Below are 288,358 nucleotides of genomic sequence, written 5' to 3'. Positions count from 1 at the left end.
TTTAAACATCATGAAGGACATCCAAGGAAAACATAGAAACTTCATGCAAATGTAGAGAATCTAACCCAAGACCCCAGTGCTGTATGTGGCAACGATGATAGTCACAAACCACTTGGTCACTGTGCTAGGAGCCATCTCAATCTACTGCAGCTGTAAAGACTACATGAAAATACATGATGCAGTTATTGTCCTAAAAAACAACTTTTAAACTTGCAACCCTGTGTCAAAATGATGTGGTGTAGACTGTCTGTGCCCTAGGCCTGCAACGCCTCTCCATCACTCCTCCCCTCCCTCTTCACCATTAAGAATGCCCCTGGCAGGATTTCTTCTAATCAAAACTTGTCTGAACACTGCACATGGGCCTTAAAGGGGTTCTCCAGCGCTACAAAAACATGGCCACTTTCCCCCTACTGTTGTCTGCAGGTTGGGCGGGGTTTTCAAACTCAGTTCCATTGAAGTAAATGGAGCTTAATTGCAAACCACACCTGAACTAGAGACAACAGTAGGGGGAAAAGTGGCCATGTTTTTGTAGCGCTGGATAACCCCTTTAACAATCCAGCACATGTGCAGTGTTCAGAAGTGATGAATTGGAGAAATCCTGCCAGGGGCATTCCTGATGATGAAGAGGGTGGGGAGGAGGGACGGAGGAACAGTGCAGGCCTAGGGCACAGACACTCTACGCCACAACAATTTGACACAGGGCTGCAAGTTTAAAAGTTGTTTTTTAGGACAATAACTGCATCATCTGCAGAACGGACACCAGCAGCTATCCAACGGTATAAGTGGTATATATGACGGTATATATACAGCCTGAAAAGTAATTGTTTATGTGTGAACACCTGTAAATTAAGGAAAAGGCCTTTACTACGATTATGCAATACCTTGTATAATTTATGTATTTGAATGGTTTTCTGAAGAAAAAAAACTTTGAGACACAGTCTACCTTGTTTCCCCGAAAATAAGACATCCAAGTAAAAAGTTGCAAAAAAAAAAGTCACAAAAATGGCACATATATGTTCACCTGGCACTGACCATACGTAAGCCTACACCTGTTTGAGCGGCTTTTTAAAAAGTTGCAAATGCGAAATTAAGTGCTAATCCCTGATTATGCGAACTTTTGGGTGAATACTCAAAACAGGCAGATTAAAAAAAAAATCACATTTAAAAAATATTTGCTTTATTTATTTATTTGGTTTATAAATAGAACTGAGACCCAAAATGGGCGAAAAATCCTATTATTTACCAAAAATAAATTCCCCCCCAATGTCTTATTTTCGAGGTAGGTCGTATTCCTCTTCCCCCCAGCTGAGGGGAGAGAAATAAGACATCCCCCTGGACCTCCCCGCAATACTCACTTCATTGCCAGACGGGTGCGGAGGCAGGTCCTTGCAGCGGTGGGTCCTTGCGGCAGTGTCAGTGGGTCCTGGTGGCGGTTGGGTTGTGCGTTGGGTAGTAACATACAGTGGGGAAAATAAGTATTTTATGCGCTGACATCTTTGTAAGTTTTCCCACCTTCAAAGAATGGGAAAATCTATAATTGTTATCGTAGATACCCTTCACCTGCGAGAGAAGAGAAGAAGCTCCTCCTACTTTGCACTCATTACCTGTAGTAATTGCACCTGTTTAAAATGTTACCTGCATAAAAAAACATCTTTCCATACAAACAATCAATCATGCTCAAACATCTCCACCATGGCCAAGACCAAAGAGCTGTCTAAGGACATCAGGGATAAAATTGTAGACCTGCACAAGGCTGGGATGGGCTACAGGACAATAGGCAAGCAGCCTGGTGAGAAGGCAACAACTGTTGGTGAAGTTATTAGAAAATGGAAGAAACTCAAGATGACTGGCTAACTTCCAAATTCTGGGGCCCAAAGCAAGATCTCATCTCATTGGGTAAGGATTAGAGATGAGCGAAGCAAATCTGACGAATTTCGATTCGCAGCAAATCGAGTGTTAAATTCACCTCATTGTGATTTGCAAATTCGCTGGATTTGTTTTGCTAATTAACTAAACATAGCGGCTACAATAGCAAACGCATATGTTAGCTTACACTTACACACAGTGTCGGACTGGAGTGCCTTGGGCCCACCAGGGGAAATCTTTCTTGGGGCCCACCCTTCAGCCACCATACTTATCTATGGTAACATTAAAGGGGTAGTGCGGTGTAAAGCATTGCATGTGTCCAAGGGTCCAAGGGTCCAGTTACACGGCGTGATATGGGGCAGTGTAGGGCTGCAAACGATTGCTAATCAGCAGGGCAGGAATACACAGAGATGTGCAGCCGACAGCAATGATTTTTACAGATGCAAAAAAGATCATTTGCTTGTCAGCTGATCTCTGGCACTTTTACATGGGGCTTCCTAGGAGCGCTTATTACCAATAATTGGCCCGTATAATCGGGCTATACGACAATTTTCTTTGTATGATAACGCTGTATACTTAGATACATAGGTCATACAGCCACCAATAACACCAGTATATAAAGAGCAAATATCCCCACACATATTACCGCCATACTATTACTGACCAAATACAGTATACCAAGACTGATATTACCAATAATACCAGTATATAGGAGGGAAATAGAATCACTATACATATTACCGCCATACTGTTACTGACCAGATCCTGTGTACTATGACCAATAATACCAGTACACAAGGGGGGAAATAATACCGCCACACCACAACCATCACCACCATATTGTTACTGACTAAATCCAGTTTACTAAATCCAATAAAACACAGTACCAGATAAGTAACAAATAATACCACCACGCCATACTGACTAACACCACCGCTGCTACTGAATAACGCCACCACATACTGACTAACACCATCGCTGATACTGACTACCACCACCACATACTGACTAACATCACCACTGATACTGAATAATATTCACTGTGCACAGATCACTATCACCTCATTCTGTCATATAGAGGTGGACGCAGCTCTACACAGGCTTTATACACCATATACATTACAGTGCAGTTATATCAAGCGACTCACAGGGGACGTCTTTTCCGATTGTAGCTCTTCCCTTTTCATTTTCTTCTCCATCCATCCTGGGCCGTTATAAGAACTTTTTCGAGCCACGAATCCTCAGAATCTGCCAGAAAGACATATTAGGCTCCTCACTCTGGCACCATCCTCATCTCTTTACAATATATATATCCCTTATAGTATGTGCCTGCTCTGTGTAGACACCTTATAGATTGCACCCCTCTGCCTCCCTTATAGATGTCTCTTGGTGTTGTCCATCCCTCATATAGCCCCCAGTGCTGTCCATCCCCTATATAGCCCCCTTATGTTGTCCAGCCCCCCCATATAGCCCCCTTATGTTGTCCAGCCCCCCCATATAGCCCCCTTATGTTGTCCAGATTCCCCCCATATAGCCCCTTATGTTGTCCAGCCCAGCTCCCCTCCCTCCCCATATAGCCCCCTTATGTTGTTTAGCTCCCCCCTCCTCATATAGCCCCCTTATGTTGTTCAGCCCAGCTCCCCATATAGCCCCCTTATGTTGTTCAGCTCCCCCCTCCTCATATAGCCCCCTTATGTTGTTCAGCCCAGCTCCCCATATAGCCCCCTTATGTTGTCCAGCCTCCCCCCTCCTCATATAGCCCCCTTATGTTGTTCAGCCCAGCTCCCCATATAGCCCCCTATGTTGTCAGCCTCTCCCCCTCCTCATATAGCCTCTATGTTGTCAGCCTCCCCCTCCTCATATAGCCCCCTATGTTGTCAGCCTCCCCCCATCTCATATAGCCCCCTATGTTGTCAGCCTCCCCCCTCCTCATATAGCCCCCTATGTTGTCAGCCTCCCCCCATCTCATATAGCCCCCTATGTTGTCAGCCTCCCCCTCCTCATATAGCCCCCTATGTTGTCAGCCTCCCCCTCCTCATATAGCCCCCTATGTTGTCAGCCTCCCCCCATCTCATATAGCCCCCTATGTTGTCAGCCTCCCCCCTCCTCATATAGCCCCCTTTGTTGTCAGCCTCCCCCTCCTCATATAGCCCCCCATGTTGTCCAGCTCCCCCTCCTCATATAGCCCCCCATGTTGTCCAGCTCCCCCTCCTCATATAGCCCCCTATGTTGTCAGCCTCTCCCCCTCCTCATATAGCCCCCTATGTTGTCCAGCTCCCCCCTCCCCATATAGCCCCCCATGTTGTCCAGCTCCCCCTCCTCATATAGCCCCCTATGTTGTCAGCCTCTCCCCCTCCTCATATAGCCCCCTATGTTGTCCAGCTCCCCCCTCCCCATATAACCCCCTTATGTGGCCCAGCTCCCCCCTCTGATTTAAAAAAAAAACAACAACACATAACTCACCTTACCACACGCTCCCCCGTCGCTGGTCTCTTCTCTCTTCACCGCCCGACGAGCAGCTCTGCTGTGGAGTCCCGGCCAGCGCGCACCACTGAACTCAGTGTGTGACTCGGCGGCTGGGACTTCCGGTTCAGGGCGCGCATACCGGAAGTCCCAGCCACCGCGGCGCACACTGAGGTCAGTGATACGTGCTGACCAGGACACAACAGAGCTGCTCCTCGGGCGGGACGGGGCGGGGAACACTCTTGTGATCGCAAGCAAAACGCTGCTTGCGGTCACAAGAGTGACTGACAGGGCGGGAAGCCTATGGCTTCTTGCGCTGTCAATCAGAATACTACATTTAACTGGAAGCGATTGTTGCGATCGCTTCCAGTTAAAAAGGAACCCGGCAACGGAGTGGGCCCCCGAGGAGCACAGGGCCCCGAGTGGGCCCCCCAGGAGCACAGGGCCCCGGCTGGGCTTGAGTGGAGACCACATTTCTGCAGTCTCCAGCCCTGTGTCCCCTGACTGGGGAGCGGGGCCTACCGGGGAAATCCCCGGCTCCCCGGTGGCCCAGTCCGAGCCTGCTTACACAGTTGTGTATATTATGTAGTTGAATCAACCAAGACCTACATGGAGGAACCTGGTCAATGATCTGAAGAGAGCTGGGACAATAGCCTCAAAAATTATCGTTAGTAACACCGTCATCGTGGATGATCCCTGCAAGGTCCCCCTGCTCATGCCAACACATGTCCAGGCACGTCTGAAGTTCACCAATGACCATCTGGATGACTCAGAGGAGACATGGGAGAAGGTCATGTGGTCAGATGAGACCAAACTGAACTTGGTATCAACTCCACTTGCTGTGTTTGAAAAAAGAAGAAGGATGAGTACAACCCCAAGAACACAGTGCCTACCGTGAAGCCAGGCGATGGAAACATCATACTCTGGGTGTGCAAAGGGGACATGATCAATTTTGAGAATGGATGGGGCCACATATCATGAGGTTATGGCCAACAACCTCCTTCCCTCGGTAAGAGCATTGAAGCATCATATTGACCCAAACCACAAAGCCAGGGCAACTAAGGAGCAGCTCCATAATAAGCCCTTTAAAGGAGACCTGTCACCCCCCCCCCATGCCAGGAAGAAGGCCGCCCGACCCCCCGCTAGAGACCTTTATACTTACCCCTTCTCTCCAAGTCCCGCGTGTAGAGCCATTCATTCTCTATAAGCATCGGACTCTTCTCAGGAGCGTGCGCACACGGTTTCTGATGGGGATATCTCCGTCCCGGGACCGTCTCCAGGCGCGGGACTTGGAGAGAAGGGGTAAGTATAAGGGTCTCTAGCGCGGGGTCGGACGGCCTTCACACCGGCACGAAGGGTGACAGGTTCCCTTTATGGTCCTGGAGTGGCCCATGCAGTATTCAGACCTGAATCCAATAGCAAATCTGTGGAGGAAGCTGAAAATCAGTGACAGTGCCGAAACCTGAAAGATCTGGAGAAGATCTGTGTGGAGGAGTGGGACACAATCCTCCGGGTCCATCTACAGTAGTCATGCCTTATATGACTATTTACCTTTAAATGACTGTTTGTGGTACTTCTACAACACCAGCACTTGTGTTTACAAGGCTTCGCGTTACTTGTTATAACAGCTGTTACATCTGCTGTTCTAAAAATCCGATCACAGATCATTTGGTTGGGATCCAAGTTTTTAATATGGATTTTTTTTTTTTGCTATCGAATAAATTAAGGGATGTTAGAAAATTAGATTGGCGCAGGTTCAAGTGGCTGATAAGTAGCCAGCTTGACTGTCTGAGCACATAAGAAGCAACAGTAAAAAAGAGAGAAATGTTTGTGCTAGCTTCACATCTGGACCTAAAGATGAGGCATAGCAGTGTATGAAATAAATCTATTATGTAGCAAGCATTATAAAAATATTCTCATTGTTAATACACAGAACTCCTCCTGTGCCTCCAGGTTGTACTCTTTGCCTTTTGTTGGTAGGTTGAGTTGCATAATGTTATATATTGTACTGATGTACAAAAAAAAAAACTTAAAAAAGAAAACAGTAATCATTGATGTAACTCATTATCTTAAAAATTAACTTCGTTCCTCTTGAATGTTAAAGAGAACATCCAGCAAACACATTAAATCATGTCTACCATCTCCTAAGCTGGCTCTGATATGATAATAAGTGTTTTTCTATTTTTCCCTATGCAGTAGTGTGCATCAGATGCCATTTTGGGTATAGATTGTGCATTTCTCATTCTCACTTAACATCCAGTATTTAACATTATAGGGGATATTTATTAAGGCTTATGCTAGAGGCAGATTGGTGAAAAGTCACACTGACGTTTTAAACAACCTCCCTTCGTGTTATAGCTTATGTCATTCCTAACATATTTGTAAATTTCTTCATTTACCAAAATTGAATCCTTAACCAAGAAAAAAGAAACACCAGGTGTCTCTCTTCTGTGCAATTTGCTTTCCCCTGCTTGTTGTTGGAGACATCTGTCTGTAGTAGCAACTAGATCAGGACAGAACACAGGAAGTACAACTGAGGATTTGCAGCTTGCTGCCTTTGAACTCTGTGCCGCTCTGATCTGGGTGCCAGGAAAAGCTGGATCCAGTCCTGGGAAACTGGAAGAATTTGATCATCTCTATTTAAAACAAAACCCTCAAATGATTAGTCCTCATATTAAAGTAGTAGTGCGGCGCTAAACAATTATTCATAAAATAACACACATTACAAAGTTTTACAACTTTGTAATGTGTGTTATGTATGTGAATGGCCCCCTTCCCTGTGTTTCCCCCACCCACGCTAGACCCGGAAGTGTGGTGCAATATACTCACCGCATCTCGTGTCGACCCCCGTCCTCCATCTTGGGACAATGACGTAGTCTTCGGGAGGTCGGCTGAACCGCTCCATCCGTTCCTCATGCCGGCCCCCCTATGCCGCGTCAGTTAGGACTGTATCGGGTAACCAAACGTGGTGCTAACCAAACTTGTTATAAGTGAATAGTAGCAAACATGCTTAGCAGAGTAAATAGAAAAAGCGGAACTTACCAAGTATCTTCTTTCTGGTTATTTATTGGGCAAATGACAAAACCTGATAAGCAGCAGGTTACACTATGGTATCACTAGGCGCGTTGATGTACATGAGCGCTAAACGGCCATCGCTGTAGTGGAATACACCTGCTATTGCTCTGTAACCTGCTGGTTACCAGTGGTGTATGTCACTTGCATAATAAATAACGAGAAAGAAGATACTTGGTGAGTGCCGCTTTTTCTATTTACTCTGCCAAGAACCGTTAGTAAACAATCGCCAGTATGGGGGCTACTTGGCGTCACTATAGGTATATGGATTTGCTACCTTTGAGAGCACTAGCCTTTTGCTTTTATTTTCTTTCTCAACATATTCATGAGACAAAGAACTGGGTGCCATTACTTCAAGTTTCCTGAATCCTAAAATATAAACTTCCTGAATTGCATTCATCAATTTTTGAGTAGCGACTTTTACTCACTGTCATCAACAATGGGATTGTCACTTTTGGCTCTTGTCTAAATTCTTACAGAAATGCCTGACTATACAGTATAGATATTCAGAGATGTCCTGGAGAGAAGCTGAAAACCACAAAAGAATGACACATCCAATAAAAAAGACCAGTCTAATCCCTAACAATAAAATCCTGGCACTGTTCTCTAACATCTCGTCCTTTTCGATGACCCCGAATGATTGCGGAAATGTATTTCCGGCGTGCATTCACTTCTATAAAGCTGAACAATGAATGGTTCGCCCCCTACATACCGGGGAACCATGACATTTCCTGGTAAATAAGAATGGATTATTCCGGATACATCAAGAGTCATTTGCCCCATTAGAGAGAGAAGAATACACTATGTTACTTTCCTCTAATAGCACTTTATGTCCTTCGGGATCCCTAAAGATCGATTATAACCAATTCTTTCTCGAAAACTTGACTTGTGGCTAAAAGTGAACACATTTCTTTGTTGATTTAAAGTTTGGGGGTAAAGACTTTTTGGACTTTTTTATTTTATTTTGCAGTAAAATGTTTCTTTGTCGCCTTTCACTTTGACTTCTCCGTAGTGTCAAAACACTAAAAGCCATTTGTACAAAGCCTGGGCAGGAAATGAAAACTCAAATAGATTTTCCACTAAAAGGGGTTCATGTCCTTGTGCTATTATTTGTTATTTGCTCTCTACAGACTAGACGAGTTGTTACTAGATAAGCACGGACTTAACTACTTCCCCTCCAGTGGCCGTTTAAAGACCAACACCATGTAAGGCTATGTTCGCATGACTTTTTCGGTCTGTTTTTTTCACATCTGTCGTTTAGCATTTTTTGGTGTCCATCATTACAATGACGGCCGTTGGTACATTACTCTAGTTTGGGCCCTTTTGGGTGGGGTTATTTTTTGAAAGTCCATTGAATTTAGTGGTTAAGACTAGAGATGAGTGAACTTTTTAAAAGTTTGGTTCGGCAGGTTAGCCAAACTTTTATGTAAAGTACGGGTTTTTACCAAACCGAACTTTAATGAACCGCACTAATGCTGCGTTTACACGGAACGATTATCGTGCATTTTGATCTTACATGTTCTAAAATCGTCGTTTGGTAAAAATTCGCAAATCGTTCCGTGTAAACAGTCGTTCACCGATTTTTCCAATGTGCGAGATAGGCTGAAGCGATCGCAAAATGAATTTTCCATACGATATATCATTCCGTCTAAACACTGATCGTTATAAAAAAAATTGTTACTTCGAAATCGTTAATCGTACGATCGGGCGAATTATTGCTCCGTGTAAACACAGCATCAGGCTATGTTCACACTACGTATGAGTCCGGACGCATTTCATACACCGCCGTACATGTGCGGCTGAAACTACGGGCGTGGGAAAAATAGACATGCGGCCGGATGTGTACGAACCGCGAACATACGCCCGTAGTACAGTTATGCTTCCCTAGCTTGTTTCGAAGCGATCTGAAACAGGTCATTTACTTGGAAATCTTCGCCCAGCCCAATAAAACTCACAGAACCTTTTGGATCGAAAAATCAAGTTCAATTTGGCTTAAATAAGTACTCCGTACGGGACCGCATGGAAATCCACGGCCGTGAGTTTCTGTCCTCAAACAATGGTCTTGTTCATTTTTCACGTCGCCATATACGATCCGGCCGTAAGCTCATATGTAGTGTGCATTGTGTGGGTGTATATTGTATACTTTCAAGCGAACGCATCAACCTCAAAACTACGTGCGTATATTCGCGGTTCGCACTACGGCCGGACTCATACGCAGTGTGAACATAGCCTAAAACAGATAAACGTCTGCGGACATTTAGCTGTTTTACTGCGCTCCCCAAAGTTCATCTTCTCCAGTTTCTTTTTTGGTGACAGTCCGCTCAGCCAATCACTGGCCGCAGGTGCTGTCCTCCCAGTCAGTCGGGTACGTCCAGGGTCGCCTAAGGGTTAAAGTGTCATCTCTACCGCCGCATTTGCTCCTACACCTCCCACCTCACCTTAGTTCTAACCAAGGTCCAGTTGCCGTGTGTCCAGGGGTGCTCCCACTCCTGGTGACCATGACAAGTAGCCTCCAAAACACCAGAACCCACCAGCAGACCCAACATTGTAAAAATGTCAGTAACTGATTAGGGACATTAAAATAATGATCAAGACTAGAGATGAGTGAAGCAAATCTGACAAATTCAGATTCACAGCGAAATGGTCGGTAAATGCACTTTGTAGCGATTCGCAAATTTGCTAAACATGGCAGCTGTACGTGTTGGCTTGCAGTACTGTCTTTTGGCGGGAGCCCGTCCAGTCAGCTGCAAACCCCACTGTGATGTCAGCACCCTCCTCCCACTACCTATGAGGTGATTGGCTTCCTGGAGGCGGCCAGTCGGCTGTGTATAGTGGAGTGCAGGTTACAGCAGGTAGAGAAATACAAAGAGATAGGGACAGAGAGGAAGGGAGGCTGATCCACCAACATCCACTACTGTCCATGGCGGAAATTGAATTTAAAAAAATTAACATTTTCCAATTTTTGACACTGTCACAGCAACAGCTGTTGAAAACAATCGCTGCTCTGTAATAGTCCCACTATTGTAGCTACTATAGTTTGCCTATTTTAATAAAAAAAAAATGTTTGTATGCGATTCGTGAATATTTAGAAATTGGTGCAAATATTCGCAAACTTTGTGAATCTCTATTTATGTTTTTTTTAAAAGGGCATTTTTTTTCCCCACCAATGGAAAAGTCGCACATTTTAGACTTAATAGTAAATGTCCCCCATATGGATTTCCTTATAAACTCTTTGAATTCCCTAAAAAGACTTTGGAAATATTTTTTTTCTTTACTAATTTCATTCTTACTCTATGTTCACACAACGTCAAAAATAAAGGGAAAAGGCGGCCGCTTTTGCAATTTGAAATAACGTCCATTAGTGCCATGATTTAACTAACTGCAATGCATTGCATTGCAGTCACTGGAAAGGCAGACATCCAGTGCACACAATGTATTGAATAACGGACATTATCTGCGCGGACGTCAAAATAATGATCATGACTATTATTTCTGGATGTCTTTTGCAAGCAGCGGACGTTTTTTATTAGTTGTTCACACACAATTTTTTTTTTATTATTGTTCTTTCTCCGTTTTTACTATTGAGTTTAATGGACTGTTTAATTAAGACACACCCAAAGGCCAATTAGTAACCCAAACTAGAATAATGTACCAGAGGCCAGACAGCTAACTGACGTCCGTTATTTTAGACAAATGGAGCTGAAAAAACGTTGTGTGAGCATAGCCTTACAGAATAAGGCCATGTTCACATGGCCGGGTCACGGAACAGCCGGTGTCAGAGAAGATCCTCCCGGCCGCTACTGCAGTATTGGCTGTAAGATCTTCACTGCAGTTGAATTCGGATGCGGGCGCCTCCTTGCACGCCTGCATCCGAATTCGCCGCTGCGCTCAATGGAGCATGCGGCTGGAGCCGCACGCTCCATTGTGTACACTGACAGCTTTTCATGGAATAGAGGCCGCAGAAGACTAACATGTCAGTTTTTTTGCGGCGCCGCAAGGGATCTCAGATGCAGTGTATACTATGTGTATGTATATATGTACTATGTGTATAGACTCTGGCCGGGATTTCCTTGGCCTGCAGCACAATCTGGGTAAATGATTAATCATGGCCGTGTTGCAAATCGGCAACAACGGCCGTGATTAATAATTTACTTACTGTACGTTGTGTGAACATAGCCTAAACCTTTATGAGTTAGGACTTAGTTTCTAGTACTGTAACATAGTATTTTCGGGTCTCAGTTCAATATGTGGCCATTATCCTTTCCATATACTCAATGGCCTTGTACACCATTTTTATGCAGTTTTTTTTACACACTTAGAAAATCTCAATAGTTTCTTATGCATAAAATGACTAAGAAGGTACCTGCTGCTTTACAATGCAGAAAACAGTCCAGACCACCTGACGTTGAAGCACATATGTGCCGCCCTTAAGGTAAAAAGTCAGGGTAGGAGCAATGAGTCATTTGCTATTTATATGTATAGGAGATTTTACTTAATATTACAGGGAAACTTGGTCTCCATCAGTCAAAGTGATGGCATATCCTTAAGTCCTTAAGATACTGAAGGAATAGGGAACCGGCCAGCAGTTGCAAAACTACAACTCCCATCATGCCTGGACAGCCTTCGGCTGTCCAGGCATGATGGGAGTTGTAGTTTTGCAACAGCTGGAGAGTCAAGGTTCCGTACCCCTGTAATATTGCATACATTAAGCTCCGTGTCCCGGCTCTCCAGATGTTCCAGTAAGCAGATACGTCCCCCTTTACGTTCCCAGCCTGCAGAACCACCTGACTCTAGAGCATAGACCTGGCCAGTAATTTAGTGCAGTCCCAGATCGTTCCGCAGCCAGACCTCTAAATGGATGCTGCAAGTCGGTTCCTCTGAGACTCGCACAATATGTAGCCCTGGAGATACAAGCTATATTTATCTTATTCTGCATGGTAACCGCTAAATTGTTGTACGCTCCTGGTTTCCTTTCATCAGCATCAACCTCTATTACCTCGTAATGTTCACAGTCCTCGAACGCTTTCCAAACAGTTATTAGAATTCTCGTCAACGTTGCCGCCTGTCGAAAGAAGCATTAAAAGCAAGGCATAAAAATACGTCCTATCTAAACTAAGATTAACCCTTGAAGTTCTCCGCCTACAAGGCTACGAGATGGTGAGGTTTATGTGCAGTCTGGGTGATCGGCGGCTGCTCATTGTTTCCATGGCCGTCCTTTGTGTCCCTGGCGATGGTAACAATTGGTTAATATGTCAGGTCATTCGGTGAGATTAATTATTGGTGACAGCGCAGCTGTGGGTGTCGAGAATGAGCAGGTCAACCCGAGAAGATTCTGACAAATGGTTTCACAAGAAATGTCGCTTGGAACACACATGAAAACGGACTCGTGTTCTGCGGTTTGATGATTCTCGTGGGTTTGGCAGATAGAAATATAGTGGGGTTTGGATCATTTGGGGTCATTCCTGTCATCAGAATATGCAGAATATGCTATATAAGGTCTTCATAGTATTGAGAAAGGTCTGATCCTTAAAGGGGATTTTGCTGGCAGGAGAAGCTGTAGCCATAGTGTTGTGTTAAATGGATCAAGGGGAGTTAGTAAGAGGTTGAGGAATATTAATTGGGGGGAAGATTTGGAGAACAAAGGCAAATACTTTAAAGGGAATCTGCTATCATACTCCAGAATGGGCAGATGACCTTGCATTCCCACCATATGTGGTGCTGAGTGCCCTGCTCCTCGTTGCATCGCCAGCATAATATTTAAAGGGAACCAATCAGGCCTGTCAGTGCACTCGGCAGGATGATTGACAGGAAGAAGAGCCAGGAATGCAATCATCCCCTCCGAGCGCGCTGACAGGCAGAGCACGGTGACAACACACGGGCGGGGACCCACCCAGATGACTACCTCCCCGCCTCTGCCTGCCGCACGCCCAGGTAATAAAACCTCTTTTTCTCCAGTATACAGCTTCGGCCAGTGTGTGCCCTGGGCTGCTCAGGAGCTTTATACTGTGCTCCAGGGAACCATATCAGACCAATTGGGCTGATTGGTTTCCTTTAAATATTATGCTGGCGATACAACGAGGAGCAGGGCACTCAGCACCACATATGGTGGGAATGCAAGGTCATCTGCCCATTCTGGAGTATGATAGCAGATTCCCTTTAAAGTATTTGCCTTTGTTCTCCAAATCTTTCCCCCAATTATTATTCTTCAACCTCTTACTAACTCCCCTTGATCCATTTAACTCTATGGCTACAGCTTCTCCTGCCAGCAAAATCACTTCCACTGTACTGGAGGCAGCCGGACCCAGGGCCGCTTTAATCAGAGGGCAAAAGGTGCATCTGCACGGGGCCCACTGGTTAAAGGGCCCCCCCGGACCGGCCTTTGCTATGTGCAATTAGTGCAGTCGCACAAGGCTCCGGCCGCCAGCCTGTCAGGGAGGAGCGCCATCGGGATGGGTAAGTAATTAATCTACTTACCCATCCATGGCGTCCCCTGCAGGGCCCTCCCCCTTTGCCAAAAGGGAAGAGAGAGGGCTCACTCTTAAGGGCTTTGCACCGGACCCACCAGTGTATTAAAACGGCCCTGGCTGGACCCTCCACCGCTCTCTCTGGCACCTGAAGGTCTCATGACTGCACTGTTGGACTGGCCCACCGGAGGACATAGGATTCACCGGTGGGCCCCCAGCTTTAGAACCTGCACTGACACTGACTGAGATGTTGTTTCTTATTGGTTCTTCATTGGTGGGCCCCCAGGATCATTTCGTCTGTTGGGCCCCAGATACCCCAGTCCGACACCGCATGACTGTGTCGCCTGGAAGAACTATGCCGCCTAAGCCATGGCTCTTTACGTGATGTGGACACCCTCGGGGGATTTCCTTGCATCACAACCATCCCCTCAACCAGGCGCAGATTTTGATAAATTTTCCATATTGTTGCATCGACAGAAGACGGGGATCGACACGCGTCAGGTATGTATATCGCACCACACTTCCGGGTACACGTGCGGGGGTGGGGGGACACGGGAAGGGGGCGATTCACAGACATAACCATACATTACAAAGTTGTATAACTTTGTAATGTATGTTATTCTGTGAATAATTTCTGAGCGCCGCACTACCCCTTTAATACTATCATATTATCCACTCTGCCACTGTTCTGTGCTTAGGATATGCCTCTAATGTTGCCAAGTTCCAGTGTTATCTTGGTCATAACTCAGGATTGCTATGGTGGACCCCACAGCAGAGGGTCATTGGGGACCCCTACATTACAGAATGCAGATAAAATCTGAATTTCAAGATCATCACAAAAACTAACACAATACACTCATTTTGTATGAGTTTTAAAGTGTTACTGTAATAAAAACAAAAAACCATTTGAGATGTCACAGTCTTTTCAAAAGTTGTGATCATTTTGGGTCTCAGCCCTGAGACCCCCCAGTGATTGTTAGATATAGCTGGGAAAAGTGCTCAGGTGTGGGCTTCACTTACTGGCTTGCCCCTATGCAATTTATTGGAAGTTGGATAGTGGGCTCCACTGTAAGGGTCCTCCTACATGGGCCAACATTGAGTCGTGCAATGATGCAAACAAGCTCCAATCAATGAGATCACCCTTTATTTTACATGGCACAATTATTCAAGAAATCGATTAATCATCCATGTGGCCAAGAAAATACTGTCAGTTTCCACATCACATAAGCAGTGCATACTAACCTTCTGCACTGCTGTGTGATCTGGCACCATGCTCTCTCCAGCTGCCTATACCGCCTCCACCAGCTGGAGAGTGGGATGCCGGATCACACAGCAGTGCAGAAGTTATATATGCACTGCTTGTGTCGCCTAGAAACTGACAGCATGGATATATACATATCAGTGCTGTCAGTTTCCCTTGTTTACACAGGGGGAAGAGCAGCCGATAAGAATACATTTTAAAGCAGCACAAAAGATGCGATCAGCCAAGGATCGGGTGTTTTTCCGCTCCTCAGATGATCGCTGCTACTTTATACCACCCCAGAATAAATAGTTAAACATTCATAAGGATATAAACATCTGAAGATTTTATTTATTACTGGTGGTGTCCTTTACAGGGTATTCCTATTTCACTAAATTGGCTCGCAGCTGTTGCGGGCGGCCAGGAAGATGCACTGCGTACGTAACATAGAGGGAGCAGTCCAATTTAATGCGCCAGCCCCAACACAGGGACAACTGTATTCAGCCAAATATCAAAGATGAAATGTTCTATCTGCAGCAGGAATATGGATGAGAGAAGAGGAGAACGTTAACATCGTTTATTTTGTGTTTTTCCATAGACATTACTAAAACCTAGTAATAAAAAAATGGAAAGGAAAGTCAAATAAATAATCCAATAAAAGAAAGCAAGGAGTAAAGCGACCCTAACACATCCAGGCTGCCATATATTCAGCCTGCTTTTCTATCTGTATGGCATTGTGAGTCTGTGTAATTCACAGTTTGCTTCACTTTGGCGCTTGAGAATCATTGCTCGCTGATGTTTCCCGTCCGCCGCTCGCCTCACGCTGTCTCGGAATGTATTCTAGCAAATTAATTGGCATTCACCTGTCACTGCCTCCTGCATGAGCGGCACACAACTCCAGTACACATGCAGCAATGCTGCTATTTATACACCTGCTCACTAATTTCTGTAAAAATATGTAAATCCAATCTATATAAACATATAAATATTTAGCATACCGCTGAGATACCTTCATGTGGTAACATGTTTAGCATATCAGGTAGACACATAACATTACCACTATGCTGAGCATATACAAACATATACAATAATCTTTAACAGGGCTGCCCCCCCCCAACCTTCCACCTTACAACCATCATATCTATAGACCTATCATCCTCTATCCTATTAAAGGGGTACTCCAGCGTTTTTTTCCCGTTAAAATCAACTTATATTTATATGTAAATTACTTCTATTTAAAAATGTCCACTATTCCAGTACTTATGAGCTGCTGTATGTCCTGCAGGAAGTGGTGTATTTTTTCCACTCTAACACAGTGCTCTCTGCTGCCACCTCTGTCCATGTCAGGAACTGTCCAGAGCAGCAGCAAATCCCCATAGAAAACCTCCTGCTCTGGACATTTCCTGACTGGAAAGAAAAACACCACTTCCTGCAGAACACACAGCAGCTGATAAGTACTGGAATACTGGAGATATTTAAATAGAAGTAAATTACAAATCTATATAACTTTCTGACACCAGTTGTTTTTCACTGGAGTAACCGTTTAAGTTAGGGAGAGATTATGCTGCCTGTAAGTGCACCTATTGACTCAACAGGGGGAAAAAGAAAGTTCTTAATAGAAATCTAACATTACTAATATTCAGGTGACCCGGATACAGTAGCTGGATATATTTGGGACATTCCCTGTTGGCGTGTTTCCGGTGGCATTTAAATGTTCCATATTTGCAATGAGGAGATTGGTCTAGCTGTATGCAGTATCAGACTGGGGTTCCCAGGGTCTGCCAGTAAATGTGACTCTTAGGGACAACCCATGCAAGAGGACATTCATGTATTTTTGCCCTCTGATGCCACCTCTGTCCATGTTAGAAACTGTCCAGAGCAGGAGAGGTTTTCTACGGGGATTTGCTGCTGCTCTGGACAGTTCCTGACATGGACAGAGAGCACTGTGTCAGACTGGAAAGAATACACCACTTCCTGCAGGACCTACTGCAGCTGATAAGTACTGGAAGACTGTAGATTTTTATATTACAATAATCTATATATATTTTCTGATACTAGTTGATTTAAAAGATCATTTTTTATTTTATTTTGCTGGAGTACCCCTTTAAATATGAACTCAACAAGCATGTTTTCCAATTAAGCTCCTTTTTTAGCCGTGTAACAATGGAGTGGGCAGACAAACAATGTTGAGAGATATTACTACCAGCTGCCAGCTATTCCTACCCACTCTGTTTCAAATGCACTGGCGTTGGTACCATAGAGGCAGACCACGCAGCTGCTACGGGGCCCGCGCGGCAAGCTAAAGCAATGTCTGCCTCTATGGGATTGCTCACACTGCCGCAACCCTCCCCTTCCCCTGTACAGCTGCTGGGCTGCAACGGCACCTCCCCAGACTGCCGCCGCCCACCACCCTACAGGCCCCCCTGCTTGGACAGCTGCCGGCCCGCACAGTCAATGTGAGGCCACTACCGCTATATTTCATAGTCTAAAAAATTCCACACAACATCAGCAGTCATGACTAGCAACAGGGTCACACTAGCAGATTCACGACCTCATATCTAAGTGACTCTCCCACCAAATAGATATTCATAGATAGATAGTAATGAGCAATCCCAGAGGCGGAAGCTAAACTCACTATGCTCAGTACATCAATAAGACGAGACTTCCGATTACGTGGACTTATAGAATGTCAAGAATAATAAACTTTTTTTTTTTTTTTTTTTACTTTGGCCTAAGTGATCCACAAAACAGAGCGATATAATTAATATCTTAATATAGATTGTTGAGGTTTTAGGGAAGTTGCTTGTAAAAAATGCATCATGACATTAACATTAATCATATATAATGCTCTTTACAGGCCCCTAGGAAAGGAAGATGTGTTGTGAGGCCGGCAAACAATATGGTTGATTTAATGTTGCCATAGCAGCTTCTTCTCCAAGCGTCTAGTGTTGGTTTCTCTGTCTGGATGTATTAATTTTTTTACCCATTCCTGGAATTTCTTTCAATTTAACTTAATCAGAGCAACATTATTCACCATGAAACAATAGGGCAGAAATATCATCTATCGCAGGCAATCTTACCCGGTACGCAGCTCGAGGACCCCGATTCCGCAGATGCAACCGTTTCCTGTAAAGGACTGGCGTTCTGTATTTATAAATTGCCGGATCATACGCCATACAAAGACATTGCGGTTCAAGGGGGGGGGGGATATGTAACAATGCCAAGCACGAAGATGGTCGGGAAACATTCTCGCAACAACGGCCGGTAGGTAAAGTATCATTAAAGTATCAGATAAAGGTTTCAAAGAGGAACCTTTTTTTCCCAATAGAAACCAAGAAACTAGCAAATCTTAGTAGATTAAAGGGGTGCTCCAGCGTGGGGGCACTTTTTTGGGGGGACTGGGGAGGAGGTGGCTGAAATAAAAGATGTCCACTTACCTCCCTGGTTCCAGCGGCGGGTCCTGCATCACGGCGCTCCGGTCCCCGGCCGCTTCCGGTTGTCTGACGCCACCCGAGACGCTACGTCTCAGGGCCGCTCAGCCACTCAGTGAAGGACGCGGGATCCGTTTGAAGTCCGCTCGGATCTCGCCCCCTTCACTGAGTGGCTGAGCGGCCCTGAGACGTAGCATCTCTGGCGGCGTCAGACACCCGGAACTGGCCGGGAACCGGGGACCAGAACGCCGTGATGCGGGACCCGCCGCTGGAACCGGGGAGGTAAGTGGACGTCTTTTATTTCAGCCACCTCCTCCCCGGTCCCCCCCAAAAAGTGCCCCCACGCTGGAGTACCCCTTTAATGTAGCTAATAAACACAATAAATTCCAAAGCTATAGAACAACTTAACCCCTTAAGGACGGGGCCAATTTGCATTTTTGCGTTTTCGTTTCTCCCTCCTTGTGCTTAAAAGGCCATAGCAGTTGCATTTTTGCACCTAAAACCCACATGATCCCTTATTTTTTGCGTCACTAATTGTACTTTGCAATGATAGGCTGTATTTTTTCATAAAGTACACTGCGAAACCAAAAATAAAATTTAAAGTGTGGTGAAATTGTAAAAAAAAAAAAAACATTCCTTTTATTTGGGGGGTATTTGTTTTTACGCCATTCGCCCTGGGGTAAAACTGACATGTTACATATGTTCCTCAAGTCGTTACGATTAAAACGATATATAACATGTATAACTTATATTGTATCTGGTGGCTTGTAAAAAATTCAAACCATTGTTAACAAATATATGTTCCTTAAAATCGCTCCATTCCCAGGCTTATAGCGCTTTTATCCTTTGGTCTATGGGGCTGTGTCAGGTGTCATTTTTTTGGGCCATGATGTGTTCTTTCTATCGGTACCTTGGTTGCACATATGCGACTTTTTGATCGCTTTTTATTACAATTTTTCGAGATTTGATGCGACCAAAAATGCGCAATTTTGCACTTTGGGATTTTTTTGCGCTTACGCCATTTACCTTGGGAGATCAGGAATGTGATTAGTTAACAGTTTGGGCGATTACGCACCCGGCAATAACAAACATGTTTATTTATCTCTTTATTTTTATTTATAACATGGGAAAAGGGGGATGATTCAAACTTTTATTAGGTGAAGGGGCTTTTTATTAATAATAACACTTTTTTTTTAACACATATACTAGAAGCCCCCCTGGGGTTAGGGTTATGCCCCCTGGGGTTAGTGTTATTCCCCTGGGGGACTTCTAGTATAAGCACACTGATCTCTCATTGAGATCTATGATGTATAGTTATACAGCATAGATCAATGAGATAGGCACTCGATTGCTTCCGGCTGCTGCAGCCAGAAGCAATCGAGTGCCGAACCGGGATCCGCACCATTACACCGCAGACACCCAGTGGTAACAGATGTATATAATCATTCAGTTCACAGGGTATTGGGAGGAACCTATCTAAACATCCACCTGTATGTGGGGGCAACTATATACATACTAGGTTGAACCAATCTACCTACTAAAGGGCAATTACCTACTGGGATTCCCACCTCTGTTGCACATATACAGTATGTTATCAGTTTTGAGGTATTACCTGTGCAGAGAACCTTGGGTCCTGTGTTTGTACAAAGGGGAGCTGAAACGTGGTGTGACTGAGCCCTTACCTCACTTATTTGTCGCTGTCTGCATGTCTGAGGTAAACGGAAACATAATTCCAGATCAATGTAAGAGGTATTTGAAGGCTGTTTTTGGCATTGAAGTACCTGTGGTGGGCACTTTGGAGCAAGTGTAAATTTTTGTGCAATTCCTGCACCAAGCGCAGGTCCCACCTGGTCCCACTGAGTAATTGGGGTGGGGCCTAATTTAATTGGTCCTTTGAGGACCAAGCCCAAAATGACCCAGTGGACCGCGCCAATTTTCATTTTTGCGTTTTTGTTTTTTCCTCTTCCCCTTGGAACGCCAAAAATATTATTTATGAAAATATAAACTCGTGAAATTGGAAAAAAGAATGCAATATGGTAATATTTGGGGGTTCCGGTGTCTACATAATGAACTATATGGTAAAAGCGACATGATACCATTATTCTATAGGTCAGTACGAACACACCCATATGAAGGTTTTCACAAATTTTATAATGTTTTTTTTTTTTTAAATTATGAAATCCTTGTGTTGGGGCTGTATGGGGTGTTATTTTTTGCCCCATGATCTCTAGATATTTGTGTAGATCGGACATTTTGATCACTTTTTATAAATTTTTTAATATATATAATGTAACAAAACAATCAGTAATCCTGGGGAATTTTTCCCCTCTTTTTGTTTACGCAGTTCACCGTACAGGATGGCGATTGTTATATTTTAATAGATCGGACAAGTACACACGCTGCGGTATATATTATATTTGTTAATTAATTTTTTTTATATGTTTTATTTATAATATTGGAAAGGGGGGTGATTTTAACTTTTATTGGGGGAGGGGCTTTGGAGTATTGTAAAAAAAAAACTTTTTATTTTTTTACACACTTTAAGTCCCCCTCGAGGGCTATTACATGCAATCATTGGATTACATACACTGTACAATGCTATGCCATAGGCATAGCATAGATCAGTGTAAAAGACACTCTGCTCATTGAGCCTGCCTGTGGCAGACTCAATGAGCAGATCGCCGATTGGACCGGAAGGAGGAAAGTAAGAGACCTCCGGCGGTCCGAAACACACTGCGGGGGTCCCGAACGGTAAGTGACAGGGGACTGCGATCACGTCGTTTAAGGGGTTAATGACAGGCTGCAGCGCGATCGGTGAGGGCCAAGCTACTTGAATACAGCCGGCCCCCACCTGCTAGGAAGCGCACTCCGCTCCTGAGCGCGCTTCATAACACAGGATGTACCGGTACGTCCTAGGTCGTGTAGGGGTTAAAGGAGAAGTCTGGGCAAATAATTTTTTTTCTAAAGTGCTGGGGAGTATATAGGAAACAACATGTTCTTACATCCCTTACTCCAGTGCTGGTGGCAGCGTAACGGTGCTCTGGTCCCCGGACCGAACCGGAACAATGGTACAAGGCCACCAGGATGGAGCAGGGGAGGTAAGAATATGCTATTTCCTATATCCTCCCCAACACTTGTTAAAAAAATCTATTTGCCCTGACTTCTCCTTTAAGTCCGGGGTATGTCTACGGTGGTCTTACTAAACGTCCCCCTTAGTGGTTAGGCATAGGTCTCCATTTCTTCTCTCCAAACTCAGGTTTCATCCCCATCTAAATGCTAAGTTTAGTGATGGAGCTCTAGAAATTTCTTTCCAGACATTGATCCCGACAAGTCACAAACCACAAATAAATGAATGAAGTTTATAGGTAAATCCCCCATTCATGGAAGAAGTAAGACACACAATGTATTTCACTTGAAGTCTTACCATGGTCTATTGGACGGTGCTGGTAACAGGAAAAAGACCTGGACCGATGTCATCATAATATTAGTCAAATGTGATCGTTCTACATCTACCTTTACAATGTAATATAAAAGGATGGAGTCCAACCTGTAATAATTGAAATAAAAGTGGAGAACGTCTAGTTAAAGGGTTTTTCGGGATGAAGCAATGGCGCACTTTACAAGGCATACGGAGGTTACGGGTTGGGACCCCCGCTATTAATTGGAGTTAAGTCGAGTGCAGCTCTCTGCCCTTGAGGATGCTGGCATCTGTTGAAATCAATGGAAAATCATTCAATGCTTCATTAGGCTTCACTGGGCACCGCTACAGGGAGAATGAGCATTTGCATTGCGGTTCCTAATAAAAAGCTAATTGATGCGTATCTCAATGGGTCATCCAGCTGGTTCTCTCATTCATCTTTACTCCTGGGTGCCCTCAACCTGCAAAGTGTGGCCCAAAGTGGAGAACACCTTCATGCTAAATGCTCCACTATGATTTGCATATGAGGTTTTTATTTTTTTTTAACAGTGTATTTTTAATTTATACATTTGATACGACGAAGCCCGTGTATATATTCTGGCATCCTGAATACATTTGACAGCCCTGGTGTAAGGAATATTCATTCATTACAAAAATGGAACAATTACCTTAAATGCCTTGAAATTATTTCATAACTCTTAAAGGGGTTATCCAGCTCTACAAAAACATGGCCACTTTCTTCCAGAGACAGCATCTCTCTTGTCTCCAGTTCAGGTGTGGTGGAACCAAGTTACAAAACTTGCACCTAAACTGGAGACAAGAGTGGTGCTGTCTCTGGAAGAAAGCGGCCATGTTTTTGTTGCGATGGATAACCCCTTGAAGCATACATTTTATTGCACCCATGGAAAGAGCACTAAACTCTTAAATTACAATAACTATAGAACAGAACAGCACCCACAGTATAGCATTACTTTAATAATATTGGGGGAGATTTATCAAACATGGTGTAAAGTGAAACTGGCTCAGTTGCCCCTAGCAACCAATTAGATTCCACCTTTCATTTTCCAAATAGTCTGTGAGGAATGAAAGGTGGAATCTGATTGGTTGCTAGGGGGAACTGAGCCAGTTTCACTTTACACCATGGTTGATAAATCTCCCCTATTGTATCCACTATATGTATATATGACAAGATGTCTGCCACCGAACAAGTTAGAAATTCTGTAAATTCAGAATTTTTGGCTCATGTGACAATAAACACTGCATACCTGTAACCTTATTATGACTAATACCTTAGGAAGTTATAGTGGCGTCAATATAAACAGTGCAACCACCTCTCCCCTCCCCCCTTTCCTCCTTTTCCTCCCCACTCTTTATCATTAATGTTTCATCCTGCTTCACCGCTAACATCCATATTCTGACTTGTCAATGCTATCGATTTATTGTTATTTGTTATACTATATCAGTTGTATTTCATCTTCCTGCTAAAAAGCAATTTGACCAGCTCCCACATTTCTGTTCCATTAAGTTTATTTCTCTTATAGTTAATCGGGTTGCTCGCCACAATTTTTTTTCTTTCAAATGAACTGGTGCCAGAAAGTGCCAGAGATTTATAATTTACTTCTATTAAAAAATATCAAGTCTTCCAGTACTTATCAGCTGCTGTATGTCCTGCAGGGAGTGGTGTATTCTTTCCAGTCTAGAGAGCAGGAGAGGTTTTCTATGGGGATTTGCTATTGCTTTGGACAGTTCCTGACATGGACAGAGGTGGCAGCAGAGAGCACTGTGTCAGACTGGAAGGAATACACAGTTTCCTTCAGGACATACAGCATCTGATAAGTACTGGAAGACTTGATATTTTTTAATAGAAGTAAATTATAAATCTCTGGCACTTTCTGGCACAGTGCTCTCTGCTGCCACCTCTGTCCATGACAGGAACTATCCAAAGCAATAGCAAATCCCCATAGAAAACATCTCCTGCTCTCCAGACTGGAAAGAATACACCACTTCCTGCAGGGCATACAGCAGCTGAAAACTTAAAATTTTTAATAGAAGTAAATTACAAATCTCTGGCACTTTCTTGCACCAGTTGATTTGAAATATTTTTTTTTGTGAACAACCCCTTTAAAACAGATCCATTAAACAGAAATCAAAAGGGAAGGGAAGCAGAACAGCGCAGGGAAGAGAAATGCCAGGCATTGTGAACAACATTGTGGTAAATTTCCTGTAACAAGTAAGCCTAAAGTGCCTTATGCTGTTTTCAGGCAATTACTGCACTATGCTGTGTTACAAAAAGAAGAGAACACAAAAATTCTCCACAACTCATCTGTTAGGGATCGGCTAGTATCTCTATTAAAGCGCAACATTGCCGTTAAGTGATGTGGCCAATACCTCGATAATGAAGACAGAATGGCTAATATGTGACGGACAGGGAGCTGCCAGAAGCAATCTCCAGCGTGAGAGATAGTGCGGCGGCATGGCAGTAATCTTCCGTCATCTGGACGTGCCGGCTCGGTAAGCTCGGTGTTTTACAGCTGTGTTTGTTCCATTACCAGGAGGCATGGCAAGATTTGGTGGAGACGTAACAGATAAGTATTGTTACCGAGTTAGCGCAAATCTACTGTATCAAAGCAGACAAACACTATTAGCTCATTAACAGATGCATATTGTACGCCATATGTGCCCTGCAAAGGCCTAAAAATCCACCATCAGGGGGGCCGCACAGATTATTAGACATCCCAGTCTATGGAAAGGGAAAGAGTAAATATGTAACTAAAAGGGGAGTTCTACATGAAAAAGATGGAGACACATACTCTTTGTAACGATAACCCATATATATGTGTTCTATTTGGGCATTTTGCTGCCCGGGCCGAGAAACCCTGAGTGAGAAGCCTCTAAGTACAAACCCAGCCAGCACCACAAATTGTATGTGTGGATAGCCAAAGCTACACCAGGGATGGATTCCTGGAGCCGAACCAAGAACAATAAGGTAATGGACCTGGTGGCTAATAAATACAGTGGTACCTTAGTTTAAGAGTAACTTGGATTAAGAGCGTTTTTATTTAAGAGCTCACAGTTTTTCAAAATTGTAACTTGGTTTAAGAGCATTGCTTTGGTTTAAGAGCTCCCGGTACTGGGTGGCTGAGAGTTGGGGAGGGGAATGGTCTGCATAGCGGGGTCTACAGCACTGTGCTCTGACCCAGGGAGTCTCCCTCACCTTCCAAATCATAGCAGATCCACTTCAGGCTGAGGCTTGCATCAGGGGACAGGACTGTGGAGGTAATCTCGCCATAGCTGTAACCCCTCTCCCCCTGGACAGAGAGTGCTGCATGTATGTGCCCACATCTGCCCTGCTTATTCCTTCATGCCCCCTGCAGTCTCTGTCAGTCCTTGTGTTTTCCATCCTCTTAATTTCTGCTATAATGTGCTTGCACTTACACTCAGCTATACACACTGCTGCTATAATGTGCTTGCACTTACACTCAGCTATACAGACTGCTGTATAAAGAAGTTTCTGTCACTGTCCTCCTGCACAGTTCTGTGATTCTCTCTTCCTGATTGGTCCATGTTGAACACACCCACTTTCCTCATCGCAGTCATGTGACCACACAGATCTCTGACAGCCGCCCTGCTTCTCTATTCCAGCCTGTTGTACTATACTACTGCATTATGGGGATCTGCAGTTCCATCCTGTATCTACAAACTGCTGCTGTGTTATCAGGGTTATACAGTTACTATACATTATACACCACATGCTGATTGCTATACTGTACAGTAACTTATATATCACATATCCAGCTGCTGTGTTATCAGGGTTATACAGTTACTATACATTATACACCACATGCTGATTGCTATACTGTACAGTAACTTATATATCACATATCCAGCTGCTGTGTTATCAGGGTTATACAGTTACTATACATTATACTCCACATGCTGATTGCTATACTGTACAGTAACTTATATTATCATATATTCTGCTGTTTTTTGAATGTTTGTTTCATGTTTGTTTCACATGTTATTCAGCATAGAAAATAATTATTTTGGGGTGTGGAACCAATTGTCTGCATTTCAGTGATTTTGTATAAGAGTGGATTTGGATTACAAGCACAGTCCTGGAATGAATTACGCTCATAATCCAAGGCACCTCTGTATATATATATTCCTAACAATGACACAGCAGACAGGTAAGACTTCCATGTGTCTAGGGCCGACAGTTTTTATATTATACATGTATTATGTTCACAGGATTTTGAAAACTCAAAGAGAGTGCTGCTTCTGCAACGCTTCCACCGTCAACTGGCTGTTCTAGGCTCTAGTGGGTCCAAGAGAGTGCTGCTGGTGTCACCACCTTCATCTTTCTGTCCTAGGCCCTGTGGGGTCACTTACACTGGGGCTAATACAGCCCAATCTGTTACAGGGTAAATAAGGGTTAAATAAGTCTTATGCTCGTCTGTCTTTGGCCCTGGGAGGTCACTGGGACCACTGTTACCACTACTTACCAATTCCTGCACTAATACTTCCTAAAGGATTGTTCACACTGTTACTAATAAACACGCTTTTTGGCACAATTCTTTATACAATTTTCTGGCGGGTTTTTGCATTTTTTTAATCTCTGGAGCAAGCACAACAAGAAGAGGCATGTCATTTCAATTTAAGCCTTGCATTTTCAGCGCTTCCCCCATTGAATTCAATGGGACATTAAAATACACTTTTTTTGCTGCAAAAAAACAAGCAATTTTGAGGGTATTTTTGCAGCAATAGAGCCCCTATAGTCCCACTATTTATCTCATTTAGCGGTTTTAGTGTGGTGACAATCAGCAGACATCAGCTCAGGGCCGGCATCAGCACAGGGCTTACCTGGGCAAGTGACGGGACCCCCAGCCCCTCCAGGGCCCCAGAAAGGCAGAGGGGTCCGGTGATCTAATGTTCAGCCTGGTCACTGTAGTGCAGGGTGAGTGGCTGGACATCAGGAGACACAGGAGCAGGACCTGCACAGAAAGAGAAAAGGGTGAAGGACCTGAACACATGACCGTAAGGTCCTTAACCTCACAGTGTGGAGAGCAGCCGGACAGAGAGGAAGAGGGAGAGGACTGAGCTTTCAGCGTCTGAGTGCGTCAATGTCAGTCAGTCAGTGTCTTAGTCATAGTCAAAGTGCCTTAGTCATAGTCAAAGTCAGTGTCAGTCAGGGTCTGTGTCAATCAGTCAGTGTCAATAATGTGTGTTGGTGTATGTTAGTGGTATCTCAAGTGATTGTGCATAGTGGATGGATAAGGGGCCCGCAGAGGCTCTGTCGCCCAAGGGCCCGCAAAAACCTGGAGCCGGCCCTGCATCAGCTTCATACCTTTAACTAATGATGAGTGAATGTACAGTAAAACAAAGCAAAGCGCTTCATTAGCTCGGCAGTCAGCTTATCAGACGGCTGACTTTGAATTCCTGGGAAACTTCTTCCAGTTTTCCAGGACTGAATCCAGTTTTTTCAGGCACCCGAGCGGCACAGACTTCAAAGGCAGCCGGCGGATAAAACGAATGCCGAGCTAGCAAAGTGATTTGCTTCCTTTTTTTTTTACTGTAAAATCGCTCATGTAGACAAGTTGAAAATAATTTTGTGTTTTACTATACTCAGAGGCAAATTGAATTCCACTAACTATGTGTTAACTACACCTAGGTTTCTGCGTGTTCAAACTACAGGGAGGCGTTAAGTCAATACCTGCCGCCATCCCGCCGAACCAATGTTACTGGACGAGATTTCTCTCAGTCAGCGACTAACTGTCTTTATTGAGTATTTCACTCAATGATTCCAAGAAGGGTATCGATCATTCTGAGCAGGATCGGTAGAGGTCATGTCTGAATAAACATGTGTGATAACTTTACAGAGGAGTATTGCTGGGGTGTAATGTATACATTCATCAACCTAAATATACAGGGCAGACAGCAACTGGAAGAACGGCCATTATGTATTTATGATCCTGTTATAAGGATATTATTGTGTATGGAAAATAAAGACTCTGACAGTGTTCGGAAAGTAGATGAACCTACAATCAGGGCTACATCTTTGTTCCTTCTTAAAGGCAATCTGTCACTAGGTATATGCTGCCTTAAATGAGGTGCCACCGACCCCTGGCACTCACCACAGCCTGGAGGTCCGTGACAGCTGCAGGGTGACATCGCGGGACCTGACGGGATGTGGAGAGCGCGGGCGACGGGACAGGTGAGCGGCCGCTGTCATTTTTGTTAAGTGATACTTAACTAAAATGACAGCAGGGGGGACATAATGCCGCCCCTCTGCCGGACCGCAAAATCTGCCGCCTGAGGCGGAAGGCTAATTCCGCCTCATGGCAGAAGCGGGCCTGAACAGATCGGTGTATTAGTTGCATCATTCTGTTCAGCCGTTCTCCTAATATGCAGGAGAATAGGATTCTTGCCGCACCCCTCCCCCCCCCCCCCCCTTCAGCGGCTGATTGACAGTTGCTGACTATACACAGCATGGATAGATAACAGCCAATCAGCAGCTGGTGGGCAGAGTTTTCTGCATCTCATGAATATCCAGGATTACTAAGCCCATGCACATAATGTAGAGGACTACTTATTGTCCATGTTATTCAGGAGGAGATCTCTGGATCAGCTGCACAGAACAATGTAAGTGATACATCATTCTGTTCAGCTTCTCTGTCACTATGTTACCCGGAGATAGGACACCACAAACCTACTGACAGAGTCTTTAAACACATAATTAAAGGAGAATGTGATTTAAAAGAAAAATTCAAATGGCAGGAGCAGGGGGAAATATAATAAACAGTAATTACTCGCCTTTCCCCGTGCCTTTGCATTGCTGGATTGCTGCTCCAGGACCCCCGCCAGGCTCCAGGATCTCCTGCTGAAGTTGATGGACTGCCCGCTGCAGTCACTGACTGGTTGAGCAGGCAGTCAATCAGCCAGGACGGGCATTTCCCCCTGAGTTGTGACATCATTGAAACTTGGGAGAAAATGCCTTCTGGTGGGGATCCCAGTGCCTGCAGCGTATCACAGGCACAGGGAGAGGTAGGCAATGGTTGTTTATTATTTTTCCCCCTGCCAGCTGTCAATTTTTTTAAATTGCAGACTTCTCCTTCAATGCCTAGGGATTTACAATGGGACTTCCCAAAAAGGTTTAATATCTAGGTGTCCCAGTAGTTTTAGACCCATCTTGTACATGCCAGCTAATCTGTGGGGCAGCACCCCGCTCCTAATTTATGAGATAATATATTCAGGGGAATTGATTTCAGCTACAACTTATGCCAGTCCCCTTTAGGCTAAGCCTTACCAACTTAAAAAATATATCAATTCAACTGCTGACAGAAGCATACAGATTTACAAATTACTTATTTAACAAAAAAAAAAAAAAAACTATATATATATATATATATATATATATATATATATTCCCATACTTATCAGCTGCTGTATGTCCTGCAGGAAGTGGTATATTTTTTCCAGTCTAAGGCTGCATTCACACTATGTATATTTCAGTCAGTATATGTATATTTCAGTCAGTATTGCAACCAAAACCAGGAGTGGATTAAAAACACAGAAAGGATCTGTTCACACAATGTTGTAATTGAGTGGATGGCCGCCATTTAATGGCAAATATTTGCTGTTATTTTAAAACAACGGCTGTTATATTGAAATAATGGCCGTTATTTACCGTTATATGGTGGCCATCCACTCAAGTTCACCATTGTGTGAACAGATCCTTTCTGTGTTTTTAATCCACTCCTGGTTTTGTTTGCAATATGAGGACCACAATACTGACTGAAATATACGTAGTGTGAACGCAGCCTGACACAGTGCTCTCTGCTGCCACCTCAGTCCATGTTGTGTACTCTGCAAAACAGGGGAGGTTTACTGTTGCTCTGGGCAGTAGAGATGAGCGTACATTGAACCAGAATGCTCTGCATTTGATACCTGGTGGCTTAAAGGGGTTATCCAACGCCACAAAAACATGGCCTCTTTCTTCCAGAGACAGCCCCACTCTTGTCTTCAGCTTAGGCGGGGTTTGCTGCTCAGTTCCATTGAAGTGAATGGAGCTTAATTGCAAACCGCACCTGAACTGGAGACAAGAGCGGGGCTATCTCTGAAGAAAAGTGGCCATGTTTTTGTAGGGCTGGATAACCCCTTTAAGAAGTTGGATGCAAGGAAGGAGTTCTGGAAAACATGATCCATGTTTTTCAGGCAACCATAGGGCTGCATCCAACTCAACTACTAAACATTTCACAAATTGGACAGAGGTGGCAGCAGGGAGTAATGTAAGGCTTACATTAGCGGAAAGCAACAACGTCCACTTACCTCCCCACTTCTAACGCTGGGTCCTCCTGCATTGTGCTGCTCTGGTCTCAGGTCCCCGGCCGCTTCCTGGTCTATGACGGGACGTTTCAAGCCCACTTATTCTTTCAGCGGCTGTAGCGGGGTCCTACCTCTGCCGCTGAATGGCTAAGCTAGTCACATCTCAAGCCGCATCATAGACCAGGAATCGGCCGGGGACCAGTGACCCTGCACTGGAAGTAGGGAGGTAAGTGGACGTTGTTGCTTTCATCTACCCCCTCCCCTCCTACCTGGAGTACCCCTTTAAATTATAACCAATGTAGGAATATATATGATATAGATATATATATATATATATATATATATATGAAAATATTGAGATGTTTTGAGAGCATATGTAGAGATTTGAGAAGCGTGAGAAAGAGACGCTACAGAGACTCAGGGAATCTGACGGGAACCTTCCTGATTGAAATCAGAAATGGGTTTTCCCCGTCTGAGCTATCAATTCCAACAAAACCAAATCGATGACCATCTGCACAAGATGGTTGAGGAGCCCGCCTGGAAGAATAAACCCTCTCCACTTCTATTAAAACACCATCTGCAATGGCTAATAGAGGCTTCACGTCAGCCCTGATTGATCATATCGGTTTGCATACATTTACCATCCATCCTTGAAAGAGGCTCAATCAAACGGAATTATTTAGAGGACAATTCCCCAGCATATCTTTGTAAAGCTTTAGAAATAGAAAGTTGGAAATATCCAGATGAGTCACATTTTTTGCACAAACACTTGACTGGTTTTTCCATAGAACTTCCTATATATAGACATTTACAAGCTACTTCTAGTGGCTTAAAGTCTGTTAAAGGGATTGTTCACCAAAATGTTTTCTTTCAAATCAACTGGTTCCAGCAAGTGCCATAGATTTGTGATTGCAAGTCTCCCAGTACTTATCAGCTGCTGTATGTCCTGTAGGAAGTGGTGTATTCTCTCCAGTCTGACACAATGCTCTCTGCTGCCACCACTGTCCATGTCAGGAACTGTCCAGAGCAGTCGAAAATCCCCACTTTAAATGAACCATACTAAAACAGATTAACAATTGCAGGCATTTAGCTGTTTTACTGCAGTTGAAAAAGTTTGCTCATCTATACTTATCTGTCCATGTTCCCCCGATGTCCTTCTTCTCTGATTCCACCCCGTTTTCTCTGGTGACAGCCCGCTCAGCCAATCACAGGCTGACTGGGTCAAGACAGCACCACGGCCAGTGACTGGCTGAGCAGGCTGTCACCAGAGAAGAAGGGATGGGATCAGAGAAGAAGGACATCGGGGGAATGCAGACAGGTAAGTATAAATGAACAAACTTTTTAAACTGCAGTAAAACAGCTGCAATGGTTAAAGTGTCACTGTGATTTATTTATTTTTTATTTTTTGCAAAAAGCAATAGTACAGGCGATTTTAAGAAACTTTGTAATTGGGTTTATTAGCTGAGAAATACATTTTTATCATAAAAAAGCAGTTTGAAGCTCTCCCCCCTGTCTTCATGGTTTTCTATGGAGAGGGGAGGGGTGGAGGGAGATGAGGAACCAAAACAGGACAACAAAGAGTTAATTTACAGCTACATCACTGGGCTATCTCCTCTCAGCACAGACCTCTCTGACCTCTGAATACCGGCTTTCACACAGATCCCACTGTGTAATCCTTTGTTCTCTGCTCTCTGCTGGTGACTAATCTCCCTCTCCCCTCTCCAAAGGTTACACAGGGCTCGACTGATGTAAAAGTGCAGTGAATGAGAGAAAGGAGGGGGGGGGGGGACCTGGGGAAAGTCTTTTTGAATGCAGATAATGGCATATTTGCCTAATAAACCCAATTGCAAAAAAAAAACAAAAAAAAAAAACGACAGTGACACTAAGCTGTTTTAGTGCGGTTCATTTAAAGTTTGGGGGCCGTCATCCTATAGGCAGCTAAAGACACCTGAGACCCACAAGAAGACATGGGGGGGAGGACAGGTTTTTTAGATGTACTGCAGAAGTTTGGAAATGAATGAAGTTTCTCTACTAAGGAGCCAAACATCTCCATTGACTGTACGCATGATCTATTATCTCCAGATGTTGTGGATTCAGAGCAGCTTTTCCAACTCATAATCAAGATGACAATTAATATGTCTAGAACGTCCCCCTTTAGCCCCTGGAGTGCTCAGACAACGACGGTCACCACGTGGAGTCTACCCTTCACTTTCTACACCAAAGACTTGAAGGTTATTTTCATGACTAAGGACAGGAGGAAAGACTAAAAAGGAAACTTTCCCCTTTCGCAGTGTGCGGGCGCCCCATCCCCGTCCTCCATCCCCTTCCATGTTCATTAGTACGACTAGTGAGCAGCAATCTCCTGGGCATAAAGGGGAGCTTGGAAATTAACTGGTGTTGACATCAGTCCTGAACTGACTTGACGCTCCTCTGGAACCTGATTTAAAATAGATTCTCCATAAGACAAGAGGACATGGGTGAGTTAGAGCAGTCTGGAGGTAGTCCGTATAATTATACAGTACATCATCTTCGTTTTAAGTGAAGCTGCTAAGAAGATGAATTGCTGCTCTCGGTAGGAGACGTCATCAAGTGTTCTGTATTCAGTGATAGCATATTGATATAGACAGGCAAAATGCCAGAGGAATTCTCTGCTGGGAAGATACAGGTTTATCAGATGTGAAGACTTAATTTTCCCCGAGCAAATAACATTTGCCTTCTTACGTGTCTGCTCCCGGCTACTCCACGTGGAGACATAAAATAATACCATTGCGAGGTAAATTTAATCCCCCAATTACAGACACAACGCTGGTAAGATGCTAGAAAAGAGGGAAAATTGGAGGCAGTTTCCAGAGCGTTCTCACCGCCATCTGCTGAGCGTCCGCTGATCATGGATCTTCTCTACTTCATGTCATCATGCAATGTGACGGCACAATTTCGGGTAATCTTGGCTCGTGTCCGCTTTGCTGAGCTGACATTTACTCTGACCTTCATCTCTCGGCTCACTATCTGTATTCTAGATATCTCATATTATGCGCACAACGTTGTTCGCCAATGTTTTTGCTTTCTAATCACCCGGTGCCAGAAAGTGCTGGAGATTTGTAATTTACTTCTTATTAAAGAATCTCCAGTCTTCCAGTACTTATCAGCTGCTGTATGTCCTGCAGGAAGTGGTGTATTCTTTCCCCTCTAGAAAGATTAGAAAACACCAGGGGCGCACATAGGGGCTTCAGAGCCGTTCACCTTGAGTGATCGTGCTACTAGCGCTACACCGCCGATCACATTATCAAATATGTAGCCTCTTGCAGGCAGTCCGTGGTGGGGGGATTCTGGTGGTGAATCAGAAGAAGGTTATGCAGGCCGGAGTCACAACTGTGTAGAAGGTCCAGGACTTTAGTGGCGCTGACAGCATCCGATGGTGATCACTACTGAACTGATGGAAGTTGTAGTGATGGATGTAAAATGATACCTTTTTTTGTAAGAATAACGCGTTTCAAGGCGTAGCCTCTTCATCAGAATCATATATCAGATGAAGAATCTGATGAAGAGGCTACGCCTTGAAACGCGTTATTCTTACAATAAAGGTATCATTTTACATCCATCACTACAACTCCCATCAGTTCAGTAAAGTAGTGATCACCTTCTGCACGGTTGTGCCTCCAGCCTGCATAACCTTCTTATGATTCTTTAGCCTCTGACAGAGTGATCTCTGCTGCCACCTCTGTCCATGTCAGGAACTGTCCAGAGCAGCAGCAGGAAACCCCCATAGAAAACCTCTGCTGCCCTCCAGACTGGAGAGAATACACCACTATATGCGGGACATACAGCAGCTGATAAGTACTGGAAAACTTAAGATTTTTTAATAGAAGTAAATTATAACTCTCTGGCACCAGTTAATTTGAAAGAATTTTTTTTGTGAATTACCCCTTAAAAATGATAGAAGAGAAGGCTTATAATTCTTTCTATTATTCACCATGTATATGGCATACTGGACTGTTGAAGGGACAGTTTATATGTGGATGTCCCTTGCTGCAATGTGCAGTCTATTGTTCCCTATTATCAGCCAGTGCAGCTATAGCTCTGAGAATCTATAGAGAAATGTCCTTATACAACTATAGATGATAACAGTATTTTGATGAGTTGCAGTTTCTTCATTGTTCCCAAATGAAAGGAACTTAACCTGCTACTAGATCTTTACACAGAGACACATAGGGGGACATTTACTAAGGAGTCTAATGTGTGTGACTCTTCTAATGAGGATTGGTCTGTATTTTATTCCAATATCTGATTTATTAAAATGTAGCACTGCCATAGTGATTGCATCTAAGTAAAAAAAAAAGTCGCTAAATTGCCGCAAAAAAAGGTAAATATAAGTCGCAAACAATTCACTTGGTACTGACACCAGTTTGTGCAATTTTTGCAAACTCAAAACAGGCAGATTAAAAAAAAAAGTCGCATCTAAAAAATATTCACCCATCAAAGACTGGTTTATAAATAGAAAATAGGCCAAAAATGTCACCTAAAAAAATAGATGCAAAGCCCTTGATAAATGTCCCCCATAGCCTTAATATGGTGCTCCGGTGCGCTGCTCTCTATCTGTCTATACCATTAAACTGACAGCCTTTTGATCAGACAGCCGGGGCTGCGGGGGGCGATCGGGGCTGCGGGGGTGGGCGGCCAGGGCTGTTGGGGGGTGATCAGACGGCCGGGGCTGCGGACGGGCACTGGAGCGAGCATATACTTTACCTGATCCTGGCTCCGGCTTGCTGAAGACTCCGGGAACCGCCGAAGCAAGCCGAAGCCGGGATCAGGTAAAGTATATGCTCCGGCGGCCGGGGGGTTAACGGGGCGGGCTGGGGACAAACTCGCAGCAGGGATGTATATCCCTGCAGCGATTTTGTCTAACATTGAAAGAATAGGGCTGGGATCCGCAGCGAGTCTCGCTGCAAATACGTAGCGAGAGGACTCGCTGCGGATCCGGCAAGTGTGTTTGTCCCCTTAGACAGTTTCCTTACATATGCCCTCTAGAGGCAACAGTACAAAGAATTTTAAGAAACTCTGTAATAAGTTTCATTAAGCAAAAAAGTTTCCTTCTGTCCTCAAAAAGCTGTTTCCTACCACCCCCTCCCTCCCCCACTTCAGAAGAAGCAGGATTTCTGTGTCCATTATGCTCTATGGAGGGGGGAGGGGTCAAGGAGGATGAGGGAGCACAGAGAGGAGAAAAGGCAGCCCTGCACAGCACATCATCCTGCAATCTTACCTCACCAGATAAGCACTGAGCTTTCTGACCTGTGAATCCAGCGTCCAGACAGTCTCCAAATATCAGGACTGATTCTCTCCTCTTCCTGCTCACTCATCCCCCCTTGGCCCCTCCCCCCTCCATAGGTTATAATGGGCGCAGCAGAACCCATCTTAACTTTGCTCCTGTGCAATGTAGATGGCTTTGCCTGATAATGCACAGATAAGAAGTGAGGGGGAGGGGGTGGTGGTGGTAGGAAAACAGCTTTTTGAGTATAGAGACTGTTTTGCCTAATAAAACCAATTAAAGAGTTTCTTAATATCGCTTCTACTATTGATTTCTGCAAAAAAAAAAAAACAAAACATTTTTAATGACAGCTACACTTTAACCCCTTGAAACATAAAACAGGTGTTAGTGTCAATCTGTGCAAGCAAATGGTTTCTTGGTTGTATATCATGTTAGAAATATCTCAATAAGTGAAATACAGACTGAGACTAAGGAGTGAAATAGGCCTATTCGCAGCCTCTGCCACGGATGAGCTTCCTTCAGTCCTCCACAGTGACAGGAGACAGTGACACAGCTATTTTTACATTCCAAGGATCTGTATACTAACATGACTTGTTACCCTTTAATCGTACTTACCTCCGGAGCCCAGTTAGACATGCAATTATCCTATCTTGGTGCATTGTCGGCTATGAGGCCTTCTCATGATGTGACTTTACAGCTAGCTGTCAATACATCTTAGTGTGAATTCTGCCCCTGGGCTTTAAGTCTCATTCTCATTACAAATTAACCACGGTCTTAAATGCAAACATCAATAAAGCTCTGCCGGTTACATATCCCTGCCCCAATAACAAGGTCTAGCCGATACCTATAACAAGAAGAAAGGAGGAGCCATACAGTCCACATGCAGTTAGCAGGACGCTTCTGGATTTCAAAAATTGACTTTTTTTTTATTATTTTATTATTTTTTCAATATTAGGGAAAAATCCTCCTAAAGATTCGAGTTGTTCTTAGAACATTGCTGCCCGTTTATCAGGGAATTGGCCTAAATGTAGGCGATTATACAGTGTTAATATTGACCTGCAAAGTAATTAGCATCATTTGCTGAGAAAAAGAAATCAACAAATAGAACATATAATGGCTGCGCTGTGACCAAGACACAGGAGTGTGGTCTTAGGAAATTTCATGTGAGAAAGAAAAACTACTGTGTAACTTTATCGCCACCTGCTGTGTATTAGTGGTATGACAAGAAGAATGATTGATAAAACACTATGATACCTGAAGGGGTGTTACCTCTACAGCAGTGATTTTCAACCTTTTTTGAGCAGCGGCACACTTTTTATACTTAAAAAATCCCAGGGCACACCACCAATCAAAATGACACTAAAACAGTACACATTATACATATAGTTAATAATATAGATTCTAAATGTGTTTATACTCAGTCAGTGTGAAACCTGGGCCTGTTTTCTTCTCCCCCCTGTGCTTCTCTCCACCATACTTCTCCCCCCTACTTCTCTCCTGTGCTTCTCTCCACCATACTTCTCCCCCCTGATTCTCTCGTGTGCTTCTCTCCCCCATGCTTCTCTCCCCCCTGCTTCTCTCCACCCAGGCCCGCTTCTGCCATGAGGCGGAATGTGCCTTCCGCCTCAGGCGGCAGATTTTGCGGTCCGGCAGGGGGCGGCATTATGTCCCCCCTGCTGTCATTTTTGTTAAGTATCACTTAACAAAAATGACAGCGGCCGATCACCTGTCCCGTCGCCTGCGCTCTCCACATCCCGTCAGGTCCCGCAATGTCACCCTGCAGCTGTCACGGACCTCCAGGCTGTGGTGAGTGCCCGGGGTCGGTGGGGGACGCGCTGGGGTGATCGGGTCGCACGGGGCCGCCCTGCGCGACCCGATCACCCCACTCACTCACCACAGCCTGGAGGTCCGTGACAGCTGCAGGGTGACATCGCGGGACCTGACGGGATGTGGAGACAGCGGAGAGCGCGGGCCGGCTGCGGCGTGGGACAGGTGAGCGGCTGGCTGCGGGGGGGGGATGCCGGCCATCACTCGGGGCAGCCGCCTGAGGTTTGCCTCAGGCGGCAGAAACCCCAGAATCGGCCCTGTCTCCACCATACTTCTCCCCCCTGCTTCTCTCCACCATACTTCTCTCCCCCCTGCTTCTCTCCACCATACTTCTCCCCCCTACTTCTCTCCACCATACTCCCCCCCTGCTTCTCTCCCCCATGCTTCTCTCCTGTGCTTCTCTCCACCATACTTCTCTGCCCCCATCCCCATGTTTCTCTCCCCCCTGCTTCTCTCCCCTGTTTCTCCCCCATCCCCATGCTTTTCTCCCCCATCCCCAGGTTTCTCTCCCCCATTGTTTTCTCCTGTTTCTCTCCCCCATCCCCAGGTTTCTTTCCCCCCCCCCTTCCTCCTCACCTCCTCCCACATGGTCGCCGCTGCTCTCCGCCTCACCTACTGGCCGCCCGTAGGGCCCGGACGTGCTCCTCCAATCAGCGGAGACTGGGAGCGTGGTGCGCTGCGGCGGGCCGTAGCGCACATGTTGATTGGATGCGTGCATCACGGCCCGCCGCAGCGCACCACGCTCCCGGTCTCCGCTGATTGGATAGGAGGAGCACGTCCGGGCGCTACAGGCGGCCAGTAGGTGAGGCGGACAGCAGCAGCGGGGCGATCTGCAGGGGCACCATAGTTTGGGGAACTTTCCCCGCGGCACACCCGACCATGTGTCGCGGCACATGGTTGAAAATCACAGCTCTACAGGCTTAAAAATTTATATTGCAATCGGACCCTTACCTAATACAGAAAAAAAACTTGTACGTAGCTTACCTGGGTCCCCAACAACTTCCTTTGTTCCCCAATCTTCTCACATCTTCCTACTTCCAAGACAAGTATTTGAGAGCAGGACCTGCCATCTCAGCCAGTCACTGTCCAAGATGGGATATCGCTTATTCTGTTTTGTGATTGGCCAATATTAGTTTTAAGCCTAGGCCTAATAGATTGGCTTCAGAATCAATAAAATATATACCACATATATATTGTATACAATATACAATAGATGACTGTACCTACCTGTCAGGCTTCTTAGTCTCCAACAGCCGCCACAACCTGAAGGCCCCTTAGGTTCCTATTACACGGACCGATGTGTCATAGTTGTGACATTACAAGTGCTTTGACATTATACATTTTTTTCTGTCAAGCAATTGCTGTGACATCACAAAATGGTTTTAGAGCCCTATTACACCAACAGATTTCTGACAGAATATTGAAGCCAAAGCCAGGAATGGATATGAGAAGAGGAGAAATCTAAGTCTTTCCTTTATGACCTGATCTCTGTTTTCAGTCTGTTCCTGGCTTTGGCTTAAAAAATCGGTCAGATAAATTGGTGAAAAGGGCCCTTAGACAGTGTGAGGCGATCTGTTGTGACATCACAAGCCGATTATCGGTCAGGAGCGTTGCAAGAAATGCTCCTGCGGCCGATAATTGGCCAGTGTCAAAGTGACAGCCATCAGCTGAGGACAGGAAAAACACCTGATCCTTGGCTGATCCTATGGTAAGAGCAGGCTTCAAAATTTATCATTATTGGCCACACAGCTTCCAGGGGATGTGCGGCCGATAACAATAAAGGGAAACTGACAACACAGATATGCATATATCCGTGCTGTCATTTTCCAGATAACAAAGCAGTACATACTTACCTAGTGCACTACTGCTGTGTTCCAGCATCCTCTTCCCTGGCCCTCCCGTCCAGCCACTGTGTCTTTAGACCACTACCTTCTCTAGAATGATTGACAGCTGGAGGAGGTGGGCCTGAAGAAACTGTGGCTGGATGGGAGAAATGGAAAAGAGGATGCTGGATCACAGCAGCAGTACACTAGGTAAGTAGGCACTGGTGTCCCGGTGTGTAATCTAGAACATGACAGCACGACTATATGTATACATATACAGATACATAGATCGTTTGTGCAGCCCGGCCACTCAATTTCTGATGCCAAGTAAAGGCATTGCAAATGAGCATCCATTTCGTTTGTGGCCAAGTAATCGCCTAATGTAAAAGGACTACGTTTCAGTCTGGTAAACTTGTTTCATAAGTATCTATCACGTAAACTGCTGTAAGATTTTCATCATCTGCTGTGACATCCCAGCTAGTCAGGGTCATGAAGGGTTGTGGGTGTACATACCATACTTACCATCTGAAGAGATAAAATCCCAAACTTTGAAATTTCCAGCAAACAGATGAAATCCAGTAGTAAAAACATACCATTTATTAAATCCTTTTTAAAAATAAATGATCACCATACAAAAAGTTTTAAAAACACATAGGGGGAGATTTATCAAACATGGTGTAAAGTGAAACTGGCTCAGTTGCCCCTAGCAACCAATCAGATTCCACCTTTCATTCATTTCAAATAACCTGTGAGGAATGAAAGGTGGAATCTGATTGGTTGCTAGGGGCAACTAAGACAGTTCTACTTCACGCCAGTTCGATAAATCTCCCCCATAATGCTGCGGGCTATGAAAATATCAGCCGAAAATCCGGGAGTTTTAGTTACTAAGATTTATTTGACCACTCGCCCGATCGTACGATTAACGATTTAGAAGAAGCGTTTTTTTTTAATAACGATCAGCGTTTAGACGGAACGATATATCGTACGGAAAATTAGTTTTGCGATCGCTTAAGCCTATCTCGCACATGGGTAAAATCGGTGAAAGACTGTTTACACGGAACGATCTGCGATTTTTTTTACGAGCGACGATTTAAGAACATGTTCAAAGATCAAAATGAACGATTTCTCGCTCGTTGTTTGATCGTTCGCTGCGTTTACACGTACGATTATCGTTCAAATTCGATTGTTATCGTGCAAATTGGAAAGATAATCGTTCCATGTAAACGCAACATAACAGTGAGTCCCAAGGATATGCACAGGTACAATAAAAATACAGTAAGGCATAAAAATTCGACAATACTTCCAGCTGCGGCGCGTACCGAGATGGCACCCGACAGCTTTGGCTACACAAAGTACGTCCTGGACTTCTCTCACCTCAGGGAAGCCGGTGACAGTCATTACTTCAGCAGGGACCGCACACATCGCACCCAAATCCTCCTGAACAAATCACCTCACGAATACATACAGGCAGTACACAAAATGGCACCGACTCGCAGCTAAAGAAGCAGCATTAACAACACAAACCCCACAGCCTGAACTTACAGATGGGGATGCTATTATACCAGGACTTAATATGTCCTGTAAGTCATTAGCAATGCAAGTGGCCAACATGATACTACATGACATTAAAGCTTCTCTGGAGGCCACAATATTGTCGTCCCTAGCAACCATACAGGGAGACATAGCTAAACACTCTTGAAGAAAGAGTTAATTTACTAGAAGAGGAAGTTCACCTCACAAAATCCAAACTGCAGCAGAATATGCGTATTACATCTTCATTACAATCTAAAACTGATGACCTTGAGAATCGCTCCAGGCGTAGCAATTTACGTATAATAGGACTACCTGAGTCTATCCCTGCTATGCAATTACATGCTATTTGTTCATTAAAATTCCACAAGCACTTGGCATACAGGGCAATATTGTGGTGGAAAGAGCTCACCGTGTGGGTCTCCCGCCTGTTAAAAACAAACCGGACGCAAACCTCAAGGAAAAACCTAGACAAGTGATTGTCAAGTACCTAAACTACAATGATAAAAACAATATCTTACAAAGTTTCAAAAAGTCTACAACTGATGTCACAATACGTGGACACAAAATTCTTATGTTCAACGACTACTCTGCATCAGTAGTGCAAAAACGCAAAGCATTTGTGCACATTTGCTCGGCTTTAGTGAAAAACCAAATAAGATTTGCTCTGCTTTTCCCTGCAATTCTGAAAGTCTTCCACTCCGATGGCTCAACCTCACTGTATCATACTCCAGAGGAAGATATATCTTCCCTTAAAGAAGTAAAAGGACTCGTTCCAACTCCACAGGACAAACATAAGAGGAGACGTCTAGATAGTCCTATCAAGAATGTGGAAAACATGGACTAAAAACATAGATGATCATTCATCTAATGGACTAATTTTCACTTGATATCTGTTTTATTCAAGGAACACCTTTATATTAAGATCACCTAATCTTTAGTAATTCTGAAATTATTGGCATATAGTATATGTGTTATTTAATTTTCATACTACTCTACCTATTGACAATCCCCTACTATATTCCTTAATTTATTATTTTCATTATTACTTTTTCTTTACTTCACAGTTTACTCGTAATTATATTTACTGCCTTATGAATTATTATAATTTTTTAGAGGGGGAGGATGCGCTCATTTTCAGATACTTTTATGTGAGCGGAGGTTGTGATGACCACTTATTAGTTTATCTTCAATTTTATTTAATGTGGAGTCTGCGAACGCTCCAATTTATGTATGGTACGAAAAAAGTGAAGTCCATACGTCCATTGATTCGCTTAGCCTTTTTTGTTATATTATCAGTTCTTGTTAATTTCACCTCTAGTTTGACAAAACTTCTCCGAAACTATCTCTTATCTTTACAATATGAAGCTATCCCTATTCTGTCATGCTCCTGGGGCCCAACTTCTATACCTCCTCTAAGACTACTATTATATGAAATTAATCACTTGGAATGTTAAGGGGTTACGTTCCCCTTCTAAGAGGACATCTGTTCTAAAACATCTTAAAAGACTTAGAGCTGATATAGTGTTGTTACAAGAAACACATCTGACTGAATCAGATTTTTTCAGACTTAAAAGATTTTGGGTGGGTGATGTATATGGTTCCTCCGCTGTTAACCGCAAATGTGGGGTAATTACTCTCATACATAAAAACCTAGCCTGTTCCGTTTTGTCTCAATACCAGGATAATGAAGGTAGAATATGTCATCTTGTTATTCATACTTCAGCTGGTAAATTCAGTATTTATAATGTTTTTGGACCAAACTCTCAGAAACCGCCTTTTTTCATGAAAGTAGAAAATCTAGTGTTACAAGATGATAATCCCCTTAAGGTGGTTGGTGGTGATCTTAATACAGTTCTTAACGTAGATGAAGACAGAAGGAGAACTAAACCAACCACCTTAGGCAACTCTACACAACACCAGAGGCGGTCTTGGCATTTCTGGAGCCCCAAGCGAAGTTATGTCTGGGCCCCCCCCCCCTCGACATGCCCTCCACAACAATAGAACGCTGTGTGCTGCCCCAGTAGTATATACCCCTTGTGTGCTGCCCCCAATAGTATATACACCTTGTGTGCTGCCCCCAGTAGTATATACCCCTTGTGAGTTTCCCCCAGTAGTATATAGCCCCCCGTGTGCTCTCCCAATTTATATAGACCCTCCCTGTATGATCCCCCCGTTTATATAGACCCCCGCTGTGCGCTCCCCCAGTTAAACAGACCCCTGTGTGCTCCCCCTCCCATATAGTATATAGCACAAATTTAAACACTCACCTGGGTCTGGGCGTATCCTCTTCTCTTCACTCTTGTGGCAGCAGGAAGGGTTTTCCCTGCAATCAGAAGAGGCCGCACTCCCCTTGTCCTGGCGCCGATTCTCCAGTGATGTCACTGGAGCGCCGGCACCACAAGGACAAAGCGGCCACTTGTGACCACAGGTAAAACACTTTCTGCGGCCACAAGAGTGACTGACAGGAAGGGAGCCAATGGCTCCCACCCTGTCAGTGCTGCTGCTGTATGTAACTATGAGCGCTCATTGCGAGTGCTCATAGTTACATTTCAAATCTCACCAGCGAGCGGGGCAGTGGCCCTGTCCAGCAGTCTTAAGCACAAGAGCTGGCCGTGGGGGCCCCCCTGAATGTTGGGGGCCCCAAGCGATCGCTTGGGGTGCTTGGTGCCAAAGACCGCCACTGCACAAGACAATGTATTAAACACCTTTCTCACTTCTACCTTGCTATCAGATGCCTGGAGACACCTCCACCCAGATAGTAGAGAATATTCCTTCTACTCTCACTCACAAACTGCATGGTCTCACATAGACTATTGTTTAGTTTCAACACACTCACTCAGTAAAGTAGAGGCCTCTGACATACATGACCTGGTGATTTCGGATCACTTTCCCGTAAGCCTACAATTCCAGGATAATTTTCAAAAGGGAAATGACATCATCTGGAGATTTCCATCACATCTGACCAATGATGAAACATTTACTAAATTGCTAAAATCCTGGTGGTCGGATTATTCTACTGATAATTCACAACATATACAATCCCCCATACTGTTTTGGGAAACTGCAAAAGCAGTCCTCAGGGGTCACATTATTTCTTATGTAGCTAATCAAAAACGCGAGACACATAAAACATATCTTACTCTAACCAAATCTTTACGCTCTTCCTATACTATTTTTCTATCTTCCCCCACTGAAGAAAATAAGGCCAAATGGGTGGCAGCCAAACAAGCTTTTGAAATAGCTCAGGAAAAACTCAATTCTTTATACAGAGACAAATACATGGCCCGCCTATTTCGTTATGGCAATAAATCCGGAAAAATTTTAGCAAACCTCGCTAGAGGACGTAGACCTATATCACACATTACTGCTCTTAAAGACACATCAGGTAATATACATCATGATCCAAAAAATCATTTCCCGACTTTTACAACAATACTACCGATCCCTGTATTCAAAAGATAACCTAGACCTGACTGCAGGTAAAAACTTTCTTGACTCTCTATCCCTACCTTCTCTCGACATCCCTTCTCTCCTCACTCTAAATGCCCCAATTTCCCTGGAGGAAATTACTAAAACCATTTCCACACTTAAAAATAATAAAGCCCCGGGACCGGATGGATATATTGCAGAATTTTACAAATCTTTATCCTCTGACATTTCTCCTACTCTTCTTACTACTTTTCAAACTATTCTTACTGAACATCACATATTACCTTCAGGAGATATGGCATATATAAAAGTGCTACATAAACAAGACAAAGATCCGACTTGCCCAAGCTCTTATAGACCAATCTTATTGATAAATTTAGATCTTAAAATACTGACAAAAATTATGACCAATAGATTGGCAGAAGTTCTCCCATCATTGATCGGAAATCACCAGGTCGGTTTCATTAAAGGTCGCTCAGGAGTTGCCAATATTAGAACTGTCCTAGCTGCTCAAGCAAGTGTTCAATTTGGAGGCCGTCCTGTCCACTCTCCTGGACTATTAGCAATTGACGCCGAAAAGGCCTTTGATAATATAAGTTGGGAGTGGCTAGACATGACCTTGACTAAATTTGGAATCACTGGGCAGTTTAGAAATTTTATATCTACTTTATATACTTCCCCAAAAGCACGTATTCATACTCCGGGTTTCTTATCTGATACCTTCCCTCTCCAAAAAGGAACAAGACAGGGTTGTCCCCTATTCCCTTTATTATTTAACTTAGCAATGGAGCCAGGGCCGTCTTACCCATTGGGCATGGTAGGCGGCTGCCCGGGGGCCCTTGCGTCCTAGGGGGCCCCTGCCCGCTGTCACAGCGGGCAGGGGCCCCCTAGGACGCAAGGGTCGCCGGGCAGCTGCCTCCCATACCCAATGGGTAAGACGGCCCTGCGCGCCCCCCCCCCCCCCTTCCCCTTCTCTTGCGACCGCAAGCACTTTCTTGCTTGCGGTCGCAAGAGGAAATTCGGCCCTGGCTGATGCGTCGCTCCCCGGGGGATTCTCAGGGAGCGCACGCATCAGGAACCTCAGTGCGCGTCGCTGGGGTTTCCTGTACCGGAAGTCCCGGCCTGGGCGCACACTGAGCTTCCGGATGTGTGCGCTCCCGGAGAATCCCCCAGGGAGCGACGTATCAGCCAGGGGCAGAAGAGGAGAGGAAGCAGTGACGGAGGAGCGCTGGTAGGTGAGTTGGGTGTTTGTTTGTTTTTATCTGCTGTGCAGGGGGGAGCCATCTATAAGGGGGGAATACGGGGGAGCCATCTATAGGGGGGATACAGGGGGAGCCATCTATAGGGGGGGATACAGGGGGGAGCCATCTATAGGGGGGGATACAGTCGGGAGCCATCTATAGCGGGGGATACAGGGGGGAGCCATCTATAGGGGGGTTACAGGGGGAGCCATCTATAGGGGGGGATAAAGGGGGGAGCCATCTATAGGGGGGATACAGGGGGGAGCCATCTATAGGGGGGATACAGGGGGGAGCCATCTATACGAGGGGGGGATACAGGGGGAGCCATCTATAGGGGGGATACAGGGGGGAGCCATCTATACAAGAGAGGGGGGATACAGGGGGGAGCCATCTATAGGGGGGGATACAGGGGGAGCCATCTATAGGGGGGATACAGGGGGGAGCCATCTATACAAGAGAGGGGGGATACAGGGGGGAGCCATCTATAGGGGGGATACAGGGGGAGCCATCTATACGAGGGGGGCATACAGGGGGGAGCCATCTATAGGGGGGGATACAGGGGGGAGCCATCTATACGAGGGGGGATACGGGGGAGCCATCTATAGGGGGGGATACAGGGGGGAGCCATCTATACGAGGGGGGGATACAGGGGGGAGCCATCTATAAGGGGGGAATACGGGGGAGCCATCTATAGGGGGGATACAGGGGGGAGCCATCTATAAGGGGGGAATACGGGGGAGCCATCTATACGGGGGGGATACAGGGGGGAGCCATCTATACGGCGGGGGATACAGGGGGGAGCCATCTATAAGGGGGTAATACAGGGGGGAGCCATCTATAAGGGGGTAATACAGGGGGGAGCCATCTATAAGGGGGTAATACAGGGGGAGCCATCTATAAGGGGGTAATACAGGGGGAGCCATCTATAAGGGGGTAATACAGGGGGAGCCATCTATACAAGAGAGGGGGGGATAGAGGGGGAGCCATCTATAGGGGGGGATACAGGGGGGAGCCATCTATACGAGGGGGATACAGGGGGGAGCCATCTATAGGGGGGATACAGGTGGGAGCCATCTATATGAGGGGGGGGATACAGGGGGGAGCCATCTATAGGGGGGGATACAGGGGGGAGCCATCTATACGAGGGGGGGGATAAAGGGGGGAGCCATCTATAGGGGGGGATACAGGGGGGAGCCATCTATACGAGGGGGGGATACGGGGGAGCCATCTATAGGGGGGAGCCATCTATAGGGGGGATACAGGGGGGAGCCATCTATACGAGGGGGGGATACAGGGGGGAGCCATCTATAAGGGGGGAATACGGGGGAGCCATCTATAGGGGGGGATACAGGGGGGAGCCATCTATAAGGGGGGAATACGGGGGAGCCATCTATACGGCGGGGGATACAGGGGGGAGCCATCTATACGGGGGGGATACAGGGGGGAGCCATCTATAAGGGGGTAATACAGGGGGGAGCCATCTATAAGGGGGTAATACAGGGGGAGCCATCTATAAGGGGGTAATACAGGGGGAGCCATCTATAAGGGGGTAATACAGTGGGAGCTATCTATAAGGGGGGGTAATACAGGGGGGGAGCCATCTATAAGGGGGTAATACAGTGGGAGCTATCTATAAGGGGCCAATGCAGATGTGCAGTGTGTAGAGAGATGAGGATGGTGACAGAGTGTGGAGCCTAATATGTCTGTCTGGCAGATTCTGTGGCTTCGTGGCTCGGAGAAGTTCTCATAACGGCACAGGGCAAATGGAAAAGAAGATGAAAAGGGAAGAACTCTGATCAGAGAAGACGTCCCATGTGAGTCACTTGATGTATCTGCACTGTAATGTATATGGTGTACAGAACCTGTGTAGAGCTGGGTACCTCTATATGACTGGATGAGGTGATAGTGATCTGTGTACAGTGGATTAGTCAGTAGCAGCGGTGGGGTTAGTCAGTATGCAGTGGTAATATTTGTTGCTTGTTATCTGGCATATATATAGAGAAGGGCAAAACAACATGTCTCATATAGACAGAGGGGCAACAACATGACTATTATATTATATATGAGAACCATGTTGTTTCCCTGTATTCTGTATACAGGGAAACAACATGGTTCATACATAATATAATAGTCATGTTGTTGCCCCTCTGTCTATATGAGACATGTTGTTTTGCCCTTCTCTATATATAAGCCATGTTGTTTCCCTGTATATTGTATTATACAGTATACATACAGGCAGACAACATGGTTCTCATATATTATAGTCATGTTGCTGCCCTTCTCTATATATAAGCCATGTTGTTTCCCTGTATATTGTATTATACAGTATACATACAGGCAGACAACATGGTTCTCATATATAATAGTCATGTTGTTGCCCCTCTGTATATATGAGAGATGTTGTTTTGCCCTTCTCTATATACAAGCCATGTTGTTTCCCTGTATATTGTATTATACAGTATACATACAGGGAGACAACATGGTTCTCATATATAATAGTCATGTTGTTGCCCCTCTGTATATATGAGACATGTTGCACTGGTGTGACAATAAACCCTGCAGATTGCTGTTGGAAGTGCTGTCTCCATTGCGTTTTTTGGATACTTTGAAGCCAACCTGGTCTGGTTTGGTGAGGGGGCACGCACGGTTATTTTTTGTTATTGCGCTGCTGAGAGACTGTGTTGTGAATTAAAGTTTATGTTAACAATAATTTGTATTTTTTATTGTACGTAATTGTACTGGCCAGGGGCGGGGTTGCAAAGATGGGGGGGTTTTGATGGCGGCGGCCGCGGGGGGTGGGGCCCAATTCGCACCTCTGCCCAGGGGCCCATAATGCTGTTAAGACGGCCCTGAATGGAGCCTCTCGCAAAACATTTCTTATCTTCTGACCTCTATTCTGGTATAAAGGTTGATTCCCAGACAATCAAATTGACCTGTTTTGCAGATGATACTTTAATTTACTTAGAAAACCCTGATCTTCAAGTACCAGTTATTTTAGACGCTCTCAAATTGTTTGGTTGTTTCTCTGGCCTTTAAAATCAACATAAGTAAAAGTCAATTGTTGTATCTCATCCCCCACAGAAGATCTTTGGTGGGCCCGGCGGGAGTCTCCATCGCCAAAACTAGCCTTACTTATCTTGGTATCAAAATTGGTCGTACTCCCACCTCTCTATATTCATTGAATTACCACCCAATATTCAAAAAAATAAAACAGGACTTACAAAGATGGGAGTCCTTGCCCCTTTCGATCCTAGGTCGCACCCACCTAATCAAAATGATGTGTTTTGGAAAATTATTATATCCGATGCAAACAATTCCGCTTTTACTTAAACACTGTGATGTGTCCCTGCTCCAATCATATTTTACAAAATTTATCTGGCAATCCAAGAGACCACGTATAGCCTACTCTACTTTATGCTTACCTAATTCCAAAGGTGGAGCTCAATGCCCAGACATTAGATTATATAACCTATCTGCACTCTTTCGCCATGCTAAGGACTGGATCACGGGCACATCACAATTTTCTAATATTTCTATTGAAGCTAATCTAGCTACCCCTTGGCCTCTCTCCACCCTTCTACATGCAAAATTACCTGAATTGCCAATGGAAATTAAGAGAAATGTTATTTTTAAAGACACTATGGCCACATGGAAGGCAATAAGGAAATTATATGGATTACCGTTCTGTCTCTCAAAGAGATTTCCTTTATGGCATTCTCCACTTTTCCCAACTCTCACCGATAACTTAGACTATACGGAGTGGAAAACTGCAAACATTTCCTTTATAGGAGATCTACTATAATATATCAGGCACCTTCTTAACATGGGATACTATCCAAACAAAATTTAAACTTCCCTCCTCTCAACTCCCACAATATAATTCATTATTAGCATTTTTTACCTCTAGAGTAAAAGGTGTTGCAGAAGCAGAGAGTGACAATGAATTCGATAACCTCTTTCTGATGCCTGCAATCAGGGCCGCCAATAGGGCAGTACAAGTGGTACTGCCGTATGGGGCCCGGACCCTAAGAGACATGGGGGGGGGGGCGCCGGCTGCCGCCCCCCGTCCGCTACGCTACGCGCGGCCCCCCTTGCCACTTGTCTCTTGGAGCATCCCGAGAAGCTGGGGCCGCGCAGCTTCTCGGGATGCACAGATCGCTTTGATGTTCCGCCCGCACATTGAGCGGGCGGAACATTAAAGCGATCAGAATACAGGAGCATAACCTGTCAGCGTCCTCCTCCTGTATTCCCTCCCATAGGCTGCCGGCACTTCATACCAGCAGCCTATGGGAGGCCGGGACGTGACCTCTCCGGCAGGCGTGATGATGTAACGTCATCACGCCTGCCGGAAGTCCCGTCCCTGCGGCTCGCAAGATGGAGCCCGAAGAGGAGGAGTAAGAGCTGCTGCCCGCAGCCACAGCGCGGATTAGGTGAGTAGGATGTTTGTTTTTTTAGGGGCACCTCTGGGGGCATTATTAGTATATGAGGGCACCTCTGGGGGCATTATTAGCTCATGGGGGGCACCTCTGGGGGCATTATTAGTATATGGGGGCACCTCTGGGGGCATTATTAGTGTATGGGGGCACCTCTGGGGGCATTATTAGCTCATGTGGGCACCTCTGGGGGCATTATTAGCTCATGGGGGAACCTCTGGGGGCATTATTAGCTCATGGGGGCACCTCTGGGGGCATTATTAGCTCATGGGGGCACCTCTGGGGGCATTATTAGTATATGGGGGCACCTCTGGGGGCATTATTAGCTCATGGGGGCACCTCTGGGGGCATTATTAGTATATGGGGGCACCTCTGGGGGCATTATTAGCTCATGGGGCACCTCTGGGGGCATTATTAGTATATGGGGGCACCTCTGGGGGCATTATTAGTTCATGGGGGCACCTCTGGGGGCATTATTAACTCATGGGGGCATCTCTGGGGGCATTATTAGTGCATGGGGGTACCTCTGGGGGCATTATTAGTTCATGGGGGCCACCTCTGCGGGCATTATTAGCTCATGGGGGTACCTCTGGGGGCTTTATTAGTTCATGGGGGCACCTCTGGGGGCATTATTAGCTCATGGGGGCACAGCAGGGAATCCTACATACAGGGGGCACAGCAGGGGATCCTACATACCTACATACATATGTTAGTGAGCATACCGGGGGGGGGGGGGGATATTGGTGAACATATACAAATCAAACAGCCCCCCAGACCCTCGAAATTCAATAACCCCAAACGGGGCATTGCCTAGTGCTCAACAGCATTCTGAATACAGGGGAACCCCTACCCCACTCTTGTATAAGTTTTAGTCTCCATCATAATGAGCCCCGCTGGGCTTGTAGACACGCTATAAATTGTACGTTGCAAGGGTGAGTATAACGCACTGCATACAGAGCACAAGAGGCAGCTATACAAGTAAGTGTCTGTATGGTGACATTTACATTGCACCTTGTTCACATTTAGTTTCTACAATTTTATAACTGTATAACAGAGGTTACATTTTAAGCCACTGGGGAAAATGGGGAATATGAGCCAGTTCTCTAGAATTGATCGGAACCAAATTATACCTCCCAGCAAGGCGTGGGGCGAACACACTATTTTTTTTTTTTATTAATGTGGGGGGCCCAGACACTTTGGTTGTATGGGGCCCCGAAATTCCTGATGGCGGCCCTGCCTGCAATTCATAATTCTTTGTCACATACTTACAGAGAACTTAGATCATATACTCAAAAAAACTTAGCCCAACAAATATTTCAACACAAATGGTCCTCAACAATCCAGTCTTTAGATTTAACACCAAAAATTTTAAGAGGATCCCAGTTAGTACACTCTGCTACTCCAAATGTGGTACTACGAGAGGTACATTTTCCTTTTATTCACAAAGCCATACAGTATATGCTTTTAACTTCCTTTCCCCAAATGTATCCACTAATTATTTAACTGATTGCCCGAAGTGTGCAACCCCAAGGGCGGATTTGTTTCATTGTGCATGGTCATGCTCACGTGTCCAAGAATTCTGGGACTGTGTACGGCTCTATCTTTCCTCCACTTGGGGACATGCAATACCTTTTCATCCTATTAACTATCTTTTCCATTTTATTACAAAGGATTCTGATCTCTCTTCGAATACAATGATCTCTTCCAAAGGAATTCACTTAACACTATTAGTTTCCCTAAAATGTTTGTTAAAACATTGGATACCAGACACCGTACCTTCTATTTCTGATGTTATCTCTGCATTGAAAGAAATATTTCATTGGGAACTCTTAGATATAATACGTTCTAAAGAAAAGTCAACAAAGTCATTTATGTCTAAATGGAAACTTTTTTTACTCCATGATTTTACCACCGAAGAGAGAGAACAAATAATGAATCAATTTAAAGCCACCTCATGGTATTGCATGGCCGCACAAAAAGGAACCCTGGGAGCACTTCAAACTTCTTAATCTCTTTTTTTTATCTCATAAGAAACTTTAGTATACCATATTGATAGTATTAGTATATTACTGACATTTACGTTATGTTCGAGGTGAAATTTTTGTTTTTTGTTGTTTTTGTTTTTCTTGAAAATACTTTGTTACTAAATATATGTATATATGTATATGTGTGTATGTGTGTATGTATGTATATGTATGTACACACAGTGCGTGTGTGTGTGTGTATATATGTGTAGATGTATGTGTGTGCATAGATATGAGAAAAAAGAAAATAGGCATTCTTATACTATAGTATAATAAACATACTCCTGTAGTCGTCTGCGTGCGACATCTTTTTGTCAGATAATATTCAATATTATATGTATGTTTCTTGTTTTTGACAATGCCGTCAATAAAATATCTTTACAAAAAAAAAAAAAAATCGACAATAAAATCACATGACAATCCCACCATGAGGTTTCCATAGTATATATTACCAATACTGTAGGTCTACAGAAAGTGTTCAAGTCATATCAGGACATTTCATTATAATTCATATACAATTCCAAGAATATGATACATGCACTCGCTATTTATCTGTGCAGTAGGTATTGTTTTAAAGTATCTGGTAGCAGAAGCTGAGACGTTTTATGATGCTGTTTTAGTCCAAAGCACTTCCTAATACAGAGGCGGCAAATCTGCTTCAAAGTCACCGGCCCTGGGAAAAGAATTCCATAAATGTTAGCAGGGCAAACGTACAGGGTCACAGCAATAAGAAGCAAGGACATCTGGTCTGCACAGTCGTGTCCAACCACAGCGGTATATCAGAAAGAAGCACATTGCTAGAATCACTATACCATTGGGGGGTCCATAGTCCATAGCTCCATATTGATCACTAATCACATACATATATATATATATATATATATATATATATATATATAAACCTAGCATAGTTATATATCTATAAGAGAAATGGATAATAAATGTTGCTCCTATTTTTGAGTGGCGTAGCCGCAGGGCCTGCACAAGTCAAAAATGTGAATAACCCCTTAAGGGGACACTCAGACTTTAAATAATTTGGTGCAAGAAAGTGCCAGAGATTTGTGAATTAGTTCTGTTTTAAAATATTCAGTCTTCCAGTACTTATCAGCTGCTGTATGCACTGCGGGAAGTGATGTATTCTTTCCAGTCTGGAGAGCAGGAGAGGTTTTCTACAGGGATTTGCTACTGCTCTGGACAGTGCCTGACTTGGACAGAGGTGGCAGCAGAGAGCACTCAGATTGAAAAACCCCCCACTAAAGATGAGCGAACCTGGAGCATGCTCGAGTAGATCCGAACACGAACTTTCGGCATTTGATTAGCAGGGGCTGCTGAAGTTGGATAAAGCCCTAAGGCTATGTGGAAAACATGGATATAGTAATTGGCTGTATCCATGTTTTCCAGACAACCTTAGAGCTTTATCCAACTCCAGCAGCCCCAGCTAATCAAATGCCGATCATTCGGGTGGATGGACTCGAACCCGAACCCGGTTCACTCATCTCTAAAAAACACCACTTCCAGCAGGACATACAGCAGCTGATAAGTATTGGAAGACTGGAGATTTTTGAGTAGAAGTAAATTACAAATCTATATAACGTTCTGACACCAGTTGATTTGATTTGATTTGATTTTTCGCTGGAGTACCCCTTTAATGCGTCTGGCTAGGGTCATGTAAAAATGGTGTCCGTCTTTCATAACAACGGCACAAGTAACATCCCGTATTTTTTAAATAACACACATTATTTGCACAATGCTGCCATCATGAAAAACGGCTGCCATTTTAGTAAAATCTAAGTAAATCTGGTGATTTTTGTGCATGACAAGAAACTGACAGGGAAAAACTAATAAAAAAAATTGATGACGTAAACATGTTAGTAAATCAGCCCCAATAAGTCCAGCACAAGTTTGATTTTCTTGTTCCCAGGATTTGTAGCTATTGCTAATTTTATTATCTTTTGTGTGTTTTTAAGGAGTCACAAACTGTTTTTTGTTTTTTTTAATGTTACTAATGAGTGCTGGAGACGTTCCCCTATTTCCTGTATATGAGGGGACCCACAGGTAGACATTTCCCTGATGATCAGGCAGAGCACTTCTGAATTGCTCTGCCCAATTATAGACAAAAGTGTACAGCCATAAAGTTACAGCTGCTTAGTCCCCTCTATCCCCTCCCCACACTCATCTCTATGATGAGTGTACAGAAGAAACAGGAGAAGGGGACACATTTGCTAAGTGAATACATTTGAAATTTTTTTTAACTTGACAAGCCCTGTAAGTTTAACTATTTAAAGCAACTCTGTACCCACAATCTGCCCCCCCCCCCAAACCACTTGTCCCTTCGGATAGCTGCTTTTAATCCAAGATCTGTCCTGGGGTCCATTCGGCAGGTGATGCAGTTATTGTCATAAAAAATAACTTTTAAACTGGCAGCCCCATGCCCTATGGGCGTGGCCTAGATTGTATATGCATTAGGCTGGCACAACCTCTCCGTCCCTCCTCCCCGCCCTCCTCATCATTAGGAATGCTCCAGGCAGATTGTCTCCTATTCATCAGCTGTATCAGCACGGCACATGGGCTGGATCGTTAAGACACGTGTGCAATGTTCAGCATGGAGAAAATGTTCCAGTGGCATTCTTAATGATAAAGAGGGTGGGAAGAAGGGACGGAGGGGTGGGGCAAAAATAGGGCACAGATACTCCCGTGTGACACAGGGCTGCAAGTTTAAAAGTATTTTTTTAGGACAATAAATGCATCACCTGCTGAACGGACCCCAGGACAGATCTTGGATTAAAAGCAGCTATCCGAATGTACAAGTGGTTTGGGGGGTCAGATTGTGGGTACAGAGTTGCTTTAAGTTGAGATCAGAATACCCCTTTAAGTCCTCCAAGCTGTTGAACGTAGCAAAGTACAAGCCTACAATTGCAGTACAAAAAAAAAATTACCGATCTTCAAGGTACTCGAGACTGATTTATGTTAAAGGACAACTACTCCTGGTCCTAAAGAGGCCAAGATGACGGCATTATGGGTGTGGAAAAAGAACAGTACAGGATATGTGCCCATTGTTCTTATTTTATCAGGCACAATATCAGGAAAAGAGTTGAAAAGCGTAACTGTTAATGAAGCCTGAGAAGGAACTACACGTTTTGCTGGAGCCTTAAAGCATGTATAAAACACACAAGAAATCTCTTCTCAGATTGTAATTAAACTAAGCAACGATAAAAATTGTGTTGCAGCCATCTGACCTCATAGAGCTAATACAGCACTATGAACTGTTTGTCACCGAGTCATTTCTACCTTCACTTTTTTTTAAGATCTGATGCAGAACGCTGTGCGGTGGGATGATTTCTGATGGCCGTTTTCCGTCTACATTCTTGGACTGTGGGTTTCCTCCATAGTCAAGGAGAAGGTTTGCCAGTTCTGCATTACTGCTTCTTGCAGCACAGTGTAAAGGGGAGTCCAAGTCTTTCCCGATGTTTGCGCTTGCCCCTAGGAGTCAAATACATTTGTTAAATGTAAATATTGAAGGGATTATCGGGCTAGGGAAAACATTATATATATGGGTGAAAGTATATAGAAAACAATAAGGGTATATCCATGCTAAGGAACTCCCTGTGGGTTCCGCCGCTCGTGCCCACACACGCTTCACTGTCTGCCCATCCCATAGACTCCATTCTATGGTCAGGCAGATTCCAACGTTTCAACCAGTTCATTCTTTGGGCGGAAGGCGGAATCTGTCTGATCATAGAATGGAGTCTACGGGATCGGTGAGCAGTGAAGCGGAAACGCGTGGGCACGAGCGGCGGAATCCACAGGGAGTTCTCAGTGAGAATTCCTTTGTGTGGATATACCCTAAAGAAGTTATGCCTAACTCTCCGCGCTCTGTCTTCGGGTGACAGCCCGCTCTGCCAGCCAGTGGCCAAGACCCATAGGTGGAAACCCAGGGGACGTGGAGGGGTAAGCATAGCTTCTTTATTGTTTTCTATACACTTGCAACTATATATATATATATATATATATATATATATATATATATATATTAGTTTTTCCTCATCAGATAACCCCTTTAGGTCGATAATGCAAAATACATACATTCTTTTAGATTGTTTTAGATAATGTATCAATGTATTGAACAGTTTTTTGTTTTTGTTTTCATTAATTTTGCTGTGTGTGAGATTCTTTCCTACATTTATAAATTGAATGACAGCAGTAAAGGGTAACACGGCTGAGTTAGGAACTGCAGGGCTGCTGAAGCCCTGGTTCCGGCACATATTGCTAGCGCTGCTGCATGCAGTGTTAGTGATAATGAGTGCCCCTAATGTCTATTCTAATGCAAGTAATATTAGAATAAATTAGAATAGAATAATTTGGGACACTGTTGGTGTCACTTTGCAGGCTGCTTCCCCAAGAGCAATGTCCTTTCTAATACTGTTATACATTAGAACAGACAATAGGGGAGCCGAGTATTATTCATAAAAATAAATCAATCTTCCGGAAGTTGACAACATTGATTATCCTATTACAATGGTGAAACATGTAAGCAGCAAATGACTACTCAGTTCTTGAAGTTGATCTATTGGAATCTGGAAAAATGGACAAGAGTTAAGGATGAAGCAGATCAGCGCTTGCTTACAGTGTCTATTACACAGATTGCAGCCCTTGCTTTATATAGTAAATAATAAACATACATACTTACCTGCCCTGGCTCCCCAGTGTCCCCTTGCCTCTTCCCAGCTGACCGGAGCCACCGCTGAAGCTTCTACATCTATTTCTGAAGTGACCAGTAGCTCAGCCAATCACTGACCAAGACGGGATAGCACCAGAGCCAGTGATTGGCTGAGCAGCCTATCACTTCAGAGACTGGTGTAGAAGCTTCAACAGCAGCTCCGATCAGCTAGGAAGAGGCAGGAGGACACCGGGGAGCGTAGGTAAGTATATATGTCTATTATTTAGTATATACTTTAATTGGCGGACGACCGTGCACCTCCTTTTACACACCCGAATCAGCCTGACTGGGCAGATAATCACCCCATGTAATAGGGCCTTTAAAGTATCTCCATGAGGTCTGGTGGGATGTGTAGAAGCAAAAATCATCCTTACCCAGTTCAAGTAGTCTTTTTGCTGTCTCCACCTTTCCATTTTCACAAGCCACATACAGCGGAGAACCTAAGTGTTTTATGTATTGCTCTATACTGACTCCAGCATTTGAAAGAGACTCTACACACTCTGTATGGCCTAAAATAAAAAAAAAAATAACACAAAAATAGTATTACTCTAATAAGAGTGACAATGATAGTATACTGTATGATTATAAAACTTTTCACATTGGTTTTTACTTTTTCACACTGTTGGGATCGAATAGTTCAGCTGCAGGTTTTGGGGAACTGAAAAGCGTTTGTCAGAATATTTAAAGGGGTTATCCAGTGTTACAAAAACATGGCCACTTTCTTTCAGAGACAACACGACTCTTGTCTCCAGTTCAGGTGCAGTTTGCAATTAAGCTCCATTCACTTTAATGGAACTGAGCAGCAAAACCTACACCCAAACTGGAGACAAGAGTGGGGCTGTCTTTGGAAGTAAGTGGCCATATTTTTGTAGCGCTGGGTAACCCCTTTAAATGACCAAAGATAATTTTTTTCATGATAATTACGGACAAGGAGAGAAAGGAGCTGCTGCTCCTCACACCTATGACTGACACTTTTGCCTCTCGGCTACATTTAAAAACCAACGCCAGGATGTTGGTATATCAAACCATATTGCCCCATGTACCACGTGCAGGTCCCCTTGCCCACATGAGTCCCTACGCTAACTCAACACTGTGTTAGTCAGCGACTGCTAACCCTGCAAAGCGTGCACAAACAGGGAAGGGAGGCCATAGAATGGCCCTGCAACCCCAATGTCGCAGGACCAATCCCCAAGGGCCCCCCCAAAACCCAGCAGGCACCACCGGCAGAGAAAGAGGTCACCAAGCGACACAAGTGGGAACATGATCTAATCACTCATCATTGCTCCTGCTGGTAGAATGGGAAAAATAGGAGGTAATAGTCATGTGTGCACTGGTGCCTCCTGCTGATTGGGGTCACGTGGGTCTTAGCAGGAGGAGTGCTAACATTCAGAAAAGAGAGAAATGTAAAATACGAACAAGGAGAGAAAGGAGCGCTGCACCTCACACCTATAGCGGACACTAATGCCTCTCGGCTATATTTAAAAACGCCAGGATGTTGGTATATAATTTGATCAAAACATGTTCACACTTGTGTTGCTTAGTGGAAGCTTTCTCCACCGGCGGTGCCTGCTCGGTTTTGGGGGGGGCCCTTGGGGATTGGTCATGTGACAGTGGGGTTGCAGGGCCATTCTATGGCCTCCCTTCCCTGGTTGTGCTCACTTTGCGGGGTTAGCGGTTGCTGACTGACACAGTGGGAAGTTAGTGTAGGGACTCATGTGAACCAGGGGACCCGCACGTAGTACATGGGGCAATATGGTTTGATCAAATTATATACCAATATCCTGGCGTTAGTGTTTAAATGTAGTCGAGAGGCATTAGTGTCAGCCATAGGCGTGAGGTGCAGCAGCTCCTTTCTCTCCTTGTCCGTATTTTTTCATGATAATGTAATGGATTGATGGGAACCCTGAGGTGTCTATCGATGACAATCTATTACGGGTGTATCCAATGAGAATTACCACAACATATTGCAAAATTCAATTCGCTGACCACTCTAGCTGGCCGCTTAATTATACACCTTACCATGTACCTTTATATACCTGCTCCTAGCACCTGCTCTATTGTAACAAAGAACAAAGCTCCCTGGCTACACTCAGGGGCCTATTCCACGGAGCGATAATCGGCAGAATCGGCTCGATTTAGCGGATTATCGCTCCGTGGAATAGAGAGAACGATCAGTCGATGATTGTGTCATCGGCTGATTGTTTATTTAGGTTCAAACCTAAAATCATCAGTCGCCAAAACATCATACTTTACCTATTCAGGCTGCAGGTCTTCTGCTCTCCTTCTCCCGGTCCTGCACGCAGCAGCAGCTTCAGAGCGGCCTATCTGAGCTGACAGGCCGCTCAGCCAATCACTGTCCGGGACCGCCGCACGGTGAGGGACCGGTAGAGGGAGCACAGAAGACCTGCAGCCTGGATAAGTAAAGTATGATGTTCAAACAAAGGCTGCAAAGACATGGGTAACAATGTCCCTGCAGCCCTCACTAAAAGATTATTGGGCCATGGAATAGGCCCAGTAAACGAGTGCCGATCTAGCAGATTGGCGCTCGTTTACATTGTTGATCGGGCCCTGGTCGGCCCGTGGAATAGGACCCTCAAGCCCCACTTAGCCCTTAAAACCCTCTCCGCCTTTCACCTTTTAACTCCTAGTCCAGGCTGGCTACTCCTACAGAAAAAGGACACAGGGGAGTGTGGAGAGGTAAGTATAAAGTTTATAATTTTGTTACACATTCCTGAGCTGTCTCTTTTTTTGAAGTTGAGTGAACATAGCTTCAGACTACTCCAGCTCCAACTTGTTAACAATAGCAGTTTTATCAGCAATTTACTTCCTCTGTTTTTTTTGGTGTAAAGGCCCTATTCCACGGAACGATTATCGTTCATAAACTCGCTCCAACGACCGCTTGTTAACGATAATCGCTTCGTGGAATTGGTGTAAACGAGCGAACGACAAAGGCAAAATCGTTATACTGTCGTTCAAAATTGTTTTTCAGCATGTCGAAAAAAAGTTGTTGGTCTTTGAAAGATAATTCGCTACTCGGTTCGTAAAATTAGAAATCTTTCAGTCGTTCGTAAAAAGGTTTAAAAAAAGTAGGTGTGTCGTATGGTCATGATCACCCCGGCGAACGTTTTAAATGACCATGTAACGACCGCAAAATAATCGTTACACTACATATATCGTTCACGTTATGTGTTATCGTTCGCTAAAAAAAAAATCGTTTAGTGATCGTCAACGAGCGGTCGTTGGAGCGAGTTTATGAACGATAATCGTTCCGTGGAATAGGGCCTTAAGGCTATGTTCACACAATGTACAAACAAAACGCAGTTGTTGCACTGAAAAATGTCATTGATTTCAATGCATAACGGCTGACAATAATTGACATGCCGTTCTTGTCATAAAAAATACGTTGTATGGACATATCCTTAGACTATACTCCCACAACGTCTTTTTAGGCTAAATTGTCCGTTTACAGCCATTGTATTTATAATAACAGCCTTTATTGGATAATAACGGCCACAAATAATGTTTATCAACATTATTTGCCACCGTTATTTACTAAAAGACGGATGTCTTTTTGGCAACTGTCCGGTTGTGTGAACATCGCCATATACTGTGTCTCTGACTATGATAATACAAAAATATAATAGTTAGAGGAATGAGTAATAACTTGATAAGAGTTGCAGGTTCTCCCTACAATGTAACAACCTGTGAAACTTACACAATGTCAAGGTCAGAAGCTCTTGTAAGGGAGGAGGTGAAGCACCATCAAGGTCACAATAACAAAGATTAGGCTTGATCCCAGCTACACAGCTGGGAATACATAGACCTTCTTATCACTCTGCCGCCCCCAACAGATAGAAGAGACAGCTGCTGGGAAATTTCAGGAATTATGACTCCGAACACAGGCAACTTAAAGTGTACTTGTCACTATAGAAAACTTTTGGCGGCACGCTGTACAGAAATGTTAAAAGTTTTGTTCAGACCTGAGCGGGTAAAGCACAGCACATCCAAGCGCTTCTCTCCCCACTCCCTACTTTGGCGTAACGCGCACTTCTCCCAACTCATTATGGTAATTGGTCAGGGTCCGAGCCAGAGGAAACGTTTGATGTATGACAGTGACAGTGTCCATGTCAAATACACCATGGGGCTGATTTACTAACAATGCGTCTATTTTAAAAATATTCGCCGGACTTCGTGGTGAGGCACTAATGCAAGGCATGCGTGTGAGGTGCAGCAGCTCATTTTTCTCTAGGTCTGTAGATCACTATATGTATGTTTTTACCTCTCTTACACGCCTCATGAATTGGTGATGCCATATCACATGCTGCATGAGGACTGGCCCCGTGCTGTAAAAGCAAATTCACACAAGACACATTGCCGCTGACACAGGCGTTAAATATTGGCGTCTTCCAGTCAATGTCCGGGATATTGACCTGAAAGAGAAACAAGCACAGATCGCAATAAATTAAGCAGCGGTTTAATTAACCCCGGTAAAGATCTCTTAGAACTGGAACTAATGGGTTTGTAGTCACATTTACAGCAAAAGTCTCTTAAAGAGGCAGAATTACCAGAAATGAAGCTGCTGCAAACCTTAAAATACACTAGGTAGCTAAAAAAAAAAATTAACATTTTTCTTTTGAGCTAGAATCTAACAGCCAAAAAATGAATTCTTATCAGCATCCCTTTTACAAGGATTTGCTACTGCTCTGGATAGTTCCTGACATGGACAGAGGTGGCGGCAGAGAGCACTGTGTCAGACTGGAAAGAATACACCACTTCCTGCGGGACATACAGCAGCTGATAAGTGCTGGAAGACAAGATTTTTAAATAGAAGTAAATTACAACACTCTGGCACTTTCTGGCACCGGTTGATATAAAAGCGCTGCCAGGCTGCACGAAGTATTGTTCTTGCGGCCATTTAAATATATTGCTGTCGGCAGCACATTCACTGTTTACACAAGGAGATGTGCGGTCAATAGTGATATATTGCAGTAGTGTACCACAATGGCAAACCACGCTTTCTGTCAAGGCCCCATAGCAGCTGCGTGGTCTGCCATCACGGTAGCTATGCCACTAGACATAAGGCATTGTCAGGTGAGTGTGGCAGTAGCTTACCCTTTCTCTCTCACATGAATGTTCAGCCATGCTAATGGGTATGGGTCATCAGCTGTTATTTGTCTGACAGCTATTAAAGGACCAGCTATGGTCAGGTACTTTACTGTCAGAACATACTACATTGTGTAGAGTTACTGTATACCTTAGCTCCATGTTTCAGCAGAATTGTGGCACAGCCAGGATGACCCCCAAGGCAGGCTTCATGAAGTGGAGTCACATTGTCTGCTGTGATCAGATTTACACTGTATCCCTTTGGAGAAAAGAAGACAGAAAAGAATAGAAAGTGTTACCTAATACCTAATCTGGCTCTACAACATCTACTGGTACTAAGATTGCTGGTTCAAAGTAAACCTTTGAACCATGTAAAAAAAAAAAAAAGAGTATGGGCATGGTGCAAAGGTTTTTTTGAATCAATATGGAGGTCTATGAGTTCCATGTGCTTTGAAAATTCCAGATGTAAGGGTAAGTATTATTGCAAATAGGGGCATACTTAGGATTCATGGGGCCCCATAGCAAAAAACTGTACGGAAGCCCCCCTGGATCCTTACTTACCTTGCCTGGAGCAATCCCCCTGTCAGGGCCAGGTAAGTATGTGTATGTGGTTAGTGCGGTGAGAAGGAGTCCAGATATGGGATATGGTGGTGCTGATGTGAGCCGCAGTCCAGGGGATGGGGCTATCATGAAGACAGACCATGTTTTACTGGGCCCCCTAGCCAGATTTGTTACTATATAAAGCAGACATGACCTCTGTGGAAGCTCCTTCCTGTTATACATGTGCAGTGTGTTTAAACAAAAGATAACCTAACTCAAATGGGATTTCTGTGTCCTCAATGTGTCCATGTAGCTGAGCTGCAATACCAGACACTCACCATGGACTATGGGGTGCCGAGTCCGATAAAACCGGAAGCAGTGAATCAGTAACTCCGATCCAATACAACCAAATACCAGCTAATGTCCAATCACATCCAACACTGACATGGATATTGTGGAGGGAAATCTCGCCATAACAAGGGTGGTCCCACACAGGAACCTGTCCCTCTCTGGCATGCCCTAACCCCAGGGGTATCACCATTAGGTGTTATGCACCAAGGACTTGAGATTGCCTTATATGAAAAAGCTGGATCCAGTCCTGGGAAACTTCTTCCAGTTTCCCAGGACTGGATGCAGCTTTCCTGGCACCCGGGGAGGAGGCAGCCGGCTGATGAGCCAACAGCTGAGCTAACTAAGTGATTTGCCTCATTGTTACTGTAAATTTGCTCATCTCTACCCATTATATTTGGTTTTCTGTGATTTTAAAACCAGAAGAGGCCCATTGTTCTCCCCACGGATGAGATTTCCAGTAGCTGGTCCTATACTGATCACATGATGATTTTATTACCTGGTTAATTAACTTGTGTAAAGTAACTTGTCTTCCATGTATTGAGGCTTCATGTAACAGAGACCAGTCCGACACAAAATCTGCAGAGAAAGCAAAGGAAGTAATACACCGTACAAAATATATGTTACCTTGTGAAGTAATATACAGTGGTACCTTGGTTTAAGAGTAACTTGGATGGAGAGCGCTTTGCAAGAAGACATCAGAATTTTTTCAAAATTGTAACTTGGTTTAAGAACATTGCTTTGGTGTAAGAGCTCCCTGTACTGCGTGGGAAGGAGGAGTGGGGGAGGGGCATGGTCTGCACAGGGTGGTCTACAGTACAGTACTTTGACTAAGGAAGTTTCACCTTAGCAGATCCACTTCAGGCTGGGGCTTGCTTTAGGGGACAGGACTGTGGGGTAATCTCTCCATAGCTGTAACCCATTTCCCCCCAAGCAGAGAGTGCTGCATGTATGTGCCCACATCTGCCCTGCTCATTCCTTCATGGTCCCTACAGTCTCTTTCAGCCCTTGTGTTTACCATCCTCTCCATTCCTGCTATAATGTGCCTGCACTCACACTCAGCTATACACACTGTTGCTATAATGTGTCTGCACTTACACTCAGCTATACACACTGCTGCTATAATGTGCTTTCACTTACACTCAGCTATACACACTGCTGCTATAACGAGCCTGCACTTACACCCAGCTATACACACTGCTACTAGAATGTGCCTGCACTTACACTCAGCCATTCACACTGCCATATAGAGAAGTTTCTGTCACTGTCCTCCTGAACAGTCCAGTGATTCTCACTTCCTGATTGTTCCATGCTGAACACCCCCCCCCCCCCTTCCCCATTACTGTCACGTGACCACACAGACCTCTGACAGCAGCCCTGCTTCTCTATTCTAGCCTGTTGTACTACACTACTGCATTATGGGGATCTGCAGCTCCATCCTCTATCTAACTGCTACTGTGTTATCAGGGTTATGCAGTTACTATACATTATACACCACATGCTGCTATACTGTACAGTAACTTATATATCACATATCCAGCTGCTGTGTTATCAGGGTTATACAGTTACTATACATTATACACCACATGCTGATTGCTATACTGTACAGTAACCTATATATCACATATCCAGCTGCAGTGTTATCAGGGTTATACAGTTACTATACATTATACTCCACATGTTGATTGCTATACTCTACAGTAACTTATATATCACATATCCAGCTGCTGTGTTATCAGGGTTATACAGTTACTATACATTATACACCACATGCTGATTGCTATACTGTACAGTAACTTATATATCACATATCCAGCTGCAGTGTTATCAGGGTTATACAGTTACTTTACATTATACTACACATGCTGATTGCTATACTGTACAGTAACTTATATATCACATATCCAGCTGCTGTGTTATCAGGGTTATACAGTTACTATACATTATACACCACATGCTGATTGCTATACTGTACAGTAACTTATATATCCCATATCCAGCTGCTGTGTTATCAGGGTTATACAGTTACTATACATTATACACCACATGCTGATTGCTATACTGTACAGTAACTTATATATCACATATCCAGCTGCTGTGTTATCAGGGTTATGCAGTTACTATACATTATACACCACATGCTGATTGCTATACTGTACAGTAACTTATATATCACATATCCAGCTGCTGTGTTATCAGGGTTATACAGTTACTATACATTATACACCACATGCTGCTATACTGTACAGTAACTTATATATCACATATCCAGCTGCTGTGTTATCAGGGTTATACAGTTACTATACATTATACACCACATGCTGCTATACTGTACAGTAACTTATATATCACATATTCAGCTGCTGTGTTATCAGGGTTATACAGTTACTATACATTATACTCCACATGCTGATTGCTGTACTGTACAGTAACTTATAATATCACATATTCTGCTGTTTCTCATTTTTGTTTTAACTTTTCTACATGTTATTCAGAATATAAAATCATTATTTTTGGGATGTGGAACCAATTATCTGCATTTCCATTATTTCTTATAGGAAACTTTGCTTTGGTTTAAGAATGATTTGGATTACAAGCACAGTCCCAGAACGAATTATGCTCGTAATCCAAGGCTCCTCTGTAGTAATAAATAAATGCAAATTAAGATTCTCCCCGCTTGTTCTCCTGATCGGTACAGTCTTAATATCCAGACTGATCAAAACATTTTTTATTGACAGGAACACTTTAATAGGCTGGGTTCACACTATGTATATTTCAGGCAGTATTTGGTCCTCATGTCAGGTCCTCATAGCAACCAAAACCAGGAGTGGATTGAAAACACAGAAAGGATCTGTTCACACAATGTTGAAATTGAGTGGATGGCCGCCATATAACAGTAAATAACGGCCATTATTTCAATACCACAGCCGTTGTTTTAAAATAACAGCAAATATTTGCCATTAAATGACGGCCATCCACTCAATTACAACATTATGTAAACAGAGCCTTTCTGTGTTTTCAATCCACTCCTGGTTTTGGTTGCTATACAGCCTCACAAATACAGCCTCAAATATACATAGTGTGAACCCAGCTTAAAGCTGGGTTCACACTACGTATATTTGAGGCTGTATGTTTGAGGCTGTATAGCAACCAAAACCAGGAGTGGATTAAAAACACAGAAAGGCTCTGTTCACATAATGTTGTAATTGAGTGTATGGCCGTCATTTAATGGCAAATTTTTGCTGTTATTTTAAAACAACGGATGTTATATTGAAATAATGGAAGTTATTTACCGTTATATGGCGGCCATCCACTCAATTTCAACATTGTGTGAACAGATCCTTTCTGGGTTTTCAATCCACTCCTGGTTTTGGTTGCTATGAGGACCTGACATGAGGACCAAATACAGCCTGAAATATACATAGTGTGAACCCAGCTAAAGGGATACACCAGCTAAAATCTTTTTTCTTTCAAATCAACTGGTTTGAGAAAGTTATATAGATTTGTTATTTACTTCTATATAAAAATCTCCAGTCTGCCAGTACTTATTAGCTGCTGTATGCCCTGCAGGAAGTGGTGTACTCTTTCCAGTCTGACACAGTGCTCTCTGCTGCCACCTCTGTCCATGGCAGGGACTGTCCAGAGCAGGAGAGGTTTTCTGTGGGGATTTGCTACTGCTCTGGACAGTTACTGACAAGGACAGAGGTGGCAGCAGAGAACACAGTGTCAGACTGGAGAGAATATTCCACTTCCCGCAGGACATACAGCAGCTGATAAGTACTGGAAGACTTCAGATTTTTAAATAAAAGTAAATTACAAATCTATATAACATTCTGAAAGAAAAATCTTTTCACCGGAGTACCTCTTTAAGCCTTGTCTGTGTAAAATCTACCGCCTCTTTATAGGGACTGTCTGTATTTGTAGATATGGTTAAAAAGAAGCAAACACATACAATAAAAGTGTCTGTTTCGTGTCAAACATCACATAAAGTTTGTGCTGCTTTCCAAGACTGGAAGCGTCTTTTGAGCCAGCAATGGATTTCGTCAGCAATATTACAGACTTGGCTGGTCGCATTACTAAACGCATTAATTCCTGATCATGACATTAGCCAAAAGAATGTGCACAAAAAGAGCATAAAACCATATAAAATCACACTCATTCTCACTCGGCTGCCTTCTACTAACTCGCATCAGCTTCCAACATGAGAGTAAAAACAAAGAAAATTCTGCTCATTCATGTGAATGAGCTCAACCTCACACCATTGGTTAAGGAAGGGTAGACCGTGTAGATCTTTCCGAATTATTTACAGTCAAGAGGAACAGCGTCACAGCAGTTTATGAGATTTTGGCTTTGCTCTAGTAACTCACATTTATACATAACATGCTGGAATAGAACCATGTGGCACCATGGCTCTTCGCTATATTCCAATTTCCAATTTATTCATATGGAGTAGGGCTAGGCAAGTGTAGTGTCACACCACTGGGGTTCTTTTGTGTGTCTTTTTTACACCGTTCGCAAAAGTTTCGTATCCAGATGAAGTACTTTTGTGGTTTCACCACTAGATGTCAGTGTTGTATATGTCTAGGTATTGCACAACTGTAGTTTATAATGGGTTAAGGTTTTCTGTGTTTCTAACCAATAGAGATACTCTTTTTTTTCTAAGCTATCACTTTCCTTCTCTTTTTGCACACATTCCTTTCCACCACTCACAGGGGCTCTTACACCTCCCTGTAGGAATTAGTCACTTGGTGGGAGGAAGTGTAGCTTCAGTCTTACAAGGTTTCTCGTAGGAGGAAGACGCACAAAGCGGATGTCCCTGCTGTAGTTAAGCCAGGGCCTGGCTTTGCCAGGACCCCTGTACGGGACAGTTCAGAGTGTGATCTAGTGTGAAGTGAGGTAGAGACACACGTGTATGAAGCAACCAGGGACACTCAGTTCTTCCAGTCTGTATACTATACTTACTATGCAGTGCTAGACATTACAGAAGGAGGACAAGTTGGGGGTTAACCCAGCTCATGCCGAGAACAAGTCTACAAAGAAAAGGGCAGTATCCTCCAACACAAAAGAACTAGCCTGGATAGAACAAAGCAACCAGAAGGTCTACGTAACCTATCTCACAGTGCAGGTGACACTGCCCTAGGACACTTAGCTTCACCCAGGTAACCACAGCTGGGGCTTGTATCACCCTAGTAGGACGAGTACCTCAACACTTTAGGGTAGAAGGTGGTTAGACAACACAGTCTAAACACGGGTACAAGTATCTCTCAAGTCTCAAGTATTGTTCTATCAAGTACTGGCAGAGCACAATACTAATTGGGTTGGGACTCACTTGACAAACTCCTCTCCTCTCTACTGCTCTACTCTAAACTCTCAGCTATACAAGCACTGCTACAGCTACCTCTCTTATATTCAGCACTTACAAGTATCTCTCAGCACAGGTTCAGTTAAGTGCTTAAAGTGTCACTGTCGTGGGTTTTTTTGTTTGTTTTTTTTGCAGAAATCATTAGTCCAGGCGATTTTAAGAAACTTTGTAATTGGGTTTATTAGGCAAATATGCCATTATCTGATGGTTACATGCGAAGGTGGCTTGGGAATTACCAACTAAAGTACGAAAATCATCGCAACCAAATAATGCCCCTATTCCACGAGTCGTTTGGAGGAGCAAACGAGCGCTATTAGCGCTCGTTTGTTCCTCGTTCCCCGCTCGCTGCCGCCGCTATTCAATGCGGCGTCAGCAAGCGGGTGAGTGCGGGAGGGGGTGGCGGGGAGCTGCTGGGGGGGCTGCCCGGGGGATCGCTGATCGTCCGGGCAGCCCATAGGATATAGCAGCGCCTGCTGCCGATGCTTCAACGGAGCGACGGCAGCAGATCGCTGCTATATCAGTCGCTTGTTTTTCAACATGTTTAAAAACAAGCGACTGCAACGATCAGCCGACATGAACGATGTCGGCTGATCGTTGCACTCTATTCCACGGGACGAATATCGTTCGTAGCGGCCGATATCGGCCGAATACGAACGATATTGCTCCTCTAAACGACCCGTGGAATAGGGCCTTAAGCCTGACCTAACAGAGAATCCCGGTCCAGTCACTTATACAGTATCCATCCTGCAGCTGATAACAAGCCCATATGAAATAACAAAGCAAAAATATCAATTGTGATTTTAAACAAAGAATTTGTGGGTAAGACTTTGCATTACTTTAAGCTTAGTGAGGAATAACCAGTTCAGACTTGTCCTGGGACTGAACTGAATGTTCAGCTAAGGTTTCAGTCAGGACAAGAGTATACAATTTTGGTGGTAATGAAGGGCTATTCTCGGACACCTGCCATACACATTTCTCTAATTATATGGAAAGAACCAGCCCTGGCCTTAGGCTACAGAGTCGCTTTGGTAGCCAGCTGTCTATCCTGTATGTGTATTGTTTTATTTATTTAACTGATTCTTTTTCGGTATGTTACACAATATAGATTGTATATTATATATTATATGTTATCTATAGTATTCTTCCAACAATAAACAATGTAGAAACAGGAAGCCGAGGTGAGATAATCTGCAACAATTTGCTGTACAAGGGTTTGAATGTTTTAAGAATTTCTTATGACATAGTTGTGTTTCCATCAGCAAAATGCCAGTCTTTCCTGTCAGTCAATGATTACTTTCTCTGCAGACAACTGATGGAGTGCCATACAACAACAGGGGAGACTATGGTGACAATTTAAAGGGGTAGTTCACCCAAAAAAAATTTCTTTCAAATCAACTGCTGCCATGAAGTGCCAGAGATTTGTAATTTACTTCTATTAAAAAATCTCAAGCCGTCCAGTACTTATCAGCTGCTGTATGCCCAACAGGAAGTTGTATTATTTCCAGTCTGGAGAGCAGGAGAGGTTTTCTATGGGGATTTGCTACTGCTCTGGACAGTTCCTGACATGGACAGAGGAGGCAACAGAGAACACTTTGTCAGACAGGAAAGAAAACACCACTTCCTGCTGGACACACAGCAGCTGATAAGTACTGGAAGACTTAAGATTTTTTAATAGAAGTGAATTACAAATCTCTGGCACTTCATGGCACCAGTTGATTTGAAAGAAAAAAATTTTTTGTGGACTACCCCTTTAAGCCCTGTATGACTGCTGACTTTTTTTTCAATTTTGCAGTTCTTACTCCACTTTTTTGAAAATTAGACATATATGGCATATCCATGTCCCGGATGTCAGTACTTTTTAAGGCCAGCATATAAAACAGCAGTACATTTCCCCTACATCTGAGAATAATAGACCAGAACAAAGGTTAACATTTTGCTAGTGAAGTATGTTTCAGATTGGCTGCAGCTCTCCAAGTTATTATCAATATGAAAGGAAGCAATTCTATCATTATATAAAGAGATGGCTCCACGTATATCTGTACTTTAGATAAAAGCTCCACATCAGAGCTCCAGCTTGAAGATGTTCACCTCCACACACCTGGGCCGCCATGTGTCACATCACTTTCATCTTGTTTTAATAGCATTTAATTAGCTTCAATAAAATGTTATAACAAAGCAAATAAAAAATATGGACAGTGGTACCTCGGTTTAAGAGTAACTTGGATTAAGAGCGTTTTGCAAGAAGAGCTCACAGTTTTTCAAAATTGTGACTTGGTTTAAGAGCATTGCTTTGGTGTAAGAGCTCCCTGTACTGGGTGGGAGGGGGAGGGGAGGAGGGGCATAGTCTACATAGCGGGGTCTACAGGCCTGTACTCTGACCCAGGAAGTCTCCCTCACCTTCCAAATCATAGCAGATCCACTTCAGGCTGGGGCTTACATCAGGGGACAGGACTGTGGGGGTAATCTCTCCATAGCTGTAACCCCTCTCTCCCCGGACAGAGAGTGCTGCATGTATGTGCCCACATCTGTCCTGCTCATTCCTTCATGCTCCCTGCAGTCTCTGTCCGCCCTTGTGTTTTCCATCCTCTCCAGTTCCATTGAAGTAAATGGGGCTTAATTGCAAACCACACCTGAACTGGAGACAACAGTAGGGGGAAAAGTAGCCATGTTTTTGTAGCGCTGGATAACCCCTTTAAAGTCTTCCCAATCCCCATGCTTGCAGATTCTTCACAGCCTTCAATACATCAACTGACTGTTCACTTTGTGCTAACACTATGGGGGAAGTTTATCACAGCTGTGCCAGGTACAAATCTGACAGGCAGAGGGGCACAGCATGGCGTTTAGGGGGTGTGATCCCCCCTGCAGCAAACTTACTACTATTTACATCTGCCTGCAGGTTTAAATTGAATGTTCAGTTCCAGAGGTGAATTTTTTTTCACTGCCAATTCAGTGAACTGGTGCCAAAAGTGCCAGAGATTTGTAATTTACTTTAATAAAATAAATCTCAAGTCTTCCAGTACTTATCAGCTGCTGTATGTCCTACAGGAAGTAGTGTGTGTTCTCTCCAGTCTGACACAGTGCTCTCTGTTGCCACCTCTGTCCATGTCAGGAACTGTCCAGAGCAGGAGCAAATCCCCATAGAAAACCTCTTCTACTCTCCAGACTGGAATGAATACACCACTTCCTGTAGGACATACAGCAGCTGATAAGTACTGGAAGACTGGAGATTTATTTGTTTAATAGAAGTAAATTACAAATCTCTGGCATTTTCCGGCACCAGTTAATTTGAAAATCAAATTTTTGTGAACTAGCCCTTTAAGAGGCTGCCATGTGGGCATCTTAACAAATCTGTTGTGGATGAAAGGGGCAAGACGTAAAGGGGTTGTCTAGTAAAAATCTTTTTCTTCCAAATCAACTGGTTTCAGAAAGTTACATAGATTTGTAATTTACTTAAAAATCTCAAGACTTCCCATACTTATCAGCTGCTGTATGTCCTGCAGGAAATGTTGTTTTCTTTTCAGCAGGGATGGTCCGAACCTGCCGAGTTTCGGGTTTGTATGAACCCAAACGCTCGGCAGCAGATTCCCGCTGTCTGCCCGCTCCGTGGAGCGGGCGGATACAGCGGGAGGACCGCCTGGAACACTGGGATACAGCCTATGGCTATGGCTGTATCCCAGTTTTCCAGGCGGTCCTCCCGCTGGATCCGCCCGCTGCACGGAGCGGGCAGACAGCGGGAATCATTACCGAGGGTTCAGGTTCGTACGAACCCGAACCGAACTCGGTTCGGACCATCCCTACTTTTCAGTCTGCCACAGTGCTCTCTGGTGCCACCTCTGTCCATGTCAGAAACTGTCCAGAGCAGGAGAGGTTTTCTATTGGTATTTGCTGCTGCTCTGGACAGTTCCTGACATGGACAGAGGTGGCAGCAGAGAGCACAGACTCTCTGCAGAGTGTGTCAGACTGGATAGAAAACATTTCCAACAGGACATACAGTAGCTCATAAGTACTGGAAGACTTGAGATTTTTAAATAGAAGTAAATTACAAATCTATATAACTTTTTGAATCCAGTTGATTTGAAAGAAAAAGATTTTCGCTGGACAAACCCTTTAAGACTAGTGAATAAATACATACCCCCCACCCAAATGACTATTGTATGAGTTGTAGGCCTACACCCTAAGGGATGCATAGATAGTGGCACTGGCTAGACAACCTAAGATGTTCATTGTTATGTGGATGTGAATTTCTTTTCCAGGGCAACAAGCAAATCAAGCTGGTTGAGACCAGTTTCAATGAAAATCCTGGTGAGAAATTTCTCGGTGCTCGGATCCAGTCTAAACCGGGACACAGGGATCTTATAATGTCACAAAATGTCAGTCAGTGAGCTGGTGCTCAGCGTTTTTGTTTTGTGCATAGGAACCATTTGCCATTGATGCTAAGAGATGCTGACTATAGCCAGAACAGTCTGGGCCAAATGAAAGAGAAGACAAGTGACTACAAGAAGGAAAGCATTGACCGTGTGTCAGTAATATCATTGGTATTATATCCATAGAGTATATTATATATACCCATATACAGTATATTACTCAGCAGACACCATCTGGCAAAAATCTCCAGTCTTCCAGTACTTATCAGCTGCTGTATGTCCTGCAGGAAGTGGTGTATTCTTTCCAGTTGGACACAGTGCTCTCTGCTGCCCCCTCTGTCCATGTCAGGAACTGTCCAGAGCAGGAGAGGTTTTCTATGGGGATTTTCTACTGCTCTGGACAGTTCCTGACATAGAATGGTACGGTATTTAGACGGTACGATATTTTGTACTGAAAAATCGTTTTGCGATCGCGCACCCGCAGCCCAGCCCACCCGCAGCCCGGCCCCCTGCTCATCCGCAGCTCCGATCGCCACCCCCGCCGCTGCTCCGATCGCCCTCGCCGCCACGGCCATGAGCATACGTTACCTGCTCCGCATAGCAGGTCTTCGAAATCCCCGGCTCCCCTCTTCAGTGCATTGATTGGCTGAAGAGGTGAGCCGGGAATTTCAAACGGCTCCTCTTCAGCCAGTCAGTGCTCCTCTTCCGTTCCGTGTAAACAGGGCCGATTCTAGCTTTTTTGCTGCCTGAGGCGAGAACTGACAAAGCGCCGCCCCCTCACATTCCCTGTAATATCACCATGCCCATAGTGCCCCTCACATTCCCTGTAATATTACCATGTGCCCATAGTGCCCCTCACATTCCCTGTAATATTACCATGTGCCCATAGTGCCCCTCACATTCCCTGTAATATCACCATGCCCATAGTGCCCCTCACATTCCCTGTAATATTACCATGTGCCCATAGTGCCCCTCACATTCCCTGTAATATTACCATGTGCCCATAGTGCCCCTCACATTCCCTGTAATATCACCATGCCCATAGTGCCCCGCACATTCCCTGTAATATCACCATGTGCCCATAGTGCCCCTCACGTTCCCTGCAATATCACCATGTGCCCATAGTGCCCCTCACATTCCCTGTAATATCACCATGTGCCCATAGTGCCCCTCACATTCCCTGTAATATCACCATGTGCCCATAGTGCCCCTCACGTTCCCTGCAATATCACCATGCCCATAGTGCCCCTCACATTCCCTGTAATATCACCATGTGCCCATAGTGCCCCCCACATTCCCTGTAATATTACCATGTGCCTATAGTGCCCCTCACATTCCCTGTAATATCACCATGTGCCCATAGTGCCCCTCACATTCCCTGTAATATCACCATGCCCATAGTGCCCCCCACATTCCCTGTAATATCACCATGCCCATAGTGCCCCTCACATTCCCTGTAATATCACCATGCCCATAGTGCCCCTCACATTCCCTGTAATATCACCATGCCCATAGTGCCCCTCACATTCCCTGTAATATTACCATGTGCATAGTGCCCCCCACATTCCCTGTAATATCACCATGCCCATAGTGCCCCTGACATTCCCCATACAAGAACTCCAGCACTCCCAGGTCCCCCCATTCACCATGATTGATGCCTCAGCCGAGTATCCTATCCTGTGACCTGACAGCAGTCTAAACTGCAGGGACCTCAGAGCAATAGTCAGGGAGAGAAGATCCAGGACAGGCACAGTGCAGCATCGCAGTGTGTATGGGACACCACTATAGATAACCTCTGACCTCTGACATCAGGAGCCAGAGAAGAGCCATAAAACGGGCTGCTCTGTTAACTCTTTCAGTACTGCAGAATGTAGAGTATTACTGTGCATCACTTCCATTCTGCAATACAGAAAGAGTTAACAGCAGAGCAGAACATTACTTTTATGCCTCTTCTCCTGCCCTTGCACTATGCTGAGGTCAGCTCGGAGGTCGGCAGTGCAGAGAAGACATAATATAGCGTCCCCGCTGCTGTTAACTTTTTCTTTTCTACAGTGTGTAAGTGATGCAGAGTATAATAACTCTGCATTATTGAAAGGGTTAACAGCAGGAGACACTATATCTATGTCTTATGTGATGTGAATATGAGGCTTCCAGCCTTCTCAGCGCTTCTCATGAGGCAACTGACAGGAAACACGGCTGGGCACTGAGCCGTAACTAGTTGTAATGATAAGGACACAGGACGCTGATGCCGCCCCCCTCAAGGGCTGTGTTATCTGCCGCCTGAGGCAAAGACTTCACTTTGCCTCATGGCAGATACGGGCCTGCGTGTAAATGCAGCATAACTCTTGAAACTTATTTTTCTCTGGAGTACCCGCTTAAAGTCATGCCATAATTGTCCCAGATGGGAATACCCCTGGTGAGGGAATCCTATAGATGTTGCATAGTTCTGTGCACCCACCTGGGGTGACTACTACCTTTACACTGTCAGATAGCCCCTCTCCTGTTAGGTGATACAGGGGTGCACTAGCTGTTACTATGATATGAATGGGACATTCTGGAGCTGTCACCCGTTGTTGCTATGTTGCGTTAGTCTGACCTGAAAATTATTCGGCTTTAATTCCAGTTCTCAAGTTAATGACAAACACAGATGACTCCAAAAATGAGTCCAAAGTTCCTGTCTGACTAAAACAGCAGTGATTTTCTGTCACTCCCGGCTCCCGATAAGCAGTAGTTTTCCTGTTGGATGAGCCGGCACTGAATGTTTTCTGTCCCAGAGGTGTTTTGGCCCAAGTACAAACCGCTCAGTGAGAATCTGGCTCCATTAACCTCATGAATGCACCGAGCCTCAATGCTCCTTTCTGTCACAGGATTTAAAGGTGAAACGGACAGAATTGGCACCAAAAATTATTATTTTTTAAACGTATAATTGTACTGGGTGATATATGCGTTGTTTGTTTGTGTATGTAGATATATGAATTTAAAAAGACTTGTGATTGGAATATCATAAGGTTAGAATTGTTGTTATAGTTAGATTTGTTGCGGGGTGCAGACAAGTCCTATTTGGGGTCAAACTGCCATGTATTATGATGTACTATGATTATTCTTAGTAGATCATAGTAGTAATTAATATGGTGTGTGTATATATATACATATATATATATATATATATATATATAATTATTTACAATTTTTTTTTTACAATTTATGGGGAAGATTTAACAAACATGGTGTAAAGTGAAACTGGCTCAGTTGCCCCTAGCAACCAATCAGATTCCACCTTTCATTTTCCAAAGAGTCTGTGAGGAATGAAAGGTGGAATCTGATTGGTTGCTAGGGGCAACTGGGCCAATTCTACTTTACACCATGTTTGATAAATCTCCCCCTATGAGTATATCATATCAAAGGAGAAGTCCGGCCATTTTTAAAATCTGGCAGCCGGCAGGGGCAGGGGGGAATTTAAAGGGAACCTGTCACCCCCCGTGCCGGGGTGACAGGCTCCCGATCCCCCGTTAGAGCCCCCTATACTCACCTAATCCCGCCGGGTCCCGTTTCTGGAGGTGGTCGGGTGACGGAGATCTCAGCCGCTGCAGCCCGGCGCGCGCGCTAAGAGATGAGTCCAACACCCATAGAGAATGACGGAGCGCTGGACTCTCCTGTCATTCTCTATGGGTGTTGGACTCATCTCTCAGCGCGCACCGGGCTGCAGCAGCTGAGATCTCCATCACCCGACCACCTCCAGAAGCGGGACCTGGGATTAGGTGAGTATAGGGAGCTCTAACGGGGGGTCGGGAGCCTGTCACCCCGGCACGGGGGGGTGACAGGTTCCCTTTAATAACCAGTAGGAACTTATCTCTCCCCGTGCCCGCGGTGAGGGGCAGGACCGGCCTCGGGACCCCCGCCAAGCTCCAGAATCTCAGCGCTGCACATGTCACGACTCGGCTGATGGACTGACCCCTCATCTGTCAGTGATTGGGGTAGGACGCTGCTCCAGTCACTGATTGGCTGAGCGGTCAGTCCATCAGTCGGGACAGCCATTTTCCCCCAAGTTGTGACGTCATCACAACTTGAGGGAAAATTCCTTCCGATGGGGGTTTCGAGGCCAGTCGCGTCACTCACCATGGGAACAGGGATAGGTAAGTGCCTACTCGTTATCAAATTCCCCCCTTGCCCCTACCAGTTGTCGGATTTTAAAAATGGACGGACTTCTCCTTTAGGGCCAGTTCACACAGAGTAAAACTGGCGGAATTCCAAGGCAGGACTCTCCGCCGAGGAATCCAGCCAGCCTCCGTGTCATACTGGCAGTCTATAGGAAGGCTTGTGCCTCCTCTCTCCCCGCAGAAGAATTGACATGTCAATTTTTCCGAGCAGAGAGGCGGCACACGAGCCCTCCCATAGACTGCCAGTATGACACGGAGGCTGGCTGGATTCCGCGGCGGAACTCTCCACCAGTTTTACTCCATGTGAACTGGCCCTTAAACAATATCTTTTGCTTCATTATAAGTTTTATAAAAGAATGAACGTCACAATATTTAAAACAAATGATACCCTAGGGAAGATACCACAAATCTGGTCACGTTCAGCGGGATTAGTCACCATCAGATAAGCACATCAGAACAGAAGAACGCACAAATATCTCTAAACAATGGCCGATATTTATCAACAAATATTACTAAATATTGATATTAGGGAAACAAATATTACCAGATGGTAGTTGTAAAATCAATAGTAAATAGTATATTTCCTCATATAGTGAGAATTTTATTACGGTTTTCTGAGCATGTGACGTGCCGACTGCAATGTGTGAATTGTTTATTTTTGTGGTATGTAATATTGTGGCGCGTTATTTAGAGATGTTTGACTGCTGATCATGTATTCTGCTGTTTTAGCTGCTGCTTCTTTACAACCCTCCCTTGAGGTGTAATTTGTGACAATAAATTTAATTTTACAACTTTATCTGTGCCAAGCCCCTTCTTCATGAGCAGCAGGCGGCATAAGTGGGGGGAGCCCTGAAGCTCCCGTCAACCGAGACCTTGCCGCCCCCCCCCCCCATCAATATAAGAGTAGATCAGTAAAAGGGTGCAAATTTTTGTGCAACCCAACCATTTGCACAGAAATGTGTTCCACCATAACCTCCTTCCCCCTTGTGCATTGGCTTAGGGACATACAGACAAGCAGTGTGCTCTCATGTTTCTATGGGTGCCATAATATAAATATAATAATATAATATAGACGGGCATGAGCCTGTGCACCATTAGTTATAAGACAGGTCAATGTTTTGTATTGTTTTTTTTTTTCATGTTATATCAATCCAGCTATGTCTTTTTAAAGCATGAATGGCGAAAAAGACAATAGAAACATAATACATGATAACGAATAAGACTATACATGTCCTGCACACAGTTGTTGTACTATGATGTCACCCTATAGTAGATGGATATAACATTCGGCTATGTTGCCACAATGTAAAAATAAGGGGAAGTAATGGTCGTTGTTTTGCAATAACGGACGTTATTTGCCCATATTTTTACATTGTAGAGACATACCCTAACGCAGGAGTCGCATATAGGTATGGCTATTACTTTTACACCTGATATAAGTTATACTCACCGCTCATCAGAGGATTAGAGATGTACGATACTGGCGATTGACCTCGATCCTCCTGAAAGCATCCACCACGTTCAGACTCCATGCTTACTTTACAATAAGATCTTGGAGACACCTTGAGAGTCCAGGTTCCTCAGGGAAGATAAGCACCAGGTTACATGTGTGATGCACAGTTGTAGTGGAGTCCTGTGGGAAGAGGAGGATTATGGCTGTGTGCGGAGCTCAGTAATACCTGTGTAACCTGAGAGCTGGCACTCAGCAACAAGAACATCATCCTTCTTTCAATCAGTCCCAAACTTCATGGAAATGCAGGCAGTTCACACACACACACACAAAGCTGCATTGATGTCACATCCTTTACAAAACCACGGCCAATCATCTGGAGAATACAACTGGCATGTACTTTCCTTCAATGAAAAATATATCTTTGCAAAAAAAAAAAAAAAAAAGTGAGAGAAGAGGGAGGGGGTGGGACATAGTAATCCAGTTAGACAACTTCAGCAGAAAAGTCTGAGGACAGGAGGTAAAAGAAACACCCAACTCTAAAGAGGACACCGCTGTCCTATCAGCACCCACATATAGGGAACGTATGGGACATTTAAAGGAACGTTATACATTATCTGCAACATGTGCAGGCATAAAGGACACAAGAACTTGTAGTACATAGAAAGTTCTAATGTGACTCCTTATCTTCGGGTTCATAGCTGTATGGATGAGCTTAATCCATTCATACACGACAGTATATGGAAGCACTGCTCATATTGTACACAGTACTGTACAGATATATATGTGCAACCTAAAGCACTGCTTCTGTGATATCCAAGATGTTAGCCGGGGAAGGAATAGGAATACGCCAAAAAATATGTAATATATTATATTACATATGGCGTATATGTATAAAAAAGAACAAACTCTTGTGTAAGTTTGTAAGGCTGGGTCCACACTACGTTTTTGAAATCCGTTTTTTTCATGTTTTTGAAAAAAAAAAAACGGATGAAAACTGAGGTATCTGTGTGCGTCCGTTTTTCCATTGATTTCCATTATAAATAAAACGGATCAAAATGCATCCGTTTTTTTTTTTACACACACAGAAGGTCAGCTACGTTTTTGTGTATGTTAAAAAAAAACAAAAAAAACGGATGCGTTTTAAACTGTTTTTTTTTTTTTTATAATAGAAGTCAATGAAAGAACAAATCAAAACGGATGCACACAAATACATCCTTTTTTTTTTTTTTTTTTGCAAAAACAGATGAATAAAACGGATTGCAAAAACGTAGTGTGGACCCAGTCTAGGAGACCAGAGAGCACTGTAGTGATGTTAGGATCCCCATACTATTGGTAGTTGTTGTTTAGACCTCTTATGTGCCTTTTGGACTATTACTTAAATATATTTTCATATTTTTATGGTTTATTTTTTTTTTTAGGCATGATACTTTACTGTGTAATATGCCTCCATATATATATATATATATATATATATATATATGCAGTGGTACCTTGGTTTAAGAGTAACTTGGTTTAAGAGCGTTTTGGTTTAAGAGCTCACAGTTTTTCAAAATTGTGACTTGGTTTAAGAGCATTGCTTTGGTTTAAGAGCTCCCTGTCCTGGGTGGGAGCGCGAGTAGGGTAGGGGTATGGTCTTCATAGCGGGGTCTACAGCCCTGTACTATTACCCAGGAAATCTCACTCACCTTCCAAATCATAGCAGATCCACTTCAGGCTGGGGCTTACATCAGGGGACAGGACTGTGGGAGTAATCTCTCCATAGCTGCAACCCCTCTCTCCCTGGACAGAGAGTGCTGCATGTATGTGCCCACATCTGCCCTGCTCATTCCTTCATACTCCCTGCAGTCTCTGTCAGCACCGTCCTGGAACCAATTATGCTCGTAATCCAAGGCACCACTGTATGTATGTGTATATATATATATATATATATATATATATATATATATATGCGCAATATATCTTTTCTACACTGTACATCTGTATATTGATGTGTATCAATGATTAATGCTGTATTTTTTTATTTCTTACTTAGGTGGCTTGAGGTGGCTACACCTTTAAAAACTGATGGCAAACCGATTGTTCGACCACCAGTTATCTCTCTCGACTGACTCCCGTTGTGTGTTCCCTATGGGGAGGATTAAAGGGGTTGTCCAGTGAAAATCTTTTTCTTTCAAATCAACTGATATCAGAAAGTTATATAGATATGTAATTTACTTCTATTAAAAAATCTCAAAGCTTCCCATACTTATTAGCTGCTGCAGGAAATGTTGATGTTTTCAGTCTGACACAGTGCTGACACTGGTCTCTGCTGACATCTCTGGCCGAGACAGGAAGTATCCAGATTAGGAGAGGTTTTCTATGGGGATTCATAGAAAACCGAGACAGAGTTCCTGTCTCGGCCAGAGATGTAAGCAGAGAGCACTGTGTCAGACTGAAAATAAAACAACATTTCCTGCATGACATACAGCAGCTAATAAGTATGGGAAGACTTGAGATTTTTTAATAGAAGTAAATTACAAATCTATATAACTTTCTGATATCGGTTGATTTGAAAGAAAAAGACTTTCTCTGGACAACCCCTTTAAGGCGACTCTGTACCCACAATCTGACCTTCCCCCAAACCTCTTGTACCTTCAGATAGCTGCTTTTAATCCAAGATCTGTCCTGGGGTCCGTTCAGCAGATGATGCAATTATTGTCCTAAAAAGCAACTTTTAAATGGGCGTGGCCTAGATTGTGTATGCATTAGGCTTGCACACCCTCTCTGTCCCTCCTCCCCACCCTCCTTATCATTAGGAATGCTCCAGGCAGATTGCATTCTTTTTGTCAGCTGTGTCAGCCCGGCACATGGGCTGGATTGTTAAGCACCTGTGTAGTGTTCAGCATGTAGAAAATGTTCCAGTGGCATTCCTAATGATTAAGAGGGTGGGAAGGAGGAGGAACGGTGGGGTGGTGCAAAGTTAGGGCACAGATACTCCCATTTGCACGGGGCTGCAAGTTTAAAAGTTGTTTTTTAGGACAATAACTGCATCACCTGCCGAACGGACCCCAGGACAGATCTTGAAATTAAAGGCAGCTATCCGAAGGTACAAGTGGTTTGAGGGGGGTCAGATTGTGGGTACAGAGTTGCTTTAAGCCGCCGCCAAAGCGCTCTGGCTGTGGTTTATCTTACCAGAACAATGGAGTCAGGCGGTGATATTCCATTATCTGTCGGTGGCTGATCAGGAGTGCCCCATACACCTTATACCGATGGCCGAACCGGCGAGCAGCGGGTACAGCCGGCTAAAGTTTAAGGTGTATGGGGACCTTTGCACTCATGGATTTGTACAGTATGTCGTGGTATCCAAGTTCACAGCCGGGTCCTGTCTAATCTTAGAACCATAACCATATGTTTAGGAGGAGTTGTTGCCCAGTGTGAGGGCAGTCTGACCCCCAACCCAATGTAAATGAGGACTTCTAGTTGGGCGTTCATTAACCAAGCCTATCACAAGGCTCTGTTTCAGACAGTGAGGGGTGCACAACATATATCGCTGGATTGTCCGCGTGGCCCTCTTCTGCCATCATTTGCCTGCTGGCCATGTAGTATTACACAGGGTGATACCACATACTCCCCCACTTGAAAAAAGCCATGCACGGCGTAACACCTTGAAAAAAGACTGGATGTTTGTTAAGGCACAGCTACCCATGTCCTATTACACAGGGTGATTTGAAACCAAAGACTGAGGATGTTTCAATCTGCCAACCTGAAAATGACAAACTCTAGCTAACATCCAGTGTATATGGAAGCTTCCAGACTCTCCCTCGACAGATAATGTTGCATTTAGACTGTTTTATTGTTTGGTTTTTAGGAGAATAAGATGCAAAGAGTTATATGGCAGCAGCCTACCCCACTCTCTCCATTCAGAGTACATGAACGTTCAGCTCTGAGCCGAATATTCCTATGTATCGGGGGATGGGGAAGATGGGTAACCTAGTGGTCGATAAAACTAACAGCCAACAGGTATTGAACATGCATGACTTTATATCAATAAGTGCAAGAAAAAAACTGAAGGAACAATCACCCAAAGCAAACTAGACTTCATTTGCACAGTGCTGGTGATCCTTTGGTTACATCTCTAATTTTCCTTTCTATATTCTTATTGATAAGTCATCGATTGCTTCTCATATTATTGTGAGCTGAATCTTAATGCCCAGTAGTATTGTCGGAAATGAGGAGTCTGACCAATGACTAACCCTTATTTCTGCAGATAATTGCTTCCCAGAGGGATACCTGCATATACTGCAGTGACATAATGATAGGATGGCTGAAAAAAAACAAAAAACTGTTGTGTAGCTCCCCTTCCCCCATCCTCGGCCTAAAGGGCAGATAAGCACAGACATGCTAATCTCTAAATTGTATCCCGCAGCACCAGTAGTGACACCCACCCACTTATGGACATCAGATGTACGCTCTGGTAACGTGAATGTCGTCAGACTGTAAAATAGTCACATTTGTTTACATTAGTTTTTCCTGCTCAGGTAATAAGAGAGAGGATTCTTCTTTACCGTATGAACAGGGATTACGAGCATAATTTGTTCCGGGACCGCGCTTGTAATCCAAATCCACTCTTAAAGCAAAGCAAATTTTCCCATAGGAAATCACTGATATGCAGACAATTGGTTCCACACCCCAAAAATAATGATTTATTATTCTGAATAACATGTAAAACAGATGAAACGAACATTCAGAAACAGCAGAATATGTGATATTATAAGTTACTGTACAGTAATGGAGAGGATGGGAAACACGAGGGCTGACAGAGACTGCAGGGAGCATGAAGGAATGAGCAGGACAGATGTGGGCACATACATGCAGCACTCTCTGTCTGGGGAGAGAAGGGTTACAGCTATGGAGAGATTACCTCCACAGTCCTGTCCCCTGATGTAAGCCCCAGCCTTAAGTGGACCTGCTATGATTTGGAAGGTGAGGGAGACTTCCTGGGTCAGAGTACAGGGCTGTAGACCCCGCTATGCAGGCCATGTCCCTCCTCCACTCCCCCTCCCACCCAGTACAGGGAGCTCTTACACCAAAGCAATGCTCTTACACCAAGTCACAGTTTTGAAAAACTGTGAGCTCTTAAACCAAGGTACCACTGTACTTCTATTTATAAATTTCAAGTCTTCCAGTACCTATCTGCTGCTGTATGTCCTGCAGGAAGTGGTGTATTCTCTTCAATCTGACACAGTGCTCTCTGCTGCCACCTCTGTCCATGTCAGGAACTGTCCAGAGCAGCAGCAAATCCCCATAGAAATCTTCTCCAGCTCTGCACAGTTCCTGACAAGGACAGAGGTGGCAGCAGAGAGCACTGTGTCAGACTGGAAAGAATACACCACTTCCCGCAGGCATACAGCAGCTGATACTTACTAGAAGACTGGAGATTTTTAAATAAAAATTACAGATTACAAATCTATAGAACTTTCTGAAACCAGTTGATTTATAAAAAAAAGGATTACCCTTTCAACTCGTTGAGGCTGCAGGATGTTTGTGACTAAAATCTACGTGGCCAAAATGTACATGACCATATTGGACAAGATTCACTGCGTCAAAGTCCAGATATAGCAGATGGCTTTAGAATTTATGGGATACCATGGGCCACTTAAAACGCTAATGTAACACTGTAGCATGTAACATGTAGAACAAGCCTAAAAGTAAACCTATGGTTGTGCTTACTACTGCTCATACATCCAGAAGATGGTAAAATGCTTTTATTCTCCTTGTCTAGTCAGGGCTGTAACATCCCGTCCCACCCCATTCACAACCCTAGTAAGAAAAAAAAAATGCTATAACGTTGAGAGTGCATATATGTCTTCATACACCTCTAATATACTTTAAAATATACATTCACTAAAGTAAAGAAAGTGGGGAATACAATACATATGCACCACGCACACTACATACACATTACTCACTAAACACATGGGGGGAGATTAATCAAACATGCTGTAAAGTGAAACTGGCTCAGTTGTCCCCGGCAACCAATCAGATTCCTCCTTTCATTTCCCAAAAAAAAGTCTGTGAGGAATGAAAGGTGGAATCTGATTGGTTGCTAGGGGCAACTGAGCCAGTTTCACTTTACGCCATGTTTGATAAATCTCCCCCATAGAAGACGACTTATCAAAACGTGGGCAGAGGAACAGCCCATATCGACCAATCAGCTTCCAGCCTTTTTAAAAATGAAAGAAGCAATTTGATTGGTTGCTATGGACAATTTATCTACTGATCCTCGGCACACGTTTTGATAAATGTTATTTAGTGGCCGTTGTTTGTTTTTTTTTTTGTTTTTTTTAAAGGTTCTAATAGTTTTTTTATTTTTAATTCCTTAATCTTTATTAAATTTTTTCCCATTAAAACATGATTAACAATATTACATATATCAATCCAATAAAAAAACCTAATAATAGCATATAACAAAGAGCCGAGGCATACCAAAAGTCGTACAGGTTACACAGATGTCATAGCCGCAATTACAGCAAAGAGGTCAAATTACTGAAAAAGTTGTAACAAATACATCATTCATAAATACAATAACCCCATTGTCTTAAATCATATCAAACCAACATAGATCAACGTTCAAAGACCATACGATCTATACAGATGTACGATTTTACCCTAAACCTTCCTGGCCTCGACCTGTGCAACATCTACAATGCAAATTTACAGTGCGCCTTATTACCTTTCCCAGACCAACCCACCCTATACATTAACATAAGAGAAAGAGTGTCCCTTGCGAGTGTCAGTCCAATTTCCAAGCAACCCCATAGATCCGACTCGGGCATACCCACACTTTTTCTAATTCCTTTCCCCATGTCTGATTCGGCATGGCGTATCACGTTTAAGATTTGTATCGCACAAAAATAAATATGGAAGTCAGGCAATGCGCATCCACCCACCTGATTTAAGCCAGTCATAGCCTGATATCCAATACGTGGTCTCCCCCCCCCCCCCCAGATCAAATGATTTAATAGGGTCTCCATATCTTTAAACCACTTATTGGCCACAGCAATAACAGCAATTATTTGCCATTAAATGATGGCCATCCATTCAATTTCAACAGTGTGTGAACAGATCCTCTCTGTGTTTTCTGTTATTTTGGTTACAAAATACTGACCAAAATACTGTGTGAGAATAAAGCAGGTATTTCCCTCGGGTGTTTTTGGCCGTGTTTCGGCCTTGCTTCCTAGAATCTTCCTGTCTCTGCAGCTCTTAGTCTTCGTGTTTTTGTTTGTGCTTGTTTTGTTCCTGCCCACATATTTTACATTTTGTCTGCATCACAGTCCTGTTGGGTGAGTCCACTGTAAAGCAGGTATTTCCCTCAGGCGCTCTTGGCTGTCTCTCGGCCTTGGTTTCTTTTGTGGCTCGCAATGGCTAATCAGTGCATTTTTTTTGTTGCTTCCTTGTTTAGTGGTAGACATGTGTAACTGCAGCTCATCTGTTATTCAGTTACTGGCAACAACAGCTCCAGCTGCACCCGACCACCACTAAATAATGCTCTCACACTAAGGGCCCTATTACACGGAACGATTATCGTGCAAAAAATCGTTATATCGTTAGAATTTAAACGATAATTGTTCTGTATAATTGCAGGCAACGATCAAAAAATCGTTTGTATGTCGTTGATTTAGATCTGAACCTAAAATGATCGTTAATCGTTCGCTGTAATTTCACATTTGTTCGCTCAAGTTCCGCATTTATTCACTAATTGTTCAGTGTAATGCTGCGTTTACACGGAACGATTATCGTTCGAATTTGCACGATAACGAATTCGAACGATAATCGTACGTCTAAACGCAGCGAACGATCAAACGACGAGCGAGAAATCGTTCATTTTGATCCTACAACATGTTCTTAAATCGTCGTTCGCAAACAATTCGCAGATCGTTCCGTGTAAACAGTCGTTCACCGATTTTACTCATGTGCGAGATAGGCTTAAGCGATCGCAAAATGATTTTTTAGTACGATATATTGTTCCGTCTAAACGCTGATCGTTCTGAAAAAAACATTGTTCTTTCGATATCGTTAATCTTACGATCGGGCGAGTTATCGCTCTGTGTAAACGCAGCCTAAGGTTCCGTTTACACGGAAAGATTATCTGACAGATTATCTGCCAAAGATTTGAAGCCAAAGCCAGAAACAGACTATAAACAGAGATCAGGTCATTAAAAAAAGCCTGAGATTTCGCCTCTTTTGAAATCCATTCCTGGCTTTGGCTTCAAATCTTTGGCAGATAATCTGTCAGACAATCTTCTGTAAATAACCCCTAATAGCACATTGTTCATTGTTTTGCTGGGATCAGAAGGAATAAACGATCATAGTAACGATTGTAACTAACGACCAACGTTCTGTGTAATATGGTGAACGATTTCAGGTTAACGATAAACAATCTTGTGATCGTTTATTGCTAGTCGTTAATCGTTAAAAATCACTCCGTGTAATAGGACCCTAAGTACATTCACTGTGTATAGTGTTTTTTGCCCCAGCTCAGCATTGCAGTGCTTTGTCAATTACGAAGGATTCTGGGGATCCCTCATTTTGAACATCAGATTATCTCGTAAATCATATTTTTATTCGACCATGTCTTGGCAGCAGAAATGTTAATATCTATACTTGTCTGTTATTTTAGTTTTCTGGAGAGCCTGGCATTTTGCTCGCCCAACAATGGTTGTTGGCCACTTTATAGTAAAATTGCTCAGTGTAGTAGTATTAGTAAGTGTACTCACTGGATATTCTGACAGCAGCTCCCTGTGTACCTCATAGAGCTAATATTAGACTCCCCTTCTCCAGGGTGGGCTCTGTAGTGAGTCAGTCTTTAAGATGGCCGACATGGAGGAGCATGTGACCATGCCCCGCCCCCCCAGTGTCCAACACTGAGCCTATATATGCCTATGGAGGACACTGGGGGCAGGGCATGGTCATATGCTCCTCCACGTCAGCTATCTTATGGACAGCCTCACCACAGAGCAGGACAGCCCAGCCTGGAGGAGGGGAAACTGATTTTAGCTCTATGAGGTACACAGGGAGATGCTGTCAGGAAGTGCAGAGTGTAGAATTACTAATACTGTACATTGAGCAATTTTACTAAAAAGTGGCCAACCCCTTTAAAGGGGTTATCCAACGCTACAAAAAACATGGCCACTTTCTTCAAGAGACAGACCCACTCTTGTTTCCAGCTTGGGCGGGGTTTTTCTGCTCAGTTCTATTGAAATGAACGGAGCTTGAAGAGGATGTACCATCAGGTTCATCCTCTTTAATCTGACCCCCGGATCGTTTTTGGATAAAATGTATGTACCCTAACTTTGCACCACCCCTCCGTCCCTCCTCCCCACCCTCTTCATCATTAGGAATGCCACTGGAACATTTTCTCCATGCTGAACACTTGCACAGGTGTCTTAACGATCCAGCCCATGTGCCGGACTCTCACAGCTGACGAATAGGAGGCAATCTGCCTGGAGCATTCCTAATGATGAGGAGGGTGGGGCGGAGGGACAAAGAGGGTGTGCAAGCCTAATGCATACACCATCTAGGCCACTCCCGTTGGGCACAGGGCTGCCAGTTTAAAAGTTGTTTTTTAGGACAATAACGGCATCACCTGCCAAACGGACTCCAGGACAGATCTTGGATTAAAAGCAGCTATCCGAAGGTACAAGTGGTTTGGGGGGGGGGGGGTCAGATTGTGGCTACAGAGTCGCTTTAAGGATTGGTAAATTACATTACTGCTTAAACTTGTGTTGTCTGCAATTTTGCCCACGTTTTTGACTATGGTCACCCTGTTACTTAGCACACTTCTCGCATTGTTCGGCCCATCTGCCGCACCTTATGTCCCCTTCTACTAAAGGGATCCTCTAAGGCCCACATTATTCTTTACAATGGACAAGTGGTGGAAAATTAGCCAGAATTGTGACTCACTTTTGTCTCCAAATCTCAGGTGTTACATTAAAGTGGTAGTGCGGCGGTAAAGAATTATTCACAGAATAACACACATTACATAGTTATACAACTTTGTAATGTATGTTATGTCTGTGAATGGCCCCCTTCCCCGTGTCCCGCCACCCCCACCCATGTACCCGGAAGTGTGTGATGCGCTATACATACCTGTCCCGTGCCGACTCGTCTCCCATCTTCAGTCATTGAAGTCATCTGCACAGTTATGCTCAGCCAATCGCGGCTGAGCAGCCGATGACACGGCAGAGGGCGGCCGGCACTCAGGACGGTCAGAGGGATTCGGCCCGGCCGTCCAAAGATTACTTCACTGACTGAAGATCGGAGACGAGTCGGCACGGATCAGGTATGTATAGCGCACCACACTTCCGGGTACACGGGCGGGGGTGGTGGGACACGGGGAAGGGGGCCATTCACAGACATAACATACATTACAAAGTTGTATAACTTTGTAATGTGTGTTATTCTGTGAATAATTCTTTACCGCCGCACTACCCCTTTAAGCCTCTTTTCCACGGGCTGACGGAGAGGAGCAAACGAGCGATGTCGGCTGATCGTTGCTTTCTATCCCACAGGAAGATTATCGGCTGTAACGGCTGATATCGGCTGATAATTCCATGGAAAAGAGCCTTTACTCTTCAGCTTTGGTATATTCTTCTGGAAGTGTAAGTGTTTGGCTTTCAGACATGTTGGTTTCAGGTTTCTAAAGACAAGTTTGGGACACAGACAGACAAGTACATGATTATTGGGCTTTGTAGGGAAGGAGATCAAACGCCAAGACACCTCCAGACAAATATGTATGTGACAATTTAAAGCACAAAATACACTTACCATTCAAGCCTTCCATTACATCATAGTTGCCAATTCCATCAATTTGTTCAGTAACATATGTTTAAAGGGGAACTACCAGCAGGTGAAATATATCTAACCTGCTGATATGTCCCTATCGCACAAGAGATGCAGAGGAGGAAGCTATGTCTCTCGCTTTCATCTTCTGTGCCACTGCCGTACACTTAGTCGTTTACTCCATGGTCTGGTTAGACCGATATTAGCACTGCCCGCCCTCATAGCGCCAATCCGCACCCGGTAATAATATACCCTGATAACGAATGGAGCGGGCCAGCCGGGAGTGCTATGGGGGACTATGGAGTACACGACTAACTGCACTGGAACGGCGCTGAGTAGGTAAGACACTTACCCTCCTCCTTGGCATCTCCTAGGCAATAGTGACATAAAAGCAGGTTAGATTTGTTTAACCTGCTGATAGTTCCCCTTTAAGCTACCAACTCTTTCACATGATCAAATTTTATGTTACATCCAGGACCACCAGTTTTCTTTCTTTCTCCTCACATCTTGAACATTTTTGCTTTTTACTATCTGACGACATTCGTGCCATTTCCTTTTTTTAACTCTTTTATAGCACGGTGATCAACACTCTCAGCATTTACAGTGCGGCGTATCCTACTCCATATTATATCTTATTGCGCCTTACAAAGACGGTCTGCCAAACAGTTTGTCAATCTTGGAGACTACCTGCCCTGTTAATTCAAAGAACATGTCACAAATTACACATTACGTTACTAACAAAATCTTGCCTTACATTAACACAGATTTAACTGAACCATTGACCTGTCTATTAGGTGGCCATGGTAAAAGTGGAACAGAAAGAGAGGGCGGTTCTTACCTCCTTAACAAGGCTGCACTTTTCTCTTTGTAAAAATCTTTTATTTTATTTTTTTATCTGTGGCATTTTCATCTTCATCATTTACATCCTGAGGGTCAAACCCATCACTTTCAGAACTTTGCACATTTTTGTAATGTGTGAGGTAATAGTGGTTTTAATTTAATAGGGGGTGTCTGTGTCATCATCCTGCAGGAAATGTTTTTTTTTTTTTTCAGAAATTGCTGGAACAGTTGAGAAATATCGACAGATTATTTCCTTTTTGCCCCGGTGTGTTCCCTCTTCATCTTGTTATCTTGGAGAACGATGACCAAGATTGACCAAAATCCATGAAGCCACCAGTTCCTTTTTATTAGTGGGTTTATTGGGCGCTGTTATGCGTGTAACCGAGCAATAAAAAAAAAAGTGACAGTGCTGCAGCGCTGCATCAGTGATTGGCTGAATGGCATGTAACTTCAGACAGTGCCAGGAGCAGGTCGAAGCTAGCAGGAAGTCAGGGAGTGTGGCCAGGTATGTAGGAGTTTTGTTTTTTTTACAAAGTCACGAGTCGTGCATCACTATTACACATAGCAATGCACGCCCAACTATTTTAGGTCATGTCCTAAAGAAATGATCGTTTCATCGGCTGATCGTTGTCTCTATTGGCCAAATCGGCTCTGTGTACTAGGGCACTTAGGCCACGACAACAACACTTCTTCTCTTGCCCAGTTGATGGACGTTTTATTGGGTGGTCATCATTTTGCCGCCAAATAACATCCGTTATTTCAAAATAATGCCTGTTATTTTTAAATAATGGCTGCAAAACAACTGTCGTCCATTAAAACGGCCAAAAAAGACATTGTGTGGTCATGGCCTTAGGATGTACACAAAGACATGGTTTTGTGGTTGATAATAATCAGCTCTTGCTGAATTTCACTACAACTGCCTACCATATCCAACACCCTACTTGGCATACACAAACACCTCTCTAGCCAGGTTATTGATCTTATTGGTATACCACTTGTACGTACACATTAACCGCCCACACCAGTATTTCCTGTCTATTCCATAGACTGTCTATTCCATTCCTCCTGGGTACAACACAGTAATTTACCGAGGTGCGGTAGACATACAAACCCTTCTCATCCAGGTGGGGGGGACACAGACCATTCATCTGTGCACCTTCACGGAGTAGCTGTGTGATTTCTATAATAGAATAAGCAGTTATGGAGTAATTTGCACATGAAGGTGTGAGAATTTACACAGAACACTAGCGTGAGCATGGGGCTGAGTTAAGTATGGAATTGAGAAAATGTATCTCCAAATAATCAATATGTCATTGATAAATCTTCCAATAAGAAGACACATTTGAGAAGACCACCACACCTATCGAGATTGATGTTATTTAGGTCCATTTACATAGAAAAAATATCTGCCAAAGATTTGAAGCCAAAGCCAGGAATGGATTTAAAAAAGGTATGGGGGTAGGTATAAGAGAAAAGCTACAATGTAAGATGCCTCTATCATTAAGGCATCTAATGGGCTTCATTTTAATTCCAATTTGAACTAGGGACCATGTATTGAATACCAGGAATGAGTTGGGAAAAAATATTGGGGACCTGAAGCTAGAGCGTGTGGGACCTGGAGAGAAGTGGACCGCAGGAGCAGCCCTGGAGCGTGAATAGGTAAAGTATATCGTCAGTCGCCGGCCGTGCACCACTATTACATGTAGCGGTGCGCGGTCGGCGCCTGACAAATATAGGTTCTAACCTATATCAGCGATCAGCCGATGACAACGATCGGCTGATCATTGTATTTATTAGACGTGGCGATAATCGGCCGAATCTTTATCGCTCCGTGTAATAGTACCCTAAGCCCCCTGGGCCACATGTAGCCATGTTTTTTTTTTCTTCCATAAAACTGCATTTTGTACAGCTTTTTCTTTGAGAGTACCCCCTTATAATAGACTTTTATTCCATGTAAATCTGTGTGATCACCTCAGAGAGATTTCACTGTGCGTGCCACAAATCTAGTTCAGGAGGGGGGTAAAAATCCTTCAAAATGCTTAAGTACATTATGGGTGTTGTATTACACCTGCTAACAAAGAGACTATACAGGGCTGTATGACCGTTTTCTGTTCATCAAGACCGGATTACTTAGGAAGAGAAAGTATATTATTTCAATATATTTCAGTACAATCGTTGGCCCAAGGAAATATGAGCTTTCCTGTTTGAGTTGTTGACTACTCCTTGAGCTGGTTGAATTTGTGTTAATTTGATTTCCTTACTAACATGCACAGTGTCACTGTCGTTATAACTTCCAAAATCTAAATCAACAGTAGATGTCATATAAAGCAAGTTTGCAATATACATTCATTATTTTTTTTGCTGTTATCCATGCTCTAAAAGAAAGCTGAACTTACCAGAAATCCAGGTCCAGACTCCTGTAGGCAGCTATATAACAGCTATACTTACCAGAAATCCAGGTCCAGTCTCTTGGAGGCTGCTATATAACAGCTATACTTACTGTATCCAGCTCCAGTCTCCTGGAGATTGCTATATAACAGCTCTACTTAATGTATCCAGGTCCAGTCTCTTGAAGGCAGCTATATAACAGCTATACTTACTGCATACAGGTCCAGTCTCCTGGAGGCAGCTATATAACAGCTATACTTACCGTATCCAGGTCCAGTCTCCTGGACGCAGCTATATAACAGCTATACTTACCGTATCCAGGTCCTGTCTCCTGAAGGCAGCTATATAACAGCTATACTTACTGTATCCAGGTCCAGTCTCCTTGAGGCAGCTATATAACAGCTATACTTACTGCATACAGGTCCAGTCTCCTGGAGGCAGCTATATAACAGCTATACTTACCGTATCCAGGTCCAGTCTCCTGGAGGCAGCTATATAACAGCTATACTTACCGTATCCAGGTCCTGTCTCCTGAAGGCTGCTATATAACAGCTATACTTACTGTATCCAGGTCCAGTTTTCTGAAGGCTGTTGAAATGATGGCCACTTTTATTGGACAGCCATCATTTAATCCCAAATAATGGCATTACTCTAAAATAACGTTTTTTTGTCTGTACAATGGGACATTTTTTTTTTTTTGTTGTTAAATCTCAGCCGTCCGATTAAAATGGCTGTAATTTTGATGGTGTGTGAACATAGCCTAAAAGGTGGTTTTCTAGATTAATAAAGAAAAAATTGCCCAGGGGTGGGTTGTGGTAGGAGAAATATAAAAAATCCCACTCACATCCTTCTGCCACACCAGGGTCCAGGGCCAAAGTGCCTGATGATATTACTGGGTACAGTGCATGAGACACTGCATCCAATCACTAGCCTCAGCTAGGACAAGCGCATGTGACCACTGCGGCCAATGATTGGCTGTTTCCTGTGGCGATATCACTGGGGCACTTCTGTTAGTGACTCCAGACTGGTAGCATTAGATTGGGAGTGAGCGGAGTGTGAGTATGGGTAGTTTTCTATTTCTTCTACCATCCCTTTATGGTAATAAAGCAACTAAAAAAAGTTATTAAAAAATTAAATGTTTATTGTTAAAATCCTTATATTCAATCGCAACAATAAAACTAGACAGTTATTTGTTTAGCACACAAGGAAAGATCCAGAATGCGTGTGTGTGTGTGTATATATATATATATATATATATATATACACACGAAAAATGGTGTTTGTAGACGGCACTGTGCGGCAATAGCTCAAGTGGGTGCACAGCCTCCACGAAGTCAGACCCCGACTCCACCAGATCCAGAAAACAAAAAAGATAAGGCGGCACTCCAAAATTCAGTGAATAAGACAGTGAATTTATTCACCCATCATGTGCAATACAACGTTTCAGTTTCTCGTTGAAACCTTTTTCAAGCAACACATACGTATGTGTTGCTTGAAAAAGGTTTCAACGAGAAACTGAAACGTTGTATTGCACATGATGGGTGAATAAATTCACTGTCTTATTCACTGAATTTTGGAGTGCCGCCTTATCTTTTTTGTTATATATATATATATATATATATATATATATATATATATATATATATATATATATACACACACATACACACACATACATACAGTGGTACCTTGGTTTAAAGCGACTCTGTACCCACAATCTGCCCCCCCAAACCACTTGTACCTTCGGACAGCTGCTATTAATCCAAGATCTGTCCTGGGGTCCATTCGGCAGGGGATGCAGCTATTGTCATAAAAACAACTTTTAATCCGGCAGCGCTGTGTCTAATGGCCGGGGCTTACATTTGTATATGCATTAGGCTGGCACAACCTCTCTGTCCTTCCTCCCCACCCTCCTCATCATTAGGAATACTCCAGGCAGATTGCTTCCTATTCCCCACCTGTGGCAGCCCGGCACATGGGCTGGATCGTTAATACACCTGTGCAAAGCTCATACAGCAGTAAATGTTCCTGGATCATTCCTAATGATGAGGAGGGCGGGGGGGAGGGAAGGAGAGGTGTGCCAGCCTAATGCATATACAAATGTAAGCCCCGGCAGTTAGACACAGCGCTGCCGGATTAAAAGTTGTTTTTATGACAATAACTGCATCCCCTGCCGAATGGACCCCAGGACAGATCTTGGATTAACCCTTAGGGGACACAGCCAGTTTTCATTTTTGCGTTTTCGTTTTTCCCTCCTCGTGTATATAAGGCCATAGCGCCTGCATTTTTCCACCTAGAGACCCAAATGAGCCCTTATTTTTTGCGCAACTAATTGTACTTTGCTAAGACAGATGTAATTTTTGCCTAAAATGTGCCGGGAAACCAGAAAAAAATTATATGTGTGGTGAAATTGAAAAAAAAAACGCATTTCTTTTATTTGGGGGAAATGTGTTTTTACGCCATTCGCCCTGGGGTAAAACTGACTTGTTATGCATGTTCCTCAAGTCGTTACGATTAAAACGATATGTAACATGTATAACTTATATTGTATCTGATGGCCTGTATAAAATTCAAACCGTTGTTAACCAATATACGTTCCTTAAAATCGCTCCATTCCCGGGCTTATAGCGCTTTTATCCTTTGGTCTATGGGGCTGTGCGAGGTGTCATTTTTTGCGCCATGATGTGATCTTTCTATCGGTGATTGCGCATATATGACTTTTTGATCGCTTTTTATTACAATTATTCTGGATTTGATGCGACCAAAAATGCGCAATTTTGCACTTTGGGATTTTTTTGTGCTGACGCCGTTTACCGTGTGAGATCAGGAATGTGATTAATTAATAGTTCGGGCGATTACGCACGCGGCGATAGCAAACATGTTTGTTTATTAATTAATTTATTTATTTTTATTTATAAAATGGGGAAAGGGGGGTGATTCAGACTTTTATTAGGGGAGGGGATTTTGTGTTATTAAAAATACTTTTTTCTTTTACTTTAGACATATACTAGAAGCCCCCCTGGGGTTAGGGTTATTCCCCCCTGGGGTTAGGGTTATTCCCCCCTGGGGGGCTTCTAGTATATGCACTCTGATCTCTCATAGAGATCCATGCAGTATAGTTATACTGCATGAATCCATGAGATCGGTGTTCTATTACTTTTGGCTGCTGCAGCCAAAAGCAATAGAATGCCGAGCCGGGATCAGCGCCATTACGGAGCAGACCCCGGCCCGGTATGGATGCAGGGATCGCCCCCCCGCAATCGCGCCGCAGGGGGGCGATCCCCCCACTAGACCACCAGGGATGTATAACCGCAAGTATTTAGAAGCAGCTGTCAACTTTGACAGCTGCTTCTAAGTACTTAATTAGCGGGCACGGCGATCGGACCGTGCCCGCTAATAGCCGCGAGCCCGGGCTACACGCGGCACCCGGGATCGCGGCAGTTCAGAGGGTGGTCGCCGCGCGACCCCCCTCTGAACTCCCATAGCGGCACGAGGACGTTAAATAACGTCCTGGTGCAGCTATGGGTTAAAAGCAGCTATTCGAAGGTACAAGTGGTTTGGGGGGAACAGATTGTGGGTACAGTCGCTTTAAGAGTAACTTGGTTTAAGAGCTCACAGTTTTTCAAAATTGTGACTTGGTTTAAGAGCATTGCTTTGGTTTAAGAGCTCCCTGTACTGGGTGGGAGCGCGAGTGGAGGAGGGGCATGGTCTGCATAGCGGGGTCTACAGCTCTGTGCTCTGACCCAGGAAGTCTCCCTCACCTTCCAAATCATAGCAGATCCACTTTAGGCTGGGGCTTACATCAGGGGACAGGACTGTGGGGGGTAATCTCTCCATAGCTGTAACCCCTCTCTCCCCCGACAGAGTGCTGCTATACTGTGCCCACATCTGCCCTGCTCATTCCTTCCTTCAATCAAACATTGTAGTACTTATCAGCTGCTGTATGTCCTACAGGATGTGGTGTATTCTTTACACTCACAGTCTGGGATCTGACTGTATTTCCTGGAGGATCTGGGATCTGTACTGTATGTCCTGGAAGAAGTCTTGTTCTTTCTGGCACAGGGCTCCCTGCTGCCACCTCTGTCCATATCAAGAACTGTCCAGTCAAATGTTGCTATAGGGGGTTTCTCTCATTCTGGGTAACTCCTGACATGGACAGAGATGGCAGCAGGGAGACATCTTACAGGACATATAGTACAGATCCCAGATCCTTCAGGAAATAGTCAGATCCCAAAACCCAATGGGCTTGAGAGGGCTGAAATGATATGGGTAAGCGTATTATATATATATATATATATATATATATATATATATATATATATATATATATGAGAGGGGGATCTGGCCTGGCTGTGGATGTTCTGTGTCAAAAGTAAACCAATAACAATTTACAATTTTAAGTAAACTCTTTTATTATAAGTCCTATTTGGAAATTCTAGATTACTAGATACTAATGCTGCGTTTACACGAAACGATAATTGGCCCGATCGTACGATTAACAATGTCGGAGTAACGTTTTTGTTTTTTTTTTCAAAACGATCAGCGTTTAGACGGTACGATATATCGTACGGAAAATTCGTTTTGCGATCGATTAAGCCTATCTCACACATTGGTTAAATCGGCGAACGACTGTTCACACGGAACGATCTGCGAATTTTTTGCGAACGATCAACGACGATTTGAGAACATGTTCAAAGATAAAAATGAACGATTTCTCGCTCGTCGTTTCATCGTTCGCTGCGATTACATGTACTATTATCGTTCGAATTTGCACGATAATCGTTACGTGTAAACGCAGCATAAGATACTTAGATTGGTGAAATTTAAAAATCATTGTACCCACCACCACCTGGGAAGTAGTTGGTTGTGTGCAAATTTGTTGTCTAATAGTCACTAGTCCTTATTAATGACTTATCCATAGTTGGCACAGTCATGGGGGGAGATTTATCAAACTGGTGTAAAGCAGAATCTGTGAGGAATGAAAAGTGGAATCTGATTGGTTGCTAGGGGCAACTGAGACAATTCTACCTTACACCAGTTTGATAAATCTCCCCCAAGGTGTTGATAAATGTAAGGGAGCGGAAAGCTTTGTCTCCATTCGTTGTTTATAGTGGAGGCACAGGGTTGCTGCAAAGCATCTCCCATTTACTTTAAAGGGAGGTGACCTGGTGCCACCACTTCTGGTTCCCATGTGTTGTATATTTCTAACTCTGTGGCTGTGACAACTATGGAAAGGTAGTCAATAGATTTTGGGCAAAAAGCCTCTTTAACAAAAAAGTAAAAAAACAGGCTTGATAGGATGTGCTACTGCAATAGACTAAAGATGAGCGAGTACTAAAATGCTCGGGTGCTCGATACTCGAGACAAATATTTCCCGAAGTCAATGGGAAACTTGAGCATTTTTGCAGGGAACCAAAGTTCTGCACAGGGAAGGTTGCCTGAAAACCTGGAAACTTCAGAAAATGATAGAAACAAGACGGAAAGTGACAAATTATGGGCTCCCGGCTCTCTCCCCCATGTTCCTGTACCTCCTTCCTCGCTCTAACTTCTGTTCACTGTCGAGCCAGTAATCTCCTGAGTTGATTGATGTCTATCAGGGGTCAAAGTACAGCCCTAAACACACTCATGCAGTAGCTGTACCTCACTGATCCCCGTCTCTCTCCCCGTACAAGGACTCTCCCTCCTTCTAGGCTTTCTCCTTACTGCACAGCCGGCAGACCTCCATGTGATTGATGGCTGTCAGGGGGTGAAGATGCACAGCACTGTATACACTGTTAGTAGTTAGTAGCTGTGCTTTGCCGAATCCTTCCTGCATCGGAGCCCTCTCCTCACTGTGCAGCCAGCAATGGTCAGAAACAGGACAAGTTGACTACTGACAGAAGTTTTTGGGGTAGACGTAGAGTATGTGTGTAACTGGTGCTGTGTTTGTTTTTTTTTTATGCACCCATTGCACAGGACACTGCAGAGTGAGGATACATATAGCTGAACTACAGATCCCAGCCAGCCAAGGTAATGTCAGCAACAGGACAAATTGACTACTGACAGCTGCACTACAAGTCCAAGCCAGCAGCCAAGAGTAGCAAAAAAAAAAAATGTTTTGAAAATTTTAAGCCCTTAGAACAGGCATGTCAAAACTTTTTTCGAAGAGTGCCAAATTTGATGAAGTGAACAAGTGCGAGGGCCGACCATTTTACATGCTACATGCTATATGCTTTATAACACAGGCAGATAATAGCAAGCTGTGAAATAGTCGCACATCAGATAATGGAATTATAGCACAGTGAAAGGCAGTCAGGGGTTAATAAAGGGTATGACAGCTTGCTACCACAGATTCCTATATGCTCCCTTTATGTATCGTGAGTGTATAGCCCTGCTTTTCCTTGCCTACAGTAGCCAACTCCTCTTCAGAGACTACCACTACCTATGTACTGTATGGCTGCAGAAATTTTTTGTTCGAGGACCCTGCTGGTCTAACCCTTCTGGAAGAGTAGGGTGGCGTTGGAACTTTTAATATATATTATTTATATAAGTTATATATAACCAAGCTGAGGTCATCAGCCCAGGGCAGTTTCTAGGTAATTTTGACTACAGGGCGAATCTTCATAAAAGCAACCCCCCCCCCCCCCCCAAGTGATTTATTTGGGTTGTTGCTAGAAAAAGCAGTGCGTGTTTTATGTCATAGTTACCCAACCTTTCTAAAGTCATACAGTAACTCACAGGTGACGTCTTCTTTGATCTGAGGCGTCACTTTCCTTTTCCTCTCCATCCGGCCCAGACCACCAGGAAGATTTCTTGAAGCTACAATTCGTCTCTTCTGGACCTGCCAGACAAACATCTTAGGCTCCGCACTTTTACAACTTCCACTTTTTTGTGTCATGTGCAGTAAGGCTAGTAGCTATGTGGGTTTACCCCTGTATATAGGATCCCCTGCTGTGCCTTCCAAATAGTAATAATGTCCTCTGATGTGCCCCCATATAGTAATAATGCCCTCAGTGGGCCTTCCAAATAGTAATAATGCCTCCTCTGCTGTGCCTCCTATATAGAAATAATGCCTCCTGCTGGACCCACCATAGTAATAAAGTTCCCCTCATGCCTGCAAATAACCTGACCGCCATCCCCAAATACACTACCCCACTTGACCCCCTCCACACACACTACCCCATCTGTACCCCATCCCCCCCACACACTATCCCCCCTGACCCCCCCTCCTCCACACACTATCCCCCCTGATCCCCCTCCTCCTCTACACACTATCCCCCCTGATCCCCATCCTCCTCCACACACTATCCCCCCTGACCCCCCTCCTCCACACACTATCCCCCCCTTCTCCACACTGACCCCCCTCCTCCACACATTATCCCCCCTGACCCCCTCCTCCTCCTCCATACATTATCCCCCCTGACCCCCTCCTCCATACATTATCCCCCCCTGACCCCCTCCTCCATACATTTTCCCCCCTGACCCCCCTCCTCCTCCATACATTATCCCCCCTGACCCCCCTCCTCCTCCATACATTATCCCCCCTGACCCCCCCTCCTCCATACATTATCCCCCCCTGACCCCCCCTCATCCATACATTATCCCCCCCTGAGCCCCCCTCCTCATCCATACATTATCCCCCCCTGAGCCCCCCTCTTCCTCCATACATTATCCCCCCCTGACCCCCCTCCTCCTCCTCCATACATTATCCCCCCTGACCCCCCTCCTCCTCCATACATTATCCCCCCTGACCCCCCCTCCTCCTCCATACATTACCCCCCCTGACCCCCCCCTCCTCCTCCATACATTATCCCCCCTGACCCCCCTCCTCCTTCATACATTATCCCCCCCTGACCCCCCTCCTCCATACATTATCCCCCCCTGACCCCCCCTCCTCCTCCATACATTATCCCCCCCTGACCCCCCCTCCTCCTCCATACATTATCCCCCCGACCCCCCTCCTCCATACATTATCCCCCTCTCCTCCTCCATACATTATCCCCCCTGCCCCCCTCCTCCTCCTCCATACATTATCCCCCCTGCCCCCCTCCTCCTCCTCCATACATTATCCCCCCTGCCCCCCTCCTCCTCCTCCATACATTATCCCCCCTGCCCCCCTCCTCCTCCTCCATACATTATCCCCCCTGCCCCCCTCCTCCTCCTCCATACATTATCCCCCCCTGCCCCCCTCCTCCTCCTCCATACATTATGCCCCCCTGCCCCCCTCCTCCTCCTCCATACATTATCCCCCCCTGCCCCCCTCCTCCATACATTATCCCCCCTGCCCCCCTCCTCCTCCTCCATACATTATCCCCCCTGCCCCCCTCCTCCTCCTCCATACATTATGCCCCCCTGCCCCCCTCCTCCTCCTCCATACATTATCCCCCCCTGCCCCCCTCCTCCATACATTATCCCCCCTTACCCCCCAACACCCCAACACACACACACACACACACACACTTCCCCACTGGCTGCCTTCTCACCTCTCACCTGCGTCTTCGAGGTGAGTACTTCAGTGATAGTAGCGGCGCATCACCTATTGCCCGCCCGACATATCAATGTGTTCCTCCAATCAGAAGAGGGCAGGTGCGTGGAGCTGCTGCGGTGCACGCAGCCAATCAACGCGTGCACCACAGCCGGCCGCAGCGGCCCCACGCTCCCGCTCTGCACTGCGCTGATTGGATGAACACGTGCGGGCAGGAGGTGATGCGGAGAAGCGGCCGGGGCAAGTCTTGAGCGCTCACATGAGCACGGCAGCGGCAGACTGGGGTGGGGGGGCTGCCGGGGCGCCCGGGTGACAGTCTGGGTGTGGGGGCGCTGGTGCGCTATCCAACCGAGGCTGTGTGAGGTTCCGGGGGTGCCACCAGCACACCCTAACTGTCCGCGCCCCGTGCCGTTGCCCGGCCCGCCCGGTGCAAGAAACGGCCCTGCATCAGCCTCCTTGACCTCTGAGGAGTTGTAAGAATCTCCAGCCCTAGAACTCACGACGTGCGAGATCTCCAGCTGGCCGGATCACCGTCAGTACTCAGTACTGAAATCTCGGAAAGCCGAAATCTCGCGATGTCCGAGATGTCAGTACTCAGTACTCTAGTGCACGAAAAGGAAAGCCGAAATCTCGGACATCGCAAGATTTCGGCTTTCCTTTTCCGTGCACTAGAGTGGCGTGGCGACGAGAGCGGCAGTGGCAAAGCCACAAGGTATCTGCTGCTGCTGGATACCTGGGGGGCCGTAAAAGTTCGGAACGCGGGCCGCAAATGGCCCGCGGGCCGGACTTTGGACATGCCTGCCTTAGAAGGACTGTTGGGTTCTTCATGTCGGATTCCTGCCTAACCGCACACTAATTTCCTCCCTAACACTCTCCCTGACAGACAGCAGCTCTCTCCCTAAGCTCATAAAGCCTGCGTCTGAAGCGAGCATCGCGGGACCTGATTCTTATATGCCCAGGTCATCTGATCTGGCCAGCCAATCGCTGCTATCGACATGTAGGGTTACCATGTGATGCTACAAGCCCCCAAAGAATCTCCTGCATGATGATTGGCTGAGAAAAAGCCGCCAAACATGCAGGAAGAGGAAGATGTCATTGTCTCGAGTATCGCGAGATGCTCCTCCGAGTAACGAGCACCATCAAGTACACTAATACTCGAAAGAGTACCAAGTTCGGATGAGCATGCTCGCTCATCTCTAATGTGTACTCATCTGCCACTGTTTCCCTGCTGGTCCTGGTCCACTGCTCAGTTTCCTGTTTTCCAACCTGACAGTCAATCACTGGCCATAGCAAGCACGCATTTCCTATGGGTTGGGATACAGAACCAGTATAATCTCAGCATTGAAGATAACACTGACAGAATGTCATTGTCAGGGGATTGGTGACAGGTGAGTATGGGTGTGCACATTTGGATGTAAAAACATTTATTTAAAACAGTGCTTCTCAAACTGTGAGGCGGGCCTCACCAGTGAGGCGCCCCCTAGTTGTTGGTGAGGCCCAGTAGGGCAGGGAGTATTCAAAAAAGTAACTATAAGCTGCACAAACCTTTCCCTGACTGCAACAATCTCTGGTTATGAAACATTGTTGGCTCATTCTGCACTTATTTAATGTGATTAGGAGATTAGGAGACAAATGAAGGGTAGACTAAGCAAAAGTTCTTATATCTGCATAGACTTCAACCACAGATGGTGAGGCCCTGGCATCCTCTTGGTCAGTCTGGTGAGGCCCAGGTATCATTTTCTTTGCCGGGTGAGGCTCCAGTAGAAAAAGTTTGAGAAGCACTGATTTAGAGGACTAGGGATGGTCCGAACCTGCTTCGGTTCGGGTTCGTAGGAACCCGAACTCTTGGAAATGATTCCCGCTGTCTGCCCGCTCCGTGGTGAGGTTGGATACTGCAGGAGGACCGCCTGGAAAACTGGGATACAGCCATAACCATAGGCTGATGCCGAGCGTTCAAGTTCATACGAACCCGAACCGAAGCAGGTTTGGACCATCCCTATAGAGGACCCCTTTTACCACTAAATTTTCTCTAGTTATTATATGTCTGGAAAGGACTAGGTGGTGGAGATTTCTGGACAACTGCTCCCTATTCCCTCCCTACAATCCAACCCTGCATACTAGCATGACTTTTATAACAAAACCGCTGTAAAAATAATTTTTTGTGCCGCCATAAATAAGCCATTGTAAACATGAATAAGCTAGGAAGAGTGGTGAGATCACAGAAACATTTATCGATATAACAAAAATTGTATTAATCTATTAGGTAACTGAAGTCTGGGAACTACTTGAAGACAAGACGAACCCAACGTTTTCCGAATACTTAAGCGACATAATTGAGCCAAGGAAGCAGGACCTAGAGAAGAAAGAATATAAAGGTTAGGAAATCTGCTTCATAAAACTGTAGTATTACTTTGTTATAGGGAGGATGTCCTATGAGAAACTTTATTCCAAAAACATTTTTCTTTAACCCTTTAAGACCGGAAAATTTGCAATTTTTTCCAATTTTGTTGTTACATCCTTGGGTTAAAAAAACGTAACACATTTGGGTTATTTTGTCTTTTTGCAGTGCACTTTATGGTAAACCTGATACAGATTAGAAGTCTGACAGGGTGGGCACCTATCAAACAACCACTCAAATACTGTAGTTGCTATTGATTGCGGCATTTAGCGGATGAAATGACCTGCATCAGTGGGATTGCTGATGTCGGTCAATATCAGCAGGTGTTTGCTGTTGGTATAAAGAAATTAAAAAAACAGCATGCATTACTTTTCTACATATTGATCAGCATCCATTTCACTAGTACGACTATTTTTGAAAATTTCAATTCACTCATAGACAACTGTACAAAATAGAACTTGATCTCACATGCGGAGATTACTCTGTGCTCCGGGCAGAGCTTCTGCCTACGCAATTTATAGGTTTTGCAGCAAGTTTCTACCAAATGTTGTCAGTTCACTAAAAGTGTTCACTATGGGGGAGATTTATCAAACATGGTGTAAAGTGAAACTGGCTCAGTTGCCCCTAGCAACCAATCAGATTCCACCTTTCATTTTCCAAAGTCTGTGAGGAATGAAAGGTGGAATCTGATTGGTTGCTAGGGGCAACAGAGCCAGTTTCACTTTACACCATGTTTGATAAATCTCCCCTTTGTGTCAAGATCCATTTCTAAAGCCTAATAATATTACAGATTATAGTCACTATGGTCTTAGAAAAGTCTTTGATCCAGTAAGGAAGTCAGAAACTATTTTTATTTCTGAAGGGGAGGAAAACTGACTACCTCGTGATTTTTTTCCCCCTTTCTCTGGATCAACAATGTAGGACAGTTGGCTGAACTGAATTGATTATTGTTTTTTCAGCCTTACAAACCATGTTACTTTGGATGAAAATGGTCTGCTAGAGTTAGGGACGTATTACACCGGATGATTATCATTTGAAAAACCGTTAGATCGTTCGGATTTAAACGATAACCGTTTCGTGTAATAGCAGGCAAAGATTAAACGACCAATGAGAAATTGTTGACCGTTTGATAGCACATAGACCTATTTTCATCGTTGATCCTTTACAAACCGTTGGAACATCGTTTGGTGTAATAGCACGTCATTCACTCGTTCCCTGGTCTATCAGCCAGGAAAGGACGAGCGCAAGTAACGATCATCGTTGTGTGAAATAGGGTGAATAATTTAAGAATGTCACAGCGTTTGTTTGAGATTGTTTATCGTTAATCACAGAAAAATCGCCCCATGTAATACCACCCTTAGAGCCGCGACTGATCTGCAGCGCTCTACTAATGTATGGGGTTCCTAAGAATAACAATCCCTCTGTGATGGCCATATAATAAAAAAACAAAGGCTTTTAAAAAATTTCTTCTCAAAAAAGCCCTCAAAATTGTTATCCCTAGCATAAGTGACTGACCACTGTGACCCCCACCCTTCACAAGAACAAAAATCCCGCTGTGAATGGAATGTATGCTGCCACTCCATTCATTCTCTATGGGGCGGATGGAAATTAACTGGAGGTGATAAATTGTAATCTTGGGATATTTTATTTTTTAAGTTTAAAAGAAGAAACCGCAGAGGATGAATATAAACATGGTATGGATCTGTCTCATTACCTTCTGCAACCAGAAGGGCTCGCTCCACTGGACTCCTGGGTACTGATAGTTCAATGGGGTATTTTCCCTCCATGTTTTTATACTTGACATTAGCTCCATAGTCAATAAGCAGCTTGACGATCCCCTCACTTGTCCCTCTAGCTGCGGCGTGAAGTGGACTGTCCCGCTGTTTACCATGGTTTACATTCGCACCTATAATAAAATAATAATAAAAAATGACTCCTTATATATTTTTAACCATTGAAGACCCAGGAAATGTTATGCTTGTTTTGGATTACAAGTTGTACTATGATGGATTTGCATTCTGTGGTGCATGTCCATTAGATCAATTTCACTCATTCACATTCCTTATGCTGGGTCTCATGCTTAGTTTTTCTACTGAATCAACAACTGATGGCCCAATCATTATGTTGCATAGTTGCCAGCATTCACTGTTTTAACCATTGTAATGAGTGCTTATAGTTAAAAGGTGCACTGACCATTGCTCCCCGCTCTGACAGTACCTCTGACAACAAGAGGCCACCCTCTCCTTCCAGACCCTGGCGCATGAGTGATTTCACTTGTGCAGAGCAGAGAGATGAGTTATCAGAGAATTGGATGAGCGCTGCAGGCAGGGAGTATGGTTTTTTGGGTTTTTTTTTTATTACACACGGGATACCCTGGGTTAACTAACAAGAAAATGCCTATCATGGGGGAGGGGGGCTAAATGGGGGTTGCCTAAAGAGGTGTCCAGGTGGATTACCTATAGCAGATGCCTACTGGGGAGAAGGGGCTAACTATCAGGGTGGGGTTACCCACAGGGAGAAAAACTACATAACTATATACTGGGGGGGGGTAACTACAGGGGGGTGACCACCTACCAGGGAGACTACCTAGGAGGGTGAGGTGGGGGGATAGAAGGACCTAACTACTATATGGGGGCACAGAGGTGGCCTAAGTATTATATTTGGAAACAGAAGGTACTATCTTTTATATGGAGGCACAGAGGAGACCTATCTACTATATGAGCGTTTGGCGCCCCACTGTTAAGTGCCTTAGGCACCTGTTGTAAAGTTCTCACTCAAGGTTGAGTGATGATGAAGGTAGTATTTCATAGTTTCACCACTAGATGTCAGTGTTACGTTACTATATATTGCACAGCTGACGTTAGCAATGGGTTAATGTTATTGCTGTACCATGTGTTCAGTGCTGACCTATAGGAAAATGCACTTTCTTCTTCTACCAATCCCTACTCTACATACACACACCACCCAGTAGGAGGAGTTAGTTAGCTCTGTGAGGAAGCAGTTCAGTTTAGTCTAGTCTAGTCTAAGGGTCCATTTACACTGATAGATTATCTGACAGATTATCTGCCAAAGATTTGAAGCTAAAGCCAGGAATGGATTTGAAAAGAGGAGATATCTCAGGCTTTCCTTTATGACCTGATACCTGTTTATAGTCCGTTCCTGGTTTTGGATTCAAATCTTTGGCAGATAATCTTTCTGTGTAAATAAACCCAAAGATACATGTGGTCAGATGCAGCTAGAGACACCTAGTTCTAAACACTAATAGGAGAAGAGTCTGGAAAAATCCCACCCACACTGTGAACCAGTCTAAAAGGTGTCGGGCAGTATCCTGATACACAAGAGGGACTAGCCTGGATAGGACAAAGCTACCAGAAGGTCTATGTATTCTATCTTGCAGTTCAGGTAACTGTAACACCCCTGGGAGCTTAGGTTCACCCAGGTAACCACGACCGGGGCTTGCATCACCCTAGGAGGACGACTTACTCAACACTGAAGGGCAGGAGGTGGTCAGACCAAAGTCTATACACGGGTACAAGTAAACTTCTCACTCTCAAGTATTCTCTTAAGTTCCGGCAGAGTACATTGCTACATTGGGTTGGGACTCCCTTGACAAACTCCTCTATTCTACTCTCAACTTCACAAGCACCGCTACAACTACCTCTACTCTACTTCAAGCATCTCCTAAGTACCACTGAGCTCAAGCACCAAAGTCTGTGTTAGAGTCCATCTATTTGCTGCCAAAGTTGTATTACCAAGGGACTGTACAGTAAAGCTGTTATATTTTTCTATCACTGGGACTCAGTCATCCTTTCCTCCGCACCAGTACCCACGCACACTAGCCACACACCTTGGGTTATTTTTTCCCTTTCTGTGGGTGGTGGTACCATGGGTCAATTGCCACTCAGGACCACCGTGACAGGCCGGCAGATCAGCAACCATTTTGGGGAATACAGCCAGCCACAACATAAAGCAGGTACCAACACCACATCTGTGTGCTGGACTAGTACTGGCGTCACGACACTACCATCACTGGCTGAGCTGTACAGCAACACTGATAACATCTATCAACCAGTGTCAGACCACCACAAGGGCACAGCACCACAGCCACAATAATCCACGGACCCCTCACTATCAAAACTAAAGTGTCCCTGGAAAATGTTCCAAATGTTGGCAACTATGATGTTGCTATGACACCATTAGATCTCTGGTCTCTCTAATATAGAGCTAAATGTATGTTACTGTGAGCAACATGGACAAATGCATCTACTACCGTAACTAATGAGAAAAATACGTGGCTGTAGTGTGGTGGTATATTACATCACAGAGCCATGGTTACCTAATTCAAGGAGTCTCCTGACACAGTCTGTCTTCTGATGGGCACAGGCCAAATAAAGAGGGGTACCGCTGTTCTGAAGCTCCTTCTCAATGTCTGCTCCATATGCTATTAACATTTCTGCACATTCCCTGTGACCTGCAGAAACAAAAGATCAGAAATGCCATTAAAAGTGACCCCCATTGTTCTTCAGTAGGACCACAAGATTAGGCCGCTACCTGTTAATCATTTTTTGGTCAATTTGAAAGAGACCTAACTTTGGCTAAGCTGAACATTCATGTGTTGTGAAGGTAGGCCTCTGGCAGGCAGATCTGGTGGTGGCTTATCTCCTGGAAAACAAGAGGGCCAGGTAGCTGAAATCGAATATGCACAAGCCTTCTGGCCTCCATTTGTTTGTGAGGAGGGGGGAATGGGAGGGGGCTCCGAGGCTGAGCTCACCATATACAAATGTAGCATATGCCTCCTCAGCCGGTGACAGCCACCTACCCTGCCCAATGGGAAAGACGGCTCTGACTAGAGCTAACAAAAAAAATTTGTACATTTTTGTGTAAAGCCCTGGCTTACACAAAAATTGTGCAACTTTTCAAACAATTTGCGCTCACTCGGCAAGTGGATGGGAAAAGGAAGGTGTGTCCTCCCCGTGCACAAGATATCTTATAATTTACATCTGCACCCAAGACCTGGTGTAGACTGGCTTAGATGGCCAGCAATATCGAGATTTTATTTATTTTTTCAAAAACTTCAACTTGAAAACTTTTTAGGCTCTGCATGATTAAACAACTAGGGGTATGTTCCTACTGCGGAAAATGCGCAGACATTTTAAGTGGATTCCGCCACACAGCCTCTGCTTGAAGTTCTGCCAGTCCCATAGACTCAATGAGTTTTGCAAGCAAATTTCACCGTCCGCCTGCCAATATCATTGAGTCTATGGGACTGGCAGAACATCAAGCAGAGGCTGTATGGTGGAATCCACTTAAAGTCTTAGGGTCGCGTGGGGGTTCCGGTGCGTCATGAGGTAGGACGCACGGCGCCTTGCTCCTCCCCTGCTCCTCCGGACTCTGTCTGCCTCCCTATGTGCCGCTCTGGATTCGCCTGACCGACTATGAGAGGGCCCCTTCGGCTGGGCTGCCTTGGATGAAGCCGGACTGAGGGCGGAAATAAAGTAAGATGCAGTGGAAGCGCCGCGGCATGGGGAGACCGATTGATGCTGGACACTCACTGATAGAGGTACTAACCTGCGCGGCCGGACAGGCGCTGTATAGGACAGCTAGAAGCACGTGACCGCTCATTGGAGTATGAAGGTCCCCTGCTCCGGCTGCGTGTGCGGTCCTCATCCTGGAGGTGCTTCTCCTCGGTCACGCTCTCTCCTACTCGGGACTTTGTGAGTACAGTGATGTTCTAGCCGGCCGTGGTATAAGAACGGATTTTTGAGCTATGTCCTTTTATCTTGTGATGGCGGGGGTGATCTCCGGCCGGGGCGCCGGGGGGGAGGGGGGCTCGGCGTGGTGTGAGCGCGCCCTGCCTTCCCCCCCGGGGCTTCGGTGGGGGCTTGCTGGCTGAGACGCAGGATCTCCAGAGTTAGCTCTCTTCAATGAATTGTTTTTTTCTTTGCCTGATTTGGACTGTGGACTTGGGGGTGAACTCCATTTGCAGGCCTGAGTGATTTTTTACTATGCTGTAAGGGGAGAAGCTTATTTTCCCTGTTTTGTTTTTTTTATCAGGCTGGTCTTCTGTGGTGCAGGACATCCCTGACCTAAAGTGATACCTCTCTGTCCTCCCTCAGCTCCCTCAGATAGAACAGCTGGGAAAGTGATCTGCCTAGTTACAATGGCCCCTAAAATGGCGCAAAAAAAAATAGGGAGCAGTGTCTCCCCTAAAATGGATACATTTTTGAACTCCCCAGTTGGAGGTGGGAAAATTCGCAATCACCCACTTTCCTCCCCACTGGTTGAAAAGGCTACCAAGACAGGGTCTAGGTTTGACGTCCTGCAAGAGGAGGGGGAGGAGCCCCAGGGGTCGCTGGAGCCGAGTAATGAGGCGCCAAAAATTACGCTGGATAAAATCTTTGATGAAATAAGAACTTGTAATAAAGCGGTGTCGGACTTATCTTTAACAGTTGGGGCCCTCTCATCTGATATCGGTCTTATTAGAGGGGACATGATTAAAATTAAAGAGAAGGTTGTGGACTGTGAGAAAGCTATTTCCCCCTTGGAGAAAGGGGTTGTGGATTTACAGAAAAAGGTCCAAGATATCTCGCAGCAGTTGATGACTTCTCAAGACAGGATTAATGAAATGGAGGACCGTTCTAGAAGGTCAAATGTGAGAGTAATTGGCCTCCCTGAGGGGGCGGAGGGGAGTGACCCTATCAAGTTCTGTACAACCTGGCTGGAAGAGACATTTGGCAGAGACGCTTTCTCACGTTTTTTTGCGCTGGAGAGAGCGCATAGAGTGCCGTTCAGGCCTTTGCCACCTGGAAGTCCTCCTAGGACTATGATTTTTAAAACCATTTGTTCTGGTGACAGAGATGTATTACTTAAGCTAGCTAGACAGGAACAAATAATCTATAATGGGGCGAAGGTCTCCTTCTATCCGGACTTTTCTAGGGCTACCCAGAAGAAGAGGCTTGCATTTCGGGATATAAAAAAAAGACTCCATCAGGCGAATATTTCTTTTTCTTTGATTTTTCCAGCTAAGCTTAGAATTATCCATAAGGATGTCACTCATTTTTTCTCTGATCCTAGTGATGCTCTTAAATGGCTAGACAGTGAGGGTTATTGATTCTGTATTGCAATTGCCATTTTTGCATATCCTTTTGTATATCCTTTTGGAGGCGGGTGGAGAGCGGGAGGAGAGGGAGGGGGAGTGGGGAGTTGGTATACGGAATGGGAAGAGTCCCTCTGGCTTTTAGGAGCACGGAGAGACAATTAGGGGGTTGGGGGTTTGGGTGGGGGAGGGGGAGGGATGGAGGTGTTGGATGGGGGGGGTGGAGTGGGATGGCAGATGAGGGAAGGGGGAGGGTTTTTTTTTTTTTTTTTTTTTTTTTCCTTTCTTTTCTTTTCTTTTCTTCTCTAGAATATGACGAGCTGTAAAATTTACTGCTGGAACGTGAGGGGGATGGGGGAGGGATCTAAGAGATGCGCTATATTTGATAGGATCAATTTGCATTTACCTGCTATAGTTTGTTTACTTGAAACTCATTGTACTCAAGAGAATCTGTATAAACTTCGGCGAAAATGGGCAGCTATGGAGTTTCACTCCACCTTTTCTAGCTTCTCGTCTGGAGTCTCTATCTATATACATAAAAGTATTATGTTTAGTGTTATAAGTAAGAGGATAGATAGTAGGGGAAGATATATCTTTTTGCATTGTAAGTTGTTTAATGTGGAAATGATTCTTGCGTGTCTCTATATCCCTCCTCCTTTTTCCCTACAGGTTCTGATTCAGTTAACTCAGTTCCTTGATGGAAGGGGGTCCCTGCCATTGGTTATTTGTGGGGACTTTAACTGTGTGATGGACCCTCTCCTTGATAGAAGAGGAAAGCCTCAGAAGGCTGGACAACGTACCCTTTTGGCTAAAATGGTAGAAGAAGTAGGGTGGTTGGATATATGGAGGGAACTATATGGGGAAAAAGGGGTGTTTTCTTGTTTTAGTGGTTCCCACAAGTCCATCTCTCGTATAGATCTTGCTTTCTGTAATCAGCTATTACTTAACTGGGTACACAGACTAGGGTACGAGGCTAGGTCCATTTCAGATCATTCACCTATGGTCTTGGTCCTGAATGGCCCCTGGATGCAATTGGGCCCCAGGAGACCATTTAGGTTCAATCCCCATTGGCTAAATATAATTGATAACAAGGATCAGATAAAAAGGGAGCTAAAAAGCTTCTGGGAGATTAATCAGGGCTCCGCTAAGCCTCAAATAGTTTGGGACTCCATGAAGGCGTTTCTGAGGGGACTCTTGTTTCGGGAGGTTAAAAATAGTAAAAAGATTTTTAGGGAATAAGAGGATAAGTTACAAGGAAAGGTTTTGGAAGTTGAAGAGCAGTTTAGCAGAGACCCCTCGAGGCAGCTTGGGGTTGAGCTTGAAAAAGCTCAAGGAGAGTACTCCAATTTCCTGAGAGAGAAAGCTCAGCAAAAAAATTTTTTTAGAGGCCAAATCCAGTTTTTGGAATCGGGTAGACCGGGTAGATGGTTAGCACGTAATATCTCCCCGCAGGAGAATAAAACTTATATATCACGCTTATATGATAAGCAGGGGGAATTAACAGGGGATAGGGACAGAGTTCAATCTATTATTTATGATTTTTATAGTAATCTCTATGCTTCTAATAGTAGGAGAACATCTGAAGAGATGGATAGTTTTTTGCAGCAAATCTCATTCCCGAAATTGGATCCCTCGCTGAGATCGGAGTTGAACAAGCCGATCTCTGTGGGTGATCTGAAACAGGCAGTGAGTGCATGTTCCGGTCAATCTGCCCCTGGGACGGATGGTCTCCCCTTTAAGATATACCAGGAGTTCGCAGATATCCTCCTCCCGGCACTGTCCTACACGTTCAATGAATCCTGTTTGGATGGATTGCTTCCCAGCTCCATGAGGGAGGCTGGAATTGTTTTAATTGAAAAAAAGAATAAAGAGCCCAATAGAATAGAGTCCTTCAGACCAATATCGCTGCTTAATACTGATTATAAAATCTTGGCGAAGGTCCTGGCGTTACGTTTAGCTAGGGTTGCACCGATTCTTATTAAGGAGCAACAGACAGGGTTTATACCCGGTAGACTTATATTTGACAACTTAGCCAGGGTCTTTGCCAATATCCAGCTGGGGGAGGGGGGGCCCCACTCCATCATGTCCCTGGATGCCATGAAGGCCTTTGACATGGTGGAGTGGGAGTTCCTTTGGAGGGTTTTGGGTGCATTCGAGTTGGGAGGGGACTTTGTTAGATGGACAATGCTACTTTACACTCAGCCAAGGGCACGGGTCCTGTATAATGATGTTATGACCGAGTGGTTTGACCTGTCTAGGGGAACCCGGCAGGGGTGTCCTCTCTCGCCTCTGTTATATGCTTTTTATATTGAGCCATTGGCAATTAAGGTGAGACAGTCTGAAAAGATAGTGGGATTTGGTCTGGAGGGCTCTAATGAAAAACTGCTCTTGTACGCAGATGATATTTTGTTGTTCCTGAGGGGTGGGGAGCAGTCCGTTCATGAAGTAATAAATTTAGTTTCGGGGTTTGGAGCAGTGGCAGGGCTCCAAATTAATTGGGGAAAGTCTGTGCTACTCCCTATGAATATAGATACATCCAGTTTTGAGGGGAACTTTACAGTGCTAAAGGATGGTGAATTTTTGGAGTACTTGGGCATTAAAATATCTAGGAAAGTAGAAAGGTACATGGAGCTGAACCTGCATCCTTTTCTTGGAAAATTGAGAAAGAAAATAGAGTTCTGGAATAAACTCCCTTTGTCTATGGCAGATAGAATGGCCATAATTAAAATGACCATTCTTCCGCAAGTGCTCTATTACTTATATGCTTGCCCTATTTGGATTCCGCAAGCTTGGTTCAAGAAATTGAACCGGCTTATGAATTTTTTTATTTGGGCGGGTAAAAGGGTTAGAGTTGGGTACGAGGCCTGGACGCTCCCGGTTAATGGAGGGGGTATGGCCCTCCCAGATTTTCAGGTATATTTTTTGGCAATTGTTATACAAAACTTAGTTAAGGGAGAAGGGGCACCGGTGATTAAATATATTATGGACCTGGTCGGGTATAAATATGGAGATGTGTTTAGAGCAGTAGAAGCTGGATTTGGGGGATATAATTTAATTTCGCAAGTTAGTATGTTTATAAAGGCATGGGAAGCACTCAAGAAAATATGTAGAATTAAGGGTAGTTTTTCCTTCACCCCCTTATGGGGTAATGTAAATTTGTTAGAATTTTGTAAAATAAATGACACAGGTTTTTGGGGTGATAGAGGTATCACTAATATACCAGATATATTGGATGAGGGTAGATTGCTCTCATTTAAGGAAATTCAGCACTCTCACGGCCTATTGGGTGGTCATGTGTTTAGATATGCACAGTTAAGAAATGCCTATCGATTCACGGAGAATAAAAATTTGTTTCAAATTAGTTCACATTTTGTTATAGATTTTGTAAGAAGCTTAACTGGGGGGGCAAAAAAAAATCTGGCTCGTATTTATAAGGTGGTAATTTTAGAAAAAGGTGGGGTTCTCTTGGAGAGGATAAGACAAAAATGGGAGCTACGGATTGGAATTATATCTGAGGATGAATGGCGTAATATTGTTGGGAATATCGCTAGTTCCATCTCTAATGTTCCATTTAGATTAATACAATTAAAAATACTTCTTAGGCTATACTACTCTCCACGAGATCTTTACTCTAGAGGCTGTAGAGGCTCTTCTAACTGTCCTAAATGTCGGCAGGAGAATGCCGGGTTTCTTCATATGCTATGGGAGTGTCCAGAGACCCAGATATTCTGGGCTCAGGTGAGGAGGCACTTAGAGGGGTTGGTGGGACCTAGAGTAGGAGATAAGGTCTCGGATATGTTGCTTTCAGGGTATGTGGATGATGGTGGAGTAAGATCTTTCCTAAATAAAGTATTTGCACTAGCAAAAGTGATTATAGCACGACATTGGTTCAGCGATAAGGCCCCACATGTGGAAGAATGGTGTGGACTAGTGAACAAAATTAGGTCGTATGAAATGAATTTAGCTAAGATGGCCTCGGGTAAAGCTCTTAGGAGATCTCAGAAGGTCTGGAGGGATTGGAAAACTTAGAGGGGAATTTTTTTTTTTTTTTTTTTTTCTCTTTCTTTCTTTCTTCTTCTGCCGGGGAGGGGGAGGGGGGGGGGTTATAAGGTATTGATTGAGTGTATATTATATTTTGTATAGTAATAGGCGTGTTGCCTTGTCTTTTGAAATGAATGAATAAAAATAATACATTAAAAAAAAAAAAAAAAAAGTCTTAGGGTCCTTTAACACAGCCCGATATGGGTCCGAGCAAGGATGCAAGCTAGCACCAATCACACACACACACACTTTGTAAACCTCCCATAAAGAATCAGTGTCTGCAAAAGCTACTGCTGAGAATCTGATGGAGATTTCTACCAATACAACCCTCCTGATTCTTGAACGTTCTGACCATCAATGTCAATGTGAAATGTACAATCATGCCGCCAATTAAGGAAAAGTTAAATTCAGTCACTTATTATCGATCTGGTCCTGCAGTCACACTGGGCGGATCATTCAGGAAGATGTGCAGTGTTATACTGACATCTGCAGCTTCCACCTTCTCACTACACAGAATATATACAGACATGTATTTCTTTTTTGTAGCTGGAATAAGCAGATCATAAATCCTGAACATTCACTATGACACAATAGTAAAAGGGATCGTTTTAGAAGCTCGAAAAACATATTCCTTTGAGTGTGCTGGAAGTAGTCTATTAGTGAATTAACCTGCAAACAAATTGCATCCAGTTCTCACCTGACAGTAGTGATAGGAATGTATGACTTTGCATAAGAACAGGACTATATATGAATCTCTTTGCATAAGTGCAGGAGAAGGAATATATCACTATATCAAATATGTTAAAAATGGTGATGTACTTACAAGTGTAATAAGTTACCTCTAACAACTGCTTCGTGAAGGGGAAAGGCAAGTTGAGTTTCCAGCTCTGGTTTGGCATCACGGTCCAATAACATGGTAACACAAGCAACGCTACCACTGCTGCAGGCGTTATACAGAGGAGTGATTCCATCAACCGTCACAATGTTTATCTGGAGAGGAAGCAGAATAGAATCAGTTATGTGTTAAGAAGTGCTTCTGAACCATACATCACTAGGCTGTGTAATCTATAACACGGGATCCTAGAAGACACTTGTCTGGATTGAGATGCAATAACAATGCTTTGTTTTAGCTGCATTCCTGCCATCTAGTGGGCACTCTAGTACTGCACACCGAGTAGTCAGGATGGTCGCACTCACACGTGCCCCGTTCTCCAGTAAAACTTTTGCACAAGACACATGACCTCCTAGACAAGCTTCATGAAGAGGAGAAATCCGGTCTATTGTCAGAATGTTCACATTAAACCCCTGGAAAGGAAAAAGAAAGAAAGCCTTAGGAAACCCATTTACTGTCAAAACGGTCTGAAACTGATAGACTTTGTAACATCCATATTAAGTATGAGACTGGCCGTTCCGTGACCAGCAGTACCAGCTGGATAATCTTTTGCGCCGCTGAGTTCTTATGCGCGTGCATCCGTGCATGCCCCCATCAGAACTCCCCAATGCACACTATGCAGTGTGCGGCCTGAGCCACTCGCTCCATAGTGTGCAATGACAGGGTTTTTCTGACATGTCAGTTTTCTACGGCGCCGCTAGGAATCCTGGGCTGGAGTGTATACCATGGGTGGGATTTACGAAGACCAGCATACAAGAACGCCGGTCTTATATTAGGCCCTGCCCCTTTTTCCCCAGCAGGATACCTTAAGAGGTGCACGCCTCTTAGTGAATCCGGGCGACTGGGTGCCCGAATCTGCGCCAGGCATACAAAATCTACACCTGCTTCCAGCAGGTGCTGATTTTGATCATGATTTATGCCTGCAACCACGCACCGCTTCGTGTAATAGCGGTGCACGGCCGGCGCTATACATTACCTATCCACGCTCCAGGGCTGCTTCTGCGGTCCGTTTAACCCCAGGTCCCGTTCACTCTAGCTCCAGAGCGGCCTGTCAGCTGACAGGTGGCTCAGCCAATCACAGGCCAGGAGCGGCTGACAGGCCGCTCTGAAGCTATAGCGTGCGGCACCCGGGGAAAAGCGGACCACAGAAGCAGCCCTGGAGCGTGGATGAGTAAAGTATATAGTTTAAGCAAGGGCTGCATGGACATTGGTAATGTCCTTGCAGCCCTTGTTAAATGATTATCAGTCCGTGTAATAGGCCCAGTAAATGAGCGCCAATCTAGCAGATCGGCGCTCATTTACAGTTGTTATCGGGCCCCCATCGGCCCATGTAATAGGACTACAGATGAGCGAACCGGGTTCGGGTGGCTGCTGAACTTGGATAAAGCTCTAAGGTTGTCTGGAAAACATGGATACAGCCAATAACTATATCCATGATTTCCACATAGCCTTAGGGCTTTATCCAAGTTCAGCAGCCACCGCTAATCAAATGCCGAACGTTCGGGTTCGGATCGACTCAAACCCGAACCCGGTTCGCTCATCTCTAAATAGGACCCTAAGTGCATGTACTATTTTTGTACAGACAGGACTTTCTGAATATATACAAAACCTGAAAAGAATGTGTGCATTGCCCCATAGGATTCTATAGGTTCCAAACTTTCCATAATTTAAAAACCGTAATTAGACAGTACACAGATATACCAATATATATGGTTGTGTGCATTGCGTCATGGTAATCTATAGATTCTATATGGGTTTGTTATGGATCCATAATTACAAAAAGTACATGGATGTGGCTATAAATATACATATATACTGTATATACAATTATGAGAAGGGGGCAATTTGATAGATGAGCTGTTATGGTTGTGATGGCTCTATAGTGTGATCTGCTGAAAGTAATAAAAATAACTTTCAAACCATGCATAAAAATAGTGAACATTCAGGGAATGGACCAAAAGTGACAACCACTATTAAACTACATTCGTGGACCCACTGGGAACATGGTACAAGTCGGCAAACCTTTCTGATGTGATGTGTAAGAAATAATGATATATTTGGGGCCTGTGCCATGAACCAGGAATTAGCTGCAAGTCAGTTTTTGATGGGTTTTCCTTCTACTGAACCTCTAGGGACTATTATTGTATGAGAATCTGGACCCACATTAGATGGAGGGGGCAATCCAACACCAGCTCGATAGATACCCGATAATTCGGTTTTATGTGGGATAATTGTGGGTATACGTTGCCATACTGTACCTGAGCAATCAGTGTTTTGACAGTCAAAAGTCTTCCATGAAATGCAGCATCATGTAGAGGAGATCTGTCTGCCCAAGAACCTGCAAAATGTACATGGCAAAAACATGGCTGAAACTAGAGAAGGAGCAAATGTACAGGAATAACAGTGAATCACTTTGTTAGCTCTGCAGTTGGCTTAACAGACTGGATCCAGTCCTGTTAAACTGGGAGAAGTTCACCAGGGCTGGATCCAGCTTTTCCAGGCACCAGGGGAGGAGCGGCACAGACTTTTGTTATTTTGAGACAAAATGTGGCATCAGTTATCATCAAAATAAAGATACAGGACCACCTGATATATGTAAACCCACCCTTAAAAAATGACGAATTGAAAGGAAAATCCAGCCTTATAAATCTGAAGAGTAATTAAAGTATTTTGTAAACCAGTCTTGTCAGGAAAGCCTACAAATCTTTTTTAAAGGGGTAGTTCGGCAAAAATGTTTTTCTTTTAAATCAACTGGTGTCAGAAAGTGTCAGAGATTTGTAATTTACTCCTAATTAAAAAAAAAATTCAGTCTTCCAGTACTTATCAACTGCTGTATGTCCTGTGGGAAGTGGTGTTCTCTCTGCTGCCACCTCTGTCCATGTCAGGAACTGTCCAGAGCAGCAGCAAATCCCCACAGAAAACCTCTCCTGCTCCCTAGACTGGAATGAATACACCACTTTCTGCAAGGCATACAGCATCGGATAAGTACTGGAAGACTAGTAGTTTTTTAATAGAAGTATTCTTTTTTTTTTTTTTTTTGCTAAACTACAGTACCTCTTTAAACCTAAACATATATATCTTCCTTTCCCTTAATATATACTTGTATGTTCTCCTGCATACAGCCCGTAACTAAATCCTTATACTGTGTGAACATACCTCCCTGGAACGTGTGGCAGATGTGATTACCGTAAAGAGCATTTCTTAGCTCCCAGGATAAAGACGTTATTCCAGACAGTCCATGTCTCTTTGAGACATCTGTGCTTCCATAGACAGCCAGTTTGGAGCAAACAGAGAGAGCACTGGTGAAGCAGCTGGGGACTGGGGACTGACAGCAAAACATCACGTGGCTGGACGGTAGCCGCCTCTCCGCAGCCCCAGTATTAAATCTCATCTACGGCCAAGAGCTGCCTACTTAAAGGGGCCCTAAATCTAAACTGCACAACTAATAGTATAGCTGGGAATTTCATTGATAAATGCAAGTAAATACAGCTGATACACAGCACACAGGGTTTACAGTGGAAAGGCCTGGTCACACTGGGAAATGCCAAGCAGTACCCCCGCCACAGACCCTGCTCGGAATCCAGCCTGCCTCAGTGTCTTACAATGTAATGTGTTGCACACCTCCCCTCTACACTCAAAGAACTTACATGTAGAAGTTGGAGAGACACTGCTGGTCAAACAACACAACTTGTTTGCAAAGGTTGTACACAAAGACATTTTCTCATTGTCTCCTTCAGAGTTCTTAAAGGAGAAGTCCGCGAAAATTTTTATTAAAGTATTGTATTGCCCCCCAAAAGTTATATAAATCACCAATATACACTTATTACGGGAAATGCTTATAAAGAGCTTTTTTACTGCACTTACTACTGCATCAATACTTCACTTCCTGGATAACATGGTGATGTCACTTCCTGGATAACATGGTGATGTCACTTCCGGGATAAAATGGTGATGTCACGACCTGACTCCCAGAGCTGTCTGGGCTGTGGCTGCTGGAGAGGATGATGGAAGAGGGATTCTCAGTGTCCCCCTGTCATCATCCTCTCCAGCAGCCACAGCCCGCTCAGCTCTGGGAGTCGGGTTGTAACATCACCATTTTATCCCGGAAGTGACATCACCATGTTATCCAGGAAGTGACATCACCCTGTTATCCAGGAAGTGACATTACCATGTTATCCAGGAAGTGACATCACCATGTTATCCAGGAAGTGACATCACCATGTTATCCAGGAAGTGGGGCCTTGATGCAGTTGTAAGTGTAGGGAAAAAAGCACTTTATATGTATTTTCCGTAATAAGTGTATATGGGTGATTTGTATAATTTTTGGGGTTAAATACACTACTGTAATAAAAAATTTCGCCGGACTTGTCCTTTACAGTTAGAGCTGTATTACACGGCATGATTAAGAGGAGAAAGCCAGTGCCTGTCAGGTTGGGCTGGGTTTACACTACGTTTTTGCAACAACAAAAAAATAAAAACATGCATTTGTGTGCATCTGTTTTTTCATTGACTTCCCTCATAAAAAAATGGATCAAAACGCATTTGTGATAGAACTACTGCAAACACTATTATTACTAACACAAGACTGAATCCTGATAAATAGTGATCACTTATCAATAGTCTGTGAGGAGTAAACACTCATATTGTCCAGTAATATTATATACAGGTGTGCACGGCAGACGCGGAAAAGCAAGTCTAATGTACAACCATCTCAGACAGATGTACAGTATGTAAAGCTATTCAACAAGGTACTAAGAATACATATGATTTCCATACCTTGTGTTATGCCATAAATCTCCTCGGCTATGCGGGCGGCTTCTTTGCGGTTCCCTCGGACAATGTAGAAATGAGTGAGTAGAGCCAGGGAAACTTTGATCAAAAGTTTAAAGCAGAATAAGGCAAATATTGCCACGTAAATATTAGTAAAGGCCAGAAGGATAGAACTACTCTCCATTGTAGCGGAGCCTCCGGCTGGAGCTTGGACTGTGGCAGTCTATTTCTGGCATCTCTATTTTAGAACTTTCCACTGCTGGACGACTTCTCAGAATATCTCTCTTTATTATGTGAAACCATAACATCACACACGCCTAAACTTTTATATATATATATATATATATATATATATATATATATATACACACATATATATATATATATATACACACACATATATACACACACACATACATACATACATACACACACATACACTCACCGGGCACTTTATTAGGTACACCTGTCCAACTGCACGTTACCACTTAATTTCTAATCAGCCAATCACATGGCGGCGACTCAGTGCATTTAGGCATGTAGACATGGTCAAGACAATCTCCTGCAGTTCAAACCGAGCATCAGTATGGGGAAGAAAGGTGATTTGAGTGCCTTTGAACGTGGCATGGTTTTGGTGCCAGAAGGGCTGGTCTGAGTATTTCAGAAACTGCTGATCTACTGGGATTTTCACGCACAACCATCTCTAGGGTTTACAGAGAATGGTCCGAAAAAGAAAAAACATCCAGTGAGCGGCAGTTCTGTGGGCGGAAATGCCTTGTTGATGCCAGAGGTCAGAGGAGAATGGGCAGACTGGTTCGAGCTGATAGAAAGGCAACAGTGACTCAAATAGCCAACCGTTACAACCAAGGTAGGCAGAAGAGCATCTCTGAACGCACAGTACGTCCAACTTTGAGGCAGATGGGCTACAGCAGCAGAAAACCACACCGGGTGCCACTCCTTTCAGCTAAGAACAGGAAACTGAGGCTACAATTTGCACAAGCTCATCGAAATTGGACAGTAGAAGATTAGAAAAACGTTGCCTGGTCTGATGAGTCTCGATTTCTGCTTGAACATGACAATGAGTTCACTGTACTCAAATGGCCTCCACAGTCACCAGATCTCAATCCAATAGAGCATCTTTGGGATGTGGTGGAACGGGAGATTCGCATCATGGATGTGCAGCCGACAAATCTGCGGAAACTGTGTGATGCCATCATGTCAATATGGACCAAAATCTCTGAGGAAGCTTCCAGCACCTTGTTGTATCTATGCCACGAAGAATTGAGGCAGTTCTGAAGGCAAAAGGGGGTCCAACCCGTTACTAGCATGGTGTACCTAATAAAGTGGCCGGTGAGTGTATATATGGAAAAGTACCTTGTAGCATAGTTAAAATTTCACTACCAATCAGAAAAATCCTGAATACTGCAATGTACTTTTACATGTTCTGGGAAGTCAAACCTCAAGGGGTCAGAGTGGTTCCAAAGGTATAGCTCGCCAAAAAATGTTTTCTTTCAAATCAACTGGTGGCAGAAAGTGCCAAAGATTTGTAATTTACTTCTATTAAAAATCTCCAGTCTTTCAGTACTTATCAGCTGCTGTATGTCCTGCATGAAGTGGTGTATTCTTTCTACTCTGGAGAGCAGAAGTTTTCTATGGGGATTTGCTGCTGCTCTGGACAGTTCCCGACATGGACAAAAGTGGCAGCAGAGAGCACTGTGTCAGACTGGAGAGAATACACCACTTCCTGCAGGACATGCAGCAGCTGATAAGTAGTGGGTTTTTTTTAAACAGAAGTAAATTAGAAATTCCTGGCACCAGTTGATTTGAAAGATTTTTTTGTGTGTGAACTACTCCTTAAAGGGAACCAATCACGCCGAAATTGCCCCCATTGATAAGGAAGCGTGCTGGTACATCAGCCAGCACGCTTCCCAAACATCCCCCTGTCCCCTCTGTCCCCTCTTTTGTTAGCCCGTAATCTTACTTTTGCGATGTCCCGCGCCGTATGCTAATCAGCCCTAAGTAGTCCGGGTGGGCTGAACTAGTCAAGGTGGGCTGTACTAGTCACGGGCCTGGGCGCTGTAATCACGCCCAGAGGGGCGTGATTCAAAGACCTTCACTCCACCGACGTCATCTCTGGCCCGCGTTCACGTCGGCGGCGCGCCGCGTCTTTCGCATGCCGCGCATGCGCAGTACGGCGGGAGAAGACGCTGACGTACTGCGCGTGCGCGGCGTGCGGAAGACGTTAGCGGCGCTTGCGTTCCAACGTCGACGTCTTCCGCACGCCGCGCACGCACAGTACGTCAGCGTCTTCTCCCGCCGTACTGCGCATGCGCGGCATGCGAAAGACGCGGCGCGCCGCCGACGTGAACGCGGGCCAGAGATGACGTCGGTGGAGCGAAGGTCTTTGAATCACGCCCCTCTGGGCGTGATTACAGCGCCCAGGCCCGTGACTAGTACAGCCCACCTTGACTAGTTCAGCCCACCCGGACTACTTAGGGCTGATTAGCATACGGCGCGGGACATCGCAAAAGTAAGATTACAGGCTAACAAAAGAGGGGACAGAGGGGACAGGGGGATGTTTGGGAAGCGTGCTGGCTGATGTACCAGCACGCTTCCTTATCAATGGGGGCAATTTCGGCGTGATTGGTTCCCTTTAAAAAAGACTACATTTGCAAAATACCTGGAAATGCTGTGGATATTCCGTGAAGATTCCAGTAGCAGCCATGTGAATTAGCTTTAAAAACACAAACATTTCTTGCAGTCATACCGTTCATAACAAAATGTCATCACATTATTTTCCTTAAAATACATCAGTTCTCTAAGACAGATGGATGTCTATTTAAAGTGTACCTGTTATAACTTTCAAAATCTAAATCAACAGTAGATGTGATATAAAGCAAGTTTGCCTTATACATTCATTATTTTTTTTTTTGTTATTATCATGCTATACTTACCAGAAATCTAGGTCCAGTCTCCGGAAGGCAGATTTTCTGACTTGTACTGGTGGAAAAAAAAAACAGACTAAACACAGGAATTCAGGCCAGTACAGAGAGTCAAGGCTAAGCATTTCTATGAATCACATTGTGGTGACCCACCACAGATGTTTCTAGTCTTTATACCCCTCGCAAAAGTCTGTACTTCAAAGAAAAAATGGTAATGAAGTAGTACCTAAGTTTTACCACTAGATGTCGCTGTCGCTATGTATATTGTGCACCTAAGTATTGCACTAAGCATGTAACTAAAGGGTTATTGTTTTTAGGATCTGTGCACCAATAGGAGTTCTTTCTCTTTTCTACCTATCTCTGCCCTTCTTTTTCTCTTGCACTCTCTTACCTACTCACAGCACACCTTACAAATGCTGTAGAAGGAAGTCACATGGGGAGAGGAAGTGTAGCCACACCCTAGTAAGTCTTACTCTGGTTGTTGTAGAGGAAGGACGCAAGCAAAGAACGGTCCCTGTAGTAGCCAAAGAGGGCCCTGGCTTATGCCAGGTCTCCTGTGGACACTTTTTGGTTGGTCTCTGTAGAGAACGGACGCACATGAGAGACACCTCAGCACTTGTTTCTTAAAAGCAGCACTTCTATACACTATGCAGTGCTGAGAGAGGACAAGTCAGGGATCACCCCAACCCATGCCGAGAACCAGTCTAAAAGTGCAGGACAGTATCCAACAGAAGAAAGGAACTGATCCGGATAGAGCAAGGTTGCTAGAAGCCTACATACTCTTTCTCACAGCGCGGGTGTCAGAGAACTCTGACCAGTCTGCTCATCCCAGGTAACAAGGTTTGGGGCTTGCGTCACCCTCTAGGACGGGTCGCCTGACACTGGTGGGCAATAGGTGGTGCAAAGATCAAAGAGTCAAAACACGGTCACAAGTATTCTCTCTACTAAGCAAGTATTCTACTTCTAAAGTTCCAGCAGAGCACATTTCTGCCCTGAGTTGGGACTCTCCCAACATCCTCCTCTCTACTTCTCTGAACCTCTTCTACCTCTCAGCATGCAACTCAGTCAGCACAACTATACCTCTCTCTCTAAACTCCCAGCACAGATCAGATTGCTTCAGATTCAAGGATCTTATCAAGTCAAGATCCTACTGTATATCACTGCATTAAGCCTTCCTGCAGTAAAGAAGAGTTTATTTATTGTAACTGGACTCAGTGGTTATTATCTAAGCACCTACACAGCCATTGCATCTTCCTTGGGTCATTTCCCCTTTCTGTGGGTGGCAGTACCAATAGTCTAGGTGGGTCACAACTCCACTCTGGACCACCGTGATAAGTACCCAAGGGACCCCCAAACAGCCCGGCAGGTTACAGACCACAGGGGAAAGGGGAAAGCCAGCCTATCTAAAATAAAAGCAGGTGTGCCACTATACCTGTGTGCCCAAACAGCACTGGCGTCATGACAGCCTAACATCTGGCTGAGCTATATCCCGACCAACCACCATAGAAGTGGCGTCACACAGCACCATCTAGCAAGTGACCGGTCGAGCATACACCACAACATGACTGCCTTGTGAGCGCTCAGATGACCTGGGATTAGGGATGGTCCGAACCTGCCGAGGTTCGGGTTCGTATGAACTCGAACGCTCGGTAGCAGACTCCCGATGTCTGTCCGCTCCGTGGAGCGGGCGGATACAGCGGGAGGAACGCCTGGAAAACTGGGATACAGCCTATGGCTATGGCTGTATCCCCGTTTTCCAGGCGGCCCTCCCGCTGCACGGAGCGGGCAGATAGCAGGAATCATTACCGAGGGTTCGGGTTCGTACGAACCCGAACCGAACTCGGTTCGGACCATCCCTACCTGGGATACACAGGACTTCCTGTTTTCTGACTTTTTTTTCCACAAAAAAAGAAGAGTCAGAAAACAGGAAGTGCCGTGTTTTCCATGATACCTTAAAAAAAAAAAAATAATGTAAATTGCAAACTTGCTGTATATCTACTGATGATTTAGATTTTGAAAGTTATAACCACAGTGACACTTTAAAGAATATAGAATTAACACGATAACGACAAGTACTTCTATATACTTTTATTACATCACTGCTGATATTACATAACAAAATATATAAACATTAAAAAAATAAAAGTAAAGGAAAATCAAAATGTGCATTTAAACAGATTCACTTGACAGTGATTCAGTTAAACCCATAATCTAAAAAAGAATATTGTTCACAGAGTTTCTAGATTTTACATCCATTCAATAGACAGCTTTACACACTCTGCACTTACTGTATTTTGCATAGAGTGTAAATTAGAAATATAAAATGTATGACTATAAATCAGCAGCATAAATTAAGGGGTTAATCCAGAGACTAACACATTGCTTTAATAAAATAAAAGTATAATTTTTACATGCATACTAATTTCTGTTTCTACTTTTATACAGTACACAGGGGGAGGCTGCCCAACATAAATGCAGCAGCTGGAAGCAGAGGCTGAAGTACACGGCAATCGTGTTGGGCAGCCCCCTGCCCCATATACTGTATATAAGGATATACAGTAATATACTGCTATCTCCCTGCAATACCTGCTGGTCCTGGGGCCCAAGCAGTATAAGCTGCTCTAAAACCTGCAATTGGATAAGAGAGTCACAATCTATAGAACCTTCAATAACTGTGCTGTTCTTCCATATTTCTAACATTGTTCTATTCTCTTTGTCACCAGGCTGTATCCCCACACAGTCAGCAGTGACTGGATAGAGTTTGAGTGTGCAGGAGAACATCCCATAAAGGACAATAGGAACAGTTGTCCATTTCATTATACATTTCCCCCAGGGGTCCAAGACTATGTTCTAGACTTGTTATATTATTGGTAATACAACTATTTATTGAGCCAGACATGTCAGCTGAGGGGGGAAAAAATTAAAACCAGTTTCAGCTATAAGAATGTAGCCATTGTCTGTTTTACCACCAGATACATTCGCTTTAAGTATTACCCATGCATAGAACGGCGCTGCCACGGGTCCTTTTTTTTTTAAACTGTGGCCCGGTTCCTGTGTACGGCACCATTCTATTTATGGGTACTGGGCTGGGAGTGAAGCACTGGGGGCAGGCCTGCCCCCTCCCCTCTATGTCATAGATCAGTAGTATTGGCGATCTTCTTATAGAGTCTGCCTGAGGGCAGACTCTATCAGAAGATTGCCAATGCGACAGGACAGGGGTGATTGTTTCTTCTGTGACTGGGGGTCATGATCAGTCAGTGACTTCAGGGGTTAATGACAGGCGGCTGCCTGTCATTACCTCCAGCGACACTGCTGTTTGCAGAACCACTCACATTGGAGCGGCCACTCACACAATAAGGGGCCGCAGTAGCGTATACATAAGTTCCTACCAAACGGGGCATGTGCAATAGGAACGTATGTATGTGTATATCTATATTATGGACATGAAGGAGTTAAACAAGATAATGCTTTACCTGCTTGTGCTCCCACCTGCTTCTCCAGCTCCCGAGTCACTGAAGGTCCACTTAGTCAATCAGTGGTGGCGGCCAGACAGCGCACTGATTGGCTGAGAGGGCTGTCAGTGAACAGAGAGCCAGAGAAGCAGGTGGGAGTGCGGGCAGGAAAAGCATCATCTTAAGGTCCAGCAGCCAATTTCTTAAATAGGCAGTGGCTACATTGTTGAATTCCACACACTGTGACATATAATTTATTATACTTTTTTTTTTTTTTTTTACATATTTTTTATAATAGGAAAGGATCAGATCAGCGGATTTAGCTATGAAACTTGCAGTGTAAAATCCTCTGCGAACACTGATAGGAGCTTTTTCAGGTATAGTTACCTACTCAATCCCTCACGGCAGCACTTTTGATGGAGCCTGGGCCTGGTCCCCGCTGCCCTCTTCTTCCTCGATTCCTTTGGGCAGGAAATGCCAGTGATTGGCTGGGCAGGGAATTACTTTCAGGAACAAAATGTTACAGGAACCAGGATGAGGACAGCAGCAGGAACCAGGTGTCACCAAACTGCACCTGCGAGGGATAAGGGCAGCAGAGTATGCTTAACTTTCACTGCACCTGGAGACATAAAAAAAAATAAAAAATCAGCACCAAATGTCTAAAAAGGTGCACCCCCCTTATTGGAGCATTTTATTTGAAATAAGGCTGAAATTTATAACCTGCCATTCACTTCCACTATTTATGGCAAATTCTAGTAAATCTGTCAGACCACAGAAGGCCCTGCCCCCTCTTGATAAATTAGTATTTGATTAGTTTTTTTTATAAAGCAACAGAAGTAAAACAATCTGTGCATAATCATAAAAACATATTCATATATACTCCCTTTAATATTTCTTTATTTTTTTTTAGACCTAGATTTCACCGTTATCACAGTACAGCAAAGTAAAAGGAAAAAAAATGTAGATGTCATTTATCAATAAATATTTATGTATTCTTTATATAATCTATCCAGTATAGATTCCATAAGGATGAAATCAGTGCAAACAGTGACATAATACACGTATGGCATGTATACAGGTCATAAACCTCTTTGTAGAAACATGGCTTTCATCTCTTTAGCGATCACTAGTAAGATCAGTACAGTATAAAAAGGTAACACTATATACATACAGACTCTTGGTTACAAGCATAATGCAAATGTAAAAGGAGTGTAAGAAGCTTGAACCCTTGGAAAACCTCCATTAGAAATACAAGTTCCAGTCAAATAGCCCAAAAATGGAGGTTACCTTTCCATCCACTGTGATTCAGTGCAATAAGAGGGACACTACGTATACAATTCAGAGAGTGTAAAAACCAGACGTCATCAGACAGCCATAACATCTGCTGCAAAAAGCAGGAAAAGTGGGTTTTTTTATGCTATTCAATGCCTCAAAAATGTATGGCTCTTACATCAACTTATGAACATATTGGGGGAAATTTATCAAGGGCTTTGCGCCTATTTTGGGGTGAATAACTGGAAGTTCTATTATTAACCAGTATTTGACAGGCAAATATTTTTTAGATGCAACTTTTTTTTTTTATCTGCTTGTTTTGATTATTTACCCAAAAGGTCGCATAATCTGGGATTATCGCCCAATTTATCATTTGCCACCCTTTAAAAAGTCTCACAAACAGGTGCAGGCCTACATCTGGTCAGTACCAGGCGAATATGCTTGCGCAATTTTTGGAATTTTGCGACTTTTTACTTAGATTCATTAAAATGTAGCTCTGCCATAGTGAATGTATCAGTCACCAAATATTGGAACACAATATGCACACCAATACCCATTAGAATAGTTGCACACATTACTCCTTAGTAAATGTCCCCCATTGTGTCTGAGACAGGGCGTGCTCACACTACGGTATCCGCATGGATAGCATCCCGATGCTCACCCCCGTGTGCTCCTGCTTGAAGTGCCGCCTGTCCCATAGATTCCATTCAATGCTCAGGCAGATTCCGCCATCCGCACAAAGAACTGACAGGGAGGTGAGCGGCGGGATGTTATCCATGAGGATTCGTAGTATGAACACGCCCATAGGATAGGTTAAAAGTGCATTTATGTTGCACATCAAGTCCCGCAAAAAAAAAAAAAAAAAAAGAGAGATGGTAAAGTTCCATTTATTTTAATGGGCCAGTACAGGCTAATTTCCACTGGTATACGCTAGTTTACTGGTACTCAACAGCCTATGCTATTAAGTCTCTTTAAATCAGCATTTACCAAGGCTTAGACCTTTTCATATCAGCTTCTGTCACAATTGGGGTGGGGGGGGGGGGGGGGGGGGGGGGACAGCGCAGCATGGCGCTATTTAATAAGTATAGCAGTGGGCCTTAACATAAGTCAGTGGAACTGTTCGGCCACAGCTTGTGTTCATGTGTTTCGGCAGTACAACGTAACAGAGGTGTGAGGAGAGCATAGAGGAAAATATAATCACAGCTTATCTCCAGTTTGCGTATCAGACTCCTGTCACATACTGTTAAGGCAAATCTACTAATGCAGACTATAAGCCATTCTGTGATTGACAGAAGTAGAACCCTCCCAGCTACTGCTGAATTTACTGCAAAGGTATTTAGGTCATCAATGCTAAAAGTTCTTACATTACTATCATTTTATAATCCTGCTTAAAAATGCAGACTGCATATAGGAACGGCCATATAAAACATAGCTATGTGAATTGCTCCATTGGCTTTTAAGTGTAAATTTATCAATGTGTCGTTAAAAAATAATGAAAAAGTGTGAAAAAGCTTTATAGAGTGCTTAAACTCTACGGACACCTTTGAATTTTTTCTTCCAAGTCTTTAGTACTGTAAATTCTACAGCCGCTTCTGCTTGCTGTATAAGTTCTATAGACAGCCAATTCTCCCCTTCAGATTAGCATGTATCTTCTCTCCTGTATCTACAGCCTGTGTAAGCTGTTCTCCAAGGATTCTCTCTCCCCCATCCACAATGTCAGCTTGTGTGCAACTCCTTCTCTATCAATGAAGTAGAAAGTCTGGATATATCTTTATCTTTCTTTGAGCAGTTTAATGCTAAGAATTTCTTAATAAAGATAATTTAGATAACACACTTACAGTAGTTTTCCATCCCTAAGGCTTTCTGTCACTAGTTTATGCTGCCCTTATTTAAGGTACCATATACCTAGTAAGAGATTCCCTTAAGCATTCAAATACCTGATCTATAAGGGGTTGCTGTATGTCTGCTATTGTTGGCTATGTTCCTACATTGTTGAAATTGAGTGGATGGACGTCATTTAACGGAAAATAATTGCCATTACTTTAAAATGGCTGTTATTTGCAATTACATGGCGGCCATCCACTCAATTTCAACAGTGTAGGAACATAGGCCTTGTGTGTTCTCAATCCACTCCTGACTTCGGTTGCAAAATACTGAGCAAAAATACTGTGTGGGAACATGTTGGTACTCTGTCTAAAACTGATGGCCTATCTTACAGATGAGCCAACAATAGCAGACATACAGCAATCCCTATGGATCAGGTATGTGAATGTTTAAGGGAATCTGTCACTAGGTATATGGTTGCTTAAATGAGGGCAGCATAAACTAGTGACAGAAATGCTGAACAGATCGGTGTATTACTTACATTATTCTGTTCAGCTGTTCTCCTAATATGCAGGAAAATAGGATTCTTGTCACACCCCATCCTCCACAGTCAATTGCCAGGTGACTGCCAATATACAGCATGGATAGAAAACTACCAATTAGCAGCTGGTGGGTGGAGTTTTCTGCGTCTCCTTAATATCCAGGACTACGGGGCTCATGCACATAATGGAGAGGACTACTTATTGTCCATGTTATTCAGGAGGAGATCTCTGGATCAGCTGCACAGAACAATATAAGTGATACATCATTCTGTTCAGCTTCTCTTTAAGTGCTGCTTGTCCTACAACTGCCATACTAGCGTTGATGCAAGGAACTGCAGTGTCCTCTGTAGACTGTGGGACAACACTGCAGGGCCTTTCATCAGCAGGAGGTCCCAAGGTGCTGGATCCCTGCTGATTTGATACTGATTGCCTATGTGAAGGACAGGCCATCAATTTTTAAAGGGGAACTATCAGCAGGTTAGAGGACTTTAACCTGCTGATTGCTCCTTAGTGGGCACTGGATGAGGATGAAAGTATGTCTCTTACCTTTATCTTCAGCGCTGTTGCTGTGCTCTTAGTTGTGCCTGGTAAGTAGTTAGGAGCAATGGGGGCATGGCTACCACCCCTTTGAGCACTGTTCCCTAACATCTGGTGCAAAAAGCAGGAAAGGAAAAGTTTCCCTGTGTTTTTTTTTATGCTATTCAATGCCTCAAAAAATGTATGGCTCGTACATTAACATATGCTTTGAAGACATGTATTAAAGTAACTCTGTACCCACAACCTGACCCCCCCAAACCCCTTGTACCTTCAGATAGCTGCTTTTAATCCAAGACCTGTCCTGGGGTCCCTTCAGCAGGTGATTCAGTTATTCTCCTAAAAACAACTTTTAATCCTGCAGCGCTGTGTCTAACGGCCGGGGCTTACATTTGTATATGCATTAGGCTGGCACCACCTCTCTGTCCTTCCTCCCCACCCTCCTCATTATTAGGAATGATCCAGGAACATTTACTGCTGTTTGAGCTTTGCACAGGTGTTTTAACGATCCGCCCATGTTCATTATACACACAGGAAGCAAACTGCCTGGAGAATTCCGAGGAAGGACAGAGAGGGTGTGCCAGCCTAATGCATATACATATGTAAGCCCCGGCTGTAAGACACAGCGCTGTAGGATTAAAAGTAAATTTTTAGCACAATAACTGCATCACCTGCCGAACGGACCCCAGGACAGATCTTGGATTAAAAGCAGCTATCCGAAGGTACAAGCGGTTTGGGGAGGTCAGATTGTGGGTACAGAGTCGCTTTAATACAACTACCATGGCATAGACATCCAGAGACCGTTTTGTGTGTTCTTATTTATCTACATATTGGGAGAAATTTATCAAGGGCTTTGCACCTATTTTTTGGTGAATAACTGGATTAACTGGAAGTTCTATTTATCAACCAGTATTCGACAGGCAAATATTTTTTTTAGATGCAACTTTTTTTTTTTTTTTATCTGGTAGTAGCAATGGGGGCACAGCTACCTAATCATTAGAGGGGAAAAGGCTGGCCAGGGACTAGACCTTCCACGGGTAGGGGTGGAGGGCAGAAGTGTCCATAGCTTTTAAGAGAGTAATTACATGTGCTGTTTCTGTAAAGTGCACAAAACACTGGTGACATGAAACCTTATCTGTGCTCTGATTTAGTGAAGTGACACCCATGGGGCCCTTATTTCTATAAAACTCTTTTAGTACCGCATATAGGCCCAGATTTATCAGTCTGTCTGAGGCAGCTGATTTTTGGAAATGAAAGGTGAGCTTAGAGCTGAAAAGAAATTGATAAATGTGGGCTATAGTCTTATGTGATTAAATACTGTGAAATAATGTCGTAGAGGTGCTCTCTGAATTGGTGGGAGTCTTCTAAGTAGTTGCTGTTTTCACTTATGTATTTGTGCACTCAGTCTGCATTACAGCTTGAGGCTCGGTTCACACTACGTATATTTCAGTCAGTATTGTGGTCCTCATATTGCAACCAAAACCAGGAGTGGATTAAAAACACAGAAAGGATCTGTTCACACATTGTTGAAATTGAGTGGATGGCCGCCATATAACAGTAAATGTTCAGATATTAGGAAGAGCCCGGCACTCACCAAGTAGATTATGCTTCTTTATTGTAGTGTAGCAAACATATGGTACAGGGACGCGTTTCGGCCAAGCATGGCCTTCATCAGCTTAGGGGTGTACATTGTACACCCCTAAGCTGATGAAGGCCATGCTTGGCCGAAACGCGTCCCTGTACCATATGTTTGCTACACTACAATAAAGAAGCATAATCTACTTGGTGAGTGCCGGGCTCTTCCTAATATCTGAACATTTTTCTCACCTCGAGCACCACCGCCACGGAAGTGCCGTCTTCTACATATTTCTACAATATAACAGTAAATAACGGCCATTATCTCAATATAACAGCCGTTATTTCAATATAACAGCAAATATTTGCCATTAAATGACGGCCATCCACTCAATTTCAACATTGTCTGAACAGAGCCTTTCTGTGTTTTTAATCCACTCCTGGTTTTGGTTGCAATATCAGGACCACAATACTGACTGAAATATACGTAGTGTGAACCCAGCCGCCGGCTGCGTTCACACTATGTATATTTCAGTCTGAAATATACATATATTGTCAGTATATTTCAGTCAGTATTGCAACCAAAACCAGGAGTGGATTAAAAACACAGAAAGGATCTGTTCACACAATGTTGTAATTGAGTGGATGGCCGCCATTTAATGGCAAATATTTGCTGTTATTTTAAAACAACGGCTGTTATATTGAAATAATGGCCGTTATTTACTGTTATATGGCGGCCATTCACTCAATTTCAACATTGTGTGAACAGATCCTTTCTGTGTTTTTAATCCACTCCTGGTTTTGGTTGCAATACTGACTGAAATATACGTAGTGTGAACGCAGCCTAAAGGGCAACTCCAGCAAAAAAAAAAAGTTTTCTTTGAAATCCACTGGTGTCAGAAAGTGCCAGAGAATTGTAAGTTACTTCTATTAAAAATCTCAAGTCTTCCAATACTTATCAGCTGCTGTTTGCAATACATATCTATGTCTAGGACATACAGCAGCTGATAAGTATAGGAAGACTGGAGATTTTTTTTATTAGAAGTAAATTACAAATCTCTGGCACCAGTTGAACTGAAAAAAATTGCTGGTGTTGTCCTGAAACATATCACAATATAAGAACAGTTGCATTCTGTGTAATTAACAAAAGAAGAGGTAGGGAAACCTCAGTATATAGAGTAATAGTGCATGTAATGTACAGGACGCTGCGAGGCAGGAGAAGCACAGATGACATATATATGTTAGGACTGTTTACACAATGGAGGACGCAACATGTATATGGTGTAGAGATGTAGGCAGCAGTACAAATGAATAATGAAAAAATAAATCATACATATAAAAAGTGGTAACACAGATGAACTTTTAGGAGACTCTCCAGGACTATCGGGACTGTTTCTTTGAGTTTTTTCTGGTTCCTGCTTCAGTGATGGTTTCCTTAGTGCAGTAATGTTGTGGCCATGATGCTCTAGGGCCAGTAGCATCCACAGCAGTGTCGATTAGATAGTCCGGGGTTGTCCATCTTAGGAAAACCAGAAATAGGAAACTAACAACTACAAAGAGGGCAAAGATGGAACCAGTGACAACACCACAATGGTTTACCAGCCGTTCAAGTCTTTCATTCATAGGTAAGACCTTCTCTTTAGCAACACGGTCATACACCTAGGAAAAAAGATCACATACAGTATAAAAGTGGTCTTCAGAGCATGTATAGGAACCAAAAACACCCTATATAGTACTGCATTTTAAAGGGGATGTGTCACCTAGATTTTATTTTACTAAGAGTCTGAAACTAAAACTTGTTCTTTTATTCTAATCTGTTTCATATTGTCTGAGCTGTTTAACGGCACTTAGTGGCATGCTTTACAGCAAGACTCATGGGCATAGACACCAATAGACAGACTCTGTCCACTTGGGATGAATGTAAAACATTACCGAGCGTGCTCTGTGACCTGTGAAGAGGTCCTTCCACAGGGAGCTGCTATTGTCTCCTCTATCTACTGGTGTCACATGATGCTGCAATGCTGTACAGATCACTTTACAGCAGCCTCCTCTTATCACCAGACACAACAGGAAGTCTCAGCTTAGTATTATCCCCAGTGCTGATATCATGTTTATTTTATAATATAGATAGAAAAATGGAAAATTAGAAATAATGTCACCAAAAATATGTTTAACATAAAACATTATTTATACAATAAGTAATTTTCTGAAATGACAGGTACATGATCACTTTGTTAAGGATCTGGTGTCTTTTGAGATATCTATTATATAATATAATAGATAACCAAAAATCCCCAAAATATTAGATTACCAGATAGTAGCATGGACACTGGCTAACATTTAATATCCATTGAAAAATTAAATAAATTAGAAGGATACCTTTAACCCCTTTGTGCTGCAGCTAGTTTGGGCCTTAATGACCAGGCTAATTTTTCAAAATCTGACCTGTCTCACTTTATGCTCTCATAGCTCAGTGATGCTTTAACGTATGCTAGCGATTCTGAGATTGTTTTTTCGTGACATATGGCACTTTATGTTAGTGGCAAAATTTGGTCACTACTTTGTGTGTTTTTTGTGAAAAACATCAAAATATCATGAAAAATTTAAAAAATTTGCATTTTATGAACTTTGAAATTCTCTGCTTCTAAAAAAAGAAAGTCGTAGCACATAAATTAGTTACTAAGTCACATTACCAATATGTCTTCTTTATTCTGGCATAATTTGGTAAACATATTTTACTTTTTTAGGGTGTTATGGGGCTTAGAAATTTATCAGCAAATTATCACATTTTCGTGAAACTGATTTTTTTAGGGACCAGTTCTTTTTTTAAATGGATTTAGAAGTCTGGTATCCTGAAAACCCCCATAAGTGACCCCATTTTGGAAACTACACACCTTAAAGAATTAATCTAGGGGTATAATGAGCATTTTAACCCTACAGGGGCTGGAGGAAAGTATTCACAATTAGGCAGTAAAAAAATTGAAAATTTAAATTTTCCAATAATATATACGTTTAGATTAAAGTTTCTCATTTTCAAAAGGAATATGAGACAAAAAGCACCCCAAAATTTGTAATGCAGGTTCTCTTGAGTACAACGGTACCCCATATGTGGGCGTAAACCACTGTATGGGCACACAGCAGGGCTCAGAAGGAAGGGAGCGCCAATTAGCTTTTCCAATGCAGATTTTGCTGAAGAAGTTTCTGAGCGCCAGGTGCGTTTGCAGAGCCCCTGTAGTGTCAGCAGAGAGAAAACCCCCCATAAGTCACCCCATTTTGGAAAGTACACCCCTCAAAGAATTCATCTTGGTGTGTGGTGACCATTTTGACCCCACAGGTATTACAGGAAAGTATTCAAAAGAAGACAGTAAAAATGAAAAACTTGAATTCTTCCAATAATATGTTCGTTTAGTTTGAAATTTCTCAATTTCACGAGGAACAAGAGGAAAAAAGTACCCCAAAATTTGTAACGCAGGTTCTCCTGAGTACAATGGTACCCCATATGTGGGCATAAACCACTGCATGGGCACACAGGAGGGCTCAGAAGGGAAGGAGCGCCAATTAGCTTTTTCAATGCAGATTTTGCTGCAGAAGTTTCCGAGCGCCAGGTGCGTTTGCAGAGCCCCTGTAATGTCTGCAGAATAGAACCCCCCCAAAAGTCACTCCATTTTGGAAAGTGCACCCCTCAAAGTATTCATCTTGGTGTGTGGTGACCATTTTGACCCCACAGGTATTAGAGGAAAGTATTCAAAAGTAGACAGTAAAAATGAAAAACTCAAATTTTTCCAATATTATGTTCTTTTAGTTTGAAATTTCTCAATTTCACGAGGAACAAGAGGAAAAAAGTACCACAAAATTTGTAACGCAGGTTCTCCTGAGTACAATGGTACCTCATATGTGGGCATAAACCACTGCATGGGCACACAGGAGGGCTCAAAAGGGAAGGAGCGCCAATTAGCTTTTTCAATGCAGATTTTGCTGAAGAAGTTTCTGAGCGCCAGGTGCGTTTGCAGCGCCCCTGTAGTGCTAGCGGAGTAAAATCTCGCCATAAGTCACTCCATTTTGGAAAGTGCACCCCTCATAGAATTTATTTTGGGGTGTGGTGAGCATTTTGACCCCACAGGTATTTGAGGAAAGTATTCAAAAGTAGACAGTAAAAATGAAAAACTCGAATTTTTCCAATAATATGTTCCTTTAGTTTGAAATTTCTCAATTTCACGAGGAACAGGAGAAAAATGTCACCCCAATATATGTAACACAGGTTCTCCTGAGTAGAACGGTACCCCATATGTGGGCATAAACCACTGCATGGGCACACAGCCGGGCTCAGAAGGGAAGGAGCGCCAATTAGCATTTTCAGTGCAGATTTTTCTGAAGAAGTTTCTGAGCGCCAGGTGCGTTTGCTGAGCCCCTGTAGTGTCAGCAGAATAGATTCCCCCCAAAAGTCACCACATCTTGGAAAGAGCACCCCTCAAAGAATTCATCTTGGGGTGTGGTGACCATTTTTACCCCACAGGTATTAGAGGAAAGTATTCAAAATTGGCCAGTAAAAATGAAAAACTCGAATTTTTCCAATAATATGTTGGTTTAGTTTGAAATTTCTCAATTTGACGAGGAACAGGAGAGAAAACGTACCCCAAAATCTGTAACGCAGGTTCTCCTGAGTACAACGGTACCCCATATGTGGGCATAAACCACTGTATGGGCACACAGCAGGGCTCAGAAGGGAAGGAGCGCCGATTTACAGGAGCAAAACCGCAGCTAGTAATGGTTATTAGAATAGCGCAGTTACTAAAATAAGATAAAAAAAATTAGATTACAGGTAATGTGGGGTGGTTACGGGCAACCAGGGGTGGTTATGGGCAACCTGAGGTGGTTACAGGTAATCTGGGGTGGTTACGGACAACATGGGGTGGTCACGGGCAACCTGCTGTGATTACGGCAACCTGGGGTGGTTACAGGCAACGTGGGGTGGTTACAGGCAACGCGGGGTGGTTACGGGCAATGTGTGGTGGTTACGGGCAACGTGTGGTGGTCACGGGCAACCTGCTGTGGTTACGGCAACGTGGGGTGGTTACAGGCAACGTGGGCTGGTTACAGGCAACGTGGGCTGGTTACAGGCAACGTGGGCTGGTTACAGGCAACGTGGGCTGGTAACGGGCAACGTGGGCTGGTAACGGGCAACGTGGGCTGGTTACGGGCAACCTGCTGTGCTTACAGACAATCTGGGGTGGATACGGGCAACGTGGGGTGGTTACGGGCAACCTGCAATGCTTACAGACAATCTGGGGTGGTTACAGGCAACGTTGGCTGGTTACGGGCAACCTGCAGTGCTTACAGACAATCTGAGGTGGATACGGGCAACGTGGGGTGGTTACGCGCAACCTGCAGTGCTTACTGACAATCTGGGGTGGTTACGGGCAACGTGGGGTGGTTACGGGCAATGTGGGGTGGTTACGGATAAACTGAAGTTCTTATAGGCAATCTGGGGTGGGTACCTGTAATCTGACATGGGCACCGCAATCTGGAGGGGGTCATTGGCAATTTGGGGTGGTCAGAGGCAAGGTGCGGTGGTCAGAGGCGACGTGCGGTGGTCAGAGGCGACGTGCGGTGGTCAGAGGCGACGTGCGGTGGTCAGAGGCATCGTGGCGTGGTCAGAGGCATCGTGGCGTGGTCAGAGGCATCGTGGCGTGGTCAGAGGCATTGTGGCGTGGTCAGAGGCAACGCGCAGTGGTTACGTGCAATCTGGGGGGGTTACATGTAATCTGGCATGATTACGGGGAACCTGGGGGGGTTATGTGCAACCTGGAAGGGTTACAGACAATCTGGGATTGTTACTGATAAACTGAAGTGCTTATAGGTAATCTGGGGTGGGTACATGTAATTTGGGGTGGTTACGGGCAATCTGGAGGGGGTCACTGGCAATTTGGGGTGGTTACGGGCAACGTGCGGTGGTTACGGGCAACGTGCGGTGGTTACGGGCAACGTGCGGTGGTTACGGACAACGTGCGGTGGTTACGGGCAACGTGCGGTGGTTACGGACAACGTGCGGTGGTTACGGACAACGTGCGGTGGTTACGGGCAACGTGCGGTGGTTACGGGCAACGTGCGGTGGTTACGGGCAACGTGCGGTGGTTACGGGCAACGTGCGGTGGTTACGGGTAATCTGGGGAGGGGTTAGGGGTAATTTGGGAGTAAACTGCAATTATTACTATAATAAAAAGTGTGTGTTTTATTTTTTTGTATGTTTGTCACTTTTTGTACTTTACATATTCATTTTCACTGTATTACTATGATTACTGTGATATTTTCTATCTCAGTAATCATAGTTCAGTGACAGAGACCAAATTGGTCTCTGTCACTTTAAATTTTCAGAGTTGGCTGGTTGTGAAGCGCATGCGCACTTCATAACCAGCCAGGACGTCGAGGAGGAAGGAGCTCCGTCGATCCGGTGAGTATATGGGGAAGGGGGGGGTGACTGGGGGACGGGGGTGACAGGGGGGGTGGGGGGCGACTTGGGGGGTGGGGGGACATCACTTTTTATCCCCTGTCACCAATCATTCATGGTGACAGGGGATAAAAAGTGCCGGGAGCACATGGCACAAGCGATCAGCGGTATATAGTATATACCTCTGATCGCTTGTACCGGGACCCCACAGGGGGGTCCCCGATGACTGCCCCATGCTCTCCGCTACCTCCGGTGGCGGAGAGCATGGGGCTTTCATTCATTTTAACCTTTTAATCGCTGTGAACCGACGTTAGTCGGTTCACAGCGATAGCGGCGGCCATCTTGGAAATGATGGCCGCCGGGGGAGGGGGGTTAGTTATCGGGGCACTAGGGGGGGCTGATCTGAGGTCTGGGGGATACTTATTTCATCTCCCCCCGCCGTAGATTCACGGCGGGGGGAGATGAAAGGTGGCGGCGGCACCGGTACTCTCATTTACCGACGGTCGCCGCTATAACGTTAATAGCGGCGATCGTCGGTAAGGGGGGGGGGCCGGGACGGACCTCACACACTGCCCCAACCCCTCAGCTACCTCCGGTAGCCGGGGGGATGGGGTGGGGGCCGTCCCGGCCCCGCAGCCTTATTCTCTGCCATCGCCGTAAAAAGCTGATGGCAGCAGAATAAGGCCCATTAGTGACCGCCGTAGAAAGCCGTATCGGCGGTCACTAAGGGGTTAATTCACAACTATTCTCTATATAAGAATCATGATTCTCTCAAAATGACTCAAATGAAATGTCTACATTAAAAAAATAGCTCTCAAACTGGCGTATACCCAGTGCCTATGTAAGACTTTAATGGGGAAGTTCACCAAAATGTTTTTTTCTTTCAAATCAACTGCTCTCAGGCAGTGCCAGTGCTGTATGTCTTGCAGAAAGTGGTGTATTGTTTCCAGTCTGACACAGTGCTCTCTGCTGCCACCTCTGTCCATGTCAGGAACTGTCCAGAGCAGGAGAGGTTTTCTATGGGGATTTTATGGGATAGTTCCTGACATGGACAGAGGTGGCAGCAGAGAGCACTGTGTCAGACTGGAAAGAATACACCTCTACTCTTAACTACGTATAGCAAACAGATCTCATGTAAACTCACCCTTTCAGTTCTCTCAGCAACATTCCTCCATGTATAGAAAGTTTTAACTGTATTATGAATGGTTTCAGGACTCGGTAGTGTTCCTTGTCGCACGTTGTTAATAGCGTTCTCTAATCCTGTGCACAGAGACCTGACAGAGGGTTCACATAGGATAATTAGGTTGTCAGGCAGAACTTCAGGGATTCCTCCCACTCTGGTAGTCACCACCTGTAATATGAAAATAAAGTTATTCTAAACATATAGGAGAAAATGTGAACAGCAGCTAACTGTTACCTTCCCGTGTATGGTTGCCTATATGCTTACTTAGGTTGGCTATACCCATAGCTTAGTCAATAAGCATGTTTTCCAACATGTTTATACTGGGTTCACACTGCGTTTTTGCGGTCTGTTTTTCGTAGAGGTGTTATGGAAAAAAAACTAAGGAAAAACAGATGCAATTGTGCAATCTGTTTGGATCCAGTTTCCCAATGAAAAACTAACCATTTAAAAACTGATACATTAAACGGAATAAAAAAACGCAGTGTGAACCCAGCCTTATACAGCTGTCAGAAAGACCGTTGTACCAGTAGATTTTTTCCTTACAGCACAAAAGTATCAGGCATGCTTAGATTAAACATGCCCAACGTGTTTCTCCCCTGACATCTGTCAAGAGGACTCAAATACACATCAGATTAGTGGCCAGCAATGAAGTAACATGTATAGGCAGCTAGACATGTTTGTACTGTAATATAGTACAGTTAAATATTTAAGAAGAAGTCCGTCAATTTATAAAATTAGGCAGCTGGCAGGGGGGGGGGGGGGGGGGGGGGAATTTGATAACAAGTACTAAATTACATGTCCCCGTGCCTGCAGTGAGCGGTTAATAAATTGCAGTATTTGTCCTTTAAAGGGGTAGTGCGGCGCTAAAAAATTATTCACAGAACAACACACATTACAAAGTTATACAACTTTGTAATGTATGTTATGTCTGTGAATCGCCCCCTTCCCGTGTCCCACCACCCCCGCCCGTGTACCCGGAAGTGTGTGGTGCATTATACATTACCTGATTAGTGTCGAGGGCCGTCCGCCATTTTGTGCCAAACGTCATCTTCGGACCGACGGCTGAGCATCGGATGACGCTGCAGAGGGCGAAGAAGAAGACGCCGGCCGGCCGAAGAAGACGTCACTGACTGAAGATCGGAGACGGGGGTCGGCACGTGACAGGTATGTATAGCGCACCACACACTTCCGGGTACACGGGTGGGGGTGGTGGGACACAGGGAAGGGGGCTATTCACAGACATAACATACATTACAAAGTTGTATAACTTTGTAATGTGTGTTATTCTGTGAATAATTCTTTACCACCGCACTACCCCTTTAAATTGCTTGGGCTGCGTTGTAAATATCACTGTGATCTTAAGCCCCTCCCCCTACCATACATTAGATACCTTAGGTGACAGTGAAAGATGTAGGGGAAGATTATCCTCAATTAGTGCTCCTACAGTAGGCACACACTTTTATTTGTTAACCGGTCGGCGTAAAAAGGCTAGCAAACAGCCGACAGATTGGATCTTTTAGGCAGCTGGTGAAAACAGTTATCAGCAGCACATTTCTCCGTCTAAACAGGCGATATGCGCCCATTAAACTTTGTTTTAAATAGCTGCACAAAGAATACATAGATTGTTTGTGTGGCCCTGCCACACTCTCCGCTCTGGGTTAGAAAAAAAGAGAGTAGAAATTATAGTGGAGCCCAATTCCTTTTTTCCTGAGAGTGGATGTGCTGCAGGGCGGTCTTCTCCCGGCTCGTTCTCCCGATTGGTATGAGTTTGAAGAATCAGACCCGGACCAATCAAAACGTTGTTTGTAATGACAATGACACTGTCCAACCCAGGCTGGGCAGGATCCCTCTTGAATGTCTTATTTAAGCACACCAGACAGCTCAAGACAGTAAAACCTTTTAGAGGATACCTGTAATCCACAGCTGGCTGCCTCTATAATTGCCATGCAGAAAGCTTCAGTGAGGGATGTATTCAGGAATATCTCTCCTTCAACAAGGACATTCCTCACCTGGTGATGTTCTAGAGCACCTAAGAGTCGGACCCTTTAACAAAAACAAATCAACAACATTTATACTGCTATATTATGCATGACAGTTTCAATCAATAAAATAAAATAAATATAATTAGACATTTGTCAGTTCTTATACCACATATAAATTAGAAACACTAATGCTGAAGAACTGGCTCCATAAGACGCTTTTCAGTCATTTTTATTTGGCTGATGTAAAGTCCAGAAGGCAGGGTGGAGCCGCTTATGATCATCTCCCCCATGGCTTGTATTCTCTGCAATACCTTATGGCAAATGAAGAAGAGAGACAAATAGAAGGGAATCTGCACATCTATAAGCACGGTCATGGTTGTTCCAGTAAATGTTGATTCAAACTCTGAGCAGTTACTAAAGGTTTAGGCTTACATACAATGTAATCCATAAACGGGTGGAAAGATATACAATTTTGAGTGGTATGTGATTTACTGGGACTATTTTATTCCTAGCACTTAGATAAAAAAAATTGCATTTTCACTCACATTCATGTACAAAAAGTACATTTTCATACAATGACTAACATCGCTCTCTAATAAAGAGAGTGCAATGCTTAACGTGTGAATAGTCCAGGCGATTTTGAGAAAATTTGTAATTGGTTTTATTAGGCAAATATGCCATTATCTGCATTCAAAGAGACTTTCCCCAGGTCCCCCTCTCCCTCCTCTCTCTCTGCTCATTATCAGGAAATCGACTCGACTTTTACATCAGTCGGGCCCTGTCTGTTCTTTGGAGAGGGGGGGGAGGGAGATTAGTCGGCAGCAGAGAGCAGAGAACAAAGGATTACACAGCGGGACCTGTGTGAAAGCCGGTATTCAGAGGTCAGTGCTGACTTCAGAGGAGATACAAGGAGATTAGAAGAGTAATGATAGTTGATCCATTCGCGCTGTTGCGCGTAACGCATTGGTTTTAAGAATTTTATGAACTAATAAAAGTTATGTTTTAACTGAACAACATCATCTACACGTCTGGAGTGCCTAATCAACTATCATTACTCTTCTAATCTCCTTGTGTGAACCCATGTCTGGCTAACGTTGGGATCCGTGCACCCACCTCCACCCTTGCAATTACCATGAACCTTCTAGGAGCAAGGTGAGCTGAGCAAGGTGAGTTTTCCATTTGTTCAGAGGAGATAGCCCAGTGATGCAGCTGTAAATTAACTCTTTATTGTCCTGTTTTGGTGCCTCATCTCCCCCCACCCCTCCCCTCTCCATAGAAAACCATGAAGACAGGGGGAGAGCTTCAAACTGCTTTTTCATGATAAAAATGCATTTCTCGGCTAATCAACCCAATTACAAAGTTTCTTAAAATTGCCTGTACTATTGATTTCTGCAAAAAAATTTAAGCGACAGGGACACTTTGATATTCCTGCAGTATGTGATATGTGACTGTCTCCTGCTGCTTGCAGATCTCTATGCTATTTTGCATTATGCCATTTTCCTCTCTTAGAAAATCCATTTAGCATTAAGAACAGATCAGAATGTTACAAAATGCTCCATCTGTTTGATCTTGGATACAAAGTAGTGTTAAGCAGCAGGCATCTAAAACATCATGTTACTGCTGCAGAGACTGTAGTAAGGCTGTAGCCGCATTTCTGAAGGAACAATAAAAGCAGACGATACAGAACATATTGAAAAGTCCCATGCTTTAAACTATTTCTATCATTTGATGCTATTTTGTCTTCAAACTTCAAATAAACCTGCAAGAAATTTCTAAAGAATTCTTCTGTGTGTACCAGGAGCTTAGACATTTTCATTCCTCCTCCTCTGTCCATCTGTGAGGCTACTGGCTGCAGAAGAAGTCCCTCATCCCCCTGTTCTTTGTGCAGTGGTAAACCAGACATGTTAAAGGTGTAGTGCGGCCGCTCCTGCCGTCCCTCATGCCGGCCCCCCTCTGCCGCGTCATAACTGTGCTTAGCCGCGATTGGCTGAGCACAGTTATGCTCAGCCAATCCCAGCTGAGCAGCTGATGAAACGGCAGAGGGGGGCTGGCATGAGGGACGGCTGGAGTGGGTCGGCCGGCCTCTCGAAGATGATGCTTTTGACAAGATTACAGACGGGGTTGGTTGACACGGATCAGGTATGTATACTGCACTACACTTCCGGGTCCACGGGAAGGGGGCCATTCACATACATAACATACATTACAAAGTTGTATAACTTTGTAATGTGTGTTATTTTGTGAATAATTTCTTAGCGCTGCAATACCCCTTTAAAGCGCACGTCACCATATACGTTAACCCGAATGGTGTGAACGTCTGGTGGCAGAATGGATTTCATGCCAATCAGGTAAGAGTATCTTTGTGACAGCTACACTTTAAAAGGGAATCAGTCACTAGGTTTATACCGCCTTAAATGAGGGCAGCATAAACTAGTGACAGAAATGCTGAACAGATCGGTGTATTACTTACATCATTCTATTCAGCCGTTCTCCTAATATGCAGGAGAATAGGATTTTTGCCACACCCCTCCCTCCACCCTCCACATAACCCCTTTAATCAATGCTTATGTGTCTCCAATAGGGAGAGTAGAGGAAGCTGCTGTCAGACTCTGGTTAGGGTGCACTCATTACACAAGCTTTCATGCCATACAATGTAAAACATTGTGAAACACTGCCTTACTGTTGGCCCCTGCTGTGAAGTCCTCATTGTGTTAGTCACTGAATGGCTGCAAAGGAAAGTCATCGGGGACAGACACAGACAGTGGGGGCAGCAGGGGAGCAAGAAGGCAATTTTTTTTTTTTTTTTATTTCAGTGCACCCTCAGCAGTTAGATAAAAACAAAAAATTATTTGAAACTCTTGAGGATGCCCTTTGCTTTACCTGTCATGGAGCTGGTATCTTTCCCTTACTTCTTCTAAAATTATTCTCTTGGGTCCTTCTCCTCCGATAAGAAAGTGCAGTTCAGGATATTTCTGACACATTTCAGGAATAATACCACCGAGCAGATCCACTCCTTAAAAAAAAAATAAAAAATAAATAAATAAATAATAAAGTGCAAGTCTACAGTACCGTAAACATCACCTGTCATTTAACAAAACTCTTGACACATCTCTGCATCGTTCTATTTTTGCACACCAGCTTGCTTATGGTTTCCCTTTGTAAAGTGGTAAGTTCTGACAGGGGTCATCCAGGAAAATATTTATACTTAGCCATGCTTTTGGGGACATGCCAGTAATGTATACTTACTTGTCCCACTCCCCCCCCCCCCCCGCCTGCCGTTCTGCGCTGCTGTTAGTGTTTTTATAACATCCGATGATAGGAATGGTTAGTCATAGGAAATGGCTAGTCAGCTTAGACTCTATGCTGAGCGGCCATTTCAGGTGGGAGCGACAAGTCTTAGGATGTTTTAAAATTACTGACTGCGGCGCAGAGTAGGTTGCCTAGGAACCGGCAGGGGCGGGGAAGCTGCACAGGTAAGTAAACATTACTGTCATGTACCCTGCAGCATGGAAAAGTCTGTTTTTTTTCCCCTTGAACAATCCCTTTAATTGACCACCACCTAACCTTTTTCAGCAAAAAACAAAAACATAACCACTGCATTTTTCTGTGTGTCACCAGCCTTGAGTTAGTTTTTCCCCCCCACCCCCTCCCCTATAGCAACTTGTAGAATATAAGTCACAAGTAGTAGAAGGTAGTGGCACTACAGATGTCTTTAACCCTTAGACGACCCAGGGCGTATAGTTACGCCATGGAAGTCTGTCCCCAGACGACCCATGACGTAACTGTACGCCCTGGGTGTTTCTCCCGCTATGAAGCGTGCTCCGGAGCGGAGCGCGCTTCATAGCAGGTGGGGGCCGGCTGCAATCAGCAGCCGGGACCTCACCGGTAATGACACGCTGCAGCGATCGCGCTGCCGCGTGTCATTAACTCCTTAAACGCCGTGATCGCGGCGTTTAAGTGTAAGTGACAGGGGGAGTCCCCTGTCACTTACCGATCGGGACCCCCGCAGTGTGACTGCGGGGGTCCCGATCGGTAAAACAGACCGCCGGAGGTCTCTCACCTGCCTCCGTGCGGTCCGATCGGCGATCTGCTGCACTGAGCCTGCACAGGCAGGCTCAATGAGCAGATCGCCGATAACACTGATCAATGCTATGCCTATGGCATAGCAATGATCAGTGTAAAAATCAAACTAATGTATGTACAAGTCTTCAAATGGACTTCAAATGTGTAAAAAAAAAAAAGTTAAAAACCCCTCCCCCAATAAAAGTTGAAATCACCCCCCTTTCCCATTATATAAATAAAACATATAAAAATAAATAAATAGATAAACATATAATATACCGTAGCGTGCATAATTGTCCAATCTATTAAAATATAACAAGCGTCATTGCGAACGGTAAACGGCGTAGACGAAAAGAGGGAAAAAAGTGCGCAGATTACCGATTTTGTTACATTATATATAAAAAAAAAAATTAATAAAAAGTGATCAAAACGTCCGATCTTCACAAATATGGTATTAATAAAAACTAGAGATCATGGCGGAAAAAATTACACCCCATACAGCCCCGTAGGTGAAAAAATAAAACCGTTATAAGCATCACAATAGGCTCATTTTATTTATAATTAATTGCCAAAAAAAAGGATTTCATTAAAAAAAAATATATAACATTAGAAAATCTGTGTAAACCTGCATATGGTTGTGTTCGGGCTGACCTACAGAATAATAGTATCATGTCACTTTTACCATATAGTGTATTACGTAGACACAGGAACCCCCCAAACGTTACCATATTGCATTCTTTCATAAATAATATATTTGGAATTCCATCATCCATGTGATGGTAAAATGAAAGACGCCATTACAAAGTACAACTATTCCTGTAAAAAACAAGCACTTACATGGCCTGTAGATAGAAAACTGAGAGTGCTAGAGCTCTTAGAAGGGGAGGAGGGAAAAACGAAAACACTAAGATCAAAATTTGCGCGGTCCACTGGGTCATTTTGGGCCTGGTCCTCAAAGGGTTAAACCACGGCAATCAATAGCCAGTTGCTGTTGAGTAGAGACTACAGGTGGTGCTAACCCAAATATGAAGTCCAATGTGAACACGCATGCAGTAGAAGGAATAAAGGTTGCACTCACCCAAGGTGTCTTCACGTACCTTTTTTTTCGGTTTGGTTAGCGTCTGCCATTGTCTACAGTGTGTACTTTGTCTATTTTTTTTTTACTTCTTGATGTGAAGAGATAAAAGTACATAAAGGCACCTTGGGTGAGTGCAACCTTTATTCATTCTATTACATATGTGTTCAACTTGTGGAAAATACCTCTACTGGATCCAACTGGCAGGACTCCACTGCTCCTTACAGAAGCCACAATGTTACCTAAGTACATAAGTATTTTATTACTTTTCCCTACACATTGATACTTCCAGCTATCCACTGCAACATTAAATTTCTATTCACTTTAACGGAACTGTGCTGAAAAGATAAAGGCCCCTTAGTACTTTCTCAGAGTTTGGATCCACATGTATCAGAATGCTATGATGAATGTTATGATGTACCCCAAATGGGATATTGTTCTAGGAAAGTCTAATAGGAGACTGATCATTTTACCTTTTCTGTAAACAAGTCTGCTGACCACGACAATGGTGATTTTATCGCTTTTCTTCTTCTTTAGGTCTGGAGTGAAGTCTGTAGGGTCTACTGCATTTGGAATCACAGAGACAATCTGGGGATCCAGAGCTGCTCGGAGTACAGTGTTTTCTTTGCTGGTGTAAGACACGCAGATGATGTGGTTTGTATCACATAGAGACACTGTAAGAAGTTTGTTGGTGAGAACGGAGCTAACATCTGCAAATCCAAAAAGGGAATGGTCTGTGAAGACCGTATGGAGTCCCAAAGTCTTTGCATGAAAGAGGGCGTCATGGGCCATAGCAGAAAAAGAACTGTGTGAATGAACAACAGTAACTCGTTCCCTTACAAATATATACCTGAGAAGAGGTAGGCTGTGCAATAATGTAGTAGCTGTAGACTGGTTATACATGACCTTCAAAGGTAAATAATACACCTTCAGACCATGGGTGAGGTAGCGAACTCCTTTCCTGTCCCCATAAGCATGGGTGACAATTATAACCTTATGTCCTCTCTCAATCAGGCACTGTGACAGCTGATAAATATGACTTTCCACCCCTCCCATATTTGGGTAAAAAAAGTCAGAGACCATACATATGCTATGAGTCCTACAAGGCATATGGGCAGTTTCTGTAGTCCTTGAAGAAGAGTTACTATTGGAGCAGGCCTTGTTTCCATCTCTTCTGCTGTGAACCATGGTAGAGAGCGGTGGTAGAGAGTTGCCCACTCAATGTGCGGATCTATAGAGCAAAAAAAGAAGTTACAAATCAGGTCAAAAATTATTAAAAAAAAAAGAAATATAAAGAAATTGAAATAAAAATAACCAAAACTGACCGATACTATACATTAAAAAAATAACCAAAACTGATATGAATTTAAAACAAGAAATGCACATTAGGCAGAGTAAGTCAAGCCTTGACATAAAAAGGGAATAAGGTCATATTTCATACCCCAAACCATTTCTCCTTAAAGGGGTAGTGTGGTGTAAAGCATTTATTCACTAAATAACACACATTACAAAGTTATACAACTTTGTAATGTGTGTTATTTAAGTGAATGCCCCCCTTCTTCATGTTTCCCCACCACCCACGCTAGACCCGGAAGTGTGGTGCATTATACTTACCGAATCGCTGTCGACCCCGACCGCCATCTTGGGACGATCATGTCATCTTCAGGAGGCCGGTCGGACAGCTCCAGCCGTTCCCCATGCCGGCCCCCCTCCAGCGCGTCATTGGCTGAGCATAACTATGCGATTGTATAACAGCGATTGTTGCATTTTGTTCGTCTATTTTTCATTGCTCCTGCTAGCCAGAATCCTGACAAGGGGCAACTGACACTGACGAGGGGCAACTACCCCTGTGGATGGATGCCTGCCTTGGTAAACCCTTGTCATGTTGCAATATTCGCCACAGAGTTAGACTTTGACGCAAAAGGGGCCACCCTGGTATTTCCCTATTTATGTTCCAATACTTGCAACCGAGTGGGACTTAAGGGGCTACGTATCAGGGTGGTTTGGTGATCTCCCCACTGGCAACAGCTTTCCTCCCCTGGAGGGATATCTGGCTATTCCTGTGTTTTGAGACTCATAACTGAGACTCCATGGACCCTTCTTTTGCCTAGTTGGCACCAAGCCATTACCAGAAGAACTTCTAAAGGTTTATTCCAGTGATAGAAAATATTTCATTGGGTGGGAATGTTTAAAAAAAAAAAAAACAAAAACAAAAAAAAAAAAAAAAAAAACACACTCACTTACCCTGATCTCCCTGCAGCTGTCATTTTGATGTTGCTGGGTCCCAACTGATTCCACTGGCCATCTTGACCATGCAAGACATCCCTGCAGGTACCCACCTCATCCAGTGATTGGCTGAGCCACCACTTCTTGCATGGTCAACATATCAGAGAAAACGGCAGTGAGAAGTGTGAGCTGTCAGAAGAGCAGATGCAGGAGAGTATATTTTATTTCTTTTTTGAAACTTTCAAACACTTTTCTAAAAGAAATATCTATTAGCAGAATAATCCCCTTAAGCTGACCCTAGATCTAACACATCCTGCCAAGTCATACACATTGGGGGAGGTTTATCAAACTGGTGTAAAGTAGAATTGTCTCAGTTGCCCCTAGCAACCAATCAGATTCCACTTTTCATTCGTCACAGATTCTTTGAAAAATTGAAGGTGGAATCTAATTGGTTGCTAGCGGCAACTGATCCACATCTACTTTACTCCAGTTTAATAAATCTCTACTGTTGTCCTCCTGAAAGTGTTCTACAAAATAAGATTTAGTAATAAGTTCTTACTCCATGACATAACATGGATATAGTGCTGTAACCATGTTTTCCAGGCAGCCCTAAGGATACATCCATTTTCTCCAGACACTGGAATTCAAATACCAACATCTGTAAAGAGTTTATATGTTCATGGTATGAGGACAGTTCCTGACATGGACAGAGGTGGCAGCAGAGAGCAATGTGTCAGACTGGAAAGAAATAGCCACTTTCTGCAGGACATACAGCAGCTGATAAATACTGGAATACTTGAGATTTTCTTGAATAGAATTAATTACAACTCTCTGGCACTTTCCAGCACCAGATGATTTGAAAGAAAAAACATTTTTGGTGAACAACCCCCTTTAACAGCTGTCCATTTAATCATTTAAAGGGGTTGTCCAGCGTGGGGGCTATTTTTTCATATGGCCGGGGAGGGGGTGGCTGAAAGAAAAGACGTCCACTCACCTCCCTAGTTCCGGCTCCGATGCCCGGTTCCCGCCCGCTTCCGGGTGTCTGACGCGGGCCCGAGACGTGACGTCTCAGGTCCGCTCACCCATTTAGTGAAGGAGAACCGGGAACTGGGCACCGGAGCGCCGCAATGCGGGACCCGCCGCTGGAATCGGGGAGGTGAGTGGACGTCTTTTCTTTCAGCCACCTCCTCCCCGGCCATATGAAAAAATAGCCCCCACGCTGGACAACCCCTTTAATGTGATGTAACAAGGTGTGTAAAGGAGCGCTTAGGATAAAAGCAGCCATGTTTTCTAATCCTGGAAAACCTCTTTAGGCTAAAAAACCACTTGCCGGATGTGCAGACTCGCTGCGGATCCCGGCCCTGTGTACTCAACGGAAGACAAACTCGCAGCAGGGATGCACATCCTGCTGCGAGTTTGTCCGCAGCCTGCCCCATTAACCCCCCGGCTGCCGGAGACTATACATCACCGGGTCCCCGTTCCGGCATGCTTCGGGGCTCCCGGTATCTTCACGTCCCGCTCGGCCAATCAGAGCGCTACGGTGGGGGAGCACACTGATTGGGGGGTTTGCGGCACGACCCGCTCGGCCAAAGCAAGCCGGAGCGGGACGCGGTGATGTATAGTCTCCGGCGGCCGGGGGGGTGTTTAACGGGGCGGGCTGCGGACAAACTTGCAGCAGGGTGTGCATTCCTGCTGCGAGTCTGTCTTCCATTGAGTACACAGGGCCGGAATACGCACCGAGAAAATGGCTGCGGATCCGGCAAGTGGGTTTGTACCCTTAAGTGGATTGGTGTTGCAGAGCATTTCCCTGCACAGTATTGCTCACAGCCACCTAGGTCATTTTATAAGATTAGAAATACTGTTTGAACTAGGGCTGCCTCATCTATCAATACAGGACATGATGAATACATGCTAAAGTAGGGTGTAACTCTGCAGAAGAATGCCGACCTATGTTCCATTTAGGGAGAGGCAGATAATCAATAGGCGAGGCTGGAACCCTACTCATCATAGCCACGCACCTGTGCTGAACCACTGCAGGCAGATATACATGCATGTAGCTGCAGTGCTTGCAGAGGAGAGAAAAGTCAGAAAGGTCATTTTCTGCATGTTAACGCCCTGTGACTGATCATGCCATGACAGATGGTGCTAGATTCTGCTATGAAGACTAAGTACAAGCAGGGATGCAGAAGAGCCCCGACTTGTCTATTAAACAGAACTGGATTCTTATAAAGCTCTGATGTGTAAAAGGGTCTACTGACATGACAATGGGTGCAATACTGTCCGCAATGACAGATCAGTAATATATACAATATAATTCTGATGTGTGAAAGCCCCCCTCCAAGACACACATACAGGGACCTTCTTAACAGCAGTATCTTAAAGGGGTATTAAACTCAGGCATAATTTTGATATTTTGTTGCCCATGGTGAGACAAATCCTTCCACACTTATCTCCTCAGTCTCCTTCCCCAGGTCCTCAGCTGCTGCTTTCTGCTGAAGACACAAAAATCTGTGTGTGAGCTTTTCTCTCTGTCTCCCCCTCCTCTCGCCTCCATTCTAAGACGACTGATGTAAACAAGTTCCTGGCAGGCTGTATCTATAACTTTGTAGCTTCTTTGTAATGCCTGGAGGATTATGAGGTCAAGTTGCTAATGAACTCACTGTGATTATCCCTTCAACATTACAAAGTTGCAGATAGGGACTTGTTTACATCAGCTGTCTCGGAAAGGAGGGGGAGACAGAGGACAGAGAAAAGCTCATACACAGATTTTTTGTGTCTTCAGCAGAAAGCAGCAATAGCTCAGAACTAAGGGAAGGAGACTGAATAGTTAATAACAAGTATGGAAGGAATTGTTAGTCTCACCATGAGCAGCAACATATGAACAGTTATGTTTGAGTGGAGTACCCCTATAAGGTATTTTCTTCTTTCATTAAAGGGGTTATCCAAAAATAATTGTTATCACCTATGCACAGGATATGGACAGAAGGGGTCCAAGAACAGAGATACCTTATCGCCTAAAAAAAATGGAATGGCAGCATGCATGTGTGGCTACTAAAGCCCCCGTTATACGGGGCTACTGAGAGGAGCAAATGAGCGCTGTCAGCGTTTGCTTGCTCCTCGTTCTCCACGTCGGCAGCGAGTGGGTGAGTAAAGGGGGGCCACAGGGAGCTTCCTGGGTGATCACTAGATCGTCCGGGCAGCCCTTAGCAGATAGCGGCGGTCTGCTGCCACTGCTCTTATTCCGCAGAGTGATGGCAGCAGATCGCTGCTATATTAGTTGTTTTTCTTTCAACATGGAAAGACAAATGACTACAAAGATCAGCAGACATTGTTCACGTCGGCGGATCGTTGCCTTCAATTACACGAGCCAATTATGGGCTGAATACAGACGATAATGGCCGAATACAGCCGATAATCGTCTCGTGTTATAGGGCCTTAAGTAGAGCTCTTGACTTTACTCCAAAGTTGCAGGGGGTGAACAGAGAGGTGACTGAGCATGGGGGGGGGGGGGGGGGGGGTCCCAGGAGTCAGGATACATCAATTACCTATCACCTACAGTGTAGAGAAGCAAGTACTGTACTTTTAATTTTGGGACAATTTCTTTAACAAAGGAAATCCAACAAATACCCTAAGAGTATGAGTATGTGTGTATGTGTATATATAATAAATATAAGATATTTTGTTTTTATCTTCTGGGGGTTGGGGGGTGTTACACATTTGATAGATGTCCCATGGGGTGTGCTCTAGTAATAGGTTACTACAGTGACCTCTCCAATAAGCACAGGTACGACAGCCTTATGTAGTACTACAAGTCTAGCATGCTTATAAATCACTGGATCGATATTTGGGTGACAGGATGGCAGGGAATATGAATTCACTGCCTGAAGGGCTTTCTTTAACAAAACACTGCCACAGATTAAGGCCGACGTACAGATAACGTTGCTGAACTGGTGCAAAGATGAACGTGCTTTCCGTCTTACAGCACAGCTTCCGCTGCCGTATCAGATGATTTATTTGTGCTTCTGTTAATAGTTAATCGTGTTCTATAAACTCTTCAAGAAATTGATCTGTGTATGGAGGCTATAAATGATATCACATTACGGCTCCCAGAGCACACATACATCCTTGTAGGACGACTACCTGTCAAGGACAACCATGATTTTCTTTTCCCTGAAAGAATAGTCTGTCCACATATTGTTCCTGGATGTATGCTTTTATTTTTACTTTACAAAGACCACTTATGGTGCGTTTACACAGAGAGATTTATCTAACAAATTATTGAAGCCAAAGCCAGGAATGGATTTGAAAAAAAGAGAAATCTCAGTCTTTCCTTTATATAGTGCTACACATCTAAGCATGCTTATAAATCATTGAAACCAATATTTGGGTAAGGGGCTTACAAGATGGCAGGGAATATGAATTCATTGCCTTTATGACCTGTTCCCTGTTTATAGTCTGTTCCTGGCTTTGGCTTCAAAGATCTGTCAGATAAATCTCTGTTTAAACGCACCATTAAATGAATGAAACAGTCATGGCCACCTACTAAACTACCCACTAAAAGGGGTCCCTAATCCCCAGTCCACAAACCTGGACCAAGTTGATGAGGGTTTAGTGTTGGTCCGCGGCATAGCAGGGCACACTGTGCAGGGGTAAGATGCGAGGCCTCAGTGTATAGCACTGTGTAACCCCTCATTGTTCCAAGTTCATGGTGCATCTCCTAGAGCCCAGACATGAAGTACATCCAAACCACCATGTTACTGGGATGTATTCTGGGGCTGGTGAATGCAGCGCCCTAGCAAATAACAGCTGGATGGGTGGTACAGGGATGCACTTACCATTCATGTATCTGCAGGCATTGAGAGGCTAAGGGGACAAAGCTAACATTGTCTGGTCCTGCAAGCCGGAGATTACTATACAGCAGTCATATTTTGTACAGGTTCCATCTAGAACCCATCCTGCTATTGCTAATGGTGGTGTTGATGATAATGCACTTTATGCCCTGGCTCATGGTGATTTCCATCCCATTTCTTCTGACAGCCCCACAAACTGGGGGTGGGTTCGATTAAAATGACTCCCACAATCTCCTCCTCCCCCCCCCCTCAAACCGCTTGTACCTTTGGATAGCTGCTTTTAATCCAAGATCAGTCCTGCAGTCCGTTCGGCAGGTATCCTAAAAAACAACTTTTAGGGTAGCTTCACATGCACCGTATCGCAGCTGATTTTCTGCTGCAGATCCGCAGCAGATTTGACTAAATGAATAATCACAGCATTAAATACGCACTGTAAAATCCGCTGCGGATCTGCAGAAGATTTGATGGTGCAGATTTAATGCTGTGTTCATTCATTTAGTCAAATCTGCTGCAGATCTGCAGCAGAAAATCAGCTGCGGTATGGTACGTGTGAAGCTACCCTTAAACTTGCAGCCCTGTGCCAAACTGGTGTGGCCTAGAGTGTGTGTGCCCAAGCCTTGCACCGCCTCTCCGTCCCTCCTCACCATTAGGAATGCCCTGGGCAGTATTTTTCCTATTCATCACTTGTGTGAACACTGCACAGGTGCCTTAATAATCCAACACATGTGCAGTGTTCACACAGGTGATGAATAGGAAAAATCCTGCCCAGGGCATTGCTTATGATGAGGAGTGTGGGGAGGAGGGACGGAAAGGCAGTGCAATGCTTGGCCATACTTACTCTAGACCACGCCAATTTGGCACAGGGCTGAAAGTTTAAAAGTTGTTTTAAGGACAATAACTGCATCACCTGCCGAACGGACCCCAGGACAGATCTTTAATTAAAAGCAGCTATCCGCAGGTACAAGTGGTTTGGGTACAGGGTCGCTTCAACAATCTAAATAATCAATAAACACTTTATATGATTGATTATTGATACATATATAGCTACCTGTAGCCAGGAACTAGCATTCATGAACTGTAGCCTACAATACATGGCTGTGGCAAAAATGTCACCACCAGATATTTTAGGTTATTAGCAGAACACGAGATATCGGTAGACAGTTCACTGTAATGCATTTTAGTCTCCATCTCTCAATTACAAAAAAAAGACCTGCTGTTCTACTGAACCATACAGCCTTGTGATATCAGTAACACCATGCTGTGTCCTGGGGTCACATATATTACATTTGTGTTAAAGGGGTTATCCAGCGCTACAAAAACATGGCCACTTTCTTTCAGAGACAGACCCACTCTTGTCTCCAGTTCAGGTGCGGTTTGCAATTAAACTCCATTCACTTTAATGGAGCTGAGCAGCAAAACTATGCCCAAGCTGGAGACAAGAGTGGGTCTGTCTCTGGAAGAAAGTTCTTGTAGCGCTGGATAACCCCTTTAATAAATACCCCCCACACACTGCAGAGAAGTGCTGGTAAACTAAAGCAGGATGATCTCCACCCAGCAATGAACATGTCATCAGTAGAGATGAGCGAATTCAATCGAGTAGTGTGTCGAATACGTGGGAAACATTTGAAAGCCCTCCCATCGCACTTGGCGCTTTTTTTAATCCAATCACCATGCAGGGAGGCAGGGAGGGATCCTGGAAGTACGCACGCAGCGCGAAAACTGCGTCTACCCTCATTGGATGGCTGAACCACATGACCTCGAATGTTTAATACTTGGCTCCCGCCTCTCGACCGCAGATGAGCTTTCAACCTAGTCAGGGAGTAGTGATGTCACGATACCAGAATTTTGAGTTCGATACCAATACTTGATTTTTTAGTTCGATACTCAATACCAGTTCGATACCTCGAAAAAAAATACAACCCCCCCCTTATAAGATCAGCACCCTCCTCTCCTGACATCCTCTGTGCTGTTGTGACGTCCCCTATAGATCAGCACACTCCTCTCCTGACATCCTCTGTGCTGCTGTGACCTCCCCATAGATCAGCACACTCCTCTCCTGACATCCTCTGTGCTGCTGTGACCTCCTCTATAGATCAGCACACTCCTTTCCTGACATCCTCTGTGCTGCTGTGACCTCTCATAAGATCAGCACACTCCTTCCTCTCCTGACATCCTCTGTGCTGCTGTGACCTCCCCTATAGATCACCACCCTCCTCTCCTGACATCCTCTGTGCTGCTGGGACGCTGGGACCTCCCCTATAAGATCAGACCCCTCCTCTCCTGACATCCTCTGTGCTGCTGTGACCTCCTCTATCGATCAGCACACTCCTTTCCTGACATCCTCTGTGCTGTTGTGACGTCCCCTATAGATCAGCACCCTCCTCTCCTGACATCCTCTGTGCTGCTGTGTCCTCCCCTATAAGATCAGCCCCCTCCTCTCCTGACATCCTCTGTGCTGCTGTGACCTCCTCTATAGATCAGCACACTCCTTTCCTGACATCCTCTGTGCTGTTGTGACGTCCCCTATAGATCAGCACACTCCTCTCCTGACATCCTCTGTGCTGCTGTGACCTCCCCATAGATCAGCACACTCCTCTCCTGACATCCTCTGTGCTGCTGTGACCTCCCCATAGATCAGCACCCTCCTCTCCTGACATCCTCTGTGCTGCTGTGACCTCCCCATAGATCAGCACACTCCTCTCCTGACATCCTCTGTGCTGCTGTGACCTCCCCATAGATCAGCACACTCCTCTCCTGACATCCTCTGTGCTGCTGTGACCTCCTCTATAGATCAGCACACTCCTTTCCTGACATCCTCTGTGCTGCTGTGACCTCTCATAAGATCAGCACACTCCTTCCTCTCCTGACATCCTCTGTGCTGCTGTGACCTCCCCTATAGATCACCACCCTCCTCTCCTGACATCCTCTGTGCTGCTGGGACGCTGGGACCTCCCCTATAAGATCAGACCCCTCCTCTCCTGACATCCTCTGTGCTGCTGTGACCTCCTCTATCGATCAGCACACTCCTCTCCTGACATCCTCTGTGCTGCTGTGACCTCCCCTATCGATCAGCACACTCCTCTCCTGACATCCTCTGTGCTGCTGTGACCTCCCCTATAAGATCAGCACCCTCATCTCCTGACATTCTTTGTGCTGCTGTGACCTCTCCTATAAGATCAGCCCCCTCCTCTCTTGACATCCTCTGTGCTGCTGTGACCTCCCTATAAGATCAGCCCCCTCCTCTCCTGACATTCTCTGTGCTGCTGTGACGCTATGACCTCCCCTATAAGATCAGCCCCCTCCTCTCCTGACATTCTCTGTGCTGCTGTGACGCTGTGACCTCCCCTATAAGATCAGCCCCCTCCTCTCCTGACATCCTCTGTGCTGCTGTGACCTCCCCTATAAGATCAGCCCCCTCCTCTCCTCACATCCTCTGTGCAGCAAGGGACCAAACATTGTGTTTATTGGGGACAGCATGGGGGGGGGGGCAGTAGTGGGCAGATTGACGGGGGGGATCCAGGTTGGGTGAACAGTCCAGGGCCCAGGGTACATTTAATCCGCCACTGAGTACAGACTACAACCCCCACACTGCAGGGAGCTGGTGAAGGCTGCCAGGTCTGGACAGACAAGAGAGGGTTACTCTGCCTGGCAGGTCAGTTCCTGTCAGAGGGCAGGGGTTTAAGGGCAGGAATGTTAGGGGCACACTAGAGGGCAGGGATGTGGGGGGGGGGGGGCACACTAGAGGGCAGGGATGTGGGGGGGGGCACACTAGAGGGCAGGGATGTGGGGGGGGGCACACCAGAGGGCAGGGATGTGGGGGGGGGGCACACCAGAGGGCAGGGATGTGGGGGGGGGGGGCACACCAGAGGGCAGGGATGTGGGGGGGGGGGGGCACACCAGAGGGCAGGGATGTGGGGGGGGGGGCACACCGGAGGGCAGGGATGTGGGGGGGGGCACACCAGAGGGCAGGAATGTGGGGGGGGGGCACACCAGAGGGCAGGGATGTGGGGGGGGGCACACCAGAGGGCAGGAATGTGGGGGGGGGGGCACACCAGAGGGCAGGGATGTGGGGGGGGGGCACACTAGAGGGCAGGGATGTTTGCAATGTCTGCACACATCCCCTGCTCTCACTCACTGCGGTACCACTCAAAGCATGAGGCTTGTCAAAGCAGAGGGGAGGGGGGATTTGTAAAGGGAGTTTAAGGTGGAACAGACAACCTGAACCTCGGCCAGCAGGAAGATTAACCTTTGCTGCTGGCCAAGATTCAGGCGGTCTGTTCCACCTTAAATTAGCTCCCTTTACAAATCCCCCTCCCCTCAGCTCCGGGAAGCTCCCAGCTGTCAGGCCTCCGTTCCTCCGTGCATATTCATGTGTGCACACTCAGGCCGGTCAGGAAGCACAGCCACCGAGAGTGTGCACACATGAATATGCATAGGAACAGCTCTGCAGATGGACGGCTGCATGACAGGGGGGAACAGGAGGCTGAGATGTGACGGGCTGCAGGTCATTAGCAGCGGGGGTCTGTTACACATAGTAGCCGACCCCCACTGCTTCTGGAGAGGCTCAGGATGGGTCAGAGGCCGCTGTCAGTGTGACAGCCGCATCTGCACAGTTATATAGCCGGCACATGCGATCGCTGTGTGCCGGCTATAACTTCTCCCTGCAGTGAGCGGAGGAAGGGGCGGGCGGAGGAGGAGGAAGGGGCGGGCGGAGGAGGAGGAAGTGACGGCAGGGGGCCGGGGGCGGCACACAGAGAACATGGCCGGCGCTTAGCTAGCCGCCGGCCGTGTTCTCTGCTCTATACTTTATATTAAGCTGCGTTATTAGGCAGCTTAATATAAAGTATCGATACCAGGAAATCCTGGTACCGAATCGTTTTTTGGCCCGAAATATCGATAGTAGTATCGATATTTCGGTGCATCGTGCATCCCTATCAGGGAGAGCTCCTTGAGCAGGGAGAGATAGGTTTTAGGGTACAAACACACACGGCTTATACGCTGCGTATTTACTGCTGCGATACGCAGCAGATTAGATCTAAATAATTGAACACAGTACCAAATCTGCTGCGTATCTGCTGTGTGTTTGTACCCTTAGTAGCGTTTTGGTTAGGCAGGCTTACTACAGAACCCAAAAGTCCTTTTCAGGGCTAAGATCAAGCGAAAAAGTCATCTTTGAATCAAAAGCTCTTCTCAGTGCTAAGACATAGATAATATAACAGCAGCAGCAGGTGTATTCATTCCAGTACCCTGCGTGTACAAGTGACTTATAGTGTCCCTGTTTAACACCACTAAGGGCACGTTATACATATTGTTCCAGTAACGTTCGTACAGCATTACGCGTGATACGCACGAATAACATGACGCTCTGTGGACGCACATTGGAATCATGTATGGAAAACACTGCGCAAGAAATACGAACAAAACGTGTGAACATTGCCATAAACATTCGTAAAGCGTTTGCAAATATTATTCCTTCGCAACTGCGGAGAGTGGCATTATACTGCGATTTTGGGGTGTTGGGTGCACCCAGGCATGCTCCCCCTAATGTCCCAGTGTCATTCCGAAGGTGTTTGCATTGTCTAGGGAAGTTTCATGGGGGACTTGGTGACCTCCAAGTGGTCGAATTTGGATTTCCAAGTGCAGAGCATTTTTTTTCCATAGACTATAATGGGATCGAATATTCGTTCGAATTGTCGAATCTCGGTGCCTATTCTATTTCTCGAAAGTCGAATATTTCACTACTCGCTCATCTCTAGTCTTCAGCTAAATAGAGAGCACAAACCAGACCACCCACATACCCACATAAGTAATGCACACGTTCAATGTACTGGGTTCTCACATCAAAATTCTGTTATATATTGAGCGTATAGGTTTCAATGCTCACACATATCAATATGTATTGCCCAAGATATCCATAGTGCTTTTGCCTTCTTTACATCTCTACACCATTTGTGGGATGGGATAGCATATATTATGCTTTCTGTACTATGTATACAGAAACACTTTTTTGTTTTTTTTTTAATTTACATTTTAGACAATGGTAAACATAACTGCTATCTATTCAGACTAGGGATGGTCCAAACCTGCCGATGTTTGGGTTCGTACGAACCCGGACTCTCGGCAATGATTCCAGCTGTCTTAAACCTCTGTGGAGAGGGTGGATACAGCGGGAGGACCGCCTGGAAAACCGGGATACAGCCACAGCCATAGGCTGTATCCCAGTTTTCCAGGCTGTCTTCCTGCTTTATCCACCCTCTCCACGGAGGTTTAAGACAGCGGGAATCATTGCCGAGAGTCTGGGTTCTTACGAACCCGAACCTCTGCAGGTTCGGACCATCCCTAATTCAGACAGTAACATTATAGAATTGATTTCTGCAACTTTATTTACAAGGACAAGACTCAAAATGTATACAAACGTATAGATGGTAAACACTTCATGCATATACAAAAACATCACGAGGGGCTGTAGTTTTGCAACAGTAAGAAAAACGGAGGTTGGGGAACCGTGTCATACAGTATTGCAGGGATGGGAAACCTTGGCCCTCCAGCTGTGGCAAAACTACAATTCCCATCATGCCTGGATAGTCGAAGGCTGCAGTATCTTGAGGATAAGCCATCACCTTATGACTGGTGGGGGCTGACACCTGAAATTCCCATGCAGCTCTATGCAAGCACTATGCCCCTTTATTCTTAGGGTCCTATTACACAGAGCGATTTTAAACGTTTAACAACTAATGGTCCTTTTACACTAATCAATTATCGTTCGAATCTGAGCGATAATCAGCTTGTGTAAACACAGTGAACGATCAAGCCATGAGCGAGAAATCGTTTATTTTGGTCTTTCAACACGTTCTCAAATCTTCATTGGTCGCTCACTAAAATTTGCAGATCACTTCGTCTTTCACCGATACACCCTGTGTGAGATGGGCCTTAACAATAATCGACCGCAAACGAGATTGTTTATCGTTAACCTGAAATTGTTCACCATATTACACAGAACAATGGTCATTAGTTATAATCGTTACTACGATTGTTAATGCGACTGTTACTATGATTGTATAGGGGCCTATTCCACAGAGTGATAATCGGTTATCGCTCCATGGAATAGAGAGAACTATCAGCTGATGATCGTGTCATCGGCTGATCGTTCATTTAGGTTCAAATCTAAAATCATTGGTTGCCACCTGCACATCGCTACGTGGAATAGCGGTGCGTGGCGGGCGACACACGATTTAAAAACATCATACTTTACCTATCCAGGCTGCAGGTGTTCTACCGTTCCTGTGCGCAGCAGCAGCTTTGGAGCGGCCTGTCTGAGCTGACAGACCGCTCAGCCAATCACTGGCCAGGACCGCCGCGGTCAGTGATTGGCTGAGCAGTCTGTCAGTTCAGACAGGCTGCTCCGGAGCTGCTGCTGCGCGGGGGACTGGGAGAAGGAGCGCAGAAGACCTGCAGCCTGGATAGGTAAAGTACGATGTTTAATGAGGACCTGTCACCCCCCGTGCCGGAGTGACAGGCTCCCGACCCCCAGCTAGATCCCCTTATACTGACCTCATCCCGCTCCCGGGATGGAGATATCCTGGTCAAAAGCGGGTGCGTGCGCTGTGGAGATAGGTCCGGCGTCCATAGAGAATGAATAGAGCCGGACTCATCTCTGCAGTGCGCACATGTCTCCATTCATTCTCTATGGACGCCGGACCTATCTCCACAGAGCGCGCGCCAGCTTCTGACCAGGATATCTCCGTCCCGGGACCGGGTCTCGGTCAGTATAAGGGGATCGGGAGCCTGTCACCCTGGCACGGGGGGGGGGGGGGGGGGGGTGACAGGTCTCCTTTAACCAACGGCTGCAAGGACATCGGTAACGATGTCCCTGCAGCCCTCGCTAAACGATTATGGGGCCGCGTAATAGGCCCAATAAACAAGAGCCAATCTAGCAGATCGGCACTCGTTTACATTGTTGATCGGGCCCCCATCGGCCCATGGAATAGGACTCTTATTCCTTCTGATCCCTGCAAAACAATGAACAATGTGCAATTACACTGAACGAGTAGTGAAAAATGCGGAACTTGAGCGAACGAATGTGGAATTACAGAGAACGATTAACGATAATTTTAAGTTCCGATCTAAATTAACGATCAGTGACATACGAACGATTTTTCGATCATTGCCTGCAATTACACAGAACGTTTACCGTTTAAATTCAAACGATATAACGATTTTTTGCACGATAATCGGGCTGTGTAATAGTGCCCTTCTCATACAGAGGCAATATACTATATACCATATGGGATGCACTGACGTACAGAGCTGCACCTGCAGTCTACAGGAACACATACTGTATCCATATGAAATACAATCAGGGAACCAGTGTCGCGTTACAGTAAAGCAGTTTCCAGAGCAGCCAATCAGGTAGTTGCTTTCATTTTCTAAACATCACCTCAGTGTGGCAGGAAAGCGCTCACCTGGTTGCCATTGGTAACCGCTCACATCTCCACCACTACCGTAGTTTCTATAATAAATCTCGCCATACTCTATCATTACACAAATGACCCGGTCAGAAGGCAGCATGCAGTAACAAGGCTCCATGCACCACCATGAAAACTCTATGTGCCACAAGGAAAACGCAAACCGCTGACTTCGTGTGACCGGAGCCCCGTTATTATATTATATATCGCTGCTCCAATCTACCAGCCTGGCCCTATTCATACAGACATAGCGGCGACCTCTTACCGGTTCCTCAGCACAGCAGCAACCCGCCCGCATCCTCCGGCTCTCACACACGACATGTACCGAGCGCTTCCTGGTTACCCGCCCCTCACATAATGAGAGCCAATCACAGAGGACAATACACACTGATTACCGAGTACCGATATAAAAAGGGATTTCATTGGTTTTACACCGTCACGTCTGTGATTGGCTGGAAATTAATTGTTCTCAGCTACTATTGGCTTAGTACAGAAAATAGGTGGAGCTAAGTGGCCGCAGGAGTGGATGAGCGCCGCGCTGTGTCTATGTGAGTGGGCGGAGCCTGAATATTCTTGCACTGACAGGACAGGCTCGCTACTATAACCTCAGCTCTGCTACCTCATACTATACGGAGCAGTTGGTTACCGATATGATGTTTGCAGTATGGGCAGGAGTTACTGGGAAAGGCATTTGCCCCGGGCGCAAGGCTAGAGGGGCGCCAGTGACAGAGGAAGCTTAGAGATCACCTCATGAAGCGACTATGATGTTATTTGTTATGAGGGAGCAGCAGACATGTTGTATTCTTCCCCCTAAACTTACAGCAAATGTTTCCCACCTGTGCCCCACACTAACAGTGTGCCCAGTAATATACAGCTATGATAGGAGATGTATAAATCACTGTATGTGGAAAAAGGAGAGGGAACTCCAGTCTAATAGACTGTGGTGTGGGGGTCGGGGTGCTGCCTAGTGTCCTGACCGACACTAATAATAATAAAGAAAGAACGGCAGGGATCGGTCTCTGTTAGGGCTGTATTACACCGCCTGATCAATATTGTAAAAGAGCGCTGATATACTAGTACGTGTAAACGCAGCGAACGATCAAACGTGGAGTAAAAAATTGTTCATTTGGATCTTACAACATGTTCTTAAATCGTCGTTCGCAAAAAAATTGCAGATCGTTCCGTGTAAACAGTCGTTCACCGATTTAACCAATGTGCGAGATAGGCTTAAGAGATCGCAAAACGATTGCAAAACAATTTTTCCGTACGATATATCGTTCCGTCTAAACGCTGATCGTTATAAGAAAAAATTGTTACTTCGAAATCGTTAATCGTACGATCAGGCGAATTATCGCTCCGTGTAAACGCAGCATGAGCCTATTCCACAGCTCGATTATCCTGCAGCAAGTGCAGTGTGTGTGTATATAAATATATATATATATGTGTGTGTGTGTGTAATGCTGCGTTTACACAAAGCGATAATTCGCCCAATCGATCTGGTTTTTATAACAATTTGGTTTTTATAAATAAATCCTGCTCAGCCAATCTGTGCACTGCCCCTCTGCAGCCGCTGATTGGCTGAGCGGGACGTCCAGCCGGGAACCCCTGAAGCAAGCCGCAGCAGGAAATGTATGCTACAGCCGGCGGGGGGTTAACTTACATACTCACAGCGGGATGTCAATCCCTCTGCGAGTATGTATTCTCATCGAAAATACATGGCAATGGATCCGCAGCAAATTTCGCAGCAAATTTGTAGCGTGAAATCCGCTGTGGATCCGGCGTGTGTGAAGCTACCCTTAATAGGACCCTTAGGGGTAAGGTAACTGGTTAGGGTCCATTTACACAGAAAGATTATCTGCCAAAGATTTGAAGCCAAACCCAGGAACAGACTATAAACAAAGATCAGGTCATAAAGGAAAGCCTGAGATTTCTCCTCTTTTTAAATCCATTCCTGGCTCTGGCTTCAAATCTCTGTCAGATAATCTTTCTGTGTAAATGGACCCTTATGCTAAGTTTACACGAGGCGATTATTGGCCCGATCGTACGATTAACGATTTCGAAGTAACGTTTTTTTTTTTTATAACGATCAGCGTTTAGACGGTACGATGTATCGTACAGAAAAATCGTTTGGCGATTGCGCGTCCGCAACCCGCCCGACCGCTCAACCGCAGCCCCCTGCGCCGCCCCAATTGCCACCCCCGCCATTCCGATCGCCCCCGGCTGCCGCTCTGATCGCCACCCCCGCCGCCGCTGCGATCGCCACCCCCGCCGCTGCGATCGCCACCACCGCTGCGATCGCCACCCCTGCCGCCCTGGTCGCCAATCCCCCCCCCCAAGGCGCTCCGATCGCACCCCCGCCGCCGCTCCGATCGCCCCCGCCGCCACGTGCATACGTTACCTGCTTTGCGTAGCAGGTCTTCAAATCCCCGGCTCCGCTCTTCAGTGCACTGATTGGCTGAAGAGATGAGCCGGGAATTTCAAACGGCTCCTCTTCAGCCAATCAGTGCTCCCCTTCAGCACTGATTGGCTGAAGGGGAGCCGTTTGAAATTCCCGGCTCCCCTCTTCAGCCAATCAATGCACGGCAGCACTGATTGGCTGAAGAGGAGCCGTTTGAAATTCCCGGCTCCCCTCTTCAGCCAATCAGTGCACTGAAGAGCGGAGCCGGGGATGTCGAAGACCTGCTACGCGGAGCAGGTAAAGTATGGTCGCGGCGGGGGCGATCGGAGGGGCGGGGGTGGCGATCTGAGCGGCAGCGGGGGTGGTGATTGGAGCGGTGGTGGCGGTGATCAGAGCAGCGGCGGGGGTGGCGATCGAGCCGGCGCATGGGGCTGCGGATGAGCGGGGCGGCGGGCGGCCGGACTATCGCGCGGACGACGGTTTACACGGAACGATCGGCGAAATTTTTGCAAACGACGATTTAAGAACCTGTTAAAAGATCAAAATGAATGATTTCTCGCTCGTCGTTCGATCGTTCGCCGCGTTTACATGTACGATTATCGTTCGAATTCGATCATTATCGTGCAAATTCGCGCGATAATCGTTCCGTGTAAACCCAGCATAAGGCTGGGTTCACACACACAGTATTTTTGCTTAGTATTGTGGTCCCCATATTGCAACCAAAACCAGAAGTGGATTGAAAACACAAATAGGCTATATTCACACAATGTTGAAATTTAGTGGATGGCCGCCATTTAATTGCAAATAATTGGCTTATTTTAAAACATTGGCCGTTGTTATGAAATATTGGCCAAAATTTGTCATAAAATTGTGGCCATCCACTAAATTTCAGCAGTGTGTGAACATAGCCTTTATGTGTTTTCAAAACACTCCTGGTTTTGGTTGCAATATGAGGGCCAAGATACTGTTTATGAACATAGCCTTAACCGGTGACTCTGCCTTAACCTCAGCCACTTGTGGGTCATAGCATTGCTAGGAATGGCTTATTACAATTAGCAATTCTTTATTACGCTACACAAAAATGAGATATTAGTAAAGATGCATGGCTCACATACAAAATTACAAGATTGCCAGAACAATTACAAACACTTAAAAAACTTCATAAACAGACCCCTATGATCCCTAGTATCCCGAGTATGAATAGTAAACCTGCAGGGAGCGTATCTCACATATAGTGCTCAGTAAGGGAAAAATCACCCCAGGTGTATCATTCCACACACAGAGCTTCTTCAGGAGTAAATAACTGTATGCAGGGGTTAATTATATGGCACATTATAACAATATAATAAACAAATCACATATACCTGAGTTACAATGCGGCGGTTGTGCGGCATGAATCCTAAACATATGCAGTGTGAGCACACACTAAGTAAATAATAATAGAAAAAAAGGGAAAGGAGTGCGAGCTGCCTCAGAAAATAATGACCAAAACAAACAAAGAACAAGCCTAAAGAGAAAACGCTCAGCAAATCCAGTAAATATACACAAAATATACATTTTATTAAATACTGACAAGTTAAAAAACACACAAAAAAAGAAGAAAGGCTGTATACAGCGATAAAACCTAACTACAAGGAGGGAGACCAAAATGAGTCAACCCTCCAACCGGGATCCTCCACCTCAATGTCACATGCTTAAGAATCCAGCACTCCTCACTAATATCCAAATGTAAATGTACAATACGGACATGAATACAAATAAAGGTTAAGTATAATACAAGAATAGTACATATGCAAAAAACTAAATACATGCGGTATAGTACAAACCAAAATACAGGCCTTCTAGAGGGATGATGGCCGCTAACGTGACATCATGGGCGGCTTGCTCACCATATATGATGTCCTCACCTGTGAGTACTGCCGGATCTGGTGTATGATTGGTGGACTAATTATTTGATTTACTATAAAATGTCTCATATTGTGGGTTCAAGCACAGACCCCTGATGAAGTCAGCATCTTGCTGACGGAACGCGTGGGGCAGGGTATACACGGTTGGAGGGTTGACTCATTTTGGTCTCCCTCCTTGTAGTTAGGTTTTATCGCTGTATACAGCCTTTCTTCTTTTTTGTGTGTCAGCAGATCCGCAGCTGATTTGATCTAAATAACTGAACACAGCATCAAATCTGCACCATCAAATCTGCTGCAGATCTGCTGCAGATCCGGTGTGTGAAGGCACCCTAATAAACAAAGGAATACAATAAACTACAGCCCTTGACTGAAGTATTATGTGAGCACCAACATAAAGGACATTTTATTATATCAATATGACCACTAGGTGTCAGTAGAATACCAGTTATAAATTGGTGCATAAATATAAACCCATTGCATCCTATCATACAATAATACAGACTAAAAGTTAGATAAAGGGGACAGATTTATAATAAATTATATGTACCCTACCATAATAGTTAAAGTGCATATACTTTAAATTCATGCCCACGTATCCTGTATATAAATAGTTGTGCTTCATATAATATGTAAAATATCTATGTGTATAAAACCCAATCAGTAAAGATAGACTAAAAAAGATGAGGGATTGGGCAGATTTTGAGAAAAAACAGGCCTTCAAGTGGAAGCATTTTGGCAATGCCAGGAATAACAATCAGGTGGGCCTATAGTGGCAGTGGACCCCTAATGGGAAAATTTTAGAAAAAGAACCAGAAGGGGCATCCGCAAATCTTCCAAAAAGAAGTCCAACCGGTCAGACATGCAAATATCAGAAAGAACAGAGGAAGCCTTATAAACTAATGTCACGTATGTGTTGAGTGATTTGGAAAGTTCTATGTTGTAACAGGGCCTAAAGTTTATACCTAATAACCTGTTGGATAAATTTGCGTTTGTAAAGGATTTTTATTTATTTTGCAGACAAATTACCTTTAAACTGCGGTATGACAAGCCAAAACCTGAATGTGAGAGTCCTGTTGACCAACAGATCTTTGAGAATTTAATGAGGAACCAATGCAAGGTAAGAACAGACACTGCCTAAGAGCATCCCCCCTGGCCACAATACCATCTGGATTATGCACAAGCCTAAAGGACAGAAATGGCTACACATCGCACCCATGGTTCACACGTAAGCTTGTTCAGCTACATTAAAAACCATTTCTGTCCTTTAGGGTACAAACACACACAGCGTATACGCAGCAGATACGCAGCAGATTTGATGCTGTGTTCAGTTATTTAGATGTAATCTGCTGCGTATCTGCTGCATATTTGCTGCGTATCGCAGCAGTAAATACGCAGCGTATATGCCGTGTGTGTTTGTATCCTTAGGCTGCATTCACACGTTCCGGGAAGTTGTCCGTGCTCACGGATCCGTGCGCACGGACAATTTTACAGCCCATTGCTTTCTATGGGGCTATTCAGATGTTCCGTGATTTCACGGATCCGTGATCCGTTCCGTTAAAAAAATAGGACATGTCATTACTCGGAACGGATGCACGGAAAGGATTCCCCATAGAAATCAATGAGATCCGTGTTTTTCACGGATGTACACGGATGTGACATCCGTGTTCATCCGTGAAAAACACAGATGTGATGTAATCAATGTAATGTAAAATGCTGTAAGACAGATCCGTGAAAAAAACGGACACGGATACAAAACGGATGCAAAACGGACTGTTTTGCACGGATCACGGAGGTTGCTGCCGGACCACAATCACGGACCAGGAAAATCACTGAACTTGTGAATGCAGCCTTATGCTGCGTTTACACGTAACGATTATCGTGCGAATTTGCGCGATAACGGTCGAATTGGAACGATAATCATACGTGTAAACGCAGCGAACGATCGAACGACCCACGATAAATCTTACATCGTGATCTTTCAGCAGGTCAGCAAATCGTCGTTCATCGTACGCAAAAAATTTGCAAATCGTTCCGTGTGAACAGTCGTTCGCCGATTTAACCAATGTGTGAGATAGGCTTAAACGATCGCAAAACGATCGCAGTGCGAATTTTTGTACGATATATCGTACCGTCTAAACGCTGATCGTTATAAAAAAAAATCGTAAATCCGACATCGCTAATCGTACGATCGGGCCAATAATCGTTACGTGTAAATGCAGCATTAGGCTTCTGCATATTTTATGTATTCTGTCCCTTTTTTTCATTGTGGCTAGCACTCCTCCTTTGTAAGGGCCCTTTTACACATAAAGATTATCTGACAGATTATCTGCCAAAGATTTGAAGCCAAAACCAGGAACAGACTATAAACAGAGATCAGGTCATTCATGAAAGCCTGAGATTTCTCCTCTTTTCAAATCCAGTCCTGTCTTTGGCTTCAAATCTTTGGCAGATAATCTGTCAGATAATCTTTCTGTGTAAAAGGGCCCTTAGACCCATGCAATTATCAGAAAGCACGTGTGTACATATGGGAATGACCTCCTTGTGTTCTCCCATTCTACCTGCAGGAGCAATGGTGATAGGTAACAGCTTGTTCACACTTTTGTTGCTTTGTGGTCGCTTTCTTCGTCGGCAGTGCCTGCTGGATTTGAGGGGCCCTTTGTTTGGTCCTGTGAGATTGGGGTTGCAGGGCTGTTCCGTGGCCCCCCTTCCCTGCTTGCGCACGCTTTGCGGGGTTGGCGTTTGCTGACTGGCACAGTGCTGTTTGGTTAGGGACTCCTGTATCAGAGACCTACATGAGGCAATATGGTTTGATCAAATTAAATACTAACTTCTGATGTTGGTATTTAATGTAGCTGCATATGTCCGCAAGAGTAGTTCAGAGGGGGGCGGCGCCGCAACCCTGCTCTGAACTGCTGCGATCCCGACTGCTATCTGCAGCACGGGACCGCGGCTATTAGCGGGAACGGACCGATCGCCACTCCCGCTAATTAACACCGTTAGATGCAGCTGTCAAACATGACAGCTGAATCTAACAGTGTTATTTGCAGCCCATCCCCGGTGTCTAGTGGCGGGATTTCCCCCCGAAATGCGATCACGGAGGGGGAATCCCTTGATCTTACCGGGCCTTAGCGTCTGAATGACGCTGATCCCGGCTCGGTATTCTATTGCAATGATCTGCAGCAGACCATCGCAATCAGGGGTGATTCTAGCCTCTCTGCTGCCCGAGGCGAACTATAGAATGACGCCCCCCCCCCCCCCCCCCCCCCCGTCAATCCGCCCACATTATAATCCCCTACTGCCCCCCCCCCCCCCACTGCTGTCCCCAATAAACATAATGTTTGGTCCCTTGCTGCACAGAGGATGTCAGGAGAGGAGGAGGCTGACTTTATAGGAGAGGTCCCAGCAGCACAGAGGATGTCACGAGAGGAGGGGGCTAATCCTATAGGAGAGGTCCCAGCAGCACAGAGGATGTCAGGAGATGAGGGTGCTAATCCTATAGGAGAGGTCCCAGCAGCACAGAGGATGTCAGGAGAGGAGGGTGCTAATCCTATAGGAGAAGTCCCAGCAGCACAGAGGATGTCAGGAGAGGAGGGTGCTGATCTTTTAGGAGATGGTCCCCCTCTTCCCCCCTTATAGATGGTCCCCCTCTTCCCCCCTTATAGATGGTCCCCCTCTTCCCCCCCTTATAGATGGTCCCCTCTCCCTTATAGATGGTCCCCCTCTCCCTTATAGATGGTCCCCCTCTCCCCCCTCCCTTATAGATGGTCCCCCTCTCCCCCCTCCCTTATAGATGGTCCCCCTCTTTCCCCTCCCTTATAGATGGTCCCCCTCTCCCCCCTCCCTTATAGATGGTCCCCCTCTCCCCCCTCCCTTATAGATGGTCCCCCTCTCCCCCCTCCCTTATAGATGGTCCCCCTCTTTCCCCTCCCTTATAGATGGTCCCCCTCTTCCCCCCTTATAGATGGTCCCCCTCTTCCCCCCCCCTTATAGTTGGTCCCCCTCTTCCCTCTCTCCCCCCCTTATAGATGGTCCCCCTCTCCCCCCCCCTTATAGATGGTCCCCCTCTTTCCCCCCCCTTATAGATGGTCCCCCTCTTCCCTCTCTCCCCCTCCCTTATAGATGGTCCCCTTTCCCTTATAGATGGTCCCCCTCCCCCCCTTATACATGGTCCCCCTCTCCCCCCTCCCTTATAGATGCCCCCTTATAGATGGTCCCCCTCTTTCCCCCTCCCTTATAGATGTTCCCCCTCTCCCCCCTTATACATGGTCCCCCTCTTCCCCCCCCTTATAGACGGTCCCCCTCCCGCCCCTCCCTTATAGATGGTCCCCCCCTTATAGATGGTCCCCCTCTTTCCCCCCTCCCTTATAGATGGCCCCCCCCTTATAGATGGTCCCCCTCTTTCCCCCCTCCCTTATAGATGGCCCCCCCCTATAGATGGTCCCCCTCTTCCCTCTCCCCCTCCCTTATAGATGGTCCCCCCCCCTTATAGATCGTCCCCCTCTTTCCCCCCTCCCTTATAGATCGTCCCCCTCTTTCCCCCCTCCCTTATAGATGGCCCCCTTCCCCCCCTACCTTATAGATGGTCCCCCTCTCCCCCCCCCCCTGCACAGCAGATAAAACAAAAAACAGCACACAACTCACCTGCCCTCCGTTCCCCCGTCGAGCCTCTCTGGTCTGGTCCCGGCTGATGTGCGGCTGCCCGGGGTGTCCCGTCCTGTCCCCGGCAGCGCGCGCATCACAGATCTCCCCATGCGCCTGTGGCTGTGACTTCCGGCGCACGGGGAGCTCTCTGATGCGCGCGCTGCCGGGGACAGGACGGGACACCCCGGGCAGCCGCACATCAGCCGGGGGACTAAGGCTGCATTCCCACGTTCCGTGATCCTGACGGATCACGGACGTGGAATGCATGTACTGGAGCCCCCCCGCCCCCGGGAAGTATCTGTAATGAGATGCTGTGAGCGGGGGAGACTGTATTCATAAGCGCCGCGCTGTAGTATCAGCACCGCGCGGCTGATTTAGTACAGCGCGGCGCTTATGAATACAGTCTCCCCCGCTCACAGCATCTCATTACAGATACTGCCCGGGGGCGGGGGGGCTCCAGTACATGGTACAGTCAGGGCCGTTTTAATACATTGGTGGGCCCAGTGCACAGCCCTCAAGAGTGGGCCCCCCCTTACCTTTCTGCACATTGTATAATGTACTGAATTTGCCCCCACACTGTATCAAGAGCCCCAGTACATACAGTAGTTACCTTATAACACTATTTCCACCATTCAGTGATTACATATTACATAAAAACTGCACTAAACAAAACAGAAAGATATCACCATTGATACCATTACATAATACCGCCATACCATGACCCCTATCAGTACAAGCCTATAACAGAGTGAAGTTACATCCAGTGACTCACCGGAGGCGTCTTCTCCGATCAGAGTCTGTCACCTTTTCTTTTTCTCTCCATCCAGCGTGGGCCACCTTGAAGTCTTCTCCTGGCTGTGAATCTTCTCTCCAGAATCTGCCAGACAAATATTTTAGGCTCCAACACATACAGTAGTTAGGTCCCTTGTACCCCTATACAGTAGTTACACCCCTCTGTACTCCTACATAGTTACACCCCTCTGTGCCTCCATAGTTTTAAGGTGTCCCTGTAGTATATAGACCCTCATGTGCTCCTCCAGTTATATACAGCCCTCCTGTGCGCTCCCCCATTAGTATATAGCCCCCCTGTGCACTCTCCCCAGTAGTATATAGCCCCCTGTGCTCACCCACAATAGTATATAGCCCCCCTGTGCTCTCCCCCAATAATATATAGCCCCCCTATGCTCTCCCACAATAGTATATAGCCCCCCTGTGCTCTCCCACAATAGTATATAGCCCCCCTGTGCTCTCCCACAATAGTATATAGCCCCCTGTGCTCTCCCCCAATAGTATATAGCCCCCCTGTGCTCTCCCACAATAGTATATAGCCCCCTGTGCTCCCCAATAGTATATAGCCCCCTGTGCTCTTCCCCAATAGTATATAGCCCCCCTGTGCTCCCCCTCAATAGTATATAGCCCCCCTGTGCTCTCCATAATATATAGCCCCCTGTGCTCTCCCCCATAGTATATAGACCCCTGTGCTCCCCAATAGTATATAGCTCCCCTGTGCTCCCCAATAGTATATAGCCCCTGTGCTCCCCAATAGTATATAGCTAACCTGTGCTCCCCAATAGTATATAACCCCCTGTGCTCCCCCATAGTATATAGCCCCCTGTGCTCCCCCATAGTATATAGCCCCCTGTGCTCCCCAGTAGTATATAGCCCCCTGTGCTCCCCATAGTATATAGCTCCCCTGTGCTCCCCCATAGTATATAGCTCCCCTGTGCTCCCCCATAGTATATAGCCCCCTGTGCTCCCCCAAAGTATATAGCTCCCCTGTGCTCCCCCATAGTATAAAGCTCCCCTGTGCTCCCCAATAGTATATAGCCCCCTGTGCTTCCCAATAGTATATAGCTCCCCTGTGCTCCCCAATAGTATATAGCTCCCCTGTGCTCCCCCATAGTGTATAGCCCCCTGTGCTCCCCCATAGTATATAGCTCCCCTGTGCTCCCCCATAGTATATAGCCCCCTGTGCTCCCCCATAGTATATAGCCCCCTGTGCTCCCCAATAGTATATAGCCCCCGTTCTCCCCCATAGTGTATAGCCCCCTGTGCTCCCCCATAGTATATAGCTCCCCTGTGCTCCCCCATAGTATATAGCCCCCTGTGCTCCCCCATAGTATATAGCCCCCTGTGCTCCCCCATAGTATATAGCCCCCTGTGCTCCCCCAAAGTATATAGCCCCCTGTGCTCCCCCATAGTATATAGCCCCCTGTGCTCCCACAAAGTATATAGCTCCCCTGTGCTCCCCCATAGTATATAGCTCCCCTGTGCTCCCCAATAGTATATAGCCCCCTGTGCTTCCCAATAGTATATAGCTCCCCTGTGCTCCCCAATAGTATATAGCTCCCCTGTGCTCCCCCATAGTGTATAGCCCCCTGTGCTCCCCCATAGTATATAGCTCCCCTGTGCTCCCCCATAGTATATAGCCCCCTGTGCTCCCCCATAGTATATAGCCCCCTGTGCTCCCCAATAGTATATAGCCCCCGTTCTCCCCCATAGTATATAGCCCCCTGTGCTCCCCAATAGTATATAGCCCCCGTTCTCCCCCATAGTATATAGCCCCCCTGTGCTCCCTGATAGTATATAGCTCCCCCATAGTATATAGCTCCCCTGTGCTCCCCCATAGTATGTAGCCCCCCTGTGCTCCCCAATAGTATATAGCCCCCGTTCTCCCCCATAGTATATAGCCCCCCTGTGCTCCCCAATAGTATATAGCCCCCGTTCTCCCCCATAGTATATAGCCCCCTGTTCTCCCCCATAGTATATAGCCCCCTGTGCCCCCCCATAGTATATAGCTCCCCCTGCTATATAACATTGAAAAAAACAAACACTTTTACTCACCTGGGTCCACGCGTTCCTCTTCTCTTTCCTCCTGTGGCCGCACTTCCTGCGGTCACAAGAGGCTGCACTCCCCTTACCCTCGCGCCGACGCTCTAGTGACGTCGGGCGCTAGAGGGAGAGCGCGGCCTCTTGTGACCGCAGGAAGTGCGGCCACAAGAGTGAGTGACAGGGAGGGAGCCAATGGCCCCGACGGGGGCAGCGGCGGACGGGGGGGCCCTGCAGGGGGCGCCATGGAGGGGTAAGTAGATTACCCATCCATGGCGCTCCCCCATGACTGGCTGGTGGCCGGAGCCCTGTGCGACCGCATTGGTCGCACATAGCAACGGCCGGCCTGCTCGGGGGGGGGCCCCTTTAACCAGTGGGCCCGGTGCACGTGCACCATGTGCCCTCTGGTTAAAGCGGCCCTGGGTACAGTCAGTGGCGGATTATAATGTGGGCGGCCGCCCGAACCGCTCATATTATAATCTGCCACTGAATGCCGCCCCCATGAAGATAGCTGGTGGCGCCGCCTGAGGCAGACGATTCAGGTCGCCTCATCATTGCGGCGCCCCTGATCTCAATAGAGCACCGATCTCATGGATCCGTGCTGTGTTATACAGCTACACTGATCTCTATTGGGGGGGGGGGGACTTCTAATTACTGTATAAGTTTTAAAAAAAAGTGTTTCCATTAATAAATAACCCCCTCCCCAAATTATAGTTTAAATCACCCCCCTTTTCACATTTTATAAATAAAAATAAATAAATAAACATGTTTGATATCGCCGAATGCGTAATCGTACGAACTATTAATTTATCACATTCCTGATCTCGCACGGTAAACGGTGTAAGTGCAAGACCGTCGAAAGTGCAAAAATTGTGCATATTTGGTCACATCAAATCCAGGAACATTGTAATGAAAAGCGATCAAAAAGTTGTATATGTGCAATCAAGGTACCGATAGAAAAAACACCTCACACAGCCCCATAGACCAAAGGATAAAAGCGCTATAAGCCTGGAAATAGAGCGATTTTAGGGAACGTTTTTTTTTCTGTAGAAGGTTTTATTTTTTTTAAACCCATCAAATAATATAAAAGTTATGCAAGTTGCATATCGTTATACCGACTTAAGGAACATGTATAACATGTCAGTTTTTCCATAGGACAAACGGCGTAAAAATGCATATTTTATGCAAAAATTAAGTCTGCCATTGCAAAGTACAATTAGTGACGCAAAAACTAAGGGCTCATGTGGGTCTCTAGATGAAAAATTGCAAGTGCTATGGCCTTTTAAACACAAGGAGGAAAAAACGAAACGCAAAGACGAAAATTGTCTCCGTCCTTAAGAGGTTTAAGGGATTGTTCACCAAAACTGGTCCATGTATGTCCTGAAGGAAGTGGTGTATTCTCTCCAGTCTTCCAGTACTTATCAGCTGCTGTATGTCCTGTAGGAAGTGGTGTATTCTCTCCAGTCTGACACAGTGCTCTCTGGTGCCACCTCTGTACATGTAAGGAACTGTCCAGAGCAGGAGCAAATCCTCATAGAAAACTTCTCCTGCTCTCCAGAATGAAAAGAATACACCACTTCCTGCAGAACATACAGCAGCTGAAAACTACTGGCACGTTCTGGCACCAGTTGATTTGAAAAAAAAAATTTTTTTGTTGAACTACCCCTTTAATTTACCCGACGCTAATATCTCAAAGACAGATATCACATGATGGCTCCGGATTCAATGTCTTGATGGGCCAAACCTATATTGCCAACAGGGGCGTGTGTGTGTGTGTGTGTGTGTGTGTGTGTGGGGGGGTTCTACCTAATGGTAATCAGATGGTTTCATGTTATATAATACTTATATCAACTGCCTTAAATATCCAGCCTACCCCCTGCTGACAGTATACCATATGTGGGAGAATACAGATGTCGGGAAAATTCCTCTATACTAGTTTAACTGGAATCAGCAGGTCTGTATGTCACTGTGTAAGCTGTGTAAATCTGTCCATGCTGCCGGTAATGGAGAGACACTCACTTATCCTCACTGGTCATATGTTATGTCATCGTGCAGTATAAGACGGTAGTACAAGTCTACATTCCCCAACTCCCCACACAGCTATCCATCCTGTGCACATTGTGCCTGCTCAGACATAGACCACATAGGTTACATTGCTTCTATTCCATTTTAATGACATCATGAGTGGGATTTCCACATGTACTATTACTGTAACAGTGTGTTCCAGGGAGCAGAGGAGGTGAGATTTACATGGGACTGTGTGTTGCAGTTACAGGGTAGGTGACTCTCCTTCCATGCGCCCTCCAAGAACAAATACAGGGAACAACACACAGGAGAATGGAGGACACAGGTCGGACTTATGAGCATGCAGGAGCTGGTTGTTGACCACAGATTGATTCATTACTGCAGCAATGAATCAGGCTAGAATATTCTTATAAGGAGGATATAATTTGCACTAGGGTAAACAATGAAGCAGTGGCTGTATTATAGCCAGGAAAGAACACTATGCAAGGGCACAGTGTATGGCGCTGTTATACCCTGGGGGCACAATATGTGTCAGTATTATACCTAGCGGGGACAGTGTGTAGCATTGTTATGTCCTGGGGGCACAGTGTTTGGCACTGTGCTCTCTGGTGCCACCTCTGTCCATGTAAATGTCAATAGAAAACTAGTGGTACAGTGTATGGCACTGTTATATCCTGTGAGACACAACATGTAGCATGTATCATGGGGGCACAGTGTATGGCAGTATTACACCCAGGAGGAATAATGCGTTCCAGTATTATGTCCTTGGGTACTTGTATATAAAAAGGATATGACTGAACTGGAGCGGGTGCATTAAAGGGCGACCAAGGTCATTATTGAATGGGTTGGTTACAGTACCAGGACAGGTTATCAAGCTTGGGGTTATTTAGTTTAGAAAAAAGACGTCTTAGGGGCAATCTGATACAATGTACAAATATATGAATGGACAGTACAGAGGTCTTTGTAGTGATCTTTTTACTCCTAGGTCTGTAACCATGACAAGGGGGCATCCTCTAGTCTAGAGGTAAGAAGATTTCACCAACAGCACAGATGCGGATTCTTCATGGATATATGCATATCTGTGCTGTCAGTTTTTCTTTTGCTATCCGCTGCACATGTGTTTACACAGGGAGATGTGTGGCTCATAATAAATTTTGAAGCCTGCTCTAAAGACATGATCAGTCAAGTATCAGGTGTTTTCACTCTCTTTGGCTGATCCCTACCACTTTTACATGGTCCAATTATCTGCGAATAGGTGTTTTTGGGAACACATGGAAAATGCCTTTTAGGCTTGTTTTACACTTCACTTTTATTTTCTTCCTTCTGTTGGTGTGGTGGTGGGTAGATGGTTGAGGTATTGTTTGTGGGCTGGAGGGGTTCATGCGCCAGGGATGATTTTAGGTCCCAGTTGGCCTTGGAGGGAGATCCTTCTGTGGTGTCCCACCACAAGTATTTCATGTCTCTCCTTTGCACCTGTAAAAAAAGCTTCTTACTCCAGGTTAAAGTACAAGTGCCATGAAAAACTTTTTCTCAGTAATTGAAGCACATTACAAAGTTATACTGTATAACTCTGTAATATGCTTCAATCACCTATCTACCTCCCTTCCCTGTATTTCCCCCCCTCAACCCCCCACCAGGAAGTGTAAGAAACTCACAGAGACCTAATTACTGTTGTCACCAAGCGCTTCTCTCAGCTTCTTCTTGTGACAATATGTCATCAGCAGGAGGGCTTCTCTAGCTCCTGTTACACCAGCCTCCCACTCCCTTGCCTTGTCAGGTGACTTAGCTTGCTCAGCTCCCATTGGCTGAACAACTGCAAGCCATCTGAGTCCATGTCACTTGCTTATCTTTCCTAGTGACATGACTCCTTCACTCACTGAGTCCACTCGGCAGCAGGAGAGAGTATGAGGGGAGGGGGAGTCACCTGACAAGGCAGGGGAGGGGTTGGCTGGTGTAACAGGAGCTAGAGCAGCCCTCCTGCTGATGACTCATCGTCACAAGAAGAAGCCAAGAGGAGAGCTTGGTGACGACAGTAATTAGGTATCTGTGAGTTTCCTTCACTTCCTGGTGGAGGGTTGAGGGGGGAAAAGACAGGGAAGGGAGGCAGATAGGTGATTGAAGCATATTACACAGTTATATAACTTTGTAATGTGCTTCAATTACTGAGAAAAAGTTTTTAATGGCACTTGTCCTTTAAGTGGTGATGAAGTGTACTCTAAAGTTTCACCACTAGATGTCAGTATTTTTTTATATGTATGCTCTTATGTATTGTGCAGCTGAAGTTAGGAATGGGTTACTGTTTTTTGTGTACCATGTGCCTTTGCTGACCTATAGGAGATGCTCTTTAATTCTAACCTATTATCTTTCTTCTTTCTTTTGCACACATTCCTTTCCACCACTCACAGGGTAGATTACTTGTTTCCTGAAGGAAGTAGTTACTTGGTGTGAGGAGGTGTAGCTTTAGTCTAGGAGTCTTATCTAGATTCTCATGGGAGAAGGACACAGAGCAAGCGTGCCTGCTGTAGCCAAGCCAGGGCCCAACTCCTGCCAGGACCCTTGTCTGGGACAACAGTTCAGTGTGTTTTCAGTTAGTCCAGTCTACTGTAGTCTAGTCAGAGACAAGTATATGCAGATGCAGCTAGAGCCAAGCAGGTCTTTCAGTATTTTTACTATATCTACTATGTAGTGCTAAACACTACAAAGGGAGAAGAGTCTGGGAACATTCTAGCCCACGCCGAGAACCAGTCTAAAAAGTGCAGTATCCTGAGACACAAAGAGGAACTAGCCTGGATAGAACAAAGCTACCAGAAGATCTACGTATCCTGTCTTGCAGTTCAGGTAACTGGGACACCCCCAGAAGCTTAGCTTCACCTAGGTAACCACGACTGGGTCTTTTATCACCCTAGGACAATGAGTCACTCGTGACTGTAGGGCACAAGGTGGTCAGACCAAAGTCTATACACAGGTACAAGTGACCTCTCACTACAGTATATTTCTTTCGTGTTCTGGCAGAGTACATTGCTATATTGGGTTAGGACTCCTTCGACCAACTCCTCTCCTCTATGCTACTCTACTCTGAACTTCACAAGCACCGCTACAACTACCTCTTCTTCTTCTTCAAGCAGCACCACTAAGTTTAAGCACTAAAGTCTGTGTGTAGATTTATCTATTTCTACAAAAGTGTATTTTACTATTAACCCCTTAAGGACCGGGCTAATTTTCAATTTTGCGTTTTCGTTTTTCCTCCTTGTGTATATAACCCCTTAAAGGGGTAGTGCGGCGCTCAGAAATTATTCACAGAATAACACACATTACAGAGTTATACAACTTTGTAATGTATGTTATGTCTGTGAATCGCCCCGTTCCCCGTGTCCCAACAACCCTTACCCGTGTACCCGGAAGTGTTGGTGCATTATACATTACCTGATCCGGGTCGAGGGCCGTCCGCCATCTTGTGCCAAACGTCATCTTCGGACAGACGGCCGAGTCGCGGCCACCCGTCCCCCCTCCGCCGCGTCACAACTGTGCTCAGCCGCGATTGGCTGAGCACAGTTATGCTCAGCCGCGATTGGCTGAGCACAGTTATGCTCAGCCAATCGCGGCTGAGCATCGGATGACGCTGCAGAGGGCGGCCGGCATTCGGGACAGTCGGAGCTGTTCACCGGCCGCCCGAAGAAGACGTCACTCGCTGAAGATCGGAGACGGGTGTCGGCACATGACAGGTGAGTATAGCGCACCACACTTCCAGGTACACGGGTAGGGGTGGTGGGACACGGGGAAGGGGGCCATTCACAGACATAACATACATTACAAAGTTGTATAACTTTGTAATATGTGTTAGTCTGTGAATATTTCTTTACCGCTGCACTACCCCTTTAACGGCCGCATGACGGGTATACCTGTCATGCGTCGTTAAGGGGTTAAGAGACTGCTTAGTAAAGCTGTTTATACTACAGACCTAGAGAAAAAGGAGTGGCTGCCCCTCACACCTATGGTTTACACTAATGTCTCTCGGCTTTATAAAAAAAAAAAATAACACCAGAATGTTTGTATATAATTTGATCAAACCATATTGCTTCATGTACCGCGTGTACATTTTCTGGCAAGTCTCTATTGTAAAACAACACTGTGCCAGTCAGTAACCACCAACCCCGCAAAGCAAGCGCCAACAGTGGAGGGGGGGCCACAGAATGGCCCTGCAACTCCACTGTGACAGGACCGAACCCCATTGACCCCCCCACAACCCCAGGCCCCGCTGGTGGAGAAGGTGTTGTTTAAGAGTAGGGACTCATTTGTGCCAGAAGACCTGCACGCGGTACATGAGGCAATATGGCGTAATCAAATTACCACTACCGTTCAAAAGTTTGGGGTCACCCAAACTATTTTGTTTTTTCCATGAAAAGTCACACTTATTCACCACCATACGTTGTGAAATGAATAGAAAATAGAGTCAAGACATTGACAAGGTTAGAAATAATGATTTGTATTTGAAATAACATTGTTTTTACATCAAACTTTGCTTTCGTCAAAGAATCCACCTTTTGCAGCAATTACAGCATTGCACACCTTTGGCATTCTAGCGATTAATCTGTTGAGGTAAGCTGTAGAAATTGCACCCTACGCTTCTAGAAACAGCTCCCACAAGTTGGATTGGTTGGATGGGCACTTCTGGCGTACCATACGGTCAAGCTGCTCCCACAACAGCTCAATGGGGTTCATATCTGGTGACTGCGCTGGCCACTCCATTACCTATGATAGAATACCAGCTGCCTGCTTCTGCTGTAAATAGTTCTCCAATCAAGCGCTGTCCACTGGGTATGGCATGGCGTTGCAAAATTGAGTGATAGCCTTCCTTATTCAGAATCCCTTTTACCCTGTACAAATCTCCCACCTTACCAGCACCAAAGCAACCCCAGACCATCACATTACCTCCACCATGCTTAACAGATGGCGTCAGGCATTATTCTTCCAGCATCTTTTCATTTGTTCTGCGTCTCACAAACGTTCTTCTTTGTGATCCAAACACCTCAAACTTGGATTCATCCGTCCACAACACTTTTTTCCAGTCTTCCTCTGTCCAATGTCTGTTCTTTTGCCCATCTTAATCTTTTTCTTTTATTGGCCAGTCTCAGATATGGCGTTTTCTTTCCACTCTGCCCTGAAGCCCAAAATCCGACAGCCGCCTCTTCACTGTAGATGGTGACACTGGTGTTTTGTGGGTACTATTTAATGAAGATGCCAGTTGGGGACCTGTGAGGCGCCTGTTTCTCAAACTAGAGACTCTAATGTGCTTATCTTCTTGCTTAGTTGTGCAACGCGGCCTCCCACTTCTTTTTCTACTCTGGTTAGAGCCTGTTTGTGCTGTCCTCTGAAGGGAGTAGTACACACCGTTGTAGGATATCTTCAATTTCTTAGCAATTTCTCGCATGGAATAGCCTTCATTTCTAAGAACAAGAATAGTGTCATGAATGGAACTTTGGCGCAGTCCTCGGTGCGTAAGGTACGACCGAGACTGCGATTTTGGCCATAATCTTCCATTTATTCGCTGTTTTGTTTGCCTTGTTTTTGCCCTGTCTGAACTGTGTCTTATTTCTTCTGGTCTGCTAATTGTTTTCCCTGCCCCACCCGTGTCTGTGCTGCAAAGTTTCCTCTGGTCATGTAACAGTTAACCTGCCTTGCCTTAGTGATTGACAGCTGGTCCCTCCAATCATCTTCTGGACTTGGTTCCTGGTGTCCTATTTAAGATTTCTGTTTCTGCCTGTGCCTTGCCGGTTATTGACTTAGTCTCTGCCTGCTTGTGTGTTCTGTTTTCTGGTTTCTCCTGACTCCTGCTTAGTTTCTTTTGAGCTCGCTTGCTTGCTGCCTGCCCCCGACCTTATTGCCTGTTTTCTGATTACTCTTTTGGATCCTGATTTTGTACCTTTGCTGCCAGACCGTTGTGACCCTGATTGTTGACTATTCTTATTGTGTTTGTTTGTTTGTTTTGTCTTGTCTATTGTATCACGTATCCAGGCCAGGGATCGCCGTCAAGTTGTCCGCTGCCATTTTAGGGCAGATTGCGGCAATTAGGTAGGGACAGTGGGCGGGGCTGAGCTCAGGGCTCACTGTCTCTTTGTGTTTGGTGTGACTGGTCGTGACAAATAGACTGTCGAGTTTTAGATGAAAGTTCTCTTTTTCTGGCCATTTAGAGCGTTTAATTGACCCCACAAATGTGATGCTCCAGAAACACAATCTGCTCAAAGGAAGGTCAGTTTTGTAGCTTCTGTAACAAGCTAGAATGTTTTCAGATGTGTGAACATGATTGCACAAGGGTTTTCTAATCATCAATTAGCCTTCTGAGCCAATGAGCAAACACATTGTACCATTAGAACACTGGAGTGATAGTTGCTGGAAATGGGCCTCTATATACCTATGTAGATATTGCACCAAAACCCAGACATTTGCAGCTAGAATAGTCATTTACCACATTAGCAATGTATAGAGTGTATTTGTTTAAAGTTAGGACTAGTTTAACCCCTTAGAGACCCATGACGTATCTGATACGTCATGGTGCCGCGGGGGGTGTTCAGAGCAAGGTCCCACCGGGACCCCGCTCTGAACGGCGCTGATCCTGGCTGACATGTGCAGCCGGGCAGTGCCTCTATTAGCCGGCGCGGGTCCCGTTGCCACGCCGGTTAATTAAGCCTCTTAGTGCAGCTGTCAAAACCTGACAGCTGCACTTAGATGCTGTGCTCTCCCTGGTGTCTAGTGGGACGGATCTCCCCCCCGCAATGCGATCGCTGGGTGGAGATACGTTCTTCTGCCCGTGCCGGGCCTCAGCATCGGAATGACGCTCATCCCGGCTCGGCAATAGATTGCTATGGCCTGCAGCAGGCCATAGCAATCTATGACCGATCTGATGGATCTTTGCTGTGTATATACACAGCATTGATCTCTATGAGAGATCAGTGCTGTTTATATACAAGTCCCCCAGGGGGACTTCTAGTTAAAGTAAAAATAAAAGTAAAAATGTTTTTTTATTAATAAAAAATCCCCTCCCCCATTAAAAGTTCAAATCAGCCCCCTTTTCCCATTTTATAAATATAAATAAACAAATAAATAAACATATTTAGTATCGCCGCGCGCGTAATCGCCCGAACTATTAATTAATCACATTCCTGATCTCGCACGGTAAACGGCGTCAGCGCAAAAAAATTCCAAATTGCAAAATTGCGCATTTTTGGTTGCATCAAACCCAGAAAAAATGTAATAAAAAGTGATCAAAAAGTCGTATATGTGCAATCAAGGTACCGATAGAAAGAACACATCATGGCGCAAAAATTAACACCTCACACAGCCCCATAGACCAAAGGATAAAAGCGCTATAAGCCTGGGAATGGAGCGATTTTAAGGAACATATATTTGTTAACAATGGTTTGAATTTTTTACAAGCCATCAGATACAAAAAAAGTTATACATGTTACATATTGTTGTAATCGTAACGACGTGAGGAACATGCATAACAAGTCAGTTTTACCATAGGGTGAACGGCGTAAATGCAAAACTTCCCAAAATCAAAACAAATTCCTTTTTTTTTTTCAATTTGACAGCGCAAATGATTTTTTTTCCAGTTTCGCAGGTTATGTTATGGAAAGATAATGCCTGTCATTGCAAAGTGCAATTGGTTTCACGAAAAAAAAGGGCTCATGTGGGTCTCTAGGTGAAAAAATGCAAGTGCTATGGCCTTTTAAACATAAAGTGGAAAAAGCTAAAGTGCAAAAACGAAAATTGGCTTTGACCTTAAGGGGTTAAAGTTACCTTCATTGAAAAGTACAGTGCTTTTCCTTCAAAAATAAGGACATTTCAATGTGACCCCAAACTTTTGAACGTTAGTGTATATTCCAACATTTTGGTGTTGGTTTTTAAATATAGCCAAAAGGCATTATTGTCCAGGTTTGTATTTTATGTCCTCCCCTTTCTATGTGGCTACCACTCCTCCCTTGTAAAACCCATGTGACCCCAATCAGCAGAAAGCACCTGTTCACATATGGTAAGTACCTCCTCTTTCTCCCATTCTACCTGCTGGTGCATTGGTGAGTAGTAACACCTTGGCTTGGCGGCTGCCTTCACCAGTGGCGCCAGGGATGTGTAGGGTCCCATGGGGTTTTATCCAGTGATAGTGGGGTTGCAGGGCCATTCTGTGCCACCCTCGCTTGTTGGTGCTTGCTTTGTGGGGTTGCCGGTTGCTGACTGGCACAGTGTTGTTTTAGAGTGGGGCTCATGTGAACCAGGAGACCTGCATGCGGTACATGAGGCTTATGGTTTAATCAAATTATATACCAACATTCTGGTGTTGGTTTTTAAATATAGCTGAGAGGCATTAGTGTAAACCAGCCACTCCTCTTTCTCTAGGTCTGCACGTTATATTTTTATACCACTGGGACTTGGTCATCCTTTCCTACGCACCAGCACCTATACACACTAGCTGCACACCTTGGGTTACTTTTCCCCTTTCTGTGGGTGGCGGTACAGATAGTCCGAGTGGGTCATTTGCTACTCAGGACTGCCGTGATAAGAGCCCAAGGGATCCATCACAACCCGGGAGGTTACCGACCATTTCTGGGGAACACAGCCAGCCACAATACAAAGCAGGTAACAACATCACACCTGTCTGCTGGACTAGCACTGACACTACCATCTTTGGCTGAGCTGACACAACCACCAGTAATAACATCACCCGGTGGGTCACCACACTTGCTTCTACTATTGTATCAATAATGTGTCGCTCTCATATTAGGAAACAAACACATTCACCTGCGTTGCTGACACTAGATTCCCTTTAGAGCAATAACACCAAATATTGAAGCCTATAGACGGCATACAACCTTGTACAAAATAAAGACATAAGAATTTCAAGCTTACAGTTTATTACATCCATAAGTGTGTATATATATATATATATATATATATACAGTATATATATATATATGAGTGTTATCCGTGTGATATTGGGGCAGCTTCACATGTAAAAAGTCATATCATTTCATCACATGTTGGCTACACAAGCGATGTTGAAGTCAGAAGATCTACACAGTTCGTAGCATTTGCAGTCAAACAGATTAACGTAAAGCTCTAAAATACTTATTAAAAATATAAAAATACAAAAAATAAACCCATTCACTGGTTAGTTCTGTCTGTGACAACAGGTTCTTTATGAATATGTCCTTGCAGCCTTTCAAATTTCACAATGATGTGGAGACCCCATTGCACAGATTTTATATTTAAATGAATGTGTTATGTTTTATAGTTCTAAAATGATGTCCTGATGTCATCGATAGCAGCCAAAGCATCATTTTTCCTGATGTAGAGCTCCAATCCCTCTCCTTTAGACAGCTATAAAATATTCTGGCAGCTATATAAATCCTGGTTACCACCCGTCACCACTTGGAGGTGCTGACTGTGAATACATTCTAAGTTTGCAGTGAGCTCCCCTAGTGGCCACCACAGATTATGACAGGAAGACAGATACTTTATTTTAATTTAGCTTTTTACATATATGAAATTTTGTTTCTTCCCATACCCTGTAAATACCATTTAGTCATCATGTGAATGTGTTACCCTACAATATATCGAAGTCGTCCATTGAGTTCTTGATAACAGGATGTGGAAAAGATACAATCCTTAACCTGATTTTGGTTTGTGACCAACCCACATTGTTCTTATCCACATATCTTGAGATATCTTGTCCCATAGACCATCCAATATAGTTTAAGCTTTCCAGTCTAGCATCTTGCATCCAAAATGTTTGCAGGGACGCCGTTGTGGTCACTTGTGCCATATAGCCAAAAACCAGATCACGAGGAGCCCAGTTAGTAGGGATGATCACCACTCCCGTCATTGACCAACTACAGCATCGTCCCTACCACTTAGTCTATAATGATTTCAGTCCTTCAGGATAATCAGCAAGGTCCATGTCTTCAGTGTTGAGTCGATCGTGTGCATCCATCACAATTGATGCTAATAGTTATCTTTAGACATCATTGTCCTCTTTATTAACAATATGTGGTATTACAAAGAAAAAATATTAATATATATATATATATAACTGTGCTTTCTCAGGTTCTCAGTTTTCTTGTAAAGTCCTAGAGCTCCGGACTCCTATAGTTATGGGTTCTCTCTGCTGTGGTATGGGTAAGGACTTCTTCTGAAGCAAGTGAACTGCTTTGCACAGACTCTTCTACCACCTGGACACACTTTGGCTGGGAATGGACAATCATCTTTACAGCTGTTGGACAGAATTTTAGAATATTAGAACGTTCTAAGTCAGGTTTCACCAATTTCCCTACCAAACTAATAAAATTAGACATCCCCAGGCAATGTCAATGGAAATTCCAAATGGTTTATTTGCAGGACTTATGCTACGTTTACATGGAACGAAAATCGTTCGAATTTTTGCAATAACAATCGAAGAGTGAGATATCGTTCAGTTTAATCTTTCAACATGTTCTCAAATCGTTGTTCTTCGTCCGCTAAAAATTTGTATATCGCTTCATGTAAACAGTCTTTCAAAGATTCAACCTATGTGAAAAATCGGTTTAAGCAATCTTGAAAATGATCGCAATAACGATTTTTCTTACAAATTTTCTGAAGATTTATTCAAAGCGATAATTCGCCCAATCGATCGTTTAATGATTTTGAAGCAACGATTTGGTTTTTATAACGATTAGCATGTAGACGAATAAATCGTTCGAAAAATCTTTAGAAAATTTGTAAGAAAAATAGTTATTGCGATCGTTTTTAAGATTGCTTAAGCCCATCTTTCAGGGTGAATCTTTGAAAGATTGTTTACATGAAGCGGTCTGCGAATTTTTAGCGAATGAAGATCGACAATTGAGAATATCAAGAATATGTTGATCAAAATGAACGATTTCTCGTTCGTCGCTTGATCATTCGCTGTGTTTACACGGAACGATTATCGCTCAAATGCGATTGTTATTGCGAAAATTTGAATGATAATCGTTTCGTGTAAACGCACCATTAAATGAGTAGAAAGCTTTTAACCCTTTGAGGACCAGGCCCTAAATGACCCAGTGGACCGCGCAAATTTTGTTCTTTGCACTTTCGTTTTTCCCTCCTCCCCTTCTATGAGCTCTAGCACTCTCAGTTTTCTATCTACAGGCCATGTAAGGGCTTGTTTTTTACAGGAATAGTTGTACTTTGTAATGGCGTCTTTCATTCTACCATAAAATGTATGACGGAATCCCAAATATATTATTTATGAAGATATAAATAGGTAATATCGTAAAAAAGAATGTAATATGGTAACGTTTGGGGGGTTCCTGTGTCTACGTAATGCACTATTTGGTAACAGTGACATGATACTATTATTCTATAGGTCAGTCCGAACACAACCATATGCAGGTTACACAGATTCTCTAATGTTATATATATTTTTTTAATGAAATCCTTTTTTTTGGCAATTAAATATTAATAAAATGGGCCTATTGTGACGCTTATAACGGTTTTATTTTTTCACCTATGGGGCTGTATGTGGTGTCATTTTTTCTGCCATGATCTCTAGTTTTTATTAATACCATATTTGTGAAGATCGGACATTTGATCACTTTTTATTGATTTTTTTTATATATGATGTAACATAAAATCGATAATCCGCGCACATTTTTCTCTCTTTTTGTCTACGCCGTTCGCCGGTTGCAATGACGCTTGTTATATTTTAATAGATCGGACAATTACGCACGCTACGGTATATTATATGTTTATTTATTTTTATATGTTTTATTTATATAATGGGAAAGGGGGGTGATTTCAACATTTATTATGGGGTAGTGTGTTGGTGTTTTTAACTTTTTTTTTTACACATTTGAAGTCCCTGCAAACAAAAAGTATATTTTTGGGAACCAGACAAAACACAGGCACTAGTTGACTACATTTGGTGTATGGGCGTGCTATAGGTATTCTCATGTAAACCCGCTATTTAGCCACAAAGCATAATGGGAAAGAGTTCTGTCTCATAGAGGGGAACTTTGAGAGTCATACTTTAGTCTATGACATCCGTTTAAGGGATTATCCCAAAATAACTTATCACCTATCATCATAAGTATCTGATCAATGGGTGTTTGACGACTAGGACCCCGATCAGTAACAAGATTGGATATTCCCTGTCCCCTGAATAAATTGACAACTTTTTTTTATTCACTCTCTATGGCTATGTTCACACAACGTCCAAAAAAGGAAAAAAGCGTTTGTTTTTTGGGGGTTTAAAAAGACATTATTGCATAATTTTTAGTGACTTCATTAAAATGCATTGAAGTCTATGGAATAATGGACGTCTTTTTCACACATTGTATTGAATGACGGACGTCTTTTGAGGCGGACACATTTACGGACACGTCCGTTATTCCATAGACTTCAATGCATTTTAGTCAAGTCAATTAAAATAATGCAATAACGGACGTCTTTTTAACCACAAAAAGCGGACACTTTTTTCCTTTATTGGACATTGTGTGAACATAGCCTATGGGAACTACTGTCATGGGTGAGTATAGCCACTGTGGATAGGCAATACTAATAAGTGTTCAACTTGAAGGGATTGTTAACCAAAAAATGTTTTTCATTAAAATCAACTGGTGCTAGAAAGTGCCAGAGATTTGTAATTTACTTCTATTAAAAAATCCCCAGTCTTCCAGTACTTATCAGCTGTTGTATGTCCTACAGAAAGTGGTGTATTCTTTCCAGTCTGACACAGTGCTCTCTGCTGCCACCTCTGTCCATGGCAGGAACTGTCCATAGCAATAGCAAAACTTCTCCTGCTCTCCAGACTGGAAAGAATACACCACTTCCTGCAGTACATACAGCAGCTGATACTGGAAGACTTGAGATTCTTTATTTGAAGTAAATTACAAATCTCTGGAACCAGTTGATTTTAAAGAAATTTTCTTTATAGGTAATAGGTAATCTGTCACAGGTAATCCTCACCTGCAGGTTTCAGGGTGAAATATTTTCTTCTTTTCGCAGCAGCTATCCAGACTCTCACTGCATTCATTACAGGTGCAGTTCTCCTTATTCAGCAGAAGGTTTCCAGGACATTTCAGCTTGCAGACACATTCGCAACTGTCTTCAAACTCCATGTGTGCGCCGCATAGGGCCAGCTCTGAGCAAAAAACAATGTATATTATTGAAAGGCTAAACATTAATCAAGTTATAGACAAAAGTGTACTCCTTAAAGGGGTACTCTGGTGAAAATCTTTTTCTTTCAAATCAACTGGGTTCAGAAAGCTATATAGATTTGTAATTTACTTCTATTTTAAAATCTTAAAGTGTCACTGTCGTTCTAACTTTAAAAACCTAAATCAACAGTAGATGGGGTATAAAGAAGTTTTGCAATATAGATTCATTATTTTTTATTTTTTTTAGTTATCATGTAATCATTTAAGTCTTCCAGTACTTATCAGCTGCTGTATGTCCTGCAGGAAGTAGTGGTTTTTTTTCCAGCCTGACAGAGTGCTCTCTGCTGCCACCTCTGTCCAGAGCAGGAGAGGTTTTCTATGAGGATTTGCTGCTGCTCTGCACAGTTTCTGACATGGACAGAGGTGTCAGCAGAGAGCACTGTGTTAGACTGGAAAGAATACGCCACTTCCTACAGGACATACAGCAGCTGGTAAGTATGGGAAGATGTGAGATTTTAAAACGGAAGTAAATTGCAAATCTATATAACTTTCTGACAAAGGTTGAATAAAAAGATTTTCACCGGAGAACCCCTTTAAGTAGATAACTGATGCCTGTTATAGGGGTTATTCCATCTCCAGTAATAGTATATTGCTCAGATATCACTTTCTGATCAGTGGAGTGTCCGACTGCTGGACCCCCCACTAATAGTTATAATGAAGGGGCGGGCTGTGAAGGGAATTACAGCTGGCCCCATTTACTTGAGTGACAGCTGGTGGCTTGAATAAACAGTGAAGGTGCCACAGTACTAAAGCGGTACTGCACTCCCCCCCCCCCACCCCCACCAATTAGAAAGTAATGGCATAATCTAGCAGGAAGGAGATACAGATAGAGACCCCCTTTAAAAGTAAGAAGTATGTCTATCTTATACCAGTTACATTGGCATCATAACGTATTAACAATGCAACAACTAATAAGCAAGCAGATATACATAAATACACACTGATATATCAATAAGCTATAAAGATGATGAAAACTTTCATAGGTTCCAATGTATTACCAAAACTGCAATGGCAGCTAAACAGAAAAAATTGTCCATCTGTTAAAAAATACATTGTACGAACTGGTGAGAAGAGTACCTTCCCTTCTTCTGATAAGTGGAGTATCCTTCTCAAGCACACACTCACACTTGGTACTGTTCCACTGGAACCCAGAAGGACAATATCTATTTTCTTGAAAACAACTGAAAAATAAATTAATAAATAAATAAATATGAGGATTCATACATTGTCCTGTTGTTCAACTGGTTAGGAAATTGTCTAAATAATTCTTTAAAGTCTTGTTACAGAACCTGGAGAATGCACACAATGATATCTCACCTATGGGGTAATACACACAATGATATCTCACCTATGGGGTAATACACACAATGATATCTCACCTATGGGGTAATACACACAATGATATCTCACCTATGGGGTAATACACACAATGATATCTCACCTATGGGGTAATACACACAATGATATCTCACCTATGGGGTAATACACACAATGATATCTCACCTATGGGGTAATACACACAATGATATCTCACCTATGGGGTAATACACACAATGATATCTCACCTATGGGGTAATACACACAATGATATCTCACCTATGGGGTAATACACACAATGATATCTCACCTATGGGGTAATACACACAATGATATCTCACCTATGGGGTAATACACACAATGATATCTCACCTATGGGGTAATACACACAATGATATCTCACCTATGGGGTAATACACACAATGATATCTCACCTATGGGGTAATACACACAATGATATCTCACCTATGGGGTAATACACACAATGATATCCCACCTATGGGGTAATACACACAATGATATCTCACCTATGGGGTAATACACACAATGATATCTCACCTATGGGGTAATACACACAATGAGAGCTCACCTATGGGGTAATACACACAATGATATCTCACCTATGGGGTAATACACACAATGATAGCTCACCTATGGGGTAATACACACAATGATATCTCACCTATGGGGTAATACACACAATGATATCCCACCTATGGGGTAATACACACAATGATATCTCACCTATGGGGTAATACACACAATGATATCCCACCTATGGGGTAATACACACAATGATATCCCACCTATGGGGTAATACACACAATGATATCTCACCTATGGGGTAATACACACAATGATATCTCACCTATGGGGTAATACACACAATGATATCTCACCTATGGGGTAATACACACAATGATATCTCACCTATGGGGTAATACACACAATGATATCCCATCTCTGGGATAATACAGTGATGTCTCAATTCATGGTAGGCAAATACAGCCCATGGGGAACAACGCAAATTCAGCTTGTTACTTTCAGCCCATTGAAGTCTATAGGGTTTCATGCATTTAAAGGAGAAGTCCAGCAAAATTTTTTATTAAAGTACTGTATTGCCCCCCAAAAGTTATACAAATTACCAATATACACTTATTATGGGAAATGCTTATAAAGAGCTTTTTTCCCTGCACTTACCACTGCATCAAGGCTTCACTTCCTGGATAACATGGTGATGTCACTTCCTGGATAACATGGTGATTTCACTTCCTGGATAACATGGCGATGTCACTTCCTGGATAACATGGCGATGTCACTTCCTGGATAACATGGTGATGTCACTTCCTGGATGACATAGTGATGTCACTCCCTGGATAACATGTTGATGTCCTTTCCTGGATAACATGGTGATGTCACTTCCTGGATAACATGGTGATGTCACTTCCTGGACAACATGGTGATGTCACTTCCTGGATACATGGGGATGTCACAACCTGACTCCCAGAGCTGTGAAAGCTATGACTGCTGGAGAGTATGATGGCAGAGGGATACTGAGGGACACAGGGCACTGGAGGGACACTGAGCATCCCCCGCCATCATCCTCTCCAGCAGCCACAGCCCGCACAGCTCTGGGAGTCGGATCGTGATATCACCATTTTATCCAGGAAGTGACATCACCATTTTATCTAGGAAGTGACATCACCATGTTATCCAGGAAGTGACATCCCCAAGTTATCTAGGAAGTGACATCACCATGATATCTAGGAAGTGACATCACCATGTTATCCAGGAAGTGACATCACCATGTTATCCAGGAAGTGACATCACCATGTTATCCAGGAAGTGACATCGCCATGTTATCCAGGAAGTGACATCACCATGTTATCCAGGAAGTGACATCGCCATGTTATCCAGAAAGTGACATGACCATTTTATCCAGGAAGTGACATCACCACATGATGTGTTACTTTGCATGTGTGAGTATGATTGCCAGTCATGTCCCACACCCATCAGGGAATCCCTATAGAAAGTTCCAACCAATGGGAGGTCGAGTTGTCTGTCCTATTATCCAGGTGTAATAAATACAGTGATGTCACACTGAAAAGAAAAAGTCCACAGTGATGTCACAGAAGGCTCCTAGATTGGCACTCCCTTTCTGGGCCCATACAAAAAAAAACTACTACATACTTCTCTACGCTCTCTGACTTTCTGCTAGTTTTGGTCAGCTCCTGGCACTGTCTGAAGTCACAGGCTGCTCAGCCAATCACTGGGATAGTGCCACAGTGCTGTTCCAGTGATTGGCTTAATGACCTGTCACCTCTGACAGTGCCAGGAGTGCGTCGAGACTAGCAGGGCATCAGGGAAGATTGTTTTAGGGCCACCTGATGATTTAGGGTAGGGAGCCATGCTTGATCTAAACTCTACACTATATCTAGATGACTGTTCTTTTCTATGGTTAAAACAACGCTCTAACAATTATTCACTTTTTTTTATTATTAGGTAAAAATAACAATGGCTTCCTGCCAAACCACTGCCAGACACGAGCCATGCCTTGCGTTACTTACATCTAAAACCAAAAATCCTCTTGTTACTGCATTTTTGTTTCTGACGTTACGATATATATCCTACTGTCATCCTACCTCTGCATCGAATTAATTCACCATCAGAGACAAATCTCATCTTATTTAGTCTCAGACTTGTGTAATTTTTACATCGCAGGAGATCAGAGTAAAACAGAACGAGTTAATAGGAACCAGACGGGGCTGAAACATTCATGTTTATCATTCCTTCGTCCACACTACTCATCACGGAAAACATGCTCCACCATGGCTCCGCACATTTGCCAGCCCGGGGACAAAATGAGAACAATGTGGATACACACCTGATAGGACCGTAACCTCGTGCCTTTGTACATAGCTATGTGAACTATTCCCCATATTGAATCAATTTCTATTTACCTCGTAAAACCCTTAACTAAAAGCGAGAAAGAAAAAAAGAAACTGCAGACCCCCCTGGTGATTCAGGGTACAAACACATGTGTTGTGGAATGCAGACAATAATGTCCTTGTTTTTTTTTTTTCAGGAATTTTTGCTTATTGTGTAAGAAGTTTCATTAGACACGCAGCGCTCTGTTACATTGTGCAGACGCTCTGTAGATTATGGAGCATACTATAGCGATGAGGAGATCAGTTTTGAAACTTTGCTAATAAAAGTTTTGCATAATCAGATAGTTTAGAAAACTTTGTATATTTGTAGCATGCTTAGGCTTCAGTTTCATATTTTATTATCTTTGCTTGGAAATATTTTTTTATTGTTATTTTATATCCATATTTGCTCCAAGTCTAAATTCTTTGTGTGTATTGCTGTTATCTGTGCATACCACATTGGACTGGATGTTTTGTTTCAGTTTTTTGCAGATTGCATTCTTTCTTGGTGTACTTTTTTTTTTTTTTTAAGACATAGCACTGGGTATTAATATTGCTCCACTGCTGTCTTATCTTGAGTTGCTCCATAGTGTCAGCTGTGAAATACAGTATACTAAGCAGATTAGATATTGTATAGTAGTATTTCTTCAACATAATTCCTGGAAATCCTTGGCTGCCTTGAAACCTGGTTATGGCTTGCCCATAAGGCTAGAGCTACACAGCAACTTTGGCTGCAACTCAGGTCATGGTGTCAAAGATCATCGTGTCACTCTCCATGACTGTGCTGCATCACAGCTCCTTAAAGTGTCACTGTCGTTACAAAAAAACTTTTGACATATCGGACCACGACCGATCAAGTTTTGATCAGTCCCGGTCCAAGTGTTCAGACCCATACTGGTTGGGAGAACGAGCGGCCTGCAGTGTGTTCACTTTCCACTCTGAATTAGAAAAAAAGAGTCCGACTTGGAACTCTATGGAGCCCGATTCTTTTTTCTAACTTGCTGCACCAAGGTCCTCTCCCGCCTCGTTCTCCCGATCAGTACAGGTGTGAACACTCAGACCCCAACCAATCAAAACTTTTGACACATCCAAAGTTTTTTGTAATAACAGTGACACTTTCAGGCTAAGTTCACACAATGTTTTTCAGCGGCCATTATTTGGTACTGAAAACCACATCCGTTATTTCGAGCATCAAATAACGGCCGTTGTTTAACATTATTCAAGTTAAGGGTCGACGTGGCTGCTTTTTTCAATTGTTTTAAATTTGCAGACTGAATCTCCAGATTTTGTTGGAGATCCACATGGAATTTACAGCTTAATCCATGGCAATACACTTTCTTCCAGAGACAGCACCACTTGTGTCTCCAGTTTGGGTGCAGGTATTGTAATTCAATTCCATTGAAGTGAATGGAGCTTAAAGGAGTACTTCAGCACCCCCCCCCCCCAAGAAAAAAAAAACGGGACCAGACAGCTTATTAACACATTAAAGTTATATAACTTTGTAATGCGTGTTAATTAAGCAGAAAGAGTTAATGGCCGCACTACCCCTTTAATTGCAAACCCCACCTGACCTGGAGACAAGAGCGGTGCTGTCTCTGGAAGAAAGTGGCCATTTTTTTCTAACAACTAGATAACCTCTTAAAAAAGCCCTGACATAAAAGTATCTATCCTATAAACTGATCAAACAGATGGTTCTAATTCAAAACACTTTTGATAATACTTACAACCTTCCCTGCAGGAGCAAACTCTCATACAGCTTCACTGAAAAAACATTATGGCTCTCGGAAAGTAGTGACACAATTTATGTTTAAAAAAAGTATTTATTTAAAAAAAAAAGCAGCAAAACATAGTGAGAACTATATAAAATTGTTACTTTACAACCTGTAGGAATAAAGTTACTGTGTCAGTTATACCGCATGAAAAACAATGTAAAAAAATAAAATTTATACAATAAATTATAGCTAATCAAAAATCATGACAACTCGAAAAAAAAAATAATTCATACATCATTAGTAAAGGTGAGCGAATCGGTCCAGCACAAACCAATTTCGCTCCAAATTTCATATTATTCTTAAAGTGAATTTATGAGAATTTACTTTAGTTGCATTGCATACAGGATCAGGAAATCTTATCAAAAGAAGGGCACTGTCACCAATAAAAAAAAAAAAAAAAAGTCTGGTATGTCCATGGCTAGGTTCACACACCATCTTTTTTTGGCGGTTTGACAGCTGTCTTTTTAGATGTCCATCGTTTTGAGGCCATATACTGTTTTTTTTTTTTAAATCACCGACGTAATATGGCCTCAAAGTGACTGACGTACAAAAAGTCATCCGTCAAACCGCCAAAAAAGATGGTGTGTTCTCTCCAGACTCTGTGTCAAGATGGCTACACAATGTTAGTCTATAAGGCCTCTTACCCCACTCTTTCTCCTGATCACTAAAGGCCCTATTACACGATATCGGCCATTACGGCCGGTAATCATCTCTTGTAATAGAAGACAACGATCAGCCAACATGAACAATGTCGGCTCATCGTTGTCTTTCAACATGTTAAAAGACAAACGACTAAGATAGAACCAATCTGCTGGAGGGGTGGCAGCAGACTGCTGCTATCTTCTATGGGCTGCCCGGACGATCTAGTGATTACCCGGGCAGCTTCCCCGCAGCTCCCCATGTTAAAAGTTTTTTTTTTTTTTGGTGACAGGTACACTTTAACAAAGTATCAAAAGCAAATACAAGGAGAATCCCAAGTTTCTCATCTATAAGAAGAATGTTATTGAAGTGGAAAATATAATGGCATGGTTTTATCAGCTCTTAAAATAAATGTTCCATACAAAGCATAATGAATGCCAGACACTGAGTCAGTCACCCTTTTAAATAGATTTGATAAAGTGTTTCCTGAGTACTCTATGCACTATTAATAGTCAGAAACAGGCAAGGTACCGAAGAAATCTACAAATAATTACCCAGATTCTGGATAGCGCACTGATCTACGGATGATGGTAGGCGGATGACGTGAGCCGGTGGATGAACATTTGCAGCTTGTGTGATTGGCGACCTTGATAGTTACGGGTTCTGGTGCTTGGGTCAAAGGGACAGAAATTTGAAAAACCTAATGGAAAAAATATTGTGATTAGTTATGAGAAGGTGAAAGTTTACTTGTACAAAATTTATACTATGACATTATACTGCGGGTTTGCATCAGACAAACAGACAACCCTAGGGTTCTTACTAGATCCAAGGGTCAAAATTACCATTACTATTAAATATTGTTATGATCCCAGACATACTAGGATATCTACTAAATGATGGCTACAGTTTTTAGAGTAGGAAAGGGCATGAATCCGCAACTACCTAAATCCAGCAGGGAAAAAAAAACTTTGCCGCAGTCTGAGGACCCCCAACATCCACCATCAAGAGACAATGAGGGGGGTTGTTAAAGGGTTAATGGGTAATACAAGTATCCTTTAAAACTTGTCAGAAGAGCTGACCAGTCCTCTTCATCTGTACAGTGCAAAATAATAATTTTTCCAAGGTTTCCATTACCTGAGACTCAGTAGGTTTCTGCTGTCCTATCTCAGGGTAGCATAAAGTAGTGACAGAGAAGCTGAACAGAATGATGGATCACTTACATTATTCTGTGCAGCTGATCCAAAGATCTCCTCCTGAATAACATGGACAATAAGTAGTCCTCTCCATTATGTGCATGAGCCCAGTAGTCCTTGATATTCATGAGAAGCAGAAAATTCCGCCCACCAGCTGCTGCCCTCATTTAAGGAACCATATACCTAGTGACAGATTCCCTTTAACCTTGCACTCTACTCTACTATTCAGTGAGTTTTGGTTAAAATAAATAAATAAATAAATCTACTACAGTATGGTTAAAAAGCCATTGTATTGTATTGCAGAGAAACCCCTCATTTTAATACATTGGTGGGCCCAGTGCACAGCCCTAAAGAGCCCCCCCCCCCCCCCAACCCAGCATTATCAGAATCAGAGCTCCACACACAGTATAATGCCCTCACACTGTATTAAGAGCCCCAATACATACGGTAGTTACCTTATAAAGATATCACCAATGATACCATTACATAATACCGCCACACCATGACCACTATCACTACAGACCCTATAACAGTTACATCCATTTACTCACAGGGGGCGTCTTTTCTGATCAGAGTCTTTCACCTTTTCTTTCTTTCCATCCAGCGTAGCCCCCTTTAAGTCTTCCCCCAGCTGTGAATCCTCTTTTTGGAATCTGCCAGAGAAACATTTTAGGCTCCAACACATACAGTAGTAAGGTCCCCTGTACCACTATACAGTAGTTACCCCCCTATGTACCCCTATATAGTAGTTACCCCCTCTGTGCCCCTATTTAGTAGTTATACTCCAACTTAATAATTAGGTATGCTCTGTGCCCCAATATAGTAGTAAGGTCCCTTATTTAATATAGGCACCTCTGTGCAGCCCCAATGTTAGTATAGACCCGTGTGCTGCCCCAAGTAGTATAGACCCCCTGTTTGCTGCCCCCAGTAGTATAGAAAGCAGTGTGCTGCCCCCAGTAGTATAGACAGCTGTGTGCTGCCCCAGTAGTATACAGGCACCTGTGTGCTGCCCCCAGTACTATAGACCACTATGTGCTGCCCTTAGTAGTATATAGACCCCCTGTGTGCTGCCCCCAGTAGTATATAGACCCCATTGTGCGTCCCCTAGTAGTATATATATCCCCTGTGCGCCCACCTAGTTATATATACCCGCCTGTGCACCCCCAGTAGTATATAGCCCCCCTGTGTGCTCCCCGAATTATATATACCCCCCTGTATACCCCCCCAGTTATATATACACCCCTATGTGCTGTGCCCGTTATATAGCCCCCCCTTTGTGCTCCCCCTCCCATATAGCAAATAACAAAAAAAAAAACACGTATACTCACCGGGGTCCGCACGTCTCCTCTTCACTGCACTCTTGTGGCCGCAGGCAGTGCTTTGCCTGTGGTCACAAGAGGCCGCTCTCCCCCCTCGCGGTGTCGTGCTGAGTGACGTCACTTGAGCGCCAATACCACTACAGAAGAGCGGCCTCTTGTGACCGCAGGCAAAGCACTGCCTGTGGCCACAAGGATGACTGACAGGGCGGGAGCCAATGGCACCCGACCTGTCAGTGCCACTGCTGCTGCCTGTACCTATGAGTGTTCAGAGCGCTCATAGCTACAGTGCACAGCGCAGCAGCAAGCGGCATGGGTAATTTACCCATCCCGATGGCGCTCCCCTGGCAGGCTTCTGGCCGGAGCCCTGTGCGACCGCACTGGTCGCACAGAGCGAAGGCCGGCCCTACTCAGGGTGGGCCCCTTTAACCAGTGGGCCCGGTGCACGTGCACCATGTGCCCTCTGGTTAAAGTGGCCCTGCCGCCGGATCAGACATACGTCAGAAAGCTGCCTGTTGCGTTTCTTTCTACTTTTCTGTCTTCACCTGGTGTGGTGCAAGAAGTTGGAGCACAAATTACAGTACTCTATAGCACCTGTTGAAATTAGGTGCCTATCATACAATCTGTGTTCCAGTTTCATTTGTAATACAATTGGAGTGTTACTAGCGCTCTGAAAAACCTCTAATTCTCAGCGTTTATCCCCTTACATATCATAAGGAAATCATGACTGTGGCATGTAAGGCGTTTCTGGTCATTTGTTTCCCCATCAGCATGCCAAGGACAACATGGTTTGGTGTTGACGGGCTTCCGAGGCAGCCAGGGGGAATATGAAGGTCAAGGTCTGTCACGTAAGTGTGCATACCCGTCTGTGTTACCCCGACACGTGAACGATAGTAGTGCTGTGTGTCATATCTGAAAATGGAAGATCACTTGCCAAAGTCTACTTGTGAAACTAATAAGCTTAAAAAAGATTAAATCAAGTATAAACTATAAGTATAAAGTATGAAATAAAAAAATACCCAATTTAAAAAAAAAAAAAAACATCTCTCCCCTTTCAGAAAAGTTGTAATTTAATAAGGCAGTACTGCCATTTATGTAAACTTTTGAAATATTGCCTAGACATGTCAAAAGTTTAGCTCACACCAGATCTTAGTCCGCTGTGATCAGGAGTTAGGGCCCTATTCCACCGGCTGATTATTGTTCGCATCGTTAATGATTAAAGATCTCAAACGACCGCTATTGCGAAAGACCTGAAAAGGTTCACTCATTTTCATGGAACAATAATCCTTACTTATGATCGCATTTGCGATTGATTTTTCTTCGCTATTGCATTCGAATCTACTGCAAAAGACCGAACGACATCTTATTCAATGCGAACTATTTGCGAATGTTTTGCGAATGAGCAACGATAAAAATAGGTCCAGGTCTTATAAAGCGATCAACGATTTCTCGTTCGGTCGTTAATCGTCAACTGCATTTCAACCGAACGATTATCGTTTAGATTCAAACGATTTAACGATAATCTGAACGATAATTGTCCGGTGGAATAGGTCCCTTACAGACTATAGAATGGCTGGCTGGGGAGTAGAGTGTGCTGCCACTCACTTTACCCAGCTATAACTCTTCATTGCAGCGGGTCTCAGGGCTGAGACTTGGTACGAGCTAAACTTTTGACATCAACATGTTGAATGTTTTTATAAATGACGGTACCACTTTAAAGAAGTCCGGTGAAAATTTTCATTAAATGGGTTATCTAGTGCTCCAAAAACATGGCCACTTTTGCACCACTCTTGTCTTCAGTTCAGGCGTGGTTTGCAATTAAGCTCCATTTACTTCAATGGAACTGAATTTCAAAATCCACCCAATCTGGAGACAAGAGAGGAGAAAAGTGGCCATGTTTTTGTAGCAATGGATAACCCCTTTAAAGTATTGTATTGCCCTCCAAAAGTTATACAAATCCCCAATATACACTTATTATGGGAAATGCTTATAAAGTGCTTTTTTCCCTGCACTTACTACTGCATCAAGGCTTCACTTCCTGGATAACATGGTGATGCTGCTTCCTTGATAACATGGTGATGTCACTTCCTGGATAACATAGTGATGTCACTTCCTGGATAACATGGTGATGTCACTTCTTGGATAACATGGTGATGTCACGACCTTACTCCCAGAGCTGTGCGGGCTGTGGCTGCTGGAGAGGATGATGGCAGAGGGATGCTCAGTGTCCCTCAGTGTCCCCCTGTCCCAAGCCCTCGTAAGTTAAGAGAATAAAAATTAAAAAATTAAAAAAATGAAATGGAAAATCTATGACACTGTCTACATTCGCCCCGCATGGCCTCAGCCCGCCCCACTCTCCATCGGATGCTACATCTTCAGGCCACCAATTCATCTGATGCTGTACCTTCCGGTCACTGCTCTCCATGTGATGCTGTACCTTCAGGTCACCACACTTCATCCGATGCTTTACCTTCAGGTCACCGCTCTCCATCCGATGCTGTACCTTCAGGTCACTGCTCTCCATCCAATGCTGTACCTTCAGGTCACTTCTCTCCATTTGATGCTGTACCTTCAGGTCACCACTTTCCATCCGATGCTGTACCTTCAGGCCACCGCTCTCCATCCAATGCTGTACCTTCAAGTCACTGCTCTGCATCCAATGCTGTACCTTCAGGCCAACCCTCTCTATCCGATGCTGTATCTTCAGGTCACCCCTCTCCGTCCATTGCTGTACCTTCAGGTCACCCCTCTCCATCCGATGCTGTACCTTCAGGCCACAGGCGGGCTGGCTGAGGCTGTATGTGGAGGGTGCAGACATTGTCACAGACAAAACCTGTATCAGCCCAGGTTAAATATCGATTTTCATGAAGATGCTGGATCACAGAGCAGCACGAATGGTAAGTATGCACTGCTAGTGTGATTGGCAATAGGAAACTGGCAGCACAGATTTATGCATAGCCATGCTCTTAGTCTCCCTTTAACAATGACACAAATTAATACAGTTAATTCTCCGCCAGAGGATATATGTGTCAATTTTAAGCTGTTTTGCTGACGTTTGTGTTGTTTTTTTCGCGTCCAAATTCATTAACGTTGCACATTTCCTATGTAAATCTGGAAGATTTTTCACAAGACAAAAACTTAAACCCAACCATCCCACCACATTAGAAGTGGCTGGTTTTTAGAATAGAAAACCTGTAAAAAAAAAATTACGGTTTGCTGCATAAATCTGTCGATTGTGCCGGGTTTTTAAGGACACACCCACAACATTTTTGGACAAAAATTACGGGTTTGTGGAAAAATTGTGTTGCACACCTTTAGTAAACATGTCGGAATACCAAACCTATAGGGAAAATGGACAAAAACCCTTCAATTTCCTGACGGAACACATTAGTAAAGCAGTCCCATTGAATCTATACTATATCTCAAAAACGCAGGGAGTTTGAAGGTATATAAGAAATGCTTGTAGGAAACGAAAGATCGAGTAAGAGCTTCATAAGCTTCCACTGCTGCTCCTCAAAATGGCAAAAATAGATCATGATCAATCACAAAGACTCAATGAAATACGAATGGATCTTGAAGTTTGGTCAAAAAGATACAACTTGAGATTAATAGGCGTTTCAGAATGAAAAGAGGCAATAATTGTACAAACAGTATGTAAGAATGGCTATTAAAGCATATGGAGCGCACATTGGGCTGATTTCAAGTAAAATGAGCAATACCAGAAAATGTTCTACCAGGCAATACGTCTATACCTCTGGTATCATCAGCGTGTGATGTACTTGAATGTGTTGTCTAGGGTGTATTGAGCAGGCAGGGGACTTGGGTCTCCTCCATACCTGGCAGCTGAAAACCACGAAGTAAATTACAAATCTCTAGCACTTTGTGGTACCAGTTGATTTGAAACAAAAATTTTTTTGTGAACTACCCCTTAAAGAACACTCTTCTAACTGCTGACTGTGCACATATACTAATATAATACATATTACTACTCCCTTCCTACTTCATGTTCTGATGGATCACTCGTGGAGGGACCTTGAAAATTGACTAATACCTTTGTAAACATTTGGATGAAGATATGTCAGTATATCTCTAAAATGATTATGTTTTTCTTTGTAAGAACATTTGTAGAAATGATTAGTTGTCTCATTTCCTGCATATTTAGAGTAACACAACAGACTGTTCCCCTTCACTTCTTTTATGCCTGAAAAGACTTAAAGGAAGAAGAGCTGGCTTTCCAAGAAGGGAAACAATTTGGATCCGTTTTCTATGTAAATTTGTATGGTCTGTTCCATGAAATGTTTGGTGCCAGAGCCAAAAAGAGAAGAGACATCTGTACTGTGGAATGCGATGGAGCAAAAACCTCTGTAGATAGAACCGAGTTCAGATCTGGAAGGAGAATTAGAGCCCAGGCCTAAACCGAGTGACCTCTGGTAGGAGATCAGACACTAATGGGTTATGTTTTATGTATTGCCAAATTTCCAAGAGCAGTAACAATTTATCAGGATGCAGCGTTTCAAATCATTATTAGGCTCTATTCACACACTGTAATAGAGCGTAATTACAGCGTATTACAGTGCAGCACCGGCCGCATTTTTACATGATAGTGCCATATCGGCAACAGGAACATTACTGAATGGTAATTTGGGCCATACGAGACCGGCCGTTCTGTGATCCAGCCGTGTCACAGAACGGCCTGGTTCAGAGAAGATCATCCCGGTCGGAACTGCAGTATTGGCTGGATGATCTTCATTTCTGTTGAATTGGGATGTGGGCGCATACATGTACGACCGCATCTCAGTTCGCAGCTGCACACAATGGAGCGTGCAGCCGGAGCCGCACTCTCCATTGTGTTAACTGACATGTCTGTGCGGCTTCTATTCAATGAATAGCGGCCGCACAAAACTGACATGTCAGTTTTCTGTGCGGCCGGTTGGAGTGCCGGCCAGAGTGTATACTATGTGTATACACTACGGCCGGGATTCCAGAGAACAGAACAGAGATAGTCAAAGTATATAACCTTCTATATCAAGTGTGGCAATGACTGACTACCATAACTACCAACAAGATCCTGTTGAGAAATTGAGGGATAAAAAAAAAAGCTGGCAGATTATGATATCATAAGCAAAGTGACACACCAAGCAGTTCTGTCAAGGGAAGCTTCGATCTGGAGCTACCGTACTTCCAAAAAAATATTACTAAATTGCATAAAGCAGGTTAGAAGTTTCTCACCTTCATCTTTTGCTCTGTTTTCTTGATATTAGCCGCTTATTCTCTAAGCTAATGAGGCATTTTGGTGCATTACTTCCCCCAGTGCAATGATCCACCCACCATCAGCAGAGTGGGCTGGCTTGGGCTGATCGCTAGTCCTGCCCCCAGTGCACCGATCCACCTTGGCCCACCCCATCTAATAAATATCAGCAGAGTGGGCTGGCTTGAGCTGATCAGTAGTCCCTCCCCCAGTGCACTAAAATAACTCATGTTACATCTTGTGAGAATTACCCTAACAGTAACCATATTGCAAAACCATGGCAATTTATAGTAACATAGTTAAAAATGTAAAAAAAAAAGCCTAGAGTCCATCAAGTCCAACCTACAGAAACCCCACTGGGTTGATCCAGAAGAAGGCAAAAAACCCCATGAGACAGATGGCAACAGCCATGACACAGAGATAAAAAGTATACCCTCCTCCCAACTCCAAAACGACTCTCCTCTGACTCTAATGGTAAAATAAATGTAGTTTTGCCGCACAGTGACTGCCCGCACAGCACAATAGAAATATGGAAGGAATTATGTGATGATCTCCAAGGTTATGGGGAATTTAAGTTCAATGGCAGCAGACAGGAGCTGTCTCTATGGTGGGTCAGAGTCAGAGTTTGGCCTAAACATTTAGACTCACTCTCCATGTCAAGATTTTTTTCATGGTGGATTTGAGGTCATAATACAGTCATGGTGCAAGACCCATTAGTGCCACAATTTTAGGAGTTCGGAATTTCCGACTGTGGAGTCATACATATAGTATTTACCGATTTCAGGACATACGAAGTGCTGGTATTCAAGCAGGTGACTCCCTCTTCATTACAGCAACCTCCACATCTGTACACCGAAACACAGGGCGGCTTGAAGAAAGTGCTGGTAGCTGTGCCAAGGTCCTTCCCAACATCCACACAGGTTTCTCTGGGCATGCACTGAGTCTTCTGCCACTCCTCATCGATAACTGCATTGAGATGAAATATGAGATATATTATTAACTTGAATAGCGGTTATGCACCAAATGATTAGTTCTGACTACTTAGAACATATAGCTTTGTGGGAGTTGCAGATGTTGTACTTTGTTCAGCCTGTAAGAACTCATAGTTATCTTGAAAAGAACTCCGATTTTTATTACTAAACATATATTTTTAATTTTTTTATTTTTACATAACTATATAATGGAATATTAGCACTTTTCATATTGACCATTACTATACACTGTCTCCTGTTTTCTGAAAATCACTTTCCAGCTTTGCTGTGTGTAATGGGCCATAATCAGGAGAGTCATTTCAGGGAGGAAGGGGGATAGATATGGCCAGATGGTAAATTCATACACACTGATGAGGTTCATTCTGCTGCAGGAATGTAGCCCCTGCCCACTTAAAATTATAACACTGGGTAAAAATTTTATAATTTTTTAAAATGATGTCCGTCAAAGTAAAAAAAAGTGAGTTGTTCTGCACTTTGGCCGTCCATCACTGCAATAATGGCTGTCGGTACATTATTCTAGTTGAGGTCGACTGATTGGCCTTTGGGTGTGTCTTTAATTGAAAAGTCAATTGAATTTAATACTAAAAAGTGAAAGAAAACTTTGTGTGAACAATTAAAAATTAACCTCTGGTGTTTGCAAAAGACGTCCGTAAATAACTGTCCTGAACATCATTTGTCGTCTGCTTTAAAAGACGTCTATTATTTAATACACTGTGTGCAAATGATGTCCGTTGTTCTATAGACTTCAGTGGAATTGCAGTCAATTAAAATAATACAATAATACATCATAATAATACATCTATGATAAGGGACGACTAGGGAGAGCTCCCTTACATCTATGATAAGGGACGAATAGGGAGAGCTCCCTTACATCTATGATAGGGGACGACTAGGGAGAGCTCCCTTACATCTATGATAGGGGACGACTCGGGATAGCTCCCTTACATCTATGATAAGAGACGACTAGGGAGAGCTCCCTTACATCTATGATAAGGGACGACTAGGGAGAGCTCCCTTACATCTATGATAAGGGGCGACTAGGGAGAGCTCCCTTACATCTATGATAAGGGGCGACTAGGGAGAGCTCCCTTACATCTATGATAGGGGACGACTAGGGAGAGCTCCCTTACATCTATGATAGGGGACGACTAGGGAGAGCTCCCTTACATCTATGATAGGGGACGACTCGGGATAGCTCCCTTACATCTATGATAAGAGACGACTAGGGAGAGCTCCCTTACATCTATGATAAGGGGTGACTAGGGAGAGCTCCCTTACATCTATGATAAGGGGTGACTAGGGAGAGCTCCCTTACATCTATGATAGGGGACGACTCGGGATAGCTCCCTTACATATATGATAAGAGACGACTAGGGAGAGCTCCCTTACATCTATGATAAGGGGCGACTAGGGAGAGCTCCCTTACACATATGATAAGGGGCGACTAGGGAGAGCTCCCTTACACATATGATAAGGGGAGACTAGGGAGAGCTCCCTTACATCTATGATAAGGGACGACTAGGGAGAGCTTCCTTACATCTATGATAAGGGGCGACTAGGGAGAGCTCCATTACATCTATGATAAGGGGCGACTAGGGAGAGCTCCCTTACATCTATGATAAGGGACGACTAGGGAGAGCTTCCTTACATCTATGATAAGGGGCGACTAGGGAGAGCTCCATTACATCTATGATAAGGGGCGACTAGGGAGAGCTCCCTTACATCTATGATAAGGGACGACTAGGGAGAGCTTCCTTACATCTATGATAAGGGGCGACTAGGGAGAGCTCCCTTACATCTATGATAAGGGGCGACTAGGGAGAGCTCCATTACATCTATGATAAGGGGCGACTAGGGAGAGCTCCCTTAGATCTATGATAAGGGACAACGAGGGAGAGCTCCTTTACACCTATGATAAGGGGCGACTAGGAAGAGCTCCCTTACACCTATGATAAGGGACGACTAGGGAGAGCTCCTTTACATCTATGATAAGGGATGACTAGGGAGACCTCCTTTACATCTATGATAAGGGATGACTAGGGAGACCTCCTTTACATCTATGATAAGGGACGACTAGGGAGACCTCCCTTACATCTATGATAAGGGACGACTAGGGAGACCTCCCTTACATCTATGATAAGGGGCGACTAGGGAGAGCTCCCTTACATCTATGATAAGGGGCGACTAGGGAGACCTCCTTTACATCTATGATAAGGGACGACTAGGGAGACCTCCTTTACATCTATGATAAGGGACGACAAGGGAGAGCTCCCTTAGATCTATGATAAGGGACGACTAGGGAGAGCTCCCTTACACCTATGATAAGGGGCGACTAGGGAGAGCTCCATTACATCTATGATAAGGGGCGACTAGGGAGACCTCCTTTACATCTATGATAAGGGACGACTAGGGAGAGCTCCCTTACATCTATGATAAGGGGCGACTAGGGAGAGCTCCCTTACACCTATGATAAGGGGCAACTAGGGAGAGCTCCATTATATCTATGATAAGGGACGACTAGGGAGAGCTCCATTATATCTATGATAAGGGACGACTAGGGAGAGCTCCATTATATCTATGATAAGGGACGACTAGGGAGAGCTCCATTACATCTATGATAAGGGGCGACTAGGGAGAGCTCCCTTAGATCTATGATAAGGGGCGACTAGGGAGAGCTCCCTTAGATCTATGATAAGGGACGACTAGGGAGAGCTCCCTTACATCTATGATAGGGGGCGACTAGGGAGAGCTCCCTTACATCTATGATAAGGGGCGACTAGGGAGAGCTCCCTTACATATATGATAAGGGGCAACTAGGGAGAGCTCCCTTACATATATGATAAGAGACGACTAGGGAGAGCTCCCTTACATCTATGATAGGGGACGACTAGTGAGAGCTCCCTTACATCTATGATAAGGGATGACTAGGGAGAGCTCCCTTACATCTATGATAAGGGATGACTAGGGAGAGCTCCCTTACATCTATGATAGGGGCGACTAGGGAGAGCTCCCTTACACATATGATAAGGGGCGACTAGGGAGAGCTCCCTTACACATATGATAAGGGGAGACTAGGGAGAGCTCCCTTACATCTATGATAAGGGACGACTAGGGAGAGCTTCCTTACATCTATGATAAGGGGCGACTAGGGAGAGCTCCATTACATCTATGATAAGGGGCGACTAGGGAGAGCTCCCTTACATCTATGATAAGGGACGACTAGGGAGAGCTTCCTTACATCTATGATAAGGGGCGACTAGGGAGAGCTCCATTACATCTATGATAAGGGGCGACTAGGGAGAGCTCCCTTACATCTATGATAAGGGACGACTAGGGAGAGCTTCCTTACATCTATGATAAGGGGCGACTAGGGAGAGCTCCCTTACATCTATGATAAGGGGCGACTAGGGAGAGCTCCATTACATCTATGATAAGGGGCGACTAGGGAGAACTCCATTACATCTATGATAAGGGACGACTAGTGAGAGCTCCCTTACATCTATGATAAGGGATGACTAGGGAGAGCTCCCTTACATCTATGATAAGGGATGACTAGGGAGAGCTCCCTTACATCTATGATAGGGGCGACTAGGGAGAGCTCCCTTACACATATGATAAGGGGCGACTAGGGAGAGCTCCCTTACACATATGATAAGGGGAGACTAGGGAGAGCTCCCTTACATCTATGATAAGGGACGACTAGGGAGAGCTTCCTTACATCTATGATAAGGGGCGACTAGGGAGAGCTCCATTACATCTATGATAAGGGGCGACTAGGGAGAGCTCCCTTACATCTATGATAAGGGACGACTAGGGAGAGCTTCCTTACATCTATGATAAGGGGCGACTAGGGAGAGCTCCCTTACATCTATGATAAGGGACGACTAGGGAGAGCTTCCTTACATCTATGATAACGGGCGACTAGGGAGAGCTCCCTTACATCTATGATAAGGGGCGACTAGGGAGAGCTCCATTACATCTATGATAAGGGGCGACTAGGGAGAGCTCCCTTACACCTATGATAAGGGGCAACTAGGGAGAGCTCCATTATATCTATGATAAGGGACGACTAGGGAGAGCTCCATTATATCTATGATAAGGGACGACTAGGGAGAGCTCCATTATATCTATGATAAGGGACGACTAGGGAGAGCTCCATTACATCTATGATAAGGGGCGACTAGGGAGAGCTCCCTTAGATCTATGATAAGGGGCGACTAGGGAGAGCTCCCTTAGATCTATGATAAGGGACGACTAGGGAGAGCTCCCTTACATCTATGATAAGGGGCGACTAGGGAGAGCTCCCTTACATCTATGATAAGGGGCGACTAGGGAGAGCTCCCTTACATATATGATAAGGGGCAACTAGGGAGAGCTCCCTTACATATATGATAAGAGACGACTAGGGAGAGCTCCCTTACATCTATGATAGGGGACGACTAGTGAGAGCTCCCTTACATCTATGATAAGGGATGACTAGGGAGAGCTCCCTTACATCTATGATAAGGGATGACTAGGGAGAGCTCCCTTACATCTATGATAGGGGCGACTAGGGAGAGCTCCCTTACACATATGATAAGGGGCGACTAGGGAGAGCTCCCTTACACATATGATAAGGGGAGACTAGGGAGAGCTCCCTTACATCTATGATAAGGGACGACTAGGGAGAGCTTCCTTACATCTATGATAAGGGGCGACTAGGGAGAGCTCCATTACATCTATGATAAGGGGCGACTAGGGAGAGCTCCCTTACATCTATGATAAGGGACGACTAGGGAGAGCTTCCTTACATCTATGATAAGGGGCGACTAGGGAGAGCTCCATTACATCTATGATAAGGGGCGACTAGGGAGAGCTCCCTTACATCTATGATAAGGGACGACTAGGGAGAGCTTCCTTACATCTATGATAAGGGGCGACTAGGGAGAGCTCCCTTACATCTATGATAAGGGGCGACTAGGGAGAGCTCCATTACATCTATGATAAGGGGCGACTAGGGAGAGCTCCCTTAGATCTATGATAAGGGACAACGAGGGAGAGCTCCTTTACACCTATGATAAGGGGCGACTAGGAAGAGCTCCCTTACACCTATGATAAGGGACAACTAGGGAGAGCTCCTTTACATCTATGATAAGGGATGACTAGGGAGACCTCCTTTACATCTATGATAAGGGATGACTAGGGAGACCTCCTTTACATCTATGATAAGGGACGACTAGGGAGACCTCCCTTACATCTATGATAAGGGACGACTAGGGAGACCTCCCTTACATCTATGATAAGGGGCGACTAGGGAGAGCTCCCTTACATCTATGATAAGGGGCGACTAGGGAGACCTCCTTTACATCTATGATAAGGGACGACTAGGGAGACCTCCTTTACATCTATGATAAGGGACGACAAGGGAGAGCTCCCTTAGATCTATGATAAGGGACGACTAGGGAGAGCTCCCTTACACCTATGATAAGGGGCGACTAGGGAGAGCTCCATTACATCTATGATAAGGAGCGACTAGGGAGACCTCCTTTACATCTATGATAAGGGACGACTAGGGAGAGCTCCCTTACATCTATGATAAGGGGCGACTAGGGAGAGCTCCCTTACACCTATGATAAGGGGCAACTAGGGAGAGCTCCATTATATCTATGATAAGGGACGACTAGGGAGAGCTCCATTATATCTATGATAAGGGACGACTAGGGAGAGCTCCATTATATCTATGATAAGGGACGACTAGGGAGAGCTCCATTACATCTATGATAAGGGGCGACTAGGGAGAGCTCCCTTAGATCTATGATAAGGGGCGACTAGGGAGAGCTCCCTTAGATCTATGATAAGGGACGACTAGGGAGAGCTCCCTTACATCTATGATAAGGGGCGACTAGGGAGAGCTCCCTTACATCTATGATAAGGGGCGACTAGGGAGAGCTCCCTTACATATATGATAAGGGGCAACTAGGGAAAGCTCCCTTACATATATGATAAGAGACGACTAGGGAGAGCTCCCTTACATCTATGATAGGGGACGACTAGTGAGAGCTCCCTTACATCTATGATAAGGGATGACTAGGGAGAGCTCCCTTACATCTATGATAAGGGATGACTAGGGAGAGCTCCCTTACATCTATGATAAGGGGCGATTAGGGAGAGCTCCCTTACATCTATGATAGGGGCGACTAGGGAGAGCTCCCTTACATATATGATAGGGGATGACTAGGGAGAGCTCCCTTACATATATGATAGGGGATGACTAGTGAGAGCTTCCTTACACCTATGATAAGGGTCGACTAGGGAGAGCTCCCTTACATGTATGATAAGGAACAACTAGGGAGAGCTCCCTTACATCTATGATAAGAGACGACTAGGGAGAGCTCCCTTACATCTATGATAGGGGACGACTAGTGAGAGCTCCCTTACATCTATGATAAGGGATGACTAGGGAGAGCTCCCTTACATCTATGATAAGGGATGACTAGGGAGAGCTCCCTTACATCTATGATAAGGGGCGACTAGGGAGAGCTCCCTTACATCTATGATAGGGGCGACTAGGGAGAGCTCCCTTACATATATGATAGGGGATGACTAGGGAGAGCTCCCTTACATATACGATAGGGGATGACTAGTGAGAGCTTCCTTACACCTATGATAAGGGTCGACTAGGGAGAGCTCCCTTACATGTATGATAAGGAACAACTAGGGAGAGCTCCCTTACATCTATGATAAGGGATGACTAGGGAGAGCTCCCTTACATGTATGATAAGGAACAACTAGGGAGAGCTCCCTTACGTCTATAATTAGGGACGACTAGGAAAAGCTTCCTTACACCTATGATAAGGGTCGACTAGGGAGAGCTCCCTTACATCTATGATAAGGGATGAATATGCTGAACGACAAACGATTAGGATATCAATGAACTGCTGCCATCGCTCCGTGTACCAGGAGCAGTGGCAGCAGAGCACCACTATCTCTTATTGCAGTAAATCCATGATTATTTTTGGATATTTACGATCTATATGCTGATGCTGTAATTTTTTACATAGTATACTCATACACATATTTGACCTTCCTATGTCCAATCAGTGATGTATACGTGTGTGTCACTATTGGCCTCTGTGCCTCATATGTTATAAATTAGAAACTCCACGGAAAAATCAGAGATTATTTACATTTAGTAATAACTAAATTTAGACTGGATATGATGTAAAGCTCTGGCAGGTTCAGATATTTTCTATACTTTTCCATCCATTTGGAATCACTACACAGAGATATAAGATCATGTCTTTTAGACCATATTTTCTCAATAAATATTTATTGCTATGCCTATATGTAATACTTCAAATAACAAGCCAAAGCCTGAGATTAGATGTATGTTTTGGTCAGTTTTGTATGTTTGCTGCCTCAGCCAAGAAACTACATAAAGCAATATATGAGAAACTTTATGAAGGCAATGTATTATTTTATAGTACAATTATTCTTTGCCATCTCGATTTATCACCATCCATTCCTTTTGTTATTGGTATTGTGTAATAGTAATGTGGAAAAAGACCTTCAGACCTGTAACGATTAAGAGATATTGCCGGGAGAAGACCGTGCTGCAGCGCATTCTCAGACTCCATAGAGATCCATTATAAAAATTTTGACATATCTCTTTGACATGTCAAAATTTTTTTGGGAGCCACAATGACACTTTGATAAAATGTGACCTCATTAGGTTGGATTTATCACAAACACAATCTAAACTAATATGAACAGTTTTACGCGACTTCAAACACAACCAGACCAAATTTTTTTTTTTTTAGTAATTAAAGGAGAAGTCCGGTGATTTTAAATAATTAACAGCCGGCAGGGGCAGGGGGGAACATAATAACCAAGCTCGACTTACCTCTCCACTTACCCGCTAAGGGCCACGCCACGGGCCCCGGGACCCTCGCCAGAAGGCATTTTCCCCGTTCTGATGAATGGACCATGTGGTTGAAAATGACGACCCGGTTGATGGACTGGCTGAGCGGGGAGTCCATTACCAGGTCGTGGCGGCGGGTGAGAAGAAGATTCCGAAACATGACGGGGTGCCCAGAGAGGCACGGGGAGAGGTGAGTAGTGATGGTTTATTATTTTCCCAACTACCCCTGCAGTTTCCAGAATTTTTTACAGCACCAGACTTCTCCTTGAATGCAAAAATCCAGGTGATTCCCAAGTGTTCATTCACTTTATTTTGCAACTGTACATGGTTCTACATTTCTAATATAAAGTAAGTGTAAAAGTGGTGGTTGACTGTTTCCATAAACCTTATTATGGCTAGATAAAGTTGTAGACACTGTGCACATGTCAAGTTATAGCCAGTCCCTTCCTCAGCTACTGCCCTAGCCCTGTCCCTAAATATCCTGGCCAAGCAGCACTCACCTTACTATATTCCTGCATACTCTGAGCATTGTGCGTGCACATGTATTTATCAATTAACCTGTGCTTTTTCTTTCTTGTAATACATTGAATAATATAAAGGGTTTGGGCTAAATGGCGTATTAGATCTGTGCACTGCTTGTTTCAAAACATGCAACAATATTGGAAAAAGTTGGCCTCAGAGTTGCATGAAGTATGACTTCATTTAAAATCTGAGATCCAACCTGGACCTAATTTTAGCCTACACCACATCGATCAAAAGGGCAAGGCTGCAACACAGCTGCATAGGGAGAATACAGTGAAAAATGGACGCAATGTAGGGCAGATGTAGAGCTCTGGGGGCTTGGATTTATATCAAATCACAGTATATATCAAGGTTTGTGAGACAAGTAATACTACAAATAAAGCAATAATTTGACTTTTTTTATTTACTCAAAAATGTACACCTTTTTATGAATCAAAGTTTTTGGGCCTTAAAGGGGAACTATCAGCAGGTTAGACAAACCTAACCTGCTGATACAGGTATGTCCCTATTGCACAGGAGACGTCGAGGAGGATGGTGTGCGCGTTACCTTCATACTCGGCACCGTTGCGGTACAGTTAGTCTTTTGATCCACGGTGCAGGAAGACCGTTAGGAGCACTGCCCGCCCCCATAGCAGCGCTCCGCCCCTAGACGGTCCACCCTGGTCCATCGTTGCTTTGGCCAACAAGGAAAGAAAATGTTATAACAGGTAGATCAGGTCAGTGCTTCTGTTAATAGGGAAGAAGATAGAATTGCTGCCAGAGTGGGAGGGGTGGGAATAAGCATAGTAACGCTGCCATTAAGAGAGATGGGGGTAGGACAGTGCTTTGGCCACTGAGGAAGAAGTGAGAATAGGGACAGCACTGATGCCAGTGGGGAGGGACAGGAATAAGGACAATGCTGCAGCCAGGGGAGGAGGAGAGAAAATGGGGACAATACTGCTGACAATAGAGGAAGGGTTTCAGATGGATATAGTATGGCTAGAGGGTGGGGAGGGGGTGTTGATTAAGAAAATATTACTATAAGGGTATTGTTGCACTAAATAATTATCGGTTATACTTGGGCGATTACCGGCCGTTGTAGCTGAAAGTGTAATAGATCATGTTGACAGGCAAGGCTCAGCTGACATGCACGACATGAAAAGCGACTACAAAAGGGACCGTCTGCTGGCCATCGCTCTATGTAATAGAAGTGGCGGAAGCAGACCGCCGCTATCCTTATAGGCCCCTCCCGTAGCTCCCCGCTCCTGCCCCCCCCCAGTCGCTGTTGGTGTGTGTAATAGAACAGACAACAAGCAGGGAGGTATATTGGACTGGATTGGTAATGGTGAAGCTTGGGTAGAACATTTTTTAGATGCCTGCTTCATACTAAATAGCCATATTGAGGGAGATTTATCAAACATGGTGTAAAGCTAAACTGGCGCAGTTGCCCCTAGCAACCAATCAGATTCCACTTTTCATTCCTCACAGACTCTTTGGAAAATGAAAGGTGGAATCTGATTGGTTGCTAGGGGCAACTGAGCCAGTTTCACTTTACATCATGTTTGATAAATCTCCCCTATAGCCTCCATGCCCTGCAACACGGGCTACTTGCACACGAATCCTCTATGTGAACAATTCAGCCGCTGTGATTGGATGTAGAGTATTCCATAATCACATGATCACCAAGAATCGTCCAACATGTATATGATAAAAGGGAGAAGAAATTAAAACCTACTTTACATACTATCTGGGATCTATAGAAACAACACGTAAGAACACTGCAATGTCAGCCATTAGTTATTGCCTCTTAGTATCCGGACCCTGCATAGGACAGTAATTCTGAATTAAAGGGATAGTGCGGCGCTAAAAAATTATTCACAGAATAACACACATTACAAAGTTATACAACTTTGTAATGTATGTTATGTCTGTGAATCGCCCCCTTCCCCGTGTCCCACCACCCCCGCCCGTGTACCCGGAAGTGTGTGGTGCATTATACATTACCTGATCCGTGTCGAGCCTGTCCGCCATCTTGTGCCAAACATCATCTTTGGACGGACGGCCGAATCGCTGCCGCCGCCCCCCCTCCGCCGCGTCATCAGCCGCTCAGCCGCGATTGGCTGAGCATAACTGTGCCAATCGCGGCTGAGCACAGTTATGACGCGGCGGAGGGGGGACGGCAGCAGCGATTCGGCCGGCCAAAGATGACGTTTGGCACAAGATGGTGGACGGGCTCGACGCGGATCAGGTAATGTATAATGCACCACACACTTCCGGGTACACGGGTGGGGGTGGTGGGACACGGGGAAGGGGGCGATTCACAGACATAACATACATTACAAAGTTGTATAACTTTGTAATGTGTGTTATTCTGTGAATAATTTTTTAACGCCACACTACCCCTTTAAACCAGTAATACCTTACATGAGATGACATCTTAATGGAAATGTTCCGTACTTATAGACAGAATATAAATTATACTCCCAAATGTAATGCGTATATGGTGAGACTGTAAAACACATGGCAGCCTGGCTGTAGGAGACGCCATCATTAACAAAGCACTAAAAACAAACAGATAGCGACAAGTCATAGACATCACAAGGAAACACTCGGAAAGGCCGCTCTATCTATCACTGGTTGTATTCTTCAAACATGGAAGTCATTCCAGCTAAGAAGGCCATTTAAAGTTAAAGCAAATAAAACAGATGCAAAATAAATGACTGGAAAAAAATCTGGAAGAGCCAACATCAACATAGCAAGATGAAGAAGTGTAATGAGCATCCCCGCTGATACAGGCTACAGTTTTATGAAGTGTGATATGATAGACTTCACTAGAGCCAGGCTCTGACGTTTCTACTCGCCGTGAGATCATCTCTACAATATACAGTTCCCCATCTCATGTCAGTAGAGAAACAGATCACTGATCTCAGGGAGACCAGCCAAACGATAACACTGCCTGCTGCTAGTGAAAGCGCTTAATGCAGTGAAATCCTAGGTGCATTGCACCTTGGAGCCTCATTAAAGAGTCTCAAAACACAGGTCTATCCAGATATCCCTCCGGTCAGGTCCTTCCCGGAGGGATATCTGGCTAGTCCTGTGTTTCGAGACTCTTCGATGAGGCTCCACGGGCTCTTCTACTGCATATCTCACGTCAGTGTATCGGTAATCTCTATATTAATGCTAATTGATGAAATGTTCAGGCCAGGCCAAAGGGATTTGTTATGTGAGGTTTTTACACTCACAATTACATAAACCAATCTTTAGGATGGCTACTATCATACAACTGCAGATATAGTTAAAAGAGAAGTCTGTCAAAAATTTAAGTATTATGGGAAATACACATAAAGTGCTTTTTTCCCTGCACTTACTACTGCATCAAGGCTTCACTTCCTGGATAACATGGTGATGTCACTTCCTGGATAACTTGGTGATGTCAATTCCTGGATAACATGGTGATGTCACTTCCTGGATAACATGGTGATGTCACGACCCGACTCCCAGAGCTGTGCGGGCTGTGGCTGCTGGAGAGGATGATGGCAGAGGGATGCTCAGTGTCCCTCCAGTGCCCTGTGTCCCTCAGTGTCCCCCTGCCATCATCATCTCCAGCAGCCACAGCCCGCACAGCTCTGGTAGTCGGGTTGTGACATCACCATGTTATCCAGGAAGTGACATCATCATGTTATCCAGGAAGTGACATCACCATGTTATCCAGGAAGTACCATCACCATGTTATGCAGGAAGTGACATCACCATGTTTATCCAGGAAGTGACATCACCATGTTATTCAGGAAGTGAAGCCTTGATGCAGTAGTAAGTACTGGGAAAAAGATCTTTAGAAGCTTTTCCCGTAATAAGTGTATATTGGTGATTTGCATAACTTTTGGGGGGCAATACAATACTTCAATAAAAATGTTTGCTGGACTTCTCCTTAAAAGTAAAACTGCTGTTACAAAAAAGTTTTCACATATCATAGAAACATGCTTTGACCAGTCCGTGTCTGAGTGTTCAGACCTTTGAATTTAATAATAAAGACAGTGAAAAAGAAAAACTGTGTGTTAAAAACTAAAAAATAATGTCAGTTGTATGCAAAAAAATCTAAAAACAATTGTCATGAAAATTATTTGACGTCCGCCTCAAAAGACCATCATTTAACACACTGTGTGCAAATAACATCTGTTGTTCCATAGACCAATGCAATTCAATTTGAAGTCAATTAAAATGATGCAATTACAGACTTTTTTTTTTAAACAAAAAGCGGATGACTTTTTCCTTTTTTTTTTTTTTTTTACTTAGTGTGAACATAGCCTTAATTTTTTTACAATAAGCTTTAAGATAAACTGTCACAATGTCTCAAATTACAAATACTTGCCTGTAATACCATGCCTGACCACATGGTGTGCTGTTATAAAGGAAGCAAGTCTACAACACACAGCACAGAATGCTTATATTCAGACGCGTAGAACAGTATGATAGTTATGAGCCAATGGTAGGAAGATACTGGGCAGTAATATATATTTAAATAACAGATTAACTTTTGTGTCATCGTTGAGGCTTAACAGTAAAGCAGGAATTTTTTTTTAGCTCGTCCTATTAAATAAAATCTACTTTACACTAGTTAACACTCTATTAGCGGTGATATGATATCTAAATAGTAACCCTATATGATATGAAGAAGCACAAAGTAATATATAGCAGCTGTCAGCGCCTTGTTCTAGAACATCCACGGAACATCTGTAAGGTCATAGAAACAGATAAAGTGTTCACAGAGCAGGTCAGTAAATCTTATAAACACCAAAGGAGTCATAAACCGAGCTAAGCGCTACAGAACGTCAGGTGTTATATTACAGATACAGTCATCTCTATGTAGGAGTAATGTCATTTCTTATCTTGAGGACACACTTCTTCATGTAGGTATCTATTACAGTCTAAGGCAGGGTTCACACTACGTATAACACTGGCCGTTCTGTGACCTGGCCGGGTCGCAGAACGGACAGTGTTACTGAAGATCATCCCGGCCGGTACTGCAGTAGCGGTCGGATGATCTTCATTTCTGTTGCACTTGGATGTGGGCAAATCCGTGTGCGCCCGCATCATAATTCACCGCTACACACAAGCCGCACTCTCCGTTGTGTGAACTGACATGTCTGTGCGGCCGCTATTCAATGAATAGTGGCTGCAGAAAACTGACATGTCTGTTTTTCGCGCAGTGGGATGAAATCCCGGCCGGAGCGTATACTATGTGTATACGCTCCGGCCGGCATTCCATTCATTCACATACAACGTATGTTTTTTATAAATCACAGCCGTTGTTGCAAAATCGATCACAGCCGTTGTTGCAAAATCGCAACAATGGCCGTGATTTGTACAAAACATATGTTTTGGAACATGGCCTAAAGAATATAAACTTAACAAAATTGCTGTTAACAAGCAAGGAAAGAATTGAAAGAGACTGGTCTGTAGTAGCACCTTGTCTTTGGTTCATAATTCTGTGGTGACATAATGAAGTATTTGAGTTATAAAGTATACTGAAGCTACATGTAAAGTCACCTTTAGTCTTCTTCTGAGAGTCACTGTTTAAAGGGGAACTATCAAACTATCAGCAGGTTTGATGAATCTAACCTACTGATATCTCTCTATTGCACAGGAGACACTAAGGAGGAAGATATGTCTCTTACCTTCCTACTTAGCACTGTTCCTGACCGTGCTCCTGACCGAGAATTAAACTGCTGACAGCACAGGAACTACATCAAGAAGGAGGGTAAGAGACATACCTTCCTCCTTGGTGCCCCGCGCGCAATAGGGAGATGTTAGTAGGTTTGATTCGTCAAATCTGCTGATAGTTTCCCTTTAAATGGGTTATTTGGAGAAGGTGTTTGATAGGGTGAATTGGACTTTCTTCAGAAGGTTTTGCACCATGTGGGTATGGGATGCTGGATGAACCATAGAATCATGCCTCTATACAATCCCACATTGACACAGGTGAAGATAAATTGCTCCCTTTTCTCGCCTTTTGTCATACGTAATGGCATTAAACAAGGGTGCCCTCTGTCTCCACTCTCCTATATTCTTGTTATGGGGCTACCTGGCAAGGGCCCTGACTCATAATGATTCCAAACACATGATTTGGGTCTGTGATTCTTCTTATTACTATTGGTTTTCCCAGTTTTTTTTTTTCGTATTTTTTAAATAAAATCTCCCAAAATCTGAAATTTTTATGTTTGTATAGACCGATACAGGGTGGAGCATCTGCTATCTGTTTTCTCTTTTAAAGTGGCAAATTTGCGTATAAACTTCATATTCTCTTCACATTTAAATGAGTTGTATTCCATCACAGCCTCTTCCAAAGATGAATGAATACATGCTCTTCTACTTTTAAAATTCAAACATTTATATCAGTCTAAGTACCATAATTTTGTAAGGGGTGTAAAGAACTAGACTGTTCTAGGTATGGTATATGTATTTATATCCCATTGACTTTGGTAGGTCCCACAGAGTAACAAATCTTACCCATGGTGCTCTATTTATAACAGAGTCTGTCTCCTTACTCTATCTGCAATAAGAATAGTTCTCATGGCCGTGGAGATCATACACATCTTGGTTCTCACGCTGTTGACAGACAATATGTGGTCCACGTCCATCGTGGTTGGAGCTCGATTTGCGCCCATTTTGGTAGATGGAATTTCCAGTGTGTCAGCCATCACAGAACACTACTTGTCAGCCTACAGACATTCTTCCCTTTGATGTGACTTTCCCCAAATATAACCAAATAATCTGCATGAAAGTAAGCGACCTCAGATGTCTCTATTCCGCTGCGGAATTCCGCTAGTTTTGCTCAGTGGGAACGGGGCCAAAGTCATATAAGGTTTCCCTACAGGAGCCACCCCTTGGCTGGGTCCTTCCCGGAGGGATATCTGGCTAGTCTTGTGTTTCGAGACTCTAAAATGAGGCGCCGCAGGCTCTTTTTTGCATATTCGTGTTCCCCAGGGGGCAATGCACCTAGGATTTCACTGCATTGAGCGCTTTACCAGCAGCGTTATCTTTGGCTGGTCTCCCTGAGATCAGTGATCTGTTTTCTGTAAGGTCGGAGAATAGCAGTCTATACAATTACACATACTCCATAGGCTACATACAGTATTTGTGTGCATGTAATTTATTGTACTGCTGGCAAAAAAGACTTTTTTGCTTGTTGTTGTTTTTTTCCCCTTGAAAGTGTGCTATAAGAGGAAAACCTAGGTAAGTTAATAGAGACCTAGTAACTTTGGCTTCTGTTAGTGTATTCTAACAACTCCACGTTACTGCGTAAGGCCTTATACACATACATAATATGGAGGACACAAAAATTTAAAATTTGCACACAGGGCTCCATAGGTAAAACATATGCAAAAAATCTCTCCGACAAACGGTAAAGAACTGGCTGTACTCTGCCACATACTGGAATTCTGGACCATAAAAACTGACTACATATTATACATACATTATACACCACTGTATTCTATGCTTCACTTTATGCCTCCACTGCCTGTGTATATAGACTGTATATAGAGCGTGTTCATCCAAGTTTAGATTGTCTCTGTGCCAGAGAGGGACAAGTTAAATGTCTCTGTCTTAAAGGGGAACTATCAGCAAAATAGATAAATCTAACCTGCTGATATGTCTCTATTGCACAGAAGACGCCGAGGAGGAAAGTATGTCTCTTACCTTCCTCCTCTGCACCTTTCTGGTATATTTAGTTATTTTCTCTACGATCTTGTGAGACTGCTAGGAGCACTGGGGCACCCATTAGGAGCACTGCCTGTCCCCTATACCTTCAAACCCACTCCATTCATTATAAATAGAAAGGGGCGGATTGGCGCTGGGGGGGGGGGGGGGGGCGGGGCAGTGCTCCTTAGGGTCTCACCGGACCGTGGCGCAAATGATTAACTGCAACGGAACGGCACAGAGGAGGAATGTAAGAGGTTTTTAAAATAGCTATTTTGTTGAAATTTAGCGAATGGCCGTCATTTAATGGCAAATAAGGGCCATTGTTTTAAAATAATGGCAATTATAGGCCATTAAATGACGGCCATCCACTAAATTTTAACAATGTGTGAACTTAGCCTCTCTCGGGGAGATTTATCAAACATAGTGTACAGAGAAACTGGCCCAGTCGCCCCCGGCAACCAATCAGATTCCACCTTTCATTCCTCACAGACTGTTTGGAAAATGAAAGGTGGAATCTGATTGGTTGCTAGGGGCAACTGAGCCAGTTTCACCTTACACCATGTTTGATAAATCTCCCCCTCCCCCTCTGGTTTCAAAATACTGAGCAAAAATACTGTGTGGGAACATAGGCTTAGGGAAGAAATTTCCTTCCTGATTTTAATTTGAACTCATGGATCAACAACCCATCAACCCATTGCCAGGAATCAGGGCAGATACAGTAAGTAAGCAGAATGCTTGGAGAAGGTCTCACCATAAAGCTCCCTGTGTAGTAATCCTTTAATGGTGTGAGGGACTCCCTAGTGGCCTGCTGCGACCATATGGCAGCCAGTTAGTGACTAGGCCGGAGCGCCACTCCAGTCACTGATTGTCTGAGTGGCCAGTCCATTAGCCGGGTCAGACCTCCGACCCTCCCCCCCAGTCATGACGTCATCAAAACTTTGAGGGAAAGTGCTCACTGTGGGCACGGGGAGAGGTAAGTTTGTAATTGAAATCAGTTTCCCCCCTGCCCTGGCAAGATTTTATAAATCCTTTAACAAAAAAAAAAAAACATTAACGATGAAAGTAAGAAATTTATCTTCATTCTCAAGAGTCATCCAACCTGCAGTTAGTTTACCTTTAAGCTTTATTTGACAAATAACCACTTATACCGGGGGTACGGAACCTTTGCTCCCCAGCTGTTGCAAAACTACAACTCCCATAAAGAATGGACAGCCAAAGCTAAAGCTTTGACTGTCCAGGCATGATGGGAGTTGTAGTTTTGCAACAGCTGGGGAGCAAAGGTTCCCTCCCCCTGCCTTATACTATTGTTGCTGTTAGGGATAATAAACAGACTGTATGATGTACCTTTCAGTATTTCAATGTCATAGAATGCTGCAGCAAATCGTGTTGAGCGGTGGGGCCCTGACCTGGTGTCAGTGCTGATGTAGGACTTGAGTTTGGTCCGGCATCTCCATAACTTCAGCTCCCTCGGGTGAGTGATACGTAGCAACTCTTCGAGGTTTGCAGCAGATCTGATCCTTTGCTCTAACTCACTCTGCGTCACTCCCTAGGAATAGAGATATGGTTATTGGGGATTGGTTCTCCTTGGCAATGGTCCATTGATAAGTTTTATAAGCTGTCCGCACATATTGTTCAGCGAGCTCCCACTACGTCCTTGCTGTCACAGTGAATAATCACATTCCAATAACACAGAAATGTAATTTACATGTTATTTAACAGTGAATTCTTTCCATAAATCCCCTTTTTTCATAGCATACTTCCAGGAACACATTCCAAAATATACAGGGCATCTGGTCCACTTTAAAATTGTAAGGAGTCTGATGCTCTCCTTCTGGAAACATGTATACTGATAAACAACAGGGATAGTCTTACACAATAGTCTTCCATAAATAGTCTTGTATGTTAGTCTGCACATGTATGTGATAGGCTATATTGCCGGTATAATGCATATTATGTTGTATACAGCCAGTAAGGAGACATGAGGATGACCACAAATTAAAGGGAATGTGTCACCTAAATTTTCTTTTACTGATTAGAGTCAGATACGAAAACTTCTTCTTTTATTCTAATCTGTTTCTATTTTCTGACTGTATTTTTTTTTTTAAATTTTATGTTTTGTCCATTGTTATGGGGGCGGCCATATTACCTGAGCAGTTCTTAACAGCATTTAGTAACATTCTTTACAGCAACATGCAAAGTGGGTTGGAGTCAGCTCACCCGGCACTTCTTCAATCCATGTGCTCGGACAAGCCCAATTCTCGGCTCCAAGAATTCCTTTACAGCAAGACTCATGGACATAGACAACAATAGACAGACACTGTCCCTTGCGGTGAATGTGAAACATTACTGAGCACGCTCTGTAACTTGTGAAGAGTTCATTCCACGGGGAGCTGCTATTGTCTCCTCTATCTACTGGTGTCACATGACGCTCCAATGCTGTGCAGATCACTTTACAGCAGCCTCCTCTTATCACCACAGACACAACACTAAGGGCCACATGTATCATCCGGCGAACAGATGATTTTCGGCGGAAAGTGCCGATTTGCGTATTTTTTTATACGCAAATGGCCGATCTGCGAATAAAATATTCGCAAATCGGCACTTTCTGCCGAGTACGCCAGGGGGGCGGAAAGGGGGCGTGTAGTGGGCGGAACGGAGGGCGCGGACTCAGAGTCCGTGCGATTTACCATCCGTTCCGCCCAAATGTACGCCGAAAACCTACTCCAGTCCTCAGCTGGCGTAGGTTTTCGGCGGTGCGCACCGGCGCGCACGGGATTTATGTAGAGGCAGTCCGCCTCTACATAAATCCCCGTAGCGCCGGAGCTGCGGGGGCATTTATAAGTCCGGCGTAAAAAACGCCGGACTTAATAAATGCCCCCCTAAGTCTCAGCTTAGTTTTAGCCCCAGTGGTGAGAATGAGAACTGCAAGATCTCAGGATTATTTTATAATATAGATAGAAAAATGGAAAATTGGGGAAAAGAGACACCAAAAATTCTTAAAAAATACGTATAACGTACTGTATAACATACGGAGCAGCAGTATGCCGCAACCAGCACTGGAGCCGGGGAGGTAAGGGCATGTTATTTCTTTTATCCTCCCCTTCCCCAGTATTTGCTCAAAAATAGGTCTGGCTGGACTTCTTTTTTAACCTATTATATGAAATATTCAAAAAAGAAACTGCAAGAAGGCTGACGAGAGCATAAGCAAAGAGCCCTATGCATTTGTATGTTAACTTAATAATAACCAAACCTTAGAAATGACTCCTATAGACTGATACACAGTTATCCGACAAATAGTCCAAACTTCTACCTTAATCTCAAATAAGGTAGAAAGAATAAAAAAAACCTAAAGTGCCCCTGTAATTACAACAAACTTCGGACATGTCAGGGATATGTCAAAAATTGTGACTGGTGGGCATCCAGGTTCTGAGACCCTCACTGACTGCTAGAGCATTACCCATTTATATCTGCCTGGCTCTCCTCGAGCCGGGCGTAAGGGCCACATTAGATGGCATTATATTTCAGATCAAGCGAGCGCTATCCTATCAGGTCAGCGCTCACTTGCTCCTCGTTCCCAGCTCGCTGTCTGTGCTATTACATGTGCTGACAGCAAGCAGGGTAAGGGGGGGGGGCCTAGAAGATTGTCCAGGTGGTCATAATAGAGAGTGGCGGTCTGCTTCCGCAAGTCCTATTCCATGGAGCGACATTAGCAGACCGTCGCTATCGTTATCGGGATTTTAGGTCATGCTGATTGTCGATTTAAAACATGACCTATTACACAAAACGATGGTTTGCCGGAACAGCCGGTAATTGGCCAAGTACTGCCGATAATCGCTTAGTGTAATAATTGGAAAGAATTAAATACTACCAGACTTTCTGCAAAGCCTCTGCAAAGTGGTTTCCCTGGCTCCATACAAATGTTTTATTTCACCATCTATGTGATGCGGTCGGATCACAGATACGTTTGTGTCCATGACTCTCATAGAAAATGAGCCACCTAAAGTGAAATGCTACGATAGTGATAAACGATACAATCTGTAGCAAGAATGTCAATTTGAACAAACATTTAGCGGTACCTCATTTCCAGATGTTAACAGACCCACAATGGAACGCACGTGTCTACATTGTCTGTATAGTGTGATTTATTGGTTAATCTCCACTGAATAGAAAGTAGTCAGCATTAAATCGAATGAAGTATTACTATGGGAAGCAATGACTACTACAGTCCCCCTTCTAGTCTTCTTCCAAAGGGCAGAAGCAAAACAAAAATGAAATACTCCTCTAGAATAATAGTTGTCACCATCGAGTATAGCAAAACTCACACCTTGGCTTTGGTTACTCAGGGGGCCCAGGTCTCCTTTGCCATACAAGAAAACACCAGTATTATAAATGGCATACTATAGATGGGGCCCCTGTTACAGATCTTTCACTGGGGCCCATAGAATGTAACCTATACGTTTTTATAATATGCATTTCAACTTGAAACTGGGGGTCAAAGAAAAGGTTTACCGACTGTATATCTAAGGCCTTACTCACATGTTCCATAGACTGTCCATGGCCGCTGACCCATAGCTACAGGCAACCTACAGAAGTGCATTCATAGGGTGTCTGCGATGCATAAACCTGCACGCTCCCCCAGCTCTCCCGCTTGACTCTCCCATAGACTCCATCCTATGCTCAGGCAGATTATGCCATCCATCCAATGAATTGACATGTCAATTCTTTGGACTGATGGAATTTGCCCAAGCATAGAATGGAGCCTATATGACGGGTCGAACTTAAAGTGCGAGCATGGGGGGGAAGGGGGCAAGCACCGCAATCCGCTGCAAGTTATCTGCGTGATTTCTGTAGTGTGCATATACCCAAAGACTTGAGATCTGCCATCAACGACATACGGCCAATTGTTGATTGTTGCCGGGTTTACACCAGAAGACTATCGCTTTAGTTTGAACTACTAAACATTTTTTTTTTGCACGATAATCGGCCGGTGTAAAAGGACCTTTAGTTCCAGAAAAAATTGAGACTTTGGTTGGTTCTAAACAATCAGATCTTCTTGACCACAGATATAAATATTTTTGTTTAGACGGCCACTTTGGGTTGACCAAATATTATTTACATATCCTTTTTTTTTTTTTGCAAAAATTATTCAAGTTCCGATGCCGTAGATGCCGTATTGGTGACGCCATACAGTACATGGAATTTCTAATTCTTTGTTCGCCACAAATAGTTTTAGATCCTGAATATCCAAAAAAGGTCTGAAAGTCCAATACTATGACGAAGCACAAGTGGCTTTGATTATCTCAACCATTGTCTAGTAACGTGAGGGTGATTGCAGATACGTCTGGAATGTTTACGGTTACAGATGTTGCGAGGATTGCAGCGCGGCCTGCCCAATAAAACCGCACATTTCACTTGTCTTAAGTCTTGTAAAGTCTTGAAAGGTCATCTACGTAGAGGACACATGCTGGGGTTATACACACAACACCGCTACTGATTTAGAACAATGTAATGGCTGACTGTATACTTTTATGTAGCTGTGACATCTCAACTTACAAATAAGGCGTTACGTACAGATTTTGGCGTCTGTTGAAAGGGTATCCCAGTTAGCTTTATGCAATGGGCTGATGGGTTTTGACTGGTAACACACACACTAATGTAAGAGGAGATAAATCTGGGGTTCTAGAGGTGATTTTCATCAGCAAATAAAGTGTCAATCTAAAGATCCATTTTAAAGAAACTTACATGTGTGGGGGTCTCCTGACTCTACCCTGACAGATGGCACTGGGGGAATAGAAGGATCAGGGATGTTGGACTTTAACCCCTTAAAGACAGAGCCAATTTCGATTTTTACACTTCCGTTTTTTTCCTCCTTGTGCTTAAAAGGCCATAGCAGTTGCATTTTTTCACCTAGAAACCCACACGAGCCCTTATTTTTTGCGCCACTAATTGTACTTTGCAATGACAGGCTGAATTTTTTCATAAAGTACACTGAGAAACCAGAAAAAAATAAATGTGTGGTGAAATTGAAAAAAAACAAAAAACACATTTTGTTTATTTGGGGGGTATTTGTTTTTACGCTGTTCGCCCTGGGGTAAAACTGACTTGTTATATATGTTCCTCAAAAAATTCAAACCATTGTTAACAAATATATGTTCCTTAAAATCGTTTTATTCCCAGGCTTATAGCGCTTTTATCCTTTGGTCTATGGGGCTGTGTGAGGTGTCATTTTTTGGGCCATGATGTTTACTTTCTATCGGTACCTTGATTGCGCATATATGACTTTTTGATCACTTTTTATTTCAATTTTTCTGGATTTGATGCAACCAAAAATGCTCAATTTTGCACTTTGGGATTTTTTTGGCGCTTACGCCATTTACCGTGCGAGATCAGGAATGTGATTAATCAATAGTTTGGGCGATTACGCACGAGGCGATAGCAAACATGTTTATTTATTTGTTTATGTTTATTTATTACATGGGAAAAGGGGGGTGATTCAAATTTTTATTAGGGGAGGGGGCTTTTTACTAATAACACTTTTTTTTTTTACTTTTACACTTATACTAGAAGCCCCACTGGGGTTAGGGTTATTCCCCCTGGGGTTAGGGTTATTCACACTGGGGGACTTCTAGTATAAGTACACTGATCTCTCATCGAGATCTATGCTGCATAGATATGCAGCATAGATTAATGAGATTGGCACTCATTTGCTTTCAGCTGCTGCAGCCGAAAGCATCCGAGTGCCGAGCTGGGATCAGCGCCATCTTGGCGGAGACCCCGGCCGGCACCAGTCACGGAGATCGCTCCTCCGGGACAACGTCCGGGGGGGGCGATCTCCACCACTAGACACCAGGGAAGTGCTGCATACGGTAAACGGATGCAGCTGTCAACTTTGACAGCTGCATCTGATTACTTGATTAGCTGGCACGGCGATCGGACCGTGCCCGCTAATAGCCGCGGCCCCGGGCTACATGCCACACCCGGGACCCCGGAGGTTCAGAGCCAGCCCCGCTCTGAACTCCCTTACTGACCACAGGGCGTAAATATACACCCACGGTCATTAAGGGGTTAAACGAGTTATCCAGTGCTACAAAAACATGGCCACTTTCTTCCAGAGACAGCACCACTCTTTTCTCTCAAGTTTGGGTGCAGGTTTTGTAACTCAGTTCCATTGAAGTGAATGGAGCTTAATTGCAAACTGCACCTGACCTGGAGACAAGAGCGGTGCTTTCTCTGGAAGACCGTGGCCATGTTTTTCTAGCACAGGATAACCCCTTTATGACAAAATGGGCCCAAAATGGGCCCAGGCCCACAGCCTGGGCCTTAACGCAAATGGACGTAAATGTACACCGCCGGGGTACCGGGCTATGGAGCGGGCTCACGAGCTGAGCTCACCCCATAGCTGGTGCGGAACGGCTGCTATCTGCGTTTAAGTGTAAGTGACCGGAGTATCTCCAGTCACTTAGCAATCGGGACCCCCGCAGCGTGTCTCCTAAGGGGACTAAAAATGTATAAAACAATAAATAAACGTTTTTAAAAATGCCCCAAAGCCCCTCCCCCAATAAAAGTCTAAATCACCCCCCTTCCTATTTTATACATAAAACACATAAAAATAATAAAGTTAACTAACACATAATATACCGTAGCGTGCGTAATCGTCCGGTGAAAAACACAGGGATTGCTTTTTTTAAATTACATTTTATGTATAAAAAAATTTATAAAAAGCGATCAATATGTCTTATCTAGAAAAAATGTTACTAGTAAAAACTAGAGATCATGGCGCAAAAATGACGACGGTCATGGTAAAAAAATAAAATTGTTATTTTAATTATACCTATTTGCAACTAAAAAGTTTTACTGCTAATAAGAATAGTAAAATGTTAGAAAACCTGCATATCGCTGTGTTCAGACTGACCTATAGAATAGAGAAAAATGCCAGTTTTACCGTAAATCGCATTACTTAAACATGGAACCACCCCAAAATTTGCAGAATCGCATTTTTTGACCAAAATTCACCCCATAAATGATATTTTGGGGGTTCTGTCATTCATTTTATGGCAGAATGAAAAGCTGCATTACAAAGTTTAACTGTTCCTGAAAAAAACTCACATGGTCCTGTAGGTGGAAAAATAAGAGAGTTATGGGTCTTAGAAGGCAAGGAGGAAAAAACGAAAATGCAAAAGCAACAATTGGCCGGTCCTTAAGGGGTTAAAGGGGTTATCCAGTGCTACAAAAACATGGCCACTTTCTCCCAGAGACAGCACCGCTCTTGTCTTCAGTTCAGGTGTGGTTTGCAATTAAGCTCCATTCACTTCAATGGAACTAAGCAGCAAAACCTGCACCCAAGCTGGAGACAAGGGTGGTGCTGTCTCTGGAAGAAAGTGTCCATGTTTTTGTAGCGCTGGATAACCCCTTTAAGACTGACCGAGACATGGATAATATTGAGTGTGTACTGGGAAATCATAGATTCCCAGCTGCTGCACCTGAGTAATTACCACCTATGGTCACAAAGTATCAGTGATGGCTGCTGCAACCATTCTTATTTACTACAATAGAAAGGATGATCATTGCGAAAGATGGGGAAAACTGTAATGTTCCATTTCCCACCTCTGTACTGATATGTCTCAGGGCCGTATTACACAGCATGATCCAGAGGAGGAAGCGAGAGCCAACCTGTCAGATCACCGCTCGCTTCCTTCTCATTCCCTGCTCGCTGTCTATGCTATGGCAGGGCGAGGAACGATCTAAGGATTGCGGCCCATCCCACAGCTCCCCGCAGGGAGCTGTGGGATGGGTCGCAATCCTTAGATCGTCCAGGTGGCCCACTAAAGTCAGCGGCGGTCTGCTGCCCCCGCCCCTATTACATGGAGGGACGAGCAGCAGTCATTATCATGATCGTGGTCTTTTAACAGACGCTATTACACCAAACGATTATCAGCCGGAACGCCCGGTAATTGAGCAGCTACAGCAGATAATTGTTTGGTGTAATAGGACCCTTAGGGTACTATTCCACGGCCCGATGGGGGCCCGATAATACCTGTAAACAAGCACGGATCTGCTAGATCTGCGCTCAATTACTGGACCTATTACACGGCCCGATAATCGTTTAACAAGGGCTGCATGGACATCGTAACCAATGTCCTTTCAGCCCCTGCTTAAACTGGCATACATTACCTCTCCATGGTCAGCAGCGGTGGCTGCTGAAGTTGGATACAGCCCTAAGGTGTGAGGAAAACATGGATATAGTCATTGGCCATGTTCACACTACATATAACACTAGCCGTTCTGTGACCCGGCCACGTCACAGAACGGCCGGTGTGACTGAAGATCATCCTGATTTACTTCATTTCTGGTGCGCCCGCATCCCAATTCACCGTTGCACACAATGGAACGTGCTGCTGCTATTCAATGAATAGCGGCCGCAGACAAATGACAAGTCATGTTTTGTGTGCAGCCAGATGGAATCCCGGCCGCAGCGTGTACTATGTGTAAATATACTATGTGTATACACTCTGGCCGGGATTCCATTCATTCAAATACAACGTATGTTTTGTATAAATCACGGCCGTTGTTGCAAATTGAAAGCCTGCACCATTTAGAAAAGGTGCATAACATTGTATGTAAGCCTATGGGTGACTGATGACATCTATCAGGGGTATCCATCACATTAAATGTTTACTAAGAGAGACTAAGGGCCCTATTCCACGGGACGATTATCGTTTGGATAATCGTTAACGATTAACGATCTCAAACGACCGCTATTGCGAAAGACCTGAAAACGTTCACTCATTTCCATGGAACGATAATCGTTACTTATGATCGTAATTGCGATCGTTTCTCTTCGCTATTTATTCGCTATTGCGTTCGTATCTATTGAGAACGACCGAACGATGTCTTATTCAATGCGAACGATTTGCGAACGAGCAACGATAAAAATAGGTCCAGGTCTTATTAAACGATCAACGATTTCTCGTTCGGTCGTTAATCGTTAACTGCATTTCAACCGAACGATTATCGTTCAGATTCGAACGATTTAACGATAATCTGAACGATAATCGTCCCGTGGAATAGGGCCCTAAGGATGATGGCATCTTTCAAGTGTATGAATTTGCTTACATGGGTTCTACCAGCATAGAAATCCTCTGATCCGGGACCAGCCCTCCAGAGACTGTGAGAATGGGTCTCCTGAATGGGACTCTGACTCTGTGAGTCTTGACAACAGTTCACTGTCTATGTGAGTGTCAAAGATAGTCAAGTGCTATACTCTGTTGTCTAAACAAGGAATAGAGTAGTAGTCAAGTCTTAAAGGGAACCTGTCACCATTAAAATGCTATCTAAGCTATCAACATTATGTTATAGAGCAGGAAGAGCTGAGCAGATTGATATACAGTATATCTTCATGGGAAAAAAAAGTATAAATTTTAAATTATTGATGGAAATCTCTGATGTTTCCGGGCTAAAGAGTCCAGTCTATTGAGTGACTCCGCCCACTGGACTCCTTATCACAGAATGAGCAGAGCTTTTAGTCAACTAATTACAAGTTATACAGGATCTTTTCCCACAAAGTTATATAGCAATCTTCTCAGCTCCTCCTGCTCTATAACATCATGGTGATAGATTAAATAGCATTGTCTTGGTGACAGAATCCCCTTAATAATGATGTCCCTTCAGAGCCCAGTCTGGGTAGTCCCAGTGGTCGGACCTCGACCTTGGACACTTTCCCTCTATCCTGTAGGATAGGGGATAAATGTCTATGGTGATGAATCCCTTTAATTCTGACACATCTGAAGATGTATGATGAAAGATGCTAGAAGTAACTTGGTTAAATCACCTAACAAACTGTAATGGTACAGTAGGGAAAACAAAGAAAACCTGTATTCTAAGTGCACAGCCTAGCACAGACCATGACAGCTGATCTAAGGTATGGCGACTTCAGGTTCACCCTGTTCTCTTTATACACATGTACTTATCTATATGAAGAAGGTGCCTAGCTTATACTATAGGAATACACTAATAGGATGCTACAATGTGTGTCTGTGTCTACTTTTTTAAAGGGGTACTCTAGCAAAAATCTTTCTGTCAAATCAACTAGTTTCAGAAAATTATTTAGATTTATAATTTACTTCTATTTAAAAATCTCCAGTTTTCCAGTACTTATCAGCTGCTGTATGTCCGGCAGGAAATGGTGTATTCTCTCCAGTCTGACACAGTGCTCTCTGCTGCCACCTCTGTCCATGTCAGGAACTGTCCAGAGCAGCAGCAAATCCCCATAGATATCGCTAGATTATACATCACTGTATGTTTATTGTTTACTTTTCCTTGTTATCCTTTACAATTTATCTGTACAATATGCTATATATTTTGTCTATCTTGTTTGCAAAATTTGCTATGTTTACAAAATTCTATTGAAAAAATTACAATAAAATATATTGAAACAGAAAACCTCTCCTGTTTCTGGACAGTTCCTGACATGGACAGAGGTGGCAGCAGAGAGCACTGTGTTAGACTGGAAAGAATATACCACTTCCTGCAGGACATACAGCAGCTGATAAGTACTGGAAGACTGGAGATTTTTTTTAAAAGAAGTAAATTACAAATCTATATAACTTTCTGAAACCAATTGTATTTGAAAGAAAAAGATTTTCCCTTCAACCTTAAACTTTACATCCCCTTTAAATATTTTATTAAAAGAATAAAAATTGTCGTCTTACCTTAACACTCCCACCATCATAGGCAAATGCTTGAAGGAGGTGTAAAAATCCTACAAGAAAACGTGCAATACTCCAAGCACAGGTCATATTGGTGTGTAGTTTAAGCCCTGGATAAGGTACAGCTGCGGGAGTCTATTTTAATGTCCATGGTGTTAAAACGTCCCATAAAAAAAACCAATAAGCTGAAAGCCACTAGTAATGGTAAGAAATAACTAGTGGCCGAGAGTGGAGCAGCTGCTCGATGACCTTAATGGATTGGGGCAATTTCCTTCCTTTTGAAACATAATGAGGTGAGATGGACGGCTAAGCGGTCGCAGTTTTCTGATGCATCGGAGGATTCATCGTGGTCTCTGTAGTTCAGGAGAGGAAGAGGAGCAGGAATACAAACTCTGTATTGAAAGTTTCTTCACAGCGTCCAAGGAAGCATGTGTGTTAAATGTGATCCAGGGCTTGGCAGTAAAGGCAGACAAGCGTTGGCTCCTCTCCCACTCCGAGGCTTAGCATATCCCAATAGCCAATAGCCTCTCTGGAGTCTCCTTAATGACTTGCTGCTGATCACCAGTATTGTCAAAGCAAAGAGACCTGAAACAGTTTTGATATTTTTTTTAGGTGCCTAACTTATACTATAGGAATACACTAATAGGATGCTACAATATGTGTCTGAGTCTACTTTAGTAAAGGGTTACTCCAGCGGAAACCTTTTTTTTTTTTGTCAAATCAACTAGTTTCAGAAAATTATTTAGATTTGTAATTTACTTCTATTTAAAAAATCTCCAGTCTTCCAGTACTTATCAGCTGTTGTATGTCCTGTGGGAAGAGGTGTATTCTCTCCAGTCTGACACAGTGCTCTCTGCTGCCACCTCTGTCCATGTCAGGAACTATCCAGGGCAGCAGCAAATCCCCATAGAAAACCTCTCCTGCTCTGGACAGTTCCTGACATGGACACAGGTGGCAGCAGAGAGAATACATTGCTTCCTGCAGGACATACAGCAACTGATAAGTACTTGAAGGCTCCCACTCCGAGGCTTAGCCTATCCCAATAGCCAATAGCCTCTCTAGAGTCTCCTTAATGACTTACTGATGATCACCAGTATTGTCAAAGCAAAGATACCTGAAACAGGAAGCCCAGGATGAGCAGAGCTCACAATGAAACACAAAGGGCAGGTTCCAGTTTTCATACATATATTTTTTTATTTTTATGGTAAGGAAACACAAACAAGATAGATTATAAGATGTTCAAGGCTGAAATATAAAAATATATATTTTTATATAACTTTGATAATACAACAATTTGGGCATCAAAAGCAGGCGTAACGCTAGAGAAAGGCTGGTAAGACGTATATGGGGGGGGGGGGGGGGGGACCAACAGGCTCCTATCCCTTTACTAATAAGCCATGCCAATTGTTTGACGATCTGGGGGGTGGGGGGTCCGAGTGCAGTATGTGTACGCTGGTGGGGGATTTACTTAAAGGGGTATTCCCATCTTAACAAGTTATTCCCTATCCTCAGGTCTCCTGCAATAATGGATTGAGGACTAGAGATGAGCGAATCTACAGTAAGGGTACTATTACACAAAGTGATTTTTCAACAATTAACGATCTCAAACGAGCGCTGTGGCGAACGACCTAAAATCGTTCACCCATTTACACTGAACGATTATCGTTACTTATGATGGCTCTTGCGGTTGTCTTGTCGTCGCTATTGAGTTCGTTGCTACTGCGAACGACCGAACGGCGTCTTATTCCATGCAAACGATTTGCGAACTATCAACAATAAAAATAGGTCCAAATTCTATCAAACGGCCAAGGATTTCTCGTTGGTCAGTTAAGTCATCTGCTATTACACTAAATGATTTTCGTTCAAATCTGAACGATCTAACGATTTTTCGAACGATAATCGTCCCGTGTAATAGGGCCCTAAGAACGAAGTGAGATGCCTCGTTGCTATCTTCATTATCATTATCTGCTTATCAGGCTGCGACTTTGAAGTCTGCTCTACTCCGGGAGAAGTTTCTCAGGATTGGATCCATCTTTTCCTAGCTCCCGGGGAGGAGCATCAGGGAGCGGAGCAGACTTCAAAGCTGCAGCCTGATGAGCAGAATGGAGATAGGAATGAAGTGTTTCACTTCATTCCTGCTGTAGATTCACTCATCTTCAATGGAATGGAGCAGTGGGTCATGCATTTCACTGCTCCATTCAATTAATATGGAAGCTGCTGGGAACAGATGAACACTTTACTTCATGCTAGATCCCTGGGGACTTTGTGGATAGGGAAGAAATTCTCAGGGTATGACTACCCCTTACAATAAACCATTACCAGTGCACTGTTGATAAATTCAGACAGATTTCAAAAAAGTGTCTTTGCAGCAGTAAAACTCGGTCTATACGTCCTTTTTAGCAATCTATTTTTTTCCTCCTCTTAATGCAAATAACTGATGAAAAATGAATGCATTAGTGTTAGAGATGAGCGAACCTGGAGCATGCTGGAGTCCATCCGAACCCGAACTTTCGGCATTTGATTAGCGGTGGCTGCTGAACTTGGATAAAGCCCTAAGGCTATGTGGAAATCATGGATATAGTCATTGGCTGTATCCATGTTTTCCAGACAACCTTAGAGCTTTATCCAAGTTCAGCAGCCACCGCTAATCAAATGTCGAACGTTCGGGTTTGGATGGACTCGAACCCGAACCCGGTTCGCTCATCTCTAATTAGTGTCCATTGACTTTCTATGTAAAAAAAAAAATAAAATCAAAAATAGGATCAAAAAACATCCTTTTTTTAGCGTACACAAAAACGTGCTCAACCATATTTTTGTGTACGATAAAAAAAGAATACGTTTTAGTCAGATTCTTTATCCCCATTTTTTTTATAATGGAAGTCAATGGAAAAACTGATCAAAACAGATACACACAAATGCATCTTATCTTTTTTTTTTTTTTTATTTCATTTTTTTTCCATCCTTTTTTTTTTGCATAAAACGGATGGAAAAAAAAGCAGATTGCAAAAACGGTGCTGGTCCCACATCCATTCTATGACAAATCCTCCAACCTGGCAAGCACTGCACAGACCATCCAAAATTCCCAGAATTAATTTAGCAAACAGAGCAGAATAAAGACCCCTCCATCTTATGTATTTATTCATTTATATCTATTTATTTTTTAACTGCAGCCTTAGTAGATGTTGGCCAGGTGTCCCACTAACATGGGGCAGTATGGCTTGATCAATTCATACACAAAATTCTGATGTGTTTTTTATTTAGCCTAGCGGCACTAGTATCAGCCATAGGTGTGAGGTGCAGCACTCTTTTTCTTCCCTGAACTAACATAATACTAGTGCATCACAAACTTTACATTGATTCTGGATATTCAGAAATTTACACTTTTTGTTATGGAGCTTTATACATAAATAGTACAAACAAAGCAAATAGAAGAAAAGTGTAATGACAAGGAGAATGGATGCAAGGCTGTGGTCGCTTGTCCGACATTTCCAGTCTACATTCAGTTCTCTCTCCAAATAACCCAGGTCCTCCATAAGGAGAGATGCTCTGTAATAGCTAATAGTCTGGAGTGGGAGACTTCTCTGTATTACATAGGGCACAGGATTAGGGGTTGTCTTAGGTGGAGTAATTCTACCCACTGCTCAGCTGCATATTGTACATTGCGACACAACCTTGATAATTGTTCCATGGACTGGGACCAGCCTGGACATACCCAATACCCAAATATGCAGAGAAGAAAACACCACCCATACTCCATGGAGATGCTGCCCTGGTTGGAGCCAAGCCCAGAGCTTCAAGGCCACAGCGCTAACCATGAGCCAATGATTTTCTAAGCTTCCTTAGCACAGTTACAGATAAGATTTTCTTAGTGTAAGAGATTATTGTTTTATTACTAGGAATGTGGAACAGCGATTTTAGCATGGACCCCACATAGAAATAGATTTGTTCTTGCCCGGTCTCTTCAGCTTGGACACATTCTGACATTCTGATACATAGAAATATAAAAAAATCCACTACAACCGAGACTTTAACAAAACCCCCTAATTCCTAAGCTTCCATTATAAGATTATATAGTGTATACAAAGCTCCACACCTTCTGTCAGGACATGAACTACTGGAAAACTGTACAAAAGTCTATCTGTTCCCGATCTTAGATCTCCATGAATTCGCTTTCTCAAATCCATTCTTGCCAAAGTTGTAATCTTCAATGGTCTTCGTAATTTCCTCTCTTGTGTTCATCACGAATGGACCTTGAAAATGAAATAAAAAATGCTATCATAATATATAATGGCAGTAGAGATGGGGCAATGATTTAAGTACAGGTTACCCAGACCACTGCGACATAAGTAGAAAATAAAGAAAAGTTATCGCCAAGTCATTCACTTCAGTTCCTCTCAGGAGATCTTTGTCCTTGCTTACGTTGTTCGCCGGTCATTCTGCTCCAAAACCTGTCCTTGTAACCAAAATCCTAAAAGTCATGGCTGCATACTGCCATTACTCTCGCCATGTGTCTACCTGTTGCTCTATACCATGTCTCTATGTCTACCTGTTGCTCTATACCATGTCTCTATGTCTACCTGTTGCTCTATACCATGTCTCTATGTCTACCTGTTGCTCTGTGCCATGTCTACCTGTTGCTTCGTGCCATGTCTCTATGTCTTCCTGTTTCTTTATTCCTTGGCTCTATGTCCACCTATTTCTTTATGCCATGGCTCTATGTCTACCTGTTGCTCTGTGCCATGTCTCTATATCTTCCTGTTGCTTTATGCCTTGGCTCTATGTCCACCTATTTCTTTATGCCATGGCTCTATGTCTACCTGTTTCTCTGTTCCATGTCTCTATGTCTACCTGTTGTTTCGTGCCATGTCTCTATGTCTACCTGTTGTTTTGTGCCATGTCTTTATGTCTTCCTTTTGCTCTAAACCATGGCTCTATGTTTACCTGTTCCTCTTCCATGTCTCTATGTCCACCTGTTTCTTCATGCCATGTCTCTATGCCTACCTGTTGCTCTGTGCCGTGTCTCTATGTCTTCCTATTGCTTTATGCCATGTCTCTATGTCTACCTGTTGCTCTATGTCATGTCTACCTGTTGCTTTGTGCCATGTCTCTATGTCTACCTGTTGCTTCGTGCCATGTCTCTATGTCTACCTGTTTCTTTATGCCATGGCTCTTTGTCTACTTGTTGCTCTGTGCCATGTCTCTATGTCTACCTGTTGCTTTGTGCCATGGCTCTATGTCTACCTGTTGCTTCGTGCCATGTCTCTATGTCTACCTGTTTCTTTATGCCATGGCTCTTTGTCTACCTGTTGCTCTGTGCCATGTCTCTATGTCTACCTGTTTCTTTATGCCATGGCTCTTTGTCTACCTGTTGCTCTGTGCCATGTCTTTATGTCTACCTGTTGCTCTGTGCCATGTCTCTATGTCTACCTGTTGCTCTGTGCCATGTCTCTATGTCTACCTGTTGCTTTGTGCCATGGCTCTATGTCTACCTGTTGCTTTGTGCCATGGCTCTATGTCTACCTGTTGCTTTGTGCCATGGCTCTATGTCTACCTGTTTCTTTATGCCATGGCTCTATGTCTACCTGTTGCTCTATGTCATGTCTACTTGTTGCTTTGTGCCATGGCTCTATGTCTACCTGATGCTATATGCCATGGCTCCCATCAGCCTTGAATGATTGTTCTCTATACCCAAAGAAGAAGAGATCTCTGAATTAAGATCTAGGGGGCAGGCAGAAGCTACTAAGGACCTCCCCATGTTGAACAGTGATCCTGATTGGGATCGCATATAGAGCAAGATGGCACAGCTTGGGGAAGGGCTGTCTGATACTGGGGTCCCCTATTCCATGAAGAGGTCATGAATATTGATTGTGGGAAACCCCCAGCAGAATGCAGCACATCTTTGGGTGGGCCTCCACTGAAATCTAAAGCTTCGATAAGCAAGAGGCACATGGTATTATAATCATCACTGGAACTCGAGATGCTGCACTTACATCACTCAGACGTATCAGAAAATTCCCTAGAAATCTGGAGAACCCTTTTAATATATAATGCTAAATATTCCTCTATATGTTTACACACTAAGTAATGGATCTGTACAGTTTCATGTATTTCCCTGTTTTTAGTTATAGAATGTCATAAATGGTTAACTCCCTGGTTAATGATTGACTCGTCCTTTTTATGAAGTTAATGGAAAAAAATTACAAAATTAGTGCAATGACAAAAATGCTATATGTCATCATGTTGGAAAACTTCCATCCTTGCTTTGCACAATGCCAATAATTCAAAGACTTGGGTAATGCTATATGTGCAATGTGGTTGTAGTTTATCACTGCAGACAGAGATCTGTGTATATAACCCACCCCAGTGCCTAAACCATCTCTATGAAAAGAAAAAACATGTGGCCTTAAACAGAACAACATGAAGAAAGATGTCCAAGTCTGCCATGGAGGCACACTATGCAACTGCTACAGAGCCGGTGCAGCAGGGGGGCTGGCAAAGCATGGTCTGCCTCCATGTTATTCCCCCCAGACCAGCATATTCGTACTCACCTGGCTCGGCATAATCCCCCGGCATTTTTTATCCTGGTCCCCCGAAGCATGATTGACGTCATTCATGCGCTGGTGGGCTGGGAGAACGAAGTAACGCTGGTGGACTGCACCGAGCTGGGTGAGTATGTGATGGAGGAGGCCGTACAGGATTCATCGGACTCCATACAGCTTTTTGTTATGGGGCCTAATAAATCCTAGCTACGCCTCTGATAGGTCAGTAACACTATAGGCTCTATTAAACCAAACAATTATCGGCCGTACTTGGCTGTTCTGGCCGATAATCACTTTGTGTAATAGCTTAAAAGGCAACAATCATGCGACATGCACAACATGGGTTGATCACTGTCTTTCAGCATGTTCTATTAATACGATAGCAACAATCTACTGTCCGTCGTTCTGTGTAATAGGAATGGAATGGGTCACAACGACTGTCCGGGCAGCCCCTGTGGGCTTTTTTTTTTTTGTGGATCCGCAAAATACGCTATATGCACTACGGGGAAAAAAAAATGCTGATCAGGAATTTCATCCTTGAAAATATACTGACATGTGAATGTAGCCTCACAGAGAAGAGATAAGGGCTCCTCCATGGCAGCAATGTACATAAAGGGTGTCATTGGATCCAACATTTATATGATAACATATATTTTCTGTAGTGCCCTTACTGAAATATGGTGAAATTTCTTGTTATTTTGGTGTGGAACTACAAAATGTGGAAATCCACAAGATGAAGAGCAGAAGTAATCCACCATGGAACCGCTCTGATTACTAAGCAAAGAGATTTTAGGAAGGGTCCTATCTATCCGAAGTGACCCATATACAGTGGGGGAAAAAAGTATTTAGTCAGTCACCAATAGTGCAAGTTCTCCCACTTAAAAAGATGAGAGGAGTCTGTAATTTACATCATAGGTACACCTCAACTATGAGAGACAAAATGAGAAAACAAATCCCGAAAATCACATTGTCTGATTTTGTAAGAATTTATTTGCAAATTATGGTGGAAAATAAGTATTTGGTCACCTACAAACAAGATTTCTGGCTCTCACAGACCTGTAAGATCCCTTTTACACAGAAAGATTATCTGCCAAAGATTTGAAGCCAAAACCAGGAACAGACTATAAACAGAGATCAGGTCATACATGAAAGCCTGAGATTTCTCCTCTTTTCAAATCCAGTCCTGGCTTTGGCTTCAAATCTTTGGCAGATAATCTGTCAGATAATCTTTCTGTGTAAAAGGGCCCTTACTTCTTCTTTAAGAGTCTCCTCTTTCCTCCACTCATTACCTGTAGTAATGGCACCTGTTTAAACTTGTTATCAGTATAAAAAGACACCTGTGCACACCCTCAGCCAGACTCCAAACTCCACTATGGTGAAGACCAAAGAGCTGTCAAAGGACACCAGAAACAAAATTGTAGCCCTGCACCAGGCTGGGAAGACTGAATCTGCAATAGGCAACCAGCTTGGAGTGAAGAAATCAACTGTGGGAGCAATAATTAGAAAATGGAGGACATACAAGACCACTGATAATCTCCCTCAATCTGGGGCTCCATGCAAAATCTCACCCCGTGGGGTCAAAATGATGACAAGAATGGTGAGCAAAAATCCCAGAACCACGCGGGGGGACCTAGTGAATGAACTGCAGAGAGCTGGGACCAATGTAACAAAGCCTACCATCAGTAACACACTACGCCGCCAGGGACTCAGATCCTGCAGTGCCAGACGTGTCCCACTGCTTAAGCCAGTACATGTCCGGGCCCATCTGAAGTTTGCTAGAGAGCATTTGGATGATCCAGAAGAGTATTGGGAGAATCTCCTATGGTCTGATGAAACCAAAGTGGAACTGTTTGGTAGAAACACAACTTGTCGTGTTTGGAGGAAAAAGAATACTGAGTTGCATCCATCAAACACCATACCTACTGTAAAGCATGGGGGTGGAAACATCATGCTTTGGGGCTGTTTCTCTGCAAAGGGGCCAGGACGACTGATCCGGGTACATAAAAGAATGAATGGGGCCATGTATCGTGAGATTTTGAGTGCAAACCTCCTTCCATCAGCAAGGGCATTGAAGATGAAACGTGGCTGGGTCTTTCAACATGACAGTGATCCAAAGCACACCGCCAGGGCAACGAAGGAGTGGCTTCGTAAGAAGCATTTCAAGGTCCTGGAGTGGCCTAGACAGTCTCTAGATCTCAACCCTATAGAAAACCTTTGGAGGGAGATGAAAGTCCGTGTTACCAAGCGACAGCCCCAAAACATCACTGCTCTAGAGGAGATTTGCATGAAGGAATGGGCCAACATACCAACAACAGTGTGTGCCAACCTTGTGAAAACTTACAGAAAACGTTTGACCTCTGTCATTGCCAACAAAGGATATATAACAAAGTATTGAGATGAAATGTTGTTACTGACCAAATACTTATTTTCCACCATAATTTGAAAATAAATTCTTACAAAATCAGACAATGTTATTTTCGGGATTTGTTTTCTCATTTTGTCTCCCATAGTTGAGGTCTACATATGGTGTCAATTACAGACGCCTCCCTTATCTTTTTAAGTGGTGGAACTTGCACTATTGGTGACTGACTAAATACTTTTTTTCCCCACTGTATTTTGAGTAGCGATCTCGCCTGATCTTCTCATACACATGAATGTTTGGCATGGCCGAACATTTATACATTCTTTTTAGCGGAAGAGGAAGTAAGCCGCTGCCAGGCAACCTATTTTTTTGATAACAAAAGTGCCGGGCAGTTGAAATGAAACATGCCCAACTCTTCTATTCATCATCTTTCAGAGAAGTGTTTGGAGGCCACTATACATTTAAGACATTTTGTTGGTCCCACCAAAGTTGATAGGTTCAGCCATTGTTTGCCGACAGTGTATGGGTGCCTTAGGGTAGTATTACATGGGACGATAATCAGCCGAATTGGCCCCATCCGGACGATTAACATTCCCCGCAATAAACACAACGATCAGCCAATGACAACAATCATCGGCTGATCGTTGATATAGATTTGGACCTATAATTGTCTGCCACCATCGCTACATGTAATAGTAGTGCGCGGCCCGTGGCTGACAATATGCAAAGTGCATACATTACCTATCCATGCTGCAGGGCTCCTCCTGCGGTCCGCTTCTCCCCGGGTCCCACGCGCGCGCTGCAGCTTCAGAGCGGCCTGTCTGAGCTGACAGGCTGCTTAGCCAATCACTGGCTGGGACCGCCACAGCCAGTGATTGGAGCTGGAGCGTACAGGACTCGGGGAGAAGCAGAGCGCAATAGGAGCCCTGGACCGTGGATAGGTAATGTATAAAGTTTAAGCAAGGGCTGCAAGGTCATCGGAACAATGTCCCTGCAGCCCTTGTTAAACGATTATCGGGCCGGGTAATAAGCCCAGTAAACAAGCGCCAATCTAGCAGATCAGCGCTCGTTTACAGTTATTATCGGGCCCCCATCGGCCCTTGGAATAACACCCTTACAGAGAAGCTGATACACTGCCGACACCCTTATAGTTTTTGTTTGTGGCTTCAATGGAAAAAAAATAGCTTTGATCTCCCATCTTAAGGGTCAAAGAAGCGTGCCCGAGTGCCCCAGGTTGCAATGCCTCTACCAGTGGATTAGAGGGTCCAGGTTTCAGCTATTTATTTATATTGGTTATATCCACAGATGAAATAAGCAACAGATTAAGGCTATGTTCACACAACATACTATTTGTGGAAAAAATGGTCCTTTTTTTTCCATTAAAACAACGGCTGCTCTTTTCATACTGTAATGATATGTATTAAAAGTTAATGGAACAACGGCCCTTTTTTTTTTTTACAAAAGGCATTGGAAAAAAAGTAATTTTTTAGGCCATGATAGGAGATATAAAAAAGCAATGTATGAGCTGTAATGTGTGTGTGCACATAGCCTAACAAAGAGATGATTCACTGAATGACTGAAGAGTGGTATGGATGATGATCACAGCATTATTGATATCTAAAATGTAACACATAAAAATCAAGAGCCAGAAAAAAGTCTTCTTACCGTGCTGCACGACAGGTTCATTTATTGGTTCACCAGCAATCAAAACCAAGTGCGCCAGTTCATCCCCCTGCATTATAATAAACAGACACATGAGGTCTCCTGATCTAGCCAACAGCCCAATTCATGTCTATAGTGAAACAGAGCAGTTTCTTTTCAGGTAAAACTTACTCGTGACCTGTCCTGAAGATATCACTATCAGGTTAGAGCTGATCAGCAGGGAAGCCAACACCCGGGACTTCTACTGATCAGCTGTTTGTTAGAGTTGTAACACTATCATACACAGTAAAACATAGCAGGAAGTAGACGGCTCCATACACCGTATTGTGGCCAAGCTGGGTTACTGCAGCTCAGCTCCCACTGAAGTAAATGAGATCTGAGATGCAGTAACCCAGTCTGGCCACTGCACAACATAGAGACGGGTCTGATTTTTGCCATGTTACACTATATATCTACTAAATATTAATAAGTAATATTAGAATAAATATTCTGTACAATTTTAAAGAATTTATAATACCATCTCTGTGCATAAAATTAGCGATACTGCTCCCCCCCAGCAGTGGGGCCTATACACCCCCATCACCACCCTATATAGGTATGCCATTAAAGTGCTATTGTCCCCACCATCTTTCTCAGCACCATTCTTAAGCTTCTATTGTGAACATTTCATATCTTACCGTATAAAGGATTTCTTGGTGGTCTCTCCACTCAAAAATGCATGTTATTGTTGGTGGACAGTAGTGTAGGGGCGGGGCTTAACAACTGTGGAACCCCATGTCACCAATAAACCTGTTGATATGTATTGGATTTATAATTTTTTTTTTTAAAGTGTCACTGTCGTTTTTTTCTTTTTTATTGCAGAAATGAATAGTACAGGCGATTTTAACCCCTAGGCGACCCTGGACGTACCTGTACATCCAGGGCCGCCTCCATGTGTCCAGAGCGGGGCCGCGCGGCGGCAGTGCTCTGAACCGCCGCGGTCCTGGGTGCCGCTCGTAGCCCGACACCACAGCTATTAGCGGGCACGGTCAGATCGCCGTGCCCGTTAATAAAGTAATGGAATGCAGCTGTCAAAGTTCACAGCTGCATCCAAATACTTGATGCAGCCGTTCCCTGGTGTCTAGCGGGGTGGATCGCTCCTCCGGGACGTTGTCCGGGAGGAGCGATCCACACATCTTACCCCGTCCGGGGTCAGCGCCGTAATGGCACTGATCCCGGCTAGGCTGCAGCAGCCGGAAGCAATCAACCCTAACCCCCGGGGGGAATAACCCTAACCCCCGGGGGGAATAACCCTAACCCCCGGGGGGAAAATAACCCTTACCCCCGGGGGGAAAATAACCCTTACCCCCGGGGGGAAAATAACCCTTACCCCCGGGGGGAAAATAACCCTTACCCCCGGGGGGAAAATAACCCTTACCCCCGGGGGGAAAATAACCCTTACCCCCGGGGGGAAAATAACCCTTACCCCCGGGGGGAAAATAACCCTTACCCCCGGGGGGAAAATAACCCTTACCCCCGGGGGGAAAATAACCCTTACCCCCGGGGGGAAAATAACCCTTACCCCCGGGGGGAAAATAACCCTTACCCCCGGGGGGAAAATAACCCTTACCCCCGGGGGGAAAATAACCCTTACCCCCGGGGGGAAAATAACCCTTACCCCTGGGGGGAATAACCCTTACCCCCGGGGGGAAAATAACCCTTACCCCCGGGGGGAATAACCCTTACCCCCGGGGGGAATAACCCTTACCCCCGGGGGGAATAACCCTTACCCGCGGGGGGAATAACCCTAACCCCAGGGGCGGAATAACCCTAACCCCAGGGGGGGAATAACCCTAACCCCAGGGGCGGAATAACCCTAACCCCAGGGGGGGAATAACCCTAACCCCAGGGGGGCTTCTAGTATAAGTGTAAAAGTAAAAATAAAAGTGTTGTTATAATAAAATAAAATTAAGTTAATAAAAAGCCCCCTCCCCTAATAAAAGTCAGAATCACCCCCTGTAACCGGATGGGTTTATTTCAGATTGTTAAAGTGTCTTATTCATGTGATAGGAAGGAATGTAGTGTTTTCATGTCTTATTTGTATCTATCTATCTATCTATCTATCTTAGCTGGCTGTGTAAGTGGGATTGGTTTGTATTTAGCTATGTGCATGGGAATAGGTAGATGTATTGTTATGTCAACTGTTCGGCCATAAACCTCCCCAGTAGTGTCAACATTGGAGGACACAGTTGTTGTTATTGTCCAAATGCATGTAGCTGTAATTGTACAACCACATTTTGCTTGATAAACATGTACAAGGCCTGGGAAACTTCCATTCATGGTCATCAGTGGTCTACATAGACATTTCTGGAAGCACATCACCCCCCACCCAAACTTACTATAAAGATCGGGGGTATGTAGCTTCTATTCAGCCTCAGCTGGGACCATGGATGGAAGGTGCCCAGCACCCTGTCATCGAGCAAAATGGGTGTATATTAGTCCATAATATACAATGGGGCTCCCCATTTCATTGTGGAAGGAACATCTATGCATCTGTACCATCTGTAACTGCAGCTAAGTATAATTTTATGTAATAAATCTCCTCTTTTTCTATTAATCTGTGTGGTTATAGCCTTCTCAGACTATTATCAAAAGCAACCGGTTACACCCCCCTTTTTTCATGTTATAAATATAAAAAAATAAATAAACATGTTTGCTATCGCCGCGTGCGTAATCGCCCGAACTATTAATTAATCACATTCCTGATCTCGCACGGTAAACGGCGTAAGCGCCAAAAATCCCAAAGTGCAAAATTGCTCATTTTTTGTCGCATCAAATCCAGAAAAATTGTAATAAAAAGCAATCAAAAAGTCGTTTATGCGCAATCAAGGTACTGATAGAAAAAACACATGATGGCGCAAAAAATGACACCTCACACAGCCCCATAGACCAAAGGATAAAAGTGCTATAAGCCTGGGAATAGAGCGATTTTAAGGAACATATATTTGTTAAAAATGGTTTGAATTTTTTACAGATAAAAGAAAAGTTATACAAGTTATATATCGTTGTAATCCTAACGACTTGAGGAACATATATAAAACAAGTCAGTTTTACCCCAGGGCGAACAGCGTAAAAATGAAGAAAAAAACAAATAAAAGAAATGCTTTTTTTTTTCAATTTCACCACAATTGCAAAGTACAATTAGTGGCGCAAAAAATAAGGGCTCATGTGGGTTTCTAGGTGAAAAAATGCAACTGCTATGGCCTTTTAAGCACAAGGAGGGAGAAACGAAAACGCAAACATTGAAATTGGCCCGGTCCTCTAAGGGTTAAGAAACTTTGTAATTGGATTTATTAGGCAAATATGCCATTATCTGCATTCAAAAAGACTTTCCCCAGTCCCCCCCCCCTCTCTCTCATTCACTGCTTATCATCAGTAAATCTCCACTATTTTACATCAGTCAGTTCTGTGTAACCTATGGAGAGGGGAGAGGAGGGAGATTAGTTGCCAGCAGAGAGCAGAGAATAAAGGATTACACAGTGGGAGCTGTGTGAAAGCCGTATTCAGAGGTCAGAGAGGTCAGTGCTGACTTCAGAGGCGATAGCCCAGTGATGTAGCTGTGAATTAACTCGTTGTTTTCCTGTTTTGGTGCCTTATCTCCCTCCACCCCTTCCCTCTCCATAGAGAACCATGAAGACAGGGGGGAGAGCTTCAAACTGCTTTTTCATGATAAAAATGCATTTTTCTGCTAATAAACACAATTACAAAGTTTATTAAAATCGCCTGTACTATTGATTTCTGCAAAAAAAAATTTAAACGACAGTGACACTTTAAAGTTTTTTGGGATTTCAAATTTACAGCCATTTTCTAGCAGATTTACCAGCAAATTTCATTCCAGCTGTTAACGAAGGAAATTCGATATATCCGTTGATCTTTTATTTTATACATCACATGTTTTAGTTTGTTGTGCTACAGCAAATATACACTATGTTGACAAGCAAAGATTTTAGAGCTTTTAACCCACAATTAACATTACATCCTACCTTGTTTTCAAACTGTACATTGTCGCCATCGTTCAGCACCGCCGTGTGGTGAGCGTCAACTTTTTGTTGGGCATCAGATGGACCTGAAAAGAGAAAAGATTAAGAGTAACAACAAAATAAATAGAAACATTATTAAAAAGTTATTTGAAACAGTCACTGGATGAGGGAGCTACATCTTGTACATCTAGTAGACGTCTACAGCAGAGAGGAAGGAGTAATGACAGACCATCCATTAAGAAGGAATCATATTAATCTCTGCAAGGCCAGAGTATTATTTCTGTACGTTGTCAGCCTTTGTATTGGATTGATTCAAGTTTAAACTAAAATAAATAGTAAAAGTTTGTTGAAAAGAAAAGGATACAACAGTCTATGGAAACAAAAATGATCAATCGAGTTCTGGATTCCAAATCACAAGCTAATCCAATCTGTGTTAATTTTATTACGGCAGATGGTGCCCGGGGGGTCTCCTCCCAAACCTGGGTCAGGGCATCAGTGAGCTCCCGGACAGTCTGCGGGGCTAATTGAGAAACAGATTGCTGAACTCAGGGAGACCAGCCAAACGAAAAACACTGCCGGCTGCTAGTGAAAGTGCTCAAAGCAGTGAAGTCCTAGCTGCATTGCCCCCTGGGAAACATGAATATGAAAAAGAAGAGCCTGTGGAGCCTTATCAAATAGTCTCGAAACACAGGACTAGCTAGATATTCCTCCGGGAAGGACCCAGCCAAGGGGTGGCTCCTGTAAGGAAACCACAAAAACCACCATATTAAGTGGCCCTATAAGTCAATGTGATGACAAGGGAAACACCAAGGCCAGGTATCCATCCAGATACAGCTGTTTCGGGGTGTTGCCCCTCATCAGTGTGGAGCAGGATTCTGGCTAGGTGGGAGCAATGCCTAGTAGAGCCATAAGAGAAACACATCGCTGATCTCTCCTCTTTTGCACATTCATGTTTCCCAGGGGGCAATGCACCTAGGACTTCACTGCTTTGAGCGCTTTCGCTAGCAGCCGGCAGTGTTGTCATTTGGCTGGTCTCTCTGAGATCAGTGATCTGTTTTTCTTATGGCTCTACTAGGCATTGCTCCCACCTAGCCAGAATCCTGCTCCACACTGATGAGGGAAAACACCCCGAAACAGCTGTATGTGGATGGTTACCTGGCCTTGGTTTTTCCCTTGTCATTACATTGACTTCTAGGGCCACTTAATATGGTGGTTTCCTTACAGGAGCCACCCCTTCGCTGGGTCCTTCCCGGAGGGATATCTGGCTAGCCCTCTGTTTCGAGACTCTTTGATGAGGCTCCATAGGCTCTTCTTTTGCAGTGCTACTTGGCAGAGTTGGATGATCTGAAACATAATGTCCTAGGTTCCTAATGAAATTAAGGTGAGGGATAGTCAATGGCATCAATGTCTTCACCATCCAGGAATCAACTACGCATCCTGGCCACATGAGTATGGGCAATGTCCTGCACCAGGAGGAGCTCAGGACTCACGATACCAGATCTAACAGCAGTTAAGGTACCATAGGCTATTGTGTGAAGGTTTGTGTGACCCTACAAGACCAGACCATCAATGGCCCACTGGCAAACTGGTCATGCTGGATAATGTTGCAGGCAGCATAACATTCACCACAACAACTCAACACTCTTTGCTCATTGGGTTCCTAGTCTCATCTGTAAAGAGAATGGGGTGCCATTCATGGACCTGACTATTCTGGTCTTCTCTATCAGTTAAGCTGCATGGTGCTTGGCTATGAGCACAGGTCTCACCAGAGGAGTCCAACATTGAGTCTTTTCCTGACAGACCACTAGCCTGCTGAAGGTAACGCTATAGCAGTGCTCCTCCTGTTCCTCTTGACACATTAGTGCAGGGGTCCTCAACTGGCGGACCGCGGAGGCCAGCTGTCCGGACTACTGGTCAGACCTCCTAACCGCCCCGGATCCGGTCCGTATCGGGGGTGGTTAGGAGGTCCCGCTCCCGCACTGCCTCCCGCCCCATAGGCGTACTGTCCTTAGATGTCAGTACGCCTGTGGGGCTGGGGGCAGTGTCGGTCCGGCCCCCGGCTGATACGCGCTCTCTGGGGACGTCCCGGGGATTCCCCAGCAGAGCGCGCACCACAGACCTCAGTGTACGCCGCCGGCCTGAACTTCCCGGAAGTACAGGCCGGCGGCGTACACTGAGGTCACTGATGCGCGCTCTGCTAGGGAATCCCCGGGACATCCCCAGAGAGCGCGTATCAGCCAGGGGCAGACCGACAGGAGAAGACGACAGCCGCAGCGGGGAACGAGGTGCTAGGTGAGTTGTTTTTTGTTGTTTTTTTTTGTCTGGGGGCCATCTGTAAGGGGAGAGCGCACAGGTGGGCTATATACTACAGGGGGGACCTTACAGGGGGCTATATACTACAGGGGAGACCTCACAGGGGGCTATATACTACTGAGGGGGCTATATACTACTGGGGGAGCGCACAGGGGGCTATATACTACTGGGGGAGCGCACAGGGGGCTATATACTACAGGGGGGACCTCACAGGGGGCTATATACTACAGGGGAGACCTCACAGGGGGCTATATACTACTGAGGGGGCTATATACTACTGGGGGAGCGCACAGGGGGCTATATACTACAGGGGGGACCTCACAGGGGGCTATATACTACAGGGGGAGAGCACAGGGGGGCTATATACTACTGGAGGGAGCTCACAGGGGGGCTATATACTACTGGGAGGAGCTCACAGGGGGGCCTATATACTACTGGGGGGAGCTCACAGGGGGCTATATACTACAGGGAGAGAGCACAGGGGGGCTATATACTACTGGGGGAGCTCACAGGGAGCTATATACTACTGGGGGGAGCTCACAGGGGCTATATACTACAGGGGGAGAGCACAGGGGGGTTATTTACTACAGGGGAAGAGCGCACGGGGGGGCTATATACTACTGGGGGGAGCACACAGGGGGGCTATATACTACTGGGGGAGAGTGCACAGGGGGCTATATACTACTGGGGGAGCAACAGGGGGGCTATATACACTACAGGGGGAGAGCACAGGGGGGCTATATACTACTGGGGGGAGCACACAGGGGGGCTATATACTACTGGGGGAGAGTGCACAGGGGGGCTATATACTACAGGGGGAGAGCACAGGGGGGGCTATATACTACAGGGGAAGAGCGCACGGGGGGGCTATATACTACTAGGGGAGAGCGCACAGGGGGGCTATATACTACTGGGGGAGCTCACAGGGGGCTATATGCTACTGGGGGACAGCGCACAGGGGGGGCTATATACTACTGGGAGACAGCGCACAGGGGGCTATATACTACAGGGGGAGAGCGCACAGGGGGGCTATATACTACTGGGGGAGCAACAGGGGGCTATATACTACTGGGGGAGAGCGCACAGGGGGGATATACAATACTGGGGGAGCAACAGGGGGGCTATATACTACCAGGGCAGTCACCCCCTTTGTACCTAATATCAAAGGCCTGGTGAGAGAGAAAAAATGCCAGTTTTCCCGCTAATAAGCAGCAATTCTGTATGTAAATAGTTGAACGTTTGTGACAAAGTAACAAAACACGTTTCGTACTGATGTTCAGCTCGGACCTTCACCTGACAATAGACCCCGGTAAGTGGCCCCTCACTAAAAGTTGTTGAGTACCCCTGCATTAGTGAATGGTCCTAATGGCTGTGCTGCTGAGTTTCCACCCCTCTATATCCAGTCTAGCTCTCTTTGTCCTGGTATCTCCTCCATGCTCTTGAGACTGTGCCAAAAGACACAGCAAACCTTCTTGTATGACATTGCATTGTTGTGCCACCCTGGAGGGATTAACCATCTCATACTACCAGGAATGACAAAGACACTAGCAAAACTAGAAAAGAACCTGTTGGAAAGGCTACGTTGAAGGCAATGGCGTGTGACTACCATGTGCAAAACCATTCCCTTTCTTGTGGTCGTCTGGCCGATGTGTTTTTCTCCTCTTATCCATAAAAAGTTCCCTGCTCTTTTACTTTAGTAGCTGTCTTGCGGGGTGATGTCAGTACTCTGTGTGCAAAGCTGTTCTTAAGTAATGTTAACATTCTTAGCAATTCCTTGGAGACTTACCAACATGTATCTTTCCCGTGAGCGTGTAGATGAAGGCAGTCCATCCTATAAATTAACGTGAAATAACATTAAGTACTGCTGTACATATACTGCTTATTTACTACATACTTCAAGTATTTCAGCTATGACATAAGGATTAGTCCGGGCCACATTGTCACCTTTTGTGGTGTCACTGATTGTCTTTAACTATTGAGTGACTGCTGCAGTCTACAAGATTATGTTCCATTCAGTTATAGCTTGCAGCGCTTTGTGTTAGGGCTTATTCTCACGCTCCGGTGATCAAGGAGGCTACGAAGTTGCGTGTCGGCATCGGGAACTCCCGGCATCATGTATCAATAAGACGCCGCAAGAGCTGAAAGATTTTAAGTCTTTGCAGGACTTTACTGATACAGCCGCACGCTTGAGTCAGTGAAGTCCCATGAAGATTTAAAAACTTTCAGCTCTCCTGGTATCAAATTAATACATGATGCCGGGAGTTCCTAATGATCTATGGAGCATGAGAATAAGCCCTTACGGCTTGAGGAAGTTTGTAATACTAGAGCCGGCTAACCAACTATCCAATCAACCAGCTCACTTGTGCATGATATGGCTAACTTAGGGTCCTATTACACAGAGCGATTTTTAACGACTAACGATAAATGATCGTAAAGCAGTTTTAATGGAGTGCTGTGTCCTGTAAGGCAGTTTAAAGCACTGCCCTGCCCAGAGCGCTAATCCAGCCTGCCCCCTGCCGGCCCGCTGCACTAATAATTATTAGAAAGGGCAGTTCTCCAAATGGCCTTATAGGACAGAGTGCTACATGGTAATGTATGGTAATGACGCAAAGGAAAAAGGTAAGAGACATAGCTTCCTCCTCTGCACCGTATGTGCAAAAGGGAGCTATCAGCAGGTTAGATTCTTCTCTTTAAGGAAATTTTCTGCAATGCTGACCAATTTACCCTGTTATCATTTAAACCTATGCTAAATCATCAAAGGATACCACTACATTTCTATATACAGAGAATGCTCAGAGATGCAGACATAGATAGATAGGCAGATTAAATGAATAATACCCATCTCTTAGCTTATGTCTGCGTGCAAAGATATAAAATCATGTTCTCCTTCTAAGCTTAAATGTCATAGAAACCGTGCTGAGCTGCAGCATGCACACCCTTTTCTTCCTTTTTCTAATATGTGGAATTAGAAGTCAAAAAATACTTTGGACCACAAGGTAAACTGGAAAACATGGAGAACATACAACCATATGGAGAACAGCAACCATATGGTCGAAGAATATTTTGGTGGTTAAGTTATTCTTTTAGCAATAGATATGTTATATGGATTTTATGACAAATTTTATGACAACATAAAATGAGATATGAGAATATTTTAGAGGAGAGCGTCTATACAAGTTGCACGGTTTTAGGAAACTGGACAAGGCACAACTGTAAAAGTAAAATATGGCTAAATTAATAGCGATATAAATGAAAAATTATGTTATTTAGTCATGGAAAATCGAGCTTGTCTGTAGATGAATGAGCTGTGTTCTCTACTGCCAGATATTGAGATAAAACCTACTCGAATGCCCTGTTAGTGCCGGAGCCATGAACCAATGCTGTGTAAACTGTAAGTGATGCCATAACGTTCCAGCATGGATGTTGTCTCCATTGGTTGTGCTGGTATTGTAGCTCAGCTTTATTGACGTACCTGGGGCTGAGCTGTAATAACACATACATCTAATGGACACTGCCCTTTAAAGGGGTTATCCAGTGCTACAAAAACAGGGCCACTTTCCTTCAGAGACATCCCCACTCTTGTCCCCAGCTTGGGCGGGTTTTCCTACTCCGTTTCATTGAAGTGAATGGAGCTTAATTGCAAACCACTCCTGAACTGGAGACAAGAGTCGTGTTGTCTTTGAAAGAAAGTGGCCATGTTTTTGTAGCACTGCATAACCCCTTTAAATGTCTAGGGGCCCTATTCCACCGGACGATTATCGTTCGCATAATCGTTAACGATAAACGATCCAAACGACCGCTATTACGAAAGACCTGAAATCGTTCGGCCATTTACTTCCTTTTTCTTCCCCCCAAAAAGTTATCTGTTCTGTTTCCCGTTTGTTTATAATGAACTTGTCCTTGTGTATTGTGCACAGAGACATATTTGGAGAGAAGCAGGAAAGTAAATTCCAGTGAAATACAAGGGAACTCTCGGCATGGTAACTTTTTTTTTTTCACATAGCCGTAGTTAAACTTTCTAAACTCCATTACAATCCTTATCTGTCTATATACTATACTATTTCCAAATGATCATCTTATTAATATTCCTTATATATAAAATATAATAATAATATTCACCTTAGTAATCCTGACTTGCTATGCCAGTGATTGGCTGCAGCAGCCATATATAGCCCTGAGCCAGGTAAGTACTGTGCCTTTTGTTATTTTATTTTATAGCATATACGGTCACAAAGGCAAACACAAAGAAGTGCGCCCTCTAACCTACGAATGTCTGATTTATGTAACCTTTTTTATATTTGGTATATTTGGGAATCTGTCAGCAATCGGACTGGATCAGAGTTGCTGACAGTGTTATATAGGTGACAGCCCCCTAGTGTACATAGTATCTCTGGTTTATGTAACAGAAACCAAGAAATCTAGAGTCAAAAAGGAGTTGTGTCTCTGCGGCTGTGCCACGGTCTGACACGCCTAATCCCTCGTTCTTCCTCCCTCTTCCATTTGAGTAATATTTTGCCTCGGCCTCCACTTCACACGCTGCTGATGTAAAGTGCTGCACGCTTCCTGCATCCTAAACCCATGCAGGCGCCATAGCCAGGAAGCAGCAGCTGAAGCTTATGTCGGTCAGTGCACGTGCACCACTCTTACTGACTACCGTACCTGCATGGACTGAGGATGCAGAAAGCGCATGAGCCTTTACATCAGCGACCTGCGAACTGGAGGCAGAGACGAAATTATTATTCAGATGCGAGAGGAAGAACCAGGGATTAGGTGTGTCAGACTCTTTTTGACTCTTGATTTCAGTAAAGGCCCTATTAGAATAAATTATTGCGCAAATTATCGTTCGCTCGAATATAAACGCTAATCGTTTTGTATAAATGCAGGCAATGATCAAGCTACCAATGAGAAATCATTCATCGTTCACTTGATGCAAACACCAAAATCTTTGTTAATCGTTTACTAATTGTTCAGTGTAATTCCACATTGTTCCTTCATTTGCTGGGATCAGTCGACGTAAACAATTGTTGTAACGATCATAGCTAACGACTATCACTCTGTGTAATATGGTAAACAATTTCAACTTAACGACAGTTTGCGATAGTTTATCGTTAAAAGAAGTGTGGATTGTGCGGTTTCTGTTACATGGACAGATAAACCAGAGGTATCATGTCCACTAGGGGGCAGTCACCTATATAACACCTATAGTCACCTCGTGCCGGGTCCGAGTGCTGAGAGATTCTCAGAAGTGGCCAATAATAGAAAAAATGACCAAGCTTGTACAATGAGGATCCTGTTGCGTATCTATAGTACAATATGAAATGCACTTCTACATGTTGTTACCCTAGATTTTTCCAGGGTTGTTCAGAGATTTATGTTTATTTTGAATTATTTTTGTATGCTTTGTGTTATGTCATAAGGACAAAGCATAGATTAATATAGGGATAAAAGGAGCAGCATGTTCAAATGAATAGCAAATGTTTTTTTTTTTCTATTACTTTTCAGCATAAGTAGTCATTGGTTTAGATAAAGAGCAGCACTATTTCTGGCCATTATATAACCTGTATGCTTTGTAAAAATTTTTACTAGACTTCTTCTCTGAAGGTTCCATTTGTAATTTTCAGTTGCTCTGAGCTAGAGAGTGGATTCTGTGAGGTCGTCTACATAGAATATCGGATCTTGCTTCTGTACATCTCTCAATATATATGTTGCAGTGAAATGATAGAATCAGGGATTTGATCAAATCCTGAAGAAATGACCGGACCATTCCATCATTTCCCCCTGCGACATAGAATTCGCCTCTCTGCTCCCCCCAGCCTGTTGGCTCTGCTCCCCGACCTCCTCTCTGCTCCCCGTTCCGCTCGTTTCCCTTGCTACATGCCTCCTGCTCCCCTGGCCTGTCCGCTCCGCTCTTTGTCCGCCCCCGCACGCTGTCTCCAGTCCGGTCTGCCCCACCCTCGATATGCCTCCTACCGGGAGGTGTGCCGCTCTGCTTCCCATCTGTCCGCCCCACCGCCACATGCCTGCCGGGGAGGCGTGCCTCTCTGCTCTCCCATCCGCCCCACCGCCATATGCCTGCAAGGCAGGTGTGCCGCTCTGCTCCCCATCCACCCCCGGTCCCGTCCGCCCCGCCGCCATATGCTTGCTGGGGAGGCGTGCCGCTCTGCTCCCCCGTCTGCCCCGCTGCAATATGCCTTCGGGGGAGGTGTGCCACTCTGCTCCTCCGTCCGCCTCTGCCGCCATATGCCTACTGGGAGTTCCTGTCTGCCCCCCGCCGTCATATGCCTGCCGGAGAGGTGTGCCACTCTGCTCCCCCATCCCCTGCCATGCCTGCCGGGAGTTCTCGTCCACCCACGCCGCCATATGCCTGCTGGAAGGTGTGTCGCTCTGCTCCCTCCTTCCGTCTCGGCCACCATATGCCTGCCGGGGAGGTGTGCCGCTCTGCTCCCCTGTCCGCCTCCGCCGACAAACATAGAGCTGGGTGTTACGGCCGCGGGGGCGTCCCGCGTTCCGGGCCGCCGCCGCGACCGCTACCTGCCCTATGCAGCAGCCGGTGTCCATAGTCGGGGACCCGGCGCTGCTGTCACCTCGGCCCCGGGGGGCGCCTCACCTCTCCACGCTCCTGTCTCCCGCTGTGCCGGCCGGCGCGCGCGTCCCCCGCCTCCTAGGGCGCGCGCGCGCCGGCTGTCTCAGATTTAAAGGGGCAGTGCGCTCCTAATTGGTAGTTGCACCCAATCACTCCCCTATAAATCCCAGCATGCCCTGTCCTTAGGGTTGGAGCCTCTACATGCTTCCCATAGCGTTTGGCCCAGCTCCCTGTTGTTCCTGATACCTGTCCGCTACCTGGTCCCTAGTCCTTGTTCCTGATACCTGTCCGCTACCTGGTCCCTAGTCCTTGTTCCTGATTCCTGTCCGCTACCCGGTCCCTACTCCTAGTCCCTGGTTCCTGCTTCCCGTCTCTCTGCTGTTCCTGTGCTCAGCCTGTCACCTGCGGTACGCTTACACGCCACTGTCAGTACCTGCTCCTGTCACGCCTCGCCTGCCGTCACCAGCAACCAAGCCAGGGGTAGCGACCTGGGGGTCGCCTGCCGCAGCAAGTCCATCCCGCCTTGCGGCGGGCTCTGGTGAAAACCAGCGGCCCCTTAGACTCCGCTCCCTGGTGAGGTTTGTGCCATCGCTGGTGCCGGTCCAGTGGATCCACTACTCCGGGCGTTACAGTAGGCTCCAACCATGGATCCCCGGCGAGGTGCCTGATATCCGCGACGTCGCCAGAGTAGTCGCTCAACAGGCTCAACAGATCCAGCAGCAGTCGCAGCTAATCCAGCAATTGACTGCCGCCCTACAGCAGCATACTACAGGCCAGCACCCACCACCACCTGCAACCTCTTCGGGACTCCGATTGGCCCTCCCGAATAAATATGGAGGTGATCCCAAGTTGTGCAGGGGATTCCTGACTCAATGCACAATGCATATTGAACTGTTAAGTAGTCAGTTTCCTACCGAGCGCTCTAAAGTGGCCTTTATCATCAGCCTATTGGAGGGTAGAGCTCTGGCCTGGGCCACACCACTGTGGGACCGTGATGATCCTGTTGCTGCCAATCTCCGTACCTTCCTGGCCGAGTTCCGCTCTGTCTTTGAGGAACCTGCCCGTGCGTCTTCGGCTGAGACTGCTCTCCTCAACCTCTCTCAAGGCAGCTCCTCTGTCGGTGACTACGCCATCCAGTTCCGCACCCTGGCAGCTGAATTGGACTGGAACGAGGCCGCCCTGTTGGCCACCTTCAAGAAGGGCCTGTCTAGTCGAGTGAGAGACGTGCTCGCTGCCCGAGACCTGCCTACCTCCCTGAACGAACTCATTCTACTGGCCACCCGAGTTGATACTCGTTTTTCGGAGAGGGAGGAGGAGGTTCGGCATGAACATTTACTAACCCATTCCCGTCGCCACCCCCAGCTGGCGCCGGTTTTCCAGAATCCTGACCTTTCGATGTCCCAGCCCTCTCCTGAGATTCCTATGCAGGTGGAACGGGCTCACCTGACGCCTGATGAAAGAATCCGGCGCCTGGAGCAGAATCTCTGTCTCTATTGCGGTGGTTCCGATCACTTCCGGCTGGGATGTTCCCTACGTCCCCAAACATCCGGAGGACGCTCGCACCTAGGTCCGGTGGGACAGGTGTCCCTAGGTGCGAATGCCACCATTCCAAGTCTGTCTATGCCTGTTTCCATCCGGACTCCCTCAGGACAAAATCATCAGACTACTGCCTTCCTCGATTCTGGCTCAGCAGGCAGTTTTATTGCGGCAACATTGGTCCAAAAATGGCGGCTACCCGTGACCCGACTAGCCAGGCCCCTGACTATCTCCTCGGTCACGGGCGAAATTCTTACCGACCGTGTGTACTACCAGACCGCATCTTTAGTCCTCCAGGTGGGTCCTTCACATCAAGAAGAGATATCCTTCTACGTTCTGCCCCATTCTTCCCCCGCGGTCCTCCTGGGACTCCCGTGGCTACAAGAACATGCCCCTCAGCTGGACTGGAGAACCGGGGAGATTCTCAGTTGGGGTCAGGACTGTTCCCACCAGTGTCTCAAGTCATCTCAGACCAAGTGTATTTTGTCATTTCCTGTCCCGGCCAAGCCTCTATCCGGCCTACCGGCAGAAGACCAAGACTCGGCGGATGCCTTCTCTGCCGAGGTGTACCCTCTCCCCGTACCCAAGACTAAGGTCGTGTCCTCTCACCACCGGAAGAACTTACAGAAGGTCCCTTGCCACGTTATACCGCCTGATCGCCTAGTACCAGTCGTCACCTCCACTCTTCAGAGAGTACCCCCCGGAAAGACTCATGTTCACCCTGCGCTTCGAAGAGGTATTTTGAACTGGGGACATTCCTCGTTGGAGGCCGGGCACCCGGGAGTCCGTAAGACCGGCCAACGGATCTCTCGCCACTACTGGTGGCCCAGCCTATCCCAAGATGTCAAAGACTTTGTGGCTTCCTGTGCCATTTGCAGGCAAGAAAGAGGGGGAGGCCAAAGGGGGGGGGTACTGTTACGGCCGCGGCGGCGCCCCGCGTTCCGGGCCGCCGCCGCGACCGCTACCTGCCCTATGCAGCAGCCGGTGTCCATAGTCGGGGACCCGGCGCTGCTGTCACCTCGGCCCCGGGGGGCGCCTCACCTCTCCACGCTCCTGTCTCCCGCTGTGCCGGCCGGCGCGCGCGTCCCCGCCTCCTAGGGCGCGCGCGCGCCGGCTGTCTCAGATTTAAAGGGGCAGTGCGCTCCTAATTGGTAGTTGCACCCAATCACTCCCCTATAAATCCCAGCATGCCCTGTCCTTAGGGTTGGAGCCTCTACATGCTTCCCATAGCGTTTGGCCCAGCTCCCTGTTGTTCCTGATACCTGTCCGCTACCTGGTCCCTAGTCCTTGTTCCTGATACCTGTCCGCTACCTGGTCCCTAGTCCTTGTTCCTGATTCCTGTCCGCTACCCGGTCCCTACTCCTAGTCCCTGGTTCCTGCTTCCCGTCTCTCTGCTGTTCCTGTGCTCAGCCTGTCACCTGCGGTACGCTTACACGCCACTGTCAGTACCTGCTCCTGTCACGCCTCGCCTGCCGTCACCAGCAACCAAGCCAGGGGTAGCGACCTGGGGGTCGCCTGCCGCAGCAAGTCCATCCCGCCTTGCGGCGGGCTCTGGTGAAAACCAGCGGCCCCTTAGACTCCGCTCCCTGGTGAGGTTTGTGCCATCGCTGGTGCCGGTCCAGTGGATCCACTACTCCGGGCGTTACACTGGGCGACTCCTCGATCGTTCATTCCGTCATTTCCCTGAAAGGGGTCAGGCATTTCATCATTTCCCGGGATTTGATAAAATCCCTGAATTCCATCATTTCACAGCAACATATATAAATGACAAATCTCTGGCACCGATTAATTTGAAAGAAAAATGTTTTGTAAGAACAATCCCTTTAATTTTTCTTTTTTTTTTCTTTTTGGTTTTCAAAAAGTTTTATTGAGTTTTTTCCGCAAATATAGAAACAACACGAAATGTATAAAATTAGTCCATAATCGGCAATGTTTTTTTTCTTGGTTTTTTTTATTCTTTTTGTTTTAAGCCAAGACCACGTAGCTATATAGAATGTTCTGACTGTACATCAGACTATGACTCAAAGTACTTACCGGTCTCTGCAGATATAAGCAAAGCTGTGGTTTGTGGCTATGGTTTACTAGTAATAACTAGTTTAATGTGTTATGTTCTCACTTGTGACCTTCTTCGTACACACTGTACCACATTACAGATAACAAAACCAGATCTGTTTGGCCAGGAGGGGCGAGCAAAGATCAACTTCCCCTCTAAAGCCAGCAAGACAAATCCCTAGCCAAATAAACACATTCACGGGAGAATCAACAAGCTAATTTACTGTTCTGTGGATACAGTCTGTCATAGGACATTACCCAAGGCTCAGCTTAATAGGCGAGCATCTGTGTCAGACAGCAGGTGGAAGTGAAGCATAGTCTGTCCAGCTGTTTGGCATGTCAGCGTTTCCTATGCTGGCTGACGCGTATCCTCAGCACATGGAAAACAGTGGCCTAACATGCAGAATAATGTTGCTGGGGTGATGAAACTGGAGTAAACCATGAGAAATGCTCAAATGTTTTACAGGCACGGCTAAGAAGTCAGGCAGCAATATTACTTGGATATTGGTAATTTTGTCATTCAAAAAGTAGGAATTTAAAGAGACTCTGTCAGTAGGGTTATGGTGTCCTATCTCAGGGTAGCATAAACTAGTGACCAAGCAGCTGAACAGAATGATGTATCACTTACATTGTTCTGTGCAGCTGATCCAGAGATCTCCTCCTGAATAACATGGACAATAACGAGTCCTCTCCGTTATGTGCATGAGCTCAGTAGTCCTGGATATCCATGAGAAGCAGAAAACTCCTCCCACCAACTGCTGGTTGGCAGTTATCTATCCATGCTGTGTATAGGCAGTCACCTGTCAATCAGCAGCTGGAGGGCGGGAGGAGGGGTGTGGCAAGAATCCTATTCTCCTGCTTATTAGGAGAACGGTTGAACAAGTTGATGTAAGTAATACACTAATCTGTACAGCATTTCTATCACTAGTTTATGCTGCCCTCACTTAAGGCACCATAAACCTAGTGACAGATTCCCTTTAAGGAGAACCCTTCACATCTCCTGAAATTATAACACAGGAGAATTTTTATTTCTAATTCCGCACAATGCTAGAGACAGTCCGGATCTGTGGCACATGTGAATTACTAGATTATTGACCAGTAAATGTGGCCATTTTACTGGTAAAACCCCAGTAATTAGTGAGGTGCATGCAGTGGTTGGCTGTCTAGTAGCGCCCTCTACAGTACAATGTGATACTACACGTCCTATACTGCTCTTTACCTGTGCCAGGATGAGCTTCTCCTTTGGGCACCAGGGGAGGGCGGATTTATTTTATGTTTCTGGAACCCTGTGTGATCTATACATTTTGTGAACATAAACATTTAGCCAGTGAGTAATGCCCCTATTCCACGAGTCGTTTGGAGGAGCAAGCGAGCGCTATTAGCGCTCATTTGCTCCTCGTTCCCTGCTCGCTGCCGCCGCTATTCAACGCGGCGGCAGTGAGCGGGTGAGTGCGGGAGGGGGCGGCGGGGAGCTGCGGGGGGGCTGCTCGGAGGATCGCTGATCGTCCGGGCAGCCCATAGGATATAGCAGCATCTGCTGCCAATGCTCCTATTCAACGGAGCGACGGCAGCAGATCGCTGCTATATCAGTCGCTTGTTTTTCAACATGTTGAAAAACAAGCGACTGCAACGATCAGCCGACATGAACGATGTCGGCTGATCGTTGCACTCTATTCCACGGGACGAATATCGTTCGTAGCGGCCGATATCGGCCGAATACGAACGATATTGCTCCTTTAAACGACCCGTGGAATAGGGGCTTTAGTATAATCGTAACTGCCATATACATATGTTGCAATAGCAAGATGTACAGATGGTGCACGTAGAGACTGCTGTGAAAAACAGGACTCCCTGGCCCTGTGCACTTAGCAGATAGGCCTAGCTCTTTACTTTCTCAGATGACTTAAAATACCACTGAAAGTACATACATGAGCAGGGACACCTGTCAAAGACAGGCATCCCTGCTTCTGCACACTCACTCAGATGTAAAACATACATTGTATGCCTTGAAGGTGCATTCAGCATTGCTGCTTACAACTGTGGCCACACACATTGAACAATAAGGCATATAGTTTATGCCTTGTCAGTGTGTATAGGAGCAGGGACTTTAGACAAATCCAAATCTTTGTCAAACTAATTCGCTCATCTCTAGATGCAACTCTTCCAACCAGAAATCTTTTCTTGTGTAATGTTGTTGTGTCCACTTTTATATTATAGTGGTTTATACCAAACCTACTCACTGATCAAGATTCTCAAGCTGTTCCAGAAAGAAATATATTACATATTCCAGAAATCTTTCTTACCTTTGGGTACGGCCTGAGTAAACTTTGAACCTTTTTTTAGTTTGAAATCCAGGAACAGAGTAGGCGTCCTTGTATAGACTTTTGACTGCAATAAGCAAAAATATATTAGTCATTGTACAATTATATCTGGAATAGTAAAGCTGTTAGGGAAAAAGACAAGGGTCTCATATTTATGGCATTTTTGACCATTGTGACCATCCCTTCCTTGCATGTGGCCTTTACAAAGGAGCTATTATAAAGTATGGCTCGTCAGATCACAGGGACCTCTAGTAGGCCAAGGCTCTGAAACAATAATGGACGGAAAAAACTCTGTAGAAGACAGTAGCATTTGGAATGGACGTTGAGGACAATCCTTTGCCATTAGAGACTATTTCCCACAGGTTTATTCATAACAAATCCTATTAGACCTTGTTGATGACATGATTTGTGGGTGCAATAGCAATAAAGTTTGTAATGCAACTAGAAGTGGGAGTGTACATGTTCTGGGCCTTAGAACCATTTCCGATGAAACCCAATCCAACATGGATGTCGGTCCAAGTATTAGGGTATGTGCAGGAATTTCAAGCGGAGTCTGCGCGGCGGATCTGCCTGAGGAATAGATATGTCTGTGGATCACAGATTGCACTTTAGAAATCACATTGAGTCAATAAGACAGGCAGAAGATTAAGCAGAACCCGCTGTGCAGACTCCACCTGAAATTCCTTGCTTAGTGCCTTAGTGTGCACATACCCTTACCAATCAAAGTTGCTCTGACTGAATGCCTTAGGCATACTTGCCAATACCTTCAATTTTGTCAGTGCAATTTTACGAACCAGATTGCAAAAAGGGGACAGTTTCTGCACTAGGACTTTTTGGCCATTTCTGGGGGGTTCCCAAGGTGGGGTTTAAAGGAGAACCATCAGTAGGTTAGACGAATCTAACCTATAGAGCCGGGGGACGCTGAGGAGGAAGGTATGTGTGTTAGTGTGTCTGTTAGTCGGAGTAAACTCTGCTCTGCAGCACCGTTAGGAGCACTGCAGCGTCATCGGACCCACCCCTTCTAATGATAACCAATGGACATAGCGGCCCGGAGTTTACCCCAACAGCACGAGAACGGCGCCTAAGAGGAAGATAAGAGACATGGCTTCCTCCTCAGCGTCCCGGACGCTATAAGGGGCTATCAGGTTAGATTTGTCTAACTTGCTGATAGTTCCCCTTTAAATGTCTTTGTAAAGTTGTTGAGTATGCCCTTCTACCATTGTCCAATGCAAAAACATCCATAGGTCTGACCAAGAAAGGACATGGCTAGGCCCATGCTATGGCCTAGATAAACCCCCATTCTCAGCAAAAAAACGAGGCACCATGTAAAGAACACTTACGTGGTCAAGAGGTCATGGGGGAGAAAAACCAAAAACCATAATAAAAAATAAAAAAAAGTTAAAAAAGGCAAAATATTTAAACATAAAATATATAGACATTTCTGGCGTTTTGCACTGAAGCAATAAAGATTTAAAGACCTATGCAGCCAATGGCGGAGCAGACGTGCCTAATATTTTATTGGACATTCCGTATAGCGATAAGTCACCACTTAAACATTCATTGACTCTTTCACCATGAATAATTGGAACAGGAACAAGGAAAGACAACCAACATGAGTTTTCACTTATTATACATGGTACCAATTTACATACTTGCTGTCTGCGTTGCTTTTTTTTGTTCTACATAAAACAAAATTGATATGAGCGGATCTTCTGAAGATGGGGAGATGAAAGGAGGCTGCTGTATGGATGATGGCGGATGAATTATTTCATAGTTCTATCCTGCTAAATCGTATAGGGTTGATATAAAGCAACTTTATTAACGCCAGACACTTTAAGCAATTTTTAGGCACGTAGTAGTTTAACAGTGAGGACTTTGTGGCTCCAATTTTTTTTTTTTTAGATTTATTAGGGACAATGCATATGCTATGATGGCATTTTGTATTGTTATGGGTAGTGTATATTTTTTAAAGGTTTTGTTGTTTAATTCTTCTATATATTATTTACTTATTGCACATAATATGCCCTCCATGTGATGTTAACAGACCTGTGGGGGTTTCCAGTGTAAATGAGGTATCATTAGGAAGCCCAGCCAGTTCCGGGGAAACAACAAGCCCAGCAAGTCCAGCAGCTCTACCACACCATAATGCATGTTGTGATCACATGTTGCTGATCCTTTGAGCGCAATATACATTGATAAATGAGGACAGAAGCAGAAAACCATCGCTGACAGCAAGGCACCCAGCCTGCTCCTGCTAGGTTGCAAATTTTAAAGTCCATGCCCATGTGACATACAAGTACATTGCATGACCCTTGCTAGGTTAAAGGAGAAGTCCGGTGAAAATTTTTATCAAAGTATTGGATTGCCCATTTGCCCCCCAGAAGTTATACAAATTACCGATATACACTTATTACAGAAAATGCTTATAAAGTGCTTTTTTCCCTGCACTTACTACTGCAGCAAGGCTTCACTTCCTGGATAACATGGTGATGTCACTTCCTGGATAACATGGTGATGTCACTTCCTGGATAACATGGTGATGTCACTTCCTGGATAACATGGTGATGTCACTTCCTGGATAACATGGAGATGTCACTTCCTGGATAACATGGAGATGTCACTTCCTGGATAACATGGAGATGTCACTTCCTGGATAACATGGTGATGTCACTTCCTGGATAACATGGTGATGTCACTTCCTGACTAACATGGTGATGTCATGACCCGACTCCCAGAGCTGTGCGGGCTGTGGATGCTGGAGAGGATGATGGCGGGGGACACTGAGGGACACAGGGCACTGGAGGGAGACTGAGCATCCCTCTGCCATCATCCTCTCCAGCAGCCACAGCCCACACAGCTCTGGGAGTCAGGTCGTGACATCACCCTTTTATCCAGGAAGTGACATCACCATGTTATCCAGGAAGTGACATCACCATGTTATCCAGGAAGTGAAGCCTTGATGCAGTAGTAAGCGCAGGGCATTTCCCGTAATAAGTGTATATTTGTAATTTGTGTAACTTTTGGGGGGCAATACAATACTTCAATGAAAAAATTTCGCTGGATTTCTCCTTTAAGGGTAATGTAGATTTTTCACTATTTTGTTAAAAAGGTTTCCTAAAAATAAACTGACCACAAGGTGTGCCACTGTAATGTGCATAAGGATATCACAGCAGCAGCAACTATTACATTTCCCTGCAGCGCCACCAGGAGCAGAGGAAGAATTTCATGGCGCTTAATAAAAATTTAAACGAATGTCAATGCATAGACATGCTCCTATGCAGCAGCGTAACATGTGGGACGCTATACCCCGCTGTTGTTCCGGGTACAGGAGGTTGCATATTTGTTATGTTGTTAATATAAATTTATGTTTGTACTATCCTTGTATATATTATGATGTGGATTACTAACCTGGGTCCCGGCACATTATTGAGAGTTTGTCACCTGAACCTGAGGGTATTTGAAAGTGAGTTTTCTATAGTAGATAATCCTTAAAGGCTCACATACACATGAAGATTTTCTTCACTTATTCACCCCACTATATGTCATGTGTCATGTGATTTTGAAGAACTAATTTGATGAGGAGTCTTGCAATCACAAAGATTTACTGACATGTTGGCAGACCTCGGTGTATACAGTTTAGCCGCACCACCATGATGAAAGTAGTGGATTAAATTCATACATACATTGGACAAAACTCTTTACCCTATCTGAAACAAATATCCATAACATTTTTGTCTTAGGCCGGGTTCACACAATGTATAAGGGTCGTTCTGTGACAAGGCCGTGTCACAGAAAGGGCGGTGTCAGTGAAGTTCATCCCGGTTGGTACTGCAGTACCAACTTAATTTCTTTTCAATTGGAATGCGGGCGCATTCGGGTGTGCCCGCGTTCCAATTCACCATGGCGAACAATGAAAAGTGTGTCCGGAGCCGCACTTTACATTGTCTGCACTGTCAGTCTTGTGCGGCCGCTATTCAATGTGTGTCAGTTTTTTGTGTAAGGCAGCAGGAAATCACGGCTGGAGTGTATACACAGTATATACACTCCAGCCGGGATTCCATTGAAATCAATGTAATTGGTAATTTCATTAAATAACGGCCGTGGTTGCAGAACTGCAACTACAGCCGCTGTTTAATGAAATTATATGTAGTGTGAACTTAGCCTTAGACAGATAGCAACCAATCATATTCCATGAGGTGTAATTGGTTGCTATAAAAATGTGTCCACTCAGCTAGATTACCAAACCTGGGCCATTGGCTCATAAAGATTTCATACTGACATTACCACTTATTCTGTGGTTAAAGGCTTTCATCATTTTGCTTATGTAATATAGTACCATTTACCATAGAGTAGTGTGCAGATTTCCACTTGCACATGAATGTAAAAAATTTTAATTACCTAATTCTAATAGTTTAGTTTGAAATCAATGAAAATAAAAGAAGAATGTAATTTCTTAAAGGAGAACTCCGGGCTGAGGTGATTTTTGGTAGAATGCTGGGGAGGATGAAAGAAGTAACACGCTCTCACCTTACTTGCTCCAGCACGGGTGCCGGTATCCCACAGCTCTGGTCCTGGACACTTCTCAGTCCGAGTAGGGACCTGGGACGTCACGTGTAAGGCCCGCTCAGCCAGTCAGTGGTCATAGCAGGGTCCCACCTTAGCAGCTGACAGCTGAGCGGGCGTGACACGTCATATTCCAGGTCCCTACTCAGACCCAGAAGTGTTCGGGAGCGGGGGACTGGAGTTGCGTGATTCCAGCACCAGCGCTGGAGCGGGGGAGGTGAGAGTTCTCCTTTAAATATAAACCAATGAGAAATAACTGACCTTGACTCCCATTGACTCTCCAGAAATAACGGTGACGGTTACTCCATCTTTCGATGGTTTGGGAATGTCGGCACTTTTCAGCTCTTGATATTCCGGAGGAATCATCTTCTCAGTACTTCTCAGGTTAACCCACAGTTGTAGCCCGTGTGCTGGTTCATCTGTACATGGCATCTCTGCATGGACAATACCACGGCCGGCCGTCATCCACTAAATAGGAGATGAGGTAAGCGTCATTAACAAGGAAAACCGAATGACGATCGTAAGTAACATGGAGGACAAAGATGGGAAAACTGTTCATCTGGTATCAGTGAGGCCCCTCAATCTCAGGACATTTTACTGGAAACTCATAGTTCTGTATAGACCATAAGTATAATACAGCTTGACCTATTACCTGCAAGTCTCCGGGGTCAAGTCTGCCAACGTGCCCACAAAAGTCTTCATGTGCCATTGATCCTCCATCCAGTAAATAGGATACCTGACAAATACAATTACACGTTTGTTATCAAACCATTGTGGATATACGTCACTATACAAAATTACAAGAACTCTCCAACCAGTACTGATCACTGTCATGCCTGTTGCAGGGCCTGAGGGCGTGCTGCATGGGACAAGATGAAGACACCATTACCCTGTGTAATAATGACAGTGATCGGATGACTAATTGTAGTGTCCCAGTACAGGGGTAACTAACTTGTTTACTCCCTGTCAGAAAGTACCTGTCAGGTGCCACAACAACTGTGATTTTCTGCTCCCGCCACTAGGGGTCTCACTCTCCTGTGTGTACAGCTGCAGCGTTATGTTGTCCAATCACAGTTGCAAGACAGTCTACCCTGTCCTTTTCTCTCTTCCTGTCACACAACCGTATTTAGCATAGGGGTTTCTAGTTCTAGACACTTTAGGTCCAGTCAGGAGAGAGATGGCCTGTTTCCCGTGAATAAGGGGACAACTAGACATTACTGATAATTTTAGATTACTACCATTCTCCTTGTGAATTTAGGATGTCCCTACACATCCAGGTGTCACTTACATCAGATATTTCCAGGAGGAACAACAACAGGGTTCTAACGTGGTATATTACCATATTGTTACATGAAAATATAAATAGCTACTTAGACAGGTCAGAAGAGCTAAGGGGTCTTCTTTAACAGCGAAAATATTTGTCTTTTAAAATCAACTGGTTGCCGAAAGTTATATAGATTTGTAATTTACTTCTATTTAAAAATCTTAAGTCTTCCCATACTTATCAGCTGCTGTATGTCCTGCAGGAAGTAGTGTATCCTTTCCAGTCTGACACAGTGCTCTCTGCTGCACCTCTGTCCATGTCAGGAACTGTCCAGAGCAGGAGAGGTTTTCTATAGGGAATTGCTCCTGCTGGACAGTTCCTGACATGGACAGAGGTGACAGCAGAGAGCACTGTGTCAGACTGGAAAGAATACACCACTTCCTACAGGACATACAGCAGCTGATAAGTACTGAAAGACTGAAGATTTTTAAATAGAAATAAATTACAAATCTATATAACATTGAGACCAGCTGATTTGAAAGAAAAAGAATTTCGCCACAGTACCCCTTTAAGTTGCAGCCAGGCCAAAGACAAGGCAGCTTAAAAAGTGTCCCTAACATTAGTAAAAAAAAAAAATTAAAAAAAAAACAACAACAAACTTTTAACATTTCACAGAGACATGTCAAAAGTTTTGATTGGTCAGGGTCTGACTATTAAGACCCCCACTGATTATGGACTGGGTGCTTATGAGTGCACTCTGTGTACAGTCCCGATGCATGTGACAATGCTATGTGCTCCTGTGGCACTGCCATCACTGTAATATATGAGATCATATGCAGACAGACTACTGCAGGCATCATTTACATGTCACATCCCAGTTCTGTCCATGGAATTCCAATATGTATTACTATGATGAAATCTCAGACAATGCTTTATATCATGATAAACCTTACAAGCATGTCTCCAGGTAAACACCATGTGGTTCCAACTGAGTGTGCCCAAGAGTGTCAGAAACTATAAATCTACTGCAACACTGTATACACAGTGGTACCTTGGTTTAAGAGTAACTTGGTTTAAGAGTAACTTGGTTTAAAAGCTCACAGTCTTTCAAAATTAAAACTTGGATTAAGAGCATTGTTTTGGTGTAAGAGCCCCCTGTACTGTGTGGGAGGGGGAGTGGGGGAGGGTCATGGTCTGCATAGCGGGGTCTACAGCTCTGTACTCTGACCCCGGAAGTCTCCCTCACCTTCCAAATCATAGCAGATCCACTTCAGGCTGGGGCTTACATCAGGGGACAGGACCGTGGGGGTAATCTCTCCATAGCTGTAACCCCTCTCTCCCCGGACAGAGAGCGCTGCATGTATGTGCCCCTATGTGCCCTGCTCATTCCTTCATGCTCCCTGCAGTCTCTGTCAGCCCTTGTGTTTTCCATCCTCTCCATTCCTGCTATAATGTGCCTGCACTTACACTCAGCTATACACACTGCTGCTATAATGTGCCTGCATATACACTCAGCTATATACACTGCTGCTATAATGTGCCTGCACTTACACTCAGCTACTGTATACATACTGCTGCTATAATGTGCCTGCATATACACTCAGCTATATACACTGCTGCTATAATGTGCCTGCACTTACACTCAGCCATTTACACTGCCATATATAAAGTTTCTGTCACTGTGGTCCTGCACAGCTCTGTGATTCTCACTTCCTGATTGGTCCATGCTGAACACACCCCCTTCCCCATTGCTGTCATGTGACCACACAGACCTCTGACAGAAGCCCTGCTTCTCTATTCTAGCCTGTTGTACTACACTACTACATTATGGGGATCTGCAGTTCTATCCTGTATCTACAAACTGCTGCTGTGTTATCAGGGTTATACAGTTACTATACATTATACACCACATGCTGATTGCTATACTGTACAGTAACTTATATATCACATATCCAGCTGCTGTGTTATCAGGTATATGCCCTTACTATACATTATACACCACATGCTGATTGCTATACTGTACAGTAACTTATATATCACATATCCAGCTGCTGTGTTATCAGGGTTATACAGTTACTATACATTATACACCACATGCTGCTATACTGTACAGTAACTTATATATCACATATCCAGCTGCTGTGTTATCAGGGTTATACAGTTACTATACATTATACTCCACATGCTGATTGCTATACTGTACAGTAACTTATATATCCCATATCCAGCTGCTGTGTTATCAGGGTTATGCAGTTACTATACATTATACACCACATGCTGATTGCTATACTGTACAGTAACTTATATATCACATATCCAGCTGCTGTGTTATCAGGGTTATACAGTTACTATACATTATACTCCACATGCTGATTGCTATACTGTACAGTAACTTATATATCAAATATCCAGCTGCAGTGTTATCAGGGTTATACAGTTACTATACATTATACTCCACATGCTGATTGCTATACTCTACAATAACTTCACATATATATATATATATATATATATATCACATATTCTGCTGTTTCTAAATGTTTGTTTCATCTGTTCTACATATTATTCAGAATAAAAAAAATATTTTTTGGGTGAGGAACCAATTGTCTGCATATCAGTGATTTCTTATGGGAAAATGTGCTTTGGTATAAGAGTGGATTTGGATTACAAGCGCGGTCCCGGAACGGATTAGGCTGGGTTCACACTGCGTTTTTGCCCCCCATCATCATCATCATTCCCCCCCTATCATCATCATTCCCCCCTGGCCCCCCCATTATCATCATCATTCCAACCCCCGCCCCCCCATCATCATCATTCCCCCTCCTGCCCCCCATCATCATCATCATTCCCCCCTATCATCATCATTCCCCCCCCCCCCCCCCCATGATTTTGGCCTGCATCTTATTAGGGCCTGGGATCATAATCATCATCATTATTCCCCCCCCCCCCATCATCATCATCATCATAATCATCATTCCAGCCCTTGCCCCCCCATTATCATCATCATTCCAACCCCCGCCCCCCCATCATCATCATTCCCCCTCCTGCCCCCCATCATCATCATCATTCCCCCCCTATCATCATCATTCCCCCCTGGCCCCCCCATTATCATCATCATTCCCCCCCTGCCCCCCCGTCATCATCATCTTTCCCCCTCTGCCCCCCCATCATCATCATCATTCCCCCCCTGCCCCCCATCATCATCATCTTTCCCCCCCTGCCCCCCATCATCATCATCATTCCCCCCCTGCCCCCCATCATCATCATCTTTCCCCCCCTGCCCCCCATCATCATCATCATCATCTTTCCCCCCCTGCCCCCCCATCATCATCATCATCATTCCCCCCCCCCGCCCCCCATCATCATCATCATCATCATTCCCCCCCCCGCCCCCCCATCATCATCATCATCATTCCCCCCCTGCCCCCCATCATCATCTTTCCCCCCTTGCCCCCCCATCATCATCATCATCATCATTCCCCCCCTGCCCCCCCATCATCATCATCATTCCCCCCCTGCCCCCCCATCATTATCATCATTCCCCCCCTGCCCCCCATCATCATTCCCCCCCTGCCCCCCATCATCATCTTTCCCCCCTTGCCCCCCCATCATCATCATCTTTCCCCCCCTGCCCCCCATCATCATCTTTCCCCCCCTGCCCCCCCATCATCATTCCCCCCTGCCCCCCCCCATCATCATCATCTTTCCCCCCGCCCCCCATCATCATCATCTTTCCCCCCCATCATCATCATCATTCCCCCCTGCCCCCTCCCATCATCATCTTTCCCCCCCTGCCCCCCCATCATCATCATATTTCCCCCCCTGCCCCCCCATCATCATCATCATCATTCCCCCCTGCCCCCCCATCATCATCATCTTTCCCCCCCTGCCCCCCCCCCATCATCATCATCATTCCCCCCCTGCCCCCATCATCATTCCCCCCCTGCCCCCCATCATCATCATCATTCCCCCCCCACACACACACACAGTGACAGGCAGCTATTCAGCAGCTGCAGCAGCAGGGATACCTCTGGGGCCCAAGTCACTTGCTCTCCGTCAGTCCGCCTCAATAATGGCGCCTGTGACTCCGCCCCCTCCCCCACGGTACGGCACAGCAGAAAGGACCTGCGTGAGTGCGTGCGTGCGTGCACTTACGTGGGGGAGGAGACGGCTCAGCAGTGACTTCGGAGGCGGCCCGCCGCCCCGGGGACTAAGCTACGTGAGAGGCGGCCGCGGGGACAGAGGCGGGGACAGATGCCGGGGCGGGCCCCGTACGTACGGGTAGGTGCGGGCCCGTCCATAGTTCAAATACAGAGTCCAGACAGTTTCTCCCCGGGTGGCCTAACCGGGGAGAAACTGAACTCTGAGAGGACACAAGGACTAGCTGGCCGGGCCGGGCCCCTTGATGCGGCGGGCCCCGTAGCAACCGCTACCGTTGCTACGGCGGTAGTTCCGCCACTGGTTATAATCATCTTATATCCAGGCAACAACACCGCTAAATAAATGATAAAAGCCTTATACGCTAGCACAGTAAACTATAGCCGCTTAGAATAAAGTTATTAGCATTGCTTACTTCTGATTAAAAAAAGGCCTATATTGTACATAGTAAAATATAATATCTAGCAGTCTATCGGTGCCCTCTAGTGATCATGTCTGAGATTGCAGTCTGAAAGGGAAAAATACAAAGCACTTCAAGAGTCGACATTTGATTACAACCGTTATTTTACTTTTTAATAGTGAAGCTGGTGGCTTACTGAGGTGGTAAGTACCATGGTATAACCTGGTCCTCTTTATTTCATTATTTATTAAGGGGATAAGTGTTAGATGGTGGTCCGGAAATTAACAGTGAAAAATATTGGATATAAAACCTGGCGCTGCCGCAAAATTTCAGGTAAATGGATAAGAGAATGGTTTTAATAGTAAGCGTGTTCATAGCATACACATAAACCAATACAAATAAAGCAGAAAAAAACAATACAGTTCATGCTTTGAATACAGTTATTAATAAACCATTCTTTTATACATTTACCGGTGGAGACATTGTGTGACAGGGCCAGGTTTTATCTCTATTATTTTTCACGGTTACTTTTTGGATTCTGCGGCAGGACCTTATCCTGGGAGTATTCCTCTATTTTGGATTTTGTTTCCAGCAGCCCTCTCCTGGCAATGTTGATCATCCCCTAAGGGTTTATATGCACAAAGCTCAAGAAGAGAGTCCATCCAGGCTAAGGCCATGTTCACATTTGCTAAGCTACCGGCCGTTCCTTGACCCGGCCGAGTCACGGAACGGCCAGTCTCAGAAAAGATCATCAAAGATGATCTTTAGCGCCGCAGAGTTCTGATGCGAGCGCATCAGTGTGCGTCTGCATCAGAACTCCCCACTGCAAACAATAGAGCGTGCGGCTGGAGCCACTCGCTCCACAGTGTGCACTGACAGGGTATTCTGTGGCCGCTATTCAGTGAATAGCGGCCGCAGAAAACGGGCATGTCAGTTTCTCGCGGCGCCGCCAGGGATCCTGGCCGGAGTGTATACTAGGTGTATACACTTCGTCCGGGATTCCCTCAGCCTGCAGCACTATGTAAGTACCGCAGAAATCATGGCCGTTGTACAACGACCGTGATTTCGGCGGAACTTATGTAGTGTGAACATAGCCTAAAGCTGCATCACATGGGAATACACAAATGCTCTATAGTATAAGCTAAAAAGTACCGGTCATAAAAAAATCCCACCTTGATGTGTCATCAGGCACGTCAAAAGTTATTGATCACAGCGGGTGTCACTTCAGCTAATTTTGTCAATATAGGTCTATGAGGCCTCATCAGCTTAGAGTGTGTCGAAACGCGTCCTCCTTGTATCTGATGTTTGTTGCACCACAATAAATTAGCAAAATATCACCTGGTGAGTGCATTCAAAAGTTTTTTTTTTAATGACAGTTACTCTTTAAAGGACAGTGACTTTAAAGGGATTTTTTATTTCTTTTAAATAAACTAGTTTTGAAAGGTTATGAAGAAAGTGCCAGAGATTTGTAATTTACTTCTGTTTAAAAATATTAAGTCTTCCAGTACTTATCAGCTGTTGTATGTCCTGCAGGAAGTGGTGTATTCTCTCCAGTCTGACACAGTGCTCTCTGCTGCCACCTCTGTCCTTGTCAGGAACTGTCCAGAGTAGTAGCAAATCCCCAAAGAAAATCTCTCTTGCTTTGGACAGTTCCTGACATGGACAGAGGTGGCAGCAGAGAGCCCCGTGTCAGACTGGAAAGAAAACACCACTTCATACAGGGCATACAGCAGCTGATAAGTACAGGAAAACTGGAGGGTTTTTTTAACAAAAGTAAATTAGAAATCTCTGGCACTTGCTGAGACCAGTTCATTTGAAAGAATTACTCCTTTAAGAAATCTATATTTTTCAATATGTTTATTTTCAATATACAACAGTTTATTTCCTAGATCATTGTAATTTGAAACAATACTTAGTGCAAGGATACACGGTTCCCTTAGGAGTTTTATATTGCACCCAAGTACTCCTGTCCTCTACAAAGAAAGGGATTTACAGCTTTCATCAGCTATTTCTGATGTTTGTTTTTTTGTAAGGATTTGCTTTGTCTGTATTGCATTGCTGCTTATTTTTTTTTCCTTTGGTCATATTGTTAGTAGCATTATTCCCACTAGGTGGCGATGTTGCATTCTCTTTGCGCTTTGTAACACTGTGGTCCCCATAGTCAGGGAGATGTGTAGTTTTAGACCTTAGTATTTGGCTATGTTCCCAAACAGAATTTTTGCTCAGTATTTTGGTCAGTATTTTGCATCCAAAACTAGGAGTGGATTGAAAATACTGAAAGGCTATGCTCACACACTGCTGAAATGTAGTAGATGGCCGCCATTTATCGGCAAATAATTGCTGTTATTTTAAAACAATGGCTGTTATTTGCCGGTAAATGGCGGCCATCCACTAAATTTCAACAGTGTGTGAACAGAGCCTTTCTGTGTTTTCAATCCACTCCTGGTTTTGGTTGCAAAATACTGAGCAAAAATACTGTGTGTGAATATACAGTATCTTTAGGAAGCCTAGAGTTAAATAGATATTCCCATCTGTGATGGCATAGTATTAAAGAGAAAGGTTATCTATGGGGATTTGTTGCTGCTCTGGACAGTTCCTGACATGGACAGAGGGGGCAGCAGATAGCACTGTGTCAGACTGGAAGGAATATACTACTTCCTGCAGGACATACAGCAGCTAATAAGTACTGGAAGACTGGATTTTTTTTAAATAGAAGTCCGTTAGAAATCTCTGGCACATGGTGGGTTTTTTTTTGTCTGTGGTCTACCTCTTTAAAGTGGCGTCTGGGTCTGATCTTTGTTGGTTTGGTAGTGTGGCCCCTTCTCAATCTTTTCCTGATCAGCTGTGCTGTATAATGGAGGTGAATGGGACTGGCAGCAGTTCCATTTACAGCTGGGTGGCCAACTAAATTGCCCACAGTGTTGGTGTAATGCTACAACCTCCCCTTTCTCAGTGTCAGAGGGGGGTCCCACAGATTGGACTATAAAGTGATGGCATATTTCAGCAATAAGCCATCACTGTGTGAGAGGGAAATACCCATCTGGTTTAGCATGTAGATGTTGGGCCCTGGCTGCAGTAATATCACATACAGAGAGATGGCGACATGGAGACAGCAGAGACAGTGTTTCTGTACATTTTGAGCGGCGGGGAATCCATATGCGGGTGCGCACGGATGCGCCTGCATCCAAATTCAGTGGCAGTAAAGATCTGCAGTACCGGCCGGGGCGATCTTTTTTGACACTGGCTGACCCGACCGGGTCACGGAACGTCCAGTCTCTAAGAGAGTGGGAACATGGCCTGAAGCAGGCTCCATTGTAAGGGCTCTATTACACGCAGCAATAAACTGCTGGTCATCAGGCCGATTCTGTAGATTATCGCTCTGTATAATAAAAACAACGTTCAGCTGATGACAACAATCATCGGCTGATCGCGTCTTTTGGTCCTGCCTAAAAACCATTGGCTGCTGACTGCGCATCACTATGTGTAATAGTAATGCACGGCTAACGGCTGGTGACTGTGTAAAGAAATTAATAAAGTTTATACTTACCTGCCCACACTCCCCAGTCTCTTCCTGGCAGAAGCGTAGACAGGTAAGTATAAGATTTCTTATTTTACAATAAAGGCAAGGTCTGCATGGACATTTGTATACACACACACAGCCTTATAGTCGAGCTGTGTATAGGCTCAGTAAGTGACATTTACATTGGTGATCGGGCCATCGTCTATGGAGCCCGTCTGCTGGAGTGAGGCAGAGATCAACTGACGGATCAAGACCTCTGACATGTCAAAAGTTTTTAAAGTGACATCAGCACTATAAATTGGTTTCTCACTCTAAACCCCTTTTGTGAGCTAGGACAGACAGGCATGCTTTGTGAGCAGCCCCCAATCTGGACCACCATTAATCTGAATAGTCCCCTATAACACCAATGGCTTTCCAGGCAAAATCATCCTCTTGGCATGGGTGACAGGAGCAGGAGCCATGTTAGAAGGATGGAACGCTGTCTCGTATAATGACATAAAAATCTAAAATTACAGCTTTAACATGAGTATCATACTATTAGTTGTACTCTTAGGTATTTCTTACTGTTTCAAATCCCCTGTGAGGGTGGTCCGGGAAGCCAGCTGGTCTGCCCCCTTTAAACTCATCCAGCATCAGGAATGGATCCAAATTTTTCAGCTAAAATACAAAATGAGGACAGTTAGTGGAATGTTACGACTAGAAAAATGTAAAAAAATATCTCTGGAAAATGTAAAACTGAAGAATTTTTTAAACACTAAATAAGTGGCTAACCTTATTTTTAGGTTATATATCCTACAAATTGATCAACACCACAATCAAGTAAAAAAACACTTCATCTTTATTGCACAAATGTAATAAAATTATTTTTATAAAATCACATACATCACTGGTTACTATACAGATGAAGAAGTGATAACAAAGCAGAGTATTAGATTACATAGTACTCTGGCTCCATCTGCTGGCTACACACCAGGGCTGTGGAGTCAAAGTCGTGGTCAGAGCTAGTTTTGGCTGGTCAGAGCTAGTCGGAAAAAATGTACAGACTCCGATTGCAGCTTTAAAATAAATCCTAGAGCAATTAAGAAATAAGTTTTGAAATGAATTTTATAAGTTTTGCTCATCAATATATATTATGAGCTACATTCTAGTAGGACACTGGCCCTATTACATAAGGGTGGTCGGGGAGATGTAGTCGATCACTATTTGGCAGTTTGTTTCTGAGCTGGAAGAGTCCATTGTGTGTGGGGGGAGATCTGTGCTGTTCTCTTCCTGAATGCTGGATGATTGTATATGAGCAGCAGTGTAATATGAAGATATCCTGTGTAATATAGAGGAGGAGGAGGAGACATAAGTAGTGTAGCAGTAACCTCAGTCCTCAGTGTGGTGTTTTTCTTCAGTGTTCTATGGCTGCATCTATGTGTGTGTGTGTGTGTGTGTGTGTGTGTGTGTGCGTGCTATGGCTGCAGCAGGCTGCGTATGTGTGTGCTATGGCTGCAGCAGGCTGTGTATGTGTGCTATAGCTGCTGCAGGCTGTGTGTGTGTATGTGCTATGGCTGCAGCAGGCTGTGTATCTGTGTGCATGTACTATGGCTGCAGCAGGCTGCTTGTGTGTGCTATGGCCCACACCCACAGTGACCCCTCTATATCACTATGTGTGACCCCTCTCTATATCACTATGTGTGACCCCTCTATATCACTATGTGTGACCCCTCTCTATATCACTATGTGTGACCCCTCTCTATATCACTATGTGTGACCCCTCTCTATATCACTATGTGTGACCCCTCTCTATATCACTATGTGTGACCCCTCTCTATATCACTATGTGTGACCCCTCTCTATATCACTATGTGTGACCCCTCTCTATATCACTATGTCTGATCCCTCTCTATATCACTATGTCTGATCCCTCTCTATATCACTATGTCTGATCCCTCTCTATATCACTATGTCTGACCTCTATATTACAGTGATCTGGCAGTTAGCAGTGTTTCTGTGTGTACGGTGAATATTTAGTTAGAAAAATAGAAGACTGTCAGCCGGAAAAGACCAACTGCTCTATCTAGTCTAGTTGTGAGTAGTTCAGGACATGGAGGCTGGAGACTGGCTGCATCCACTGCACACACAGGAGAAGCTGCTTTATATCTTTCCTTATTCCCTCAGAAGTCGCCCCAGGATCATGTAGGACATTAGGGAGAAGCTGCTGAGCCAGTGTGATAAATAACTCCCCTGGTATATGACCGGCCATTTATGAAGGAGCAGGAGTCGGAGTGGGGATTCGGAGTTTGAATCGTTCCTGGTAAAATTCAGGAGTCGGAGCTGTGGCTTACCGACTCCACAGCCTTGCTCCACTCAATAATGCATATAGAGTAATTGAAGTGCTTTGTGCATTTCTGTGATTACCAAGAACCCTTTATGCTCAGCCAATCGCGGCTGAGCACAGTTATGACACGGCAGAGGGGGGGCCGGCATGAGGGACAGCAGGAGCGGGTCGGCCGGCCTCCCGAAGATTACATACACTTCCGGGTCCAAGGGTGGGGGTGGTGGGACACGGGGAAGGGGGCCATTCACATACATAACAAAGTTGCATAACTTTGTAATGTGTGTTATTTTGTTAATAATTTCTTAGCGCCGCACTACCTCTTTAAGCTATAAGCATCATATTATAGAGCAAAAGGAGATGAGCGGATTGACATATAATTTTATGGGAAAAGATTCAGTATAAGTTGTAATTTATTGATGGAAATATGTGATCTTTCCATGATAAAGAGTCCAGTCCATTGAGTGACTCCGCCCACTAGACTTCTAAAGCCAGAATGATCAGAGATTTTAATCAAAAAGTTACAAGTTATACTGAATCTTTTCCAAAAAAAATATATATCAATCTGCTCATCTCTTCCTGCTCTATAACATCATGGTGACAGATTAAATAGCATTGTCTTGGTGGCAAGTTCCCTTTAAGGGGATGATTATTGGCAGTGAAGGACTAAAGGTCCTATTACACGGGACGATTATCGGACGTATTCAGCCGTTACTGACGATAATCATCCTGTGTAATAGAGGGCAACTAGCGATGTCGGCTGATCGTTGCCGTTGTTTGTCTTTCAACATGTTGAAAGACAAACGACTATGATAGCAGCGATCTGCTGCCGTCACCCCGTGGAATAGGAGCAGCGGCAGGAGACCGCCGCTATCCTCCATGATCAAGCGATCACCCAGGCAGCCCTCCCCCGCAGCTCCCCACGGCCACCCCTGTACTCAACTGTTCGCTGCAATGAGCGCTGACAGCGTTTATATATATATTTTAGACAAGACACAGTAAGGATATAGTCACAAGCACCAGATTTACAGAAATCCTTGTATTCGTCACTAAAACAAGCCATTCAGATGAATAGAGCTGACTATGTCCTGCAGATGTTTCTGCCACAAGTCTGCCATGTGTGACTATATCCTAATAGTACCCCCCCCCATAAGGCTGGCATTTGATCTTCTCTCATTCCTGTTGTTCTGCTGCTGATTGAGTTCGGCTAGGTTTGCCAGTCACCGTGCCCCGGCTTGATCTCTCTAGAGTCAACAAACTATTGTAGGCGAATTTGGCAGGAGGTCCAATAATCCAAACACAATCACCCATAATAGTCGTCCTTGTTGAACATAACAGGAGGAACGTTCCAAACCCATGAATCACTGGTTTACTTTAGAAAGCGGCTTATTTTTTATTCATTGTGTTTCCCCCACTGAGGATACCCTGTAGTACTGATACAAGATACATGCTAGTGTGTTACAGGCCGGCTTCACACTGCCCTAAATTAGTGAAAAAACGGATGTTAGCTGGAGGTCAATGGAAGTTTATGATCGGCCTTACGCACAAGAGGGAGATTTATCAAACTGGTGTAACGTGAAACTGGCTCAGTTGCCCCTAGCAACCAATCAGATTCCACCTTACATTCCTCACAGATTCTTTAAAAAATAAAAGATGGAATATGATTGGTTGCTAGGGGCAACTGAGCCAGTTTAACTTTACACCAGTTTAATAAATCTTTTTGAGGCAGCCAATCAGATTCCACCTTTCATTTTCCAAATCAGATTCCACCTTTCATTTTCCAAAGAGTCTGTGAGAAATGAAAGGTGGAATCTGATTGGTTGCTAGGGGCAACTGAGCCAGTTTCACTTTACACCAATCCGCTCGGATTCCGTAGTCTGAACCCACCCTAGGGCTGCATTCACATGTCTGGATCTGTCAGGAACAGTCCAGAGGTGGCAGCAGAGAGCACTGTGTCAGACTGGAGAGAATATACCACTTCCAGCAGGACATACAGAAGCTACATACAGCAGTACTGGAAGATGAGATTTTACTGCTAAATGGAGCTGGGGCCATACTGAGGAATGGACAGTCTGAGCTAGTGCACACAGCGCATCATCATTGTGTGCTTCTGCTTCTGGCCATAGCATTGTTAATGTGCACCTGTATGGAAATGCTATTCTGCTAACATACAGTATGACATGATTATTTGCACAAAAGCCAGGTCCAATGCAAGGACAGAGGTGGAAAATAATATAATTTTTTGAAAAAGATGCCATAAATTCACCCTTAGGACACACACACACACAAACACACATACATAACCTTGTGCCTAAACTTTCTTGAAAAACTTGAAAGCTGGGTGGGTGTTGCCTCCCTTGGCACAAACATAGAAATGATAGTAGGAGGTAAGTATTATAACCCTGCCTGTCAGGGAAAGTGATCAGCATTAAGCCCTCTCACAGTCAGGTACATTTATACGCGTTCCTACTGCACGGGGCATCATCAGCAGGCATATATATATATACACTAATATATATATATATATATATATATATATATACACACACACATATATACACGTATTGTGGACATGAAGGGGTTAAGAATTGTGATACTGTACAGCCAGTAATTGACCCATGAAGTGTCAAACAGTGAAGCCTCCAGGAACATTGCTGACCTGAGAGCGTTCACACCAAAATTTTTTTCTCTTTCTACACGCTGCGCTTCTGTCTGTCGTCCATTGTTGTAGAAACCATTTCCATGTGCTAGAGAGAAACAACATACAGTGGCTTTAGCTACCAGTTACAGCTCATCCCCACTAATCCAGTGATCTGGCATAGGTGCCGTCCTATGTGTGGCACACCGGACATATGTGTACCAAGTCTTACTATCTCACCTATCAACAGCAAAGGATACGTTTATGATTGTGGGTGGGGAAACTGGGTGTACCGGAACATAACGGAATGTACCTACAAGAGATGTAATTACCTTGGGATTCCCTGCTCCTGTACAGTACGCGTCACCACTCATCTGCCACCCACAGTGACCAACTACAGTTCGTTATCCCTCTACTTACGGCAGCTACCTGGGCACAGGGGGTATCTGCAGGGCTGGTGTCACCCCAGTGGCAGAGGGGCCCCCTATGAGTCATGGGCCCCCAGGCAGCCGCCTACTCTGCCCAATGGGAAAGATGGCTCTGAGATGAACCTTACCTGCTGATAGCCCCCTATTGCGCAGGAGAAGCTATGTCTCTTACCCTCATCCTTGGCGCCATTCCGGTGCTGTAAGTAGTAGTCCGGTAAGATCGTTTGGAGCACTGCCCGCCCCACACCTTCTAATGATAATCAATGGAGCAAGCCATCCGGGAGTGGGCCAGTTCATCGCTATGGGAGCGGGGCAGGGAGGCATATATAAGTAGTGACTGAATAATTTCTAACACTCAATTGCTTAAGGCAATGTTCTGCATACTGCCCCTTTTATAAGGTATTTCATATGTATCAACCACACACTGTATCTATTCAAGTCAGGATTTACTTCTATCATATGAGAACAGTCTGACAAAGATGTAATTGTAAGCAGATTACTGAACATGTACTATGACAGTAATACATAACAGTGGGCACATTCAGCCCGGTCTCATCTATCTATATCATCAAAATGCAAATCCCAAAAGGTTCTACTCAAATCGACCGAGGCCACCATAGGGTTCTCTGTAATCTAAGTTCATTATGCAGAACTGCAGGGGACTAGATGTTACTGGTATAATATTAACACTTTTCTAGAAGTAGAAAATTATCGTATATTTGTTACATTATGCAGTGTCTGGTCACTATGGATTATCATTGCTTGTTTTTTTAGCTTAAAGGGAATATGTAATCAGAAAATGGCTTAGGGGCCTATTCCACGGAGCGATTATCGGCCGAATTATTGCTCCATGGAATAGGGAGAACGATCAGCCAATGATCGTGTCATCAGCTGATCGTTCACTTAGGTTCAAACCTAAAATCATTGTTCGCCACCAGCGCATCGCTACGGTGGAATAGCAGTGCGCGGCGGCGACCGACGATTTCAGCAGCATCATACATTACCTGTCCGGGCTGCAGGTCTTTTTCTTCTCCCGGGGTCCCGCGCCGCTGCAGCTTTGGAGCGGGGCTGTCTGAACAGACAGCCCGCTCAGCCAATCACTGGCCGGAACCGCCGCGGCCAGTGATTGGCTGAGCGGTCTGTCAGTTCAGACAGCCCCGCTCGGAAGCTGCTGCGGTGCGGGACCGGGAGGAAGAAGGAGAAGACCTGCAGCCCGGACAGGTAATGTATGAAGCAAGGGCTGCAAGGACATCTGCAACGATGTCCCTGCAGCCCTCGCTTAACGATCATCTGGGGCCGTAGAATAGGCACAGTAAACGAGCACCGATCTAGCAGATCAGCGCTTGTTTACATCGGTGATCGGGCCCTGCTCTGCCTGTGGAATAGGACCCTTACTGTATAAATAAGGTTTTTATGGTAAACATATTTTTTCTAATTTTCCATTTTTCTATCTACATTATAAAATAATCCTGATATCTTGCATTTTTTATTCTCATCACTGGAGCTTTAACTAAGCTGAGACTTCCTGTTGTGGTAATAAGAGGAGGCTGCAGTAAAGTGATCTGTACAGCTTTGCAGTGTCATGTGACACCAGTAGATCGAGGAGACAATAGCAGCTCCCTGTGAAATGACCTCTTGACAGGTCACAGAGTGCGCTCAGTAATGTTTTACATTTATCTTAAGGGGACAGGTACTGCCCATTGTCATCTATGTCCATGAGTCTTGCTGTAAAGCATGTCACTAAATGCTGTTAAGAACAGCCCAATATGGCAGCCCCCATAACAATGTACAAAAAGTAAAATAAAATAAAAATTAAGTCAGAAAATAGAAACAGATTAGAATAAAAGACCAATTTTTAGTATTTGACTCTAATCAGTAAAAGAAAATTTAGGTGACACATTCCCTTTAAGGGAATTTTTGTGCCAGACTGTAAAACAGGTCAGACGAGGCTTGCGTTATAGATGGGTTGAAATGTTTCACAGGACAATTCTAACAGGTAATTAAAGGTAAAGTCATTATAAAACAGGTAATTTAGGTAAAGTCATTATTACAATGCATTGTCAGGAAAGAGTGAAAGCCATCTACCCTTCAGCAGAACCTCTGATTGAGGGTTGTGATCGGTTTGCCATTTTTAGGGGCTATGTATTGTGTTCTGTATGCACACGTGCAGCATATCCACAAAGTTACATCAGCCCAATGCAGGCCAAAATAGTGGCCTTTTGGACCGTTATATTTGAATATATAACAAAAAGTGGAAATATTAAAGAAGATGTCTGGATGTTCTAAATATATGACAGGCAGCAGGACAAAAAATAACAAGCAAGTATTTCTCCATGCCTGCGATGTGCCATGTGACCGGCCAAAAACACATTTCCTACCTCTGATCGGCCAATGCTCCTCCGGACACGGGCTCCGACCCCCTCTGACTGCTCTACACTGCAGACGACCTTTGTCACGTTTCTGCTGGCCATTCTGGCAACTTGAGACAGCATACACGAGTCCGAATCTGGTCCTGGATGCTGCGATCTGTAACAGGCACCAAAAGATTCAGCTGGAGGATTCAGCGTCTGGTCTCCAAATACCGTACACACTAACAAAAACCACCAAGCTCGAACACACATGAGAGGGTAAGGCAGGATACTCAAAGTTCTCCGCTTTGTTTTCTTTACTAAATGGAAAAAAAATGAAATGTTAAAAGGAAGGAAGGTTTTCCAAAGGGAGCAATAGTTTCACGCCAGTTCTACATTTAAAGGGGAACCTAGCCAGGAAACAGTGATCCAAACCATATTAGTTACTGACATGTCCATTCTTTGGGCAAAAGGCGGAATCTGCCCGAGCACAGAATAGAGTCTTTGGCACGGGCGGAGTGTCAAGCTGGAGCTGGGGGAGGGGGCGAGCAACAGAATCCGTAGTGTTAACGCACCCTATGGGGGCATTCACATGTTCCGCAATCAGGGTCTGTGCACGGACAATGTGCTATGGACCACAATTCAGCGTCAAACTTAGAAACAGTCAAAATGTTTGCACTGCCAGACTGAAACAGCGCCAAGGTCCAAAAAGTTTCTACGCTTCGTGCAAAAACAGTTTTGAATCATGAATGATCATGTCCGGAGTCCCGAAGTCCGTTCAGTAGCACATCGTCCGTTATTGCAGGCATCAAGCAGAATTTAAGCTATGTTCACACAACAATTTTTAACCGCCGTTATTTGATGATGGCTCTTTTGGGTGAAGCTACTTTTAAAAGGTCCATTGAATTTAATTGAAAAGCTGGTGAAAGGATCTATGTGTAAGCAACGTAAAATAACGGCCGCTGTTCGCTAAATAACAGCCATGAATTAATGACATGAACATTAATGAGATGGCCGCTGCAGCGTGTGAACATGGCCTTAAGGTGTATCTGTAATATATAAAGGGGTGTGTTAGGGGGATACTGGTAGGAACACAGGGAATGAAAAGGCTGTGAGATTTTCACAAATACAATATATCCACAGCGGCACTTATATACCCCCCCAATATTATTTTGTAGATGTCCAATGTTGTGGATTTTTTATTTTTATTTACAGATTTTTACTTCCCCATTAACATAAATGGTAAAAATCCACAGCAGATCCACAACATAAATAGATGTGATATACTGTAGATTTAAAGCTATGTTCACACTTTTTATGAAACAAGCTGCAGTTCTTTTCATAATGCAATGATTTGCACTGGAGTCAATGCACATGACGGCCGTTGTTTCACGCAATGTATTGAACAACGGCCATTGTTTAACTACAGACGTTGAAGTAATGGGGTCTATGGGACGGGCAGAGAGTCAAGCGGGAACGTGCAGGGAATTCGCTGCAAGTTATCCGCATGATTTCTGTAGTGTGCACATACCCTAAGAATTGGGTTAAAAAACTGCCTTGTGTTTTGTAGTGGAGTTTGATTTTTAATCAGTGTTCCCACACTGTATAAACAACGTCGATTCTGCATGAACGGCCATTGTTTACCGCTACCTATGTCTGGAATGAATGATCATGTTCATTGCATCCGGCCATAGGTAGTGCTAAACAACGACCATTCACAGGGAGCTGCTGTTGCTGATACATAAGGCTATGTTCACACACAGTATTTCCGTCAGTCTTTTTTCAGCCAAACCCAGTGCATCACCTTATTGCCGCACGTGAACCCAGCGTGAGGGCGAGGCTTGAGATTACTGATGTTTCTATTGTGGCGGAGAAGCTCATGTATGACAAGTGAGAACAGGTGTGAAAGTATTAGAGATATCTGCCAAATGTCGCGGACGTTGTTGCAATCAACACTGGTGCATGTTACATAAAACCTAAAAGTGCTCCGGTTACGGAGACGGGAACCCCGGTAAATAACAAATCGTTAATGGAATCCAGATAAAAGTTTCATCTAAGAAACAAAGTCGCTTAAAGGTGCTGTAAGATGAATGCGTGATATAGAAAGCGAAATAGAGATCTGCAGCCTACCTGGGCTCCTGTCTCCCGGGGAAGGCGTCTTGTACACTGACTGGTGAGAAGCAGATGCGGCAGCCTCCTATAAAGCCTGGGAGGACACGCTCACCATGATTCAGCAGAAAATCTGCACCGTAGTGAAGGTGTCAGCGAGTCCCACATAGAATTAGGCTGACAGTCCCTGCCTTCCCTGTGGGCACCATTCACAAGATGCCAGTAGGAGTGGCAGGGGTATGGGCGGCTTATGGGGCGGGGGTTATGTCAGGATAAAACACACTCATCATCTACTATGGCAGGGATAGGGAACCTTGGCTCTCCAGCTGTTGCAAAACTACAACTCCCATCATGCCTGGACAGCCAAAGGCTGTCCAGGCATGATGGGAGTTGTAGTTTTGCAACAGCTGGAGAGCCAAGGTTCCCTACCCATGCACTATGGTAACAACAACTGGTATAGAACCAGTTAAACAAACATCCTCGAAGGGACTCCGCCTTCACTTTAAGGGCTCTAGATTAACACTTTCCTTTCCAAACCTCTCATATGCACAGTACAGATACATAGGCAGAGAACACTCCCTGAAAGCCATGCTACCATTCACACATCTGTCAGGACGCAGTACCTGTGTGACCCCAGTGTAAACAGTGAGCAGAAGCTGCAGCCCCTTCTGAGAACAGGAAGTCCCGCCTCTTACTGACTGACAGGCAAAGGAACTAATCAGAGAGAGGGCAAGGTTCACAGTTACTATGGTAACCAAGTAGCCACATACAGAAGTGAAACCAGATTGTACACAGAATAGTTACAGTGTCACATGGAAGTCACCTTTATAATAAAGACGCTTAACTCTTTCATGACTTTGGCTTTTGGTATCTAATAACCATAATCTAATATATACGTCAGTGTATATACGAGATGCTATAACTTATCCATGCGATTCTGAGATTGTGTTTTTGTTTGTTTGTTTTTTAGGAAATTTTATTATTTGCAAATTATCTGGTAAGGCTGGGTTCACACTACGTTTTTGCAATCCGTTTTTCTCATCCATTTTTTTGTAAAAAAACTGATGAAACAACGGATGCAACTGGGTGCATCTGTTTTGATCCGTTTTTCCATTCACTCCCATAAACGGATGAAAACTGATTTTTCTTAGCGTACACAAAAACGTGGTCGACCTCATTTTTGTGTCCGTTAAAAAAAAATACGGATCCGTTTTGATCCGTTTCTTTTTATAATAGAAGTCAATGGAAACACGGATTGCAAAAACGTAGTGTGAACCCAGCCTAAGTAGAATGAGCACCTATAAGATCGCACGCAGGCATCAAAATTATTGTGACGTATTGTACTTTAGGTTAGTGGTAAGTTTTAGCCAATATCCGTAGAACTTTCTTGTGAAAAATGCTGACATTTCATGAAAAAAAATGACAAAATTAGCATTTTTATATTTTTATAATTTATAATTTTCTGCGGTCACCGTGCTGGTTTAATCATGTGATGATATTATTGCCAGCGTTGTTACAAACGCGGTGATACTAAATATGTGTACTTTTTTCCCCCAGTATTTATTATTGCATTGTGGGCTATATTTACTTTATCAGTTGTTTTTTTTATACTTCTATTTTACTGTCCCACCATAGGGACATTACTATGTTATTGCCTGATGACAGGGACATTACACTGAAATACTGATCTGCACTGCAATGTAATGAGCCTGTCATAGGCGTTGCTGATCAGACTCGGCCACGGTAGTTATGCCAGCCTTCTTTTAAGTGTCCCATTTCTATTTTTCTGCCTTTTTTTAGCTTTAAATAGTTTGTTTTAGTACAGACATTTTTTTTGATTGAGTTTTTCCCTATTAGGCTCGGTTCACACTACATTTTTGCAATCCATTTTTTTTTATCATCCATTTTTGCAAAAACGAAAGCGAAAACGGATGCAATTGTGTGCAATCCTTTTTGGTCAGTTTTTCCATTAACGTCCATTATAAAAAAAAAAAAAACAACAGATCAAAACAGATGTTTTTTTAGCGCTTACAAAAACGTAGTTGACCACGTCCTTATGTATGCTAAAAAAAAAAAAAAAAAGCATGTGATCATGTGAAAAAATGGAACATACATTGTCACACACCCTTTAAGCAAAAATTGTGCAAAAATGCTGCAAACAACATGCCTCACGTAGAGCATGCTGTTTGCTATGATAAACCTGTCACTAACAAAAAAAAACGCTCCACAAATGAGCAAGAAAGCCAGAAAACAAAAACATTGTAAGTAGATTATTTATATTTTCCTGTTGACTTCCAACTAACGTCTGGCTTCACAGCATTTTTATTTTAAAAAAATTGCAGGTAAAAAGACCTAAAAAAAAGTGGTAATTTTCTCAAAAATGTTATCTATGACACCAGAACCTGTCACCCCGGGACCTCCTACCCAACCGGTGGCACCGCTGGATGGAAATCAATGAGGGCATTCAGAACATAGCTGTGTTGCCCCTTTATTAGGGCCATAAATAGTGTCGTTATACAAGACCTGTTGTCCCTGGGTCCTAGCACTGCTATACTGTACATGTCACTAATAGGCGGGCAAAGAGGCGGGCATACAGCAGAGTGTAGTGTAGCAGTGCTAGAGCCCAGGGAACTAGAGGCCCCGCCTCCTTGACACTATTCACAGCACTGCTAACACTTGTGATGCTGTTACCCCCTTTCTCCATCTCATGAGACAACCTTTCACCATCAAATTTGGTCCCGTCAAAAGTTTTGAGAAATCAGGTTCTGTGCAGACCCCAATCGCTAGGAGCATTGGTCTCCATTGTAAGGAGCGACGGTAATATGGATACCAAAATGGAGTAAAGGTAGAGTAGAAAATGGCACCATATTATTTACTCCAAAAAGTAAGCCAGTACCAGGTTAGACAAGGAAGCCACTGTAGATAGGTTTTTCTCTAGGGCAGCATGGCAGAGG

General features: G+C 44.4%; 5 protein-coding genes and 1 long non-coding RNA gene across 18 annotated transcripts; 1 reads left to right on the top strand and 5 right to left on the bottom strand.

The window, feature by feature from the left end:
* Nucleotides 1-52,277: 52,277 nt before the first annotated feature.
* ASB9 (ankyrin repeat and SOCS box containing 9) lies at nucleotides 52,278-85,299 on the bottom strand. 3 transcript variants are annotated; one of them, XM_069944378.1, is made up of 8 exons: nucleotides 85,041-85,299; nucleotides 77,891-78,073; nucleotides 63,057-63,136; nucleotides 61,821-61,928; nucleotides 60,846-60,996; nucleotides 56,941-57,075; nucleotides 55,138-55,329; nucleotides 52,278-52,522 (listed from the first exon to the last, which is right to left on the bottom strand). In XM_069944378.1, exons 2-8 carry the CDS (start codon nucleotides 77,970-77,972, stop codon nucleotides 52,398-52,400), a joined length of 873 nt encoding a protein of 290 aa, XP_069800479.1. In that variant the 5' UTR covers nucleotides 77,973-78,073; nucleotides 85,041-85,299; the 3' UTR covers nucleotides 52,278-52,397. The 3 variants fall into 3 exon arrangements, with proteins under 3 accessions (XP_069800479.1, XP_069800480.1, XP_069800478.1); XM_069944379.1 differs by lacking the exon at nucleotides 85,041-85,299 and adding an exon at nucleotides 78,120-78,278 and having other exon boundaries at nucleotides 77,891-78,019; XM_069944377.1 differs by lacking the exon at nucleotides 85,041-85,299 and having other exon boundaries at nucleotides 77,891-78,278.
* A 17,318-nt stretch (nucleotides 85,300-102,617) lies between these two features.
* ASB11 (ankyrin repeat and SOCS box containing 11) lies at nucleotides 102,618-119,812 on the bottom strand. The gene is made up of 7 exons (XM_069945708.1): nucleotides 119,610-119,812; nucleotides 117,092-117,171; nucleotides 115,139-115,246; nucleotides 114,781-114,931; nucleotides 107,141-107,275; nucleotides 104,519-104,710; nucleotides 102,618-102,759 (listed from the first exon to the last, which is right to left on the bottom strand). Exons 1-7 carry the CDS (start codon nucleotides 119,785-119,787, stop codon nucleotides 102,635-102,637), a joined length of 969 nt encoding a protein of 322 aa, XP_069801809.1. The 5' UTR covers nucleotides 119,788-119,812; the 3' UTR covers nucleotides 102,618-102,634.
* Nucleotides 119,813-122,291: 2,479 nt separating this feature from the next.
* Nucleotides 122,292-162,518, bottom strand: PIGA (phosphatidylinositol glycan anchor biosynthesis class A). 8 transcript variants are annotated; one of them, XR_011358863.1, is made up of 9 exons: nucleotides 148,736-148,906; nucleotides 146,965-147,722; nucleotides 144,235-144,367; nucleotides 141,283-141,415; nucleotides 139,334-139,540; nucleotides 133,078-133,403; nucleotides 128,811-129,003; nucleotides 126,385-126,616; nucleotides 122,292-122,337 (listed from the first exon to the last, which is right to left on the bottom strand). XR_011358863.1 is itself a non-coding variant. In XM_069945705.1 (7 exons), exons 2-6 carry the CDS (start codon nucleotides 147,677-147,679, stop codon nucleotides 133,125-133,127), a joined length of 1,467 nt encoding a protein of 488 aa, XP_069801806.1. In that variant the 5' UTR covers nucleotides 147,680-147,722; nucleotides 148,736-148,906; the 3' UTR covers nucleotides 126,134-126,616; nucleotides 133,078-133,124. The 8 variants fall into 8 exon arrangements, 5 of the variants coding, with proteins under 5 accessions (XP_069801806.1, XP_069801805.1, XP_069801807.1 ...); XR_011358864.1 differs by lacking the exon at nucleotides 122,292-122,337 and adding an exon at nucleotides 122,582-122,603; XR_011358862.1 differs by lacking the exon at nucleotides 122,292-122,337 and having other exon boundaries at nucleotides 126,134-126,616.
* LOC138767866 (uncharacterized) lies at nucleotides 162,056-193,882 on the top strand. Its single transcript, XR_011358865.1, has 3 exons — nucleotides 162,056-162,580; nucleotides 167,355-167,454; nucleotides 192,878-193,882. It is a non-coding gene; the product is annotated as an uncharacterized lncRNA (long non-coding RNA).
* On the bottom strand, nucleotides 184,762-232,785 carry VEGFD (vascular endothelial growth factor D). Its single transcript, XM_069945707.1, has 7 exons — nucleotides 232,273-232,785; nucleotides 221,909-222,110; nucleotides 204,246-204,436; nucleotides 196,268-196,413; nucleotides 190,136-190,239; nucleotides 188,808-188,982; nucleotides 184,762-186,096 (listed from the first exon to the last, which is right to left on the bottom strand). The coding sequence occupies exons 1-7, from the start codon at nucleotides 232,357-232,359 to the stop codon at nucleotides 185,976-185,978; spliced, it is 1,026 nt and encodes a 341-aa protein (XP_069801808.1). The 5' UTR covers nucleotides 232,360-232,785; the 3' UTR covers nucleotides 184,762-185,975.
* A 2,096-nt stretch (nucleotides 232,786-234,881) lies between these two features.
* On the bottom strand, nucleotides 234,882-286,104 carry PIR (pirin). Of its 4 annotated transcripts, XM_069945462.1 has the most exons (11): nucleotides 285,426-285,714; nucleotides 283,567-283,615; nucleotides 283,326-283,473; nucleotides 276,126-276,218; nucleotides 266,872-266,955; nucleotides 266,481-266,687; nucleotides 261,639-261,723; nucleotides 250,951-250,995; nucleotides 246,855-246,937; nucleotides 242,836-242,902; nucleotides 234,883-236,519 (listed from the first exon to the last, which is right to left on the bottom strand). In XM_069945462.1, exons 3-11 carry the CDS (start codon nucleotides 283,437-283,439, stop codon nucleotides 236,404-236,406), a joined length of 894 nt encoding a protein of 297 aa, XP_069801563.1. In that variant the 5' UTR covers nucleotides 283,440-283,473; nucleotides 283,567-283,615; nucleotides 285,426-285,714; the 3' UTR covers nucleotides 234,883-236,403. The 4 variants fall into 4 exon arrangements, with proteins under 4 accessions (XP_069801562.1, XP_069801563.1, XP_069801565.1 ...); XM_069945461.1 differs by having other exon boundaries at nucleotides 234,882-236,519; nucleotides 283,326-283,615; nucleotides 285,426-285,718; XM_069945464.1 differs by lacking the exons at nucleotides 283,567-283,615; nucleotides 285,426-285,714 and adding an exon at nucleotides 286,028-286,104.
* Nucleotides 286,105-288,358: the final 2,254 nt, after the last annotated feature.

This window comes from Dendropsophus ebraccatus, chromosome 11 (genome assembly GCF_027789765.1).
Source record: "Dendropsophus ebraccatus isolate aDenEbr1 chromosome 11, aDenEbr1.pat, whole genome shotgun sequence".
NCBI classification, from domain to species: Eukaryota; Metazoa; Chordata; class Amphibia; order Anura; family Hylidae; genus Dendropsophus; species Dendropsophus ebraccatus.
The sequence above is the reverse complement of the archived record's forward strand: the minus strand, read 5'-3'. Positions and strand labels throughout refer to the sequence as shown.

Bases quoted from the DNA above. Each gene is read 5' to 3' on its own strand.
- VEGFD (XM_069945707.1), bottom strand. From the start codon at position 232,359: ATGACCTGTGCTTGGAGTATTGCACGTTTTCTTGTAGGATTTTTACAC. The intron at 204,437-221,908 runs GTACATCATACA...ATCTCAATGCAG, and splicing joins TGACATTGAAATACTGAAAG to TTATCGATGAGGAGTGGCAG. The intron at 190,240-196,267 runs GTAATTATTTGT...TTTATTTTTCAG, and splicing joins GTGCGCTATCCAGAATCTGG to TTGTTTTCAAGAAAATAGAT.
- ASB11 (XM_069945708.1), bottom strand. From the start codon at position 119,787: ATGGAGAGTAGTTCTATCCTTCTGGCCTTTACTAATATTTACGTGGCA. The intron at 117,172-119,609 runs GTATGGAAATCA...TACATTTTGCAG, and splicing joins GATTTATGGCATAACACAAG to GTTCTTGGGCAGACAGATCT. The intron at 107,276-114,780 runs GTAACTTATTAC...TTGTTTCTGCAG, and splicing joins TCACGAAGCAGTTGTTAGAG to GTCACAGGGAATGTGCAGAA.
- ASB9 (XM_069944378.1), bottom strand. From the start codon at position 77,972: ATGGAGTCTGAACGTGGTGGATGCTTTCAGGAGGATCGAGGTCAATCG. The intron at 63,137-77,890 runs GTGAGTATAACT...CTTTCTCTGCAG, and splicing joins CTCTAATCCTCTGATGAGCG to ATTTTGTGTCGGACTGGTCT. The intron at 55,330-56,940 runs GTAAGGATGATT...TTTGACTCCTAG, and splicing joins AAAAAGACTACTTGAACTGG to GGGCAAGCGCAAACATCGGG.
- PIGA (XM_069945702.1), bottom strand. From the start codon at position 147,679: ATGGTTCACAGCAGAAGAGATGGAAACAAGGCCTGCTCCAATAGTAAC. The intron at 144,368-146,964 runs GTAAAATGATCA...TTTTTTTTTAAG, and splicing joins CAGACTTGTTTACAGAAAAG to GAGTGGATCTGCTCGGTGGT. The intron at 141,416-144,234 runs GTAAAGCAAAGG...TTTTTGTTAAAG, and splicing joins AGATACCAGCTCCATGACAG to GGTCCGACTCTTAGGTGCTC.
- PIR (XM_069945461.1), bottom strand. From the start codon at position 283,568: ATGTGTGTTCGAGCTTGGTGGTTTTTGTTAGTGTGTACGGTATTTGGA. The intron at 261,724-266,480 runs GTCAGTTATTTC...TGCTTATTGCAG, and splicing joins GAGAGTCAATGGGAGTCAAG to TCAAAAGTCTATACAAGGAC. The intron at 242,903-246,854 runs GTAGGATGTAAT...ATTATAATGCAG, and splicing joins ATGTACAGTTTGAAAACAAG to GGGGATGAACTGGCGCACTT.